At 36.5% G+C, this 243,793-nt stretch overlaps 4 protein-coding genes across 21 annotated transcripts in view; 2 read left to right on the top strand and 2 right to left on the bottom strand.

Annotated features, from left to right (window-relative positions):
• Positions 1-203: 203 nt before the first annotated feature.
• LOC121373371 (tight junction protein ZO-1-like) lies at positions 204-136,855 on the bottom strand. Of its 8 annotated transcripts, none has more exons than XM_041499983.1 (35): positions 136,576-136,855; positions 125,551-125,764; positions 123,806-123,908; positions 63,621-63,668; positions 60,413-60,537; positions 59,737-59,839; positions 57,435-57,525; positions 57,173-57,276; positions 56,483-56,627; positions 56,021-56,245; positions 55,472-55,631; positions 53,571-53,757; positions 52,900-53,002; positions 52,048-52,099; positions 47,370-47,540; positions 46,393-46,538; positions 45,190-45,201; positions 40,679-40,729; positions 40,043-40,138; positions 38,984-39,274; positions 38,060-38,157; positions 37,116-37,340; positions 36,231-36,285; positions 35,186-35,326; positions 34,298-34,458; positions 31,577-31,809; positions 28,284-28,460; positions 27,247-27,648; positions 16,728-16,931; positions 12,680-12,850; positions 10,343-10,636; positions 7,464-7,564; positions 5,655-5,765; positions 3,131-3,274; positions 204-1,566 (listed from the first exon to the last, which is right to left on the bottom strand). In XM_041499983.1, the coding sequence occupies exons 1-35, from the start codon at positions 136,853-136,855 to the stop codon at positions 1,463-1,465; spliced, it is 5,328 nt and encodes a 1,775-aa protein (XP_041355917.1). In that variant the 3' UTR covers positions 204-1,462. The 8 variants fall into 8 exon arrangements, 7 of the variants coding, with proteins under 7 accessions (XP_041355917.1, XP_041355923.1, XP_041355924.1 ...); XM_041499989.1 differs by lacking the exon at positions 136,576-136,855 and adding an exon at positions 132,004-132,379; XM_041499990.1 differs by lacking the exon at positions 136,576-136,855 and adding an exon at positions 132,213-132,379.
• A 49,579-nt stretch (positions 136,856-186,434) lies between these two features.
• LOC121373366 (mucin-3A-like) lies at positions 186,435-223,497 on the top strand. 5 transcript variants are annotated; one of them, XR_005958070.1, is made up of 4 exons: positions 186,435-195,503; positions 210,277-210,339; positions 216,954-217,061; positions 222,551-222,591. XR_005958070.1 is itself a non-coding variant. In XM_041499973.1 (4 exons), the coding sequence occupies exons 1-3, from the start codon at positions 186,461-186,463 to the stop codon at positions 217,015-217,017; spliced, it is 9,270 nt and encodes a 3,089-aa protein (XP_041355907.1). In that variant the 5' UTR covers positions 186,435-186,460; the 3' UTR covers positions 217,018-217,061; positions 222,551-223,497. The 5 variants fall into 5 exon arrangements, 3 of the variants coding, with proteins under 3 accessions (XP_041355907.1, XP_041355908.1, XP_041355909.1); XM_041499973.1 differs by having other exon boundaries at positions 210,277-210,439; positions 222,551-223,497; XR_005958071.1 differs by lacking the exon at positions 210,277-210,339.
• An 8,315-nt stretch (positions 223,498-231,812) lies between these two features.
• Positions 231,813-243,793, bottom strand: part of LOC121373365 (transcription factor 12-like) — a 162,176-nt gene continuing 150,195 nt past the window's right edge. For 4 of the 7 annotated variants that reach the window (XM_041499965.1, XM_041499967.1, XM_041499969.1 and 1 more), the window contains 3 exons: positions 241,812-241,957; positions 239,342-239,455; positions 231,813-235,456 (listed from right to left, as the gene is read on the bottom strand). In XM_041499965.1, the coding sequence (XP_041355899.1) occupies positions 234,819-235,456; positions 239,342-239,455; positions 241,812-241,957 (898 nt within the window). In that variant the 3' untranslated portion in view covers positions 231,813-234,818. Of the gene's footprint in view, positions 235,457-237,488; positions 237,553-239,336; positions 239,456-241,614; positions 241,761-241,811; positions 241,958-243,793 lie in introns of all 7 variants that reach the window. The other 3 variants (XM_041499971.1, XM_041499970.1, XM_041499966.1) reach the window with 3 other exon arrangements.
• Positions 234,185-234,508, top strand: LOC121372995. The gene has a single exon (XM_041499435.1). The coding sequence runs from the start codon at positions 234,185-234,187 to the stop codon at positions 234,506-234,508; it is 324 nt and encodes a 107-aa protein (XP_041355369.1).

The following is a 243,793-nucleotide window of genomic DNA, read 5'->3' as shown; positions in this document are numbered from 1 at the left end:
GTATTTTAATAATTTTGATTACGTAGTGATGTATTTTAATAATTTTGATTATGTAGAGTGATATATTTTAATATTTTTTATAATAATTTTGATAATGTACAGTGAAGTATTTTCATATTTTTTATAAAGTACAGTGATATATTTTAATGATTTTTATAATGTACTGTAAATTATTTTAATAATTTGATAATGTACAGTGAAATAGTTTAATAATTTTGACTATGTACAGTGATGTATTTTAATAATAATTTTGACTATGTACAGTGATGTATTTTTATAATATATATTATGTACAGTGATGTGTTTGTTATACTATACAGTGGTATATAAATAAATACTGTAGGCTGTTTTGATTTAAGAAAACATAAACTCACATACATTTGATCTAGCACTGTTTTGATTCTCGGCTCACAACTACAGCAGTCTCTATGTTAATGGAAAAACATGAGCAACAAAAACATCTTGAGTAACACAAATGTGGTTCAAGCAGCCTAGTCGTGGCCAAGCAGAACCTTTTCCTCATTACTGGTATGTCACTTCACCACACAGGGCAACATTTACCACAGACTTTGATATCTTCAGGATGTGTGTAGGTATCAATAATCCCATGATGTGAAATAAGCAGAGTGAATGGTGTTTTATTATTTCTCGTTCACGTTAAGTTTCTGTAACTTGTCACTTTACCACAGGGCAACACGTACCACAGACTTTGATATCTTCTGGATGTGTGTATGGCTCAATAATCCTGTCACATTGTGATATGGGTAGAGTAAATAGTGTTTTATTGTTTCTCGTTCATGTTAAGTTTCTACAACTTGTCACTTTACCAGAGGGCACAACACATACCACAGACTTTGATATCTTCACGATGTGTGTAGGGCCCAATAATCCTGTCATGTTGTGATATGGACAGAGTGAAGTAGTGTTTTATTGTTTCTCGTTCACATTAAGTTTCTACAATCAAGTCCATTCATCATGTAGATAATAGTGTGCCTCATCACAGATGGTCCACTGTTTAACATGACAATCAAGTCCACTAGTCTTATAGGGTGTGTCATCACACATGGTTCACTAACTCAGACACGGTTTTTCATGTGAGTTTCCATAACTTGTAACACAACACTATTGTAGATTATCACAAACGATCCACTAACACTGATATGCTTCTTTTCACTTGTGAATTTCTAAAACATGCTACATGACAAACAAGTCTGTTACCGACACAGATTATAGTGTGTGTCATCACAAATGGTCCACTAACACAGACACATGTTTTTGATGTGCAAGATGTTTTCTGCATATTTGGTTTTCTGTAACTTGTAACAATCTAGTCCACCAGTGTTGTAGATTATAGTGTGTGACACCAAAAATAGTCGACTATAGACACACAAGTTGTCACATGTGAGGTTCTGTAACTTGTAACAATCTAGTCCACCAATGTTGTAGATTATAGTGTGTGACATCAGAAATGGTCGACTAAAACCGACACACTGTTTTTATTGACTCGACCTTGCCTGACACTGTCCATACCAGCAAGTGACATGTTCTGCCATCGGGTGGGGTGACCTGCAAAGAAATAAATAACAGAATACACCAGTGCCTCCACGAGTCCACAACACTGGACTACAGTACTCGAGGGTCAAACTCGACCTGCACTCCAGTACCCGACACTAGATGATAATGAAACTAAGGAATAAAGTAAAATAGCATTATGTATCTTATTTCCAGTGCTGAACATGGATGTCAAATCGATGAAATCATGTCATTGTATTGCATTCCACACATTCCCATAGCCCTATAACGTAACTGGCTGCAAGCATGTTACAGGGCAAAATTATTGGGCAAAATGACGTAAATTTTTTTTTATAAATGAGTGCTTTTCCTTGCACAGGTACTTGAGTCCTGTGAATGGACTCGAGTCTTTCTAGGATCGGCCCGTGCCTGAGTACTCGAGTACTCGTGAAGACCTTAGAATACACATTAAAAGTAACAGTCATAATTTTGAGGTCATATAGTCCCATGGTTGATAAAGTTGTCTACCAAACTTCAAGTTTAAGAGGAGCTATCACTCTTGCTCCCCGTCACTCCCGCTCCCTGTCACTCTGGCTCGATCCCTGTCACTCTCGCTCGCTCTCTGTCACTCTCGCTCCCTGTCACTCTCGCTCGCTCCCTGTCACTCTCGCTCGCTCCCTGTCACTCTCGCTCGCTCTGTCACTCTCGCTCGCTCCCTGTCACTCTCGCTCCCTGTCACTCTCGCTCGCTCCCTGTCACTCTCGCTCCCTGTCCCTCTCTCGCTCCCTCCCTCTCTCGCTCCCTGTCCCTCTCTCGCTCCCTGTCACTCTCGCTCGCTCCCTGTCCCTCTCTTGCTCCCTGTCACTCTCGCCCCGCTCCCTGTCGCTCCCCGTCGCTCTCGCTCCCTGTCACTCTCACTCCCTATCACTCTACTGAGACTATAGTTCTAGGAGAGTAATTTTTAGCTCCCCTTTGCTTGTCAATTTATAAGGTATCACTATGGTAATATCTTAATAGTGCCCCATAATCTAACTTAGGGTAGCAATTAATCACTATCCTGAGGTTTTTTGACACCAAGGTTTTAGCTGAATAGCAAAAAGGAAAGGAATATTTGCTTAACGCCACCTCAGCACATGTTAAACAATGGCTATATGGTGTCTAACATATAGTTATTCTAAAACTTGGAGATCAGACCAACGACCCATCACACCTCAGCACATGTTAAACAATGGCTATATGGTGTCTAACATATAGTTATTCTAAAACTTGGAGATCGGACCAACGACCCATCACACCTCAGGCAAGCAACCTATAGGCCTTTCCACAGGGAACGACTCTTTTTATACAATGGAATTTACTACAAATTATTTACTTTTGAGCCGACTGTTTTCTAAATTGCACACAAAAATAGTTAAAAAAAATATTATTTCCAAAAACACTTTTACTTTTCTTCTTATGTCAAACTAAACTGAAATTATTTACAAAAACATTTCTGTATGAGGATGGGATGGATTATAGTTACATCCAGTTCCCTATCCCACATTGGTAGAGTTCTCGCCTGTGGTGCTGTGGGTCGCAGGGTCGACTGCCCTCGGTGGACCTGACTGAGTAGACTTACCAGATGGAGAATCGCTGGACTTGAGAGCGAACGACCAACTGTCGGGGTTCACAGACGCGCAGTGAGGTAGTCTTAGTTCTACCGGTTTGAGAAACTCAATTCCGTGAGGTCCACACATCACCAACGGACTGAGCAGTGTCTCACCTAAAAACAATCATAACCAGGTCTAGTTTACAGAAACATTATCTTCAGTCTCAGTTCTACAAATTACTGGTATGAACTTATGAAGTAATGTTTCACTTGAAAAACAATCCTAACCAGGTCTAGTTTACAGGAAAATATCATCAAAGTCTTTCACCTAGTGTCACCTGAAACACAATTACAACCAGGTATAGTTTACAGGAAAATATCATCAAAGTCTTTCACCTAGTGTCACCTGAAACACAATTACAAACAGGTCTAGTTTACAGGAAAATATCATCAAAGTCTTTCAACTAGTGTCACCTGAAACACAATTACAAACAGGTCTAGTTTACAGGAAAATATCATCAAAGTCTTTCACCTAGTGTCACCTGAAACACAATTACAACCAGGTCTAGTTTACAGGAAAATATCATCAAAGTCTTTCACCTAGTGTCACCTGAAACACAATTACAACCAGGTCTAGTTTACAGGAAAATATCATCAAAGTCTTTCACCTAGTGTCACCTGAAACACAATTACAACCAGGTCTAGTTTACAGGAAAATATCATCAAAGTCTTTCACCTAGTGTCACCTGAAACACAATTACAACCAGGTCTAGTTTACAGGAAAATATCAAAGTCTTTCACCTAGTGTCACCTGAAACACAATTACAACCAGGTCTAGTTTACAGGAAAATATCATCAAAGTCTTTCACCTAGTGTCACCTGAAACACAATTACAACCAGGTCTAGTTTACAGGAAAATATCATCAAAGTCTTTCACCTAGTGTCACCTGAAACACAATTACAAACAGGTCTAGTTTACAGGAAAATATCATCAAAGTCTTTCACCTAGTGTCACCTGAAACACAATTACAACCAGGTCTAGTTTACAGGAAAATATGATCAAAGTCTTTCACCTAGTGTCACCTGAAACACAATTACAACCAGGTCTAGTTTACAGGAAAATATGATCAAAGTCTTTCACCTAGTGTCACCTGAAACACAATTACAACCAGGTCTAGTTTACAGGAAAATATGATCAAAGTCTTTCACCTAGTGTCACCTGAAACACAATTACAACCAGGTCTAGTTTACAGGAAAATATCATCAAAGTCTTTCACCTAGTGTCACCTGAAACACAATTACAACCCTGTCTAGTTTACAGGAAAATATGTTCAAAGTCTTTCACCTAGTGTCACCTGAAACACAATTACAACCAGGTCTAGTTTACAGGAAAATATGATCAAAGTCTTTCACCTAGTGTCACCTGAAACACAATTACAACCAGGTCTAGTTTACAGGAAAATATGATCAAAGTCTTTCACCTAGTGTCACCTGAAACACAATTACAACCAGGTCTAGTTTACAGGAAAATATCATCAAAGTCTTTCACCTAGTGTCACCTGAAACACAATTACAACCAGGTCTAGTTTACAGGAAAATATCATCAAAGTCTTTCACCTAGTGTCACCTGAAACACAATTACAACCAGGTCTAGTTTACAGGAAAATATGATCAAAGTCTTTCACCTAGTGTCACCTGAAACACAATTACAACCAGGTATAGTTTACAGGAAAATATGATCAAAGTCTTTCACCTAGTGTCACCTGAAACACAATTACAACCAGGTCTAGTTTACAGGAAAATATGATCAAAGTCTTTCACCTAGTGTCACCTGAAACACAATTACAACCAGGTCTAGTTTACAGGAAAATATGATCAAAGTCTTTCACCTAGTGTCACCTGAAACACAATTACAACCAGGTCTAGTTTACAGGAAAATATGATCAAAGTCTTTCACCTAGTGTCACCTGAAACACAATTACAACCAGGTCTAGTTTACAGGAAAATATCATCAAAGTCTTTCACCTAGTGTCACCTGAAACACAATTACAACCAGGTCTAGTTTACAGGAAAATATGATCAAAGTCTTTCACCTAGTGTCACCTGAAACACAATTACAACCAGGTATAGTTTACAGGAAAATATGATCAAAGTCTTTCACCTAGTGTCACCTGAAACACAATTACAACCAGGTCTAGTTTACAGGAAAATATGATCAAAGTCTTTCACCTAGTGTCACCTGAAACACAATTACAACCAGGTCTAGTTTACAGGAAAATATGATCAAAGTCTTTCACCTAGTGTCACCTGAAACACAATTACAACCAGGTCTAGTTTACAGGAAAATATTATCATGCTTAGTGTAATAAAAAATATAAACATGTTCATGTTATAGAAAAATGCATACATTTAATTTTACAGGAAAATAAATCATGTTTTCTCTACAGGAAAATACAACTTTGATTTTATTCAGTGCTGGAAGAATGCTGTTATATTTACTGTGCAATATAACCAGGATTAGTTGACAGGTAAATATAACTATGTTAGTGTCTACCTCTGTCTTTATCCAGTGGTGGAAGAATGCTGTTGTCACGACACACCTTGAAGTAAATTTCCTGACTCATGTTATCTGATATTGCACCTGGTGGAATCACAATACTGACACCTGAAAAATAAATAGAAGATCTTGCACTGACATGTATTTTAAACCTTATAAACCCATATGAAATCAGTTCTTATGGAATGAATTGTAAATCAATTTGCAATAGATGTAATACAAGTGTCCATGGAATAATATTATGACTGTTGAACAAATTTGCATTTAAAAATGAAACAAAATAGCTGTTTCTTTATCTATGCAACTGAAAATATTACTTATTATGTGGATTAAAACATTTGATAAAAACGAAATGTATGTGACTAATATTGAAAGGGATGTTGTTAGTACTTACCATATACGCAAATATTTTTGCGAATAAAATATACCGCGAACACGTTGATAGCACCGCGAATTTAATTACACGCGAAATTATTTCTGATTTGGTATAATATTATTTACCTTATAATATATAGTCTTATCTCTACATGCCCAACACATCAAAATCAAGCAGCCTGGTCACGTGGATTTGATCGAAGTGACACACAGTTGCGCGTAAGTCTGTTGTTACGTAATCACAGTTTTGTTTGTTTTCTTTGTAACCTTGAATGGAAGTTTTTGGGTACCACCAATAATTAAAAGTTATTTCTTCTGATATTTGCGTTTTCCAATTCTCTGTATCGCATTTGCGTGTTCCACCAATAACATGTCTTATCAGACATACATACAACATTGACGTCTCGATGGTAACATGTCCAAGTGTGTGTGTGAAATCGTCATTGAAAAGAGTTTGGCAAATGAAATATGGGTAATTTTGATTTTATTATCGGGGGACACAATCGCGAAAATAATTCCTCGCGAAAATGTGAAATGAAAGCCCGATCACGAATTTGAGCCGCGAAAATATCTGCGTATACGGTAAATGTTAATAGATTGATGAATTAAAATAAAAAGTCTGAATGGGGTACAAGCAGATATTTTACTATTTATAAAAGATAATAACCACCATTAATATGAGTATCATCATTATGATCATGACCATCATCAACATAAACATTATCAACATAATATCATCATCAACATGATCGTAACATCAATATAATTAACATTATCATCATAACTATCATCATCATCATTATCAAAATAATCAAAATAACATCATCATAATAACATTACTTATATTGAACATTATCATCACAACTATAATGATCATCAAAATCATCAACATAACATAATCATCAACATGATCGTAACATCAATATAATTAACATTATCATCATAACTATCATCATCATCATTATCAAAATAATCAAAATAACATCATCATAATAACATTACTTATATTGAACATTATCATCACAACTATAATGATCATCAAAATCATCAACATAACATCATCATCAACATGATCGTAACATCAATATAATTAACATTATCATCATGATGATCAACATCAATATCATTATTCTCAACATCATCAACAACCAGATATGTGTCACCGGCCTCAGTGGTGTCGTGGTTAAGCCATCGGACACAAGGTTGGTAGGTACAGGGTTCGCAGCCCGGTACCGGCTCCCACGCAGAGTGAGTTTTAACGACTCGACTCAATGACTAACCAGTTTTAACGACTCGACTCTCTCACTAACCACTAACAACTAACCCACTGTCCTGGACAGACAGCCGAGATAGCTGATGTGTGTGCCCATGACAGCGTGCTTGAACCTTAATTAGATATAAGGACGAAACTAAGTTGAAATGAAATGTCACCTGTCTCTTTAGATTCGAGGACTCCTCCAGCCGATGTGAAGAGTCCGCGTGCCGTCGCCACCACCGTGTGAGTCTCATCAACGTCAGACCCGAAGTTAGCACTGAAAACAATCAGAGAAAAACCTTATACAGATAGACAGACAGACAGACAGACAGAGAGAGAGACCTGAAGTTAGCACTGAAAACAAATCAGAGAAAATACTTTATATAGACAGACACAGACAGATACAGACAGACAGAGAGAGACCAGGAATTAGCTTTGAAAACAAATCAGAGAAAATACCTTTATATAGAAAGACAGACAGACAGACGGACAGAGATTCTAACTTAGCACTAAAAATTAATTTAAAAAGCAACTTCATATACATATGATTCAAGTCAGGGACTCAAGTTAACACTGAAAGACAAATTCGATAACTTAAAGAAAACACTTTGAAATTCATAGATATGTATCAATCATGGTAAAACAAACAGACAAAGTGACTGGCAAGGACATTCGAAGACAGACACAGAAAGACAGACAGAATGACTTACAATATAAGACACTCACTAGATAGTCTGATAGAGACAGACACAGAAAGACAGACAGAATGACTTACAATATAAGACACTCACTAGATAGTCTGATAGAGACAGACACAGAAAGACAGACAGAATGACTTACAATATAAGACACTCACTAGATAGTCTGATAGAGACAGACACAGAAAGACAGACAGAATGACGTACAATATAAGACACTCACTAGATAGTCTGATAGAGACAGACACAGAAAGACAGACAGAATGACTTACAATATAAGACACTCACTAGATAGTCTGATAGAGACAGACACAGAAAGACAGACAGAATGACGTACAATATAAGACACTCACTAGATAGTCTGATAGAGACAGACACAGAAAGACAGACAGAATGACTTACAATATAAGACACTCACTAGATAGTCTGACAGAGACAGACACAGAAAGACAGACAGAATGACTTACAATATAAGACACTCACTAGATAGTCTGACAGACAGACACAGAAAGACAGACAGAATGACTTACAATATAAGACACTCACTAGATAGTCTGATAGAGACAGACACAGAAAGACAGACAGAATGACGTACAATATAAGACACTCACTAGATAGTCTGATAGAGACAGACACAGAAAGACAGACAGAATGACGTACAATATAAGACACTCACTAGATAGTCTGACAGAGACAGACACAGAAAGACAGACAGAATGACTTACAATATAAGACACTCACTAGATAGTCTGACAGAGACAGACACAGAAAGACAGACAGAATGACTTACAATATAAGACACTCACTAGATAGTCTGATAGAGACAGACACAGAAAGACAGACAGAATGACTTACAATATAAGACACTCACTAGATAGTCTGACAGAGACAGACACAGAAAGACAGACAGAATGACTTACAATATAAAACACTCACTAGATAGTCTGATAGAGACAGACACAGAAAGACAGACAGAATGACTTACAATATAAGACACTCACTAGATAGTCTGATAGAGACAGACACAGAAAGACAGACAGAATGACTTACAATATAAGACACTCACTAGATAGTCTGATAGAGACAGACACAGAAAGACAGACAGAATGACGTACAATATAAGACACTCACTAGATAGTCTGATAGAGACAGACACAGAAAGACAGACAGAATGACGTACAATATAAGACACTCACTAGATAGTCTGATAGAGACAGACACAGAAAGACAGACAGAATGACTTGCAATATAAGACACTCACTAGATAGTCTGACAGAGACAGACACAGAAAGACAGACAGAATGACTTACAATATAAGACACTCACTAGATAGTCTGACAGAGACAGACACAGAAAGACAGACAGAATGACTTACAATATAAGACACTCACTAGATAGTCTGACAGAGACAGACACAGAAAGACAGACAGAATGACGTACAATATAAGACACTCACTAGATAGTCTGATAGAGACAGACACAGAAAGACAGACAGAATGACGTACAATATAAGACACTCACTAGATAGTCTGATAGAGACAGACACAGAAAGACAGACAGAATGACGTACAATATAAGACACTCACTAGATAGTCTGATAGAGACAGACAAACAGAAAATGGATGAAAAAAGACAGACAGACATATGATACAAAATGTGAAAATAAAAGCAAGTTTTAACCTTATATAAATACCAAATAAGTTAAAGCCAAGCATTGCTCATGTTAAGCAGGGTAAGAAAAACAAAACCGAAAATGTCAGTCACAGACCATCAGTTGTTACAACATGGAGGAACACTTAATATCCCAGCCACTAAACAGAAAATCAGATGATTTGTTTTTACCCTATTATGGATCTTCTAACACTTTATAACAGGCATTATTAAATTTAATAGAAACTTTCACCCTTAAATCATATAACAATCCTAAAACAGACTGACAGTTATTAATGGTATAAAAGATGTGAACTTTTTTGTGGGATTTTTGTTATGGATGATGTATCCCGGTACAGTGAATAAGCCAGAATTCCCTCAAAACTGGACTTTCAATAAAAATTCACTCAAAACCAGATTTCAATAAGCCAGAATTCTCTCAAAATTGGACCCTCCATAGACCAGAATTCCCTCAAAATGGGACCCGCCATAGACCAGAATTCCCTCAAAATGGGACCCGCCATAGACCAGAATTCTCTCAAAATGGGATCCTCCATAGGCCAGAATTTCCTCAAAACCAGATGTTTTTCATGTTTAAATATCAATAATAGATATCGCTTAATACCAGACTTTATTTGGTTCTGTGGGTTTCACTGTAATTTCACATGCCTTGATTAAACACATAGAGTACGGCATGCACCACATACCCCAGCACCACTGTGTCTGGTGTTGACAAACTGTCTGACGTTTCCCCACCATCCGAGTGACACTCGTTTTCATTGGTCAACATGTTAGAAGGCTCGTTTTCATTGGTTAGTAGAATAGAAGGCTCATTCCCATTGGTCAGAATGTCTGAAGCATTAGTAGCTGCCACACTGTTTACACAGGGGGAGCCACAAAGCACACCATCACCACTGCGTTTGTATTTAATCTTCAGGGTGGGCGGTAGAGGGGGTAAGGGTGGTCGTGGCGGTGGCACACGTTTACAAAACACAAAACGGCTAAAGAAAAAGAACACAACAATAAGAAACTAGCTAAGCTACATGTTTGCTAGTCAAGCTACTGTCAGAAAGTTTGTTAAAAGTTAAACAACACTACTAGAGCATATTTTTAGTAGTCAGCTACTGCATGTCAAACATTTGACAATTCTGACATATAATCTTAGTGGAAACATGTTATATTTTTTCACAGAGAATTGGTCCACCAAAGGGAGTTAATCCTATGAAGAAAGAAAGAAATGTTTTATTTAACGACGCACTCAACACATTTTATTTACGGTTATATGGCGTCAGACATATGGTTAAGGACCACACAGAGTTTGAGAGGAAACCCGATGTCACCACTACATGGGCTACTCTTTCCGATTAGCAGCAAGGGATCTTTTATTTGCACTTCCCACAGGCAGGATAGCACAAACCATGGCCTTTGTGGAACCAGTTATGGATCACTGGTCGGTGCAAGTGGTTTACACCTACCCATTGAGCCTTGTGGAGCACTCACTCGGGGTTTGGAGTCAGTATCTGGATTAAAAATCCCATACCTCGACTGGGATCCGAACCCAGTACCTACCAGCCTGTAGACCGAATGCCTAACCACGACACCACCAAGGCTGGTCCTATGAAGAAAGCACTCTACCAACCGAGTTAGATCTCATAAATATACGTAGCCCAGTAGTAAAGTGCTTGCTTGGTGCACGGTCAGTTTCGGATCAATCCCTGTTAGTGAGCCCATTGGGCTATCTCTTGTTCCAGCCAGTGCACCACAACTGCTATATCAAAGACTGTGGTATGTGCTATCCTGTCTGTGGGGTGGTGTATCTAATAGATCCCTTGCTTCTAATAAAAAAAATGTAGCAAGTTTCCTCTTTCAGACTATATGTCAAAATGACCAAATGTTTGACATCCAATAGCCGATGATTAATAAATCAATGTGCTCTAGTGGTTTCATTAAACAAAACAAACATTTTGTTTAAAAACGTTATCCAACTTGTTTATTGTTAGGAAACACTAATCAGTTTGGGAATTGGCAAGTTCATGAGTTGAACAACTCAACTGTAGCCTCGTTATAGTTGACAAAGGAGTCCACAATCAACATGGATTATTTATTCTAAACAATATTTACGATTAAATAACACTTGATTGGCAAACATCACAACAGCCATAAAGTAACAACAATGAACACATAACTAAACAAGTAGACTTTGAAAAAAAAAAATATATACATTTACTGAACAGAATACATGTATATGTTGCCTAACACCATCCGGTTTGGTGTTACAGCAATACATGAATATAAACCCTTAACACTTGGACTTGTTTGTGAAAAATGGAGTTAAATATATGTATGCAGTGCCAATACGAAATACAATTTTTTTGTTTAAATGAAACAAGTGAAGACCTAACACAGTGCTATTAAAGCAATGCCTGATCCTTCAAGGATGTAGGTCGTGTAAATACAGTTTAAGCCAAGCTAGTAAAGTAGTCTTCACCATGAGGGTGTGAATGCCCATCACAAGCTTCCTCCAAAGCATGACAAAATGTTTTAATTTAGTATTATTACAAACATATAAGTTGTACATTTGTACTTGCAACAAACTTAAATCATGGAAATTATTAATTTAACCATATATGTTTTCAATAAAGTTGAATAAAAACAACAACAAATAAACAAAAAAATTAAAAAAATTAGTTATTAGGATTATTTGTTATGTCTAGATACAGAACATAAACAGAATTATATACATCTGAGCTAGAAACATGCAAAACATACATGTATCAAACAGACAACAAAAAGTAAAATCTTTAAATTATAAAAAATAATTAATTCTCTTTTTAAAATCTTAAACAAAATTTATTTTTAGAATGTTACTGATGCATATACAAGTTTTTGTGTTATATATTTATTTATGATTATTATTAATATTATTATTTTTTAATTAAAAAAAAAAAAATTGTATGTGAGAATAGCAAGCTAGCATATTAGTTTGTAAGCCAAACAGCAAATTTATCAGTAATTATGTTCGTTTTAAAACTCAATACACTTACTTGGTAAGATCTGGCATGGATGACGGACCGTTAACGACCGATCCTTTACCAAACGTGGACATCGTTCCGTGCTTCTTGTAGGCTTCAAATGCACTGTGTCGTGCTTCGTGTTGAGGCCCATTTTGGGTGGGATGATTGTTAATATTATGCTGACTTGAGGTTTTTCCTTCCCTGGATTACAAAAAAAGAAATGTTTGATCAATGACACCTGAGCACATTTTAAACTAGGGGTGGTGATTAAGGAAGGCATTAAAATAACAATCAAGACACACTAATATATAGCATCTTTTTCCAACTTGACAAGAAGGGCACTTCCAAGCTATTTTACTGGGCGGGTGAACAACTGACCCGCGAAACATACACTGGTTCATTGTAATAATTGTCATTTTGTTTGCTGTTTAAATCATTGATTTTGAAACACATGCCACAATGTTAACATGTTAAAATAGATGAATATCAGTTTGTTTGGTGGTTTTTTTTTCATCTTCTTTTTTTTACAATATTTAAAGAAAAATGATAAAAATATCTACTGTCCCTCAATTAGTTATTCTGAGTATATGATCATGTCGAGGGTATATTATGGTTGAGAAGGAAAGGAATGACATGGATTCACTACTAATACATGTATAACCTCTAGTTACGTTGTTGCATGAAGACCCCTTACTCCCCTGCAAAACTGGCTGGACCATGGCTATTAAATGTAAACTTGAATCTTGCATATATTATGGTTGAAAAGGAAATGAATGACAGATCTAGGAGGTATGAAGTTGGCCGACACACCTCCCCTCTACACACACACACACCAATGTTGAATTTTTTTTCACTTATTTTAAAATGCATTCACTACTAATACATAACTACCATTATTTCAGTGTTGTGTGTAGACTATGGCTACAATATTAAATGTGAACATGAATCTTAGTCTACGGAGTGGAAAACTGCTGCCAACACATAAGCTACTTTTCCGGATTAGCAGCAAGGCATCTTTTATAGAATAATTTAACAACTAATCATGAGGCCTAGTTTGATTCATATAAATAAAACATTAACATAATTAATGCAAATATTAACATGATTAATATATTATATTATCACAATTAATACATATGTTAACATAATACAAATATTAGTACAACTGAACCATTATCATAATTAATGCATATATTATCAAAATATTAAGTAATGCAAACATTAGCACAACTAAAATATTAACATAATCAAAAATATTTTGCTCTTTTGCATAATTAAAATGTAAAAACAAAGTCTTTAATGAGACTACACGTACAAGCAATATCAAAAGCAATGACATGCATACATGCATATATAGCTTAATAATATATCTAGACACATGTAATAGTATTAAATAATATAGCTAGACACATGTAATAGTATTAAATAATACACAACATTAAACAGCCAATACAAGAGCATTTAATGTATACATGTATATACAAATAAATACAAGATACTAATTTCCTAAGCCCAGTTTTACAAAGTGATTTTAGCACTAAAATCACCTTTTAGCTGTGCCTACTGTAATTACTTTCTGCACTTAAGGTGATTTTAACACTAAAATCACCTTTTAAATGTGCTTATGGAATTATTTTCTGGTGATTTTAGCACTAAGATCATTTCGTAAAACAGGGCCCTGGATTATATCTACACCGAGTACATGACGTGTGCTATTAGTAGTGTAACTGGTATTTAGTACTTCAAGCAAGCAAGACATACACTTTATGACCCAAAACAATTCAGCTACATATACCATTAATTATAAAATTTTTAGCCAAAGTGATACAAATATTTGGAATCGATGAATGAATAAATGAAGAAATTAATTAATGACAATGATTGAATGAATAAACAAACAAACAAAAAATAACTAAAGAATAAATGAACAAGCCAATCGCCATGAAACTCAAACGTGAGCTGTATCAGTACATGATAAAGCTATACTGGTATATAAAATTTTAGCTCAATATATAAACAATTTAATTAATAAACAATTATTATTTATTAATAACAAATGGAACACTAATTAATAGATGTGCTACTGAAGTTTTTTTTTTTTTTTCCTAGTTCATTTAATTATTATTATTATTTTTTTTTTCCTCAAGAAAACTGGCCCCTGTCTGGGAATAAGTCCACCCCATGCTAAGCTTACAATGAGTTGTCTTGGCCCCCTGAGCTTATTTCCGGTCAAATACGGTATATGAAATTTTAGCTCAATATAATGAGGATTTGCAGAGAAAAAAGTCCAGAAAACTATGTCGGAGAGATGAACAGATGGATGGATGGACATATAGACAGAACAGAGATGAAACCAATAGTCCCCTCTGACTGACACCACTAGAGCATGCTGACTGATTAATCATCGGCTACTGGATGTCAAACACTTACTAATTTTGACACATAGTCTTAGAGAGAAAACCTGCTTAAAACATTCATTAATAGCAAGGGATCTTTTATATTCACCATCCCACAGACAGGATAGTAATACCACAGCCTTTGATATACCAGTCATGATACACTGGTTGGAACGAGAAATAGCCCAATGGGCCCACTGACAGGGATCGATCCTAGACTGACTGCGCATCAAGTGAGCACTTTACCTCTGAATGTATTACTACATGACAGTGTTTATAAGTTTAATTGTTACATGGCTCAGTCAGTGATAAACATCGCACAGTGTCAGCCAACTGACAACAGTCTGTTTAGAAGCGTGATTAATATACATGTACCAACACCATGTTAAGTGAATATATATAACAGTACAATATGTCAGATATACTCAACAAAATTAGTTAACACTCGGTAGATATTTTTAGCAATTTTCTTTAAATAGGCAATGGAAGATCCAGAAAATCCATTTAGGGGGCGGGAGCCAATGGCAACATTCCAAAAGGGATTCCTCAGATTCTCCAATGTAACAAATCAAAATAATAAAATACAACTGTCGCAAAATATAGGAGGGGGTGGCAGGTCCCTGGGGCCCCCCCTTAGATCCGCCACTGATAAAGTAAAAAATAAATACAGCTTCTTCTCTTGTAAAGTGTTGACGTTATTCAAACAACAATTTAGAGCAAAACAAAATGCCAAGTTTTATTACGAACCAGTGTGTAACAAATACTTGACAAATGTGCATTTGCGTAGTTTTTATAAATACATGAAAAATCTGGTGTCATAGATTTTTCCATGTATCACGGGTCAAATCGAACTGAAACAATGTTCAGAAGTCATCTTTGAGCAAAATTTTCTCAAATAATATGACACTAGCAAAGAATTATTACTAAAACATCTACAGGTGTTAATTAATTTTGTTGAGTATAAGTTAAACACTTCTCATTCTGTCTGGTGTCACAGTGCACTCAGCAACAGAAACGAGGAATTTATGTCCAACAGCTGTGAGACAAGATTTATCACTCTAATACATGTACATGCATATTCATGAACTTAATAGTACATAAATGAATAAATGTTAATTTAAAGCCGTCGTCTCAGTTTATTTTCATTAGGGAAGCAGGGAAGGAGTTTTTTTATCAATTAATTTGTAGTTATTTATTACAAATAAGCATTAAAAAACAATAAGCCACTTGCATTATTACAAATTCCATAGTATGAAAAAAGGTGTTCACTGTGGAATGGACTAGAACTTATGTCAAGAATCTTCTAAAAAAGTAAATAAATACAATAATGCATTTTCAGCACATTTTTATAAAAGTTTATATTTATTTAGTTTTTCAGAACATTCTTGACATAAGTTATGGTCTGTCCCACAGTGAATGCCTTTTTTCATACTATGGAATTTACTACTAGTTATTTATTTCTGAACCAATTGATTTGTAAATTGCACATAAAAATAGTATATTTTTGTTATTTCCAAAACACTTTTAACTTTCTTCTTACGTCAAACCAAAACTGAAGTTATTTACAAAAAACATTTTTATAGAATGATGGGACGGACTATAAAAAGATTCAAAGATTTTTTCAGATAGTATAAGAAGCTTAACACTTTATTTAAATACACATAACACCATTTTTTTCATACCACAGATTTTCTTGAGAGGGTTTTTTTGCAGAATAAAATCCAGGTGTGATTAACTTCTTGTAGGCTTCGAAGTTTTCTTGTGGTTCCAGATTCCAGCTGATGTGTTTCTCCTTTTGTGATGTCGGGTTCCTGTCCGTGTCGGCCAATCCTGGCTCAGATTTAGCACGCAGACGAAGCCTTTTGTCAAGAATCTCATCATTGGTTCTGAAATTCATGACCTCATGTCTTAACGCCTGCCATTGATTATTTCATACATGGTTCACTTCCTTTCACTGGTTACATTCAGTATCAATGGTTTACCTCTTGCCATTGGTTACATTCAGTATCAATGCTTTACTTTCTTGCCATTGGTTACATTAGCAATGGTTTACCTCTTGCCATTGGTTACATTAGCAATGGTTTACCTCTTGCCATTGGTTACATTAGCAATGGTTTACCTCTTGCCATTGGTTACATTAGCAATGGTTTACCTCTTGCCATTGGTTACATTAGCAATGGTTTACCTCTTGCCATTGGTTACATTAGCAATGGTTTACCTCTTGCCATTGGTTAGATTATCAATGGTTTACCTCTTGCCATTGGTTACATTAGCAATGGTTTACCTCTTGCCATTGGTTACATTAGCAATGGTTTACCTCTTGCCATTGGTTAGATTATCAATGGTTTACCTCTTGCCTCTGGTTAAGTATGTAATATTAATGGTTACATTACCAATAGTTTGTGTGTAATACTATATATGCCCACAAAAAACTATCAGATCAAATGTCAGAACTTAAATAAATGTTCAAGAATGCTTGTTGAAGAAATATTGTTTTAATTTTAGCAAGATATTGTACCCAAATTCAATTGTTTACTTCTTGAAAGACATATGACTAGGGGTGATTAAAAGGGTGTGTGTTGCTCTTCTGTTTTTTGCAATTGTTTATGTCAAACAAAAACAAAAAATTAACCAAGAACTTTACAAACATGAAACAGTTTTAAAAATTCCTTACAGATACCCAAGTTACTGTTGCTAAAATTCTATTCTTCTTTTCATCCCCTACTTCCCAAAACGAACATTCTCAAACTCCCATGTTATATTGTAGGGTGGGGTGTAGCTTAGTGTCAGTGTTCACCTTAGCTATGATAGGTCACCCTAATCTTTTTAACCTATCCTGACCAGTGCCCTACAACTCATAGATCAAAGCGTTATCAGTTAGGAAGGAAGGAAATGTTTTATTTAACGACACACTCAACATTTTATTTATGGATATATGGCGTCAGACATATGGTTAAGGACCACATATTATCAGTTGGAGTAGCCATGTGGCAGCAGTAGGGTCTCCATGAGTACTTGAGTACTCGGGCCTGAGCCGAGTCTAACAAGACTCGAGTCCATTCACAGGACTCAAATACCCATACAAGGTAGAGCACTTTCATTTAATTATTAAAAATGTTAACGTCATTTTGCCTCCGGTTAAAATATAGGGCTATGAAACATGGAGGGAAAACAAAAAAAGTTGAATGTGCAGAATGCAATACCATGGCAGATTTGACATCCATGTTGTGCATTAGAATTAAGATGCATAATGCTAATTTGTTTTATTCCTTAGTCTCATCATCATCTAGTGTAAGTGTCGGGTCCTCAGGTCCGGGTCGAGTTTGACCCTTGAGTCCAATATTTTACTTTATTCCATAGTCTCATCATCATCTAGTGTAAGTGTCGGGTCCTCAGGTCCGGGTCGAGTTTGACCCTTGAGTCCAATATTTTACTTTATTCCTTAGTCTCATCATCATCTAGTGTAAGTGTTGAGTCCTCAGGTCCGGGTCGAGTTTGACCCTTGAGTCCAATATTTTACTTTATTCCTTAGTCTCATCATCATCTAGTGTAAGTGTCGGGTCCTCAGGTCCGGGTCGAGTTTGACCCTTGAGTCCAATATTTTAGACTCATTGAGGCCCTAGGTAGCAGTAGGTTTCTCGTCTTCCTATCTTTCAACCAAATATAAAAATAACCATATGTATGATACCAAACAGCCATATAGTAGTTTATAATATGCTGAGGAAGGAAGGAAATGTTTTATTTAACGACACACTCAACACATTTTATTTACAGTTATCTGGCATTGGACATATGGTTAAGGACCACACAGATATCGAGTTGAAACCCGCTGTCACCACTTCATGGGCTACTCTTTTCGATCTTTTATATGCACCATCCCATAGACAGGATAACACATACCATAGGCTTTGATATACCAGTCGTGGTATACTGGCTGGAGCGAGAAATGGCCCAATGGGCCCACCGACGGGAATCGATCCCAGACCGGCTGTGCATCAAGCGAACGCTTTACCACTGGGCTACGTCCCAACCAGATATGCTGATGTGTCAGTGAACAAACATTACTGTCGTCTTCGGGGTTTCGTTGTTGATGTGTCACTGAACAAACATTACTGTCGTCTTCGGGGTTTCGTTGTTGATGTGTCACTGAACAAACATTACTGTTGTCTTCGCGGTTTTGTTGTTGATGTGCCAGTTTCATATGAGTGGTTTTTATATTATGGGTGTGAGTAATTTTTGGCTTGCTTCCATCAGATAACTGTTCAAGCACGCCTAACATAAACTCAACCTCTAACTCCACACATCACTTTTAAGGTAGCTATGTATACCCCCATCTACAGTTCTATTGTTTGTCAACGATTAACTGCATAGTTTGTTTGTTTATCCATTTAAGGTCCAAGCACGCTGTGCTGGGCACAAACCACAGCTATCTGGACAGGGTGTTTGTGTTTAAAGAGAGAGAAGTCTAAGTGATAGCCACTCTGTGAATCATTAATCTTGCTCTGGATGGGAGCCAGTACTGGGATGTGAACCCAGTACCTATTAACCACTGTACCACAGAGGCCGGTATCTGGAAAGTTAATGTCATGTTCTTTGCCATTGTATAAAGGCCGGGTCCTACAGCTGGTGACCTACTAAAGGCAGTCACATGGGTTAATCAACTTTAAACAGACGTTCCTTTTCAGTTAATGGTCACCGTTTTGAAAACATTATAAATAGCTAGTGTTAAGCAAAAATATACATACTGCTTCTCTCTGGTCAGTGCATATGTCGATTTTCATTTTACATGTCAATTTCTTTTTAATTTACTGTGGTAGCCACACCTCTATACCAGAAATACCCATCTTCTTTGTCCATTGAATCTTTGGGGGTTTTTTTTAATGGGGGGGGGGGGGGGAGAGAAAAGATAGATAAATTAACAAACTAACAACATATTAATTAATTAATCATCGGCTATTGGATGTCAAACATTTGGTAATTCTGACACGTAGTAATCAGACAAATTTGCTACTTTTTTCTTAATGCAGCAAGAAATCTTTTATATGCACTTTCCTAAAGACAGGAGAGCACATACCATGGCCTTTGACCAGTTGTGGTGCACTAGTTGGAACAAGAGAAAACCCAATAAGTTGCCTGGATCCGAGGTTGTTCGATCCTGTGGCACAAGCATCTCAAGCGAGCACTCAACCGACTGGTGTAAATCCCAGCCTCTCAGATTAATTAACATACACAGTTAAAGCTTGCTTTCTTTAACGACACACCGATTTATTAATCATTGGCTATTGGATGTCAAACACAGGGTTATTTTGAAACAGTTACAGAGAGAAAACCCGCGACATGTTTCCATTAGTAGCAAAGGATCTTTTATATGTACCATCCCACAGACAGGATAGCACATACCACAGCCTTTGAAAAACCAGTTGTGGAGCACTGGTTGGAATGAGAAATAGCCCAATGGGCCCACTGATGGGGATCGATCCTAGACTGACTGCGCATCAGGCGAGCACTCTACCACTGGTAAACTCGGGACTCCTGGCACATCGATTGTTGGGAATGTGTAAGGCTCGAGTCTGGTAGACACTGGGTTCACATACCAGTACCTGCTCCCAGTTAAAGTGGATGGGGGGCGAAGGAATATTTGTTTCTGACATTTCATCACATTTTAAACTATGGATATTTGGTGTTTAACATGACATTGTGGTTATTTTGACACTTTGTTGAGAGAAAGAGGACAAGTGACAGCATATCTGCTGCTGCTACATCCAGAATGATCTAGAGCGAGTTTTGGAGTCATGCCAAGTATTGGTTTCACATCCAGATATCAAATCCTTTTATCAGCTTAATAAGAAGGTATAAGACCACGTCACCTACTTTTCTCTCACTAACTACTAACCATTAACATCTGTCCTGGACAGACAGCCCAGCTAGCTGAAAAGTGTGGACAGTGTGCTTGAATCTTTTTCAGACAAAAAGCAAGGCAATAAAATGTTGGTAAGCAATATCATAAATGGAGTGAAGAATCTAGAAAAAAAATTAATGGTTGTATGTCATTATGTGGGAATTAAACAGAATAGTTTTAAAGAAAGATAACGGGGTAGAAATGAACAGTAACATCTGAAAATTGCAAATTGTACATCTATGTAACAAATAGCAAGAAACCAGCATGCTAGTCAGAGAGAGAGAGAGAGACAGACAGTGAGAGAGGGTGGGTGGGGAATAATGGAGGAATGATTGTGACCTTTTAAAGTATCCTTTGTAAATTCCTCCCATTTCTTTGTTGACCAATTTTCTATTGGTTATTTCATAGTACATATAATATGCATTATATTTCAATGTCAAATCTGTGACCAAATATCTGGCCCGACATGCAGTTGAACATCAAATAACTTTCATGACATTTTTCTTTCTGTAAAACCAGTGTACAGACTATTTCATCATTAAACACTTGTTGCTATACAATGCACTGCTGACAATATTCCTTGAGATTTGTCGACAAAAGTGTCTTACAATTTGTCATCAGTATTCCATGTTTCATAGTAAAATTCTGCATGTTTTTAAAATTTCAACCAAATACTAACTTGGATACGGAAATCCCAAACAGTCAAAGCATAATTAGCCATGCAGAAAGTAGCATAATCATAACATAGACTGGTTCTAGTGTCAACTGCAATTTATACCAGAAAGTAGCATAATCATAACATAGACTGGTTCTAGTGTCAACTGCAATTTATACCAGAAAGTAGCATAATCATAACATAGACTGGTTCTAGTGTCAACTGCAATTTATACCAGAAAGTAGCATAATCATAACATAGACTGGTTCTAGTGTCAACTGCAATTTATACCAGAATACTTCAGAAAATAACTGTCATGTTTGAACACTGCATCACTGTCAATTTCTAAAAACAGTTTTTAATATAATTTTTTTTATTTTCTATCACAATTAGCTGTAGTATTTTTTGTAACATTAATTGAACAAGCATGATGCCATTTCAAGCATTTGATGTGGTGCTCTACAGGAAAAGGGTGGACAATACACAAGACAAACATGCTGGTTTCTTGGTATATATCTATTTATTCATGCAAAGGTGTACATCTTCGTGCACACTACAATGGCAGTCAAGTGACATTCTTTGAGCAAATTCAAAGACTTCAAATATATATTTCTAAAAAAAATGCATCATTCTTAAGACATTATTATGAAAAATACTGTAAAAATGACAATAAGAAAATGCTTTCTGTACAAACAATTGTTAAAAATAGGTATAAAATATCTGTAATTTGATACAACACTTAAAGCCTGGTGTTAACTATGATATGTAAAACTACTACTGTAAATAATAAATATGTCTGAATACCCATATCAAAAATTTCAAAAATTAAAAACATTTAAAACAAATGATAATTCAAATATGCCATTATGAGTGTGTGAAAAGTAGTTGTTCCAAATGCAAGTGTAATGTAATTGAGTATTATACAGAATCAATCTTCCCAAAACGAACACAGGATCATAAGTGACACCCAGTAGAATATTAAAAAAAACAAACACCCTATGCATGGACAGCTTTACTGTTGGTTTGTAGACTATTATGCCCACTTTCCGTAAAAGCATATTGTCACAGACCACTGACCTATTTAATGGCCTTAACAAAGTATTACCTGAACAAAAATAATTTGATTTGTCCCTAAATGTACTTTATTCAACCATCTTCATTTATTAATGACATAGTGTAAAAATAATCGAATTATGGCAATGGTCCAAAACTAAAATATCTGAGAGGGATGACATGGATTTCACTCCATCATGGCTCAGTTACGGTGATGTGATAGCTAGATTTGGTTTCCAACAATTAATGTAATTTGTATTTATTATCCATTTTTAGAGAAATAAGGTCCTTAAATCTGTGACAGTATGCCTTTACTGCGATTCCACGCGTGACTTATGCATGTTTCCAAGCTCGGAAATGTGCTTTTCGGTATTTGTATTTTCACAAGCAGATTACACCACGAAACGTGACACCTTCAGAGTGTACTTTTATATGCTGCTAGAAAATACTTTCCATTATGACACCACTGTGCTGAAAGATCTTAATATAGGTCAATGAATGCCGCACGCAGAATCGTATGTATGGAAAAGGTACTGTGTATCTGGGGCCTAATTCACAAAAGTCTCTTAGGCTCTGCCAGACAACAAAGCATCCTCTTTGCAAGTCTTTTAGCATTGCACTGCGAGATCACAAAGTTGTGAGAGATTAGTGAATTAGGCCCCGGGACTGTATCAATAAACTTGTGAACAGAAACGTGTATAAAACTGTGTTAATGAAAAGCGGGCTTTGGAAGCCCTTGGTATTGAGTATATAATGTGATAAATAAAATGTCACTTACAACCTTGTTTTCGATGGAATAAAATGTGTATGTACAGTGAAAATCTTCTACAACAATCAACCTGTCATTAACCGATAACCTGCCTATAGTAGACAAACTATTACACAGGAGAACGTTTCACAATGGACAGCCTATCAAAATGAATGAATCATATAGAATAACCTAATACAATAAACAAGTTATTACAATTGACAGCCTGTCAACAAAGGACACCTAAAAACCTTACAAATATAATCCTTTATGAGCAAGTGATTTGTATTTGCAGGTTCACAGATGTACACAAATTTGGGATACTTTCTAAAACGTTCTCATTAGAAAAGTGCTTAATAAAGGTGATCTTTACAAAACAAGTGACTGTACTTACTAGGTGTCCTTTACAGCAGGTTACAATATATATATGTATTTACAAATGAAAAGAAAGGAATACTTGCTTACTGACAACCCAGCCCATTGTAAATGGAGTTTATCATAGTAATTACGACATCTGGTCAAACAACTGATGAATTCTGCTGCCACGACAACCAGCAAGCAATGTTTGTGTATTCTTCCCAGACATGGCAGCACATGAAAAGCTGATATGGCAGCTGTGGCATTTAATCAAACGAGAGAAGAAACCTGCTGCCACCACATAGGCTACTCTTGTCAAGGGATCTTTTACATGTATATTCCCCACACAGTAAACCACTGCATTTACTATAGAAACTGTAGATGCCCTCAGACCGGTACATCACCCATTGGTGTGATATTCAAACATATTACACCTCAACTAAACCCTTCACTACAGAATAGATGATTCCTAGATGGTTTGATAAATATTCGGTATTATTAATATTCTTTTATTATTATTAAACATACAGATGGCTCTTTAACAGAGATGTCCAGATGTTCAGGCTAGAGTTACTACCACGTGGTCAGCAGTATGAGACAAGAAACCACCACAGAGGATACTATTTTTGATTATCAGCAATCACAGACAACTTATAGCATGGTCATTAATGTACCTGTACTAGAGAACTGGTTGGAATGGGGAAAACCACCAAACAGTTTCGATCCCCAAACCTCCCATACCTCAGGTGTTACTATCCAATGCCATTTGCACATTATAGTGTACATATAGATAACTATTCATAATTAAAACAACATGAACCATAAACATTAATGCTCCAAACTGTTTGGAATGGGAAAAGTTTGAAAGTCTACTAACAATGATTTGATCCCAAAACCTTTCATACCGTAGGAATGGCATTTGAACAGTATATAGTGAGCAGGTAAAAAAACCCACACAATGCTATACCTTGGTCACTAATGTAACAGTTCAAGTGGGAAAATAATTTTAAAAGGGTTTTGATCCCCAAACCTCTCATATTCATTTGCACTATATACATAATGCAGGTGAAAAATCTACATATATATATATATATATATATATAAATATACACAACAGGAAACTTTATGAGCACTATAAATATCAACAAAAATAAAAAGTTCCCACAAACATTTGTATTTTGAAAACATGTAAAGTATATAACATTAACAATAACAACAATTAAACATGCCCCAACCATTATGTACCATTTTTTAACAGCATGCCCCCATGAAATTAAACCCCCAAGTGTTCTATATAATCAATTTTACAATTCAACCCCTAACAGTCTGCTAAAATACAATCCTTAAACAACTTTCTAAAATAGAAAAGCATTTTGGTAAAGTTACATTCAAGAACATTGTTTTAAACTTGTTGAAGATATTCATTCAATAAAAGTAAACCAAACAAGAAATGATGTTGGCTTTGTCAAGCTCTGTTAGTTTTGAACAACCTAGAACTTAGAACAAATATTTCATATATTACATCTTATGTTAAATGTTGATTTTTAACTAAACTATTTTGATTATAGGAAGAATAGCGAGTGACAGAGAGAGAATGAAAGGATCGGAGAAGGTTAATAACAATGAGATAATTATGCAGGATTTGACAAAATCCATTAACAAACAAACATTGTGCATAGCTGACATCAGTTTGTTTTGTACAAATGTCATCAATTGACATAATTTTTCACAAACATTAGTTACTTCACAAAACTGAAGTAGGCTTTCATGATTAATGTCTTTTTGCATGATTAATGCTATTTTTGCACTATTTTGAAAAACAAGTCATTTTGCACAAGTGATATCATTTTCATTTTGCACAAGTGATATCATTTTCATTTTGCACAAGTGATATCATTTTCATTTTGCACAAGTGATATCATTTTGCACAAGTGATATCATTTTCATTTTGCACAAGTGATATCATTTTGCACAAGTGATATCATTTTGCACTGCTGCCATAATTGCGGACATATTTTGTCGTTTTTATTAAGACTTCACTTTGCGCAATTCATGTCTTTTTGCTTTTCTCATTTCATTAAAAGAAATGACATTTTTGCTTCAGACTTCATTTCGCAGCATTGTCATTATTTTGCTGATGCCACTTAAACATGGCTCACTATTTTGCACTACCATTTTGCGAAACTTGTGTCCTTTTGCATCAATGAGTTATTTTTGCACAACAAATGCATTTGAACTACTTACTTTATTTTGTATGACTTGTCATTTTTTATGACCGTTGTCATTTTGCACGACCGTCATCATTTTTGCACGACTGTTGTCATTTTGCACGACTTGTCATTCTGCATAACCATCATCATTTTGTCTGACCGCTGTCATTTCGCACGACCGTTGTCATTTGCATGACTAAACAGTATGCTTATTTTTGTCAATTTGCACAAATGACTTCAATTTGCACTACAATAATAATTTTGTTGAACTGTTGCAATGCAATGTGGCAACCCCACCCACTATTACAAGTGCACTTTCCCCAGCTAACACAGGCATTCCATACTACTTAGCACTACTGCGAAACGATTGCATGCCCAATTCATACCAACTTGATGTACGATACGTTTTGGATGATAGCTATTTACAAATATTGCACGTCTTTCTAACTGCTTGGGCTGATGGCTGTAAACGGTTCATTAAAGTCTTTATAATAAAACAGGTGAAAAAGCAGTAACCATAGCAACAGATGGCATAACTATATGCAGACCATAAACAACTCTTTGTTAAAAAATACAATGTTATAATTTTGCTGCCCTTCGTTACAAAACTACAATGTCATAATTTTGCTGCCCTTCGTTACAAAAGTACAATGTCATAATTTTGCTGCCCTTCGTTACAAAATACAATGTCAAAATTTTTCTGCCATCTTAAACCATTTGTTAGAACTATTAATGTGTACAAATATTAATTGTATTAAAGTGCAGATACATGTCCTTAGCAATATACTTTTTTTTCCACCACCCCCTCCCCGCATTGAATTAATTCATCATTTACAATCTCTCAACAACAAATAAGCTTAAGGTAACAAACAGATTTCAGTTATAACAATATTAAAGTTTGCAGACAACAATTTGACAAAAAAAACTGAAAAACATATTGATACAGTTATTTCAGATCTCATTTTTCTTTAAAATCCTTAATTAACGGCAGAGTCACAATTGACAGGTCATTATTTTGGTTTTAAAAACACATTTGACCCCCTTCCCCCCAAAAATATATATATATATATATACAAAAATCTTTGCATGGTCTTGAAATGTAAAAGTTATTGTAAGCTTTTCATCCAAGAACAAGGATCAAAATATCAGTTATTGCTAACGTGGAATTCCATAGCAAAAAATGTAGAATTTTTATTTGTTCACAAGCCATCAGCACCAAAAGAAAGGGACCTAACTGTTCACCATTTTGATTTGACTGCTAGTACTAAACCCGCCTCACCTTGGCCTAGCGTAACTATGCTCCAGTGGCGGAGGAGGGGGGAAGGTATCAGAATCCCCCCCGTTGGCTGACCGATAAACGTCCCTCGCTGACCGAACACGATCCAACTCCTTGTGGTCCATGTACATCTGGTTTGCGAAAGCCTTGCCGCTGGAGTAGTCTCCCCTGAAACGTGCGTCGTAGGGGTCGGGGTCGTGTCGGATCCTGTCCAAGTGATTGTCAGATTTGTGTCGGAGGTCCTTCACTGGGCCGTTAGAGTGGTGGATCGCAACATACTCATACGGAGGTTCCGGAAGGCCGTCAGCCGGGTTGCTGGGGTAACGAGACTGGTCCACACTGTCACGTGATCGGTCGCCGTGACGATTGGGAGACGATGTGTGGACAGTGCTGTAGTTGTATCCTCTAGAAATGAAAAAGGAAAATATGTTAAATGAAAGGAATATTTGTGTAATGATTATGTCTAGAGAGTTTAAAACTGTGATTACCTGGTATATATTAGACTTGTTTTAACATATGGACAAGAGTGTGTTTGTGTGTGTGTGAGAGAAAGAGAGAGAGAGAGAGAGAGAGAGAGAGAGAGAGAGAGAGAGAGAGAGAGAGAGAGAGAGAGAGAGAGAGAGAGAGACAGAGACAGAGAGAGACAGACAGACAGACAGAGACAGACAGAGAGAGAGATATGAAAATTGTTTTGAGTGGCGAGGGAGAGAAAGAAAAGAAAGCAATGTTTAATGAAAACTCCACTCATTTCATCAGTTAAACCAACGGCTATTGGACACTTTGGTGTATGGCAAGAAGAAACTTGATGTTGCTACATAGGTTCGGTCTCTCTCCCCCTTCCTCTATCCTTCTCTCCCACCTCCCCCTCTCTTTCTCTCTCCCCCACATATCAATGTACATGTATTTAATTATGGTCAGATTATTTGCAACATTAAAAATGTATCCTATCACACAATATAATTCAAACACTTATTTCTATTAAAAAACATTTCTCAGAATATAGGGCTAATTAAATTGCACCCAAAACTATTAACACTTACCGATTAGAATTTTCATAATTTCTCATCTTCCTGTCGGCAATTTCTGCACTGCGTTCTTTCAGTGTGTATGTTTTCACCGGCACTGGGGGAGGTTCTTTCTTTTTCACCCCCGGGCCATCCTGCCTCACCCCCGGGCTGTGCGTGGATGTTGGTGACACAGGTTTCTGATCTTCTTTCCTGTAAAATATTACAAAGAATTTCACTAACATGATATAATATAGCTGATGAACCTAATTTCCAAATTATGTACCTTGCTTGTTTTGCATCGAAGTTAACTTTGAGCTACTACAAACGCCAGAACAACTTGAAACATGTAAACAAGAGTACCGGTGAGGTACATGATACGCCCATCAGGAGTTTGATGGAAAACCATAGATGCTAATGAATATGCTACGGGTATGATTACGTGACATTTTTGCAATGGGATGAATGAACAGTTTGTTTTGGACCAACCACCATCCCAAGTTGTTCCTACATGTCGTTTGATGGTCCTGTATGCATCTGTATGCAAAATGTGGTCCGAACAAGGATTTACTGTTATGTGCAGTAGACCGTGAAAAGTAGGTCACAGTGAAATAGTAATAGTACGCGACACACCGCCATCCCAAATTGTTCCTACATGTGAGGTTTGATGGTCCTGTATGCATCTATATGTAAGATATGGTCCGGACAAGAAAAAGTCAACAGATGGACAGATGGACAACACCATACCATAATAGGACCCATCATAGATGGGCATATAATTATAAGTAATTTGTAAGTAAACTAAGGTCAGCCGCTAAAAACCATGTTATACTATTGGCCTCAGAACTGTAGTTGTTAAGCCATTGAAATTCAGGCTCAAAGGTATTGGATTCATGTCCCATTGGAGGCAACAGGGAATTCATTCCAGCACCAGATTCAAGCAGAGTGGGTGCACCTTCTTCACGGGTGCAGTTATGTGCGTGTCTCTCGAGTGTATAACCCCAGTATGCATTATATGTTCCATGTATAGTGATTTCCCTAGAAATTAGGCAAGGCATGGTAGACCAAACACTTTTGGGGCATTTTCACCATTTTCGGGGCATGTAATCTGTGTTTGCTTTAATAAATGAATGGCAAAAGATATAAAAGGCATATTTTATTAATTAATAATAAATTTTTGGGTGTTTTATAAAGGCAATATTTTTAGAATTAATTAGTGAAAAAGGCTTGTTTAATCTCAGGGCAGCATGGCGCTGATTAAGGCAAGATGGTGCTAGACTACTGAGGCATGGTATGGTGTTGCACCATGCTAAAACAAGCTAGGGAAAACACTAATGTACCCCGGACGCGGGTGATACTGAGATAGCTCAACAGACAGCAATATGTTCCATGTATCCCTGACTCGGGTGATATCGAGATAGCTCAACAGACAGCAATATGTTCCATGTATCCCTGACTCGGGTGATATCGAGATAGCTCAACAGACAGCAATATGTTCCATGTATCCCTGACTCGGGTGATATCGAGATAGCTCAACAGACAGCAATATGTTCCATGTACCCAGGATGCGGGTGATACCGAGATAGCTCAACAGACAGCAATATGTTCCATGTACCCAGGATGCGGGTGATACCGAGATAGCTCAACAGACAGCAATATGTTCCATGTACCCAGGATGCGGGTGATACCGAGATAGCTCAACAGACAGCAAGCATGAAGCATGGCCATGTCAAGTTGTTCCATACCAATAGGATGAAATTGTAGTTACATCATTCATTTCATAATCACTATGAGCTGCTGTATACATTTGTGATGTCCTAACAAAAATGTCTGTCTCATGTGTTACAGGTTTATGAGGCCTTGGAAAAAACCCGAAGAAAAACTGGATTGTTTACTCTTTTATCAAATACTCAGCCTCATCTCAGGCAAGAAGAGAAAGAAAGAAGAGAAAGAAAGAAAGAAGAGAAAGAAAGAAAGAGGAGAAAGAAAGAGGAGAAAGAGGAGAAAGAAAGAAGAGAGAAAGAAAGAGGAGAAAGAAAGAAGAGAAAGAAAGAGAAGAAAGAAAGAGAAAGAAAGAAGAGAAGAAGAGAAAAAAAAGAAGAAAGAAAGAAGAAAGAGAAAAGAAAGAGGAGAAAGAAAGAGAAGAAGAGAAAAAGAAAGAGAAAGAAAGAGGAGAAAGAAAGAAGAGGAGAAAAGAAAGAGGAGAAAGAAAGAAAGAGAAAGAAAGAAAGAGGAGAAAGAAAGAGGAGAAAGAAAGAAAGAGAAGAGAAAGAAAGAGGAGAGGAGAAAGAAAGAAAGAAAGAGAAAAGAAAGAAAGAGGAGAAAGAGGAAAAGAAAGAAGAGAAAGAGAGAAGAGAAAGAAAGAAAGAGAAAGAAAGAAAGAGGAGAAAGAAAGAGGAGAAAGAAAGAAAGAGGAGAAAGAAAGAAAGAGAAAGAAAGAGGAGAAAGAAAGAGGAGAAAGAAAGAAAGAGGAGAAAGAAAGAAAGAGAAAGAAAGAAAGAGGAGAAAGAAAGAAAGAGAAAGAAAGAGGAGAAAGAAAGAAAGAAAGAAAGAGGAGAAAGAAAGAGGAGAAAGAAAGAAAGAGGAGAAAGAAAGAAAGAAGAGAAGAAAGAAAGAGGAGAAAGAAAGAAAGAGAAGAAAGAAAGAGGAGAAAGAAAGAAGAGAAAGAAAGAGGAGAAAGAAAGAAAGAGGAGAAAGAAAGAGAAGAAAGAAAGAGGAGAAAGAAAGAAAGAGGAGAAAGAAAGAAAGAGGAGAAAGAAAGAAGAGAATATCACCTGACCAGATTTTCATTTTATTTCAACTTATTTTCACGCTTACAACCCATTAAAGATTTTTAAAACAATCAGCCATTGGGATATTTGGACCAATCCACTTAGATAGGAGGAAAGTGCAATATTGCACAGGTCAGGCTAAATTGAAGAAAGAAAATGCTTTATTTAACGATACCCTCAACACATTTTATTTACAGATATATGGCGTCAGTCTTATGGTTAAGGATCACACAGATATTGAGAAGGGAAACCGCTGTCGCCACTTCATGGGCTATTCTTTTCGATTAGTAGCAAGGGATATTTTATATGCACCATCCCACAGACAGGATAGCACATACCAGGGCATTTGATATACCAGTCGTGGTGCACTGGTTAGAACAAGAAATAGCCCAATGGGCCCACTGACGGGGATCGATCCCAGACCTACCGCACTTCAAGCAAACGCTGTACCACTGAGCTACGTCCCACCCCCAGGCTAAATTGAAAACTAAATATACAGTACCGTCAAGTAAGAGGTTTTATCTATTAGTTACATCTGCTAAATGAAGAAAACAATACCTGAATTTAGCACTGATATCTAAAATCTTGGTCTTGTCAACGCGGCCAGGCTCGACGGGGTTTGCGGTACTGCGGGTGAATCGGTACGGGTCATGACCCGGGCTCCGCTCACGGCCAGACAGCCCCATGGCGCCAAACTTCTCACGCAGCTTCGTGTCATCGTGCTTGTTAGACGGGTGACTCACGTACTTGCTGTATGAGTCACTGCTGTGAGATGAGGAATCATTGTGAGCCTGGAGGAGAAAATAATACATGTGTAAAGAAAACAACAACTCAGTACATTTTAAACTACAGATATTTTGGAAAGGAAAGGAATGTTTAACAGCACCTCAGTACATTTTAAACTACAGATATTTTGGAAAGGAAAGGAATGTTCAACAGTACCTCAGTACATTTTAAACTATAGATATTTTAGAAAGAAAAGGAAAGTTTAACAATACCGTATTACATTTTAAAGTACAGATATTTTGGAAAGGAAATTGTTTTTTTAACAGCACCTTAGTAGATTTTAAAGTACAGCTATTTTGGAAAGGAAAGGAATGTTTAAAAACACCTCAGAACATTTTAAACTACAGATATTTTGGAAAGGAAAGGAATGTTTAATAGAACCTTAGTACATTTTAAACTACAGATATTTTGGAAAGGGAAGGAATGTTTACTAGAACCTTAGTACATTTTAAACTACAGCTATTTTGGAAAGGACAGGAATGTTTAATAGAACCTTAGTACATTTTAAACTACAGATATTTTGGAAAGGAAAGGAATGTTTAAAAACACCTCAGAACATTTTAAACTACAGATATTTTGGAAAGGAAAGGAATGTTTAATAGAACCTTAGTACATTTTAAACTACAGATATTTTGGAAAGGGAAGGAATGTTTACTAGAACCTTAGTACATTTTAAACTACAGATATTTTGGAAAGGACAGGAATGTTTAATAGAACCTTAGTACATTTTAAACTACAGATATTTTGGAAAGGACAGGAATGTTTAATAGAACCTTAGTACATTTTAAACTACAGATATTTTGGAAAGGAAAGGAATGTTTAATACAACCTTAGTATATTTTAAACTACAGATATTTTGGAAAGGGAAGGAATGTTTAATAGAACCTTAGTATATTTTAAACTACAGATATTTTGGAAAGGAAAGGAATGTTTAATAGAACCTTAGTATATTTTAAACTACAGATATTTTGGAAAGGAAAGGAATGTTTAAAAACACCTCAGAACATTTTAAACTACAGATATTTTGGAAAGGAAAGGAATGTTTAATAGAACCTTAGTACATTTTAAACTACAGATATTTTGGAAAGGAAAGGAATGTTTAATAGAACCTTAGTACATTTTAAACTACAGATATTTTGGAAAGGGAAGGAATGTTTAATAGAACCTTAGTACATTTTAAACTACAGATATTTTGGAAAGGACAGGAATGTTTAATAGAACCTTAGTACATTTTAAACTACAGATATTTTGGAAAGGACAGGAATGTTTAATAGAACCTTAGTACATTTTAAACTACAGATATTTTGGAAAGGACAGGAATGTTTAATAGAACCTTAGAACATTTTAAACTACAGATATTTTGGAAAGGACAGGAATGTTTAATAGAACCTTAGTACATTTTAAACTACAGATATTTTGGAAAGGACAGGAATGTTTAATTAGAACCTTAGTATATTTTAAACTACAGATATTTTGGAAAGGGAAGGAATGTTTAATAGTACCTTAGTACATTTTAAACTACAGATATTTTGGAAAGGACAGGAATGTTTAATAGAACCTTAGTACATTTTAAACTACAGCTATTTTGGAAAGGACAGGAATGTTTAATAGAACCTTAGTACATTTTAAACTACAGATATTTTGGAAAGGACAGGAATGTTTAATAGAACCTTAGTACATTTTAAACTACAGATATTTTGGAAAGGGAAGGAATGTTTAATAGAACCTTAGTACATTTTAAACTACAGATATTTTGGAAAGGACAGGAATGTTTAATAGAACCTTAGTACATTTTAAACTACAGATATTTTGGAAAGGAAAGGAATGTTTAATAGAACCTTAATACATTTTAAACTACAGATATTTTGGAAAGGAAAGGAATGTTTAACAACACCTTAGTATATTTTAAACTACAGATATTTTGGAAAGAAAAGTAATCTGTAATGACATCTAAGCACATTTTAAACATTTTGGAAAAGTAATGAATGTTTCTTTAACTCTTTCAACTTTAAAATCGGAAATCATCCTTACAAAGCCATTTTTCCAAAGTGAAATCTGTCATTTTGAACCTATGTTTAACCTCAAATTGTAATAAAACAAATAACCTAACTTGCATGTTTTTGTTCTATAATATTTCTAGGAAGTTTAATTACCCTATTAAAAATCAACACGGTTTAATTTTATGTTAAAATCCCCTACATCATGATTGTTGATGAACCTTGTTTATGATGCTCAATGACGTGATCCAAACCATTATTTTTAAAGCCATCTTAACACTACGTTATTATAAAACAGTCTTAGGTTATGTCATGTGTTGTACGTATGTAAGGCCCTAAGACGGTTTTACAACACTGTAATACTTAGATAGCTTCGAAAATCTGTAGCTTGAATGTAAAAAATTATGTCAATATAAGATTTAGAAAATCTGTAGCTTGAATGTTAAACATTATGTCAATATAAGATTAAGAAAATCTGTAGCTTGACAGTACAAACCCTTGGTTCGTGAGAATGAACTGGAGGCGGGTGACTGGGGGAATTATGCTGAGCGGCAGGTTTGTTTGGTACGAAATCTGCATGGTACAAATCGGCTGACCCGTATCGGTCCCTGTGAGGGCCGAGTCGATCCTGAGGCAAGTCATGTGACTTCCCTTGACCTACAAAAGAAAACAATCATCAACGCTAGATTCAAACAGATGAATAATCAACATTGGGTAAGGGTTAAAATTATTTATTATCAAGATTATAATTCTAACATCACGGTTTAATCTGGACCCAAAAACGTATTACCCATTTCAGGGGGCGAGACGCAGCCCAGTGGTAAAGTGTTCTCTTGATGCACGGTCAGTCTAGGATCATCGATCCTTGTCGGTGGGCTCACTGGGATATTTTTCGTTCCAGCCAATGCACAACAACTGGTATATCAAATGTGTGGTATGTGCTATCTTATCTGTGGGATGATGCATATAAAAGATCCCTATCTATTAATGGAAAACTATAGTGGGTTTTCTCTCTAAGACTATATGTCAGAATTACCATATGTTTGACATCCAATAGCTGATGTTAATCAATGTGCTCTAGTGGTGTCGTTAAACCAAACAAACTTTTATTAACCATTTCATGAATTTGATCACAAAATCTGCAGCCAAATTCAAGTTACATTTAGTCAAATAGTAAAAAATGACAGCACATTTATAAAAGACATTTTCATATTAGCTTTTTGATGAATCAGTAAAGAAATAAATTCCCTTCAGTTCAACTTCACTTTGTATTTGATGATTTGGCAAGTGATGGCTTAAACCTTGGAACGTACTCACCAACATTACAACCAAATAATGCCTTTTATTTTAATTTACATACTTGATAAAATAATCAAAAACTTACCATCTTGCATTCTTGATCGTAACCTCTCACTGGGGGTCAAGGTAGCGTAGGGGTCGATGTTAGCACGACTATGAGATTGTCGGGGCATGCTGTCGCCGTAGTAAGATGGGTAGTAGCGGTCTTCAGGACGAATCTCATTGGCTGTTAAATAAGAGAATGAATTTCATTGGCTGTTAAATATGTTAATGAATTTTCATTGTCTGTTGTTACATAAGGGAATGACTTTCATTGGCTGTTAAATGTACAAATGAACTACACTGGCTTCTAAATAAATAAATGAATTTCGTTTGCTGTTAAATAAAATTAATTTTCAATAACAGTTAAACAAATGTATTTCATTGGCTGTTAAATATATCAATAAATTTTTAATGGATGTTAAATAATGGAATGAATTTGATTAGCTGTTAAATACAGTTGAATCCCGTTGGCTCGAACCCTGTCGGTGCTCAAGAAAGTAGTCAACCCATTGGGTAGTTCGACCTAACCATTCAGACAACAACGTGTAAGTGTAACTCGGAACTTCATTCTAGGTTCGAGTGTTGCAGTGTATTCAACCCTTTCGAGTTCGACCCCACGAGATTCTACTGTATATAATGAATTTTCAATGTTTGTTATTAAATAAATCAATTAATTTCATTGTTAAGTAAACAAATGGATTTCATTGGCTGTAAAAAAACAAAAACACTTTAATGTTTTGTTATTGTTTGTTTTTTAAAGTAAATCAATGCATTCGAATGGTTTAAAATAGGGACAGGATCAATTTTTCATTGACACTAAAATATCTTGAAAGTTGTATTTAGACGTTTTTCATCTCTGAATCATATTGCATCAACCATTTAGTTTTAAGTATGTGAAAAGAATTTGAAAAGAGGGGTATTAATGGTACAACATATATACAGTGATTCTCCTCTAAACTGGACACCCTTAGGACCAAGTTAAAAGTTTGGCATTAACGGATATCTGGTTTAGAGAGGTTAAGTTCTGTACTGAGGGTCCGTTTTGAGAGGTTTAACTGTATAACTAATGTATCAAATAATGTACCCACCATCTTGAGATCTCAGCTGGTTATCAGGTCTTGAATACCGGTCTTGTGGCGAGCCCTGCAAATACAAACATGGAAACTGTGATACTTTCTACAGCGAAGAAATCCATTCACACACCATCATTTACAAACCATGGCCACTATTGCATCAATTTTAAATGTATAGTGAACTGTCCAAACTATAGTCATCATCCTACAAAAATGTTTTTTGTAAATAATTTCAGTATAGTTTAACATAAAAAGAAAAGGAAAAGTGTTTTGGAAATAAGAGGTCATCCTCGGGGGTGTCGTGGTTAAGCCATCAAACATAAGGCTGGTAGGTCCAAAAACATACAGCCTAATCCTAGATCACAGTATACAACATGGCGCAACTACTCGATAGTCTAGTAGCGTGTACTGAAAAACCAGTTGACTGGGACTGAATTTTAGTTGGTCTGGCGATTTTGACATGACCAAATGTGTATAGTAACAGGCGACGGCCACTGTATAGTGTGAACGGGTTGTGACTCTAGACATGACGCGACTGTCCAGTTGAGTCGCGTTGTCTAATGCAGGGGTGGGAATTGGTGAACTGTAAAAAAGAGGAAATCTAAAGGGGTCCCTGAAATTCTTGAAATTCTAAGTTAAAATCTGTGCCATCTGACACATTTTGGAAGAAAGAACGATTAAAATGCGAGGAAGCGCAATGTTCCATGAGAGGAAAACAGCTGATCCGAGGAGAATTTCCACCCCTGCTAATGTGATGTAGGCTTTAACTGCTGCGTACTGTATGGAGAAGGCATTGTAAGTTGGAACATTTACACCTGATCCACTTGTTCTTTAAAAGCAATAAACTATAATTCAATTAATGTACAATACACACTGTGAAATACTTTCATCACTACGTACCATGTTGTAGCTGGGTGGAGAGGGGTAGGGGGGAATCCCGGGTATCTTGTCCATCGTGTTAATGCTGGGGTCAGACGATGACCTCACGAGACGTTTCTTCTGCATGGGCGACATGTCAAGGTCATCTTGAGCGCGACTCAGATCCATGTCACTCTCAGGCGAGCCTGCGAAACTCAGTCTGTTTGGCATCGGGAAGAGGAAGTCATCACTAATGTCATCTTCCGGCTGTTATAACAAGAAATTAATGTGTGAGAAGAATTGTAAATTATTACATGAATAAAACTAATGAATGAATGTTTAACCTGAGAACATGTTGTTCAGCATAATGTCATTATTTCTTATGCATGTTTCAGAGATCATTACACAATTAAAAAAAGTTAAATAGTGATTGCTAATTAATTTTCAACTGATTATTAACCGCCGCTAATAAGAATTTTGAAAACATTATGTTCACTGTTGACAACATCCAAGCACAAAAGATACATTGGCTAGTGGATGTCGCACAAAGGTAAATACATAAAGATTATTTATATAAAATTTAAAATTCTATATTTATGTAAAAACACACTGTAAAGAGCTGTCCAAAATGTTTTAAGAATTACAGGTTAGAGAGAGAGAGAGTTTTACAAATTAATGAACTACACATATTAATATCAACTTAAAATGCAAAAAACAAAAAAGAAAGATAAAAACCCCACAAAACATATACAAAAGCAGTTACTGAAAGGAAAGAAAAAAAGTTACAGTTTGTTCTAACAACGCTGCTAGAGTATTTTAATTAATTAATATTGTATATAAAATATTTCCTCTGAAGACTGTCAGAATTATCAAATGTCTGACATTCACAATCAACATACTCTAGTGGTGTCGTTAAACAAAAAGGAGAGACTTCACCCACCCCCATCTCCAACTAGGCATGAACCTTGAATAGAAGAAACACAAACCTTCTTCTCGGACATCCATATCTGTCTCCGCTGTTGACTCTCAATGGTTTCACACAGTCGGGGAAACCAGCTCTCAGTCGTGTTGTGAGGAAGTATGCCTGGAAAACAACACACGATACAATACAGTGTTCTGTTAGTATTTAAATAACAAAGTCAAATACAATGGTTTCACACAGTCGGGGAAACCAGCTCTTGGTCGTGTTGTGAGGAAGTATGCCTGGAACACAACACACGATACAATACAGTGTTCTGTTAGTATTTAAATAACAAAGTCAAATACAATCTATATTTATATCTTGTTTATAAACATTTGTAAAACTAATTTCTTACTAATAAACAAGTGCGAGTAGAGTTTATATAATGAAAATAAATGCAAATGGAATTTCTCTTACTTATTACATTATTACATGAATAACACTGATCTCTTAAAAATAAATATTTGTAAAGAATACAATTTAAATCAATTTAAATTTTGTAAAACTTCAAACATGTAAATTTATATTTTGTTAATTATAAATATTTGTAAAGAGTACAATTCATATTTTGTTAATATTTATAAAATATTTAACTTGTAAATAACTGCAAGTTGAATTTTATATCTTGTCAATAAATACTTATAAAGAGTCAAATTTATATACTTTATTAAAATTTGTAAAAGTTCCAACTTACAATTAAATGCAAGTAGAATGTACCAATATATCTTGTTAATAAATCTTTGTAAAGAGTAAAGATTTTAAACTTGCAAATAAGTGCAAGCAGAACTTATACTTTAAAAATAAATGGGATTACAACTTCCATCTTACTTGTAAACAAATGTGAGTAGAACTTATATTTTGAAAATAAATGTGTTTACGACTTCCATCTTACTTGTAAACAAATGCAAGTAGAACTTATATTTTGAAAATAAATATGTTTACGACTTACTTGTAAATAAATGTGAGTAGAATTTCTCCAGTTTCTCATTATGCTCGAAAACTTTCTTTGGGTTTTTGCTATGTCCCCGGTACTTGGACCTGATTTCCTTGACGGCCTGTTTCGACTCCGGTTTCAGGAATACCGTGATGGGACAGTACTGGGCGTAGTTGAGCCGGTCCACGTGGTGTGGGGTCACGTCCAGCAGACAGTGCCGACGCTTAGCGATCGCGTCTCGGATAGCGCCAAGTCGGATAATACCTGATTTTAACTTCTTGTCCTCGTCCAGGCCTTTCCCAGTTTCTGAATATAATAAAGACATTTTTATTATAACAAACAGTCAATGAATAATCTCTGAAATGGTCAGACTAAGACCACAGCAAAATAAATAAATAAATATTTGTTTAATGACACCTCAGCAACCAGTTCTTCAATAGGAACTTTAAACTGATCCATATAGGTTGCACACCACCATTAATTTTTGCATATATTTCAATGTAATTGTTATGTCAGCATAAAACACTGACAGAATCTGAACGACAAAATCGTATCTCTGGACAATGCAGTCGAATGGACATTTGACAAAATAGTGGTTGATTCCATGAATCTCTATCTAGTGTCTCGTCTATAGGAAGGAAGGAAATTGTTTATTTAACGACGCACTCAACTCATTTTATTTACAGTTATATGGCGTTGGACATATGGTTAAGGACGAGGATGAGATATTCGGGCAAAATGTGCTAATCTGAGGCCATTTTACCATGTATTTTCATCATTCTACCAACAAAATTAGTTGCAGTTCATATAAATATACGTAGTGATTAGGTTGCACCCCTATATAGCTGTTTGGCTGTAATGCTAATACGAATAAATCTTGTTGTTCGATTCGGGCATTTTCATTTTAATTCTGACAAAAACCAGCCTGCCCACCCCCCTCCCTCCCCAAAATGGGAGCCTGTACGCCCATGTCTGCCTCTACCAATAAAGTAGTAAGGGATCTTTTATCTGCACTTTTCTATCGACAAGAAACCAGCTAACACGTCTGTTAATCGACAAGCTAGAAACACGTACGTGGGAATTCAAACTTGTCAGGAAACATAGCTTTTAGCCTCTCCCTCGCTATGTCTGCAATAGCTCCGAAAATGACGACAGGACGAATAAAGCCAGCTGGAAAAAAAATAAAATTGTACAATATTTTGTTTAACGACTTCACTAGAGTTCATTGATTAATGAAACATTTGATAATTCCAACAAAGCCTTCAGAGGAAACCTACTACATTTTTCCATTAGCAGCAAGGGATCTTTTACATTAACTTTTCCAGACAGGACAGCACATACCTTGGCCATTGATATACCCTGGTCAGGCTGCTGGTGCTCTCTTGCACTTGCCAGTGTGGGCAGTCCCTCCTTCCACCCACCCCAAACCCTTTCCTATCCTGGACAGAAGAGCCGGCAAAAGTCAACACATGTGCCCATGACAGGTGTGCACTACAACAGCTTGCTCTGAATGTGCCTTATGATCTGACCTGACTTCAGGACTACACTTACTTGTAGGTCTGGATGGTTCAGGTTACAGTGGAATCTAGACTGCAAGCTATAATTACATTAAAAAAACCTGGAGTTGAAAAATTCTAGCAACTGGGGTGGGGGGCATATAGTTAGGTGATTTAGCATGGTAAAATTCATGTCATTATTCAAACAACTTACGTTCAGTCAAAATAACTCTCTCATAAGCAGGATACTTTGTAGTGAGTCCAGCTGCAAACACAAAACAAAACAATATTTTAGACATTTTTGTCAACATTTTAATTCATTAAAGTGAAACTTGTTACTCCTAATTGAAATGCAAATTAATAATTTTGTTTGAGTACTTATTTTAATTCATTTTGTATTACCAAAAATATGAATGAAATTCGGACATTCTGCTACAGGTAACTACAATTTATATTTAATATTACCAGTAGCAGACAATGAATCCATGCTATTTATTCTAAGGCAATTTGATAGCCACTTAATTAATTAGTCAGTAATATTAGGTAAACACACAAAGCATATGGTTGTGTGAGAGAGAGAGAGAGAGAGAGAGAGAGAGAGAGAGAGAGAGAGAGAGAGAGAGAGAGAGAGAGAGAGAGAGAGAGGGAGAGAGGGAGGAGGGGAGAGAGGGAGAGGGGGAGGGAGGGAGGGAGGGAGAGGAGAGAGAGGAGAGAGAGAGAGAGAAGGGAGAGAGAGGGAGGGAGGAGAGAGAGAGAGGGAGAGGGAGAGAGGGGAAGAGAGGGAGAGGGAGAGAGAGAGAGAGAGAGAGAGAGAGAGAGAGAGAGAGAGAGAGAGAGAGAGAGAGAGAGAGAGAGAGAGAGAGAGAGAGAGAGAGAGAGAGGGAGGGAGGGAGGGAGGGAGAGAGGGAGGGAGGGAGAGAGAGAGAGAGGAGAAGGAAGAGAGAGAGAGAGAGAGAGAGAGAGAGAGAGAGAGAGAGAGAGAGAGAGAGAGAGAGAGAGAGAGAGAGAGAGAGAGAGAGAGAGAGGAGGAGAGAGAGAGGAAGAGGAGAGGGAGAGGGAGAGGGGAGAGAGAGAGAGAGAGAGAGAGAGAGAGAGAGAGAGAGAGAGAGAGAGAGAGAGAGAGAGAGAGAGGGAGAGCGAGAGAGAAAGATGATGAATTTTAAAACTGGGCATTCAGTCAACACCCTTATATCCATATAACCTAGAAATATGTCCAATGGACACCGAATCCCCACTAATGTGCAACTAGACAGATGAATACACATATAAAAACAGACAGCTCAAATAACATACATATGAGCTGAATAACATAACATAACATAACACCTAACTGTAGCTGGGGACATATAAAAACCTCACAAATCCTACCATGCCAAGAACCACACAATGAAGAAAACACTGTACACTTTACATGCAACAATTAAACTCTGACCGGCAAATCCACCACATAGCTTCAACATGCAGTTGTAGGATACTAACTCTGCTCAATTTAACACAGTATAAAAGGTTGTTTTTTGTTTATTGACACCACTGGAGCACACTGATTAATTAATACAGCCCTTGAAATTCATGACAGCAATCTGCAAAGCCAGTGCAAAAAGCTGCTATAAAATTGCTTTAAACAGCATTTTTATTGTTACTAGATACTTTACTTTGTTATTATTTGGGATCTTTTATACCGTACTTTCATACCAAGGTTTTTTATATATACGTACCAAAAAATATGGTGGCTCAAAAAATAATAAGAGATGTTGGCAAATTATGGTAAACGAACCACGAGCAAGATTTTAATGTGGAATGCAAATATTAATAGCTCTAAAGAGGATAATATTTTTGGGGCAACTAACACCATTATTTTTTAATATGTAAGTCGCCCAAACAGGACATTGGTCGCCAAATGCGACCTGGCCACAGGCCGTTTCGAGCCCTGCACCAATCATGGGCAACGGGTTGTGATGGGGGAAAAAAACAACAATCAGAGAATTGGTCCACTGAGGGGGTTCGATCACTAGTCCCAAGCACCTCAAACAAGTGCTCTACTAACTGAGCTAGATTCTGCCCCTACAGTGTGAACAGGCAATATCAGTAATCAGTGTATTTAAAACACATTCAATCTACACAAGTCAACCTAATTTATGGAGGGGTGAGTTATGAGAATGGCAGTGAAGCATGCACTTCAGCATCAGGGGAAGGAACCGAGTGCGAGGTAGTCAGATGGATGGAGCACAAAAATTCCAATCTTAAAAAATGTTTGCACATCTTTGAACTACATTTGTTTTTTGTTTTTTAAACTGGTACAAAAATATTATACATTTTTTTCCATAGATTCAGAAATAATATAAGATTTAAAACCCAAAACAGAACACTACTAAATAAGTAAAAAAAGCATATAAAGGCTTTATCAAAGCAGATTGCCTAGTACTGAAAAGCGCCATGAAATAAGAAACTCGTAACTATAAGTATGAGAAGCTGTTAAGTCATCTGGCTATGATTTAAATTCATTAGACTGCCAATTTTTTTTTTAAATAATAGTTGTACACATACTAACAGATTTTCAAAAGATTTAAACAGAAAAACAAAACCTGAAACGAGACTAGTTTACTTAGTCTAACAGAAGGCAGTTTCAATGTTAATAAAAGTAATTTATTTTATCTAATTGGTTACAGTAATATTTTATTTTACTTTATTATGTAAGTTCACAACAGAATATCGTAATGTTTAATTGAAATAATCTGATATTATCCGAGATCAGTGTCAGTATGATATGTACATGCACTTACAAATGTATACTATGCATATATGTACAAATGTGTGTGTGTATGTACGTATGTACATATGTATATATACACACACACATAAACACAAACACAGGCACAAACACAAACAAGACAAAAACATATCTTGGAAACAAACTATTATTGAAGAAAATGTTTTATTTAACGACACACTCGACACATTTTATTTACGGTTATATGGCGTCAGATATATGGTTAAGGACCACAAAGATATTGAGGGAGGAAACCTGCTGTTGCCACTTCATGGGCTACTCTTTCCGATTAGCAGCAAGGGTTCTTTTATATGCACCATCCCACACACAGGGTAGTACATACAACGGCCTTTGATATACCAGTCATGGTGCACTGGCTGGAACGAGAAATAGCCCAATGGGCCCACCCACAGGGATCGATCCCAAACCGACGGCGCATCAAGCGAGCATTTTACCACTGGGCTACGTCTCACCCCCAAAGTATTATTGAAAGCATTATACAATATTTCTTTCACATTGTTTACAGTTAGAAAATATTACTGAAGGCATTATACAATATTTCTTTCACATTGCTTACAGTTAGAAAATATTACTGAAGACATTATACAATATTTCTTTCACATTGCTTACAGTTAGAAAATATTACTGAAGACATTATACAATATTTCTTTCACATTGCTTACAGTTAGAAAATATTACTGAAGGCATTATACAATATTTCTTTCACATTGCTTACAGTTAGAAAATATTACTGAAGGCATTATACAATATTTCTTTCACATTGTTTAGTTAGAAAATATTACTGAAGGCATTATACAATATTTCTTTCACATTGTTTAGTTAGAAAATATTACTGAAGGCATTATACAATATTTCTTTCACATTGTTTACAGTTAGAAAATATTACTGAAGGCATTATACAATATTTCTTTCACATTGTTTACAGTTAGAAAATATTACTGAAGGCATTATACAATATTTCTTTCACATTGCTTACAGTTAGAAAATATTACTGAAGGCATTATACAATATTTCTTTCACATTGTTTACAGTTAGAAAATATTACTGAAGGCATTATACAATATTTCTTTCATATTGTTTACAGTCAGAAAATGTTATTGAATATTAGCTTAGTAGCTAATATATTCTTAAGAAAGCCATAGTCAGTAGGGAGCTTAAAGATGTATTTGATATTTGTAGTATAATATGCTGATACATATTAAATATACAATTGCATAAAATGTTATTTAAGAGCAAAAGAGGAAATAAAATGAAGGAAAGCATTATATTTTATTTATTACGGTACTATATTATACAACAAGAATATAAATTACAAATAAACACATTTCTTGAAAGAAATTTCCCCCAACACCTTCCACTGTTTAATGATTGAAAAATAAATGCCATAGTATTTTATCCGCTGCCTCCTAAGTTTAAAATGTTTACAAAAATACAAAACCAAACAAACCAACCAACCAACCAATAAAGCTGCATTTAATTTTAGCAAAATAAAAACCAAAATATTATTATAAAAACATTTCTGCTTCCTAATGATTAACGTGATTATTTTGAACCATACAAGCTGTGTTGTTTGTAATTATATCAATTGTTTGTCATTTTATTAGTGAACTTAGTATAAACTCACTTCACAAAGCTAGGCATTTTTATCCAAAATTATAAAAATTACATTCTCATGTAATTTTATTTCCACATAAAAATTAAACCATCAATAACTCAATTTAATCTTTTTTTACTATTTTATCATGCAGTGCAAATACTTTTGCTGCTAAGACTGTTGCACGTAAGCGAGTACAAGTACAGTTGTGCATTGTACATCAAATAAACAGCAAGGTGTGGTGATTTCTAATACAGTGATATCACATCTACTAAGTTGTATAAAACAATTTTTTTTTTTTTTAAAACAGGCAAGGGAAGTAACTCAGCAGAGCCAGACTTACCACCCGTTTCAGCTACAATAACAAAGAGTAACATGTTTACAACACTGAAAGCAGACCTACGAGAACACATCATGGAATAACAAACAGTGCACGATACTTGGATATCGCACTGCATCTGGATAGAATAGTAGTATCTTGAACAGGACACAAAAACAGACAAAACTACTCCCCTCCCCACCCACCTAAAAAACCTGTCTTTAGTCTTTAATCCACTAGAAAATATCAGGGCCTGTGCTTATAAAACTTTTAGAGCCCAGACTCAAATCTCTAATGACGTCACACACATACAATTTCTATGGCGTTGTCATGACATTAGTGTCTCAGACTCTATTAAAGTCTCGAGTTCAGACTCAAATCTCTAATGACGTCACACACATACAATTTCTATGGCGTTGTCATGACATTAGTGTCTCAGACTCTATTAGAAGTCTCGAGTTCAGACTCAAAGTTTTATAAGCACCAAGCCAGGTACAAAGTCTAGAAAGAAAGGTTTTAAACAGCTTTTGAATTTACACAATATATATATGTTATATATATGTTATATATATGTTATATATATGTTTCTTTAAAGCCCAAATCATTCTTTAACCTACTAGAACACAACATGTACAAACAATACCAGAATACATTGATCTTACACAGTGCATGATTAACACAGAGAGGGATGAATTTACAAAGCCCGTTTATGTCTTACACATCTGTAACTACAGACATTTACAATGCTTACACATCTGTAACTACAGACATTTACAAGGCTTAAACACCCGTTTATGTCTTACACATCTGTAACTACAGACATTTACAATGCTTACACATCTGTAACTACAGACATTTACAATGCTTACACATCTGTAACTACAGACATTTACAATGCTCACACACGTGTAACTACAGACATTTACAAGGCTTAAACACCCGTTTATGTCTTACACATCTGTAACTACAGACATTTACAATGCTTACACACGTGTAACTACAGACATTTACAAGGCTTAAACACCCGTTTATGTCTTACACATCTGTAACTACAGACATTTACAATGCTCACACACGTATAACTACAGACATTTACAATGCTTACACACCTTCATTTATATACAACAGGCTTTGTAATTCCAACCCAGAATGTTTAAAAACACCTGGAAAGAACATTATCTTAAACAGTGCCACAATAGTAAAGAGAAGGGAGATAACTGTACTCACAGAAAATCACTTCCTCCCAGTGGTCTTTCCCGAGAGATTTTGCACGTCTTGCCGCCTTCCTCTTGAAGAGACTGCCGCGACCTTTAGCCGGGAAGTTCTCTTTCTCACCCACATTCTGCTGCTGGGAAATCGCCAGCTGTTCGGCTCTGTAACAAGACATTATAATATACACACCTTGGTTCGCTACTACTGTAATATGTTTCTAACTAACAGACTTCTTTAATGACTAAAATTACATATTTAATACATTTTCTGAAGAATATTATTATAAAATACACACCTCAGTTTGCTACTATTGTAAAATGTTTCAGGACTAAAATTACACACTAAATTAATTTTCTTTAGAATATAAGCACGTTTAGTGATTAAAACACGTTATTGCTTTTAACAAATAAATAGATTAGGCACCAGTTTTCCAACTTACTTGGCCAGCATGTTTTGGCTGTCCTAATGTTTGTAGCAGCTCACACTTCATTTATACTTCACAGTATATATAGTTTTTCATACATTCAAAATTACTGGGAGGCAAAATCTAATTTGGGCTATTAGATATATAGGATGATTTGAAACACTGTATATATATATATATATATATATACATATATATATATACATATACACAGACCCTGATTATCTAGACAAGTAAATGGAATTAGTGTGCAATTTCACTTCTTAAAAAGGTTGTTTAGTCAAAACTTTCTCAGAGTTGTGATTATTTTAACAATATTTAAACACTTGATATCAAACATTTGATAATTATAACATAGCATGGGATCTTTTATAAGCACTTTCCCACAGACAAGACAGCACATACCACACTGGGACACTGTTTCGGACAGGGATAAAAAAAAAATGAATTAGGTTCCACCATGGAATTTCGATCCTACACCCAAGTGGGGTATTTTACTGGCTGTGCTAGATACATCACCCCACCCCATCCCCACCCTGATATTGTCAGAGTATTACATCTTTCTTACTTGTGTTTGTTTGGAATGGTTCCTTTCTTCGTCTCCTGGTTATTTGGCGACAGTTTGATGGCTAACCATGATCCCCCCACACCACGAAACAATGTGTCCTTCACATGAAAGATGTCGTTAACAGCAAACGAATGCTCCCCCTGTTCCGTTCCCACCATGCTGAAATGTGTTCTGAAAAATAACATAACAATCATTATCATATTTTAAAGGTACATCATCTGCAAAAATAATTTGATCACAATTTCTATCAAATATTTAATAGTCTCTTGCTTGAAATATGGTTCTACACACATTTGATTACGACTGTAGAAGAAAGGAAGGAAATGTTTTATTTAACGACGCACTCAACACATTTTATTTTACAGTTATATGGCGTCAGACATATGGTTAAGGACCATACAGATATTGAGAGAGAGGAAACCTGCTGTCGCCACTTTATGGGCTACTCTTTTCGATTAGCAGCAATGGATCTTTTATATGCACCATCCCACAGACAGGATAGTACATACCACGGCCTTTGTTACACCAGTTGTGGAGCACTGGCTGGAACGAGAAATAGCCCAATGGGTCCACTGATGGGGATCGATCCTAGACCGACCGCGCATCGAGCGAATGCTTTACCCCTGGGCTACGTCCCGCCCCTACAACTGTAGAAAGAGTTTTGACAAATATTATTAATACAATAATCAATTATTACAGATGCTGATAACAGAAGTTGTGATAACTAGGGAACCTGGTCCCACCTCCAAATATTATTAATACAATAATCAATTATTACAGATGCTGATAACAGAAGTTGTGATCACTAGGGGACCTGGTCCCACCTACAAATATTATTAATACAATAATCAATTATTACAGATGCTGATAACAGAAGTTGTGATAACTAGGGGACCTGGCCCCACCTCTAAATATTATTAATACAATAATCAATTATTACAGATGCTGATAACAGAAGTTGTGATAACTAGGGGACCTGGTCCCACCTCTAAATATTATTAATACAATAATCAATTATTACAGATGCTGATAACAGAAGTTGTGATAACTAGGGGACCTGGTCCCACCTATTAATATTATTAATACAATAATCAATTATTACAGATGCTGATAACAGAAGTTGTGATAACTAGGGGACCTGGTCCCACCTATTAATATTATTAATACAATAATCAATTATTACAGATGCTGATAACAGAAGTTGTGATAACTAGGGGACCTGGTCTCACCTCTAAATATTATTAATACAATAATCAATTATTACAGATGCTGATAACAGAAGTTGTGATAACTAGGGGACCTGGTCCCACCTATTAATATTATTAATACAATAATCAATTATTACAGATGCTGATAACAGAAGTTGTGATAACTAGGGGACCTGGTCCCACCTCTAAATATTATTAATACAATAATCAATTATTACAGATGCTGATAACAGAAGTTGTGATAACTAGGGGACCTGGTCCCACCTCTAAATATTATTAATACAATAATCAATTATTACAGATGCTGATAACAGAAGTTGTGATAACTAGGGGACCTGGTCCCACCTCTAAATATTATTAATACAATAATCAATTATTACAGATGCTGATAACAGAAGTTGTGATAACTAGGGGACCTGGTCCCACCTCTAAATATTATTAATACAATAATCAATTATTACAGATGCTGATAACAGAATTTGTGATAACTAGGGGACCTGGTCCCACCTACAAATATTATTAATACAATAATCAATTATTACAGATGCTGATAACAGAAGTTGTGATAACTAGGGGACCTGGTCCCACCTATTAATATTATTAATACAATAATCAATTATTACAGATGCTGATAACAGAAGTTGTGATAACTAGGGGACCTGGTCCCACCTATTAATATTATTAATACAATAATCAATTATTACAGATGCTGATAACAGAAGTTGTGATAACTAGGGGACCTGGTCCCACCTCTAAATATTATTAATACAATAATCAATTATTACAGATGCTGATAACAGAAGTTGTGATAACTAGGGGACCTGGTCCCACCTCTAAATATTATTAATACAATAATCAATTATTACAGATGCTGATAACAGAAGTTGTGATAACTAGGGGACCTGGTCCCACCTATTAATATTATTAATACAATAATCAATTATTACAGATGCTGATAACAGAAGTTGTGATAACTAGGGGACCTGGTCCCACCTCTAAATATTATTAATACAATAATCAATTATTACAGATGCTGATAACAGAAGTTGTGATAACTAGGGGACCTGGTCCCACCTCTAAATATTATTAATACAATAATCAATTATTACAGATGCTGATAACAGAAGTTGTGATAACTAGGGGACCTGGTCCCACCTATTAATATTATTAATACAATAATCAATTATTACAGATGCTTATAACAGAAGTTGTGATAACTAGGGGACCTGGTCCCACCTCTAAATATTATTAATACAATAATCAATTATTACAGATGCTGATAACAGAAGTTGTGATAACTAGGGGACCTGGTCCCACCTATTAATATTATTAATACAATAATCAATTATTACAGATGCTGATAACAGAAGTTGTGATAACTAGGGGACCTGGTCCCACCTCCCAATATTATTAATACAATAATCAATTATTACAGATGCTGATAACAGAAGTTGTGATAACTAGGGGACCTGGTCCCACCTCTAAATATTATTAATACAATAATCAATTATTACAGATGCTGATAACAGAAGTTGTGATAACTAGGGGACCTGGTCCCACCTATTAATATTATTAATACAATAATCAATTATTACAGATGCTGATAACAGAAGTTGTGATAACTAGGGGACCTGGTCCCACCTCCCAATATTATTAATACAATAATCAATTATTACAGATGCTGATAACAGAAGTTGTGATAACTAGGGGACCTGGTCCCACCTCTAAATATTATTAATACAATAATCAATTATTACAGATGCTGATAACAGAAGTTGTGATAACTAGGGGACCTGGTCCCACCTCTAAATATTATTAATACAATAATCAATTATTACAGATGCTGATAACAGAAGTTGTGATAACTAGGGGACCTGGTCCCACCTATTAATATTATTAATACAATAATCAATTATTACAGATGCTGATAACAGAAGTTGTGATAACTAGGGGACCTGGTCCCACCTCCCAATATTATTAATACAATAATCAATTATTACAGATGCTGATAACAGAAGTTGTGATAACTAGGGGACCTGGTCCCACCTATTAATATTATTAATACAATAATCAATTATTACAGATGCTGATAACAGAAGTTGTGATAACTAGGGGACCTGGTCCCACCTATTAATATTATTAATACAATAATCAATTATTACAGATGCTGATAACAGAAGTTGTGATAACTAGGGGACCTGGTCCCACCTCTAAATATTATTAATACAATAATCAATTATTACAGATGCTGATAACAGAAGTTGTGATAACTAGGGGACCTGGTCCCACCTCTAAATATTATTAATACAATAATCAATTATTACAGATGCTGATAACAGAAGTTGTGATAACTAGGGGACCTGGTCCCACCTCTAAATATTATTAATACAATAATCAATTATTACAGATGCTGATAACAGAAGTTGTGATAACTAGGGGACCTGGTCCCACCTCTAAATATTATTAATACAATAATCAATTATTACAGATGCTGATAACAGAAGTTGTGATAACTAGGGGACCTGGTCCCACCTATTCATATTATTAATACAATAATCAATTATTACAGATGCTGATAACAGAAGTTGTGATAACTAGGGGACCTGGCCCCACCTATTAATATTATTAATACAATAATCAATTATTACAGATGCTGATAACAGAAGTTGTGATAACTAGGGGACCTGGTCCCACCTCTAAATATTATTAATACAATAATCAATTATTACAGATGCTGATAACAGAAGTTGTGATAACTAGGGGACCTGGTCCCACCTATTAATATTATTAATACAATAATCAATTATTACAGATGCTGATAACAGAAGTTGTGATAACTAGGGGACCTGGTCCCACCTCTAAATATTATTAATACAATAATCAATTATTACAGATGCTGATAACAGAAGTTGTGATAACTAGGGGACCTGGCCCCACCTCTAAATATTATTAATACAATAATCAATTATTACAGATGCTGATATCAGAAGTTGTGATAACTAGGGGACCTGGTCCCACCTCTAAATATTATTAATACAATAATCAATTATTACAGATGCTGATAACAGAAGTTGTGATAACTAGGGGACCTGGTCCCACCTATTCAAGTGCACCATATTTTACCTTTTTAATTTTTGTTTTCCACTGGGATGCCCTTTTGACAAATTAGTCCATGTGATCTTTTCCCCTGTGAGTCACCCCCCCCACCCCCACACCCCCAAGTGGGGTAATATAAGCCAAGCATCATTTACTGTTGTGTATCATTATATACACACAATATAGAAAATGTCTATGGCAAAAAAACATAGCATATAAAAACATAGAATAGTCCACAGCACATGTCCATGGCAATCTCCACAGTACTGCTGATTGCCATGAGCAATTGCAGGGGTTGTACTTGTGACAACACCCTGATTGGAATGGGAAATACAGCCATGGGATCAGTGAAGAAGCAGACAGTGAACACTTACTTGATATAGAACGAATCCCCCGCCTCCATGCTCGCCATGATCCTGTCATATTCTGGAATAAGAATAAAAACATCAACCACCGTTCAACAGATTAAAGAAGGGATTATTGTTTAAAGGATCAGTGTTAGTTATTACTTTAATTACTAGTGTTGGGGATCAGTTATAATTTGGTTACTGGTATAATCAGTGTGCACCAACCGATAAAACTTTCATTATACAATCAGTTAGACTGAGAATAACTAGTTACTGATGTCGGATATCCGCTTTATCCTGTGAAAGTACAAATGAGAAATTCTGCTCGGCAGAGCCTCGTGGAATTTCCCATTCAGTCTGAACAGGATAAAGCCGACATCCGACGTCATTAACTAGTTATTATCTTTATCCTGCAGACCATAAAATTTAAGGGGAAAACCTATTATTTCTGTTATTTCAGCCACATTGTACGATGACCTAGAGGTCAAATTAGCAATTTTGTAATGTAGGCTACGCGTGTGATGTCACAAGTGACGTCATTAGTCATATCCTGCTAGCAGCATGCTATGACTTTGCTTTATCCATTATCATATTCTATCAATAGAGACAGTAGATGCAGGATAAAATATAATGAACTTACAAAAGACCTGAAGTACACCTATTGTCAAGCTCACCATGATAGACCTTATGGATTTTTACATTCACATTATTGTCTAGATTGTAGGATTATTAGTTTACATTTTCCATAACAAAAACAGATTTCATAATCAATGTTCATTATAATGAATCACTGGAAAACCACAAGGTCTTTTTTTTAACACACATATTAAAAGATGGATAAGAAACAATTAATTAAAAATTCAAAAAGCCAAAACTTACCCTCTTTTCTATATTGCACAATTAGAGTTACCTGCCCTTCAAGGGAGGTAAGGTGGGAAACTGCTTCCTCTCGGGTCAAACCCAACATATCTCGTTCATTGGCCTGAACGAGAAAATGGGAAACACATAAATATGATGAACCTCAATCTTGTCACATATTACTGGTATACCTACATTTCATTATCTTTTTTTGCATACAATATGTATCATAATATATTCTATTTTCTAATATTATTCAGTACTGAATATCAAAGATGAAAATGTTCTTAGACTAAAAATCTGGAATTTTTATTTATTATTATTATTTTTTTAAAGATGTCACTAACATTTTTGTTGTTGTTAGGACATCAGATAGATGATGACAATGAGATGAATTGTGAAGCCACAATATTTCCTTTTGGGGAGACTACTACTGACTACCGGTATCACCCGAACCTTGAGTATACAAAACCTGCATTGCCCGTCGGGTAATCATCCCCCATTTGGGATTAAACACTAAATGAGGAAGGTTTGCAGGGCCATGGAGCTATTCATTAAAGTACAAGAATATTAAAAGTTTCAGAGTTAATATTAGGAATTTTTAGAAATCTGGATTTTTATCTCTTTGATACATTACATTGTGCATACAATATTTACTCAGCTAGTGCTTCTGAAAGAAAGGACGAACTTACCATGACAATCTGATCTCCTTCTATCAAGCCCTCGGCCTCGGCTGCGGTTCCTGGCTGGACTGATGCTATAAATATCCCAGTGGCGTTTCCGCCCGCCAGACGCAGCCCGAGTCCCATCGTCTTGTCTTTTACGAAGGACACGCGGCGCGGGTCCGTCCTCATGTCCAGTCTTTTACCAACGTAGCGCCTGTAATAACACAAATATAGTTGTATTAAACATACCATCGGGATATATATAGATATATAATATAGATGTAGAATGTGAAACTTACCATCTATAACAACAGAAATAAAGTCATAACAAATTTAATGTATAATTTGTAACAATATAGTTGCTTTAAAGTTTGTTTTTTGTTTTAATTTAGTAATCATTGGCTATTGGATATCAAATACTACTGGATGTCAAACATTTGGTCATGAAAAGAAACCCGCTACATTTTCTTATCAATAGCAAGGGATCTATTACGTGCACTTTCCCACAGACAGGAAAGCACATACCATGGCTTTTGACCAGCTGAGGTGCACTGGTTGGAATGAGAAAAAACTCAATCAGAAGAATGGATCCATCAAGGAGTTTCGATCCTGTGACACAATCACCTCAGGTGAGCACTCAATTAACTGAGCCAAATCCAGCGCCCACAAAAACTTTAAAATACAATAGTCCGTAACAAAACAAATATAATTGTCAAATGTTAAACATAAATATATATATAGTAGAAAAATTAATCATGTCATTTGTATGTTTGTATTTGTGTGTGTGTATACAAATATAAACACAATCTGATTGAAGGACGTTGGTGAAAAAAACTTAATGGACATTATCCATTGATAAAAAGCAAAAAGTGACATGACGACGAAAAATGGGACGTCATTAAATAAAATGGGTGTTGGAAAGGACAAAAGAAAGTGATTTATATATTATGCATTTTGAACTAAGTGTGTCGTGTTGTTTGCAGTTACAAGAATTGTTTTCAAATTTGTTAATTTACAGCAGTCACAAAGTTTCATGTTTTCTTGCATATCACGTGGCCACATGACCAAAACACAGGGATCGAACTTAACAGCAACGCAGCAATTGGCGTTACCGAGATATAAATTGCTATAGGTCGGGAGCATCACTGACGGCACTTTTCTGCCATTGGTTAAAAATGTCTGCAGGCAAACTGTATACACCTGGTGTGTATTATCTGCTAGTATTTAACATTTATGCTTTTGAAATATGTCTACATACAGCAAAATAACCTTTCAGTCATGTTGATTTGCTGCAAAAGTCACTTTGAACGAAAAAAACCTGCTGGATACAGGCTAAAAATTGTTGTCGGTGGGCCATTTCACCAATGCTCATGTTTTTAAAATATTGCTGTAGGTGACAAATTCTTAAGTTTCAGCCCTGAAAATGCTGAATGTGAAAAAAAATAATGTTTTATTTAACAACGCCACTAGAGCACACTGATTTTGTATCTTATCATCGGCTATTGGACATCAAACATATGGTCATTCTGACACTGGTTTTTAGAGGAAACCCGCTGTCACCACATAGGCTACTCTTTTATGACAGGCAGCGAGGGATCTTTTATTTGCGCTTCCCACAGGCAGGATAGCACAAACCATAGCCTTTGTTGAACCAGTTATGGATCACTGGTCGGTGCAAGTGGTTTACACCTACCCATTGAGCCTTGCGGAGCACTTACTCAGGGTTTGGAGTCGGTATCTGGATTAAAAATCCCATGCCTTGACTGGGATCCGAACCCAGTACCTACCAGCCTGTAGACTGATGGCCTAACCACGACGCCACCGAGGCCGGTGCTGAATATGATGTCACATAATTTGATCTTTCCCCATCTTTTCCCACATCTCTCTGCCCATAGAGATAATAAAAATCGGTATTCTCTGTATCTTACTCTTCATGGACAAAAACTTCATCCGCGACTCTCGTATCATCATAATCGAGTCTGGTCTCCTGTCCCTGCTGAACTGTCTCCCTATCACCGTAGTAGCCATCTTTCTTTGGACTGTAGAACTCCTCATTTCTACTAGGACTTGGGGCCATTTCGGGATTATCTAAAAGGGGATAAAATAACAAATGACTTAAAGGCATGGCCTAACAATACTTTATCTGAATATATAAATATTTAACCTGCAACCATTGTTTTCATTGATAGATTATGACGACGAATAAAGCAAAGTCATATATATATAGAGTCACTCATGCGACGTAACAGTACAAGCTAAACCTATACACAAAATTTCAAGGCACTGTGAACAAATATTTCAAGGTACTGTTAATAATAACTTTTTTTTTTAAAGCAGCAAGGGATGTTTTATATGTATTTTCTCATAAACCAGACCCTTTTAAAGGAAAGGGGGCAATATGATAAAAAAAAAAACATTTTATAAAAAAATAAAATAATATAATTTTTTTTTTAAAGAAGATAAATTACAAAAATTACCGTTAAAAGCTGAGGGAAGAGGAGGCCTGGGTGGGGCCTCATTATCGTATACGTATCTGCCGTCATACTGCACATGCTCTGAGTTGGGGTAGGCACCGGGGGGTACGCTGGTCGGCAGGGACCCGGGCGTGAAGATGTCCTCCTCGGACCGCACGCTCGGCCGGTAGATGTTGACATCTTCACGGTCCTGTTGCCGACGCAGAGTGTCGTAACCCGGGGTGTGATCTGTCACGTAAAAGAAAGGAATGTTTGGATCATAACATCCCAGCACATTGTTTATCAATTTCACTCAAAAATAGACTACTTGTACTTTTATGTTTGTTTAATTACACCCCATAACAGTGCTTATTGGGGGAGTAAAGTTAAAGTTTGTTTTGTTTAACAACACCACTAGAGCACATTGATTTATTAATCATTGCTATTGGATATCAAAGATGTGTGCAGTTCAGTGTGTTTGATTACCTTCTTTCTGTGGACTGTTGTGAACGTGTTTGTGTTTGTCGTCGTGTTTTCTCTTTATAACAATCAGCTGCAGTTTGTCTTTTGTCTTTTCTAACACTTTCCTCGCCTCCACCAGGGACAGGTTGTCTACTGGAGTGTTGTTGATCTACACACAAACAAAATAAACAAAATTAAACACTTTCCTCGCCTCCACCAGGGACAGGTTGTCTACTGGAGTGTTGTTGATCTACACACAAACAATATAAACAAAATTAAACACTTTCCTAGACTCAACCTGTGAAATATTGTCTACCAGTTGTGTTGATCTAGAAAACAAAAAACAAAAAACAAAATCCAAGCACCAATTGAAAAGAGAAAAATTGTTTACCAGAGTTTTGTCGATCTAGAAAGAAAGAAATTTTAAATAAATAAAATTAAACAGTTTCTTAGCCTTAATCAGTGAAACATTGTCTAACAGAAAGTTGTTGATCTAGAAAAAAAATTAACAATTTAAATAGCAATTTTTTAAAATGAATTTTACAAATTAAACAACCTAAAAGAAAAAGAAGCATTTGGCACCAAAAATCATCCAAAACGTTTACTTATCAATATTCACTTTGAAAGTTCTACAACACCCAACACTTCCACTAAGCTTGAATCCCAAACTGATAAATTGAAAAATAAGTACATCTATTATGTTTTAATATTCACCTTCAGAACTGTGTCTCCTTCCTTTATGCTGCCGTCGTATGCTGCCAAGCTGTGACCTTGAACTTCACGAATGTAGAACTTACAACCAAGAACAATACCAAACTCTGTAAACAAAAAACAAACCGAAAATTGAAATTAAAACGTGACAGGTGTCATTTTTTTTTAATTGATATTTTGAAAAGTATGATTTTTGTACTCTCCAGGGTTCTTTGAAAACAAAAGGCTTGGTGACACATTAAAAAAGTAATTGAGAATAACTTACCATCTTTCTTGTTCTTTTTGTTTAGAGTTATCTTGAATGGAGGAGAGTCTGATTCTGTGTGATTGGGAACGATCATTCTCCGACGAATAATCTGATGAGAAAAAAAAAACCCCATTAAACACTGAGCTTATTCTCCATGACTTGGAATTATTACTTTTCAGTGAATAATATCATAGGAAAAACAAACATTAAACACTGAGCTTATTCTCCATGACTTGGAATTATTACTTTTCAGTGAATAATATCATAGGAAAAACAAACATTAAACACTGAGCTTATTCTCCATGACTTGGAATTATTACTTTTCAGTGAATAATATCATAGGAAAAACAAACATTAAACACTGAGCTTATTCTCCATGACTTGGAATTATTACTTTTCAGTGAATAATATCATAGGAAAAACAAATATTAGACACTGAGCTTATTCTCCATGACTTGGAATTATTACTTTTCAGTGAATAATATAGGAAAAACAAATATTAGACAATGACCATATTATATTCCCTATAGCTTGAAACTATTACACTGCAATTAACAACATGACATTGTACTTTGTTCTAGATAGTCCTGACTACTTACTAAGTGTACTCTGTTCTAGATATTCCTGACTACTTACTAAGTGTACTTTGTTCTAGATATTCCTGACTACTAAGTGTACTTTGTTCTAGATATTCCTGACCACTAAGTGTACTTTGTTCTAGATATTCCTGACTACTTACTAAGTGTACTTTGTTCTAGATATTCCTGACTACTTACTAAGTGTACTTTGTTCTAGATATTCCTGACTACTTACTAAGTGTACTTTGTTCTAGATATTCCTGACTACTTACTAAGTGTACTTTGTTCTAGATATTCCTGACCTACTAAGTGTACTTTGTTCTAGATATTCCTGACTACTTACTAAGTGTACTTTGTTCTAGATATTCCTGACTACTTACTAAGTGTACTTTGTTCTAGATATTCCTGACTACTTACTAAGTGTACTTTGTTCTAGATATTCCTGACTACTTACTAAGTGTACTCTGTTCTAGATATTCCTGACTACTTACTAAGTGTACTCTGTTCTAGATATTCCTGACTACTTACTAAGTGTACTTTGTTCTAGATATTCCTGACTACTTACTAAATGTACTTCATTCTAGATATCCTGACTACTTACTAAGTGTACTTTGTTCTAGATATTCCTGACTACTTACTAAGTGTACTCTGTTCTAGATATTCCTGACTACTTACTAAGTGTACTCTGTTCTAGATATTCCTGACTACTTACTAAGTGTACTCTGTTCTAGATATTCCTGACTACTTACTAAGTGTACTTTGTTCTAGATATTCCTGACCACTAAGTGTACTTCATTCTAGATATCCTGACTACTTACTAAGTGTACTTTGTTCTAGATATTCCTGACCACTAAGTGTACTTCATTCTAGATATCCTGACTACTTACTAAGTGTACTTTGTTCTAGATATTCCTGACTACTTACTAAGTGTACTTTGTTCTAGATATTCCTGACTACTTACTAAGTGTACTTTGTTCTAGATATTCCTGACTACTTACTAAATGTACTTCATTCTAGATATCCTGACTACTTACTAAGTGTACTTTGTTCTAGATATTCCTGACTACTTACTAAGTGTACTTTGTTCTAGATATTCCTGACTACTTACTAAGTGTACTTTGTTCTAGATATTCCTGACTACTTACTAAGTGTACTTTGTTCTAGATATTCCTGTGTACTTTGTTCTAGATATTCCTGACTAAGTGTACTTTGTTCTAGATATTCCTACTTACTAAGTGTACTTTGTTCTAGATATTCCTGACTACTTACTAAGTGTACTTTGTTCTAGATATTCCTACTTACTAAGTGTACTTTGTTCTAGATATTCCTGACTACTTACTAAGTGTACTTTGTTCTAGATATTCCTACTTACTAAGTGTACTTTGTTCTAGATATTCCTGACTACTTACTAAGTGTACTTTGTTCTAGATATTCTTGACTACTTATTAAGTGTACTCTGCTCTAGATATTCCTGACTACTTACTAAGTGTACTTTGTTCTAGATATTCCTGACTACTTACTAAGTGTACTTTGTTCTAGATATTCCTGACTACTTACTAAGTGTACTTTGTTCTAGATATTCTTGACTACTTACTAAGTGTACTCTGTTCTAGATATTCCTGACTACTTACTAAGTGTACTCTGTTCTAGATATTCCTGACTACTTACTAAGTGTACTTTGTTCTAGATATTCTTGACTACTTATTAAGTGTACTCTGCTCTAGATATTCTTGACTACTTACTAAGTGTACTTTGTTCCCACAGTCCCTGAGAACGGAGATGGCCGTTGCGTGGTCAACATACTCCAGTGAGATACTGTTCACACTGACTATGCGATCATTCACTCTGAAAACAAACACAGGAGAAAACATATATACAGATATTATTGCACTGGGATAGGTAAACCTGGCGGAAATGTGCTTAGGCAGAGGTCAGCTTACTTGTTCATAAAACAAGATTGTCAAATAAAAAATTTGCCAGCCAGTTCGTTTTATTTAACTAGAACACATTGATTTATTAATCATCAGCTATTAGACGTCAAAATGCATATTTAATCCAATTCAATGAAGAAAAAAAACACAACAGAAAATAATTTTTAAAAAGAAAAATTAATCAAGCATTTATCCAGGTGTTCTGTGGGTCCGAACATAGGCCCCTTCCCAAAAGAAAGTGGCACTGAACATTTCTAATGTCTATGCTAAAAATTTCCAAAATATATATTTATTTATGTCTGTCCTGTATTGCATCATTCAGTGGCCCAAAACAATATCCCAATTATGATTAAACTGTGCCAATATGTCTAATCTTATCAAACATGGGACCCTGGTAAACAATGCTGGCTAAATCCCTGTCAATACCAGAGAGATTCTGTCAATCTGGCATGAGGTGGACGTCTGATTCCCTACAAGTCTGACTTACTGTAGTTTACCCTCTGCTGGCCCTGCTCTGAGGACGTCTGAGATGGCGATGGAAGGATCTCCGTTAGCGAAATGTGGACTGTCGGTTCCCCCACTCACAGCTATACCGAAACCAAACATGGGAGCCTGGAAATAAAAAAACAATACAAATAGTGATATAAAACAGTCCACCCACTCACAGAAATACTCAAACCAAACATGGGAGTCTGGAAATACAAAACAATATAAACAGTGATATAATAGTCCACCACTCACAGATGTACTAAAACCAAACACAGGAGCCTAGGTATGAAAAAAACAAACAAACAAAAACAACAAAAACACAAAAACACAAAGATTTTTTTTTTCATACTAGGCATTTTCACCAAGATGACCGGCCTTGGTGGCGTAGTGGTTAGGCCATCAGTTTACAAGATGGTAGGTACTGGGTTCGGATCCTAGTCGAGGCATGGGATTTTTAATCCAGATACCGACTCCAAACCCCGAGTGAGTGCTCCGCAAGGCTCAATGGGTAGGTGTAAACCACTTGCACCGACCAGTGATCCATAACTGGTTCAACAAAGGCCATGGTTTGTGCTATCCTGCCTGTGGGAAGCGCAAATAAAAGATCCCTTGCTGCTAATCGGAAAGAGTAGCCAATGTAGTGGCGACAGCGGGTTTCCTCTTAAAAATCTGTGTGGTCCTTAACCATATGTCTGACGCCATATAACCGTAAATAAAATGTGTTGAGTGCATCATTAAATAAAACATTTCTTTCTTTCTTTCTTTCACCAAGAGCAAAATCAACACCACTTGAACATCACTTTCCAACAATCATTTTCTGTCCGTCTGTTTCCCATGAACCTCTGTGTGTGCATCTGTCTGTCTGTTTCCCATGAACCTCTATGTATGTGTCTGTCTGTGTGTGTGTCTGTCTGTATGTCTGTCTGTTTCCCATGAACCTCTGTGTGTGTGTCTCTGTCTGTCTGTGTGTTTGTTTCCCATGAACCTCTGTGTGTGTTTGTTTGTCTGTGGGTGTCTCTCTGTCTATTTCCCATAAACCTGTGTGTGTGTCTCTCTCTGTCTGTCTGTTTCCCATGAACCTCTGTGTGTGTGTGACTGTGTCTGTCTGCGTGTGTCTCTGTCTGTCTGTCTGTTTCCCATGAACCTCTATGTGTGTGTGTGTGTGTGTGTGTGTGTGTGTGTGTGTCTCTGTCTGTATGTTTCCCCATGAACCTGTGTGTGTGTGTGTGTCTGTCTCTCTGTCTGTCTGTTTCCAATGAACCTATGTGTGTGTGTGTGTGTGTGTGTGTGTGTCTGTCTGCATGTGTCTCTGTCTGTCTGTTTCTCATGAACCTCTGTGTGTGTGTGTGTTTCTGTCTGTATGTCTGTCTGTTTCCCCATGAACCTGTGTGTGTGTGTGTGTGTATCTGTCTGTGTGTGTCTCTCTGTCTGTTTCCCATGAATCTGTGTGTGTGTGTGTCTCTCTGTCTGTCTGTTTCCCATGAACCTGTGTGTGTGTGTGTGTGTGTGTGTGTGTCTGTCTCTGTGTGTGTCTGTCTGTCTGTTTCCCATGAACCTCTGTGTGTGTGTGTGTGTCTCTCTCTGTCTGTCTGTCTGTCTGTCTGTTTCCCATGAACCTCTGTGTGTGTGTGTCTCTCTGTCTGTCTGTTTCCCTTGAACCTGTGTGTGTGTGTGTGTCTCTCTCTGTCTGTCTGTTTCCCATGAACCTCTGTGTGTGTGTGTGTGTGTGTGTCTCTCTCTGTCTGTCTGTTTCCCATGAACCTGTGTGTGTGTGTGTGTGTGTGTGTGTGTGTGTGTCTCTCTCTGTCTGTCTGTTTCCCATGAACCTCTGTGTGTGTCTCTGTGTGCGTGTGTGTGTGTGTGTCTGTGTGCGTGTGCTTGTCTCTCTGTCTGTCTGTCTGTCTGTTTGCCATGAACCTGTGTGTGTTCTTGTCTCTCTGTCTGTCTGTTTCCCATGAAACTGTGTGTGTTCTTGTCTCTTTCTCTCTGTCTGTCTGTATGTTTGTCTGTTTCCCATGAACTGTGTACTCGTATATGTCTACTTTTATGCAACAACATAAGTCTAGACACTGGACAGAAATGTCAAAGTATTAATGGTGTGTTTAAAAAACCTCACCACATGTTCAGACTACGTATGTATCTTGTGATATGCATGAGTCGAACCACGGATCTGTTGTGATACACATTCCGACATTTCACCAGTATCCTAACAGGTAGTCTTCTCAAAGAAACACAATAAATATCAACAGGTTTTCTGTCTGCGATCCGGTCACTGATATTTCATGATACAGTGAAACCCTCTAAACCGGACACCCATTGGACCAAGTAAAAAGTCTGGTTTGAAGGAGTGTCCAGTTTAGGGAGCTTCTGTTCAATACGGATATTTAAAAAAGGACTGTGAAAATTGTTCCAGTTTTGAGGAAATTCTGGTATACTGAGAATTCCGTTTTGAGGATTTTCATTGTATAGTTATAGTCTTTGCTACACAATCAAACTACAGTATGCAAACCAAAAGAGAGAGAGAGAGAGAGAGAGAGAGAGAGAGAGAGGGAGGCATGGAGAGCGAGAGAGCGAGAGAGAGCGAGAGAGAGGAGAGAGAGATATTTAATACTGCAATATAGGCTACTCCCAATGAGAAATTTTTTATATGCACTTATCAAAGACAGGACAGAACATACCACAGCCTTTGAGGTACCAGCCATGAGGCATTGTTTGGGATGGGGGGGGGGGGGGGGGGGGGCATTCCATAAAGGGTGATTGATCCTGTGACCCATCACACCTCAGGTAGGCTGTCTACCACTGAGCTACACCCCACCTAGGTGTCATCCAGCCTGTATCACTGTTCGCCTGTGTGGATCATATGACCAGAGTGCTGGGTAAAAGTAGCTGGACATGAACCAGCAATTGATGGGTAATTACTGCTGCACTGGTATGTTTACAGTATGGATAAATATGGACTTTTCAGGGTTCTCCTTCAGAGGCATACGGGTCAGGGGCATCCACACCTTACTCATGTAACCTAAGTGTAGTTTAAACATACTGAAGTGTCATTTACTGCTTTCAGTTCCTGGCCACACAAAACACATACACAATCATTAAAACAGTCTGGTAACCTAGCCAGCAATCAGTTGACTGGGATATGAACCCAGTGCCGACCAGCCCTCAGGTCAATTGGTTAACCACCACACTGATGTATTATTTCTTACCTTTGTGAGAACGACTTCCTTCGTCTCCCACCGAATATTGTCTCCATTCTGAAAAATACAAAAAAATTAAATGGTTAATTTTATATATAACTACTTTCATGTAAGTAAACCGTTAACTGAATACTGCATCTGCTTTATTTTGAGGATGTACACTCTATCAACAGCCAAAATCTCTTGAAGTTCAGCTGAACAGTAATGGAATGAATTATAAATCTGCATTTTGAATATTATACAGTACACACAACAACCATAAAAACAACTACCAACCCATAGTTGATTTCTTAAAGTCCATAATTACCCAGCAAATCATAGGACACTCAATTGTTGGTTCATCTCAACTACTTTTACACCTTACTTGGGTTACACCATTAACACAGGCCTAGCTGACTGTATAATTTAATTGTTGGTTCATCTCAACTACTTTTACACTGTACTTGGGTTACACCATTAACACAGGCCTAGCTGACTGTATAATTTAATTGTTGGTTCATCTCAACTACTTTTACACCATACTTGGGTTACACCATTAACACAGGCCTAGCTGACTGTATAATTTAATTGTTGGTTCATCTCAACTACTTTTACACCGTACTTGGGTTACACCATTAACACAGACCTAGCTGACTGTATAATTTAATTGTTGGTTCATCTCAACTACTTTTACACCTTACTTGGGTTACACCATTAACACAGGCCTAGCTGACTGTATAATTTAATTGTTGGTTCATCTCAACTACTTTTACACCTTACTTGGGTTACACCATTAACACAGGCCTAGCTGACTGTATAATTTAATTGTTGGTTCATCTCAACTACTTTTACACCTTACTTGGGTTACACCATTAACACAGGCCTAGCTGACTGTATAATTTAATTGTTGGTTCATCCCAACTACTTTTACACCTTACTTGGGTTACACCATTAACACAGGCCTAGCTGACTGTATAATTTAATTGTTGGTTCATCTCAACTACTTTTACACCTTACTTGGGTTACACCATTAACACAGGCCTAGCTGACTGTATAATTTAATTGTTGGTTCATCTCAACTACCTTTACACCTTACTTGGGTTACACCATTAACACAGGCCTAGCTGACTGTATAATTTAATTGTTGGTTCATCTCAACTACTTTTACACCGTACTTGGGTTACACCATTAACACAGGCCTAGCTGACTGTATAATTTAATTGTTGGTTTGTGTACTGTAAATATTTCAACTGATAACTTTCCTTGCATTATACAGGCAACTGAAACTTGAAAACTTGCATCACCCATTTATAGGTTGTGCAAAAAATAAATACATAATTCAGGTGACTCATTCCTTTTTGTATAACACATTATGTCCATGTAAATAATGTTCAAAATTTATTGCACAAATGAAAAATAGGTTATGTAATATGAGATTTTATCAGCCAAGCATGTAAGAAACAATTGTTCACACCATTTTCAGAGGACTAAGTATATGGTTGCTATGATAACAATAATCGAAAATGGGCACAGAAGTAAAAAAATGATTGAAACAAATATGAAATCAAAACAAAAAAATTTAAAATAAAAAATATTTTTTTTATAAATATTTTAATATTCAAATTTTACTGAAATCACTTTAGTTAAATTTACCTTTTGTTTCATTTCTGAAATTGTTTAATATATAGTCAAACTACACTTGAAGAACTTATTACCAGCACTAAAAAAAGAGAAGGTATTAGTACAGAAAATGTTCCGTTTTTCATGTCTGAAACAGTGTACCATTTTGTCTAACTACATTTGAGGGGGCGTGACGTAGCCCAGTGGTACAGCACTCGCTCGATGCGTGGTCGGCGTGGGATCGATCCCCGTCGGTGGACCCACTGGGCTATTTCTCGTTCCAGCCAGTGCACCATGACTGGTATATATCAAAGGCCAGGGTATGTACTATGTCTGTAGGATGGTGCATATAAAAGATCCCTTGCTGCTAATCAAAAAGAGTAGCCCATGAAGTGGCGACAGCGAGTTTCCCCTTTCATTATCTGTGTGGTCCTTCACCATGTTTGACACCATGCATATAACCGTAAATAAAATGTTTTGAGTGTGTCGTTAAATAAAACATTTCTTTCTTTTTTCTTTCTAACTACATTTGAATGAAACTGTTACTTATTGCTCAAACCACTTCATTAGCCATCAGCTGTGTCAAACACGATCTTCTCTATACACCAGTAAGAATTAGGAATTGTTTACAAATTTGTCCACAAAGATATCAGACAAACAATCTTAGCACAACATTGAGAACCGCCCCAAGCCCAACCACAAATACCCATAATGCTTTATTTTCACACAACAGTATCCCCAAACAATTCTTTATCTCTACCACGTAGAACCGGATCTACAAAGTGTGTGCATTGCATAATCAAACACAGGGAAAGAACTCTAACATCAAAGCTCTCCTGATAGGAAGGAGAGATTGTTTGCCAGATAGAACTTATAATTATAAACTGATTATGTGGGAATTTTCAGTTATGTAACCAATGAAAACAACACTTTTATCTCTGGTTGTTGAACAATCCAATGAAAGCGAGGCTTTTATCTTTGGTTCTTAAACAACCCAATGGAAGCCAGGCTTTTAGCACAAATGAAGGCAAGACTTTCAAGATAGGTTGTTGAACAAAAGGACAACTAAACAGACAGGAGTGCAATTAAGATTTCAAATTGAGATATCCGTACTTGATAACTTGAAACACTTTTGTGAGTGCTTGTGTTTGTCCACAACTTGAGAAGACTTGCATAACTTGTCAACACCATTCCATTGATGATTATAGAGTGTATACCACCAACTTAAATACCGTGGCCAATGACAGACACACATAGATCTAGCTATAGCTACTATGGGGGTGGGATCTAGCTCAGTAGTTAGAGCACTCACATGCTGGCGGTTCTTGGGTCAGAGGATCAAATCCCCTCGGTGGACCATGATTACAGGTTTTATATCACCAACCCAAATCCCTCAAACAACAACAGACACATATATCTCGCTATAGCTGCTATGGGGTGGACCATGATTTATTTACAAGATTATGAGAATAATAGGCAGACAACCATAACATCTCAGATGACCATACTAACAGTAAGCTACATCCCACAAACACACTGTTATCCCAATTTAAACCATGTATGTATGGAAGAAGAAAAAACTGCAGCACACCCTAAAGCCATGACATAATGGTCAATGCAAGAATGTTGTATTTACAAAGCAAAATTCTTGGATGTGTTTTCTGAATCATTAATTTTTTTTGGCAAAATGCCAGTGTCAATCAAAATCACTATTAATTTTATTTAAATATCCTTTTGAAATATCTTTCTATCATTTAATCATAATATGGTATAACATATACAGAATGTAAGTTCTAAATTTTACTTATTTAATGCTTCATTTATGAAGATAAAAATTCTGAGAGAGAAGTTTGTTTTGTTTAATGACGTCACTAGATTACTGATTGGCTATTGGATGTCAAAAGCAATTATTCTGAAGACACAACATTCTTGCACTGTATTATGTGATCAACTTTGGAACAGTGTCAAACATAAAGCTTCTAAGATTTATTTTTACAATGTTTAAACAGTATTTATTCCTTTAATAAATGAACTGGATTATTGCATATACTGATAGTTATCTACATTGTATATTAATATTAGTCCAACATTCCACAGAGCTTATGCACATAAGTCTAAAGCTCTATACAAACCAATCCATAAAAAACAGTCTTAACCAGTCCATAAGGCAGTGAGCTCCAAAAATGTTCTCATTATGTGACAAGTATCGGAAATTCCGATTGCCAGACAGCTTACAACCTTGCTAGTGCCCCAGGACAAAGGCTTAATAATCGATAACTACAAAATGAGAATCAATGCCGTGAAAACTGACGCTACTTTTGAGGTATCCTTCAAGGACTTCGTTATATTCAACATGACATTTAGCAAAAACTGGTGCCACTTTTGATGTATCAAGGGGTTCATTATGTTTAACATCACTGTAAGTGAAAACTGGTGCCACTTTTGAAATATCAAGGGGTTCGTTACATGTAACATGACATTTAGTGAAATCTGATGCTACCTTTGTGGCATCCATCAAGAATTAATTATATTTAACATGATGGGTCTGCAATAAATGTGTACTATGTGTTAATGGATCTCGGCTAAAAGTAAAGTAATTAGATCTATGGATGACATTAAAATAAGTTATATGGAAATTTGAAGGGAAAGGAAAAAAAATATTTGTTGAACAAAACCTTCTAAGAAAATTTAAAATTAAATTACAGATATTTGGTGTCTAACAGAGAGAGAGAGAGAGAGAGAGAGAGAGAGAGAGAGAGAGAGAGAGAGAGGGGGGGGAGAGAGACACACACACAGAGAGAGACAGACAGACACTTAAATCAGACAAATAAATCCTATATGATTTTTTTATTATTCATCGAGACTGGCATTTGAGCATGTCTGAATGGGGCACACACACTTGTAAGCAGTTAATTAAAATAGTAATTAATTATTAATAATGTCATTAAGGGCATTATTATTACAATAAGGAAGAAGGACAGGGCAAAATGAATGAAAAGGATGCATAAACAAATGCATACTGGAAGGAAGAAAAAAGATGGGATGATAAGAAATAAAGGTGGAGAAAAATCAAATGATGGATGAATAAATGATGAATAGATATCTAGATAAAAACAGTCATACTGTCTGTGTAGTCCAGAATTGTATTTAAATATGTACCTATCTAGATAAAAACAGTGATACTGTCTGTGTAGTCCAGAATTGTATTTAAATATGTACCTGCATATTGAGGCATAAGAAAGTTCTAAAACAATGGATAGATGGTAAGTAATAAAAGGGTGCTGGGGGAATGGATAGAAATGATGAATAACCAAATACAAATAAAACTAGGAATATTTTATGTTTAATCCAGTACTGAATCTAAACCTGTAGAGGAATATGACTGATGTATAAAAAAGAAGAAAAACACACAATGGACACATGGAAAGACATGTAACAAAATATGGATAAACATTGAAAGGATAATGAAGAGAATGCTAACTGAAGTTCTGTCATATATTTAGATGAGTACATATTGAATCTAGATGTGTACAAGCACAATGAGGACTGCGTGCCAGCTGTGTACACAAATTATATGCTGATCTTCACCCATTACAAGCTGTTCTTACTGGCAAGCTAGGGCTGTTCCAGAAATAATATGGGTGAGAAGACTCCACGATATCATGTGTGGTGGATTTTATGTATACATAATGAGGATTGAGAGAGACAATAAAAAAACTGAGAGAAACACACACACACACACACACACACACACACACACACACACAGATAGAGAGAGAGAGAGAAAGAGAGAGAGAGAGAGAGAGAGACAGACAGACAGACAGACAGACAGACAGACAGACAGACAGAGAGAGCTAGATAAACAAGGACAGAGACATAGGGACAGATGGTGAGAGAGAGAGAGAGAGACAGAGATAGAAAGAGAGGGTGAGAGAGACATATAAGTACAAACACAGAGACACAGGGAAAGATTTGTGAGGGGGAGAGACAGACAGACAGACAGAGACAGAGAAAGAGACAGAGACAGACAGAGAGAGAAAGACAGAGAGAAAGAAAGGGTGAGAGTGAGTTAATAGCAGGAAGAACAGAACCTAAACATGACAGAGTGATAGAACAGAAAATTGAGGGAGACAGAATAGAGAACTGGGATATAAGAGACAGACAGAACAGAGAACTCAGGGAAAGAGACACAGAAGAGAACAAAACTGAGAGACTGGTAATAAAAATAAAACTGAGACAGAGAAGAGAGACAGTACAGAACTGAGAGACAGGACGCATAACCAGGTAAAAAAGAGAGGCAGACAGTGAGACAGAACAGAGAAATGAGATCTGAGAGAGTGAGGGTGATCTGTATATAATATATGTGGGCACCTGCCTCCCATCCCCTTCATCATTACTGGACCTGCCATAACAATGAGCTCTGGATGGTGTGTTCTGTACACTGGACAGATGGTGGACATAGCTCACAGCAGCTGCTCACAGATGGTCACCATTGATGGTCTACAGTGAGACTGACCAGTACAATACAGCCAACAGCTGACCACAGCACAGCTAACAGGCTTGTTCTGGTCGTTATCTGGCTACCGTTATGAGCCTAATGGAGCTTTCACTATTAATTCAGCGTGTAATGCACTTACTCTTTATTACCTATTCATTACATCTTGTTACCTATTATTGTGTTTAAAACAGCAGAATTCTTATCAAATGTAAAGAAAAGAAAGGAATGTTTATTAAATGAAGCCCCAGCACCTTGCATTTTAAAAAGAATACAGTTTGTTTTGTTTAATGACACCATTAGAGCATATTGATTTATTAATCATTGGCTATTGGTGATGACAAATGTTTAGTAATTTTCACATATAGTCTAAGAGTTAAAAGTTTGTTTTGGGTCACAGGATCAAACCCCCTCACTGGACTCATTTTCTGATGAATTTTTCCTCACCCCAACAAGTGCTACATGACTAGCATATCAAAAGGCTGTGATATGTAATGTTCTGTCTGCCTATAAATGTTCTGCTAAGTTTAAAACAAAATGTAGCAGGCTTCCTCCATATATATAAAAACGTTAAAGCTGCATTCATACTTATCTTTTTTGACACCCAATTAATAGCCAATATATTTTTTTTGTGGTAGAGTCATTATTTATTTATTTATTTATTTATTTATCCATCCATTTATCCATCCATCCATCCATCCATGCATGCATGCATCCATTCAACTATTAATTTGTTCGTTCATTCATTTATTAATTTATTCATTGTTTATCATCACTAATTAAAATACTGTAACTTATTATGCACTGAACTATTTAATCAATTTCCACGACAACCTGCTAAACCCACCCACCCCTGCTTGTCAGAGTTTAATATAATGTACAAAGTGGGTAATTAATTAGACAGTAATAATAAATGACCACTTAGGTTGATTCACTGCAAGTAAAAATGTGTCACCTTGTTAATTACTATTAATTCATCCATCCAATTACTACTTGATCAATTTCTTTACTTGTTAGCAGCTAGCCATCTCTGCGTGGCACTCTAATACCCACTGGAGTAAAAGCAAATCTGTGAACGTGCTACTACTGTCACTTCTACAAAGAATTGTGACAACCCGTAATTATAAAACTAATTGCTCTACCGTGCAGTCAATATTCTTTAATGGAGCATGTTGCAATTTGGAAAGTGGTATTTTGATGTGGTGTGAAAACACTCCAAGCAGTAAGAAAGAAATGGTGAGCAATATATCACCTTTACCCTGCCATATATCAGATGGTATATTCTATCCACTGTATGACACTAATTGAGTTGTCCTCTTATTTTTAATGGTAAAGAGTCTGCCTGAAGTACATGTAAGATGGGTCATACTAAATTTAATTTTTATACTGTTGTATTTGGACTGTAAGCTGTACAAAATAAACAAAAAATAGTATGGGTAAGGCAGCTTGTATGTGACAACAAATAACCATTGCTTTAAAATGTGCCAAAGTGGCATTAAACAAAACATTCCTTTCTTCTACAAATTGAGCATAGATCTGTTTAAAGGAGATAATACCTCAGCCCATCAAACTCTTACAGAAGATAATTCTAATCCAGTGAAATTAGACTGTTATCTTATCAAACAACAATTACATGTACTTTACTAGTAACCACACCAACACTGTGGTCAGACAAGGCAGGCCACTTTCTCCCTCCTCTTACATGTTTTTCATTGAGGGATCAGTGTCACACATTCTAACATGTAAATATCACAATTTTCAGCTTCTAAACGTGAGACGCATGGCTTATAATCCTTCAAAACTGACAGGATTGAGAGAGAAACTAGGGATTAAAATAATCTGTCAAGCAATTAGCAAGATCACGCTAATCTCAGATAAATATTTTCCTTGGGAGTTAAGAGAGTGATTGTTTGATTGCTGACATTACCTGTTGTGTTGTCACCTTTCCTAACTACTGTTGATACTAGTACTGGTATACCAGACACACAGTAGTAATATCAGACAACAATAGTAACTAACCCTTCATCTAACTACTGTTGATACTATTACTAGTATAGCAAACACAGCAGTAATGTCAGACAACCACTAGTGACTTACCCTCCATGTATACCTATACATACTTTCATGCTAAAATAAAGGACTATCATACAAATTATTTTTCAGTAACAAAATTATGGCTTTTTTTTTTTTTAAACTCGCTCTATATATTTTTTTAAATAAGCTTTTTGGTGATTTAATAATAAAATATTCAAAATTATTTGCTAATTTAGGGATTGACACTTTAAAATAAATATATATAGTTAATTGACAAAATGAGAAAAATTACAACCCTCCATCCAACCCCCACCCCTATTATATTATGAAAATGAAAGAGTTCTCTTAGTAGCGGGCTGACACACTAATCCCTCCATTAGTTATAAAAATATCACGCCAAGATAATGGCACACAATTTAATTCATCAGACTTGTAAGCGCTATTGAATTTAAAGCAGATCTGTCTGAAAAAGGTTTTTTTTTTTAAATCCAGTAATCAAATGTAAATGGCAAAGTGCAGCGTTATCAGATTAGAATGGGTCTCTCTTGGACACCAATTATGTGAAAAGGACATCTTATCAGACAGAACTGACACTAGGGGGAAATCATCAGCTGAATGAAAAGGTCAAACTGCACTGTTAATACTGTTACGTATTATGTTTTATTATCAGATTAGACTAGAACTGGGACACAATCCAGATTCATGTAACTCATAGAAAGGAAAGGAATATTGAGTGATGCCTCAGCACATTATAAACTACAGCTATTTGGAAAGGAAGGAAAAAGACTATTTGTTTAATCACACCAGAGCATATTTTTAACAATGGTTATATGGTTATCTAAGTTCTAACATATAATTTCAATAAATTTCTATATTTCGCTGAGAGAAAGAAAAATGAAGGAAACCAGCTGCGACCACACAGGCTACTCCTATTGATAAAACAGCATAGGATCTTTTAAACACACAGACAGAACAAAACATACTGGAGTCCATAAACTACTAAACCATTACACTATACATCTACATTTACATATCTCTCTCTCCACATCTCTCTCCACAGTTATTCAGACACCCTGTCTGGACATGAAGAGGAAAGGTGGTATCACCAGACAGGCTACTCTTACCAAACATAGCACCAATATTTATATATGCATTTCCTACACCGGACAGCACATACCATGACGTTCGACACACCAGTCTTAAATCACTGGTTATGATCATGAGGGGAAAACCCAGGTCCACTGAGAAGGACTGATCCTACAACCCACTGTTCCTAGCTCAAGCAACACTCTACTGAACTATGTACATGCCAACCCAATGGGCTCACCGATAGGGATCGATCCTAAATTCCCAACCCCTGCAATTAAGAAAATGTCCACAGCTAAAAAACATGCCATTGAAAAGATCCTGAATATAGTCCAAATCAAAAAAGTAGCGTGGAGAACTAACAACTCTATCCACGGCATTGCTGATTGCTGTGGAGAACTAACAACTCTATCCACGGCATTGCTGATTGCTGTGGAGCACTAACAACTCTATCCACGGCATTGCTGATTGCTGTGGAGAACTAACAACTCTATCCACGGCATTGCTGATTGCTGTGGAGCACTAACAACTCTATCCACGGCATTGCTGATTGCTGTGGAGCACTAACAACTCTATCCACGGCATTGCTGATTGCTGTGGAGAACTAACAACTCTATCCACGGCATTGCTGATTGCTGTGGAGCACTAACAACTCTATCCACGGCATTGCTGATTGCTGTGGAGCACTAACAACTCTATCCACGGCATTGCTGATTGCTGTGGAGAACTAACAACTCTATCCACGGCATTGCTGATTGCTGTGGAGAACTAACAACTCTATCCACGGCATTGCTGATTGCTGTGGAGCACTAACAACTCTATCCACGGCATTGCTGATTGCTGTGGAGCACTAACAACTCTATCCACGGCATTGCTGATTGCTGTGGAGAACTAACAACTCTATCCACGGCATTGCTGATTGCTGTGGAGCACTAACAACTCTATCCACGGCATTGCTGATTGCTGTGGAGAACTAACAACTCTATCCACGGCATTGCTGATTGCTGTGGAGCACTAACAACTCTATCCACGGCATTGCTGATTGCTGTGGGCAACTGCAGGGGTTGTATTTCAGATCGATCACACTCTGAAAGTGCTTTACCATGGGGCTATGTGCTACCTTTTTATTAAGATGAATGAATGAACAAATGAATGTTTAATGACACCCCAGCACAAAAATTACATTGGCTACTGGGTGTCAAACTAAGGTAAATGTGAAAATGATTTATTAAGATGAAGATACCCTGTATTTGATCAGAGTTCGACAAATCCACTCACCCTCTATCACAGCTAGTGAATGTTTGGCCTGGACTAGTGGAAATTATCAACTCTATTACTATAATACATAGGACACTAGACAAAGCTTTTCTGAGGGCCAGTGACTTTCTTAAACATTTGTCGAACACTGTTAGTATCTCAGTAATTAATGAATCTTGTATTCAGAAAAGGAGCTATCTCTAAAACACATCTTCATACACCCCAGCCCAACCCTCACCCCAAACCCCACCCTGATTCAATTCAACAAGAAATACGGCCCAGGTGACAGAGGTAAGTGCTGGTGATGCACTGGCAGACACTTTACAGTTCTCTGACCAGCAAATGAAATTCAGGTTTGGATCACAGAACAATGGCTGCCTGGTATACTGGTTATGACGAGAGGTCCACAAATAGCCTCAAACACAGCTTACTGTTTGGTGACCTCTGACCACCATACTCTTGCACCTGAGATGGGTTTTCCCCAAAATAAACACCACGAAAATAGATCTTCTGTAACAATGGCATATGCTAAACAGACTGTATACACCATATAAGAGCTGTTCCACAAATGAACATTGCGGGTGTGTGTGTGTGTGTGTGTGTGTGTGTGTGTGTGTGTGTGTGTGTGTGTCAAGCCTTTTGTAAACATACCATCACCCAATTTTTTTCTCTTTATTTAAATAAGATTTGTATACAGAAAAATAGACTGAAGCAGGACTACCAGCTATTTACAATGCTTAAACACCTGCATTTAAGACGAAGACTTCGTAAATTTAGTCCAATTTGTTTTGTTTTTGTTTTTTTAAATTTAAACCAGGCTTGGGTACAGAAGCATATGAAGCATAAAATGATGAGTCTGAGAATTAAGACACAGAATTTCAAGACAGTACATACCACAATTTTAAGAATACAAATTGTGTGGTACTGGTTAGGATGAGAGAACATACCTGGCAATCCATCTAAGGAGATGAATCCTACCTAACATTGCATCTCGGGCGAGTGCTGTACCATGTGTGTGAATAGTGTACCAACACCTGCACAGATACATGTCTAACAAGTTCCCTTCCCTCAGATCTGTGAAGGTCAATGGTGAGAATTCCTGTGGTCCACAAACCACATGTTGTGTTCCTACTTTAATGTGGGACAGATCCACTCAACAAACTCACAGCCTGTGAGTTACTCTGTCTCAGAATTCACACAACACTGGGAAGAAAGGAAGGAAGGAAGGAAGGAAGGAAGGAAATGTTTTATTTAAGGACGCACTCAACATATTTTATTTACGTTTATATGGCGTTGGACATATCGTTAAAGACCACACAGATATAGAAGAGAGGAAACCCACTGTCGCCACTTCATGGACTACTCTTTTCGATTAGCAGCAATGGTTCTTTTATATGCACCATCCCACAGACAGGATAGCACATACCACGGCTTTTGATATACCAATCATGATGCACTGGCTGGAACGAGAAATAGCCCAATGGGCCCACTGATGGGGCTCGATCCCAAACCGACCATACATCAAGCGAGCGCTTTACCACTGGGTTACGTCCTGCCCCTCACAACACTGGGATGCAGTACTATGTAGGGACTATACTCAAAGTATGTCAGTTCAAACCTGCTACCCTCACAAAGGCTACTCTTATTAAAATGTTACACCAATTTCTTCTATCAGTCAATCAATATTTAATTATATATGCATTTCTTCTTTAGTTATTACAATTTCAGAGATGGACAAGAGTTTTATCACTGACACTTCTAGACTGAAATTCAGCAACATTTTCATTCTTTTCTTTTTCTTATCCCAATCTTTAAGACAAAATTTTCAACTTTTCATTTATTTTATATACATGTATTTCAATACATTTTGAAATAAGTTTATTTAAAATATCTGCTATAGGGAATAAAATACAAATAGTAATAACATTTTATTGTCAACATAACCTCCTTTTATGTATTTGAGATATACTTAAATTTTTCAATTTTATATGAAAACTTGTGCAATATTTCTTAAAACACCAATGCTACAACATTCTACAAACCATTCCTAAGTCTCATGTACTTAATAAGCTTACCACCAAATATGTTAATCACTTTCTTTCAAATTATAGCTTGGATCTTGCCCCACCCACCTCCCCCCGCACAACTGATTACATTCTGAAAACCTCAATAGGATTTAGCAGGGCACAATCACACCTGAACCAGTAAATATACAGGTGAGCTTGATTACCTATTGTGTGCTGATAGCATGCAGGTGTAAAACTGGGTTACTACACTGTGTAATTAAAGTGCATTACACCTCATAGTACACAGGGCAATTAAAGTGTATTACAATATACAGGCCAATTAAAACACTGGGGTCATTGTTCAGTATTTAAACAAGTTTTTATACCAAGAAACAGTTTAATGCCTCAACCAACCATAATGGATATAGGCATGATCAAACTATTTAACTTGAGAAACACTTGCATGTAACACCCTAGCTTCTCAACTTGTGCTGGTTAAGACTATCCTGAGTTTGTTGTCAGTGTAAAGGAAAGGAATGTTTGTTTAATGACACCTCAGCACATTTTAAAATACAGCTATTTGGTGTCTAACATAGTTTATTTTCAAACACTTGGTTGACAGAATTAAAAGTTTGTTTTGTTTAATGACACCACTAGAGCATGTTGATCAATTAATCATTGGCTATTGGATGTCAAACATTTAGTATTTCTAACTCATAATCATCAAAAGAAACCGCTACATTTTTCTCAACGCAGAAAGGGATCTGTTATATGCACTTTCCCACAGACAGGAAAGCACATATCATGGCCTTTGGCCAGTTGTGGTGCACTGTTTGGAACGAGAAAATAGTTGATAGAGAGAAAAAGAATAAAAAGAAGGTAAGAGAAAAAAACCCATGATTTATCATAAAGGCTGTGGAAGTACAGGTGGGACGTAGCTCATTTGGTAGAGCACTTGCCTGGTGTGCTTGCATCGTAGGATCGAATCACCTCATTGGACCCATTCTTTGACTGTTTTTCCCCATCACAACAAGTGCCCCATGACTGGTATATCATGGGCCATGGTATGTTCTATCCTGTATGTGGGAAATGCATATAAAAATATCCCCTGTTGCTAATTAATAAAATGTAGACAGGACAGTACATTCCACAGGTGTTGATGCACTGTTTGGAATGAGAAAACGTCCATAGAGGTCCACTGATCCTAACACTAAGGAGAGCTCTACCACTGAGCTACATGTTACTCCAAGATGTTTACAACTAACGATGCCAGGCATATAAGCAAATCAGGTTTTTTGGTTGTGTTTTTTTCTTTCATTTAAACATTTTTTAAATGGATTTTCAATACCGAAAATTAATCCTATTTTATTTTTATAGCTGACTAATATTGTTAACATTTTACCTGGGGGGGGGGGGGGGGAGGAGGAGAGAGGGAGGGTGATACAATGAACTTATTTGTAATACGGTATAGTTTATTACTTAAAGATAGCAATATATATATGCCTTTCTCTTCATTTGCACATCACTTCTACATGTCAGGAGTGGACCCAACTACCGAACTTCAAAGTACACCCAAAAATTCAGTGTTTAACACATACATATTTGTGAAAAAGAAGAAAAAATACAATACAGATGTTGCGTTAAAGTAAGCATGTGTACATACGAGTATGCATAATTTTTGCAGTGGCATAGGAAGGTGCCAAAAAGTGGGAGGGGCACACTTTTATATTTACACACTTAAACACTATTACAAAGCAAATATAAAGCAAAATATCTGAAAAGTGGAGGGGCACATGCCCCCTCCCCACCCCCGTTTCCTACGCCAGTTTTCTGGCATGCTTCCATCAGGGCACTGTTCAAGTAAGCCTGTCATGGACATAACCAGGGCAAGCTCTGGACGAGCAGAAAATTTTGCCAAATGATCTGTTAATGTTGACAAATTGCAAAAGCCCAAGAGAGTTCTGTCTAAGACGAATGTCCATGCTACTCACTTGTATCTTTATAATCTGACACATTTAGCGCCGGTTAATGTGACATTTACTCGTCTGTGCTATTTCACAGCAATTAATCAATATCTGTGTCTGCAGCAATTTCTTTAAAATGGTGAAAAAGCAAAGAAAAATGAAGTGACATTTGTACTTGTATTTCGTAACAAATTTAATGCAGAAAAAGGAAGAGAAAATTTAACTGCATATTTATCCTGAAATACCTTTGTATGTTAAAAAAATTAATTAACACTGTCAAGAACAGTTATTCAACAAATGTGAATTTTAAAATAAAATGTCAGTCTGACAATGCATGTCACTGTAAACATACATATAGGTGGGATAACAGGTCATCTATACTAAGTTGTAAACAAACATTTGTTGTATAAATATTATATACATCAACAATAAATTTCTATGTGTATATTATGATGTATAAGATAACGAAATAGAACCACAGACACAATTAAAATCTAACTCTCATACATGCAGTCTTAAAAGGAGAAAGTATTAAATCATTTATAAATGTCATTATGTGTTTATTTTTAACTTTACCATCTGACTATGTTAACAAGCATTAACAACATAATAATTACAATGACAGTTAAATAGAACACAAGAATACTGCACACTTAGAAGGCTAGTACCAGTTAAAATTACATTTACATTTTGTGTTATGACATAAAAATAAAGATGATAAAGAAATCTAACACAAATTATCTTAAGCAATTTCCTATTACTATCTTACTATTAATAAGTCTTACCTGTAAATTGTCAATAAATGGAATATTTTTCAACAGTCTCATGATGTCAGTTAATCCACAAATGTTTTTATTAATAATAATCCATTTTACTTCCTCTCAGTAATACCAGAAAGATACACTACTAGAAACTGACATGTGAAATTGACCAACTCTCCAGCTACAATGTACAACGAATGTTATAACAGTACTACAATGTACAACACAGCAATAACCAAACACTGCAGCTGTCAGCTACCCACTTTGAATGACATTCCTGACCAACTCTGTCCCGCCCACTGAGTTACACATTTATAAATAGCAACATGCCAGAGAACCAATCCGCAGCAGGCTTATAGAAATATATTCCAGTGGCCCAATCATCCAGCTGGGTTTTAGGGAACTAATATTGCTGACCTCTGACATGAATGCTGCTTTCACTTCCTGCCAAAGTTTTCTCACACTTGCTTTTGTTGTTGATATGTGGGGAGTGTTATCAATTTCAAATGAACATCACAGGCACAGTTCTGTCCAGTGGTTGGGAGGGGCAAACAATGAGCTGAGTGGGGGTAACTGCAATCAACACAATGCTACCACTTAACAGAACAGTGCAGAATTAAATGTTTTGACAGAAATAAAAATATACTTCACTTACAATTTAAGAAATAGCCTAGCTGTTTTTGGTTTTTGTTGTTTTTCTTTCTAATTTGTTCCCCTTTTATATGAAGAAATATATTTTGTTTTTATTCTTTTTTTGTGTTAAATTGTTGTTTATTGATTTCTTGATAGAATATTTGAAATACCACTGTATTTGTGACAGTGTTATTTTGGTGTGTTTGTTTTAAATAGTAGCTACTTAGTCGTATATAAATACCACATACTAAATTGTGTTTTACAAGTAATCAAAATAATCTTAACATATTCTGTCTACATGTATCTCCTTGGATCTGGTGCCCATTCTAAATTATGTGTCCATAACTAATCAATGTGCAGCAGCCTTCTATTCTGTTTCAGCCTTCTATTCAATAGTAAATAATTCCCCTTCCAACAAAATCCCCTTTCTGTCCTGATCAATACAACCAATATTTCGGAGATGGAATGGAATGGAAACTCGTTTAACGTGCCCATATCCACAAAGGTTCAGGCATGCCTACCATGGATCCAACCTCTGACTTTGCCAGTGGAGGGTTCTGTGGCAGGAAGATTTCGGAGATAGTGGTTGGGATGTGCAATTTATGTTCTTATAAACCTTCAGTGGATAAAATCAAACAGGTAGTTTTGGTTGGCTGGTTGATAAAACTGTGACCAGACCAGCCGTGGTGGTGTAGTGGTTATGCCATCAGATGTAAGCCTGTTAGGTTCAGAGTTCACATCCCAGTACCAACACACTTCAAAGGAAAACTTGACAGATGGACAGACAACTGACAGTTAAACCGGTTTTAGAAAAGCCTTGCTGACTCAAAAAATGTTTAATCTGTTTTGTTTTGGTTTTAAAACTATACACTGATATTAACCCCATATCCCTAATGTATGGGAAGGGATCTAGCTCAGTTGGTATAGCACTCAGTAGGATTGAACCCCCCTCTCAGGTCATGGTATGTGCTATCCTGTATGTGGGGTAGTGCATACAAAAGATCCCCTGTTACCACTGACAAAAATGTAGCAAGTTTCCGCCAAGACTGGATGTCAAAATTACCAAATGTTTTGGCATCCAATAGCCGATGATTAATATATCAATGTGCTCCAGTGGTGTCATTAAACAAGACAAACTTTTGTCTCTATAATATTGTGATCGGCCAGTTTGTAGGTTAACTGGCATGCAACCTGCCTTTAATTGCCAATGAAACCAACTTGTGTTTAACTTATTTTAAGACTGTATCAATGTTACTTCCCATCTTTGTTTTGGGTCCCAGTAAGCATGGCCTCATCCAAACATTACCAAGCTGTGTGTGTGTTATAAAACTTAAACCTAACTTGTCCTCTCAGGCTACTGTTATAGATTTTAAAAGTAAACATGATGTATTGCAACAGTTGACAGGGTCTGGGAAGGGGGAGGGTGTCTTCTGTCAGCAGACTAAATATAAACATGTGGAGGGCATGTGGCTTGCATTGATAACCGCTGTGACAGCTAGTTATTTAGGAGGCACAAATAGACTGGGAATCTAAATTTGTTAGCCTGATCAGTAATTATATACCAGGAATAAAACAAAATACATTTCAATTTTAAACGATGTATAAGAAACTCGGTAGGAGAAAAAAAAGAGAACCCATAAATTAGTTTCAGACCGTGGATGTGTATCAACAACTAATTAAAACCTGTTGTGGAAAACAATAAATAAATAATACCTGTATTAATTAAAAGGAAAAAAAAAGAAGAAGAAATATTACCAGACCCAAATAATGCAGTATTCGAGATTAATTTTCTTTCTTACACACCCGTTGGTGAGAACACCATGTATTATTTTTGATAACACATGGGTTGTTAACACACGAATGTGTATTAACAATTTCATGACATACGACTGGCTGCTCCTAGGTGATGACCAGGTCACCAGTGCCAAGCAGCCAGTGAAAAGCAACACGGTGGAAATAGATTACATTGTGAGGTATAGTTAACCTGACAATCATGTGTCTGTGACGTGTAAGTTCGCTACAAATGCAACGGCTGTAAATAACTTTTAGTCCAAAAAGATGTTAAAACCTGGTATTTGCGGATATGTAAGAAATAGAATAATACATTCGTGTCCGTTAGATACCATTTATCTCACAACTCGTTGTTTAAAAACGTATCAAACTCGCTTTCGCTCGTTAGATACATTTTAAAACAACTCGTTGTGAGATAAATGGTATCTAACGGTCACTCATGTATTATTCTCTATTTAGCCAGTACCCCAGTTGGATGCTAACATTTCAAAATCTGGTATCCCACCTGAGAATTTAGCATCCCACTAAAATGAAATTCATAAATAACATCGTAACAAACTTGGACAACACTGTTACCTAACTTCACCAGTAAATGATGACTTTCATTGTTTCAGCGAAAAATAAAAATGCAGGATTAAAAAACACCCCTCAACAACATTATATTGTATCCCGGTGGGATACTGGGTTCTTGAAGTCTGGTATCTAAAATTAAATTCTGGTATCCCCGGGATATTGGGATATCGTTAACCTCGAACACTGTAATGTAGTACTGGTAAAGCATTTTCAAGACACATCAAGGCAAAAATTTGACATAGTTGCCATTACTTACTTCTGCATTCCTGTCAGTGTCACACACATGACATCACACAGACGTTTATAAACAGCATTTACGTCAACAAATTTAAAGGAACACGCATTTTTATTCTCAAATGATTCAATGGAGAAATTTTTTAAATACGTACATGCAACTAAACAGCGAGAAGTAGCCTATAAATATGTAAATAGGCTCTTAAGGCACCCCTGAATTTCCGACACATTAATGTCAATTATACTGCTGCAAATGGATTTGATAAATATCATATATTGTGTTATATGCAGAGTGAATTAGAATAAAGAATTATGACTGATAACAAAGTGTGTGTAAGGGAGATGAAATCAGTAAAACGTAGGTGGGTTTAACAAACATGTGAACATTCCATAGAGAATAATAAATCTAATCACTCACTAGATGTATGGGATTAGTAAACACAGTCAGCGTTAAGCATTAATCATACTCTCAATGCGTGGATTAGGGTGTCTCTTAATCCACGCTGGCGGATTAACCTACTTACAAGAGCTACCAGGCCAACATTCTAGATTATGTGTGTCTGATTTTAGCAATCCGTAGACACCTACCAATTCAAACATGTTCACTGGAAGGTGAAGGCCATGTTCTGTCAACAATGTGTGGTGTTAAAGGAAAGGAATGTATGTTTAATGACACCCCAGCACATTGCTTAATCTGATGTTATTAAAGTTGACATTTGTTTTGTTTAACAACACCACTGGAGCACATTGATTTATTAACCATTGTCTACTTATTGTCAAATGTTATTCTTAGACGGAACACACTATATATTTTCATTACCAACAAAGGAATCTTTTCCTTGCACTTTCCCAGACAGGATAGAACATAGGATGGCCTTTGATTTACCAGTTGTTATGTGGTTTACTGGTTTAGATGGGGAAAACGAAACAATGAGAAAATGAGTCCACTGCAGAGGTTAGATCCCAACACACAGAGTGAGTGCTCTGCCAACTGAGCTGGATCATGCCCCCATTTATTAGGTCTACACTATTAAAAAAAGAGAGAAAAGGAATGTTTTTAATGACTTCCCAGCACATTATTTAAACAGGCATTATTGCAGGGTGTTCATAATTTGTTTAATTAGGAGAAAAGTAGAGACAAGTAGACAGCTATATCTACAATACAGTGTTGAACAGGGAGGTACACATTTCTTAAAAGGGGGAGGCATGTAGATCAATGGAAGAGAGCTCTCCTGAGGTATATCAAAGGCCATGTTTGGTAGGTGCATGAAAAAGATGCCTAGTTGCTTTTTACAAAGAATAGTCTATGCAGTAGCAGTGGGTTTCCTTTCAATTTCTCTGTCTCTCTCCTGCTCCCCTCTCTGTCTCTTGCTGTTTGTCTGTCGCTGTCTGTCTGTCTATCTCTACCTATCTACCCTTGTTTAACACCCAATAGCTGATGTCTATTTTTGTGCTGGGGTGTCGTTAAACATACGTTGATTCATACATGTTTTCTCTCTCTCTCTCTCTCTCTCTCTCTCTCTCTCTCTCTCTCTCTCTCTCTCTCTCTCTCTCTCTCTCTCTCTCTCTCTCTCTCTCTCTCTCTCTCTCTCTCAGCCAAATGTTGAAATAGCCCTATGTTAGACACCAAATAGCCATCTATAGTCTAAAATACACATGCTTTTCTTTCATATCTTAAAATTAACTAACTATTGAGCTACGGATCATATAGCTTTAAGATTACAGTGTGAATGATTGTCGTAAAGTTAGAAAGTGGATCAAGAGCATATCGGCATGTCTGTGAACCATACCTAACCTGACATTGGTGAAATTCCCTCCTCGGATATCGGAATCATGAAAGCGTAGGTGGAGTACTCTGCTATTTGTACAGGTATATATAACATTTACTTAGTTCTACTTACTGATAAGTTTTGCAGCAACACACACACACAAAGTATGTTCGGCATGTACGAAGAATGTGGCTTATCTACAGCGGAATATTTCTATAATGAACACCTCAGCACATTTTATTCAACTACAGCATTCGGTGTGTAACACAGGCTTATTTTGTTTGACACATGGTCAAACGAGACAGAGATGAAACCCACTACAGCATTCGGTGTGTAACACAGGCTTATTTTGTTTGACACATGGTCAAACGAGACAGAGATGAAACCCACTACAGCATTCGGTGTGTAACACAGGCTTAGGCTTTGTGTTCTCTAGACAAAACCCACTACAGCATTCGGTGTGTAACACAGGCTTATTTTGTTTGACACATGGTCAAACGAGACAGAGATGAAACCCACTACAGCATTCGGTGTGTAACACAGGCTTATTTTGTTTGACACATGGTCAAACGAGACAGAGATCAAACCCACTACAGCCACATCTAGGCTGTTTCTCTATAAAATCAGCAAGGCAGAGTTTTTGCCAAAGGGTACAATGGGTATGGTGCCATACCCCAAATCTTTGGCAGATTTTAATTTTTTTAAGTTGACCTTTTGACAAATAATGACTTATCATTACTGTACGGTTTTCTTAACAATCACCCTAAACCTAACCCATTTTCATTGTGGGGGAGGCCCCCTATACCCACTATCAACTGTGGTTGCATTCAGCAGTTAAATTGTAAATATACAATTTCCTAGCCACATACCCAAACATTTCTTTCTGGCAGAAACGCTGCAATGGATCATTTGCATGTATGTGCACATTCCCCATAAACGACACATGATATGGTCTTTGATTGTGTGTTGTGAACACTCTACCACTCAAACAGAATCTCTTCCTCCATACCCCAAATACAAATAATATTCTTCTTTTTTTTTAAATATTATAATACATGTAAAACGATAAATTGAAAAAATTAAAATCAAAAAGGCCAATTTTAAACTAGAATATGTTTGACCCAAATAGCAGTTGTGAAAATTGCAACAAAGACCTTGTTAATTCACTCTCCGCCTGAACATATCCCATACATACCTTGTAAATAGACAGCACATAAGGGCTGTTTTAACCGGGTCCGGGTCATTCCACAACACACACACACACACACACCCCCCCCGACATTTGCCCTTAGTGCATGTGTGTGAAATATTTCTCGTAATTCCTTACCAGATATTCATGGCTTCATGTATCTCAGTTGCAATAATTAAGAAAAATATTAAATAATTTACACATGCATACATGTTTTTAAAAAAAATTGAAAAATATTGAAGGGGGGGGGGGGGGGGGCGGGGCGGCAAATGACCTGATTCTCACACCCCACACCCACTATCCCCAAAACACAGGGACGTTATAATTAAGATATTCTTTTCTTTACAACTTATTTTCGTGCTTATATCAAGCACAAGGTTCAGGCACAATGTCTTGGGCACACACACCTCAACTATCTGATCTGTTTGTCCAGGGCAGTTGTTAGTGGTTAGTTGTTACTGAGAGAAAAGAGGGTGTAGTGGTCTTACACCAACCCATCGAGTCGTTAAAACTCACTCTGGGTGGGAGCTGGTACAGGGCTGTGACCCCCATGACAGCACCGAGGCCAGTATCAAGGTATTGTGAATTCACCTTGCATGAACAAACACAATAAAGAGGTAACAGATAAAACACTACTTAACCATGTTACCGCTCTTAAAAACCTGCCTCACCCCACAACACAGGGAGGGCTAGCATTATTAAAACCTTGTTAATTCAATCAATGTTTATACATCACCTAGAAAACACCCCCATCCCCAGTCTTCCACACAGACATCACAAAGAACTCACAACACAGGAATAGCGCCATTAAGACCGTATTAATTCACTCACTGCGTGAACATATACATAAACAGATAATAGTTATGATACTCTTTTAACCACTTACATCACCTGAACACCCCCACCCCCACTATCCCACCCCATCACAAAGAAATCACAACACAGGAATAGCGCCATTAAGACCGTTGTTCATTCACTCATTGTGTGAACATATACATAAACAGATAATAGACATGATACTCTTTTAACAAAGTTACATCACCTGAACACCTCCCCCACCCCTACCTCCCCATCACAAAGAAATCACAACGTGGGGGTGTCGTAATTAACCTGCTATATGTCACCTGCCTTTGATGTGGACTTTCTGTTTTAATCACCTGGTCCAATCTGATCAGCAGACTTTCAAAGTTAGATCAGTAGATTCTGTCTGTATCTCCTGGACGTAACCAACTTCAAAGAGGGTGTGGTAATCCCTACAGCTTTAATCCAACTTCAAAGGCCGTGTGTTAATCCAGGCAGGACTTTAACCAGTTACTTATGTTTTATATACTGGAGATGGTTACATCATCAGATAAGTTTATTGACTTAATTACTGCCTGTGTTTGTAAATTGCACTTGAAGGGTAAAGAGCTTGCCTCAGGTGCGATAGGATGTTAGATCGAGCTACCAGGGTAGTCCTACAGTGTACTTGTCCACCGGCCTCAGTGGCATCGTGGTTAAGCCATCAGACTACAGACTTATACCCTGGATGTATTTTCAAATATCTCTGAAACTGGATTGGGTGCAAAACCCACATCTTTTTGAAGCTACTTCCATGGCATAAAATATACAGTATAATATTTAAATTAAAATTATAATGTAAAATGTCCACACACCCCATTATTTTGGCACAATATAAATTGTTATCAAAAATATTTGTTTCATTGTTACATCCCTTTCATCCCCACCCTCTCCCAGATGTGTACTGGGGATGTCAGAAGCTGTGCTAGTGGATTAAAAGTACCTGAACCGTGATCAGATAGTGACTAGTAACTAAAGAATATCCATGACAGTTAACCATACCCATACATGCAGTGTACTGGTTAGTGGTAAAGGACTTGCTTAATAACTAAATATTTAGGGCCGAACTTACGGATTATTTAGTATGTAGTAAAACAGGCTTCGTAAATTTGGCACTTATATATTATAAGCACATATCTTTTAAAAATAAAAATCACCAATTTCTTCTGAAGAATTATACATGTACCTTCAACACAAGAATTCCATTAAAAATATTTTAAAAAACATTAAAAAAAAATTCTTACCAGAGTTATCTGAATCAGTTGCTGTCGACAACAGTTACATATTTTTGGAAGCAGCATTTTCACACCCGATTGCCATGCACACAAAAAGTAAGAAGTAAGAAAGAGGACTTTATTTTCAAATGTACCTTATCTACACAAGAGTTCATCTTCTCCGTATAGCGATTTCCTACACACACAGACTTACTACAATTGGACTATTCAAATCACCCTAGCCTGGTTAAATATGAGACGGACAAAACCCGATACGTTTACTCTTGTTTCATTACCACACAGCAGTGATACCTTATAGTGTAACCTGTGTTAACCGATGACTAAGCAGATGAATGAAATATTAAAGGGACATTCCTGAGTTTGCTGGATTGTAAGATGTTTCCGACTAATAAAATATTTCTACGATTAAACTTACATATTAAATATATTTTCTTCTTTAGAATATCAGTGTCTGTATATTCAATGTGTTTAATATTTCTAAGAAGCCCAAACTGGATTTTGTCTCCAAATAATTTTGTACATACAAAAAAAGTATATTTTAGGAAATAAAATGAAATTTAACGTAGTACAAATATTATAACGATCAGAAACACGTTTAATATACAGCCACTAATATTTTATGCAGAAAAATATATTTGATATGTAATTACAATCATTAAAAAGTCTCTGTTAGTCGATAACATCTTAAAAATTGCAGAAAACTCAGGAATGTCCCTTTAACAGCACTCCAGCACATGTTTATGTTTATGTAGGTACAGATATATAAGCAGTTGGAAGAAACGTGAACACCCCAGCACATTGTTTAATATATATGTAGGTAGACATCTAAACAGATGAAAGGAATGTTAACAACACACCAGCACATTGTTTATCATGTATATATATATATAGGTACAGGCATTTAATAAGATGAAAGCAATGTTAACAACACCTCAGCACATTGTTTAACATGTGTATGTAGGTGCAGACATCTAAACAGATGAAAGGAATGTAACAACACCCCAGCACATTGTTTATCATGTATATATAGGTGTATACATCTAAACAGATGAAAGGAATGTAACAACACCTCAGCACATTGTTTAACGTGTATGTAGGTGCAGACATCTAAACAGATGAAAGGAATGTAACAACACCCCAGCACATTGTTTATCATGTATATATAGGTGTATACATCTAAACAGATGAAAGGAATGTAACAACACCTCAGCACATTGTTTAACGTGTATGAAGGTGCAGACATCTAAACAGATGAAAGGAATGTTAACAACATTTCAGCACATTGTTTAATATGTGTATATAGGTGCAGACATCTAAACAGATGAAAGGAATGTTAACAATACCCCAGCACATTGTTTAACAGGTGTATGAAGGTGCAGACATCTAAACAGATGAAAGGAATGTTAACAACATCTCAGCACATTGTTTAATATGTGTATATAGGTGCAGACATCTAAACAGATGAAAGGAATGTTAACAATACCCCAGCACATTGTTTAACAGGTGTATGTAGGTGCAGACATCGAAACAGATGGAAGGAATGTTAACAACACCCCAGCACATTGTTTAACATGTGTATGTAGGTGTATAACACTGGTTAATTATAATACTTGCTGTAAAGGCCATAACTAGTGAAGAATAAAGGACAATTGCTTTCCCCCAAAAAAAATACCACCACCACCACCACCCCACCTTTTACACATACCCAATCCCAAAAAGCCTTTTTAGTTTAAATGAGCCCATTTTGCCTGGCTGGAGTTTTAGACCATATATTTCTGTCCTAACTGTCTTTCTACTGACCCCCTACCCCACCCCTCCCTCCATTACTGTAGCTAGGTATGGCCCTATTAATACAAGTTACAAGTTCTTCATTGCCTTAAATTTTGCAACTTACCAGCATTATAACAACGAAATACAATATAATGTGCAATAGTGTGGAACAATGGTGGAGAATGACTTACATAAATACATACACATATACCGTCAAAAACTATCTATCTATCTACATGTTAGTATATACTATATCAGGTGATTTGAGAGAATAGCAATATAGGCTAGAAAAACACAGGTGTCCGCTTCATAAGATCAATTTATCCCAGCCTCCATTAAACATGTTGCTTTGTTCTTTGTTTTTGTTTCTTTTGGGGACTTGGCTGTTTGCTTTTTTTCTTCAATATTTTTTCACTGGCTTGAAAATTGTTTTGTACAAAATCATTGGTCAACATTTATATAAATCAATTCTTTATGCATATTTTGTGTGTGTGTATGTGTGTATATGTATGTGTGCGTGTGCGTGTATATGTATGTGTGTGTCTCTGTGTGTGTGTGTGTGTGTGCGTGCGCGTGTGCGTGTCACTAGAATACAAGCACACTTTATCAGGCAGTGTCCCATGATGTTGTCATGCAATATACATATAACCACCCCACACTAGAATCCACTTTGAACATTTCAATACCCCCCCCCCAAAAAAAAAACCCCTCCCTCTACATGCACCTAAACTGAAGTTCAAAATGTGTAATGATATTGGTAATGTAAGAGTTCTAGAATACAAGCACTATTGTCAGGCAGCATTCCAACGTGTTGTCATGCAATATACATATAACCACCCCACACTAGAATCCACCTTTAACCTCGGGTTTTCAACACTGCTTCCCCCCAACCCCCCTCCCACAAAACCCTCCCTCTGCACATGCACCTGAACTGCAGTATAGAATGTGTAATGATATTGGTAACAGAATCTTCAGCCTACAATGCGAGAACTTTGAACTTTGAGGCACGTGTGCAGGAATTTTAATAGAAGAAGATCTACACTGAGATGAGTGAAGTTTATACTAGGGGTAAAGACATGATCCCCTGGAAAATGGATTGAAAAAAGAAGAAAATATGCTTGAACAGGTTTGGGTTTTGATCCCAAAATGCCACCCTCTGCACACGCACCTGGGGAATTCAACACTCATACCTCCAAACAAACACAAAAACCCTTCACCTGCACATACACCTAAACTGAAAAACAGTTAAAGTTTGTTTTAACAACACCACTAGAGCACACTGATTAATTAATCATCGGTTATTGGATGTCAAATATTTGGTAATTCTGATACGTAGTCATCAGAGGAAACCTGCTACATTTTTCCATTAGCAGCAAGGGATCTTTTATACCCACTTTCACATAAACAGGAAAGCACATACCACAGCTTTTGACCAGTTGTGGTGCACTGGAATGAGACAAAAACCAATCATCAGAATGGATCCACCGAGGTGGTTCGATCCTGCGACGCAACCACCTCAAGCGAGCATTCAACCGACTGAGCTAAACCCCGCCCATACCTCTAAACAAAGACAAAACCCTGCACATGCACCTGAAGTGAAGTACAGAATGACGTGTAGTGATACTGTTAAGTGAAGACTCGTTAGACACAGTCACTCTTGTCAGGCTGAGTTCAAGTATGTCAGATGATGCAAAGGAATGTCCCCTCTACATCTTGTAATGAATCGTGATGTCAACATCAAATACACACTGTTAACTTTAACGTGATTGGTCATCTTCAACAAGAAAAAACAATTCTCATTGGTTAGTAGTACAGAAGCGTCCGTCCATCCCTTCCTTTCATTCATCCATCTTGTTACTTGTTTATCCATCCATCCACATATCATTATTCCATCCACATATTCATTATTCTATCCACATATTCATTATTCTATCCATATATCCATTATTCCATCCATGTATGCATTATTCCATCCATGTATGCATTATTCCATCTACATAACCATTATTCTATCCATATATCCATTATTCCATCCATGTATGCATTATTCCATCTACATAACCATTATTCTATCCATATATCCATTATTCCATCCATGTATCCATTATTCCATCCATGTATGCATTATTCCATCTACATAACCATTATTCTATCCATATATCCATTATTCCATCCATGTATCCATTATTCCATCCATGTATGCATTATTCCATCCATGTATGCATTATTCCATCTACATAACCATTATTCTATCCATATATCCATTATTCCATCCATATATCCATTATTCCATCCATGTATCCATTATTCCATCCATGTATGCATTATTCCATCTACATAACCATTATTCTATCCATATATCCATTATTCCATCCATATATCCATTATTCCATCCATATATCCATTATTCCATCCATGTATGCATTATTCCATCCATGTATGCATTATTCCATCCATATATCCATTATTCTATCCATATATCCATTATTCCATCCATATATCCATTATTCCATCCATGTATCCATTATTCCATCCATGTATGCATTATTCCATCTACATAACCATTATCCCATCTACATATTCATTATTCCATCCATATATCCATTATTCCATCCACATATCCATTATTCCATCCATATATCCATTATTCCATCCACATATTCATTATTCCATCCACATATCCATTATTCCATCCAAATATTCATTATTCCATCCACATATCCATCCAAATATTCATTATTCCATCCACATATTCATTATTCCATCCAAATATTCATTATTCCATCCACATATCCATTATTCCATCCACATATCCATTATTCCATCCACATATTCATTATTCCATCCAAATATTCATTATTCCATCCACATATCCATTATTCCATCCACATATCCATTATTCCATCCAAATATTCATTATTCCATCCACATAACCATTATTCCATCCACATATTCATTATTCCATCCAAATATTCATTATTCCATTAATATATCCATTATTCCATCCATATATCCGTTATTCCATCCACATATCCATTATTCCATCCAAATATTCATTATTCCATCCATATATCCATTATTCCATCCATATATCCATTATTCCATGCAAATATCCATTATTCCATCCATATATTCATTATTCCATCCATATATTCATTAATCCGTCCATATATCCATTATTCCATCCACATATTCAATCATTATGTGTGTATCTAGTCAATTATTCCATCCACATATTCAACCATTATGTGTGTATCTAGTCAATTATTCCATCCACATATTCAACCATTATGTGTGTATCTAGTCAATTATTCCATCCACATATTCAACCATTATGTGTGTATCTAGTCAGTTATTACATCCATCCATCCATCCAGGGCAGGACGTAGCCCAGTGGTAAAGTATTAGCTTGATGCGCAGTCGGTCTAGGATTGATCCTCGTTGGTGGACCCATTGGGCTATTTCTCGTTCCAGCTAGTGCTCCACAACTGGTGTAACAAAGGCCATGGTATGTATTATCCTGTATGTGGGATGGTGCAAATAAAAGATCCATTGCTGCTAATCGAAAAAGAATAGCCCATGAAGTGGCGACAGCGGGTTTCCTTTCTCAATACCTGTGTGGTCCTTAACCTTATGTCTGACGCCATATAACCGTAAATAAAATATGTTGAGTGTGTCATTATATAAAACATTTCCTTCCATTCATCCATCCATCCATCCAACCAATCAACCATCCATCCATTTTTTGCTTTAATCTACAGTGAAACCTCTCAAAACCATACCCTCTGTAAACGGGAATTCTCTGAAAACCAGACGTTTCTCACCGTCCACTTTTAAATATCAATACAAAAGAGATCCTCTCTAAACCGGATACCCCTTAAAACCAGACTTTTTACTTGGTCCTGAGCGTGTCTGGTTTAGGGAGGTTTCACTGTAGTTAATCAATTCACTGCAATTCAATTAATCCATCATTTATTAATTTCATTTAAAATTAAATGAATCCAATTCTACAGGTACGTAATTAACTGTTACTTCATTCTAGATCATATGTGATACCTCAGCGGACAGTATTCCATCTTTGAGCTGCATCTAAACATTGATTTACACATGTACGTAATTAACTGTTACTTCATTCTAGATCACATGTGATACCTCAACGGACAGTATTCCATCTTTGAGCTGCATCTAAACATTGATTTACACATGTACGTAATTAACTGTTACTTCATTCTAGATCACATGTGATACCTCAACGGACAGTATTCCATCTTTGAGCTGCATCTAAACATTGATTTACACATGTACGTAATTAACTGTTACTTCATTCTAGATCATATGTGATACCTCAACGGACAGTATTCCATCTTTGAGCTGCATCTAAACATTGATTTACACATGTACGTAATTAACTGTTACTTCATTCTAGATCACATGTGATACCTCAACGGACAGTATTCCATCTTTGAGCTGCATCTAAACATTGATTTACACATGTACGTAATTAACTGTTACTTCATTCTAGATCACATGTGATACCTCAACGGACAGTATTCCATCTTTGAGCTGCATCTAAACATTGATTTACACATGTACGTAATTAACTGTTACTTCATTCTAGATCACATGTGATACCTCAACGGACAGTATTCCATCTTTGAGCTGCATCTAAACATTGATTTACACATGTACGTAATTAACTGTTACTTCATTCTAGATCATATGTGATACCTCAACAGACAGTATTCCATCTTTGAGCTGCATCTAAACATTGATTTACACATGTACGTAATTAACTGTTACTTCATTCTAGATCACATGTGATACCTCAACGGACAGTATTCCATCTTTGAGCTGCATCTAAACATTGATTTACACATGTACGTAATTAACTGTTACTTCATTCTAGATCACATGTGATACCTCAACGGACAGTATTCCATCTTTGAGCTGCATCTAAACATTGATTTACACATGTACGTAATTAACTGTTACTTCATTCTAGATCACATGTGATACCTCAACGGACAGTATTCCATCTTTGAGCTGCATCTAAACATTGATTTACACATGTACGTAATTAACTGTTACTTCATTCTAGATCATATGTGATACCTCAACAGACAGTATTCCATCTTTGAGCTGCATCTAAACATTGATTTACACATGTACGTAATTAACTGTTACTTCATTCTAGATCACATGTGATACCTCAACGGACAGTATTCCATCTTTGAGCTGCATCTAAACATTGATTTACACATGTACGTAATTAACTGTTACTTCATTCTAGATCATATGTGATACCTCAACGGACAGTATTCCATCTAAACATTGATTTACACATGTAACGTATCAGACATAAAACAAAAATGGAATATGTTCGTCAAAATTTGTGTAAGGGAGGTAACTGTCCAACAAAAAGAAAGTGCTTTGTTTAACGACATCACCATAGAGGACATTAATTAATTAATCATCGGCTATTGTATGTCAAACATTTGGTAATTTTGACATATAGTCTTAGAGAGGAAACCCCTACATTTTTTCCATTAGTAGCAAGGGATCTTTTATATGCACCATCCCACAAACAGGACAGCACATACCACAGCCTTTGATATACCAGTCGTGGTGCACTGGCTGGGACGAGAGATAGCCCAATGGGCCCACAGACAGGGATTGATCCCAGACCCACCGTGCATCATGCGAGTGCTTTACCACTGGGCTACGTCCCGTCCCCTATTTCCAACAAAGAGAACTGTAGGTACATTTTTTTACCTGTCTCTCTGCCTGCTCCCCCCCCCCCCTCCCTCCACACACTCTTTCTTTCCTTCTCTCTCTCCTTTCTCTCTCCTGTCTTTCTTGCTTTCCATCATGTTATAATTTGTTTATATCCAATTAAGGTTCAAGCACACTGTCCTGGGCACACACTTCAGCTATCTGGGCTGTTAGTCCAGGACAGTGGGTTAGTTTTTAGTGGTTAGTGAGAGAGAAGTCAGTGTAGTGGTCTTACACCTACCCACTGAGTATTAAACTTGTTCTGGGTGGAAGCCAGTACCGGGATGCGAACTCAGTACCTGTTAGATTTAGGTCCGATGGCTTAACCACGACAACACTGAGGCCATGTTTTTTCCCCCCTCTCCTTCCTTTTATATTTTAAACAGATCAACACCATCTCACAAATCACTTTAAACCAATTTAACACGAAGTCACTAATTACACTAACACCAAGATAACACCGAGTCTGTAATTACCATGTAACCAAATTAACACCGCCGCACTAATTACTTTGAAAACAGGGTTTGAAAGCAATTAACTCAAGTAGTACAGATATTAAGCACAGAACCTGTATTTTTGTTGAGGTAATTGACTAAATAAACAAGACTTCACAGAATGCAGTTGTCATACTTATACTGTTTACAAACCAATATATTAATTTTAGACCAGCCCATCTAAACTTGTGCCGAAATTATATTATATTAATAATTTATATAAATTAGGAATGTTAATATTTTTCTTTACAGGCGCAATCTAAATTTATTAACCCCAATTTTCCCCTCTTTTAGACTTTTGGTGTTAATATTCAAAATTTCATAACTGACCGTATTTGTTAGGTTATCCGTGTCCCGAGTCAGACCCCCGATCCTATGGGAGGCCGGACCCGGGATAGGCGTGTTCGAAACCCTAGTGGTATATGGACACGTTAAACCAGTTACTAAGCTAAGCGACAGTCAGGTATCCCTGTCCCGAGTCAGACCCCCGATCCTATCGGAGGCCGGACCCGGGATAGGCGTGTTCGAAACCCTAGTGGTATATGGACATGTTAAACTAGTTACTAAGCTAAGCGACAGTCAGGTATCCGTGTCCCGAGTCAGACCCCCGATCCTATGGGAGGCCGGACCCGGGATAGGCGTGTTCGAAACCCTAGTGGTATATGGACACGTTAAACCAGTTACTAAGCTAAGCGACAGTCAGGTATCCCTGTCCCGAGTCAGACCCCCGATCCTATGGGAGGCCGGACCCGGGATAGGCGTGTTCGAAACCCTAGTGGTATATGGACACGTTAAACCAGTTACTAAGCTAAGCGACAGTCAGGTATCCGTGTTCCGAGTCAGACCTCCGATCCTATGGGAGGCCGGACCCGGGATAGGCGTGTTCGAAACCCTAGTGGTATATGGACATGTTAAACTAGTTACTAAGCTAAGCGACAGTCAGGTATCCCTGTCCCGAGTCAGACCCCCGATCCTATGGGAGGCCGGACCCGGGATAGGCGTGTTCGAAACCCTAGTGGTATATGGACATGTTAAACTAGTTACTAAGCTAAGCGACAGTCAGGTATCCCTGTCCCGAGTCAGACCCCCGATCCTATGGGAGGCCGGACCCGGGATAGGCGTGTTCGAAACCCTAGTGGTATATGGACACGTTAAACCAGTTACTAAGCTAAGCGACAGTCAGGTATCCCTGTCCCGAGTCAGACCCCCGATCCTATGGGAGGCCGGACCCGGGATAGGCGTGTTCGAAACCCTAGTGGTTATGGACACGTTTAAACCAGTTACTAAGCTAAGCGACAGTCAGGTATCCCTGTCCGAGTCAGACCCCCGATCCTATGGGAGGCCGGACCCGGGATAGGCGTGTTCGAAACCCTAGTGGTATATGGACATGTTAAACAAGTTACTAAGCTAAGCGACAGTCAGGTATCCCTGTCCCGAGTCAGACCCCCGATCCTATCGGAGGCCGGACCCGGGATAGGCGTGTTCGAAACCCTAGTGGTATATGGACATGTTAAACAAGTTACTAAGCTAAGCGACAGTCAGGTATCCCTGTCCCGAGTCAGACCCCCGATCCTATGGGAGGCCGGACCCGGGATAGGCGTGTTCGAAACCCTAGTGGTATATGGACACGTTAAACCAGTTACTAAGCTAAGCGACAGTCAGGTATCCCTGTCCCGAGTCAGACCCCCGATCCTATGGGAGGCCGGACCCGGGATAGGCGTGTTCGAAACCCTAGTGGTATATGGACACGTTAAACCAGTTACTAAGCTAAGCGACAGTCAGGTATCCCTGTCCCGAGTCAGACCCCCGATCCTATGGGAGGCCGGACCCGGGATAGGCGTGTTCGAAACCCTAGTGGTATATGGACACGTTAAACCAGTTACTAAGCTAAGCGACAGTCAGGTATCCCTGTCCCGAGTCAGACCCCCGATACTATGGGAGGCCCGACCCGGGATAGGCGTGTTCGAAACCCTAGTGGTATATGGACACGTTAAACCAGTTTCTAAGACTAAGACAAACCAATATGCTAAACTGTATCAAACTCAGTTAGCAAAGCGTTCACAAAATGCTAAATCAATGTTTAACAACACATTGCCATAAAAACACACAAAAAACCATCAACTATTTGGGGTCAGCAGTGGTCTAACAAGTTTAATAAATCATACTGTGGCAATGTTGGGGTGTTAAAAGGTTGGAACTGAAAGTAGGAGTCAATGGAGGAGCACGGGAAGGGCTCAAGGAGAAGGTTAAAAGTGGGAGACAAATTATTACTATGAGCCAATGAGAAATTGTTTAAACCAATATTGTATTTTTATTTCATGAGTGATTAACTGTACAGTGTACTAGGGTATATTCCTTTTTGGGGGGTGGGGGTTGTATGGGCTTTTTTGTGTGTTTGTGTATCTGTGCGTGCGTGTGTGTATATATGTATTATGCAGACCCTGTGTTAAAGATACCTGTGAGTTGAAAAAACCTCAACAAAGTGAGTCATGGATATAACCACAATGACGACTTTCTCTGACGATGCAAAATCTTAAACAAGCTGAGTCAAAGAAAACAATTTTGTGTCACTACTGCTCACTGTCAGTTAATCTCATCATTATCAATCATCATCATCATCATCGTCACCCAATATTAACTTTTAAATAATTGGATACGAACATGGAACATAGCTGCTTTAGTTTTAAAAAAAGTTTGTTTGTTTTGTTTAACAACACGACTAGAGCACACTGATTTATTAATCATTGGTTATTTAATGTCAAACATTTGGTCATTTTGACACACACACAACACACACACACACACACACACACACACCACCACCACCACCACCACCACCACCACCACCACCACCATTGTCTAGGACTGATTATGGATCGCACCTACCCATTGAGTCATTAAAACTCGTTCTGGGTAGGAGCTGATACCGTGCTACGAACCCTATACCCACCAGCCTTATGTCCGATGGCTTAACCATGACACCACCGAGGCTGGTTATCCTAATAAACTAACACAAAAAGATCTAGGTTATATCAAGAGTAGAAAAAACCTAAACAAACTGAGTCATTGTGTAAACATTATGATAAAACACTGTGTACTATACACTGTTCATATGTATACAGTTGTATGTCCAGCCATCAATATTTGCTCCTCCCTGCTGCCAAAGATTAGGGCTGTTTCACTGTAGATTATGTGGGAGGGTATCTACATTTATCGCATAATAGGCAGTGTTATCCGGTGTTATCAAAGTAGGGTATCTACATTTATCGTATAATAGGTAGCGTTATCCAGTGTTATCAAAGTAGGGTATCTACATTTATCGTATAATAGGTAGCGTTATCTAATGTTATCAAAGTAGGGTATCTACATTTATCGTATAATAGGTAGTGTTATCTAATGTTATCAAAGTAGGGTATCTACATTTATCGTATAATAGGTAGCGTTATCTAATGTTATCAAAGTAGGGTATCTACATTTATCGTACAATAGGCAGCGTTATCTAATGTTATCAAAGTAGGGTATCTACATTTATCGTATAATAGGCAGCGTTATCTAATGTTATCAAAGTAGGGTATCTACATTTATCGTATAATAGGCAGCGTTATCTAATGTTATCAAAGTAGGGTATCTACATTTATCATATAATAGGTAGTGTTATCTAATGTTATCAAAGTAGGGTATCTACATTTATCATATAATAGGTAGCGTTATCCAATGTTATCAAAGTAGGGTATCTACATTTATCATATAATAGGTAGCGTTATCCAATGTTATCAAAGTAGGATATCTACATTTATCATATAATAGGTAGTGTTATCCGGTGTCGTCATTAAATAAACAATTTCCTTTTGTTATCCAATGTAATTAAAGGATGTGATATTTTTTAGATCGCATTCTCTCAGAATTTGATGACTTTGCAAATTAGATGCAAATTAGATGTAAATTGATCAGGTCACAGCACTAAGTTTATTGACATTTAAGCAAACATACTATGATAAAACTCCATAACTGACGTAAATTTATTCATAGGCATCAAATAAAAACACTTCAAAAGCAACTTTACAACAAGCGTCATGTACTAGTTTATGTTTAAGTAAGGATATCCAAAATGATGTCATTTAAGTTTAACGTCATTTTCATTCCAAAAAAACACTGTGTCACGTAATCTTACATCATCTGACTGGAATTAAAGTTGCTTATAGTTATACAGTTTACAAAAACACACTGGTATTAAGCTTGAGATTATATGATAAAGAGATTATTATCCCTGTGTGTTTGGGTATCATCAATATTATATACTGTAAATCATAAAATGTTACCGATCGTAAAATTACACCGAAATACAAATAAGTGACGCATTAGCGACATAAAACTTTAGCACGGTCATACAAAGAAAAAAAAGAAAGAAATGTTTTATTTAACGACGCACTCAACACATTTTATTTACGGTTATATGGCATCAAACATATGGGTAAGGACCACACAGATAATGAGAGAGGAAACTCGCTGTCGCCACTTCATGGGCTACTCTCTTCAATTAACAGCAAGGGATCTTTTATATGCACCATCCCACAGACAGGGTAGTACATACCACAGCCTTTGATATACCAGTTGTGGTGCACTGGCTGGAATGAGAAATAACCCAGTGGGCCCACCGATGGGGGCAAGGTCATCATATCAGAAACTGAAAAAATTAATAAGGTTAATTAAGCAGAGATGCCAACTCTAGTTGGAGTGTCATAGGAATCCAGGCCTTCAAAAATAGGAATCCCACCCCCCAAAATAGGAATGTTATCAGTGATGGCTCAGGAGCACGTTTTTCGACATTTTGGTAAAGTCAAGTTCAAGGCCGTACCCAATCGGCAAACATCGGAGCTGTTCGGAAGATCGACTGCTAGACTGATTTATTCTATATTGCCACCAACTATGCAAAATTATGATTTTCTTTCTAAAAATCGGAATTTCAAACAAGACAATCATAATAGCATAATCTATGTAATTTGTAATGATTCTGCCAAATTCGTAATGGTTGGCATCTTTGCTTAAGTTGTAGGATCAGCTGAAATAGTATTTTTTTTACCAATTCTGGCGTTATGCAGCTTACATCATCATCATTATTATTATTAACTGGTTTAACATGTCCATATACCTCTGGGGTTTCGAACATGCCTATCCCAAGTCCGGCCTCCGATATCATCAGATACCGGTATGACGTTGCCTGACATTTTAATTTTTTTTAGCATTTATTGAAAAATAAACAATCTTGCGTTGGTACAGCTGGACCAATGGGATGACGGTATATTGTAATGAATGTACTGAAAATTCAATTATTTTAAAATAAATTAAATAAAAACCAAATCAAAATTGTAGTTCAGTATATTTATTTGACAAACCAGTGAACTATTTTGTATGTAGCACAATGGCAAAATCCTGACTTGATGCACGGTCGGTTTGGGATCAATCTATATTGGTGGTCCCATTGGGCTATTTCTCATTCCAGCCAGTGCACCACAACTGGTATATTAAAAGCCATGGTATGTGCTATTCTGTCTGTGGGATGGTGCATATAAAAGATCCCTTGCTGCTAATGGAAAAATGTAGTGGGTTTCCTCTCTAAGACTCTATGTCAGAGTTACCATATGTTTCACATCCAATAGCTGATGACTAATTAATCAACACTCTAGTAGTGTCGTTAAACAAAACAAACTTCACTTGACTATGTAGGCTGTGTCACTTACCTGTTGAAGATCTGACCAGCTATTCCAGATGTTTGTGTTTTTAAAGCTGTGAAGATCGTTTAAACTGCGACTCCAGCGGCGGTCGTTATAACTCATCGTGAACAAACACAAGATGTCGCCCACAATTTGATATTGCCACAGAAAAACTAAGTACTCCAAAACTTGTTATACAGAATTTTAAATCTATGCAGAGTCTGAACAGTCACAAACACTGACAATTTGATATTGCCACAGAAAAACTTGATACTCCAAAACTTGTTATACAGAATTTTAAATCTATGCATAGAGTCTTAACAGTCACAAACACTGACAATTTGTCATATCCACCAAAAAAAACCTTAATAATCCAGAAATGTGAAATTCCAAATCTAATTGTACAGCTTAAAATATTACCGAAATATTTTTGGGGAAATTTCCATTCAGAATTGTGTGTAGTAATAAATATACTTCATATCTTTTTGGTAAAAAAAAACCCCACACGTTAAAAATTACTGTAATAATCCATGTTTTATCCAAAGAAAACAGAATCCAGACATTTTTGTATGATCCATCTGCACAGTTGAAAATAAGTCAATTCTTTTCTGGTTAAAAATCAAACAAAAAATCTTAATAAAACTGTACATACACAGTACTGGTATGAAAAATTAAACTGTTCTATTTGCATTGATCATAAAAAAAAACCCACACCTCCAAAACACTGAATAGTTGTTTTATAAATAACAAAAATTCTAGCTCTCCTTTACACAAAAATAATCCAGATTCTAAATATTTGGGGGTTAAAAAAAAATCAACAAATTATAATCCACACGAAAAGAAAAAAAAAACAGCAAGTGATTCACCAAAAAATGATCATATCTGTAGGAAACTCCGTCTAATTGTTACATCCACCAGAACAATTTCACAATGGACCAGCCATGTTAAGATGTCGTTTGCGTCACAGGTATTGTAAAATTTACAAGAAAACCGGCAGCTACAACAGACGGCAACCCTCTTCAGAATGACAGGTGACACATCAGGGTGACAGGTAAGTTACCTGAGCACACCTGACAGGTATTCTGTTGAAGAATTCGTCAACGTTGACAACTTTAACCATAAGTCACCGTACATCCAATAATGTCACCTGTCCATACACGTACCTGGCAGGTATTTTCTTTAATAACGCATTATATTGATGATTTGTGTTAATACACCTTTAGACATCAATCAAAATGCCGGTATGTCTTACAGGTAGTCTTATCTAGAACTCATTGAAGAGGTTAACATTAACCTCAATAGCTAGCAAAACATGTATAATTTATTAGTATTCTTATCTAGAACTTGTTGAAGAGGTTAACATTAACCTCAATAGCTAGCAAAACATGTGTATAATTTATTAGTATTCTTATCAAGAACTCCTTGAAGAGATTAACATTAACCTCAATAGCTAGCAAAACATGCATATACGTTATTGATATTCTTTTCAATAACTCGTTGATGATTTTAATATTAATAAGTCTTGTCAAAAGTCTATACCTATATATCTTACAGGTATTCTAGAACACAATGTCGACAAAACACCTGTATATCTTAAATGTATTCTTTCTAAGAATTCCAATGTCCTGCGAAATATCTGTATATTTTATAGATAATATGGTATTCCATTCAATGACTTGCTGACGAATCTTATATTAATACACATGCACATCCATCAATGTCCTGCAAAATACATGTATATTGCATACTGTTACTCTTCTACAGAACTTCAATACACACCCCTGCATACTAGTATTGTGACTGAAAACATGTTATTTTAACAGTAAAAGTACCTTAGAACATCCAAAACAATACATGTGGACACCTGCCAGGCAATATTCTGTCTAAAAGCTTGTAGCGCGGACAATGTAGCACTGACAATTTTAACACCAAATCACTTTCTCAACATCCATGCAGTGTAATACCTGTGCACATCAATATTCTGTTTTGAAAACTTGTTGACAATTTTAACAATAATATACCTGTGTGTACCTGACAGGTATTGTTCTTCCTACGATTCAAACTCTATCCACAGTATCAAAACAAACTCCAACAGTATCAAAACACACTCTGACAGTATCCAGTGTAATACCTGATTATTCAGATACTCTGTTTGAAATCTTGTTGCCAGATAATATTGTAATAACAATTTGCACTAACAAGTCTAACACCAATACACTCCCATAGGTATTCTGTTTAGAAATCTTGTTGACGATTTTAACAACACTATATCTCTGTCAGATATTATTGTACGGTAATGACTTGTTGCACTAACAAGTCTAACACCAATACACTCCCACAGGTATTCTGTTTAGAAATCTTGTTGACGATTTTAACAACAATATATCTGTGTCAGATATATTCTGATAACTTGTTGCACTGACAGCTCTAAAACAAATACTCTCTCCCAGGTACTCTGAAGTCTTGTTGACAGTTTTAACAACAATATATCTGTGCCAGATATTATTGTACAGCACTGAGAAGTCTTAACTCTAATACACTCTCCCAGGTGAAATTTTGTTGATGATTTTAACAATATATCTGTGTCAGATATATTCTAATAACGTGTTGCACTGAAACGTCTAACACCGATACACTTTCACAGGTATTCTCTGTGAAATGTTGACGATTTTAACAACAATATATCTGTGTCAGATATATTCTAATAACGTGTTGCACTGAAACGTCTAACACCAATACACTTTCACAGGTATTCTCTGTGAAATGTTGACGATTTCAACCGTAATAATAGCCCTTACAACACCTCGGTAATCAGGAATAGGTAAAAAGTATAAAGCCCGGCTCGTCTCGCATTCTTGACCGGTCAAGCAGATCCGAGACGGAACTCCAGCTACTTCTGTCTGTGTGGGGACTTATTTCGGTATTTCCTTTGAGATGGACATAACTGCAGGTATTTTGTTCAGAGGCCCTCTTAGGGTAGTTGTGACCTAATTCTTTCTGGCAGTTACAAATCGCAGAGGCATCTAACGAACTGGGGAAATGTCACGTCAAAAATGTGCACTATGTGTTAATTAACTTTAAAATTAGCACGCTGCCACTAAATTGCAGGTGTGTGTTTGTGCAAGGCCTGTTTAAAGCAGGAGTGGAGATTTTTTTTAGTCGGTGGTTTTATGTGTTTTTAAAGCTGATCTCATGTACCACAGCAAGATGTGTGTTATACAATAACAGTTGTATTCACTGGCAGATAAACAAACACAAACAGAAGAGGCCCAAAAGAGGTTTCCTCGATAAATTTCCACCTGTAAAGTGCATTTTATAAAAGTACATGAAATTAATCTGTCCTGATTTCTAATTTTAACCAGGACTGATCCAGAAAATTTCAAATTGACAAGCTGAAAATTTGTCATGATTCATGCTTCTGTAAATCCCAGAGATGGTTACTACTGGGTTGGGTTGATATGGTTACAACTGGGTGGGGTTGATATGGTTACAACTGGGTGGGGTTGATATGGTTACTACATGGTGGGGTTGATATGGTTACTACTGGGTGGGGTTGATATGGTTATTACCTGGTGGGGTTGATAAGGTTACTACTGGGTGGGGTTGATATGGTTACTACTGGGTGGGGTTGATATGGTTACTACTGGGTGGGGTTGATATGGTTACTACAGGGTGGGGTTGATATGGTTACTACTGGGTGGGGTGGATATGGTTACTACTGGGTGGGGTGGATATGGTTACTACAGGGTGGGGTTGATATGGTTACTACTGGGTGGGGTTGATATGGTTACTACAGGGTGGGGTTGATATGGTTACTACTGGGTGGGGTGGATATGGTTACTACTGGGTGGGGTGGATATGGTTACTACAGGGTGGGGTTGATATGGTTACTACTGGGTGGGGTTGATGTGGTTACTACAGGGTGGGGCTGATGTGGCTACTACAGGGTGGGGTTGATGTGGTTACTACTGGGTGGGGTTGGTGTGGTTACTACTGGGTGGGGTGGATATGGTTACTACTGGGTAGGGTGGATATGGTTACTACAGGGTGGGGTTGATTTGGTTACTACTGGGTGGGGTTGGTATGGTTACTACTGGGTGGGGTTGATTTGGTTACTACTGGGTGGGGTTGATATGGTTACTACTGGGTGGGGTTGATATGGTTACTACTGGGTGGGGTTGGTATGGTTACTACTGGGTGGGGTTGATATGGTTACTACTGGGTGGGGTTGATTTGGTTACTACTGGGTGGGGTTGATATGGTTACTACTGAGTGGGGTTGATATGGTTACTACTGGGTGGGGTTGATATCGTTACTACTGGGTGGGGTTGATATCGTTACTACTGGGTGGGGTTGATATGGTTACTACTGGGTGGGTGGATATGGTTACTACCTGGTGGGGTTGATATGGTTTCTATTGAGCTGGGTGGATGTAGTTACTACTGAGTGGGGCGGATATGGTTAGTACTGAGTGGGGTGGATATGGTTACTACTGGGTGGGGTGGATGTGGTTACTACTGGGTGGGGTTGATGTGGTTACTACAGGGTGGGTTTGATGTGGTTACTACAGGGTGGGGTTGATGTGGTTACTACAGGGTGGGGTTGATGTGGTTACTACTGGGTGGGGTGGATGTGGTTACTACTGGGTGGGGTGGATGTGGTTACTACTGGGTGGGGTTGATATGGTTACTACAGGGTGGGGTTGATATGGTTACTACTGGGTGGGGTTGGTATGGTTACTACTGGGTGGGGTTGATATGGTTACTACTGGGTGGGGTTGATATGGTTACTACAGGGTGGGGTTGATATGGTTACTACTGGGTGGGGTTGATATGGTTACTACTGGGTGGGGTTGATTTGGTTACTACTGGGTGGGGTTGATATGGTTACTACTGGGTGGGGTTGATATGGTTACTACTGGGTGGGGTTGATATGGTTACTACTGGGTGGGGTTGGTATGGTTACTACTGGGTGGGGTTGATATGGTTACTACTGGGTGGGGTTGATATGGTTACTACTGGGTGGGGTTGATATGGTTACTACCTGGTGGGGCTGATATGGTTACTACTGAGTGGGGTTGATATGGTTACTACAGGGTGGGGTTGATATGGTTACTACAGGGTGGGGTTGATATGGTTACTACTGGGTGGGGTTGATATGGTTACTACTGGGTGGGTGGATATGGTTACTACCTGGTGGGGTGGATATGGTTTCTACTGAGCTGGGTGGATATGGTTACTACTGAGTGGGGTGGCTATGGTTAGTACTGAGTGGGGTGGCTATGGTTACTACTGGGTGGGGTTGATATGGTTACTACCTGATGGGGTTGATATGGTTACTACAGGGTGGGGTTGATATGGTTACTACCTGATGGGGTTGATATTGTTACTACTGGGTGGGGTGGATATGGTTACTACTGGGTGGGGTTGATATGGTTACTACTGGGTGGGGTTGATATGGTTACTACCTGGTGGGGTTGATATGGTTACTACAGGGTGGGGTTGATATGGTTACTACTGGATGGGGTTGATATGGCTACTACTGGGTGGGGTTGATATGGTTACTACAGGGTGGGGGTTGATATGGTTACTACTGGGTGGGGTGGATATGGTATACTTCTGGGTGGGGTGGATATGGTTACTACCTGGTGGGGTTGATATGGTTACTACTGGGTGGGGTTTGATATGGTTACTACTGAGTGGGGTTGATATGGTTACTACTGAGTGGGGTGGATATGGTTACTACTGGGTGGGGTTGATAGTGTTACTACTGAGTGGGGTTGATATGGTTACTATTGAGTGGGGTGGATATGGTTACTACTGGGTGGGGTTGATATGGTTACTACTGGATGGGGTTGATATGGTTACTATTGGGTGGGGTGGATATGGTTACTACTGAGTTGGGTGGATATGGTTACTACTAAGTTGGGTGGATATGGTTACTACTACTACATGGGTTGGTGGGTTTGGAATGGTTATTGCTGGGTGGGGTAGAGATATGGTGGTGTGGGGTGGGAATGGTTGTTGCTGGGTGGGATAGAGATATGGGGGGTGGGTTTGGAATGGTTATTGCTGGGTGGGGTAGAGACATGGGTAGGGTGGGGTGGTTTTGGAATGGCTACTTTTGGGTGTTATGGAAATGAGAGAGAAAAATTGAAACATGAGATTAATATGGATAGAAAGATGTGATAAAAACAAACTAAAATGACAGTTTAAACGTGTGTCAGTTTGCATGTAACCTGTATTGGTGTCTGGGGCATCGAGTAGTGATGTAACGCCACAGTGATCTAACAGTAACACTTCCACTGTAAATGTCAACCTGTCACACGGACTCCATTGTAAACAGCCTGGGAGTTTATTGCAGGGCTTGAAATTAACAAACAACCAGAGGCAATCTGTGCTCAAAATAAACAATATGCTTTCTGATAATTGGATTCACAAGCACTAGGGCTGTCCACCGTAAAGTATTATACAATTCATGACAGCATTCAGCAATACCACCACCAAAAAAAAAAAGTTGTAAAATTGACCGTTCACCATATTTTAACAATATAAGGTACTTTTAAGGATTGTCTGTTATTTCTTTTACATTCATCAGGGTACATGTACAGGGAATATTTTGTTTTTAAAAAACTGATTATCAATATTTCTAGTCAACTGAAAATTGATTACAATATTTCTAGTCAATTGAAAATTGATTAGCAACTACTGTTTAATGTTTTAAAATTATGTAGCGATCTCTGAAATTTGCATAGTTCCCTGATATATTACCAAAACAATCATCTGCAAACCGTGTGAATCGGCAAAGCTGTTCACACATAAGACTTGCAGATGTTTTGTTTTGATCATACCCAGATCGACATAACACAAAATACTTATCATTAAATTTGAAACATACTAACATTATTTTATTCTGAATATTTATTTAGGGTTTTTCAAACAATAATGCTCAGTAAGACAAACTACCAATATAAAGTGTCATCATCACATAATGTTCCTTGACAAGGTTATTTTTATGTTTATCTACAAATGAACAAACTTGCATTGTTACCACTGGGGGGGGGGGGGGGGGGGGAGAGACATAGCCCAATGGTAAAGCGTCCACCTGATGTGTAGTTGGTCTGGGACTGATCCACGTTGGTGGGTCCATTGGGCTATTTCTTGTTCCAGTCAATGAACCATGACTGGTATATCAAAGGCTGTGATATGTGCTATCCTGTCTGTGGGATGGTGCACATAAAAGATCCTTTGCTACTACTAAAAAAAAAGTAACAGGTTTCCTCTCTATAACTATATATCAGAATTACCAAATGTTTGACATCCAATAGCAGATGATTAATAAATCAATGTGCTCTAGTGGTGTTGTTAAATAAAACAAACTAACTTTTTCTGCCAATGGACCAATAGGATAATGTTAGATTGTAATGAATATAATGGACATTTAATTATACTTTGTTATTATATACATTTAATTATACTTTGTTATTATATACATGTAATTATACTTTGTTATTATATACATTTAATTATACTTTGTTATTATATACATGTATACTAAAAAAAGGGATCTTTTATATGCACCATCAACAGACAGGATAGCACGTACCACAGCCGTTGATATACCAGTCATGGTGCACTGGATGGAGTGAGAAATAGCCCAATGGGCCCACCGATGGGGATTGATCCCAAACCGACCGCACATCCAATGAGCGCTTTACCACTGGGCTACATCCCAGCCCCTACATATACTAAATTGCCATCACATGATGAACCGAATTTCGAGGGCTGCACTTGTATAATTAATACCAATACCTGCATTCTAGAACTGCTTCCAAGTTTCTAGTTTTTGCTTTAAAATGTGTGAAGCAAAGATTACTCCCCACTGAACAAGCTCAATTTTCAGCCTTGTATTGGAGAAACCTGTTTCATTCACAACATACTATGAACCACTGGAGTTTGAACTTCTGATTAAACCTAAAAGAGGCCTATAATCCACCCGAATGAGACACTGGTTTTCACACAGCTAGTCGTACAATACAGGTATATAATACAGGTATATATATTACACACGCTTGGGTGATCAATAAGTCATTGGTGTGTGAAAGGTGCACTTTAATATCTTACAACATAATTAAGAAAGTGCATATAGTGTCCAGATACATCTGTTTTTGTCATGACTTAAAGTGTAATTGTTCTTTTAATATAAGGGGTCATCCATAAAGTTCGAACACCCAGAGGGGGAGGGGTGGGTGGTTTCCTAGAGTGTAAATACACCACTGTGTTCTAAAAATAAAGCCAGTTAGCTGGATTTCCCACAGTTAAGCCCCGGGCTGCTTAAATACAGAAAATACTACTTGGAGAAAATAAAGTTTTATCTAAAATTTGGCCCAGGGCTTAAATTAAGAAGTTGATTTTTTATTTTTTTTTGTTTTCTATAATAAAGACAAAAGGTGCAAGTAATGCTAGTCTCAGACTACCAACTGCCACGACAAAGTTGGCCAACTTTCTGCTGTCACGACTTCCATGATGGTTCAGATGCTAGTCAGAGTGCTCTTACAACTCAATTGTCATCATATAACCAATTAGTTGTTAATATGAGCGCACCTGTGACGTCGTAAGTTGGGAAATTAGAATGTAACCATCAAGTTGGTCAACTTTCTGCAGGCAGTTGGTAGTCTGGCACTAGCATTCGGTACATAATAATTATCGTTCTATGACAACCTTAGTCACATGTAAAACATGTTTTAATATCAAAGGAGGGGGCAGTTATTAATTTGACTTTAATTGAGAAGAGGCAATGCATATATAATACATGTACATTCTAATCACTTCAGTTTCATATTTCAGGAAAGTGAAAAGAAGACTATAACACATATAAAAGAAAACTGTTTGTGTAAGGTCATTTTAATGATGCTTACTTCATGTGTAATTTCTACTTAAATTAGCGTGACTAAGTGACAACAAATCTATAATTTTCGTATTATCTATTATTTAAGAAAGTAAATATTATATTTACTTTTTAAAAATATATATATAATAGTGAGCTCCGAGGTCTAGTGGATAAGCTTCTGAACAACCAAGTTGATGACAGTGGTTCAAATCCAGTAAAAGCTGGCTCACATTTTAATTCATCTTTCTCATCTATCATTCTTTCTAATGACTCTGTGTACTTCCCTGCACCCACCTAGCATACTTGTCCTCTTCCGCCAATAAAGCTGGTCTGACCCACGGCACTAACAACCGCGGTAGTAACTACTGATTATTCTCTGAAGTGGTCAGATTAAGCCCACAGCAAAAGCTAATGGGAAATGGCATGGATAGCCACAACAGACAAGCACTGGGATGTGGAGATGGACAGCAAAAGAAGTTGAAAGATAGCAGCTGCCACTTCGGGAAGAAATGAGATGGAATTCAAAGGTGAAAAAAAAAAAGAGTGCAGTGGAATAGAAAACAAATATATATACTGACGTCCAAAAGAAACTACACCAAGAAAAACTGATTTAATTTCCATTATAATTTGGATAATGGAAATAAAATGGTGATTAAACATGTTTCTGCTTTTAAGGAATAAAAATTTGTTCCCATTGTGCCAAAACCCCACTCTCATGAATATATATGTTTAAAACATGCAACATATTTAATTTTTTCTTTAGTAGTCTCTTAGAATATTGGTATCGGGTTTTTTGGACATCAGTATATAATACTGTTCAATTTGAAGGTGTTTTCATGTATTATCTTTATTAAAAAAAATTATGTAAAGGTAACAAAATACAACATAGATAACTATGATAATGCATCTTTAATTCTAGTACAGTTAATATTTGTCATTGTAAAATTTCTTCTATTTTTAGTAGTAAATATGATATCATTTGTTTGTAACCTATGGGAGACTCTTGGTGAAAAGTACTATAGGCTTAAAAAGCTATAACATTTTCTGTTTTTAAGCCCATGGGCTTCATTTTGCATGGGCTTCAGTGCAAGAAATCACAATATGTTCCCTAGGAGATAAGCTTTTAATCCCAATCAAATCAAAGTTTGTTTTAAACATTTAAATAAACTTAACTTGTATTATTTCTTGAATGTATTAAAATTACTGGTGTGAAATATTTCGCAATCCATGTTCCTAATTGTATCCAACAAACTTCTCAGCATGGGACATCGACGTTAAAAGTTTGTTTTGTTAAAGTTTTCTTTGTTTAACGACACCACTAGATCACATTTATTTATTTATCATCAGCTATTGGAATTCAAACATTTGGTAGATTGGACATACAGTCTTTGAGAGGAAACGTGCTCCATTTCCTATTAGTATCTTTTATATGCACGATCAGAATTTGAAATTAAAGTTTGCTTTGTTTAACAACACCACTAGAGCACTTTGATTTATTTATATAGTCTTAGAGGAAACTCAATATATTTTATTAGCAGCAGCAAGGTATTTATATGCATCCTCTCACAGACAGAATAGCACATACCACAGCTTTTGATATATCAATTGTGGGGCACAATTTGGGATGGGAAAAACCCAATCAGATAATGGGTCCACAGTAGGGTTCGATCCTGCGACTATAGCACCTCAGATGAACCCTCTACCGACTGAGCTAGACCTTGCCCTACCAGTAATGATTTAAACTCAACACCAACAATAAGTGTCAAAAATTAAAATGCCGTTGTTTTTTTATTGATTTGTGATATAAGTATCTTTTAGAAATACACCAATAAAATCTATATTAATTTAAAGTCCCCAGCTGTATTATTTAGTGTAAATATTCAAAATTGTCTCTATAATTTTCTGCCCCAGAACAGACCTCTAGCTATCCAGAGGTTGGCCCCGGGACAGACATGCAAGCAGCTCTAGTGGCATATGAGCATGTAAATAGTGTACCCGAACCCGAACCAACATTTCTTTACCAATTCAACAAATACAGTCTGGAAAATCTGTGGCCAACTTCAATTTTTGATTAGCTAAACAGCCCAGTAGATCTACATGTACAAAATGCATGCAATTTTCAAATTAGCTTTTTGGTGATTTAATAATGATAATATATATTTGTCAAAGGCAGCTTATATTTAAAAAAACAAAACAAAAAACCCATCTCCCTCATCAGCAACTGGCCATTGTAATACTACTAAACAGTTTAAAAGTTAATTGTCGGGAACATGCGAGATAATGGTGAGAGGTCGCAGGTCAGTTATTTGTGGGTGAAAAGTCACCATTGGCACCTGCGTGATGTTTGTTTTTGTCATGGATTTCTGTCCCAAGCTTGAGAACCCGTGGAAATGTCACATCCTGGCTATTGTCTTTGAACATTCCACAAATTATACCCATTATTTCCAGTTAGCACATTTATGATAAAAAAGGAGAGGTTTTTTTCCCAGTTTTTGCCAGGAAAAGTGAGTTATCATTCCCACTCTCCTCCATACTGCCCTGGAAAGGTTTGCAATTAAATTTTAAATACATTTCATTTGAAATTTCCTGGCATCATTTAAGGAAAGTGATTTTCAGCTGGGCTTGATGTTGCTCATGGCAAAAACTGTTTTTTGTTTGATGTTAAAGTTAAAGTTTGTTTTAACGACACTACTAGAGCACATTGATTTATAAATCATCAGCTATAGGATGTCAAACATTTGGTAATTCTGACAGTTTTAGAGAAAACCGCTACATTTTTCCATCAGCAGCAAGGGACATTTTATATGCACCATCCCACAGGCAGGATAGCACATACCATGGCCTTTGATATACCAGTTGTGGTGCACTGGCTTGAACAAGAGATAGCCCAATGGGGACCTCAATATAATGTCCTGGTTATCTTTGTCACACTAACATCTTGTGAAACCCTATCTTTCAACTTCTGTTGCCGTCAATCCTCCAAATCCCAGTACTTGTCTCTCTTGTGGACATGGCATGTTTAGCCGTCAATCCTCTAAATCACAGTACTTGTCTCTCTTGTGGACATGACATGTTTAGCCGTCAATCCTCTAAATCACAGTACTTGTCTCTCTTGTGGACATGACATGTTTAGCTGTCAATCCTCTAAATCACAGTACTTGTCTCTCTTGTGGACATGACATGTTTAGCCGTCAATCCTCTAAATCCCAGCACTTGTCTCTCTTGTGGACATGACATGTTTTGCCGTCAATCCTCTAAATCCCAGTACTTGTCTCTCTTGTGGACATGACATGTTTAGCCGTCAATCCTCTAAATCCCAGTACTTGTCTCTCTTGTGGACATGACATGTTTAGCCGTCAATCCTCTAAATCCCAGTACTTGTCTCTCTTGTGGACATGACATGTTTAGCCGTCAATCCTCTAAATCCCAGTACTTGTCTCTCTTGTGGACATGACAGGTTTTGCCGTCAATCCTCTAAATCCCAGTATTTGTCTCTCTTGTGGACATGACATGTTTTCTAAAAACACTTTTCAATCAATGTCCTCTAGTGGTGTCATTAAACAAAAACTAGGAAACATTTTGCTACACAAGTTTCAAAGATTGCTACACAATTCTATAACATTAAATACCAGTTAACTAATCAATTTTTACTGGACGAGACATAGCCCAGTGGTATAGCCCTCGCTTGATGTGTGGTCCATCTAGGATTGATCCTCATCGTTGGGCCCATTGGACTATTTCTTGTTCTATCCAGTGTACCATGACTGGTATACCAAAGGCTGTGGTATGTGCTATTCTGTCTATGGAATGGTGCATAAAAAAGTTTCCTTGCTACCAATGAAAAAATGTAGTAGGTTTCCTCTCTAACTTGTCTAAGACTATGTCAAAAATTACCAAATAGTTGACATCCAAAAGCCGAAGATTAATAAATCAATGTGTTCTAATGATGCCATTAAACAAACCAAACTTTCACTTTAATCAATTTTCAATTCATTACAAATATTGCTAATCAAAATTTTGAAAACAAAATTTCTCTAAAAACTTCCTTTAACTTTGGAGGCATGCATGGTACTCAATATTGGATTCTGCCTATATATATGCATCTAACTGTTAAAGGGACAGACCCTAGCTTCTACCCGTGAAAATTAACACTAAGTTTAGTTAATCTACAAACCTGTAACACATTTGGATAAAGTTACAATTGAGAGAAACATGAGTGTTTTAAAAAATATGAGAAATGCATTTTGTGATATTAAAAACACCAGGACGACCAAAAATACTTCGAATGTACAGAAATTGATAATCTAAACCATAAAATCAATGTAAAGTATGATTTCAGTTATGAAAAACGGCTATAATAGTCAAAAATATGCCTTAGTGTTTAAAAACTAGGGTATGTCCTTTAAGTGGTAACACCCTGTTTCACCTTCACATTGTGTGGTGGTGAGAAATCCCACCCCCTACAAAAATAAATCACTGTCTCCATAAGAAATATCTGGCAAACACACCAACCAAAAGCAATAACAAATAAAATACTTACTGCAACAAAAGTTGACTTCAACATCTTTCTAAAAACTCATGTCCCCCTTGTCACAGTACAGTAACGGCAGACAAATTAACAATCACAGCAAAGTGCAAAACTACATGTACATATATACGAAAGCTGCAGTGACTATAGTAGTAACTGGCCTAGGAATAATGTAATGTCTCAACATGAGCTCAGTAACAGGGCAACCTGTATTAGTAATTGAGGAGATTGGTCGGCCCTAATTAAAATGGTTCCATAGATATAAAAGGATGTAAGAGGGGCTGGAGGGGGGGGGTCAGCTTCAATTCTCGACTGATAAATCTTGCACAGAGCATCACAAAAATTACAAGTTGTGGATCTGACATAGTAAATCTATTTACTGTGAACAACAACAACTAATGGACTGAAATAACCAGATACCACCGACCTCAGTGGTGTTGTGGTTAACCATCGGACATAAGGCTGGTAGGTACAGGGTTCGCAGCCCGGTACCGACTCCCACCCAGAGCGAGTTTTAACGAATCAATGGGTAGGTGTAAGACCACTACACCCTCTTCTCTCACTAACCACTAACCACTAACAACTAAACTTCTGTCCTGGACAGACAGCCCAGATAGCTGAGGTGTGTGCCCAGGACAGCATGCTTGAACCTTAATTGGATATAAGCAGCTACATGTGTCTATAATGTCTAACTATAATATATCACCTTTAACATAAATATATAAAACAAAATTCATTGTAAAGTTATAGACAAATATTTACTGTATGATAACAAAGTATACCACCAAGTTATTAAAATAATGTTTTGAATGCTCTTTAAATTGATATAAATATGTTCAAAATTATATAATTAAATTTTCTTTGCGTCTATACACTTTACGGCAATCTGATTGGTCCAGAAGTGCTTACTTTTTTTCATTCATATCTCGATGAACCCCAAAAAATTAAGCCACGCCTACTACCCCACTCCCACTGACTCGCACTACTTTTGTGCAACAAGCCGGATTATTCTGGCAATCATATTTAGATATTTTGAAGAAAACACACGTGAAAGCTGCGAAAAATGTATACGATAAATTAATGGAAAATGCTACAGCAGAGTAGACATATGGATCTATATATGCATTGATTAAAAAAAAACACAACAAAAAAACCTCTTCGCTAATCATGACATGAATCTGGGTCGTTGGCCAAAGAAATCATGTAGGAAACTCCACACCTGGTAACTTACTTGTAAGCGATGTTCTACAGCTGTTGCCGAAAATTAAATGGTTCCACCGACAGCATAAATGTTAGACACATTCCCTTCATTCACTTTCATAAAATATAAACTAAACACGAATAGGACAATTCCTTCCAATATAACTAAATGATTCGTAAAAAATGCACAGCAACTAGAGGAAATGACGTCATTTACAAAAAATCACCTGATTCAAGTAATAGTGAATGAACGTTCGCATTCTTACACAACATAAGTATCAATGAAGTTTACACAAACAATACTACAGGCGTATTTAAAGCTAAACAAAATAAATTCAGTTATGTATTGTTAAAGTATGCATATAAATTTAATTATAAGATTTGGCCACAATTATTTTTGAGTTCATGCAAGTATGAACCGAAAAAACGATATGCACATAGTATGAGCCCGCGTAGGGGTCAATTCTTAAATAGCTTTACCTTTAGTATGTTTAATATAAAAATACACTGCACTGAGTTGATTACTTGCAGTCACAATGCATCGGTTGTAAATGCTCGAGATACGTTCCAATGATGGATCATAATTGAAAATTGATTTGCTAGGCTCTATACCGATATTATAATTGATTGTCGCTGAAAATGTTAACTGTAATTGTTATTACAGTTTTAATAATGGAATTGATGTATATGTGCAGCAGTTTAGGTTTGTTATCATGAAGAAAACAGATACTGAATACAGTGTGCGATTTTGGTTTAAAAAATTTACGTGTCATAAGGTCCCCCTGTTAACAAATCTTTCGAGCCCGCCACCAACCCAGCGAGCCCTGCCATGCATCTCCAGTAGAACAGAAGATACACTAAATGTCTTGCATGAAACCATGGAAAAGATCGCTATTCAAGACTGTGGTTTCACATGATTTTGAGATACATATATATTGACTGTGTCATTTCGAAGAATCATTGTAATTTGTACAAATAATTTTTAAGATCCATGCAGGCTTATAAGCTAGCCAATTTAGGAGTCTTATATGATTTTTGCGAGCCTCGGGCTCCCAGATTCTCTCCTCAAAATCACACACTACACTGAATAGGTAAACTTAGTGAAATGTACAACAAATCTACAATGTGAACACAACAATAGGTACATGGCCCTAACTAATAACTGAAATCATTGTTAAGCTCATATAATTCTAACTGATTATAATTGCAGCTCGCCATTTAAGAGGAGCTATCACTCTCACTCCCCATCACTCCCCTATGACTAGTTTAAAGGGGAGCTATCACTCTCACTCCCCATCACTCCCCTATGACTAGTTTAAAGGAGAGTAATTTTTAGTGGTTTAATGTGCACATTCAGAACAAGCTGTTATAATTAACTGCTATATGGCCACTGTCAGCTCCTTTGTTCAAGATGAGAAAAGTTGCAAATTTGTTTTTTCAGCTCACCTTATAGCATGTGCATTTTTATATTATGGTATCAGTATGGTAATATCTCAAATGGCTCCCCATAATCAAGGTTATGCAAGCAACTAATTACTCCCCACAATTTTTTTCATGGCGAGGTCTGTAATGAAAGTTGATTGGTTGGTACAAACTGATTATAACTGATGATCGGTGATGAAATTCCAACCAATTCCCAACACTTAGTAAATGCTCTGAAAGCATGCACTAACCGCAACAGATAAAATTAAAATTTGTTTTGTTTAACAACACAACTAGAGCACACTGATTTATTGATCATCGACTATTGGATATCAAATATCTGGTAATCTGACATAGTCTTAGAGAGGAAACCCACTACATTTTTTTTCATTGTAGCAAAGGATCTTTTATATGCATCATCCCACAGATAGGTCTTGTCTGCACATACCATGGCCTTTGACATACCAGTCGTGGTGCACTGGCTGGAATGCGAAATAGTCTAATAAGCCAACCCACGGAGATTGATCCTAAACCAACCACAGATCAAGTGAGCACTTTACCAATAGGCTACGTGCCGCCCGTAACTGCAACAGATGTCAGATGCAACAGCCAGACCGCATCCAGTGTGTATCCAGGGGTTTATACAGGAGTCTTCACCAGGGTCCCATGTCTGACGAGACTGGGAAAATTAGTGGTTTATTCACAGTTGCACAGGTGTAGGAAGGTGTGTGTGTGGGGGTGTGTGGGTGTTACACACATACATATATATAAATACATGTATAAATATATATAAACCATCGCTGCTACACCAATGAGTTGTGATGATGTTTAAGCCAGTGAATGATGCATTGCACCATTGTTAACTTCATTTATTGGAGCAGACATAATTAAAGAAATATTTACATGTCAAACTGGGAATTTCCTTTGGGAAGGGGTCTATGTTCAGTACGACAGACTGCGTGAATAAATGGCTGGAATCAACCGTAACTGAGTAGCACGTGGAGCCTCGTGTGGAGCCTCCTCGCATTCATGCTGGTCCAGCCTGCATTGTTTTTCTTCAACAGGGAGAGATAACAAGAGGTGCCCAGCCCAGGAGAAACACAATACCCCGGGTAACCGGACACCGCTGGCTGTAAACACTGGTGTGTGTGTGTGAGTGTGTGGCTTGTAGACACTGATAACAGTCTCAACTCACAGCAGCAACTAAACCTGTACCATATCACTAGTATATACCAATGTTACATTTTAAACAGTAAATACACATCATTTACATTTAAACATAACAAAATGATGTTATATTTAAAAAGTAAATAAGCAGTATTTAAATTGAAATGTAACAAAATAATGTTATATTCAAAAAGTAAATAAGCATTATTTAAATTTAAACATAACAAAATAATATATTTAAAAAATAAATAAGCATTATTTAAATTTACATTTTAGTTTAATAAAAATTGCAGATATCCCATGACAATGCAAATTTTGTTACATAACCAGTTCATGGTTTTATTTCTAAAATTTGACTTGCCGCCCATGGCTTTGACTTTGGGAATTTTGTGTCGTTTTACAAAACAGAGGAGAGAATTTTCATCTTATTAAACCAAGTTAGATTTTAAAAGAGTAATGCTATACATATATATGTACTTGTATTTATTCAAATTAATACAATTTTTTTTATATCTCTTTTGTGTTATGAAATGTTATGGATGAGGGAAGGGGTGTTTGTCAAGTGTTACGTATCAATTTCAAACTATATCTGTATATAATGATTAACAAAAGGAATATCTACATTCAGATTGGGAATGTTTTCAGTCCAAAATTGGGAATAAAAAACGACATAGCCTTTAGTGAATGGTGGGGAATGATGCCAACTATCAGTCTAGAAACATAGCTGATAAAACCCTGCAGTTTATAATCAGCTGTTATTCAACTGAATGAATAAATTTGCATAAGAAATTGGAGGAGTTGTTGTTTATACAGTAGTGGTGGTCACCAGTAGTATAAACTCACACAACAGTGTGTATACATCACAGTATCATTTTGTTATAACTAAGCAAGTCCAATTTGGATATTTTTCAAGAACTATTTCTACAAGTGTTATTTGTATACACATTTAACTTCGTAGACTCAGTTTGAACCCATAGAAAGAAGACAGTAAGTTTGGTTAATCTTAAAACCTGTAACACATCTGAATAAAGATGAAATAGAATGAAGCAAGAGTTCATGGTGTTGAAATAGGGAAATTCCCTCAAAAAATAGACTAGAGCTCGTCTCCACAACTGTTACTTCTCAGAGGTACGTGTTTTTAGAATTATGAATAAATGCATTTTGTGGTATTACAAACACCAGGATGACCATAAACACTTCAGATGTATGGAACTTGATATTCTAAACAATAAAACCTAAGTAATGTCTGGTTTCAATGATCAAAAACAGCTTTAATAGTGAAAAAACTATGTCGTAGTGTTAAACAATTAGGTTCTATCACTTGAAATCTGATGCATCAAGTTAAAACTTTTGCATATTACAAATGTCATGTAGGTCACACATTTTCACTGCCAATTTATATAATCAATATTTATGTTACACATTTTGTCACTACCAAGTAATGACTATTTATGGCACACAAATTGTCACTGCAAAGTAATAAATATTCTTGAATATAATGTAGTGAAATATTCATCAATTCTAATCTTACAAAACTACACTTTCAATAATACAAAGTAATGAATATTCATGAATTCTACTGATGCAAAACAACAGACTTCAACAATACTAACATGTAGTGAAATATTCATCAATTCTAATCTTACAAAACTACACTTTCAATAATACAAAGTAATGAATATTCATGAATTCTACTGATGCAAAACAACAGACTTCAACAATACTAACATGTAGTGAAATATTCATCAATTCTAATCTTACAAAACTACACTTTCAATAATACAAAGTAATGAATATTCATGAATTCTAATTATGCAAAATGAAGTCAGATGGAAAATGATGTTCAATAATAAATTACTACGTACAAGAATAGTCCCATAACCACACGGAATATAAAAGCACCACATTACCACAAGACATAAAACTATCACTAACAATGACATATATCTGGTATAGGCACCGCACCAACATTCCATGTGTTATATAACAATTCTTTGTGAATTTATCAATGTACAGCCCTCTACATTCACTTTTCAATCTAGGAACCAGATGGTGTCCACTAGTATTTTTTATACAGATAGTATGAAATATTTCAGTCGCCAAATGAAAAAAATGGTTGCAATGTAGAGGCCCGATGTATAACAGTCACAAACTGTATAAAATCGTGTAGTATAGTGAAACGATTTTATACTAAATTTGTGACTGTCATACATCGATAAATTCACAAAAAAAGGCCAACAATTCTTATAATTACAAACAACACAACTTAATTAGTTAAAAATACACAAAAAACATTTTTTAAAGTCATATTCATGACATGTTTTACGTAATGATGTTGCATCTGACATACTGACGTCATTTTTTTTTAGGTTTCTGAAGAATAACATTAAGCTTTTAGTGTTTTCCAATCAGAATAGAGTAAACCATACAACAGTGGGAAGTTCTTAATTATACTTATGGAAAGAAATAAGGGAACACATCAAATTGTAGGCTAAATTTAATTCACAACTAGCATAATAATATCTGTATTTTATACCCAGTTGTAATGTGGGATTGAATGTCTGTAGTGTTGAATGTGCTGCCTATATGTTAGCAGTCAACTTCTTACAATATGAATTGATTTTTGATGCAGTCATTATTTCTTGTTGCTATCTGTGTGATCCTTTATTTATTTCCATTAGTATATTACCATTAGTAGTAGGATATAGTACAAGTAGGCTTATCTCTGTAGTGTTTAAATAACCCACTGGTTTCAAGTTACTTGTTATTATTATTACTAAATGATAACAACTGTGCATGTGGTAGCTGACATTTAAATATAAAAGCAAAACAATGTGGTACTCTGGCCACACCCAAATATTTTTGCATATTTTTTTAAGTTGACTTTTTGACAAAATTAATGACTCTTATCATTACTGTATGATTTTCTTAACCCTAACACTAACCCTAAACCTAATTCATTTTCTTTCTGGAGGAGGCCGCCTAAACCCCATGTCTACTGTGGTTGCATTCTGCACACACATTGTATTGTAAATATTCAATTCTATAGCGCCATATCCAAAAAAACATTCTGGTAGAAACCCTGCCTAAATGTGGGTAACTTAATATTTTTGTAGTCAACCTAGACAGATTTTTTGCATGGTAGTTCCCAACATACTGCCCTTTCTAAAAATAGTGTAACTCTCAAACAACTCGGTATATTATAACTTGTATCCAATTGCGACTCATGTAGTATTCTGTATTATCATATAATATCTTACATTTTCAGTGCAATCAAAGTATGCAATATTTTTCAGATCACATACTTTAAGAATTTGATAACTTTGCAAATTAGATGTAAATTAGTCGAGGTCTCGGCACTAGGTTTATTGACATTTAAGCAAACGTATTTGGGTGACACTCCATGATTGATGTATGCATTCATAGTCATCCAATAAAAACATTTCAATGGCAATTTGACACTGAAAGCTGTCCAGCGTTCAGAACACAAATTGTTTTGGGAGAACTTTATTTTGATGTAAGGACATCCAAAATGACATCATTCGAGTTTGACGTCATTTCCATTCAAAAATACTCCGCACCAAATTTTCTTACATCATTTGAATATCTAGTAATGGCAGACTGGAATTAAAGTTGCGTGTACAGTTTACAAAAACATGTTGTATTAAGCTTGAGCTTATATGATAAAGAGATTATTACCCTCGTGTATTTCGGTATCGTCAATATCATATATTAGGAATAAAAATAATGTATTATGCGAGCCTCGGGCGAGCATTATACAATTTGTATTCCTAATATATGATATTGACAATACCGAAATACACGATGGTAATAATCTCTATTTATCTACATGACCCATACCGTACATACAGACGTCTACCTACACACAGTCTTACCTTTATACTTCTTCTGCGACGTCTACGATTCTGTTTGTGTAAAAACAGTTGATGCCTTTATCGATGTATAATGCATAAAACCATTATTTACAATTCTTATAATTGCCAACAACTCAACTTGTACAGTGGCATAGTTATCTCAAAATGCATATAAATCAGTTCCTTTCATCCCATTCATCATCCAGTTTTCAACTCGTCACCTTTTTCTTAAAAGTATCATTTTCAGCATTTTATCGATGTATAACATTCGGTTCTTCAGTATGACTATCACATATTACTATCAAGTACAGTTGCTGTTGATCTTCTCTACAAATATTTGATGATGCACCTCAAATTATTTTGGGGGCTGGAATTAGTTCAGGTATAGAGAGCTTGCCTGAGCTGTGACAGGTACTAGGATTGACTGCCCTCAATGGATTTTGGTTATTTCCAGTCCCATGGACAGTACATACCTAGGGCTCAAAATAGCAGACAGTGAAAAGTGAACAGCAGTCAATTTGTTAGACCCAGCCGATGAAATAGAAATGCACCTACTAAAACCACCAAAAAACTGCAGGTCATTTTTCCAGATACAGAAGTGTGTACATCCCATCTGCTATCTAGCTTGTGATTTGGTTACATTTCAATTCTCCATAATGCTCTAAAATACGATCTCAGAGGTCGTAATTTCCCACACGCTATCCCATCATCCCATGCTGTCTTATTTCCAACATGCCACATTTCTATTGGCCTGATATTTGTTTTGAAATAACAGCAGGTCATATTTTACTTCCTATTTTAAAGGCCTGATATTTGTTTTGAAATAACAGGTCATATTTTACTTCCTATTTTAAAGGCCTGATATTTGTTTTGAAATAACAGCAGGCCATATTTTACTTCCTATTTTAAAGGACTGATATTTGTTTTGAAACAACAGCAGGTCATATTTTACTTCCTATTTTAAAGGCCTGATATTTGTTTTGAAACAACAGCAGGCCATATTTTACTTCCTATTTTAAAGGCACAGACCTTAGTTTTAACACGTAAAAAATGGATGCTAAGTTTAGTTAATTTACAAACCTGTAACTCATTTGGATAAAGTTACAATGTAGTGAAAGAAGAGTATATCCTTAAAAATAGGCTAGCACTTGAATCAATAAACCACTACTTCTCAGACGCACGTGCATTTTTTAAAAGATGACAAATGCAATTTTTGGTACTACAAACACCAGGATGACCAGAAACACTTCAGTTCTACAGAAATGAATAATCTAAAGAATACAATATAAGTAATGTTTGATTTCAGTGATCATAAATGGCTCTAATAGTGAACAATATGCTGTAGTGTTTAAAAACTAGGGTCTGTCCCTTTAAGCCCTAATGGAATGAAATGGAAAATGGTTTAACATGCACATTCAGAGCAAGCTGTTGTAGCGCACGCCTGTCCTGGGCACAAGTACCGGCTTCTGCCGGTTCCTCTGTCCAGGACAGGAAAAGGTTGGGGTGGGTGAAGGAGGGACCGGCTGCACTGGCAGGGGCAAGGGAGCACCAGCAGTTCAACCATAGTTGGTAACAGGCGGGAGGTGGTATGGTGCTGTGTAATTTGGACTGTCCCGTAGGATTAAGCCAAAGGGAAATGAGTGCACATTTTGATGAAGGAAGACTGGCGCAATTTTGATGGTTATTCTAAAAATAAAAGGTAGGGAGCTACGTATAGGTTTGGAATTTAGTAGGCCAAGAGTAGCTAGTAGTTAAGACCTGCGAAGCCCTAATATACCAGTTATAAGTTATAGAGAGCTCTGTTTGGGATGAAGAATCAAATGATTCCCTAAAGGCCAATCAATCCTATAACCCATCCCACATCAGGCGAGCACTCTGAAAATATCAAGAGAAAACTGACCTCGATTACTAGATCGTCTCTCTCCATGGCAACAGCAGCGCGATGTTTTCTACCCGGCGACGTGGACCGTTTCTTCAAACTTGGACTGGAATCGTTTTTCGGACTGGAGAAAAAACCAAAATGTGGACATGGATTACTAAACTTCCACCGTTAGTCCTCGCAATATGTGTTAGCATTCAGCACTGTAGACTCTGAAGTAAAATCGACTAACAAGTAACATTGTAGTTCTCTTGTTGAATGAATCTGTGTCGAGATACTAATAGACTGAATAATGTACTGAAGGAAGGAAATGGTTTATTTAAGGATGCACTCAACACATTATATGTACAGTTATATGGCGTCGGACATATGGTTAGGAAACTCGCTGTCGCCACTTCATAAGCTACTCTTTTCGATTAGCAGCAAGGGATCTTTTATATGCACCATCCCATAGAGGGGCTAGCAAATACTACAGCCTTTGATATACCAGTCGTGGTGCACTGGCTGGAGCGAGAAATAGCCCAATGGGCCCACTGATGGGGATCGATCCCAAACCAACCATGCATCAAGCGAGCACTTTACCACTGGGCTACGTCTCGCCCCCTGTATTGAATGAATGATTTTATATTTTATGGAAAAACTGTTTCGGTTCTGCATTCCCTATGATAATTAGAACCCTTCAGAAACCATTTTTATGGAAAAACTGTTTCGGTTCTGCGTTCCCTATGATAATTAGAACCCTTCAGAAACCATTTTTATGGAAAAACTGTTTCGGTTCTGCGTTCCCTATGATAATTAGAACCCTTCAGAAACCATTTTTATGGAAAAACTGTTTCGGGTCTGCTTTCCCTATGATAATTAGAACCCTTCAGAAACCATTTTTATGGAAAAACTGTTTCGGTTCTGCTTTCCCTATGATAATTAGAACCCTTCAGAAACCATTTTTCCATAATCATGGTAATGGATTATGTTACATGACAGTGAGTAACAGATTTCTCGTTCTGGGTTTCTTTTACCGACATGCAACTGGAAATTATAATTTCAATTAACTCCAAAGGCTTAATGTACATATTATTGTTCTTGGGCATATTACCAATGAAATATTTTGAGTGAAGGAACCAGAGACTGAATAATATGAATATTTCCGCTATTGAGCAATTTACCAATGATATTTTAAGTAAATGAAACAGTTTTAAATTTGTTTTGTTTAACAACACCACTAGAGCACATTGATTTATTAATCATCGGCTATTGGATGTCAAATGAATGAAACAGATAATAATAATGTACAACTAGGTTGGTAGGTACAGGGTTTGCAGCCCAGTACCAGTTCCCACCCATAGCGAGTTTTAACAACTCAGTGAGTATGTGTAAGACCATTACACCCACTTCTCTCTCACTGACAACTATAACCAACTTTCCTGGACAGACAGCTGAGGTGTGTGTCCAGGACAGCATGCTTGAACCTATATTGGATATAAACACGAAAATAAGTTGAAATGAAAATGAAACGAGTCCGCTGGACCAGCCTTGGTGATATCGTGGTTAAGCCATCAGACATAAGGCTGGTAGGTACAGGGTTCGCAGCCTGGTACCGGCTCCCACCCAGAGCAAGGTTTAATGAATCAATGGGTAGGTGTAAGACCACTACACCTTCCTCTCTCTCACTAACAACTAACCACTAACCCAGTGTCCTGGACACACAACTCAGATATCTAAATTGGATATAAGCATGAAACTAAGTTGCAATGAATGAAATAACGTACATATTTCCACTCTTGGGCAGTTTCCCAGCGAGGTCTTCGAGACTGGCTATGGCAAGGTCACGCTCTGACTTGAGCTGCTGTAGATGACGTATCGCGACATCACGTTCCTCAACCGCCTTCGACTTCTCTCGGAGGACAGCGTCCCGTTCCTTAAGAGCCAGTTCAAACCCTAGCTGTAGCGCCTGGGTCGGTTTACTCTCATCACCCTCGGCCTCTGTCACAAACAATATTAAATATTAAACATATACAGTCCAAACCTTAGCTGTAGAGCCTGGTTCAGTTTACTGTCACCACCCTCGGCCTCTGTCAGAAACAATATTAAATATTAAACATACACATGTAAATAATTTTATTACAGAGCCAGTTCAAACCCTAGCTGTAGCACCTGAGTTGGTTTACTTCCATGACCCTCAGCCTCTGTCACAAACAAAATTAAATCTTTTAATTTACATTAAATATTTAAATGTAACTGTGCATTACCTAATTGATAACCTAGCTCAAACTTAATTCAGCTGAACTTATATTTTGACAGTAAAACAAACTGATATGTTAAGTTGAAACAAAATTAAATATAAAATAATACATAAAATATCTTTATGTGTATAGAGTGAAATCTCTCAAAACCAGACCCTCAGGAAACCAGAATTCTCTGAAAACCGAACGTATTCCACAACCCACCAATATTTGATTCTATATCTGAATCCACCATTTTTCATGGTCCCTTTTTAACTATCAGTACTAAACAACCTCTTTAAACTGGATACCCCATGAAAATTAACTTTTTAATTTGTCCCATTTTTAACTGCAACTCTTAATAGTATCTTTAGGTAGTACTAAACCAAATAACTTCCGGCTGGGTCAAAGTTCGAGATGCACCCAACTTTTGATTGAGACGTTAACACCACAAGTTCTGTGATTGGTTATAAATGTGAGTGTATTGGTTGTACCAAAAATTAGTTTCATCTGGGCAAAAAATGTATGCAATTTTATTTCATCTAGTACCACTGAGTCAAGTAGCCTTGTGCTTGAAACATGTATGGGGTACCTGTAAAAAAAAAGTACTCGAATTTTGTGCAGAACTAGGGTAGTCATTGACGCTACCTGTTATCTCAGAAATGAGCAGCTTGACCCCCAATGTTTTCCCATTCACTTTAAAGGTGAGGGGTGGTAGCATTTATATCCGTGGTCTTTATGTCAATTGATACATTACAGGTAGGAGTTTTAGCTACTATTGTCGTCTATGGGATTTGACTTGGTAGTATACACCCGTTAATATATCTCAAATGAACTATTCATCAGTGCTAGTAGTACTAAAAGAAAATAAAGTATGCAGGGGAAAAGTACCAACTGTTACATTTCTGAGCATTAAGTATCCAAATTCATTTTGAAGACAATATGAATAAAAATCGTAGGGATCCTAAAATTTGAAATTTGTTTAACCATAACAGTTTATCATGTAACCGATAGCAAGTCTGCTAGAATTTAAAGTTGCATAACTGCAATGTTAACAGACCTACCCAGTTGGTATGAAATATTGTGACCTGCCTTTGATCTATATGAAGTGTCATGACCCGAACTGACCTTATGGCCCTAAAAGGGACACCAGGCTCTTGGCCCAGAGTTAATGTCAAGACCTGCCATGATAGCAGTATTTCCAGGGTAATAACAATTCTTCGCTGACAAGGTGAATGCTGTGCAGTATGTCTGGGCTGTCACATACCTGTCACACGACCTTGACAAGTGACATACACAAGTGACACGTGTCCTTTCATCGGTCTCGCTGGGATTTAGTTTGGTGGTAGAGCACTCGCCTGAAGTGCAATGGGTGACATGATTTACTGTCTTCTTTAGGCTCAGGCTGTCTGTCCAGGACAGTGGGTTAGTGCTTAGTGAGAGTTAAACTTTGTTTTGTTTAACGACACCACTAGAGCACATTGATTTATTAATCATTGGCTGTTGGATGTCAAACATTTGGTAATTTAGAGAGGAAGCTCGCTACATTTTTCTATTAGTAGCAACGTTTTTTTTGTATGCACCATCCCACACAAAGGACAGCACAAACCATAGCTTTTTTCTTTTTTATCCCACTGCCCACTTTCCTTTCTCTCCTTTGAATTTCATCTCATTTCTTCCCGATCTGGCAACTCCTATCTTTCAACTTTTTCACTGTCCACCTCCACATTCCAATCCTTGTCTCTCCAACCACAACAGGTGCTTGTCTCTTGTGGCTATCAATTTCACACACCCGTCATTCTCCTACCACAGCCTTTGATATACCAGTTGTGGTATACTGGCTGGAACGAGAAATATCCCACTGATGGGAATGGATCTCAGACCAACTGTGCATTAAGTGAGCACTCTACCACTGGACTACGTCCCGCTCTCTTGCTATCTACCCACCGAGTCACTGGCCTTAGTGAGAGAGAAGTCGGTATAGTGGCCTTATATCTACCCACCGAGTCACTGGCCTTAGTGAGAGAGAAGTCGGTATAGTGGCCTTATATCTACCCACCGAGTCACTGGCCTTAGTGAGAGAGAAGTCGGTATAGTGGCCTTATATCTACCCACCGAGTCACTGGCCTTAGTGAGAGAGAAGTCGGTATAGTGGCCTTATATCTACCCACCGAGTCACTGGCCTTAGTGAGAGAGAAGTCGGTATAGTGGCCTTATATCTACCCACCGAGTCACTGGCCTTAGTGAGAGAGAAGTCGGTATAGTGGCCTTATATCTACCCACCGAGTCACTGGCCTTAGTGAGAGAGAAGTCGGTATAGTGGCCTTATATCTACCCACCGAGTCACTGGCCTTAGTGAGAGAGAAGTCGGTATAGTGGCCTTATATCTACCCACCGAGTCACTGGCCTTAGTGAGAGAGAAGTCGGTATAGTGGCCTTATATCTACCCACCGAGTCACTGGCCTTAGTGAGAGAGAAGTCGGTATAGTGGCCTTATATCTACGCACCGAGTCACTGGCCTTAGTGAGAGAGAAGTCGGTATAGTGGCCTTATATCTACCCACCGAGTCACTGGCCTTAGTGAGAGAGAAGTCGGTATAGTGGCCTTATATCTACCCACCGAGTCACTGGCCTTAGTGAGAGAGAAGTCGGTATAGTGGCCTTATATCTACCCACCGAGTCACTGGCCTTAGTGAGAGAGAAGTCGGTATAGTGGCCGTATATCTACCCACCGAGTCACTGGCCTTAGTGAGAGAGAAGTCGGTATAGTGGCCGTATATCTACCCACCGAGTCACTGGCCTTAGTGAGAGAGAAGTCGGTATAGTGGCCTTATATCTACCCACCGAGTCACTGGCCTTAGTGGTTGTTAAAACTGTCTGTGGGTGGGAGCTGCTACCGTTCACTCAGTTTAGTTATTTTTATTTCTGTGCTTATATTCAATTAATAACCATTAAAAGATCCCTTACTATTAATGGGAAAAGTAGCAATTTTCCTCTCTAAGATAAATATATGATAGGGTAATTAAGGAATATATTTTTAAAAAAACTATTACTTGCTAGCTGACGTTTTTCTCAGGTCATGTACTGAACATGTATCTCATCCTCTATGACCTGAACCTGTGACAGTGACACGCAGATTGAAGGCCTGTCGTTACACACAAGGAAAGCCATTTTACACTTTTATTTTATAGTTTTACACAAAAGGAGAATGTGTCCGTTAAAATATTCGCACCTCTGTGTTAACCCAGTGCAGTAATAAACTGAGGGAGGAAATTGATGTTTCACACACAAACAGGTGATGAAACCACCAATAAATGGAGGTAATGTTTAGATTTACACAATACCATCTTACAAAATGACAGTATGTACATACCATCTTAGAAGTTGATAGTAGGCTAATAGGTTGCACTATACCAAATACAATACCATAGGCTACAATGTTCAGCATTGTGAAAAACCCCATCTGAAAAACTGTAACTGAGACAGATGGCCTGCCGCACACAGACAGACAGATGGACGAAGATGAAACCTATTGTCCCAGACAGACAGACAGAGATGAAACCTACAGTCCCCTCCGGTTGGATCGATAGGGGACTAATAATAATAAACCTGTACTAAGGGCTATTCCAAACTTAATTACACGGGTGGGTGGCATGGTGTTCATTAATAGTCAGCCGTTTATTACAGTTGAATATTACTGCTGTCAACACTGGCTCCTACCCTTCGTGCTTTACAGTTATACACCTCAGTAAATATACAGAAAAGCAGCCTACTTTTGTCAAACAGCCTACTACTTTGAAAGATGATGAACACCATTAAGTGGGCTGGGGTACCACCAATAAAATACAATACTATATAAACCAGGTATGCACAGAATAGGTGAAAAGATGCAGCAGACCCAAACAGGTATAAAATAATAATTATTATGTATCCACTTCACCCCATGCAATCAGTTCTAAAACCACTCTAAACTCGGTGACAGAAATAAGCAGAATATTTCCGGGGATTCTAGTTTATCAAATGCTGCATTGAAGTTTTATTTTGTAAATATGAATATCTTGCCCCCTCCTCCAACTCCCAATCTAAAGGGTTTTAAACTCCATCTCCCTTTTTAGGTGACATACCGGTATCTGATTATTACTATTAGTAAAATTGTATTTATTTAAAGTAGGGCTAGTGAATTTTTAATCATGGCTAGTAACTTTTTTTAAATCACTGATCCCATGGCTAGTGGATTTTTATAAAATTTTAGAAGCCCTGGAACTTTTACTAGTTTCCAGACAAGAACAACAAAAGATCTACAAACAGATACACTCCCCAAAGTGGTCACACTAAGCCAACAGCTAAGAGTTGATGGGGAATGCCAGGTGAGTGGCACGAATAGCCACAAGAGACAAACACTTGTTGAGGTTAGAGACAAGGACTGGGATGTGGAGATGGACAGCAAAAGAAGTTGAAAGATAGGAGTTGTCAGATCGTGGAAAAATGAGATGGAATTCAAAAGAGAAAAAGTAAAGGGGGCAGTGGGATAAGGAAAGAATGAAATTAAATTATAACAAAGAAGATCTACAACATATATATCAGAATCTGCCAATATGTCTACTTGTCAAAACACATTTAGGATTGCTTAAAATGAAACTATTTGTAATGTTTAACTTGTTCAGTGGATAACCAGTGAAGTGCATTTTGCTTATCTGATCAGTTTGTATTTGTCAGGACAATTGGACAAGTACTTATTTCAAACACTAAAACTGCTAACATTACCTAGAGTAAAAATATTGCAACCCTCCCTGTACTCACCTGGCATCCTCGTCCTTTGACCCATAGTCCTAACTAATGACCACTAGTAGTAGGGGAGTATAGTAGGTGGTTACAAGTGCCTCTTAACATTGCCAGAAGTAACCACTGAACACTCTCCGAAGTGGCCAGACTAAGCCCACAGTTAAAGCTGATGGGAAATGGCAAGTGTGTCAATCACAGATAGCCACAAGTGACAAGCACGGTCACAGTTGGAGATACAAGGACTGGGATGTGGAGGTGGACAGCAAAATATGATGAAAGATAGGAGTTGTCAGATCAAAAAGATTTATGACAGGAGACAGTGGGATAAAAATTATAAAAAATAAAACTACAACCCTATACTTGTAACAACCTTTATAGAATTAATCACAAGGAGCAGGTATACACTGATTTTGTTTATATGCATACCACCCACCCCACCAAAAAACAGAAAGAAATTTACCCCATGTATTCAAACTCCTGAGAGGGGTGGCATTTAGCTCAGATGGTTGAGTGCTCGCTTGAGGTGTTTACGTCACAGGATCGAACCACCTCAGTGAATCCATTCAACTGATTGGTTTTGTTCTCATTCCAACCAGTATATCAGAACTGGTTAAGGGTTGTGGTATGTGCTTGCCTGTCTGTGGCAGAGTGCATATCCCTTGATGCATGTAGTGGGTTTCCTCGGATGATTATGTGGCAGAAGTACCAAATGTTTGATATCTGAATAGGTGATAATTAATCAATGTGCTCTAGTGGTGTCAAAACAAATTACTCACATGGGTCAGATGTACGGTGATTTTGTTTATATGCATACCACCCACCCCCACCAAAAAATACCACCCACCCGCACCAATAAAATACAACCCACCCCATCAAGAAAAAGAATTATATATATATATATATCTTCCCCATTGAAAACGTTTGTTTTACAACAACGCTGGAGCACATTGATTAATTAATCATCGGCTATTGGATGTCAAACATTTGGTCATTCTGACATATAGTCTTAGAGAGGAAACCCGCAACATTTTTCCAAGGGATCATTTATATACATGTACTTTCCCACAGACAGGAAAGCACCTACCACGGCCTTTGACCAGTCGTGGTGCACTGGTTTGAATGCAAAAAAAACACACAATCAATTTAATGGATCGGCCGAGGTGGTCCTAACATTTTGAAATACAGTCCCCTGAACTAGCCATAACGGTAACATACTTACAATATATTCTGTCATGATCTAATCCAGGAACTTTGAACTTAGTTATCATCAAACAGGAACAAAAACACTTGTTACAACACTGTAACAGAATGCAAACACACTGCAAACACAGAACTTGTACTACATAGTAAAAACACTGCATATAATCCTCTGTAACATTCACACACAGGTCATTTCACTAATAGTAATACACACACAGGTATACCTACAGGTGAGTTGTAAGCTTGCAGGTAAACCTGTTGCCTGTCTAAACGAGCGTACGCTAGGCTGACCCATATACAGGTGTGAGGGAGCGGTCCCGCATAGCTAGCTGCAAGCACAGTAATTCTGGGGGGGTAACTGTCACACAGTATCAAAAACCTGGGACACGACGTCAACACTCAAACAACTGACGCTGACACAACTATCCTGCTAGTGGTAGTACTTTACTGCTTGTACATTCAGCGTCACTGTTTGCAGACACAATATACGAGCAGAACAGAGTTCAAGAGAGGATAATCCTGCCATAATACCCTGACAGTTTGTCTGTCATATTAAAGAATAATGGCTTTTTCTCCCTTTTTGTTGCATGTGTTTACACCCCTATAATTAAAATCGTATAAGTCCAACAAAAGTGTGGAGATGCTATTTTGGACTAGTCTACGACAGATATGAGGGATGACAGGATGACTGCAGGATGAAAAGAAATGATTTATTATGAGTTTGTGATGACAAATGGTGTTCTGAGATATTAACCATTCAGGACATACACATTATATGACACATGTTTTGCCTTTCTGAAAACACTAAAAACATTTTGTGTTATAGGTTTCAGGCTGTTCCACAAGTAAACTTTTTTTTTTACAAGGGGTGTATTAATATCCACTAGCCAAATACTATGTTATAGCCACTTTATATTTCTAAAAAAAGAAATTGACTACTAGACTTCACGGGGTAGAAAGGTGACATGTGTGTCTCCGTTTTTACTTGTCATATATCTGAAATGTGTGTGTCTCACCCAATTGTTTTTGCTGAATATTATGCTAGTTTCAGACTACCAACTGCCAGCACAAAGTTGGCCAACTTTCTGCTGTCATGACTTCCATGACTGTGTAGTTGCTAGTCTGAGTGATCAACTCAATTATCATTGTATAACCCATTAGTCGTTAATTTGAGTGCATCCGTTGTAAGTTGAAGTTACAATGCAACTGTCAAGTTGGCCAACTTCGTTGTAATAGTTGACAGTCAGACCCTAGCATTAAAAAAAAGTTAAAGTTTGTTTTGTTGAATGACATCACCAGGACTTTAGATCTCACTAATTTGGAAACAGCAGGTTTTTTGTCTGCTCTAAACACAAGGTCTCTTTTGTGAAATAATTGCTGCTGAAGATTTGTGGTTGTTCAAGTTATTTTAATATATAATTAAAGCTTAATATTTCAGTAGTTTTGACATGAAATGTTTTGAGGTAAGTATATTTGTACTGGTACCTAATTTGGGTATAATTACTTTGAGCTTTTGTATTTTGAGCACAATGTTTATCGCCTCGACTTCAGTGCAATCTAAAGCATTGATCAGGGATGAAAGCGGCCCATGACAAAAAAGGTGGAAATATTTTTCAGCTGAGGACATGCACCTTTATTTTTAAAATATATTTGGAGGGGGGGGGGGGGGGTCCAAAAAGGTGGAATTCCACCAAAAGGAGGCCAACTTTCATCCCTGATTAATTACTAGAGTACACTGATTTATTAATCATCGGCTAATGAATGTCAAACATTGGCAATATTGACATATATAGTTTTAGAGAGGAACCTGCTACCTTTTTCCATTAATAGCAAGGGATATTTTTTAAGCAGACAGACAGGATAGTACATACATGAACACTGTACCACGTGCAGCCTTTCATATACCAGTCATTGTGCACTGGCTGGCACGAGAAATAGCTCAATGGGCCCACTGATGGGGATCAACACTGGACCGTGTACCAGGCAAGCGGATAAACAAAACAAACTTTAAACTTTTATTTGTTACAAAAATTACTCATTTAAAATTGTTGCATTAGCATGCTCAAAACTGTCATAGGTGTGTACTTTATGGCATGGAAAAAATATTTTAAAACCGCCATGGGTAACAAATTCTTAAGCTTGATCCCTGCTGCAGGGCCGTTGAGATATACATGTATAATTACATACATTTACATCTATACATCATACGGGGTTTTGTTAATGCCAGCATTTAACCTAAACGTTTGAATAGCATGACAAACAAAGCAGCACGAACTACAATCTAAGATCTGAATCATATTGTGGAGGTTTGTATGACCATATTGTCCATGTACCTGACGTTACACATCAGGCTGAGTCACCACAAAAATCAACAAGCGAGACTCAGGCATACAATGCATGTATTGTTGTCCACAAAACCAGTTCTAGAAATCTTGTGGCACAATAATAAAATGACTATACGCACCAATAACATGTACTACAGATTTAGCCATGACCTAAACTGCTTAGGGTTGTTCCACAATCAATTACTGGAGGGGAGATTTAAAAAAAAATAAACTACAACACACAATAAATTATTTAAAACATATAGGCATAGGTGAAAAGATACAGCAGAAATAATAAAATAAAATTAAAGTCCCCCCACCCCCGATCAATTCTGGAATAGCCCAGGGCTTCTAGAATTTTTATAAAATCCACTAACCAAGAGATCAGTGATTTTTAATATTTACTAGCCACGATTAAAAATTCACTAGCCCTACTTTACTTTAAGTTAATACAATTTTACTAATAGTAATAATGTCACCTAAAGAGGGAGATAGAGATTAAAAGGTTTTAAGATTGAGGAATGGGGGTGGGGGCAGGATATTCATATTTACAAAATATACTTAAATGTATCATTTATGTATATTTTTGGGGTATGGCACTATATTTACAATGTGTGTGCTGCATGCTCCTGCTGTCCCCCAGAAATAAAATAGGTTAGGTTTAGGGTTAGGGTTAAGAAAATCATACAGTAATGATAGTCATTAATTTTGTCAAAAGATTAACTTAAAAACATAATATAGATACATTTGGGTATAGAGCTATATCTGTTTTACCCTCTGGCAGAAACCCTGCCCACTTTTAAAAACCAATTTAGACATTACATTTTCACATTAGTAACTATTATTAACTGATAATGAAGTAAGAGGTTATAGTTTGAAAATCGATAAAGAGCAATAAACTGATCTGAAATTATATGAGGAATTGCTCTCAGCATCAAAACAAAAAACAAACCTGCAAGTGTATTCAACACTGTGTTGTTATATTTACAAATTACCTAATAACTAAAAATAAGACAAAATTTGTTTCAAGAATCAAATGGTCACGTTTTAAAAACTACAAGGACTATTAAGGTTTCCCTTGCTTTGCCAAGTTTAGAAAAATCACCTCTTGGTTAAAGCCATAAAGGCAGCTTAAAGCTGGCATCTTAAACATTAAGTCTATCCAGAAATGAGGCAGCACATAGCCCAGTGGTATAGTGCTCGCCTATGTGCAACTGCAATGGGTCACAGGATTCACAACACTAAAAATTTGTGATGGCAATCAGCAATGCTGTCATAAAATTGTTATTATCTGTACTAAATTGCATACATTTATTCCTTTCCTGTACCAGGGCTTCTAGATTATAGTAGCCCCACTCCCATGGCTAGTGATATTCAATGTTGGGCTAGTAAAGAACTACTATTGCCATGCCCGACGGCTAGTGAATTTTTTGGGGTCCAATGCTGTAGTTAAGTCTATTTTGTAATAAGAATATCCTGCCCCAACCCCTATTTAGATGACTATCTCATTATTACTATTATTTAGTAAACTGTTATTAACTTGAAGAAAAGTAGGGCTAGTAAAAAAATTATTGTGGCTAGTAAATATTTTAAATCACTGATCCAATGGTTAGTGGATTTTATAAAAAAATTCCAGAAAGTCTGCCTGTACAGAACTAAATATTGTCCAGGTGTACACAACCCACTGGAGGTTAGTGTAAACAATATTCAGGGTTCTTACACTTGATAGAAGAAAAACAATTCAAGGATATTTCCATGACTTTTCCAGTATATATAATATATATTATATTTTTTAATTCCATGACATGAAATGTTCAATCTACAATGAATGTTTTTATGACAGTATTGTCTGAATTTAGACAGGTTATGATGATAACAAAGTAAAGATGCAAAAATAAAAGCAACCAAATTTTGGGCCTAAATTTCCAGTAAATAGATTCTGCTTCCTTTGAGACATACAATTATCATTTTAACAATCACGACTGTCATGTTTTTTGTTTTTTTTAGGCCACTGAATGGTGCAATGTAACAAAAACTACCATTGTTATTTTTTATATTCTATGCAAATGGAACATATTTTTTTAAATGTCAACAGTACACGATATTATTGCTACTTCCAATAGCCAAACTACTCCTTTCCAAGGGAAATAACTCATTTCAACAGGTGTTTGTTTACAAACTTCAAAATAATAAATCGACCAGCATTGAACGATATGATGTAAATAAAATACAGTAACTAGTTCAGTAGAATGAAACAGAATACTAACCAGATGTCTCCAATAAAAACATGGTCAGCAAGTGCGGGGCAAAATCTTCTAACGCTGCACAATAAACTTGAAAAGCTTCCAGTCCTTTCCGAGATAGTGTGTCCAAAAAGAAGTCTGTGCGCTTGTGTGCATTAGATATGGCGACTATTTCGCTTTCTTCTGATTTGGAAAATACACCCTGACGGACTAACCGCGGTAAAATACTTTCCACATCTAGTTCTTTCACTAACTTTGATCTGTGTCGTTCGATAAGGCGACAAACGCCAGAGAGGGCCGCCATCTTGAAAACTTTTAACAAACAAGGAGGCTGTTTGTACGAAACCGTATCGGAGGTAAAGAGCGTCTATTTTAAACGATCAGTAGTTTTTTAAATAAATTATTTTATATTTAGAAACAGGCACGGCGGAAACAAGTAGACATTGGGGGTAGGGGGCAGACTAAGATCGAGGGCGCAAAGCAAAGTTTCCAGAGGGGTTCGGGGGTATGCTCCACCGTAAAATTTCGAAAAGTATATGTCCTAAAATACAATTTCCTGCATTCTACAAGTAAAATTCATCTCTGTCTTACGATTTACTATCATTAATACTTTTGATTCAGAATTACTGGGGGGAGCTAGAGACCCCACCCCACCACCCTGCTCCTCCGTGCCTGAGAAAATAACAAAAACTACAAATCGCCGATTACAAAACCACTGTTAGGGGACCATATGGCAAGTTCAGTATCCAGAAAATAGATGGGGCCTGAGTATGAAGTCGACACCTACTGCTGAAATCTTTCATGTATTTTGATTATGAGTAGGGTTAAAAGCATCAGTTTTCAAAATACGAATTCAAGATAAAACAATTAAAAGACATAAAGTTTTATGGTTATTTATGGAAACTACATGAACAATGAAACATAAGAAAGAATTTTTTTATTTAACGACGCACTCAACACATTTTATTTACGGTTATATGGCGTCAGACATATGGTTAAGGACCACACAGATTTTGAGAGGAAACCCGCTGTCGCCACTACATGGGCTACTCTTTCCGATTAGCAGCAAGGAATCTTTTATTTGCGCTTCCCACAGGCAGGATAGCACAAACCATGGCCTTTGTTGAACCAGTTATGGATCACTGGTCGGTGCAAGTGGTTTACACCTACCCATTGAACCTTGCGGAGCACTCACTCAGGGTTTGGAGTCGGTATCTGGATTAAAAATCCCATACCTCGACTGGGATCCAAACCCAGTACCTACCAGCCTGTAGACCGATGGCCTAACCACGAACCCCCACCCCCACCCCAGCCTACGCCCCTTCATAAGCGTACGAGACAGGAGGGCAAAACCTCAAATTCGGTATAATTTTTTTTTAGTAATAATAAAAACCACAAAAAAAAACCCACCATATATTCGGGCAAAATGTGCTTACATTTGTACCATGTATTTCCATCATTCTGCCCTCAAAATTGGTGGTAATCCATGTCAAAAAGTGATTCGTTTGCAACCCTATATAGCTGTTTGGTAGTATGAATGAATAAATGTTGTTATCCAGATTCGGGTATTTTCGTTTAATTCGGGCAAAAGCCAGCCTGTCCCCTACAAAAATGGGAGCCCGTACGCCTATGACATTCAAGACTGTATTCTTGAAACATTATTATTTTTGAGACTACCACTTAGTATACCACTACCGGCCTCGGTGGCGTCGTGGCAGGCCATCGGTCTACAGGCTGGTAGGTACTGGGTTCGGATCCCAGTCGAGGCATGGAATTTTTAATCCAGATACCGACTCCAAACCCTGAGTGAGTGCTCCGCAAGGCTCAATGGGTAGGTTAAACCACTTGCACCGACCAGTGATCCATAACTGGTTCAACAAAGGCCATGGTTTGTGCTATCCTGCCTGTGGGAAGCGCAAATAAAAGATCCCTTGCTGCCTGTCGTAAAAAGAGTAGCCTATGTGGCGACAGCGGGTTTCCTTTAAAAAAAAAAAACAGTGTCAGAATGACCATATGTTTGACGTCCAATAGCCGATGATAAGATAAAAAATCAATGTGCTCTAGCGGCGTCGTTAAATAAAACAAACTTTACTTTTTAGTATACCACTAGTATACTAAATAATGTTGTTTTTCCCAACCTACAACTAAGGCCGATTAGAATAAAATGTTCTGGGAACATAGATAAGGCCGGTCTGACATAATTATTTTAATATTTAAATAATTTTACCATATGGTAATTCAGATACTGAAGTTTAAAAAAATTAATATTAGTATATTAGATCAGTGTTATATTGACATCCGTATTGTATGACTTTTTACACAGCTGAATAAGCAGTATGTAAGTGGATATTTGTTTTGAGATATTTTATTGATAAAAAAAGAATCAAAAGGATTGCACAACAGGTAGAGCGCTCTCCTAAACAAGATGGACACCAGACAATATTCATAATCATATATATATATATATATAAAACATAATAACAATGTCCAATGGCATAAAATGGATATTGGCACTACATGGGAAGTGACTGCCTTCGAATACCTTTAAAAAAAAAAGAGAAATTCTTGGCACTCATGTTTATTGAATTTAAAATATAAATATAAAAGGTGTTGTGGGGGAGGTATGGTTGGGGGAGGATCAACACCCCCCCCCCCCCCCGCTATACCAGTATTGTGAAAAAGAATTTGTATACCGGTAAGTAAATTCCAGTAAGCAAAGGCCTACCTACAACCGCAAATATAAATGTAGGCCTATATTTTGCAAATTTCTGGTTCATTTTGTTTAATTTGGTATCTTGCCAATAATGCAGGTGTGCAGGAAATTGTGCAGGGTAGGTTCAGACTGGGGCTAGTAGGGTCTCCACGAGTACTCGGGTACTCGAGTACTTGGGCACGGGCCGAGTCTAGCAAGACTCGAGTCCGTTTACAGGACTCGAGTACCCGTGCAAGGAAGAGCACGCTCATTTAATTCCTTTTTTTAAAAACATCATTTTGCCATATATACTTGCCTCCATTTAGCCTATAGATATTATAGAGCTATGAGACATGGTGGGAAAACAAAAGTCGAATGTGTGGAATACAATACAATGACACGATTTGGCATCCATGTTCAGCGCTGGAATTAAGATGCATAATGCTATTGTACTTTATTCCTGAGTCACATTAGGGTGTATACTACCAAATCAAATCCCATAGACGACAATAGTAACATATGTGGCTAAAACTCCTACCTGCAACGTATCAACCGACATAAACGCCACGGATATAAATACTACCACCCCTTACACTTAAAGTGAATCAGAAAAAAATGGGGGTCAAGCTGCTCGTTTCTGAGATAACGGGTAGCGTCTATGACTACCCTAGTTTCGCACAAAATTCGAGTACTTTTTTTTTTACAGGTACCCCATACATGTTTCAAGCACAAGGCTACTTGACACATTGGTACTAGATGAAATAAAATTGCAATTTTTTTTTACCCAGATGAAACTATTATTTTTTACAACCAACACACTCACATTTATAACCAATCACAGGACTTGTGGTGTTCACTTCTCTATCAAAAGTCGGTGCACCTCGAACTTTGACCTAGCCAGAAGTTATTTGGCTTAGTACTACCATTATCATCTAGTGCAAGTGTCGGGTACCTGGGGTCCGGGTCGATTTTGACCCTCGAGTATTCGAGTCCAATATTTAGGATTCGTAGAGGCCCTAAGGGCGAGCGAATGCTTTAAAGGGACCGGGCCATGCTTGAGCGAAAAATACATTAGAAAAACAAATCTTGGAAAGAAGGCGGGTTCGATCTGCACCTTCACTCCCTACACACAAACCTGCCTAACCTTTAAGATGTTTAACTTAAAATAATTATTCATTTCCAGGCACGTGTTCTTGGTGAGTGGGGGGTGGTCGAAACCCCACCCCCTCTAGAAAATTCGCTCAGCATAGTTTAGACCCCCCCCCCCCCCCCCCGCATAATCTTTTGCACATGCGCCTGATTTTAGAAACATCCGCTACAACGTGCTGCTGATCCCCTTGGCTACCAACGTTGTTGACGTCATCAATAATTTGACGTCACATGATTATTATGGTAAGTTTATGAAACCGTTGGGAGACCGGTGAGTTTTTATTTTGGTTTCTCCTTTTCATCTTCTTTTCAGGCCCGTAAAAACGATATCTGAAGAGGGGTGGGGATGCACTACAGGGCCGTAGCTAACGGGGGTGGGTGGGTGGGGGTTGCTTCCTCCCAAAAAACAAATCCGGTCAAAGTAACATGACAATTTACTGGTTATTGATATTGACGTTTTAAGTATGTAACCAGGCCCGTAGCCGGGTAGGGATCGGGGGGGGGGGGGGGGGGGGGGGGGGGGGGGGGGGGGGTCGTCCGATCCCCCACCCCGCAGGATTGAGAGTTCCGCTAAAATGAAAAAACAAAAATATGATTTTACATATAAAAGTCCTTGTTCCCAAATGACCAGGGTAATGTAGTCGGGTTTCCTACCCTTCGGACTCCTTAATCACCAAATCATTTATAGCGGTATGGTTAAATAATAACAATGTATTAATGATTTAGCACCATCTGGCGACTACATACATAGATACATACATGCGTGCTTCTATGGGACAGGAGCGCCTTTTTAATTTGGCGCTCCTAACGATTCATTATGACCAAGATATAGATGTCAACGAGGTTGCAACATTATACGCCCAACAGCGCCTGACGAAAATGCAACTCGACTCTGTATTTATACAATGAAATGATATGATCTTATGCAAGAACGTCTGTCTGACGTTCAAATTGTTGAAGGTTCGATCCTTAGTGGACCCGTTTGATTATTTCCCGTCCCAACCAGTGATCCGTAACTGGTCCATCAAAGGACGTCGTGTGTGCTGTCCTGTTTGTGTGATGTGGGAAGTGCACATAAAGATCCCTTGCTGTTATTTGGAAAGAGTAGCCATGTGGCGACAACGGATTTCATCTGTGACCAAGTATCACTATAACTGTGCGATTGCCATCCAATAACCGCTGATTAATAATCAATGTGTTTCAGTAGGCTTAAATTTGTTACAATTTTTACCATGTATCATTTATTATAAATACATTGGTACGACTGAAAACAAACCGTTTCTTGTCGTGGCTCTGTGGCATACCACAACTTATTTCGGAACAAAAGTTAATGTATTATTCTCGAGTGTAACCGGCGTCATCACATTGTTTGGCAAGGGGTTCTATATGTACATCGCGGCTGATGAGTTCCGTCTACATGAAATTTCGATCCCCCTCGTTAAACATGCTGGCTACGGGCCTGGTAACCTCCATGAAATGGCTGCAGAATGTATTTCAGAGCCTCTAGATTAAAATTCCCTGGGGAGACGGCCCCCGGATCCCTATGTGTCTTGCACCTTCCATGCTCATTCGTTCCAAGAATTAATCTGCCCCCTCCCCCCTCCCCCAATGGGGAGCACAAATAAGATTTTTATTCTTAATTTTACAGAATAGAAAAACAAAACAACCTTCGTCTGTGCCTATGCCTCCCATCCCCTTTCCCGGTGCCTATGGACCTGCTTTCGTGTTGTTGTTATTATTGTTGTTGTTGTTGTTCATCGTCGTCGTAGTCGTCTTCTTCAGCGATAGTTAATATGTACATGTGTGTGCTCCCCCCCCCCCCCCAACACTTTTTGGCACCTTCCTACGCCATAGATTATCATTTTTACTTTACTATTTTAAATTAAAAAAACACATTCTGAATGAAATTGAACGTCAAAGGCGGTGAAGGACAGCCGTGTCAAATTTTAAGAAAGCAGTAATTTTACAGACATTTCTCCATATTACAGGCACGCTGGAAGCAAGTCGACATGAAGGGGGGGGGGGGGGGCTGACTGAGATCGAGGGCGCAAAACAAAGTTTCCAGGGGGTTCGTCCAGGGACAGTCTTGTCAAATTTGAAGAAAGCGGTAATTTTACAGACATTTCTGAGCAGGGGCGGATACAGGAGTTTGGTAAGGAGGGGGTGCTGGATAAAAAGGGCAAATAAATAAATATACATTGTGAAATTTCATTTGGAGTATAAATTGAAGAACTGCTTTGGGCTGATATTTCCAGGTCATAAGTATATAATCGTTGGTATATATATATTGGTCTGACAAAATGAAATTAATATATATATTAATTTTAAAACAGTCACTTACTTTGTTAATCCCATGGTTCGTGTAGATAATCAAGGCATTTTGGATCTCATTAGACAAAGTCCAAACCAGTCCATTGTGAACTCCATGACATAAAAGGAATTATCTGTCTATTCCCGCAGTACATACTTTTTCATTTTGTCAGACCAGTATATACACACCAACGATTTTTCACATACACCTGTTACTTCAGTTCTGTAGTTTGGATAATGTTGCCCATATTAATTTCAATAATTAGTGGTTCATGGAAACTATCACGACTTTGTCAATATGTCCCTTCGACTGACGTGTGCAGTTACACGGTTTTGATAATGAGAACGGTTTTGTGATTCAGATTTATTTTACCACTGCTTGGCACCCAATAGTTAATGTTGTTGTTGTATTGGGGTTTATGTAGAATACAAATCAGAATTTCGGTGCACTAAAGTAGAATGGTCCAATCAGACGAACTCATTCAAAAAGTATACTTTTTTGGAAAAGTCGTCTGTTGTGCTTTATTACAAACTCTTTGTACACTGTATCTATCTATCTACGTGTAAACTGTGATGCATATTCATCAGAGCTAGCTTGAACAGTCGTTCTTGCACCATCGTATTTCTCAGGTATGTTTTCAGCCCACGAAAACATGAGGAAGAACGCTCTGCCTCAGCACTGCCAACAGGTAGAGTACACCCTACTTTCAACAGTACATGAATATTTGGGAATTGGTCGGCATCAGCTGCTACGTAGCATTTAAGTAGACTGTTTGGGAGGTCACAAGATGGTACTGATATCCAATGATTTGCCCAGTCTTTAAGTTCGTTCGTTAATGCTGTTGGTGTGGGGAGATCATCGTGCCAGAAGGATAATTTATCACATACGGTGCCGATGCCCTCACACTTCATGATAACTGCTGGGATAAGGTTGAATAGGTCCATACCAGGCCTATTGTCTGCATTAAATCTGGTGTCCAGTCCATTTCCTTGCATGTGTGGTCCAGAAATGGTATGCACGCATTCATCTTAATATAATATTCAATTGGACTGCCTGCATGTATATTTGGACGATGAATCTGTCGACCAACAATTCTTGGCATTTCAACCCTAGCTCCAACATACTTAGCTATCAACTCCGCATCACTGAACCAATCTTGGAACTCCTTATCAACTTTCAATTGTAGTAGGGGTGCATAGCAGATGGTTACAAGTGCCTCTTAACAATGCCAGAAGTAACTACTGAACACTCCCCGAAGTGGTCAGACTAAGCCCACAGCTAAAAGCTGACGGGGAACAGGTGTGTGGCACAGATAGCCACAAGAGACAAGCACCTGTCGCGTTTGGAGAGACAAGGACTGGGATGTGGAGGTGGACAGCGGAAGAAGTTGAAAGATAGGATGAGTTGCCAGATCGGGAAGAAATCAGATGGAATTCAAAGGAGAGAAAGGAAAGGGGGCACTGGGATAAAAATTTAAAAAAAAACCCAAAAAACAAACAAAAACCCCCAACAACATTCAATCTTAAATCATGCATTCTTGTTTTAGTTTAATCAATCCTGCAATATGCTTCAAATACATCTAATCCATTTTTCTGCTACTTTGATGCAATGGCCTTCATAAAATGCAAATTGTTCTTAGCAATGAGGAAGACAATGATGTGGCTGAATGTGACTAGTGTTGACAAGAGGCCTTGTGCCTTAACCTGGCTGTGTCTATCCCTTGACCAGTTGGTGTAATCATCAGGACTCACAATCAGCCCATTGCACTGACATATATATATATGGGTACAGCTCATGTAATGTTTCATAGCAAGTATGCCTTGCAGCCCATCGAGTTTTGCACAGACCTTTCAACCTTTTTACTGAAGGTGTGTTTTCTAGATTGTTAAGGACCGATTAAAAAAATGTTTGCCGTTTCGGTGAATTATCAAAGAAACAATAAACCTTCTTTATGATATGCTGATGCGACAGACAATCTTGACACATGTCTGTTGCAGTGTGTGTACAGGGCACGTGGTGACACTGACTTTGTACGAGCCTGAACGCCTACTTTAGATGAAGACATGCATGCAGCACCGTCGTACGACCGTCCTCTAGCCTTGCTTATGTCAATTCACATTGACAAGAAATTTCACCGTGGAGTCCAATAATTATTCTAACTGAATAAATAAAATTTGACGTGACAATCGCAAATAGGGTCTATTACCTGAAAGGGACATTCCCGAGTTTGCTGCATTGTAAGATGTTTCTCTTAAAGGGACATTCCTGAGTTTGCTGCATTGTAAGATGTTTCCGACTAATAAAATATTTCTACGATTAAACTTACATATTAAATATATTTTCTTGTTTAGAATATCAGTGTCTGTATATTCAATGCGTTTCTGGTCGTCTTAATATTTGTCAGAATCCCAAACTGGATTTTGTTATCAAATAATTTCGTACGTACGATAAAACTATATTTTAGGAAATAAAATGAAATTTACGCTAGTACAAATATTAGAAACGATCAGAAACACGTTTATTATACAGCTACTAATATGTTATTCAGGACAATATATTTGGTATGTAATTATAATCGTTAAAAAGTCTCTTTTAGTCGATAACATTTTGAACATATCTGTTAATCGAGAACATTTTGCTGCAGCTTCGTGCAATAAAATCTCGTTATGTCTTTTTCTTCTTTACCGTGAAGGCATTATGAAATAATTCACCGTTTTGAAATGGTCGCGAAAAGAACCCACATATATATCTTTATATAAAACTGTGAACTCGGAAATAACGAACGTGGCATCGCACTTAAAAGAAAGTAAGGCTTCGTAAAGAGTAGATCATGGAATGACGAGGACTAGTAATATGCTCGTGGTTTGGATTATTTAAAAAAAACTAATTTATTATTAAAAAAGAGGGGCACTTTTAAAAGGCACTTGAACTCGAGAGGGGTGTGTGCACCCCGGCACCCTCATCTGTATCCGCGCCTGGCTGCTCTATATTACAGGCACAATGGAAGGAAGTAGACATGAAAGGAATGAGGGCTGACTGAGACTGAGGGCGCAAAATAAAGATTCTAGGGGGTTCGGGTGTGTATTCCCTCGTAAAATTTTGAAAACTAGATGTCCTGAAATGCAGTTTCCTGCATTCTACAAGTAAAATTCATCTCTGCGTTAAGAGTTAACTGCTGAAACTTTATTCAAGCACAAATGGATGTTTATAACTTAACACTGACGTGGGAACATGACCCCCCCCCCCCCCTTTTTAGCAGCAGCGATGGATTTTATATATTTATACATGTATGTATGTGTGTGTGTGTGTGTGTGTGTGTGTGTGTGTGTGTGTGCCACCACTTTTTGGCACCTTCCTATGCCTGTGCTTAAGTAAGCTTAGTTTCATGCCGGGTACATAGTGTGAATCAACTATAGTACTGTTCAGTTGTTTAGACCCTAAGTTGTTTGCAAATGTTACGTTTAATTCCTATTCAATACTTGTCTTTACATACGCGTGAAAGCAAATCCAAACCCCGACATATTTCATATACAATCATCTAAAATGCACGAAGTTGACTTATTTCCATTTTACAAAAATCTCTGTATGTTTTGAATGCAAGTTCTTTGTCCTATAAATAATTAAGGCTATTTGCATAACAAAAGCCTCACTCTATGGGGTGTTTCAAAGTAATGTTCTTTTCCACCTTCCTAGCAGAATATATTTTAGTATGACCTATATTTAAGAAACAATTTGGAAACATAAGTCAATAAACAATTCAGACGCGGATTCAGGCGGGGAATCCAGGTGACACACCGCCTCTATTTTTTTCAAACAATATATCATAACTTGCTTTTTAAGGTGCGCGGGTGCGATCGCGCTCGTACAGCGCATGTAATTTCAATTTGACGAGTGAAAAACAGCGCACGTTATACTCAACAAACGATGCACGTAAAATATTAGTAGTATATTATGTACTTCCACTGTTTACAAAAATCAACAGTTTTGATAGCTCATTTAGTTGATAGGAAGGTCCTTTTATTAAAACAATAAAAATTAAAAACACGACAGTGGCTTCCATGCAGGCGTTAAACTGGTATTTCTCTTTGTTGAACAATTCGGGAAATACTGGTTTAATAGACAATTTTGTAGACGTACCAGTCAAAATCCAATTGGAGCTACATTGCCTATTTTATTTATTTTGGAGTGATTTTTCACTCGCCTTAGCATATTGACATGTGCGATTTTCCACTCGCCTATAATTTTCAAAAACCAAGGACTGTAATATATATTACAGAATACACAATTTTTTTAAAAACTTATCCCATCCACATTTTCAAAAGCAACAACGGGTTTTGGTCACCCGCTATTAAACATTTCTGGATCCGCGCCTGCTGTGTCTTTAATGTAATGTACTGACAGAAAAATAAATAAGTTTGGGTGCTATTGGAGATAAAACACTGTAAAGTAACTATACGATAGGTTGATACATTATGACTGTCATATTTATATTTATTATTTATTAATGCACGGGCAAGTGTTCAGCTGAAGGCCACGTTCCCTTTTAGTGACGGGGGTTGGGGTGAGGTCTTAATCTCGTGATGTTCATTGTGACATATTGCACACACACGTGGCCAGAATATTGTATACCCCCCACACCCACCCCACACCCACCCCCACACCCCGATTGATGGAGACGTGGCCCTCTGCCCAACCCCACACCCACCTCTGGCTTCGTATGTAGTTGTGTTAGGTTAGGTTAGGTTAGGTTATGTATGTAAATATATAATTTATGAAAAAAAAAATTCAAATAATGTATTGGCAAAATTGATTCAATATACTGCATGTACATGAAATGGTTACATGTATTTTTACGTATATGTTTAAAGGAAAGGTTAGACAAAGTTGGTACACATTTTACATTCCAAAACATTCATAACCTTTATTCACTGAAACAAGCTATAATGGCCTTAACGTAGCCTCATATCTTAATCTTAGTTATTTATAGGAGAATCAACGTGCATTCAAAACATACATGGATTTTTGTAAAATGGAAATAAATCAACTTCGTGCATTTTGGATGATGCATTGTATATAAAACCTGTCAGGATTTGGGTTTGTTTTTATGCAAATGTAAAGAACACACGGATTGAATAGGAATTAAACGTAACGTTTGCAAAAAAAACTTAGGGTCTAAACAATTGAACAGGACTATAGTACTGCAATTATTTGGTATTAATTTTCTACGATAATGTAATTGAAAGTATCATATTATTATATATTTATATGGTTATATATTTTGATTTTTTTTTTTTTCCTTCTTAACTCTCAGTGTTTGGTCTTGCACGTTATATTTAATGTGTTTTTTTCCTCCAGAACATAATATTTTTATTTAATTTTGTTTTGCTTATTAATATATATTACTTAACGGTATTGTTATATATATATATATATATATATATATATATATATATATATATATATATATATTGTGTGTGTGTGTGTGTGTGTGTGTGTGTGTGTGTGTGTGTGTGTGTGTGTGTGTGTGTGTGTGCGTGTGTAGCCCATGTCGTTTTCTCTTATATTTCAGTTTGGTTTTGTGTTAAACATTCTGTTACGTTTGTTCAGTTTTAATGTCTTGTTCAGTTTCGTCTGTTCAGTTTTCGTTAATCCTTTCTGCTAGTTTGTTCAGTTCTTTTTTCTTTTTATCTTTTTTTTTTCTTTTTAAATATTTTATTGTTCCCAGAACATAGAATGGCAGTGTTAGTTCACTGAGCTCACTGTATCACAGTATTTTTTATATTACATATGGCATACCGTACATATTATATACATATACATTTGTATATAGACAGCAAAATATATGCTCACGAATAGACACAAACAACACACCTTATGCATAAGTTTGTTGTTGATGTGTTTGTTTTGTTTTGTTTTGTGTTTTGTTGTTTGTTTGGGGGTTTTTGGGTTTTTTTTTTGTTTCTTTGTTTTTTGTGTGTGTGTGTGTGTGTGGGGGGGGGGGGGGGGGGTATCTGGGGCCAAAAAGGAAAGAAAAAGAAAAGGAAAAAATGTCATGTACGGAGTAAACATCATTAAAAAAGTGTTATAAAAGGAGTGCGAAGGAGTAGAAAGTGCGAAGAAGATATTTTAGAAATAAATAAAGTTTAATAAGCTATGATGTTTGAAATAAATTATACCACTGCTGCCATTGTTCCGTAAAATCTTCATAATTATCATTTTTAAATAAGATACGAAGTTTAATTTTTATTTTTCTATTTTCATGGTATAATATAATATTTTATGTTAATAATTAACCAAATTATTGCATATGTATTTGTTTTCTTAAGTAGACCCAAAATGGCAAAATGTTTCCAAAATTCTTTAACATAAAAAGTACATTTATTTGAATTAACATAATGTATTGCATACAGAAAAGTGTTAGTAGACTCGTGAGAAATCTGTGTAGAATTGTGTATTGAAAACCAACGTAAAGTTGTATCTCTAACGCATTGAAAAGGTATATTGTAAAATATATTCCATTCTGCTGGTGAATAACAAAAACCCTTTATTTGTATATTTTAATTGAGACTTTGGAATGGCTGTTGTGTAGCATAATAATTTAAATATTTCTCTACATCCCGTTTTGTCTTTAAGAAGTTGTTTTATTTTATGGGGGTAAACTGGTTTATCGTTTGTAATTGATTCGTCTATTCCATAATTATGTTTTCCATATTTCCCTATGAAACATTTCAGTGTATTAATTCAAGAAGCATATTCTAGAAAGTTTGTTTTTATATTAAATTTTTCTATAAAATCGCATAAACTTGGAAATCCTCCATCAGTATTAACTAAATTAGGAATGAAAAAACCCACCTTTTCTGCACACTTTTTATATAAAATAGGCTTCTTATGTTTTAATATTTTACTGTTAAACCCTATGTTTATACCAGCTATATCATTTTCATTTACATTGGATGTTTCGCCAACTATCAAGAACATCTTCCCAAAAAGGGTTAGTCATATTTTTAATGTTTAAATTAATAAAATGATCGCCATATAAAAATAGTTCTTTGATCGTTATACTTGTAACTGACGAGAAAACCCCCCAAAACATGTAATTTTGTGTTAATTAAAAGTAACCTTCTTATCCACGTTGACTTTAATGATCATTTTAATCCCCCGTTTTTATGGTCCTGAATGATAACTTCTCTTTTAATTTTGTCAGGTTTATTTTGCCAAATGAATTTGTAAAATCGTTTATTTAACTTTTCAACTAACTGTTCTAATGGGGATGGTAGCGAAATTAACTAATTTGTTATTTTTGGTAATATTAATGATTTTTATACTGTGTGTCTGCCTAATATAGTAAGTTTACGGGCACTTCATGCTTTTATTGCTATTTCCATTTTTTCTATTTTTGACTCGAAATTATCTTTAATAATATGTTGTAAATTTAAAGAGAAATTAATACCTAATAAAGTAAATTGGGTTGAACCCCATTGTAACTACCATCAAGAATGATGAAACACTTCTTTTGAATATTTCTTTTTGCCTATACATATTATCTTTGATTTAGAATAATTTAGCTTCAGATCAGATATTTTTGCAAATAAATCCAGTGTAATAATTGTATTGTACACAGAATTTGGGGATCCATATATACAGTAAAAGCAGTGTCGTCGGCATATTGAGAAATCAGGAATTCTTGTCCATCAGTATTTATACCCTTAATGTCTTTATTATTACGTGTTAATTGTTTTTATTATTTGTTTTTGTTGCAGTTCTCTCTATTAGCTTTTGTTAAGTGTTTGTTCATTTAGCATTACTGGGGTCTGCTGAACTTTGTTAATTTTTTTATTATTGTATTCTCTTACAAGTTGTTCAGTTTTCATGCCTTTTTTTTTTGTTTGTTTTTTTGGTGGGTTTTTTTTTGGGGTGGGGGGGTTTTATTATCATTTCTTGAGTTCTCTATATTAGTTCAGTTTTTACTATGGTATCTGCTATAATTTGTTCAGTTCTCATTATTAATTTCTGTTAGTTTATTCTGTTCTCATTATTGGTTTCTGCTACAGTTTGTTCAGTTTTCATTGTAAGTTTATATTACAGATTGTTCGGTCATTATTAGTCTATGTTACAGTTTGGTCAGTTCGCATTATTTTATTCTGTTACAGTTTGTTCAGTTCTCATTATTGGTTTATGTTACAGTTTGGTCAGTTCGCATTATTTCATTCTGTTACAGTTTGTTCAGTTTTCATTATTGGTTTCTGTTACAATTTGTTCATTTCACATTATTGGTTTCTGTTACAGTTTTCTGATTTATCATTATTGTTTTCTGTTACAGTTTGTTCATTTCTTATTATTGGTTTCTGTTACAGTTTGTTCATTTCTTATTGGTTTCTGTTACAGTTTGTTCATTTCTCATTATTGATTTGTTAGTTTGTTCAGTTCTCAGTATTGTTTTCTGTTACAGTTCAGTTCTCATTATTGGTTTATGTTAGTTTGGTCAGTTCGCATTATTTTATTCTGTTACAGTTTGTTCATTTCTCATTATTGTTTTCTGTTACAGTTTGTTCATTTCTCATTATTGGTTTCTGTTACAGTTTGTTCATTTCTCATTATTGATTTATGTTAGTTTGTTCAGTTCTCATTATTGTTTTCTGTTACAGCTCAGTTCTCGTTATTGTTTATGTTACAGTTTCGGCAGTTCGCATTATATTATTCTCTTACAGTTTGTTCAGTTTTCATTATTTTATTCTATTACAGTTTGTTCATTTCTCATTATTGGTTTCTGTCACAGTTTGTTCACTTCTCATTATTGATTTCTTTTAGTTTGTTAATTTCTCATTATTGTTTTCTGTTACAGTTCAGTTCTCATTATTGTTTTCTGTTACAGTTCAGTTCTCATTATTTGTTTCTGTTACAGTTTGTTCATTTCTCATTGTTGATTTCTGTTAGTTTGTTCAGTTCTCAGTATTGTTTTCTGTTACAGTTCAGTTCTCATTATTGGTTATGTTACCGTTTGTTCAGTGCTCATTATTGGTTTCTGTTACAGTTTGTTCATTTCTCAATATTGGTTTCTGTTACATTTTGTTAATTTCTTATTATTGGTTTCTGATACAGTTTGTTCATTTCTCATTATTGATTTATGTTAGTTTGTTCATGTCTCATTATTGTTTTCTGTTACAGTTCAGTTCTCATTATTTGTTTCTGTTACAGTTTGTTCATTTCTCATTGTTGATTTCTGTTAGTTTGTTCAGTTCTCATTATTGTTTTCTGTTACAGTTCAGTTTTCATTATTGGTTTATGTTACAGTTTGGTCAGTTCGCATTATTTTATTCTGTTACAGTTTGTTCCGTTTTCATTATTTTATTCTGTTACAGTTTGTTCATTTCTCATTATTGGTTTGTCACAGTTTGTTCATTTCTCATTATTGATTTCTGTTAGTTTGTTCATTTCTCATTATTGTTTTCTGTTACAGTTCAGTTCTCATTATTTGTTTCTGTTACAGTTTGTTCATTTCTCATTGTTGATTTCTGTTAGTTTGTTCAGTTCTCAGTATTGTTTTCTGTTACAGTTCAGTTCTCATTATTGGTTAATGTTACCGTTTGTTCAATGCTCATTATTGGTTTCTGTTACAGTTTGTTCATTTCTCAATATTGCTTTCTGTTACATTTGGTTAATTTCTTATTATTGGTTTTTGTTACAGTTTGTTCATTTCTCATTAGTTATTTCTGTTAGTTTGTTCATTTCTCATTATTGTTTTCTGTTACAGTTCAGTTCTCATTATTGGTTTATGTTGCAGTTTGTTCAGTTCTCCTTTTTGTTTTTTGTTACAGTTTGGCCGTTCTAATTACCGATTTCTGTTCCAGTTTGTTGTGTTGTCAATATTAGTTTATGTTACAGTTTGTTGTTTTCATTATTGATGTCTGTTACAATTTGTTCAGTGCGTATTGTTGACTTATGTTAGGCCTATAGTTCATTAAGTTCGCATTTCTGGTTCATGTTACAGTGGATCAATTCTCGTGATTGTTGTCTGTGATAATTTATTCAGTTCGAATTGTTAAAGGGACACACCCTAGTTACGTTTATTTGTTAACCATTACGGCGTTGTTTTTCGCTATTAAACCCCATTTTTCACAAATAAAATTGCACTTTACTTACATTTTATTATTTAGAATACACATTTCCATTCACATGAAGTGCTTTTTGGTAATCCTGATGTTTGTAAAACCACGAAATGCATTTTTTTCACAAAACGTGTTGTCGAGAAAAAACCGTTAAGCAAGCGAGGTCCAATCTATTTTTAATGTCACAGACGTTGGTATATCACGTGACCGTTATCATTTTGGTTCGGTTTGTTTTCTCGTGCACGGTTCGCGCAATCAACATCCGATTTGTTGTTGTTCATTTGTGAGATTTTTCTTCACAGTTCGTGAACATTTTCAGTAACAATCAAGTTCAGACAAGTAAGTGTCTCAATACAAAACGTTACAAACCCTTAAAACCAATAATTTTGCTAAGTCTTACAATATCTGGAGAGGGGATACAACCAGGACAGAACAGTTGGAACATGTCCAGGAGAGGTGAAACGAACGCACCCCAAGTCTGTGAAATTTGTCGTGACGTAGGCATTGTTGTGCTTCTACCGGTGACATCAGAATACTAACTTTCAAAATTATTTCAAGCAATTGGGACATGGGGATTCCCATGGTATTTATCGATATAAAACCTGCTTTTTCACTCCATTTGATAAAAACGTGATCTAAGTGTGTTACAGGTTTGTAGATTAACTAAATTATAATTTATTTTCGCTGGATGGAACTAGGGTGTGCGGCTTTAATGTTTGCTACAATTTGTTCATTTCTTATTATACGATTAATACTTTATGTTATACTTGTAGTTCGTTCAGTTCTTATTATTAGTTTCTGTTACAGTTTGTTTAGTTCTCAATATTGGTTTCTGTTACTGTTTGCTCAGTTCTCATTATTGATTTCTTTTACAGTTTGTTCAGTTCTCATTATTCATTTCCCTTAAGGGCCTGCTATACGATACTATAGAATCGTACCGAGTCAATCGGACCGATTGAATCGGACGTGTTGCCACTCGGTACTTGTCAATCGTATGAAACGTGACGTCATTGAAAAATATCCTTGCTGTAACCATGGTAAACAATGCTGTGTATTGATAAGAAGGCGGCTGTCGTAACGTCTCTGTATTTATATAAATTATTGGACACACCCCACAAAGAGTTGTGACCCTGCTACAACTCTATGAGCTGTTGGGTCTGTACCGATGACAAGCGAACAGTTTTCCGCCATTACACTCTGAACGTCGACGTTATCTGCGCCACGATCTGATTGGTCAACGTCCCCAAACGTCCGATTCAATCGTATAAAAATAGAACAAGTTCTAAACTTCGACTAGAGGTCTAATTAACGAGCTACTCTCGATTCACTAATGTCAAAACCTATATTAGTTCTGGAACTTATGTTTTTTGGCCGACCGTTCAAAATTGCGCCCAATTTCCTCAACCCAAATTGGCCACCTTTTCTCTTTGGCATATTACTTTGCTCCATTCCAAATTCAATAGCACCATCACCCCCCCCCCCCCCCCCCCCCCCCCCCCCCCCCCCCCCCCCGCCTGCTACCGATCACGGTCGGGCTGCTGGTGCTCCCTTGCACCTGCCAGTGCAGGCGGTCCCTCCTCTCCCCCTCCCCCTCCTTTCCTGTCCTGGACGGAGGAGCCGGCCAAGGCCGGCTCTTGTGCCCAGGACAGGCGTGCGCTACAACAGCTTGCTCTGAATGTGCGCGTAAAGCCCTATGACCTGACCTAAACTTCCACTCGTACGAGTGACTCGGGCCAATTCAATCGTATGACATGCCACACGTTACGATATGCTTGTTGGCGTTGCAATCCGGTATCGTGTAGCAGGGCCTTAAATTAGAGTTTGTTAGGTTCGTTGATTTCTGTTACAGTTTTCTAAGATCTCCATGTTGCTTTCGTTCGCATTATTTGTTTCTGTTACAGTGTGTTCAGTTTGCATTATTGGTTTCTTTTACAATTTGTTCAGTTTACATTCCTGGTTTATGTTTCAGTTTGTTCAATTCCCGTGATTGTTGTCCGTTATAAAATATTCTGTTCGCATTGTTAACTTTTGTTGCACTTTGTTCTTTTCTCACAATAAGTTTATGTTACTTTGTACGGTTCTCATTATTAGTTTATGTTACCTTTTTTTTCCCAGTTCTCATTATTGGTTTCTGCAAAAGTTTGTTCAGTTCTCATTCGTTTCTGTTTCATTCTCATTATTAGTTTACGTTACAATTTGTGAAATTCTCATTGATTTGTTAATTTGTTCAGTTCTCATTAATGGGTTCTGTTACAGTTTACTCAGTTCTTATTTTCGTTTCTGTTTACAGTTTGTTCAGTTTTCATTAGTTTATGTTACAGTTGTTTCTGTACTCATTATCGATTTTTGTTACAGTTTGTTTGATTCTCCTTATTGAGTTATGTTACAGTTTGTACCGTTCTTCTTATTGGTTTTTGTTACATTTTGTTTAATTCTCTTTATTGAGTTATGTTACAGTTTGTACCGTTCTCCTTATTGAGTTATGTTACAGTTTGTACCGTTCTCCTTATTGAGTTATGTTACAGTTTGTACCGTTCTCCTTATTGGTTTTTGTTACATTTTGTTTAATTCTCCTTATTGAGTTATGTTACAGTTTGTACCGTTCTCCTTATTGAGTTATGTTACAGTTTGTACCGTTCTCCTTATTGAGTTATGTTACAGTTTGTACCGTTCTCCTTATTGGTTTTTGTTACAGTTTGTTGATTTCTCATTGCTGTTTGTTAAGATTTAGTTTCAGTTCTCATTGTTGGATTCTGCTAGGTTTTTACAGTCCTAATTTCTAATGATTGATTTCTGATACGGTTCAGTTCTCATTGTTGGATTCTGCTAGGTTTTTACAGTCCTAATTTCTAATGATTGATTTCTGATACGGTTCAGTTCTCATTATTTCTTTTTTTTTTGTGAGTTCGCCCTCAGTTTTCATTAGTGACTGATAGTAATCTTTGTTCAGTTATCGCTATTAGTTTTTGTACAGTTTGTTCATTTCATATTTTTGGTTTTGTTGAATTCTCATTGTTTCCTTTATTTTTAATGATTTATTTCTGTTACAGTTTGTTCAATTTACTTTACTGATTTCAGGTACTGTTAATTCACTTCTCATTGATTTCTGTCACAACTTGTTCAGATCGTATTGCTTTCGTCAGTAGTTTGTTCAGTTCACATTATTAATTTTCGTTTAGTTTGTTCGTTCTCTATTGATTTCTATTAATTCATTCACTTCTTATTATTGTTTTCTGTTACAGTGTGTTAATTTTTTTATTAGTATATGTTACAACTGGTTCTGTTCTCCTTATTGGTTTCTGTTACAGTTTGCTCAGTTATTATTATTTATTTCTGCTACAGTTTGTTCCGTTGTCATTCTTTTCTATTTACAGTTCATTTCTCATTATAACTTTATGTTACAGTTTCTTCTGTTCTCATTATTGATTTGTTTCAGTTTGTTTAGTTTTCATTCGTTTCTGTTTACAATTTGTTAATTTCTGATTAGTTTATGTTTATAGTTTGTTCATTTCTCATTCTTTGTTTACGTTACAATTTTAAGTTGTTCACTTGTCATTATTGGTTTCTGTTACTGTTTGTTCTATTTTCATTATTGATTTTTGTTACACTTTGTTAAGTTCTAATTATTGGTTTCTGTTACAGTTTGTTCAGTTCGCATTATTTTATTATGTTACAGTTTGTTCAGTTTTCATTATTGGTTTTTGTTACAGTTTGTTCATTTCTTATTATTGGTTTCTGTTACAGTTTGTTCATTTCTTATTGATTTCTGTTACAGTTTTTCAGTTCTCACTATTCGTTTCTGTTACAATTTATTATATTCGTTGAATTCTGTTAGTTTTCTCAGATGTCCTTATTTCTTTCTGTTACAGTTTGTTAAAGTTCGCATTATTTGGTTCTGTTACAGTGTGTTCAGTTTGCATTATTGGTGTCTTTCACAGTTTGTTCAGTTTACATTCTGGGTTTCTGTTTCATTTTTTTCCAATTCTCATTATTGGTTCCTGTTCGTCTCATTATTGATTTTTGTTAGTTTGTTCACTTCTCATTATAAATTTTTGTTGCAGTTTGTTCAGTTCTCATTGATTTCTGTTACAGCTTGTTCAGTTCTCATTATTGATTTCTGTTACAGTTTGTTCAGTTCTCATTGGTTTATGCTACAATATGTTCAGTTCTCATTCTTTTCTATTTACAGTTTGTTCACTTCTCATAATTGTTGTTACAGTTTGTTCTGTTCTCAGTTTAAGTGTTGATGCAGTTTGTTCAGTTCTCGTTGATTTCTGCTACAGCTTGTTCAGTTCTCATTATTTAGTTCTGTTTGTTCAGTTCTCGTTACTGATTTCTGTTACAGCTTGTTCAGTTCTCATTATTGCTTTTTGTTAGTTTGTTTTGTTCTCATTATTGATTTCTGTTACATTTCATTCAATGCTCATTATTGGTTTTTGTTACAGTTTGTCAATTTTTATTGATTTCTATTACTGTTTCTTCATTTGATTTCTGTTACATTTTGTTCATTTCTCATTATAGTTTTTTGTTAAGAGTTAGTTCAGTTCTCATTGTTGGATTCTGCTAGGTTGTTCAGTTCTTAATTATAATGATTGATTTCTAATACGGTGCAATTCACATTCATGAATTATTTCTGTTACATTTTAGTCCAAATTATTTATTTCTTTTATGAGTTTGTTCACTTTCCATTAGTGGCTGATCTTACACTTTGTTCAGTTCTCGCTATTAGTTTTTGTTACAGTTTGTTCATTTCATATTTTTGGTTTTGTTCAATTCTCATTGTTTCTTTTATTTCCAATGATTGATTTCTGTTACAGTTTCGTCAGTTCACTTTACTGATTTCAGGTACTGTTAATTCACATCTTATTATAGATTTCTGTTTGTTCGCTTCAGTTAGTTAGTTTGTTCAGTTCTCATTATTACTTTCTGTTTAGTTTGTTCGTTCTTTGTTGATTGTTATTAATTCGTTCACTTCTTATTATTGTTTTCTGTTACAGTCTTCGTTTTTAATAAAATTAATTTTCTTTGCTAAAAGTTTGTTCAATTATCATGTTCAATTCTCTGTTCAGTTTTTAGTTTGGGGACTGAGAAGAAAACGTTTGTGAAGAGGACAACAATAAGAAAAGAAGGAATCAAGATGACACTGAAATAGTTATTCGTCATGGTACCGATGACAGTGAATTCACAGATGAATGAATGAATGAATTAATTATAAAACTTGGCTGCAGAAGCAGGCTATTTTTAGGCTCCGAGAAATTGAACTGCCAGAAACGTTAGTGGGTTTGAATTAGTGAATCATAGACATTAGAAGAGCATATTGTTGGGTTGGGATCGTGTCATCCTTCATTGTCTATTCATATTTTGTACATAAAATGTGTTGAACTATTTTGTTGTTTCACTGGTTTCTTGAACGTCTTACTGATAGTCAATACCTCGTCCGCGTGCATGTGTGGCGCAAACAATATGTTTATTTACTTCAGTCGGCGCCTGTATAAGGAGCATTAAACCAAGCTGTGCGCACACACGCACGCACACACACACTGAATTAGAAAACGCACCAGTCACATTTGTAAAAGGGATAAAACATTTGACTAATTTTGCATAATTGGATTTATTCTGGTAGATAATAGACAAACAGGTGTTTTTTTTTAACGAGGCCACTGAGCACATTGATTTATTAACCATCGGCTATTGGATGTCAAACATTTGGTCATTTTGGTAGACGATAAATAACCCCAAAACTATGCAAGGGTGGGGATTTGTGTTATGGTTACGATTAGGGCGAGGGTTTGGCATGCGAAGCTCAAACAAGCAGTCGACATCGAACAGTGAGCTTGTCCGGATGTGGGTACACGCTGTTGTTCGGGCTAGGGCGATCCTTTTGGGAGGGTCCAAGGGAATAACCTGTGATATCCAGAGAGTCAATATTATGAAGGCCGTGTGTGTCAAGGTCACGGTAACACAATACATTAAAAACCTATAATTAAGGGTTGTTGCATAGGTGTAAATATTCCCCGATTGCCGAGTTGTAATATTTAAAATTCAATCATCTGAAAATACCAAAAGTGAGATATACGTGTGTGTGTGTGTGTGTGTGTGTGTGTGTGTGTGTGTGTGTGTGCTGATCCGCGAAAGTAACATCACATGTAAGGTGGGGATGTTTCTTCACAATGACCAGGAGGATACAACCATTGGTACCATTACAAGTAACAGTTGGGACGTTGTAGGTCAACACCTCGTGTGAACCCATGAGCGTTTTTGACGGACATACATGTATCTCCTGTATATGGAATGAATAAGGTGGTTGATAACCATAAAGGCCATTGGAATCTGGGCCCATATCCCATATTGTTGCAGTTCTCTGCCTTGGGTGCACTTCGTTCGTGAAGCCGTCTTAGGACCTCGTCCCACATGTGCTCTATCGGAGTTACTGATATGTGCTGCTGAAGAAAGTGCCTGGTGGCTCTGGCAGTGTACGTGCGGGCGTTGTTCTGCTGGAACATAGGATTCTGGTAACAGGCCAAATACGTAAGGTCTAAGGACTTGAATTCTGAGAGCCGTGACACCATTATCTCTGTCTGGGCCAGTATTTTTAATAATCACAGGTCCATCTTTGTAGCTGATCCCGATTCCTCCCCAAACCGTGATTCTTCGCACAGCTCATGGATCTCTCCAACATACACGCGTTTATCTAACATTTGTCAATTCTTCACCAGACCCTTACAGAACTGACAAGTTCCGACTTTCATCTGAAGAGGATGGTTATCTATCTACTGATGGTGGCGCCATTGTTGGCTAGCTGTGGCCCACTTCAGGCGTCTCTGTCGGTGATGGTTTGTCAGAATAGGCACCCGAGAAGGACGTTGGTATGTGAGGTTGTTGGTAGTCGAGACTTGGCGACGACGGAAAGTTGGGTAGTTGCTGGGTTCCACTGGTTTGATGAGCTGTCTCAGAACAATCAGAATGGACCAACGCACTTGGGTGCATTTAGTTTAATAACATATTCCAAAATTTCAAAGTGAATATTTTCATAAACAGTTCCTGTTTTTCCATCACACCTCTTCGAGGCCCCTCGATACGATGCATGCTACGAACATCTTACATCAACTCCTGCACGCTCCTAACTTCCTAACCCTCCATCTGCAGCTTTTACTCTGCATTGGGTTAAGTGAAGTGTTGAGCACTTTACTAGGGTAAACAATTGCTAAAGATTTGCTCAACTGGTGTAAAGAAATGAATGATTCTGTTTATATATGAAGTAGTTCATGTCATGGATTACAGGCCCGTAGCCAATGGGGGGTCGGGGGCTCAATATAACCCTAAATGACATCCCACCCCCACCCCCCTTAAAATCCTGGATTGCGGATTAGGGAAATGTCAAAACGTACTTTAGACTCCTAAAAAGTATTTACGACAATGAAATCATAAGAGACGATATATTACAAGCTATATGTCGTTTCAAATATCATTATTTGTATCAGCCTATTGAATTTTATGCCGCCATCTAGGATTTCCGCCATGTTGAAGTTTCCAAAATGGAATCGATCTCGGCGACCTTTAAAACTCTACAAATAACATATTACAGTATATATTCAAAGCAAAACAATCATAGAGTGAAACATTCACATTTTCTATACCCGGGGATAGAGGAAAGGGGGAGAGGTTAGCCGTTAGCATTTAAAATATGGAAAATGTGTAGTTGGTTCACAATTATGAAAGGTAACGCAATGTTTTGAGATGGTACAGACTATCAAATGTAATTAATGTAACATAGAACCATGCTAAAATCATCAATCTTGCAATGCAGCAGTTGTGTTGTCATAAATTAAAACTCATTTTCATTAGGACAATAATTTTACGTAGCAAGTATAGATTTCAAGTCAGTGGCGTTGGAGGGTGCCAAAAAGTGGGAGCGCACGCACACACACACATATACATGCATACCTTTTTAGCATCAGCGATTTTTTAAATATATATTTATACATGTATATATATATATATATATATATATATATATATATATATATATATATATATACCCACGTACGTACGTGTGTGCGTGTGAAATCGTTATTTATCGCATTTTACATCAACTAGGAAAATATTTGTATGTTGTTGAATTCATTATATGGGTAAAGGAATTAATTTATAACGACCTCTTGCTAACTGAGATATTGCCTCATCATTTAAATCCACGATGGCCATGAAAATGTCCGCCAAGAGTAAGAAGTGGCCATATCTTACATTATATATATTTTCCACGAAGAGTAATTTATACTTCAAAAACAGTGTTTCTATATGGCAAGCATTTCAATTTTCGCATTCAATTTCTAATACAGAGAAAGTTTATCATTGCATAAATCCATGATTCCATAACTGTTGCAAAAAAAAAAAGAGACCACTTTATATGTTTAGCATCCCCAAAACCAATCATTTTGAAACAAACTGCTAAATTGTAAGGGTAAACCAATCATTTAAAAAATAATAATAATTACATATTAAGTTGCATGCCATGGGCCAAGTTGTTCACAACGCCAACCTTGCTGTGATAAATGGGCATATGCACGCACATCACAAGTGATTAATGTTTATACTACGGGTGACTGAAATGTTCTGATTGTAACTATGAAGGATCAATTGAACACCCTTAGCAGTTTGCATGTATTACATACAATACTCTTTGCTTATAGGCTGCATTTGAATCAAATATATTGTCAGGTAGCATATTTCCGAGGGCATCAAAGTGACTAGGTATTCTCTGTTGATGAAAAGAAGACACAACTAACTTTTGTGATGTCATCAAGTATCTCCAACTTAAAGGAATAACTTCAATATTGGTGCCAACTTTATAGGATGACGCTCCTTTCTTTGCCACTGTTAAGAGTAGAAGAGTTCAAAAGGAGAAAAGAGAGCCTTGAGGATGATCCAAGACCAGAAAGATCACCAACTGACACCACTAAGGACAATGTTGACAAAATACAAGGATGATCGACGAGTCGCCACAAGCTACGTAGCCAATAAGAGAGTTGAGAACATTCTCAGAAATGAACCGGGCATGACAAAGGTTTCAGCATGCTGGTGTCACGGGGATTCTATAATTCCCGTAACTGAATAAAACACGATTATCAAAATATCTCTCCTAACTGTATATCCATTAGATCTCTCTGTAACAGGCGGTTAAACCCTAGTATGGCTCGTCTAGGTATGATCAGAGATACGATCTTATATAAAGTATATATTATTATAGCACGTTAGTTCTCCAGAAACACAACACAAACACAATACACTTTGGAATCTGTATTAATCTACGCTGACAAATGTACAGCCATAGTAGTTAATTAATAACAGCAATAATAACAACCCAGAACTGATCACTTAATTAGTTAATCTCAAGGTGTCTAGTTACACAATATGCGAATCACTTCACCGTTACACCACACCCACACGTGTAATAATTGAGAAACGCTTCCAGGAGAAGTTAATTAATAAAGGAATTACAACACCATTCCTAACTGGTTAATTTTTAATTAACCCTTACTACTCGTTCAGTAACGTGTGATAATTGAGAAACGCTTCTGGGGGAACTTAATTAATAAAGGAATTACAGCTCTATTCCTAACGGGTTAATTTTTAATTAACCCTTAACTACTCTTTCAGTAATCTTGTAACACAGAATTAATACTGGTACCTATCACAATAAAGACAATAACCTACAGTTTACCTAGGTCCTCTAGGATGACTGGCTAAGCTTTATATTACCAAATACTCATATAATGTTAGAACAAAAAGTCTACGATTTACTTCGTCAGATGACCGAAGACACTGTCTAAAGAATATTGGTATAATACAGTATTAAAATATTTAAAGTCACATCAGTCACATCAAGGTTATACACAGATCAGAAATAAAAATATTTACCAAAGTCCAACGGACTACGTTCCCTGGGAGCCTTCCTATTCTGGTTCTCCTCGATATCTCTAAAAACTAGCTATTTATTATAAATCAGAATTCGCCTGGGGGTACAAGGTGGTACCTCCCCCTATCATCTGATATTTCACCTCTACTAGAGTCGGTATATTTCTCTCTGATCGTCAGACTTACTGACGCCATCGTCGCCAAATCACGGTCGTCGAAACCGCACTCGCAGAGGTATTACGTAACTACTCGCCACATGGCCTCCACAGCTGGACTAAGTGCATATTGGAATGTCCGATCGCGCGAAGTATTACGTAACAAGTTGCCCACCTGGGCTACGGGCAATGAAACTGCACACGGCCCTCTAACACAATAAAAATCGCCACAGGCGAAACAAATTTAAGAGCATGTTCCATCACACACACCCACCTCAAAAAGGATATTTCCTCTACTCTAGGAATAGGGAAATATACTACATTAAAACAAAAAGGTGCGTTAACCGACGCATACGGGCATTTATAACACATGTAATAATAAGGTGACTACCAGTAATCACACTGAGTCTCTGAGTCCCTGGTATACAAATAAAATATATATAAACAAAACAGAAATAAAGAATGTCAACACATTATCATAACGTTCAACTTCGGGACAGGGCATCAGCGATTACATTGGATGTGCCCTTGATATGTTCAATGGTAATTGGGAATTCCTGCAGAAGAAGACTCCATCTCAAAACTCTCTGGTTGGAGGCTTTCATTAGGATGGTCCAGTCCGTCTTCGTCTTCTTGGAACAGCACAGCTCCAGCACCCACGTCACTGGCACCCACAGCTAGCTTGAACGGCATTCGGTAGTCTGGTGCTGCCATCACGGGAGACGAGTAGCGCCTCTGCTTGAGACGGTTGAATGACTTCTCGCATTCACCTGACCAATGGAACTTCGTTTCCTTCTTTCTCAGCGTCGCACGTTTTCCAGGTTTTCTCCGATAGGCATGCTGTCGACGCGGTGTAGCGTTGGGTTCCAAGCGCACATCTTGGCTTAAGATATTGGTAACCGTTGGAAGGTCCCGACAAATGGAAACATTGTCTTGTATCAATGTAGTCAGCTTTGCTCGCTGGGGGTTCAAGTCTGCTAGAATCTGGCCGTTGGCCAACTTGATCTCCGCAGTCTTGACGTCATCACAGGAAATTGAGTGTCTCTCAATTTGGACCGGTCTCTCTGGAACTATCGGCAGTCTGTCAAAATAACCTTTTAGCAAATTGATGTGACAATACCTACTTTTCCTAACCCTATCCATTGATAAGAAAAGATAGGACCAGTGACTTAGGTGGGGGCTGGGCAATATATTTAAATGATGTTTTAACTTTTGAAAGAAAAACTGAATTTGAAGTAAGTAATATTGAAACATTATGGCTTGAGATCAAATCTACTTATAAAAAATATTTTTTACTCTGTTTTAGCTACAGACCTCCAAAATCTCCCATTGCCTGGATTGATAAGCTTGAAGAGGAAATTAAGTTAGCAATGCATTATAATTCTGATATAATCCTCACTGGTGATTTTAACATTGATCTCCTGTTAGCAAATAACACACCTCAAAAATGGCTAAACATGTTAGAAATATACAATTTACAACAGATAATTACTGACCCAACACGGATAACACAAAATTCTAAAACTCTGATTGATCACATATATGTAACCAATCGTAGCAAAGTACAGGAATCTCATGTTGTTCAATACTCAATTAGCGACCATTATCCTGTTTGCTTTACAAGAAATGGCAAATTTCATACAAAACAAAATGCACACAATACTATTACCTACAGAAATTGTAAACATTTAAATGAGGAGGAGTTTGTTAATGATTTACTAGATGCCCCATTTTATTCTGTGGAATTTGAGGAGGATCTAGATACTTGCTTAAAATTATGGTACAAAATTTTCAACAATGTATTAGACAAGCATGCCCCTTTAGTTACAAAACGAGTCAAGAGGAAAGAGCAGCCAGGTTGGTATTCCTGTGAAATAACACAAGCCAGACAGTTACGAGACAGATATCACAAGCTATGTATGTGGGATGAATATAAGGTGTGGAGGAACAAAACTAAACAAATTACAGACAAAGCCAAACAAAACTACTATTCTGCTGTGGTGAATGACTCTAGGGATCCAAAATCATTATGGAAATGTATCCATGAGCTAAAGCCTCCACATGTATCAAGTCCAGCAGAGCTGAAATCTGACAATGGAACAACACTTAAGGATAAGACCGACATAGCAAACAAATTTAATGACTTCTTTACTTCTTGTATTGAAAATTTGAGAACTAATTCTGGATATGATATGCCAAATCTCGAGAAAGTGGAACGTTTTGTAAAAGAGAGACTCCCAAATGAGGAAAAGTTTAAGATAGCTCCTGTACAAATAAATTATCTTTATAATGAGCTTAAGAACTTAAATGTCAATAAATCATCTGGAGATGACAATTTAGGTCCACGAATACTTAAGTTAGGTGCCTTGGCAATTGCTTCTTCGTTAACATTTATTTTTAACAAAATAATAGACAGTCGTATTTATCCACAATGTTTTAAAAATGCTAAAGTTACTCCAATTTTCAAGACTGGTGACAAAACTGAAGCTACAAATTATAGGCCAATATCTGTATTGCCAACACTGTCCAAATTAATAGAAAAACATATCTCCATGCAATTTTATGATTACTTAACAAAATTTAACCTTTTACACTCATCTCAATCAGGTTTTAGACCAAAACACTCATGCCAAACAGCACTTATTGATATAACTGATAAATGGTTACATGAAATGAATGAAGGAAATCTAAATGGAGTCATATTTCTTGATTTCAAAAAAGCTTTTGATGTTGTGGACCATTCAATTCTGATTCAAAAGTTAAACATTTATGGCTGCAAAGGGAATTCTCTTAACTTGTTCCAATCTTATTTAACTAACAGGACACAGCAAGTCACTATAGGAATGGCAACATCAGAACCTAAATCCATTATTTATGGTGTTCCACAGGGTTCCATACTAGGACCTCTTCTCTTTATACTGTACATAAATGATCTTCCACTATACATTGAACATTGTACCACAAGTATGTATGCAGATGATTCAACAATGTTCATGGCAGGGAAAACTGTTACTCAAATTCAAGATAAACTACAGCAAGATCTGAATAGTGTAGAAAAATGGTGTTCCTATAATAAAATGTTCATAAACACAAAAAAGACCAAATATATGACTATAGGAACAAGACAAAAAGTTACAATCCAAAATGATATTTCTCTTATAATAAATTCAGAACGTCTGCAACACACTGAATGCGAAAAACTTTTAGGAATTAAAGTTGATAATAATTTAAAATGGACAAATCAGGTTAAACATGTGTGTTCCCTGATCTCTAAACGTCTGTATCTGTTATCAAAAATCATTAGGTATTTAAATTTAGATGCAAGAAAACTTTTCTACAATGGGTATATTTTACCACTCATCGATTACTGCTGTGTAATTTGGGGAAACTGTAATCAGGATGGATTAGAACGTTTACTAAAACTGCAAAAGAGAGCTGCAAGGATGATATTAGATGTAGATCCTATTACTCCATCTGCCCCCACTATTTAAACAGTTAAAATGGATGACAATGGAAACACGAATCCACTATCACAAATGTTTACAAATTTATAAATGTCTATACAATGAAGCCCCAAACTATCTTTCAAACTTATTAATATATGTTGGAGAAAACAATCCCTACAACCTTCGAAATGTAGAGGATAGAAATCTATTAATTCCAAAACCTAAAATGTCTTTATTTAAACATGCTTTCAGTTACTCTGGACCAGTACTTTGGAATAAATTGCCTAAAGCTATCCGATCATCGCCAAATACTGCTGTTTTTAAATATAGACTCAAGAAATATTTTCTAAAATAATATCATTTGTACATATGTTTATTGCCATATATGTATTTTCTATTTGTTCATAAATGTATGCATTGTAATTCTGTATTGTTTGTACCTGAGGGCCTCAGGGAAGATTAGCTTTTGCTAACTGTGTTACCCTCACTAAATAAAGAATTTATTATTATTATTATTATATCAGGAGTGTTTATCACCCTGTCTCATTAACCCGTTTGTGCACAACATAGGGCCCGAAATACCTGTTCTGTAATGAACCCCGTTTAATGGGAAGGTACAGCAGCACCTTATCCCCTGGTTTAAATTCCCGACTCTTAGCCTTCCTATCAAACACTGATTTTATTTTGCTCTGAGCATGGCTCAGTTGCTTCCTAGCTAGTTCGGTCGCCGGCAACCTCCTATCTCTGACGCTCTTATTTATTAATACTCCCTTGTCCACAGTTAACAAGGTAGTGCGAACTGCCAACAAATTTGGATCAGCCCTCTGCTCTAGGATTAAATCTTGTCTATTACAAGGTAAGTCCCCTCTATCAAACACAACTGGTTCAATTCCCCTCTGCGGGAGATCAACAGGTTCCACCACATTTAATTTGTCAGTTGACTTATCTACCATTTTACTGATAACCTCATCCACTCCAATTTCATGGCTCACACACGTATCAGACAAATCACAAATATCCTCTAGATCCCGTGCTAACCTACTGGCCATAGCCCTAGTCTTTACACACGCAGGATATCTAATCTCATCAACCTCACTCTCTTCTACTGGTAAAGGGCTGTCTTTAATTAACAATTGGTCACATGTCTGCTGACAACACTGACTAGTCAAATCATTACCCAACAAAACTCCTATGTTTTCAACAGGCAAGTCCTTCACAACACCCATAACGACTGGTCCCGTCACAAACTTCGAACACAAGAAAACCTTATGTAACCTGACAACCATATTTTCTCCAGTAACCGAGGTTAAAACCAAACTACGTCCCGTATCTGAATTTTCAATACCAGCTAAACACTCTTGCGTGATCAGACTCTGACTACACCCGGTATCTCTATAGATTGATATAGCCGTAGGACTCAATTCTTGTCTCACATCACAAACCATACCAGTGGACACATACGGGTTTACTTTCTCTGCCATGGGACTATCCATTAACTCTCTCGCTAACGGAGCTGACCTCACTAAACCGACCACTTGCGCATTATCGCGTTTCCTTTTAAAACAGTCCCCGATAAGATGGTTATCCTTTTTACAGTAACTGCAATGTGGACGAAAAGTTCGTGCATTGGCTGATAATGCAGGTCTATCCTTACTTTGCCCACCAGGTGCATTCCTTGCCTGACTAGCTGACCAGCTAGATGACTCTCCCCGATAGTTACTTTCCCGGGAAAAACCTGGCTGAAATTTCTTCTTATCACCCTGTTGTAAAGAGGTACCCGGTACTGCCTGAGCTTTGTGTATTAGCACGTAATCATCTGCCACTATGCCTGCCTCCTCTATCTTTTTGACATCACGATCCTCTAAATGAATACGTAAGCTAACTGGTAATCCATTTTTAATGTCCTGTAAGATCAACAACTCCCGTAACTCGGTATATGACTCTACCTGATGAGAAACAACCTATTTATCAAAATCCCTGCCTTCTTAGCCACAAACTCACTATAAGACTGACCCTGCGTTTTTCTCAACTCGCTATACCGTAAACGATAATCCTCAGGCCGTAATTCATAAGCCCTCAACACCGCAGCCTTAACTAGGTCGTACTGACTTGCTCGCTCATCACTCATTGAATTATAAGCTACACTAGCCTTCCCCTTAAACTTAGACACGGCTAACAATGTCCACTTAGACTGCGGCCAATTTAGCTGCTTAGCGGCCCGTTCAAAAAGTTGGAAAAACATATCTACCTCCTGGTCATCAAATACAGGCACTGATCTATAAGCCTCCGACATGTTAAAACCATTTCCTGTCTCACGTCTAACTTCTTCAGTATTCAACTTTAACTCATGTTCCACTTTTAATTTTTCTAACTGGAATTCTCTATCCCTATCTCTCTCTTCTCTCTCTCTCTCTCTCTCTCTCTCTATCCTTCTCTCTATCCTTCTCTCTATCTTCCCTATCTCTATTTTCTTTTTCTTTATTCCTCTCTTCTCTTTCTCTCTCTCTCTCTATCCCTCTCTTCTCTTTCTCTATCTCTCTCTCTATATTCTCTATCTCTCTCTCTATCTAATGCACGTTCTTCTCTTTCGTACTCAAGTTTTTTGAAAGCTAATTGTTGTTCCACACTTAACTCATTTATCTCTATCTCTGGACTATCACCAAAAACTTCCTGGATAATAATTGTCCTTATCTCTCCTACGGTTTTAGCTGATGTTAAATCAATTTCTCGCTCACCCGCGATTTCAACTAACTCGGCCTTACGTGCTCGCTTAATCTCCACTACACTGAGCGTAGGCCTATCCAGCAAATTCTTATCCATGTTTAGATATGACGCACTTAATATTAATTAATTTTCTAGTGAACAACGTGCTACTTCTGGTTATTTGTAAAAATAATTTATAAAGCCCCCATTTACAAACAATACTTTTTTAAATATGCATGTCCCGTTTCAGATCCCTGACGAGAGCCCAATTTTCTACTCCTGTCACGGGGATTCTATAATTCCCGTAACTGAATAAAACACGATTATCAAAATATCTCTCCTAACTGTATATCCATTAGATCTCTCTGTAACAGGCGGTTAAACCCTAGTATGGCTCGTCTAGGTATGATCAGAGATACGATCTTATATAAAGTATATATTATTATAGCACGTTAGTTCTCTAGAAACACAACACAAACACAATACACTTTGGAATCTGTATTAATCTACGCTGACAAATGTACAGCCATAGTAGTTAATTAATAACAGCAATAATAACAACCCAGAACTGATCACTTAATTAGTTAATCTCTAGGTGTCTAGTTACACAATATGCGAATCACTTCACCGTTACACCACGCCCACACGTGTAATAATTGAGAAACGCTTCCAGGAGAAGTTAATTAATAAAGGAATTACAACACCATTCCTAACTGGTTAATTTTTAATTAACCCTTACTACTCGTTCAGTAACGTGTGATAATTGAGAAACGCTTCTGGGGGAACTTAATTAATAAAGGAATTACAGCTCTATTCCTAACGGGTTAATTTTTAATTAACCCTTAACTACTCTTTCAGTAATCTTGTAACACAGAATTAATACTGGTACCTATCACAATAAAGACAATAACCTACAGTTTACCTAGGTCCTCTAGGATGACTGGCTAAGCTTTATATTACCAAATACTCATATAATGTTAGAACAAAAAGTCTACGATTTACTTCGTCAGATGACCGAAGACACTGTCTAAAGAATATTGGTATAATACAGTATTAAAATATTTAAAGTCACATCAGTCACATCAAGGTTATACACAGATCAGAAATAAAAATATTTACCAAAGTCCAACGGACTACGTTCCCTGGGAGCCTTCCTATTCTGGTTCTCCTCGATATCTCTAAAAACTAGCTATTTATTATAAATCAGAATTCGCCTGGGGGTACAAGGTGGTACCTCCCCCTATCATCTGATATTTCACCTCTACTAGAGTCAGTATATTTCTCTCTGATCGTCAGACTTACTGACGCCATCGTCGCCAAATCACGGTCGTCGAAACCGCACTCGCAGAGGTATTACGTAACTACTCGCCACATGGCCTCCACAGCTGGACTAAGTGCATATTAGAATGTCCGATCGCGCGAAGTATTACGTAACAAGTTGCCCACCTGGGCTACGGGCAATGAAACTGCACACGGCCCTCTAACACAATAAAAATCGCCACAGGCGAAACAAATTTAAGAGCATGTACCGTCACAGCTGGGTTTCAAGACGCCTGTACACAAGTCTGCTGCATGACTGTCTTTGTACTCATTGGAACATCCACCAGATTTGGCACCGGCAGATTTCCACCTCTTCCCAAACGTGAAGAAAGAACTGTCTGGCAAGCATTATGCAAATCATAATGATATTATTTCTGCTGTGGAGGACTTTTTACACCACCTGGAGGAAGCTAAGGCTCAGAAGTTTTCAGCCACCCATCATAATTTTATCATTGTCATTTCCAATATCTGTATAATTGATATTTATTTATCATTGCATTTGTCAACCAAGACAATGTATCTCCCCATAACATGGCAATTACTAGTACAGGCCTTAGGATTTCAGGAAAACTATCGTTTTCGGTACCGTGTCGGTAGCGTGTAAATAAAATCACGGAACCGAAATTTCGTTTCCCATGATTATTATAACGTGTGCGTCTATTCAACGAAAATAATATAAATCAATGGTATTAAAGGGATATACCCTAGTTTCAAAGCGTGAAAAGTAACGCTAAGTTTAGTTAATCTACAAACCTGTAAAACATTTGCATAAAGTTACAACTGAGTAAAACATGAGTCTGTGACTTTGAAATGGTGCAATACACTCTAAAAATAGATTAAAACTCGACTCCATAGCTGTTACCTCTCAGACGCACATGCGTTTTCAAAAATATGAGAAATGCAGTTTGTGATATTAAAAACACTAGGATGACCAAATACACTTCGTATGTACGGAAATGGATAATCTAAACAATAAAATCTAAGTAAATTATGATTTCAGTTATCAAAAACGGCTGTAATAGTAAAAAATATGCCTTAGTGTTTAAAAACTAGGGTATGTCCCTTTAACAATGTTGAACTTGTTTTTCACGGACCTAGAAACAGTTTCCAATGAAAATTTAAATCCTATAGCCTGTAGGTACACTAGTATGCTTCGATTATACCTGCCAATGATCGACCATCACCTAATAAACTTAGTAGCTATATATTCACAGGATACAAATAACAACAAAAGGATTGCTGCAAACAAAAATACTTTGTTTAAATATATACCACAAAGTAATCAATGATCTAATGTTGTAAACATAGTAGATTAAAATTAATAATACACATGTATTCAGCCACTTCACTTTCATTATTCTCATAACATTGGGTAAGGTTGATTTTAGTGTAACAGTTGTTTGAGAATTTGTCCCACATTTCGCATTAGTATGTTTTGTTGAACCACTATACCGAATTAGTTGCATAATTTCAGAGGTGCTTCTTCTGATTTCAGTTCATATGACAAGAGTAACTTGCAAAAACTGCAATGGGCAATGAGGACACCGCAAAGAAATATGAAAATAATGCATCTCATTTGATGACCCGTGCCCTTTCAGGCTGTGATATTGCAACCATAATATACATGTTGCAAAAGCAGCAGTTATGGACATTCTGTCTGAAGCATTTAAATATATTAAACTTGAAGACTTAGATGCTGATATGTATACATCACAAAGAAGGCTACATTCAGTCTGAAGCATTTAAATATATTAAACTTGAGGACTTAGATGCTGATATGGATACGTCACAAAGAAGGCTACATTCAGTCTGAAGCATTTAAATATATTAAACTTGAGGACTTAGATGCTGATATGGATACGTCACAAAGAAGGCTACATTCTGTCTGAAGCATTTAAATATATTAAACTTGAAGACTTAGATGCTGATATGGATACGTCACAAAGAAGGCTACATTCTGTCTGAAGCATTTAAATATATTAAACTTGAAGACTTAGATGCTGATATGGATACGCCACAAAGAAGGCTACATTCAGTCTGAAGCATTTAAATATATTAAACTTGAGGACTTAGATGCTGATATGGATACGTCACAAAGAAGGCTACATTCAGTCTGAAGCATTTAAATATATTAAACTTGAGGACTTAGATGCTGATATGGATACGTCACAAAGAAGGCTACATTCTGTCTGAAGCATTTAAATATATTAAACTTGAGGACTTAGATGCTGATATGGATACATCACAAAGAAGGCTACATTCTGTCTGAAGCATTTAAATATATTAAACTTGAAGACTTAGATGCTGATATGGATACGTCACAAAGAAGGCTACATTCTGTCTGAAGCATTTAAATATATTAAACTTGAGGACTTAGATGCTGATATGGATACGTCACAAAGAAGGCTACATTCTGTCTGAAGCATTTAAATATATTAAACTTGAGGACTTAGATGCTGATATGGATACATCACAAAGAAGGCTACATTCAGTCTGAAGCATTTAAATATATTAAACTTGAGGACTTAGATGCTGATATGGATACGTCACAAAGAAGGCTACATTCTGTCTGAAGCATTTAAATATATTAAACTTGAGGACTTAGATGCTGATATGGATACGTCACAAAGAAGGCTACATTCAGTCTGAAGCATTTAAATATATTAAACTTGAGGACTTAGATGCTGATATGGATACGTCACAAAGAAGGCTACATTCAGTCTGAAGCATTTAAATATATTAAACTTGAGGACTTAGATGCTGATATGGATACGTCACAAAGAAGGCTACATTCAGTCTGAAGCATTTAAATATATTAAACTTGAGGACTTAGATGCTGATATGGATACATCACAAAGAAGGCTACATTCAGTCTGAAGCATTTAAATATATTAAACTTGAAGACTTAGATGCTGATATGGATACATCACAAAGAAGGCTACATTCAGTCTGAAGCATTTAAATATATTAAACTTGAGGACTTAGATGCTGATATGGATACATCACAAAGAAGGCTACATTCAAGATGAAGCATTTAAATATATAAACTTGAGGACTTAGATGCTGATATGGATACATCACAAAGAAGGCTACATTCAGTCTGAAGCATTTAAATATATTAAACTTGAGGACTTAGATGCTGATATGGATACATCACAAAGAAGGCTACATTCAGTCTGAAGCATTTAAATATATTAAACTTGAGGACTTAGATGCTGATATGGATACATCACAAAGAAGGTTACATTCAGATGTCACAGACGTCGATTAGTGAGGAAATAAACGAAGCTTTAGACCACTTCCACAAATAACTATTCCACGCGGAGTGAAGACATGCACCATCTGAAATCGTCCAGCCGATTCAATGGACTATTTTTAACCAACCTTCGGACCATATCTTGCATCCATTTCATTGCAAACATTTCACAAAATTAGAATTGAATCATACCCGTAACATATTCCTTAATATCTATGGTTTTCCATCAAACTCCTGACGGGCGTATCATGTACCTCACCGGTACACTTGTTATTTTTATTACATTTTCAGAATTCTTTTTAAATTATTTGTCCTATATCTAAGTTTTCCAGTGCTAATATTTAATTCACTACCGATTTTTAAAACATTTTGTACATGGTTTATAAAATGGCTGAATGCAGTGTCAAGAGTCAAATTTGCTTTCACAAATAAACACAGGAGAAAGGTTGCATCGCTTTCAACTAAAAGTATCAGCTGTTAAAGGGACATTCCTGAGTTTGTTGCAATTTTGAAGATGTTTTCTACTAATTTTGACGACTGTAATTACATATCAAATATATTTTTCTTCATAAAATGTTAGTGGCTGTATATTAAAGGGACATACCCTAGTTTTTAAACACTAAGGCATATTATACTATTAGAGCCGTTTTTGATAACTGAAATTATACTTTACTTACATTTTGTTGTTTAGATTATCCATTTCCGTACATTCGAAGTGGTTTTTTGGGGTCATCCTAGTGTTTTTAATATTACAATATGCATTTTTCATATTTTTAGAAACGCACACGCGTCTGAGAAGTAATAGCTATGGAGTCCAGTTTTAGTCTATTTCAGAGGATATTTCACCATTTCAAAGTCACAGACTCATGTTTTACTCAACTGCAACTTTATCCAAATGTGTTACAGGTTTGCAGACTAACTGAACTTGGTGTTAATTTTCACGGGTTGAAACTAGGGTATGTCCCTTTAAACACGTTTCTGATCGTTCTAATATTTGTACTAGGTTAAATTTCATTTTGTTTCCTAAAATCGATGTTTTCATACGTACGAAATTATTTGAAGACAAAATCCAGTTTGGGCTTCTTAGAAATATTAAGACGACCAAAAACACATTAAATATATAGACACTGATATTCTAAACAAGAAAATATATTTAATATGTAAGTTTAATCGTAGAAATATTTTATTATAGTCGGAAACATCTTACAATGCAGCAAACTCGGGAATGTCCCTTTGAAATGAAAAAAAAACCCCAAAAAAACCCCAACAACAACAACAACAACCTCAATACAGTCAATATTTTATTTTAAATGAATACACAAAAAACTAAACCGTTCATCATTTTGCTATATCTTATGACAAGACGAGACACGGGGTAGTGAACAAAACCGTTGAGTTGATTTTTGGCATGCAGTTTATAAACAGCCACTAGTCTGCATTCTACAGAATACACCAAACATTGCCATCATAACTGCATTTTAAAGATTAAAAATTTAATTTTCTTTAACAAAGCTAATAATAATTATAGTAGTTTATTAAATAGTATAAATTGATGTTAAATGTACAAATACGGGAATTGAAAAGGTAAACCTCACGTTACTTCGTTCATATTTTAAATTTTCGGCAATATATAGGCCTATACAATAAATCGTATGGAACATAATGTCTAACATCCTGTCATGTGAAATACGACCAATTAGGCCCACCTAAAATCCGAATAGTTTCAGCTCTCTATAACCAATATTCGTCATCGGTGTCTAGACCTGTTTACACGCAGAGAATGATCGGAAGTGTCACCAAACATTTTGGGCCACTGTGGAGTCGTAACAGTGATTATACACCAAAAATGAAAGGTTCCATTTTCTTCTGTACATTAAATACAAATGATACATGTATATTAATCTACTGAACATAGATAGGCCTAACATGATCTATATATCTGTAAGCACTGTCACCGTTTACTAGGGTCTCCACGAGTACTCGAGTAGCTTACGGGTCCAGTCTAGCAACACTCAAATCCATTCACAGGACTCGAGTACCTGAACAAGTGAGACAATGTAGAGCATTAATTTCAGCAGTAACTAATCAGCAATACAAGTAACACAATAATTATATGATTATTTGCTGGTTTCTCTTTTTAATCTGGCCGTTCGTCCGTCCGTTAAAATACTGAACGTATTAATTGGAAATATGTTCATATACTTACCATTTGTGACACCCAATAGCCGATATGTATTTTTGTGCTGGGGTGTCGTTAAACAAACATTCAATCAATGTATTAATTGGTTTCTAAATGCAATACAATAGCATGATTTGGCATTCATGTTCAGTGCTGGAATTAAGATGTATTTATATTTTACGTTATATTCTTTTGTCTCATTATCATCTTGTGTAAGCGTCGAGTACTCGTGTCCGGGTCGAGTTTGACCCTCAAGTACTCGAGTCCAGTATTTTGGACTCGTGGAGGCCCTACCGGCGTTTATCAAAGCAGCAGGTTGCTGTGATATAAAACACAAGACGATGCGGATTTATTTTGTGACGTCATATCCGAATGACGCAAGACAACGTACTCGGAAGAGAAGTGCGTTTCGGTATAATTCAAGAGAGTAATTATCATAATCAGTAATTCGAATTATATTATATATTACAATATTGATCTAATGACACAGTTTGTAAGTTATTAACTATCAATTATGACTCTAGGTTTTGTTGTTGTTTTTGTTATGTTTTCCTCAAAAAAGAAATATGGCGTCTGGTCATTGCCCTCTTTATAAATTATAGTAGGCCTAGGTAGAACAACGAAAAATTAAAACATAAATATGTGGTAAGAATTTTTTTTTTTTTTTTTTTTTAAAACAAAAATATATACCAAAAGATGTAAATTAATGAAAATCGGACCGGAAAATATTTAATGGTTAGAAAGTTATAGCTCTTTGAAGTTTAGCGTGCTGTGAAATAGGCCCTATCATGTCTGTCAAATTTTGACTTTTCTAAACTTGCCGGTTAAACTCAACTACTATTAATCGCCATGCGTATATTTTACTTTTAAATGTGACTGAAACACACAATATATTATTCTGGATTATATAACAGTGTTTTTGAAGCCACTGGAAAATGGTAATATAAAATATTATAATGTTGAAATGTGATCATAAACCCTAACGTCGTTATAAACGTAAAATCGGAAAATAAGGAATACAAAGCGGACGTTATTTTCACAACATTATATTTATTTAGCCTATCAGGATAATGAAAACGATAGCCTATTCATTTCCAACTTTCTTATACATAAATACTATTTTAAAATCGTGAAACAATGTTATATAAAAATAAAGGCAGTGTACATGGGCGTTTGAATGAGCACTGACAAAATCTAGTGACATGGACTAGTCCATTGCAATGCAGTAGGGTAAAACAGTCTGCTAATGAAAATATTAAAAAATAAAATAAAATTTAAAAGTAGGTGTGTGTGTGGTGGTGGGTCTTCTTTGTTATTTTTTTTGGTTTTTATTTTTTTGGGGGGTGGGGGGGTCGTGGGGAAGTTGTGATTTAAGCTAATAAAAATACATTTGGAAAAAATAGAAAAGGCTGAATTATTTATTTGTTTTAAATGAATAATTAAACAAATAATACAAATGTGATTACATTCCACTGTAAATATATACTAACACACAATGAAAATGCAAAACAGATATTTTTCAATATTTTGTTGTGATTAATGAAAAATATATTTATTGGACTTAAAATAACAATTTATGAGAGGAAGCCATTGATTGGTACTTTTGTCTGGGTTTTAATCCTGGTTTTGTTCTCGTTACACATACAATAGCAGAAACACAAAATGGTGTGAAATGTGTTCACTACATGCTCAATCATGCTGCATGCAATGCACGTGAAATGCCAGTATGTGGACACATAAGAGTCACGTAACGGTGTCATATTCCTCATCACATTGAGAATGCCACGACTCGGAGAAGAACAAAGGGAGTGATGTTGGGCATGGTTCAAGAGGGGACTTCACAAAGCCAAGTTGCTAGGACCTTCAGAGTCCATCCATCAACTATTGGATGACTTGTTGAACGTCATCAACAGACCGGGAGTATCCATGATCGACCTCGACCTGGTCAACGTCCTGTTACGACCCCACGCCAAGATCGGCAGATTCGACGACACCACCTCCGTGACTGGTTCAGAACTGTGACGATGACAGCAAGCAGCACGATAGGACGTCATGGAAGGCATATCCATCTGATGACAGTCATCCGTCGACTCAGAACGGCTGGACTCTGATGCAGACGCCCGTACAACGGTAACATCATGACACCGCGACATCATGCTGCGAGACTACAGTTTGCTCTCTAGAATGGTAATCATCCATCAGCCTTTTACCGGCTTCCTCATAAATTGTTATTTTAAGTCCAATAAATATATTTTTCATTAATCACAACAAAATATTGAAAAATATCTGTTTTGCGTTTTCATTGTGTGTCAGTATATATAGAAAATGCCTGTGCTTTTATGGGTGGGTTTGTGTGTGTGTGTGTGTGTGTGTGTGTGTGTGTGTGTGTGTGTGTTTGTTTGTTATGCAGGTTTTTGGGTGGGTGGTTTTTTTTGCATTTTTATTATTAGGCCTATGTTGTTGGGGTTTTTTTTGGTGGGGGGACGTGTATGTATGTTGTGTGTAGGTTGGGGGGCTTGTTTTGTATTTTAGTTTGGGGTTGGGTTATTTTATTGTTACTGGGTTTGTTTTTTTGTTGTTGAGGAATTGGGTTTTTCTTTGTATTTGTTTTATTTATTTATTTATGTTTTGTTTTGTTTTACCTGCCAATTATCCTTACTATCATGTGTACAACAATGTCTTCATTCTAACATGTTGGACATCTACATATCTTTAAAAATCGACATGCCAGACCAACATAAACATGTTTATGCAAATACTAATGTTACTAGGTAGATGTTTTTAGGCAGTTTAGGCTAATGATATAAAATTAATTTGAAGTATTGAAACGAAATATTGTGTAAAACAGGTGTATGTGTAGAGATCTAGACTGTTTAGCGAAGTTTTTAGGGTGGGGGTCGGGTCATGCTTCCCCAGAAAATACATTGAAAAAGCACAGTATAGCATGTGGGGTAGGGTACTGTGTGCTGATCGAAATATTACCTCAAATATCTATTTTTATTATTGTCATACACAGTTCTATATAAAAACTGTAGGTGTGTTTCTAGGTTTAAATGAAGTTATGCTAATTAATGTCAGCAGAGATTGCAGCTTTAAAAAAAAAAAAAAATGTTCATGCAAAAAACAGCCAAAACAATATTGTGGATGACAGCTCGCTATCCTTATTGTATCCAATCTAATTAAAATTAGCTCCACTATTTCATGTGGATCAAACAGCAGCCCTTTGGAGCTTATGTTCAGTTGACCTTTCATTCGACCAATCAAAACCTTACTTGCAAAATCATGCCAGTGATTTGAAAAGAATATGAAAACATTCGGGATTATGCCGAGGGTATGTGAAATGATTCGGGTGAATTACGAAGTATGCCGGAAACTAATTTCAATATAAAATTTTATATAAAATTTGTTTCAAGACGGAAAACCCCCCTGTGATGTATACAATCCAGAGTTTATTACTACACTTGTCCCCCTTGTTTTTTCAATGTTGAAATAGACCAACAAGTTCGCCTATTGCATAAATAGTCTCGCCCGATATTTTTAGAATTTGTATGCTCCCGAATAACGCTATAAAAGGCGAAGTGTAATTGGTTGATATTTAAATTGTTATATATAGACGAAATGTCACCTGGACATGGTAGTCCACGCAATGCTGTTAGATCTACTGATATATACCAGTAGAGCTAATTTTAATCAGATTGTATTGTATCAGGGTTAGATTAACCTCCGATATTTGACACATGGTCAGTTATAACAAAACGCAATTTTAGCAACTTAATATTTAGTATTGAAAACTAAAACATGTGTAACATAGCCATAGGCAGTGCCATGTTGAAGCGATGCATTATGGGATTGGTAAAATAACTGACTCTATGATTGCTGACACAACCCCTTGTGCTCAAATGCGCTAGGGTGAAATGACTTGGAACTTAAAAACCCCACAAAAATAGGTTCACGGTAAAAACTGAATTTGAAGTTCAATGTTTTTCAAACTATATACATTTAAAATATCACATTTCCTTATCAGTGGCAAAATCGACCTTTCTCTACAATGAGAAATATCTTGAATGCCTCAAAACACTTCCAAAAGTAGCTATTGATGTCAGACACCGCATTAAGAAAAATTAATCATGTCACCCTATCAGCTGTAAAAATGGACATGACGTCATAGTACTTGTACTTTTTTATGCGATGTCATTGACAGAGCTCTCTTGAAAATCGTTATTTGTGTAGTATTAAATGAATTACAAAATAAATAACTACATCTGTTGGAAAGACGACAAAACGCTGCTTATACGTGTATTTTATATCACTGTATTTCGTTTAGAAGCTGTAATATTTGTGTTGAAAAGTGAGTCATTTTAAGCTGGTAACAGATATGCAGCGCAAAGTGATGTCAAACTTTGTCATACCTGCTTATAAACAAATGTTTTGTAAATAATTTCAGTTTGATTTGACAGAAGAAAAGTAAAATTGTTTTGGAAATTACAAATTATTGTGTGCAATTTACAAATTATTCGGCTCAGAAATAAATAACTTGTAGTAAATTTCATAATATGAAAATAAGCTTTCCCTGTGGGACGGATTATAAGTTCTTATTATATACATAGCAATAAAATATATAGATCTACAGAAACCATTATAAGTGAAATCCTGTGAAGTCATATTTTCACTGTATTTCAGAAGAAAACCAATCATTATTAATTTATGAAGTAATTGGTACATGTAAATGTAGAGAATGTCGCAAAAATGAACCAATAAACCAATAATGTTTTCTTCTCATTTTATGCTTGGCTCATTAGTGTACGGTGGTCTGAATTCTGTTCCCTTTTAGTAATAGAGTTATTCAAAAATATAGAAATATAATAATTTGATTTTTTAATTACATTATGCACTATTCAGATAATTTGATGCACACAGTTATAAATACCTTTTTAGTGTTAAGATGGTTTGATGAATGTGCTGCTAAACATGTACAGGAAATTAGGAATTAACTTGTCTTGAATTTCATTATTATGTACAACAAACATAATTAAGATAGTTGGGATGGAAAAAACCCACTGGTTCTGCGGAGGTGGTTCAATTAGAACTACGACCCAAACATCTCAGGTGTGCACTACCGACTGAATTAGATCCCTCATATTATTATTTTATTTTTTAAATATCTCGTTAAATGTAGGCCTACAAATAGTTCAATTGATAGTGTTGGTTGGGGCATTGACATTCACGTGACATTTTTAATTCAACAATTACGCAACCAATCTCAACATTTTGTAACGTCATTTGACCTACCACTACCAGTTACAAATGGCTCTGACATCTATGTTAACTCAGCATAATGTTATTGATCTAGAACGGTCCCAATGTTGTTGATAAAAAATATGCAAACTCTTGACAAAATCTGTCATTACAAAGGATTTTATTCCAAATGTGGGATGCCATAATAAATATAATATAAAACCCCCCATAATTTTAGACATCATCATAAATGCTCAACAAGTTGTCAAGGAGACCAGCGTGTGTGTGCAGCCAGTTCCAAGAGTATAAATAATCTGACCCCGATAGCTCTGATTGGTCAGTATGCCACAGAGTTTGCACATCAAATCATGTTCTAGTCACATGGTCCATGACTTTCTAACAATCATATTCAGGGTACCCATGGTACATGGAAAACAGAGAAAATGTTTTTTAAAATTTCCCTGCAGGGAAAATTCAGGGAATTTGAAATTTTGGTCTGATTCAGGGAAAATACAGGGAATTTTATTTGGGTGTAATGGAATCTGAAAAAATATCAGGGAATTTTGTTGAGTCCTATATTGTATATACATGGATATATATAGAAAATCATGTTAAAATGTAATAAACCTAAGCTATTGGTATTTTGGATTCCTTTATCTTTTTAATAAGGGTATTGAATGATGGCTATTGATTTCTAGTGTAATTTAAAAATCTATTTATTTTGTTGAGAAATCATCTGGTCACCATATCAAATTATACCACCAAGGAATATGTCCTGTTTATATGATCTACATACAGCACCCAAAACACTAGAAATCAAAACGGAAATAAGCTACCATTGCTCCAGAGCTTATTCTATGTATACATGTATTAGAAATGTTGGTTCATTACATTTAAATGCCATACTAATGTATTGTTAACAGTAAAAAAGTGTAGTGTTAGATCTGCTTTTCTAACATTTCTGCTATACGAAATCATCTTCAATGTGCAGACTTATCTTTGTGATGGGTATAAAAGTGTGCATGATTGCCATCCACATTCCATCCGCCTGCTACCGATTCAATCGGACTGCTGGTGCTCCCTTGCACCTGCCAGTGCAGACGGTCCCTTCTCCTCCCCCCCCACCTTTCCTGTCTTGGACAGAGAGGCCGGCCAAGGCCGGCAACTGTGCCCACGACAGGCGTGCGCTACAACAGCTTGCTCTGAACGTGCACGTAAAACCCTTTGACCTTGACCATCCACATTTTCACGCACACTTCAGTTGAAAATTTGTCGTGTTTTGACTAATGTTGAGAAAGACGATGGAGTAGGTCGGATACAGGTTGAACACAGTCAACGAGAAGTCGCGAGGCACTTTAATGTCAGTTGGATGAGGCAATGACTTCAAACGACTGGATCAGTTTCCTATGTACAAAGACCAGGGTCAGCGTTAGGCAAAGCAAAAACATGACACATTTTCAACTGAAGTGTGTGTGTGAAAATGTGGATGGCAATCATGCACACTTTTATACCCATGGTGAGAACTCATTGCATGGACACAACATACAGAATTTCAGACATGGGTGCGTCGAGACATCCCATTTATTGGGGTGATAGTAGGTACATGTGTTTGCAGAACTTTTACCATTTTGTTGTGGCCTATAACCGGAAGTACCATTACTCATATTGAAATCCAAATGCTACTTAGATTTCACTCTAGCCTAATCCACGAAGGCCATACATTCCTTCTTTCATAATTAGTGTGTTGGACGGGCATCGTTAGGCCAAAAAAAATAATAAGCTTGTTTTAGGTAACATGGCCAAAAAAAGTAGGGTAGGTAGGTAGGATTTTTTTTTTTTTTTTTTTTAGTTCAAAGAAAGGTTATCCTACCTTAAATGTGTTTGCCAGAGAAAAACTCAGTCTCAAGATGAAAGACATGAAGGCAAGCTGTCTGAAAAATCTTAGTTTACTCTTTGCAGCCAGAGAGAAATAAAAACAATCTCACTGTCAATGTCAGTTTTAAGTTTCACATGCCATTTTCAAAAGACAGGAAAACAAAAAAAGTTCAAACTATTCCTTTCACCAATAGAAGTCAGTAGATGACTGCACAGAAACTTCACAGCTTTGTCCAGTTTTGTCAGAGGATGACTGCACAAATTTGTCCAAGTTGGTCAATAGATGTTTGCACAAAAAGTTCACAGATTTATCCAGTCAGTAGATGACTGCACAAAAACTTCACAGATATGTCCAACTTGTATTGGAAATAACAAAACAATACTAATTTTGTGTGCAATTTACAAATCAATCGGCTTAGAAATGAATAACTTGTAGTAAATTTCATAGTAATAAAAAAGGCGTTCCTAACCCGAGTACTCTGACTGTAAATTAAGAGAGCTAGACGGACATTTGGACATAAATAATGAGAGCGTGTTTATGTTCAAATGTCCGTCTAGCTCTCTTACAGTCAGAGTACTCGGGCTAAGGCGTTCCCCGTGGGACGGACTTCTAGTTTTAATGTGTATTAGTCTATTGAACGGACCAATGCTAAAATCACTCAAATTAATTTATTCCCAATTAACTGAAACACTCAAATAAATGTGAACTGTTTAATGTTAGTGGTTATTCTTGAATATTCCGTTTAATTATTACCCATGCTCAGCAGTTGATAGGCCTATCTACATCACTGGCGTAGGAAGCGGCATCGATGGTTTATATATTAATTTTATACGTGTGTGTAGCCACCCACCCCACTTTTTGATATCTTCCTACAGGCTACACTCGTGTATATTAACAAATTCTGGGTACTAGGCCTAAGCAGTAGCCAACAACGAAAATTGTACCAAGTCTCGCACGTTGTTGGTTTTGGAAAATAAACCTACATTGTATGAGATGACTGGAGTTACGATAATACGATATATTTTGCTCTATAGGCCTACAGTATTTAGCAGTTTGTAATAAAAGCCGTTTAATCGCCACACACGTTACTGTACTGTCATGCGATCTCGTGTGTCACCAATTACCGTGGTACCTAATAAGAGCACGTGTTATTAACAGTGTTCTACACTTGGTTTTATAACTTACTCTTCTTTGGCTAGTGGACAAACAAAATTTACTAGCCAAGCTTAAAATGTTACTCGCCACAGTGCCACACTATTTGTTTTCGCTGCTAGGACTCTGAACGCACATGGCAAATAATTTAATACTTAGATGTTTTTGGAGTCAGTCGCCAGTTGGCGACAATAATAAATTCAATCGGTCGCCATGCCAACATTTTGGTCGCAACGTAGAACACTGGTTAATGATTCCAATTTCAGTGGGGGTGTATGAAAACCATCGCTGCTGCCTCCCCCCCCCCCACGCGCACACACCCCTCAACTTCCATTTAACACACACACTGACGTGTAAGAGTTATCCTACTTGAGTGCTTCTGTCGTCTGCTTTGTCAATCCGCGACCACAACTTCTCTGTGTGCTTCCCCCCACCCCACCCCACCCCAGCAGAAAAAAAAAAGTTCAGGGTCGTTGGCAAAATTTAGGGTCGGTCGGGTGACCGGAAACAAACCATTTTTTTTGTTTGGCCTTAACATATGTAGTACTAACAATATGAGTGACCCTTCAATAGTGACGCTGAGTGTGTGTGTGTGTGTGTGTGTGTGTGTGTGTGTATATATATATATATATATATATATATATATATATGGGTCAAACCTGTCCTAGCGGCCACCTGTATTCAGTGGTCACCTGCCTTAAGCGGCCACTTTTTTCCTTCCCAAACGATTTATAATGTAAATGCACCTGTAATAAGCGGTCACCTGCCTAACGCGGCCAGAGGCCACCTAAATCGGATCTCAAATCGCTAAAATACCTGTATTAAGCGGCCACAATAAATGTTTTCTGTTATATATAAGGGATATTTTGACAACAGCGATAAGGTGCAGCAAATATCCAATATTCACACTTTCAGGAATACTAGTACCCATTCAGTCCCGACATCTGTACTGTGTATCAATTAAGAAAGTATGACTGGGAATGCATCTAATTGCCTCTGGGCAGACTATGCTTGACATATGTAAATTCACTTGCTATGGCAATACACCGCATGAAGTAGGAATTAAATAATGAAATTGGTTGAGAATGGTTAATTTAATACATTTCAGTTGCATTTTTTTCTGAGGGAGATGACATGTCAAAAGTTGATTTATAGTCAGTTATGAAGCACACATGCGTTAATTAGAAGTACATATGGTAAAACAAGAAACAACAACAAACTCTATATGTGGCAACCTGTACTCAGCGGCCACTTGTCTTAAGCGGCCAATTTTGTCTACTACCTTGTGTGACCACTTAAGACAGGTTTGACTGTGTGTGTATATATATATATATATATATATATATATATATATACAGTGAAACCTCTCAAAACCGGACCCTCTGTAAACTCAGAATTCCCTCAAAACCAGACATTTTTCTCGGTCCTTTTTTCAACATCAGTAAAGAGAAAACCTCACTAAACTGGATACCTCTTAAAACCTGGACATTTTACTTGGTCCTGCGGGTATCCGGTTTAGAGGGGTTTCACTGTGTGTGTATATATATATATATATATATATTTAAAGTGTTATATGTATTACTATTGGATATGAAGTACAACGACGGTGAAATACAGATATCTATAACTGATTGTGTACGAAGTCAAATAGTGATGACACAATATCCTGTCATTACCTTTAAGTTTAAATTCGATTTTTGTTTTGTTTGTTGCTTATTAGGACAATTGCTTTATCACCTGTTTGTTTTAACAGCAGTATTAAATAATTATTAATTTAACTCTCATTAAAAATAAAAGCTAAAAGTCCATGGTGAAGTAAATTTTATGCGAAATGTCCCTCGTTTCACAGAAATATATCATGGTGTCACATGTTTTCGATCTTGAGTTTTTTCACGTTTGTTGTTTCTTTTTTTAATATGCATATTCATAATAATTCATATGCATATGATAAATAGATCATTTCATGGTATTTTTTGCGAATAATTTTTGTCAGCTTGTGATGTGTAAAAAACATATTTTCACTCATTGCTTCACAATTCGTGAAAATGTATGGTTTTTTACACATCACATAAAAATCGTATTAGAAAAAAAAAAATAATAATATATAAAAAATTTGTAGACAATAAACACCCAAAACTTTTCACTTTTTTGGGGGGTTCTATTTCAAGGGAACAGTTTGTTTTCAAAATCTTGATTAGTGATATTTCTAGTCAATTGAAAGTAATTGGCAATTACTGTTTATTTTTTTATAATTGTGAAGTGATCTTCAAAACTTGTGTAGTGAATAGCCACGTGATACTGAACAAAATATTCCTCGATTTAATTTTTTATTTTATTTATTAACTTTAATATTTTTTAATTATATAATTCACAGGGAAAATGGGAACCTTGCACCTTTGAAGAATAACTAAGCCATGGAGATTACCTTGTTAATATTCATATTAACCCTTTATCTGTCAAGCCCAATGTGTGTGGCTGCCAAGTGTCCAAACAGTTGCATCTGTCAGTGGAACCAAAAGCCTTATGATACATATGGCAAATTGTATCAGGTGTTTTGCCAGGGTAAAAACCTCATTTCTGTACCAGACTTGACATCGCTGCTGTCAAATCTACACCCGATTCATCTGGATCTAAGTGGCAACCAGATTAAGTCCATTAAAAAATCTGACTTCGCTCCCATGTTGTCAGTTGTGATACTGAATCTCGATTCAAACACTGGAATTCAGATGGAAGACAGCACGTTTATTCACATGGCTGACACACTGAGGTATGTGAGCTGTGACAAAACAGATTTCCAGTTCAACAGGAATTTTACATTTTTGAGGGGCTTACATAGACTTGAGAAACTCACAATGGGTGAAAACATTCAAAACCAAATGACTCTACCCAGCAGTATCTTTAGTAATTTTAACCTTCCTTCACTACGTGAAATTCGGTTCAACCGCTGCAACATAAAGGACATAACAGATGATGCTTTTAAAGGTGTTGACTTTCTTCAGACATTAGATTTAACCTCCAATCGCCTTCAGACCATCCCAACAGCCATCAGAGATTTGACAAATCTCAGGACCTTGAACTTGAAACTAAACAACATTAAAACTATTCCTAGCTTAATATTCCAAGGTCTGCAGAAGCTGGAGCATATAGTTCTAGATGGGAACAGTCCGCTGTCTTTCAAAAATGGTGCTTTTGCTGGTTTGGAGGAATCGCTGAAGGAACTTTCACTTCATAAATGTGGGCTTGAAGATGTTCCAAGTCGCCAGATTCATCATTTGAGGGGTCTAAGAAAACTCAATCTGAAAGACAATGCACTAACATACGTTAATCCAGATTCCTTTAATGGGATGTACTGTCTATCAGAACTTGATATCAGCCGGACACTGTTTCCACTGGAGGCTGGAATGTTTCAAAGACACAGAGATTGTTTGAGAATTCTGATGCTCAATGACCGAAACTTGATCACAGTTTCCATCCAAATTCTCGAGGAATCCAAAAAAATTGAAAAGATCATCTTGCAAGCAAACAAAATCAAAGTTTTACACCCAAATGCATTTGGAGCAGTGCCTGCTACATTTCTTGATTTGTCTTACAACCCACTCATTGAAGTAAAGCAGGGTGCATTTAACAATCTGGGATCTTCACTTACAATTGCAGTCAAAAATACCAAACTGAGAGATATAAATTTTGTTCTGGAATATAAGAAAAACAAGTTTCATACCATTATGTTTGAAGGTACCAGAATAGATTGCAGCTGCAACCTGCCCATAATTCTTGGCCTTGTAGAAAGTAGTACTTTGAGAGGTACCTGTTACACTGATGGCATCGGCCATGATCTGAACAGGAAAAAGGAAATAATACTGTTACAAGAAAAATGTGCCAGAGTGTGGCACAGAATCATGGGGATGGGATCTGTAAGCACCTCAGAACTGCCCTTACAAGCAACCACCCAGCTGACACAAGTAACAACCCCAGTCAAACGTGAAGACACCTCACTAAGACGCGAACACACTGTGATATCAAAAAACACTACAATGTCTGAAGAACACACTGTAATGTCAGAACAAACTACCCTGATGACACAAGAAACCACCACGATGACACAAGAATCTACTCCAATGACACAAGAAATTACAATGACACAAGAACCTACTCCAATAACACAAGAAACTACCCTACTGACACAAGAAACTACTCCGATGACACAAGAAACTACGATGGCACAAGAAACTACAGTGACACAAGAAACTACTCCTATGACACAAGAAACCACTCTACTGACACAAAAAGCTATTCTGATGACACAAGAAACTACAATGGCACAAGAAACAACAATGACACAAGAAACTACAATGACACAAGAAACTACTCCGATGACACAAGAAACCACCCTACTGACACAAGAAACCACCCTAACACAAGAAACTATTTCGATGATACAAGAAACTACTCCGATGAAACAAGAAACCACCCTACTGACACAAGAAACCACACTACTGACACAAGAAACTTTGATGACACAAAACCCCATCCCACTGACACGGGTACGCAGATCAGTGACAAAAGAAACCACTCCAGTGACACAAGAAACCACTCCAGTGACACAAGAAACCACTCCAGTGATACAAGAAACCACTCCAGTGGCACAAGAAACAACTCCAGTCACAGAAGAAACCAGTCCAGTGATACAAGAAACAACTCCAGTGACAGAAGAATCCACTCCAGTGACACAAGAAACCACCAAGATGACAGAAGAAACCACCCGGGTGACAGAAGAAACCACCCCGATGACACAAAAAACTACTCCAATGACAGAAGAAACCACCCAGATGACACAAGAAACCACTCAGATGACACAAGAAACCACTCAGATGACACAAGAAACCACCCCGATGACAAAAGAAACCACCCATATGACAGAAGAAACCACCTTACTGACACAAAAAACTACTACGTTGACACAAGAAACTATGACGACGCAAGAAACTACCCCGATGACACAAGAAACCACCATACTGACACAAGAAACTACTTTGATGACACAAGAAACTACTCCGATGACACAAGAAACCACCCAGATGATACAAAAAAACACCCAGATGACGGAAGAAACCACCCCAATGACACAAGAATCTACTCCGATGACACAAGAAACCACCCAGATGATAGAAGAAACCACCCTACTGACACAAGAAACTACTCCGATGACACAAGAAACTACTCCGATGACACAAGAAACTACGATGACACAAGAGACTATTCCAATAACACAAGAAACTTCTCCGATGACACAAGAAACTACTTCGTTAACACAAGAAACTACTCCGATGACACAAGAAACTATGATGACACAAGAGACTACTCCAATAACACAAGAAACTTCTCTGATGACACAAGAAACTACTTCGTTAACACAAGAAACCACCCTGATGACACAAGAAATTACGATGACACAAGAAACTACTCCGATGGCACAAGAAACTACAATGACACAAGAAACTACAGTGACACAAGAAACTACTCCGATGACACAGGAAACTACCCTACTGACACAAGAAACTACTCCGATGACACAAGAAACTACTCCGATGACACAAGAAACCACCTTACTGACACAAGAAACTACTACGATGACGCAAGAAACTACTCCGATGACACAAGAAATTGCACCAATAACACAAGAAACTACCCCGATGACACAAGAAATTACACCGATGACACAAGAATCTACTCCGATGACACAAGAAACTACGATGACACAAGAACCTACTCCAATAACACAAGAAACCACCCTACTGACACAAGAAACTACTTTGATGACACAAGAAACTATGACAGCACAAGAAACTACATTGACACAAGAAACTACAGTGACACAAGAAACTACTCCGATGACACAGGAAACTACCCTACTGACACAAAAAACTACTCCGATGACACAAGAAACCATCCTACTGACACAAGAAACTATACCAATGAAACAAGAAACTACCATGATGGCAAAAGAAACTACTCCATTGACAGAAAAAACTATTCTGATGACACAAGAAACTACTCCAATGACACAAGAAACCACTCAGATGACACAAGAAACCTCCCCGATGACAGAAGAAACCACCCATATGACAGAAGAAACCACCTTACTGACACAAAAAGCTACTACGTTAACACAAGAAACTATGACGACACAAGAAACTACCCCGATGACACAAGAAACCACCATACTGACACAAGAAACTACTCCGATGACACAAGAAACTACGATGACACAAGAAACTACCCCGAAAACACAAGAAACCACTATACTGACACAAGAAACTACTCCAATGACACAAGAAACCACCCAGATGACACAAGAATCTACTTCGATGACACAAGAAACTACAATGACACAAGAACGTACTCCAATAACACAAGAAACTACCCTACTGACACAAGAAACTACTCCGATGACACAAGAAACTACAATGGCACAAGAAACTACTCCGATGACACAGGAAACCACCCTACTGACACAAGAAACTACTCCGATGACACAAGAAACTACTTCAATGACACAAACTACGATGACACAAGAAACTACTCCGATGACACAAGAAACCACCCAGATGACACAAAAAAACACCCAGATGACAGAAACCACCCCAATGACACAAGAATCTACTCCGATGACACAAGAAACCACCCAGATAATAGAAGAAACCACCCTACTGACACAAGAAACTACTCCGATGACACAAGAAACTACTCCGATGACACAAGAAACTACAATGACACAAGAGACTATTCCAATAACACAAGAAACTTCTCCGATGACACAAGAAACTACTTCGTTAACACAAGAAACTACTCCTATGATACAAGAAACTACGATGACACAAGAGACTACTCCAATAACACAAGAAACTTCTCTGATGACACAAGAAACTACTTCGTTAACACAAGAAACCACCCTGATGACACAAGAAATTACGATGACACAAGAAACTACTCCGATGGCACAAGAAACTACAATGACACAAGAAACTACAGTGACACAAGAAACTACTCCGATGACACAGGAAACTACCCTACTGACACAAGAAACTACTCCGATGACACAAGAAACTACTCCGATGACACAAGAAACCACCCTACTGACACAAGAAACTACTACGATGACGAAAGAAACTACTCCGATGACACAAGAAATTGCACCAATAATACAAGAAACTACCCCGATGACACAAGAAACTACACCGATGACACAAGAATCTACTCCGATGACACAAGAAACTACGATGACACAAGAACCTACTCCAATAACACAAGAAACCACCCTACTGACACAAAAAACTACTCCGATGACACAAGAAACCATCCTACTGACACAAGAAACTATACCAATGAAACAAGAAACTACCACGATGACAAAAGAAACTACTCCATTGACAGAAGAAACTATTCTGATGACTCAAGAAACGACCCAGATGACACAAAAAACCACTCAAATGACAGAAAAAAACACCCAGATGGCAGAAGAAACCACCCAGATGACAGAAGAAACCACCCTACTGACACAAGAAACCACTCCAATGACACAAGAAATTACTCTGATGACACAAGAAACCATCCTACTGACACAAGAAACTACACCAATGAAACAAGAAACTACACCAATGAAACGAGAAACTACCATGATGACACAAGAAGCTACCCCAATGACACAGGAAACCACCATACTGACACAAGAAACTACTCCGATGACACAAGAAACTACTCTGATGGCACAAGAAAACATCCTACTGACACAAACAACTACCACGATGACACAAGAAACTATTCCGATGACACAAGAAACTACGATGACACAAGAACCTACTCCAATAACACAAGAAACCACCCTACTGACACAAGAAACTACTCTAATGACACAAGAAACCATGACAGCACAAGAAACTACATTGACACAAGAAATTACCCCAATGACACAGGAAACCACCATACTGACACAAGAAACTACTCCAATGACACAAGAAACTACTCTGATGGCACAAGAAAACATCCTACTGACACAAGAAACTACCACGATGACACAAGAAACTATTCCGATGACACAAGAAACTACTCCAATGACAAAAGAAACCACTCTACAGACACAAAAAACTACTCTGATGACACAAGAAACTACAATGACACAAGAAACTACTCTGATGACACAGGAAACCACTCTACTGACACAAGAAACTACTCCAGTGACACAAGAAACTACTCCAATGACACAAGAAACCACCCTACTGACACAAGAAACTACTCTGATGGCACAAAAAACTACAATGACACAAGAAACTACTCCGATGACACAGGAAACCACCCTACTGACACAAGAAACTACTCTATTGACACAAGAAAGTACACCAATGACACAAGAAACTATTCTGATGACACAAGAAACCACCCTTCCAATACAAGAAACTACTCGGATGTCACAAGAAAGTACACCAATGACACAAGAAACCACCCTACTGACACAAGAAACTACCCCGATGACACAAGAAAGTACACTAATGACACAAGAAGCCACCCTACTGACACAAGAAACTACTTTGATGACACAAAAAACTACTCCGATGACACAAGAAACTACTCCGATGACACAAGAAACCACCCTACTGACACGAGAAACCATCCTACTGACACAAGAAACTACTCCGATGAAACAAGAAACCATCCTACTGACACAAGAAACCATCCTACTGACACAAGAAACTACTCCGATGAAACAAGAAACCATCCTTCTGACACAAGAAACCACCCTACTGACACAAGAAACCACCCTACTGACACAAGAAACTTTGATGACACAAAACTCCATCCCACTGACACGGGTACGCAGATCAGTGACAAACGAAACCACTCCAGTGACACAAGAAACCAATCCAGTGACACAAGAAACCACTTCAGTGACAGACAAAACCACTCTAGTGACAAAAGAATCCTCCTCAGCGACAGACAAAAACACCCCAGTGACAAAAGAATCCACCGCAATGACAAGCAAATCCACCGCAGTGATAAAAGAATCCACCGCAATGACAAGCAAATCCACCGCAGTGATAAAAGAATCCACCACAGTGACAAAAGAATCTACCGCAGTGACAAACAAATCCACCGCAGTAACAAAAGAATCCACCGCAGTGACAAATGAATCCACCGCAGTGACAAAACAATCCACCGCAGTGACAAACGAATCCACCCCAGTGACAAAAGAATCCACCGCAGTGACGAAAGAGTCCACTGCAGTGATAAAAAAGTCCACCGCAGTAACAAAAGAATCCACCCCAGTGACAAAAGAATCCACCGCAGTGACAAAAGAATCCACCGCAGTGACAAAAAAGTCCACCACAGTGACAAAAGAATCTACCGCAGTAAAAAAAGAATCCACCGCAGTGAAAAAAGAATCCACCCCAGTGACAAAAGAATCCACCCCAGTGACAAAAGAATCCACCACCCCACTGACAAAAGAATCCATCCCAGTAACAAAAGAATCCACCGCAGTGACAAAAGAATCCACCGCAGTGACAAAAGGATCCACTGCAGTAATAAAAAAGTCCACCGCAGTGACAAAAGAATCCACTGCAGTGACAAAAGAATCCACCCCTGTGACAAAAAAATCCACCGCAGTGACAAAAGAATCCACCACAGGGACAAAAGAATCCACCGCAGTGACAAAAGAATCCACTACAGTGACGAAAGAATCCACCGCAGTGACGAAAGAATCCACCCCAGTGAGGAAAGAATCCACCCCAGTGAGGAAAGAATCCACCGCAGTGACAAAAGAATCCACTACAGTGACAAAAGAATCCACCGCAGTGACAAAAGAATCCACCCCAGTGAGGAAAGAATCCACCTCAGTGACAAACGAATCCACCGCAGTGACAAAAGAATCCACCCCAGTGAGGAAAGAATCCACCCCAGTGACAAAAGAATCCACAACAGTGACAAAAGAATCCACTACAGTGACAAAAGAATCCACCGCAGTGACAAAAGAATCCACCCCAGTGAGGAAAGAATCCACCTCAGTGACAAACGAATCCACCACAGTGACAAAAGAATCCACCCCAGTGAGGAAAGAATCCACCCCAGTGACAAAAGAATCCACCGCAGTGACAAAAGAATCCACCCCAGTTAAAAAAGAATCCACCGCAGTGACTAAAGAATCCACCGCAGTGACAAAAGAATCCACCGCAGTGACAAAAGAATCCACTACAGTGAAAAAAGAATCCACCGCAGTGACAAACGAATTCACCCCAGTGACAAAAGAATCCACCACAGTGACAAAAGAATCCACCGCAATGACAAAAGAATCCACCCCAGTTAAAAAAGAATCCACCGCAGTGACAAAAGAATCCACCCCAGTGAGGAAAGAATCCACCGCAGTGACAAAACAATCCACCGCAGTGACAAAAGAATCCACCCCAGTTAAAAAAGAATCCACTGCAGTGACGAAAGAATCCACCACAGTGACAAACGGATCCACCGCAGTGACAAAAGAATCCACTGCAGTGACAAACGAATCCACCCCAGTGACAAAAGAATCCACCCCAGTGACAAAAGAATCCACTGCAGTGACAAAAGAATCCACCGCAGTGACAAAAGAATCCACCGCAGTGACAAACAAATCCACCACAGTGACAAAAGAATCCACCCCAGTGACAAACGAATCCACCACAGTGACAAAAGAATCCACCGCAGTGACAAAAGAATCCACCCCAGTTAAAAAAGAATCCACCGCAGTGACAAAAGAATCCACCGCAGTGACAAATGAATCCACCCCAGTGACAAAAGAATCCACCACAGTGACAAACAGATCCACCGCAGTGACGAAAGAATCCGCCACAGTGACAAAAGAATCCACCCCAGTGACAAAAGAATCCACCGCAGTGATAAACGAATCCACCGCAGTGACAAAAGAATCCACCCCAGTCACAAAAGAAGCCACCACAGTGACAAATGAATCCACCACAGTGACAAAAGAATCCACCGCAGTGACAAAAGAATCCACCGCAGTGAAAAAAGAATCCACCGCAGTGACAAAAGAATCCACTGCAGTGACAAATGAATCCACCCCAGTGACAAAAGAATCCACCACAGTGACAAACGGATCCACCGCAGTGACGAAAGAATCCACCACAGTGACAAACGAATCCACCCCAGTGACAAAAGAATCCACCGCAGTGATAAACGAATCCACCGCAGTGACAAAAGAATCCACCCCAGTGACAAACGAATCCACTGCAGTAACAAAAGAATCCACCCCAGTGACAAAAGAATCCACCGCAGTGATAAAAGAATCCACCACAGTAACAAAAGAATCCACCGCAGTGACAAAAGAAGCCACCACAGTCACAAAAGAAGCCACCACAGTGACAAATGAATCCACCCCAGTGATAAAAAAATCCACCGCAGTGACGACGCCTGCAGGTAATCTATAAGCAGTGTTCATTAGACCGTTATTAGATAGAGAATAACAAACGAGTTGACCGTTAGATAGAGGATAACAAACGAGTTGACCGTTATTAGATAGAGGATAACAAACGAGTTGACCATTATTAGATAGAGGATAACCAAACGAGTTGACTGTTATTAGATAGAGGATAATAAACTGTTATTAGATAGAGGATAATAAACTGTTATTAGATAGAGGATAATAAACGAGTTGACTGTTATTAGATAGAGGATAATAAACTGTTATTAGATAGAGGATAATAAACTGTTATTAGATAGAGGATAACAAACGAATTGACTGTTATTAGATAGAGGATAACAAACGAGTTGACTGTTATTAGATAGAGGATAACAAACGAGTTGACCATTATTAGATAGAGGATAACAAACGAATTGACTGTTATTAGATAGAGGATAACAAACGAGTTGACTGTTATTAGATAGAGGATAACAAACGAGTTGACCATTATTAGATAGAGGATAACAAACGAGTTGACTGTTATTAGATAGAGGATAATAAACTGTTATTAGATAGAGGATAATAAACTGTTATTAGATAGAGGATAATAAACGAATTGACTGTTATTAGATAGAGGATAATAAACTGTTATTAGATAGAGGATAATAAACTGTTATTAGATAGAGGATAACAAACGAGTTGACTGTTATTAGATAGAGGATAATAAACTGTTATTAGATAGAGGATAATAAACTGTTATTAGATAGAGGATAATAAACGAATTGACTGTTATTAGATAGAGGATAATAAACTGTTATTAGATAGAGGATAATAAACTGTTATTAGATAGAGGATAACAAACGAGTTAACTGTTATTAGATAGAGGATAACAAACGAGTTGACCATTATTAGATAGAGGATAATAAACGAATTGACTGTTATTAGATAGAGGATAATAAACTGTTATTAGATAGAGGATAATAAACGAATTGACTGTTATTAGATAGAGGATAATAAACTGTTATTAGATAGAGGATAATAAACTGTTATTAGATAGAGGATAATAAACTGTTATTAGATAGAGGATAACAAATGAATTGACTGTTATTAGATAGAGGATAACAAACGAGTTGACTGTTATTAGATAGAGGATAACAAACGAGTTGACCATTATTAGATAGAGGATAATAAACGAATTGACTGTTATTAGATAGAGGATAATAAACGAATTGACTGTTATTAGATAGAGGATAATAAACTGTTATTAGATAGAGGATAATAAACTGTTATTAGATAGAGGATAATAAATGAATTGACTGTTATTAGATAGAGGATAATAAACTGTTATTAGATAGAGGATAATAAACTGTTATTAGATAGAGGATAATAATGAATTGACTGTTATTAGATAGAGGATAATAAATGAATTGACCGTTATTAGATAGAGGATAACAAACGAGTTAACCGTTATTTAAGAATTGAACGTTATATTTTTTATATTCATGCTATGATAAACACCAAAATCGTTTTACACACTGTATGCATGGCATTGCGCGAAGCCATTTATACTTAAGTGCATAAAACGGTGTAGGAGTTTATCATCGCATGAACGTCAAAAATATAATGTTCAATTCTTATAATTCCAAATGCATTAATATTGCCATTATATGAAACTATATTAGAAAACCAAATCGAACTCTATTCCACTCTATTACAACTGTATCAATACACAAATAGTTACATTCTGGGGGTTTTTCATCAAATCTCTGATTCATTATAATGATTTACATAAGGTTTAAGAAATTTTTATTTTCTGAATCAAATGTGGATAAAAACTTATAAAATTTAAAATCACTGAACATCAACTGATAACGCAAACCGAGATTTTTTTCCCCATGATATTATATCAAGCACAACTATTGAACGAAAATAATACATATATTATTGTTTTTTAAAACCAGTTACTGATGGGTTCCCATGATCACAACAAGGCACGGCACCTGTGCCCATGACAGGTGTGTGCTACAACAGCTTGTTCTGAATGTGCATGTAAAACCCACTGACCTGACCTGACCTGAATGGAAAATGTAGTGGGTTTCCCAGGGGCTGAAATTTTCATTTTTTACCACTATCCCAAAGGAATGGTACATTTGAGAAAGCACTATTCTGTCTGACAATGTACTATCCCATTAACAGTGCTAGAACACAACTCGCCCCATTACTGTGACTCCCAAACGTTTGACTTGAAAATAGCAGATATTGAAGATTATATACAATAAAAAATAACCTATCTACTTATAAAAATAAATAATACAAATCGATGAATTGTGTACCATTGAAAATGATTGAAATGTGTGTGTGTGTGTGTGTGTGTGTGTGTATGTGTTGTGGGTATTTGAGGTTGACAGTATTTTGAAAAACCTCTTTACTTTACATCAATCCAGTGGGAAAATATATTACACTAGCAAGTACAAATTTGAGTTGTGAAGTAATTAAATTTAATTGCCGGAGCATGCATGGCCATAATTTGTATTTTTAAAAAACATTATTTTCAATTGATTTTTTATCAAGTTCTTTTGTTTTTCGAAAATTATTTGAGAAGAAAATGCTTTTTTGCGGAACCAGAAGTAACTTGTTTACAAACGCACCAAACACGAGTGTACAAGTCTGAGACACTCGAACACAGCGTTAGTCTCGATCAACAAGACTTCTCATTGTTATTGTATCAGGCCAAATGCTCCGTGGATTTGTTGAGCCACAATATTGTTGCGGCCGAAAACGTGAAGATGTAATAGTCACATGTGGATTTTGCTGTTCCATTTTATTTTATTTTATTTTATTTTATTTTATTTTATTTTATTAATGACGGAATAATGGAAGAGTTTTTACTACACCATTTGGAAAATTATTAATTTCAGAAATAGCAGAATAGCAGGCCTCCGATTTCGGTGTTAGAAGGGCAGGTTATGATAGCCTTTAAAAATATTGGAAATAAAAGGCACCAAGACTAATCTAAAAGGCATAAAAGCTACTTTCATACATTTTCAAAGGGCACCAAGGCAGTTTTATTTATGAAGTCGATTTATCCAGAAAAGAACTTTTAACTGTAATTCTGTTCAATTGGTCATTCGACAATAAATCAATGTGTTGTAATGGTGTGGTTAAACAAAACCGACTTCAACTGTAATTCTGTTCAATTGGTCATTCGACAATAAATCAATGTGTTGTAATGGTGTGGTTAAACAAAACCGACTTCAACTGTAATTCTGTTCAATTGGTCATTCGACAATAAATCAATGTGTTGTAATGGTGTGGTTAAACAAACCAGACTTCAACTGTAATTCTGTTCAATTGGTCATTCGACAATAAATCAATGTGTTCCAATGGTGTGGTTAAACAAACCAGACTTCATCTGTAATTCTGTTAAATTGGTCATTCGACAATAAATCAATGTGTTGTAATGGTGTGGTTAAACAAAACCGACTTCATCTGTAATTCTGTGAAATTGGTCATTCGAGAATAAATCAATGTGTTCTAATGGTGTGGTTAAACAAAACAAACTTCAACTGTAATTCTGTTAAATTGGTCAAAACTAAATCAATGTGTTCCAATGGTGTGGTTAAACAAAACCAGACTGTGTTCTGGTGAAATTGGTCATTCGACAATAAATCAATGTGTTCTAATGGTGTGGTTAAACAAACCAGACTTCATCTGTAATTCTGTTAAATTGGTCATTCGACAATAAATCAATGTGTTGTAATGGTGTGGTTAAACAAAACCAACTTCAACTGTAATTCTGTTAAAATGGTCATTCGACAATAAATCAATGTGTTCCAATGGTGTGGTTAAACAAAACCAATTTTCAACTGTAATTCTGTTAAATTGGTCATTCGACAATAAATCAATGTGTTCCAATGGTGTGGTTAAACAAAACCAACTTCAACTGTAATTCTGTTAAATTGGTCATTCGACAATAAATCAATGTGTTCTAATGGTGTGGTTAAACAAACCAGACTTCATCTGTAATTCTGTTAAATTGGTCATTCGACAATAAATCAATGTGTTGTAATGGTGTGGTTAAACAAAACCAACTTCAACTGTAATTCTGTTCAATTGGTCATTCGACAATAAATCAATGTGTTCCAATGGTGTGGTTAAACAAAACCGACTTCAACTGTAAATCTGTGAAATTGGTCATTCGACAATAAATCAATGTGTTCCGATGGTGTGGTTAAACAAAACAAACTTCAACTGTAATTCTGTGAAATTGGTCATTTGACAATAAATCAATGTTTTCTAATGGTGTGGTTAAACAAAACAGACTTCAACTGTAATTCTGTGAAATTGGTCATTCGACAATAAATCAATGTTTTCTAATGGTGTGGTTAAACAAAACAGACTTCAGCTGTAATTCTGTGAAATTGGTCATTCGATAATAAATCAATGTTTTCTAATGGTGTGGTTAAACAAAACAAACTTCAACTGTAATTCTGTTCAATTGGTCATTCGACAATAAATCAATGTTTTCTAATGGTGTGGTTAAACAAAACAGACTTCAACTGTAATTCTGTGAAATTGGTCATTCGATAATAAATCAATGTGTTCCAATGGTGTGGTTAAACAAAACAGACTTCAACTGTAATTCTGTTCAATTGGTCATTCAACAATAAATCAATGTGTTCCAATGGTGTGGTTAAACAAAACAGACTTCAACTGTAAATCTGTGAAATTGGTCATTCGACAATAAATCAATGTGTTCCAATGGTGTGGTTAAACAAAACAAACTTCAACTGTAATTCTGTGAAATTGGTCATTCGACAATAAATCAATGTGTTCTAATGGTGTGGTTAAACAAAACAAACTTCAACTGTAATTCTGTTAAATTGGTCATTCGACAATAAATCAATGTGTTGTAATGGTGTGGTTAAACAAAACCGACTTCATCTGTAATTCTGTTAAATTGGTCATTCGAGAATAAATCAATGTGTTCTAATGGTGTGGTTAAACAAAACAAACTTCAACTGTAATTCTGTGAAATTGGTCATTCGACAATAAATCAATGTTTTCTAATGGTGTGGTTAAACAAAACAAACTTAAACTGTAATTCTGTGAAATTGGTCATTCGACAATAAATCAATGTGTTGTAATGGTGTGGTTAAACAAAACCGACTTCATCTGTAATTCTGTTAAATTGGTCATTCGAGAATAAATCAATGTGTTCTAATGGTGTGGTTAAACAAAACTAAATCAATGTGTTGTAATGGTGTGGTTAAACAAAACTAAATCAATGTGTTGTAATGGTGTGGTTAAACAAACCAGACTTCATCTGTAATTCTGTTAAATTGGTCATTCGACAATAAATCAATGTGTTCCAATGGTGTGGTTAAACAAAACCAACTTTCAACTGTAATTCTGTTAAATTGGTCATTCGACAATAAATCAATGTGTTCCAATGGTGTGGTTAAACAAAACCGACTTAAACTGTAATTCTGTGAAATTGGTCATTCGACAATAAATCAATGTGTTCCAATGGTGTGGTTAAACAAAACCGACTTAAACTGTAATTCTGTGAAATTGGTCATTCGACAATAAATCAATGTGTTCCAATGGTGTGGTTAAACAAAACAAACTTAAACTGTAATTCTGTGAAATTGGTCATTCGACAATAAATCAATGTGTTGTAATGGTGTGGTTAAACAAAACAGACTTCAACTGTAATTCTGTGAAATTGGTCATTCGACAATAAATCAATGTGTTCCAATGGTGTGGTTAAACAAAACAAACTTCAACTGTAATTCTGTTAAAATGGTCATTCGACAATAAATCAATGTGTTCCAATGGTGTGGTTAAACAAAACCGACTTCAACTGTAATTCTGTGAAATTGGTCATTCGACAATAAATCAATGTGTTCCAATGGTGTGGTTAAACAAAACCGACTTAAACTGTAATTCTGTGAAATTGGTCATTCGACAATAAATCAATGTGTTCCAATGGTGTGGTTAAACAAAACCGACTTAAACTGTAATTCTGTGAAATTGGTCATTCGACAATAAATCAATGTGTTCCAATGGTGTGGTTAAACAAAACCGACTTAAACTGTAATTCTGTGAAATTGGTCATTCGACAATAAATCAATGTGTTCCAATGGTGTGGTTAAACAAAACAAACTTAAACTGTAATTCTGTGAAATTGGTCATTCGACAATAAATCAATGTGTTCCAATGGTGTGGTTAAACAAAACAAACTTAAACTGTAATTCTGTGAAATTGGTCATTCGACAATAAATCAATGTGTTCCAATGGTGTGGTTAAACAAGACAAGACTTCTGTGAAACAGACTTCAACTGTAATTCTGTGAAATTGGTCATTCGACAATAAATCAATGTGTTCCAATGGTGTGGTTAAACAAAACAAACTTAAACTGTAATTCTGTGAAATTGGTCATTCGACAATAAATCAATGTGTTCCAATGGTGTGGTTAAACAAAACAAACTTAAACTGTAATTCTGTGAAATTGGTCATTCGACAATAAATCAATGTGTTGTAATGGTGTGGTTAAACAAAACAGACTTCAACTGTAATTCTGTTAAAATGGTCATTCGACAATAAATCAATGTGTTGTAATGGTGTGGTTAAACAAAACCAACTTCAACTGTAAATCTGTGAAATTGGTCATTCGACAATAAATCAATGTGTTCCAATGGTGTGGTTAAACAAAACAGACTTCAACTGTAATTCTGTGAAATTGGTCATTCGACAATAAATCAATGTGTTCCAATGGTGTGGTTAAACAAAACCGACTTAAACTGTAATTCTGTGAAATTGGTCATTCGACAATAAATCAATGTGTTCCAATGGTGTGGTTAAACAAAACCGACTTAAACTGTAATTCTGTGAAATTGGTCATTCGACAATAAATCAATGTGTTCCAATGGTGTGGTTAAACAAAACAAACTTAAACTGTAATTCTGTGAAATTGGTCATTCGACAATAAATCAATGTGTTCCAATGGTGTGGTTAAACAAAACAAACTTCAACTGTAATTCTGTGAAATTGGTCATTCGACAATAAATCAATGTGTTCCAATGGTGTGGTTAAACAAAACAGACTTCAACTGTAATTCTGTGAAATTGGTCATTCGACAATAAATCAATGTGTTCCAATGGTGTGGTTAAACAAAACCGAAACTTCAACTGTAATTCTGTGAAATTGGTCATTCGACAATAAATCAATGTGTTCCAATGGTGTGGTTAAACAAAACCGACTTAAACTGTAATTCTGTGAAATTGGTCATTCGACAATAAATCAATGTGTTCCAATGGTGTGGTTAAACAAAACAAACTTAAACTGTAATTCTGTGAAATTGGTCATTCGACAATAAATCAATGTGTTCCAATGGTGTGGTTAAACAAAACCGACTTAAACTGTAATTCTGTGAAATTGGTCATTCGACAATAAATCAATGTGTTCCAATGGTGTGGTTAAACAAAACAAACTTCAACTGTAATTCTGTGAAATTGGTCATTCGACAATAAATCAATGTGTTCCAATGGTGTGGTTAAACAAAACCGACTTAAACTGTAATTCTGTGAAATTGGTCATTCGACAATAAATCAATGTGTTCCAATGGTGTGGTTAAACAAAACCAACTTAAACTGTAATTCTGTGAAATTGGTCATTCGACAATAAATCAATGTGTTCTAATGGTGTGGTTAAACAAAACAAACTTCAACTGTAATTCTGTGAAATTGGTCATTCGACAATAAATCAATGTGTTCCAATGGTGTGGTTAAACAAAACAAACTTCAACTGTAATTCTGTGAAATTGGTCATTCGTCAATAAATCAATGTGTTCCAATGGTGTGGTTAAATAAAACAAACTTCAGCTGTTTATTTAAATGATCGTTTGTCATTGTTGGTTGTTTTTGTACCACCATATGATATCACTTCAAAACTTGTCACCTTAAGCCCTGGACTCAATCACTGGCGTTGTCAGAGACTGGACCCAGCCTAGACATGCTTGAATGTTGAATCGATATGAGCATGACAGATCTGTTTGAAATTAGAATCATCAACCCTTGCACTTATTGGGTACCACTGTAACTGGTGACCCACGAGATCGCATGACAGTACGGTAACATGTTTTGTTGTGATTACACGGTTTTTATTACAAGCTGCCAAGTACTGTAGGCCTACAGAGAAAAATATATCATATAATCATAATTGCAGTTATCTCATACATTGTTGATTTATTTTCCAAAAACAACAACATGTATGATCTCAACAAAATGTTCAATCAAGGATGTCTTGAATGTCACATGCACAGAGCAGCAGGTCATCGCGGGGTTTTTTCACATGCAAAGGTCAAGGTCTTTGGAAGAAGCTTTGGTACAAATTTCGTTGTTGGCTACTGCTCTATCAAGCATTTGTTAATGTATATGAACTGCTGAGAATGGGTAGTAAATGGAATATTCAAGAATAATAAAAAAAATTAAACAGTGTTTCAATTAATTGTGAATAAATTAATTTGGGTGATTTTAGCATGGGTCTATCCGATAAACATATTAAAATAATTTATGTCATGATGAATATCAATAAACTAGTGTTGAGAATCGGTTGCAATTTCATCATCAATCATCGATCATCGGTTGTAATCGGTTAGCACTAATTGATCGACTTTGAATTATACAATCGGTTAGAATGTATAGGAACTTTCAGAGGATCGTACAACTTCGGAACTATGCACCTATTTTTAAAACATATACATAGAGGATTCGTCACAAGTATTTTTTAATATGGAAAATATCAACCGAGTCTATGTTAATCAGTATTTGTGAAGGCTCTGCCGAGACAAATACCGAGGTTGTTATTTTACACGAGTAGTGAATTCTATTTATCCTATAACACTTCTAAAATAACATTTTAATTCAATTTTTAGTAAATCACAGTACTAAAGTCGCCACCATCGGTAATATGACGTCATCACGATTAACACAAATTAGTTTGACGTCACGCATTTTAAACAAATCTTTGAAAACGTTACGCTCATATACACGGGTCTTGTTGGCTTGTAAACATATGGCCTATCCACAGCAATACATTACCTGGAGACCTTGCAAATTTGCATACCATTATTAACCGGGTTAATAAAGTAAATTATCACATGGGTTTATGACATGGATATCATGGGTAAGTTATAGGACAAATGTATATATTTATAACATATGTATCATGTATGATCATCTAAAATGTCTGAACAATATAGCAAAATCATAAATGGGTAGGACTTTCCTTTGGCACTGTCACCTATAAAGAACATTATAAATACTTATAATAAATAGAGTTAGATTTGGGGTTAGGGTTAGTGACAGTGCCAAGGGAAAGTCCTTCCCATAAAGGTTCAAATAGTATAATGGATTCATTTGTTCAATAGAAAGAAAGAAAGAAAGAAATGTTTTTTTTAACGATGCACTCAACACATTTTATTTACGGTTACATGGCGTCAGACATATGGTTAAGGACCACACAGATTTTGAGAGGAAACCAGCTGTCGCCACTACATGGGCTACTCTTCCGATTAGCAGCAAGGGATCTTTTATTTGCGCTTCCCACAGGCAGGATAGCACAAACCATGGCCTTTGTTGAACCAGTTATGGATCACTGATCGATGCAAGTGGTTTACACCTATCCATTGACTGGGATCCGAACCCAGTACCTACCAGCCTGTAGACCGATGGCCTGCCACGATGCCACCGAGGCCGGTTTGTTCAATAGAGGTCCATATCCATAAGCAGCTGAAAAGCTACATTTAAGCATTCTATAGTAATACTTTGTCTAAGTAGTTTGTAATACAAGTGAAACAAAATGCGAGGGAAAACATAGGAAATTGTTTAAAGTAAAAATAACTACCGTATATCTTCGCCTGTAAGTCGATCTCGGCTATAAGTCGAGTCCCTAATTTCAAGCCCTGAAAACGTATTTTTTTATTGACCCGTTTATAAGTCGACCCATGAAAAACAAGTTATAAATATTGAAGTATTTCTTACTTTCAGCACATGAGAACAATAATGTACAATATCTGAACAAAATAAAATTATTTTACAAACTTCGTTTTTCACGTTTTAGACGTTTTGTACGTCGCAACATGCCAATCAAACTACATAGCACCAAAACGAAATATTCCCTTAGTAGAGAGTGAAAGCTGTTTGACCGTCACTGTATGGCACTGTACAGCATGGTTTTGTGCACAGACAACAACTTTATTTATCAACACTGACAACAGATCACTACGATAAAACTGAAAGTACATGTTTTGCCGCCATATTAATAGATTTAAGGAGGATAACTCTGGAAAGTACGCTGGTTTTTGTACCAAATGATGTGTGTCCCTATTGCTCTAGTGAACTGCAGTCTATTTTAAGGGAAAGCTCGGTAATGTTCATGAAGTTAATCACCGACAAAACATTGTTTGAACAACCATTAATGCCAGTGACCAGATTTTAAAATAAACTCAGGCAACTGGTAGTTAGTATTGTTTACATTTTTGCTATTAGTGATGACTGTTATTTTAACTAAGTGGACTGTTGTCTTGGTATGTGAGTGAGATCGCATGCCTTTTTGCATAACCAAAACCGTTATAATGCCGGAAAAAAAAGGTTATAAAAAATAAATGTGCCAAATTAAGATATTTGAGTATAAATACAGGGCATACTTCAACAATAAAACTTGTAAAATAATCCCCAAAACGGTAATATTTTTGGGTGAATTTTTTTTACCCTCTTATAAGTCGACCCCCCAAGTTATAAAATAATGTTTGGGTGAAAAAAATTCGACTTATAGGCGAAGATATACGGTATACTTCAAACATAAAATATGCTGGGATTTGGGTTTGTTTTCACGTGTAGGTAAAAAAAAAAAAAATCAATAATCATATCATAATACACTTTTATTTTACTTTGTGTTCATTACTGCTTCAACTTTAAAAATGTAACACGAAAGACAAGTTTTGCCTATATATATGTCAAATCTGTGACAGTTAATAAAGCTTAATATGTTTAGTCTTGATAAGAGTTGTTCTTCAACACAATTGTCAGTTTCTAACTGAATAAAACAAAACAAGTTGTGTGGTATATCTATTAATCAAACTGTATTTACCATTTACAACATGAAATAAGCAAGGTTGTACTGAATGGAGTAATTCACAGATGGTGGGTAGGCTGCCACAACTCGGACATGCATGGAAATAACAAAATACCTAACACAATGAACATAAGGTAGTTCATCAATTATTTTACTACACAAATCATCCATGGACAACTTGTCAACTTTTCAATTTTATTTGGCTCGACATATTTTTTATTTAGTTCGCTGCCACCGTATGTGGTTGGGCACCACTCTTTAATCAAGCCAGTTTTTGTTTCGTACTTGGATAGACCTAATAATTTATATTTTCTTGGTCTCAATTTAGATTTGTTTTTTAATTAAAAAAAAAAAAAAAAAAATTCTAAGTTTTATTCTTTATTGCAAATACGAAAATAAATAAATGTCAATGAACACACAGATTTACCACTACATAGTGATATAGCCTAAAAATGTTAGAAGTCAAGAAATGTACACAATAATAGCCCACAAATACTGGATTTGATGAATACAAATTCTCACAACGAGCAAGGAAATATTTACTGAGGTTAACATTTTCCGCGACAATCGATTAATTTCAAAATCAATCATCACATCGCTAGAGCACCAACCGATCAATCTTCGATTATAATCGATCATCGGAACACCACTACAATAAACACAGGTCAATTTAAATAGCTAATAATAATAATAATTTTTACATGAAATAATGAAAAAGTATTGGCAATTTTTCTACCTCTACCTTCTGTTGTTTTCCCGATTCTTTCAGATTTCGTTTTCTTGACACATTTTTTATTTGGAAAACAAATGATCCGTGAGAATCTGTTCTAGAAATGCCATGGTTTTTTCGTAACTCTGTACGACACGTTAAAACATTTGGCAATTCACAGTTGTTGTTTTTTTATAACGGTGTATGTTTCAACTGTAATCTAATATTTGTTACGTTTGATTTTCAGTTATAATACATGACCAAGAAACTGTATACAAACACTACTGAGGAACATCGAATTCGGTCGTGTCTTATTTTTTAAAATAAAACCCCCAGTGATCCGCTGTTTAAGTTCCTTTGAATTTTAAAGAGTAAAAGAAAACAACCAAAGTTATCAACCTTTTCTGCGCACTAGTGGAGAAATCAACAAGACAGGAAGTACGTCATAGACGTGTGTTACCAACTATGGTAGACCGAATGTATCATAACATCCGACAGTTAGGGTTAAACACTTGTCAAGTTTTAAAAAAACTAAACACCTACACAAAAGGGGCACCATGGCAGATATTTAATGGTTATTCAACTGGCATGTTTAAGGCATCACGGCAAAGGTACAAGCGAGTACGGCATATGCTGTGGAGACGTTGTGAATTTTGAAGCCTGTAATAGTGTACATTTCGACCCCTGTTTTCTCTCTAAGACTAGTTGTCAAAATTACCAAATGTTTCACATCCGATAGATGATGATTAATAAATCAAAGTGCTCTAGCGTAAGATTTCAAATTTCATGGAAAACGTTTTCAGTTCCGTGCCTTGTGATCATGGGAACCCATCGGAAACCGTTTTATTATATATATATATATATATATATATACATACCTACACCTACACCTACACCTACACCTACATCTATACCTATATCTATATCTATATATATCTATATATATCTCTCTCTATATATATCTATATATGTATCTACATGTATATTATTTTTGTTAAACAGTCATACAAGATATAATGATCATGGGAAACAAAATTTCGGTTCCATGATTTTACCAACACACTACCGACACAGTACCGTTGTCACGGGGATCCTATAATACCTGTAACTGAATATAACACGATTATCCAAATATCTCTCCTAACTGTATATCTATTAGATCTCTCTGTATCGGGCAGTCTAATACCCGAGTGGCTCTGCTCTAGGTTTAATCAGAGATAAGATCTTATATAAAGTATATTATTATAGCACGTTTAGTTCACTAGAAAACACAACAAAAACACAATACACTTTGGAATCTGTATTAACCTTAACCTTTAGACTACTGGATTAATTTTTAACAAAAACCACGTTGAGTGGGTACAAGTTTATAATTTTTACTCACATATATTCACTTAAATGTTTCATAAATACATGAAATAAAGTTCATATATGAATCGGTAAGTATTATTTTCGTTTCTTTTTTGGTAATTTTTATTATTTTAGATCGGCTAATGGTGATTAAAATTAGGCAAAAAATCTAAAAAGTTGCATTTACTTATGGGCATTTGTGGCCAGCTGTCCAGTATTTATGTCCATTATTCCCGATAACAGTGTTTTTCTGAGCATAATTTTTTTTTAAACCCGAACTACGATTCATATTGCAGTATTTGGTAATTTTCGTTGTTGGTAAAACGATCAAATTTATTATCAAATTAGCTGTCACAATCAGCTATCGATCCCTGAAAATTACCGCGACGTGCCGCCATTGTTGTCAAGCGAAAATACTTGCCGAAAACCACTTTTTGAACTCAAAATTTCAAGGTATTTTCAATTGAAAAAATCAAAACAAAAACCACCATTTTGAAAAAAAAATCTTTTTTCTTTAATTATATTTCTGGGAAATATGAATTGGGGAATGCACTGTATACAGTGTACAGTATATCGACTGACGTGACGTTGGGCGAGATATCTCGCCTGCAGTAGTCAGAAGGTTAAGCTGACAAATATATTTGCCGCAGTTAATTAATTAACAGCAACAATAATAATAACAACCCAGAACTAATTACTTAATTAGTTAATCTCTAGGTGTCTAGTTTACACAATATTCTAATCACTTCACCGTGATACAACACACACACGTGTGATAATTGAGAAACGCTGCCAGGGGAACTTAATTAATAAAGGAATTACAACTCTATTCCTAACTGGTTAATTTTTAATTAACCCTTAACTACTCATTCAGTAACCTTGTATTACAGAATTAATACTGGTACCTATCACAATAAAGACAATAACATACAGTTTACCTAGGTCCTCTAGGATGACCGGCTAAGCTTTATATTTTTAGAACAGTGAACCTACAATTTACTTCGTCAGATTACCGGAAACACTGTCTAAATAATATTGGTATAATACAGTATTAAAATATTTAAAGTCACATCAATCACATCAAGGTTATACATCAGAGCAGAAATATATATTTACCAGTCCAGACGGACAACGTTCCCCGGGAGCCTTCCTATGTTTCTCCCCGATAAATCTAAAATCCTAGCTATTTATTACAAAACCGAATATCGCCTGGGGGCACATCGCGGTACTCCCCCTATCATGGGATATTTCCACAGCAACCAAGACGGCATATTTTCTTAGATGACCAGACTTACTGTCGCCATTCTGCTAGGAATACAAGGTCGTAAAACAGAACTCGTGGAGGTATTATGTAACCACGGGCCACATGGCCTCCACAACTGGTCTGGGTGTGTATTGGGAACAGCTCGACCACCGTCGCGCGGGGGTATTACGTAACCCAGCCGCACATGGCCCTCTAAAACAATTAACATCGCCACAGGCGAAAAGATAAGAACATGTTCCGTCACAACCGTAAATGATTGTTACTATGAAATTAAAAAAAGGACTTGTTTAGTGTTAAACAAAACAAAGTTTAATTTTAACTTTACTAGATGGCGAGACCACCTCCAAGAGTGGAAAGAAGGATGCTGATGATGAGGTTTATGAGTGGGCCAGTAAGTCTTTGATGGATATTGATCTGGTTATCATAGCCGTCGGCTGTATATTCATCATGGTTCTTGTCATTATTGTCGTCCAGCAGAGATTGAAACTCAGGTATGTCTCTGTCACTGTGTCAAACCATCACTATTATACCATAACTCTACTACACTATATGGTGAGGTCATCACCCCCAGGGGTGGAGGGAGATTGAGAGTGCAACTAACTTGTTTCTCCATTGAGATCAAGGCTGGGAATGAACAGATAGTGAATAGAGCACTTGTTTGAAGTGTTTGGCTGGAGGTCAAGGCTGGGAATGAACACACAGTGAGTACAACACTTGTTTGAAGTGTTTGGCTGGGAATGAACACACAACGAGTACAGCACTTGTTTGATGTATTTGGCTGGGAATGAACACACAGCGAGTACAGCACTTGTCTGAAGTGTTTGGCTGGAGGTCAAGGCCGGGAATGAACACAAGTGAGTACAACACTTGTTTGAAGTATTTGGCTGGGAATGAATACACAGTGAGTACAACACTTGTTTGAAGTGTTTGGCTGGAGATCAAGGCCAGGAATGAACACAACACACAGTGAGTACAGCACTTGTTTGAAGTGTTTGGCTGGAGGTCAAGGCCGGGAATGAACACACAGTGAGTACAACACTTGTTTGAAGTATTTGGCTGGGAATGAACACACAGTGAGTACAACACTTGTTTGAAGTGTTTGGCTGGAGATCAAGGCTGGGAATGAACACACAGTGAGTACAGCACTTGTTTCAAGTGTTTGGCTGGGAATGAACACACAGTGAGTACAGCACTTGTTTGAAGTGTTTGGCTGGAGATCAAGGCCAGGAATGAACACAACACACAGTGAGTACAGCACTTGTTTGAAGTGTTTGGCTGGAGGTCAAGGCCGGGAATGAACACAACACACAGTGAGTACAGCACTTGTTTGAAGTGTTTGGCTGGAGATCAAGGCCAGGAATGAACACAACACACAGTGAGTACAGCACTTGTTTGAAGTGTTTGCTGGAGGTCAAGGCCGGGAATGAACACACAGTGAGTACAGCACTTGTTTCAAGTGTTTGGCTGGGAATGAACACACGGTGAGTACAACACTTGTTTGAAGGGTTTGGCTGGGAATGAACACACAGTGAGTACAACACTTGTTTGAAGTGTTTGGCTGGAGATCAAGGCTGGGAATGAACACACAGTGAGTACAGCACTTGTTTCAAGTGTTTGGCTGGGAATGAACACACAGTGAGTACAACACTTGTTTGAAGTGTTTGGCTGGAGATCAAGGCTGGGAATGAACACACAGTGAGTACAACACTTGTTTGAAGTGTTTGGCTGGGAATGAACACACAGTGAGTACAGCACTTGTCTGAAGTGTTTGGCTGAGAATGAACACACAGTGAGTACAGCACTTGTTTCAAGTGTTTGGCTGGGAATGAACACACAGTGAGTACAGCACTTGTTTCAAGTGTTTGGCTGGGAATGAACACACAGTGAGTACAGCACTTGTTTCAAGGTGGAAGGATTGAAGCCTATCGATGGGTTAATTCTCTGATTGGGTTTTTCCCCATCCCAACTATTATCCCATGACTGGTATGTCATATGATGTGGTATGTGCTGACCTGTCCTGTGCCGGAAAATTAATATAAAGGATCCCTTATAATGAAAAAATTTACCCAGTCTTCTATGAAGACTGCCTGTCACAGTGACCAAATGTTTGACATCCAATATCTGATGATTAATAATGCTCTAGTGGTGTCATTAAACTAAACAAATTTTAACTATACTGGCTGGGTTAAATATAATATGGTTTAATTATTTCTAACAATGTATTAAAATAGCAAATGTTAGTGTGTCTGGCCTATGATGTCAGTGAATTTGATAATTTCACATCCAATAGCCAATGATGAAGTAATGTGGTCTAGTGGTAGCAAACCTTTTCTCTAATTCTGAATGCCTAGCATTTTCATCTAAAGACCAATCTAAAGAGCTGCAATACTATCGATTGCATTAAAGTTAACAAATTTGTTACTGGGGTTAATAAACTTTGACACACAGAAAAAGTTACTGTATTTGAATATCCACTTAGCCTTGAACAAAACTCTTTGAAAAGGCCATGGAAATCATAACATCAAGTCTGTATCAAGCATAAGTAATAATAGTTTCTGACACGAGTCCTTTTGTAGATGTTTTTTTCTGACACTAGTCTAAAAACAATCATTGAAGCGAGTTTCGGGACAAGTGCTAGAAATAGTTTTAGTTCAGTAATACATATAATTTTAGTATAACCATTATAAAATTTTATAATTATATTTTTGTACCGTGACGTCACGACCCTGCTCACAGTTGATATATAGGGAATAACTGGTTACTGTCTTAAGATATCGGCTTTATCCTGCGAAGGTTAGAAAGGTGAATGCAGCGAGGCTCTGCCGAGCTGCATTCGCCATTTGCCCTGAGCAGGATAAAGCCGATATCTTAAGACAGTAACCAGTTATTTCTTTTATCCTGCAATTCTACAGGAATATTCAGAAAATTATTATTTATTCCAGTCTTGTGTTCGCAAATTGAGTATTGTCAACCTAGTAAGGCTTTTGCCGTATGACGTCATACAAGATGCATGATGTCATTATTGTAAGACGCTCGCTACATTCTGTAACATTAAAAAAAGGTTTCTAAACTCTAATTCATAAATAAATATGCAAGTTTAGTATTGTTATCGCAAAACTTAAAGTTCTTTGTATTTACAGCACTTCAACAAATGATTTAAAGAGTATGTTTATTGAAAATCTACTCCGAAATACTCGAGTCGAGTTGGGCTTATGTCACGTGACCTAAATATAGAGATTTATCTAGTCATCGTATCTTGCCAATGTATATAGTGATTGTGGGATAAAATTATATATTACGTCACTAGAAGGTAGGATAGAAATGTTTTATTTAATGACGCACTCAACACATTTTATTTACGGTTATATGGCGTCGGACATATCGTTAAGGACTACACAGATATAAAGAGAGGAAACCTGCTGTCACCACTTCATGGGCTATTCTTTTCGATTAGCAGCAAGGGATCTTTTATATGCACCATCCCATAGACAGGATAGCACATACCACGGCCTTTGATGTACCAGTTCATTGACTGACTGGAACGAGAAATAGCCCAATGGACCCACTGACGGGGATCGATCCCAAACCGACTGCGCATCAAGCGAGTGCTCTACCGCTAGGCTACATCTTGCCCCTCACTAGAAGGAATGTATGCAATGTATGCAGTGTATGCAGTGTTTGCAGTGTATGCAGTGTATGCAGTGTATGCAGTGTATGCAGTGTATCCAGTGTATGCAGTGTATCCAGTGTATCCAGTGTATCCAGTGTATCCAGTGTATGCAGTGTATGCAGTGTATCCAGTGTATGCAGTGTATGCAGTGTATGCAGTGTTGCACATTACGTGACGTCACCTACTGCCTTGATTATGGTTGTAATGAACAGGTAGCAACGGACGTCTACCTCCTAAACGACGAGACCAATTAACCAATGAAAAGGGTCCATTACTGTCTAGGGACGTGTGATAGACGTTTTTTTCTAGCACGGCTTTCTACTGGTTGATTGAACTAGAATGTGGTTTTTTCTAGCACGGCTTTCTACTGGTTGATTGGACTAGAGTGTGGGTTTTTTCTAGCACGGCTTTCTACTGGTTGATTGGACTAGAATGTTTTTTTTCTAGCACGGCTTTCTACTGGTTGATTGGACTAGAATGTGGGTTTTTTTAGCACGGCTTTCTATTGGTTGATTGAACTAGAATATGTTTTTTTCTAACACGGCTTTCTATTGGTTGATTGAACTAGAATATGTTTTTTTCTAGCACGGCTTTCTACTGGTTGATTGGACTAGAATGTGTTTTTTTCTAGCACGGCTTTCTACTGGTTGATTGGACTAGAATGTGGGTTTTTTTAGCACGGCTTTCTATTGGTTGATTGAACTAGAATATGTTTTTTTCTAACACGGCTTTCTACTGGTTGATTGAACTAGAATATGTTTTTTTCTAGCACGGCTTTCTATTGGTTGATTGGACTAGAATGTGTGTTTTTCTAGCACGGCTTTCTACTGGTTGATTGGACTAGAATATGTTTTTTTCTAACACGGCTTTCTATTGGTTGATTGGACTAGAATGTGTTTTTTTCTAACACGGCTTTCTATTGGTTGATTGAACTAGAATATGTTTTTTTCTAACACGGCTTTCTACTGGTTGATTGGACTAGAATATGTTTTTTTCTAACACGGCTTTCTACTGGTTGATTGGACTAGAATGTGTTTTTTTCTAGCACGGCTTTCTACTGGTTGATTGGACTAGAATGTGGGTTTTTTTAGCACGGCTTTCTATTGGTTGATTGAACTAGAATATGTTTTTTTCTAACACGGCTTTCTACTGGTTGATTGAACTAGAATATGTTTTTTTCTAGCACGGCTTTCTATTGGTTGATTGGACTAGAATGTGTGTTTTTCTAGCACGGCTTTCTACTGGTTGATTGGACTAGAATATGTTTTTTTCTAACACGGCTTTCTACTGGTTGATTGGACTAGAATATGTTTTTTTCTAACACGGCTTTCTATTGGTTGATTGGACTAGAATGTGTTTTTTTCTAACACGGCTTTCTATTGGTTGATTGAACTAGAATATGTTTTTTTCTAACACGGCTTTCTACTGGTTGATTGGACTAGAATATGTTTTTTTCTAGCACGGCTTTCTACTGGTTGATTGGACTAGAATGTGTTTTTTTCTAGCACGGCTTTCTACTGGTTGATTGGACTAGAATGTGGGTTTTTTTAGCACGGCTTTCTATTGGTTGATTGAACTAGAATATGTTTTTTTCTAACACGGCTTTCTACTGGTTGATTGAACTAGAATATGTTTTTTTCTAGCACGGCTTTCTATTGGTTGATTGGACTAGAATGTGTGTTTTTCTAGCACGGCTTTCTACTGGTTGATTGGACTAGAATGTGTTTTTTTCTAGCACGGCTTTCTACTGGTTGATTGGACTAGAATATGTTTTTTTCTAACACGGCTTTCTATTGGTTGATTGAACTAGAATATGTTTTTTTCTAACACGGCTTTCTACTGGTTGATTGGACTAGAATATGTTTTTTTCTAGCACGGCTTTCTACTGGTTGATTGGACTAGAATGTGTTTTTTTCTAGCACGGCTTTCTACTGGTTGATTGGACTAGAATGTGGTTTTTTTTAGCACGGCTTTCTATTGGTTGATTGAACTAGAATATGTTTTTTTCTAACACGGCTTTCTACTGGTTGATTGAACTAGAATATGTTTTTTTCTAGCACGGCTTTCTATTGGTTGATTGGACTAGAATGTGTGTTTTTCTAGCACGGCTTTCTACTGGTTGATTGGACTAGAATGTGGTTTTTTCTAGCACGGCTTTCTACTGGTTGATTGGACTAGAATATGTTTTTTTCTAACACGGCTTTCTATTGGTTGATTGGACTAGAATGTTTTTTTTTCTAACACGGCTTTCTATTGGTTGATTGAACTAGAATGTGTTTTTTTATCATCCATTAAAGGCTTTTGTAGGAGATATCGCTGGCTCTATAATTTGTGATATCTCCTACGATATTCTCCGCTAATTTTATAAACAAGACAATGTTTTGTTATGTCACTATGTTTGTTTCAGCGCTAAACCTACCATTAGTGACGTCACATCACTGCCGTTCTGCTAGTTAACGAATCTACCGCTGACATTCAACCCACATTACTGACATTATTTACAACTGTCGCAAATGAAAAAATTTATAATAGATGATAAAAAGAATACCCCCTCGTGTCTTGTGATATCATAATTTATCAGCACTCGTTGATAAAAGTATAAAATCCTCAGCTAGCCTCGGATTTCCTACTTTTATCAACTCGTGCTGATAAATTATGATATCACAAGACACTCAGGGAGTAACCTCTGTTTATTTACACAGGTTGCTGGAACTCACTATTTGTTTGTGGGGACCAGTGCATTTTCTAGGCTACTAATCGCCCAGGCCAAATCCTCGTCCTCTGCTGCTAATAAAGTTGATCTGACTCACGGCACTAACGACTGCCGGTAGTAGGGGTGCATAGTAGGTGGTTACAAGTGCCTCTTAACAATGCCAGAAGTAACTACTGAACACTCCCCGAAGTAGTCAGACTAAGCCCACAGCTAAAAGCTGATGGCGAATGGTAGGTGTGTGGCACGGATAGCCACAAGAGACAAGCACCTGTCGCAGTTGGAGAGACAAGGACTGGGATGTGGAAATGGACAGCAAAAGAAGTTGAAAGATAGGAGGAGTTGCCAGATTGGGAAGGAATGAGATGGACTTCAATGGAGAGAAAGGAAAGGGGGCAGTGGGATAAAAAAAAAAAAAAAAAAAAAAAAAAAAATCTCCTAGGCCACTAGAAGTGTTCCTTAATTTCTACACCTGATGCATGTTAAAAAAAAAAAAAAATTATAATTATAATGGGTTTTTTTTTTAATAACTAGATTAATTTTGACTATTACATCACAATTTTCTTGATTCACTGAATCATTTTTATCAAAAGGCGAAACATTTAATTCTACAAAATTATTGCAGATCCGTAATGGCTCTTATGAAAAGAGAGAAAAATGAAGAGCGACTACTCCAAGATGATGACTAACGTGGCAACTTGTACAGCACAAAGTCACAAAGACCACACTACATGTATGTAATGTTACTCTGTCTTGTGCACAGAAACGATTTTCAAAACACTGGTCATCCAGTAGCTGAGGGTGTCCCTGTGTGCACGAAATGTCCCCTAAGTTACACTTCATATTCTTTAAGTACAGTTTGTTAATGGATAAAAACATGGGGGTAGACTTCCTGTAAGGCCTGCTTTCGATTAACACAATTCCGCATGCGTTTTATCATGCACGTTTCCGCAAGCAAAAATGTGCTTTTCTTTATCTGCGTTTTCTCAAGCTAGTTACTATATAAAATGTTACATTATTGGAGTGTTCTTTAAGCCAAAAGAAAGAAATGTTTTATTTAACGACACACTCAACACATTTTATTACAGTTACATGGTGTCAGACATATGGTTAAGGACCACACAGATATTGAGAGAGGAAACCAGCTGTCGCCACTTTATGGGCTACTCTTTCCAATTAGCAGCAAGGGATCTTTTATATGCACCATCCCACAGACAGGGTAGTACATACCATGGCCTTTGATAAACCAGTTGTGGTGCACTGACTGGAACAAGAAATAGCCCAATGGGCCCACCGACGGGGATCGATCCCAAACCGACCACACATTGAGCGAGCGCTGTGTCACTGGGCTATATCCCATCCACTTCATGTTATGATGTCACTGTGCTGAAAAATTCGCGTGCAGAAAAATCGCTTGTCACTCGACCATTTTTTTAGTGCGTATTTAGAAAAGATTCTATGCAAATACGTTGTATTGATAAACTCACATGCGAAATAGTGTTCATGGAAAGCATGACGTACCCAGCAATAACTGAGAAAATTATGTTGAAAGCTGCAACCCCATTTCTAAATTTGTAGTATTCACTTTGTCTTGTACAAAGATATGATTTTCAAAAGGCTAATGATTTTGTCGTTCAGATATGTAGAGAGAAAACAGTCCTATTGAAATTACATGTCTAATGGTGTTACTGTTTTATCAAGTTGGATTCTGTTTAGAAATGTTATTTACCCTTGTTCTATCACTGGTGTTAAGTGATGATAAGAATAGGACGCTTGTGTGTTTCGGTATCGTCAGTATCAAATATTATGAATTAAATTATCTAATGCAAGCCTCTAATAAGCATAATATATTATTTGTATTCCTAATATATAACATTAACTACCAAAACACATGAAATTGTCTTATTCAAGTTTCTGGTAAGCATACCGTCCTGCATTACATTATTCCTAATACTGTAAACCGTATTAATATTGCGACGTGTTTTTTTTGTGAATGTATACCTTAGCGCATGTTCGCGACGTGTAAATTTCATGAACGACCGTTGACAGCTAAAAAAAAAAAAAAGTGGATAAAGACAGCTCACTGTAATTGTTATAAATCAATATTCTGTTACCCTACATCAAGCAATTATGCCTGGTACAGAGTCTGTAGAGGGGATTAGGCCCTATCCACCTCACTTGTATTAGAATCACAACTCACAGCTTCAGTTGTTAATTGTTAACACCCTTTGGTAGATAAAACAATAAACGATTAGTTGCCATCAATTGAAGTTACATAAAACAATTAACGATTAGTCGCCATCAAGGAGAGCTCGTGTATAGGCTGTGCCTGTTGAAGGAATCTTTTTGTGAATTTTATTCTCAATAAAATATTTCAAAACAAAACAAATTAGTCACAGTGTATGTTAGCTTGTTCAATAAACATGTTATTTTTGCATGATTTTGAGTTTCATTTCTGAAACGAGAGTACTGATATACATGAAATAAATACAAAGTGTTTATTAAATGCGCTTGGAAATTTGTTGTTGCAACATGTATCGCTATCTGCAGAAAACGAACAGTGATCCTAAAATTGAAGGCCACATGCTACCGGATCCGAATACGGCGGGAACAACAGACGAAGCATCGAGACATCACTTTAAGCACACTTCAAACTAGAAAATAATGCGTGCGTATTAATTTCGCGACATAAGTTTGGACGCAAACGACGCAAAATTTATACGCACGTATTTTTTTCACAGTTTACAGTATATAAGATTGACGATACTGAAACACATGAGGATAATATTCTCTCCATCTATAAATTTCAAGCTTGGTGAATATGCTTCAGGTCGGGATGGTTTGTTTAGATCACATGATGCAAACTTTTCTTTTTTAAATGGTCTAACTACACCACTGGAGCACATTGATTTATTAATCATCAAACATTTGGTAATTGCGACATATAGTTTTCCATTTAAGGGATCTTTTTTTTTTTCTTTTTTTTTATGAATTTTATTGCCCCCAGATCAGTTGACAGTGTCAAGGTTTGTGAGCCTTGAATCATTGCCTTACAAAAATACATGTATATATTCATACCTTGTAGTTACATACATTTGAATTTGTTAAAAACAATACATAAATATGAATACAATAATGGTTTTGATCTGAGGGGGACAGGGGATAGAGAATGGACAGATGAAATGAATGGGGGAAAAAAGAGAAAACAGAAACTAAAAAAGAGAGAAAGAAGCATGTATTATTTACTCATATTGTAGATTAAGATTGGTTTTCTGGTTCTACTGAATTTTTAGTATATCCAAGCAAGCCCAGATTTTCCTTTAGGTTAATAAGATGTGCAGTTATGAGATTGAAGAAAGTAGTATCAATTAATTCTCCAATTTTCAAGCAAAAAGATTCAACCATTTCTCCCAATGTTCATTAAATTTGTCATACTGGCAATTTTTAAAATAGATACATCTTTCTATTTGGAATTTAGTTATCAGGATATTTTCAATGGCCTTTTTGTGCAAACTTTGTTTAAGTATTTTCATGTTGTAAATGTAATATTTTATATTGACAGTTATCCAGTTTACTACGTATCTTAGATCACCATCTGTTATTCCAAACATAACTACATTTTTGCTTAGTGGGATGCAAAGACCAGTTTTTTCAAAAATCAATTTTTTAACTGTTTCCCAAAGGTTTGTTACTTCAATGCAGTCGTAAAAAAGGTGTTGCAATGTCTCCGGTTCATTATTACAAAAAGAGCATTTGTTTGAATCAACATAATGTATCATATGAAGAAAAGTATTAGTAGCCAGAATTCTTTGTAACAGTCTGTATTGAAACCACCTTAAAGTTGTATCTTTTAAACAATAGAAAGGTAGAGCATAGTATTTTTCCCACGTACAACAGTCGTATGTCAATCCTTTGTTTGCATATTTTATCTGTGACTTTGGAGTTATGGGGTTTTTTTTCAATGTATTGTACAGATCTTTACATCCTGCATTTGTGTTCAGTAGAATTTTCATTTTGAAAGGTAAAATTGGAATTTTAACAGATGTGAATGTTTTGTCATTAATATTTTTTAATGAACGTAGGAAAGATTTTACAGCATTTACTAATGATGCATAATTTAAAAAATTAGTTTTTATGTCATATTTTCTTCTAAACGTTTCAAATACCAAAATATTCCCTTCATTGTCGAGTATGTCGTTTATGAAAATTATTCCTTTTTTTATATATTCATTATATAGAAATGGTTTGTAACTTTTTAAGATGTTGGTATTATACCAAATATTGAGTCCTTGTATATCTTCTGTCGTTTTTAGATTTTCTTTTTCTTGTAATAGTACCCAACTGAATAATACATCTTTCCAGAAACTGTTTTTGATCTTTTCTTTTTTAAATATAATGAAATAGTCCCCATATATAATTAGGTCCCTTGTACTTAAACCAGTAGTAGATTGAAATAGGTTGACCCATTTATTATTATTTAGAAAAAGTCTTCTTATCCATGATATTTTTAAGGATGTCATTACATGTTGTATATCATTTTTATACCCTCATATTAATAATCTTGAGTTAATAATTCTCGTTTTATTTTTTCTGGTTTATTTTGCCAAATAAATTGGAAAAACATTTTATTTAAATTATTTATAATTGTTTTTGATGGATTTGGTAATGACATTAGTAGATACGTAATTTTTGGTATTAATAACGTTTCAACAATTGTAACTCTTCCTAGGACAGTCAGTTTTCTAAATGACCACAGTTTTATCAAGTTCAGAATTTGTTTGATCTTAGAGCCAAAATTGCATGCTATAATATCTTTTAAATTTATGGGAAAGTTAATACCAAGCAAAGTAAACTGGTTTTCACCCCATTCCAGTTTCCAACGTGTATGGTGATAGACATCTTTACAATATTTTTTGCTACCTATCCAGATGGCTTTTGACGTAGAGTAATTTATTTTTAAACCGGAGATATCAGAATAGTAATCAAGTAATGTCATTGTATTGTACAGAGACTCAGGAGATCCATCAAGAGTGAAAGTAGTATCATCGGCATATTGAGAAATTAGATATTCTTCACCATTAATAGTAATGCCTTTGATATTTGTTTTATTCCTAACCAGAATTGCGAGAATTTCAGCACAAATTAGAAAAATATATGGCGACAGGGGGTCACCTTCAAGGGATCTTTAATATGTCAGTAGCAAGGGATTTTTTTATATGCACCATCCCACAGGCAGGATACCACATACCGTGGCCTTTGTTATACCAGTCGTGTTGCACTGGCTGATATGAAAAATAGCTGAATGGGCCCACTGAAAGGGGATTAAATCCAGACCAACCTCGCGTCCGGCGAGCGATTTATCCCTGGGCTATGTTCTGGCCCAGAAGTGTTTGCTTCAAATGAATGTGTCCAGTTCCATCGGTCATCCTCGGAACATTCTCCAGTCGAAATATCACTTTTCAACCAGTAAATTTGATTATTTTAGCACCTGTGATCAATGTTCTATAGTCCGTCCCATCCTCCTATAAAGATGGGGTTTTTGTAAATAATTTTAGTTTGGTTTCATGTAAGAAAAACAGTAAAAGTGTTTTGGAAATAGCACAAAAATATGATTTTTGTGTGCAATTTTGAAAACAATCGGCTCAGAAATAAATAACTTGTAAATTCCCTGTAGGAAGGACTATAGTAATACATGTTTTTTTTATCATTAAAAACTTTAACTTTATCAAATGGTTTACATCCAGCAGATCACTAATTAATCAATGTGCTCTAGTGGCATCGTTAAACAAAACCGACTTTATCCAATGTTTTCACATCTAATTTCATTCATTTCAACTTATTTTTGTGCTTATTATGGTTCAAGCACACTGTTCTGGGCACACACCTCAGCAATCTTGGCTGTCTGTCCAAGACAGTGGGCTAGTTGTTAGTTGGTTAGGGGTTAGTGAGAGAGAAGAGTGTGTAGTGGCCTTACACCTACCCACTGAGCCCTTAAGAACTTGCTCTGGGTTGAAGCTGGTATGGGGCTGCGAACCCTGTACCTACCAGTCTGTAGTCTGATGGCTTAACCACTGTGCTACCTAGGCTGGTTGACATCTAATAACCAACGATTAATAAGTGTTCCTTAGTGGTGTTGTGTTAACAAAGCAAATTGTCGGCTACTCCGTAATCAGCATTAGCGTACAGTATTTTCTCAAATATGTCTCTTTCTTCTTTTTACAGATCCCTCGGATACTGACTCTCCTGATGCTTAGTCAGTTTCACACAAACCGACCACACATACCAGACATTAACTTTAAAAAGTTCCACGAAGAAAGCAAGAAAATTTAGAACCTAACCTGAAAGATTCATATTATACTGATGTCTGTTAATTAGTCTCCTACAGGTCCAACCGGAGGGGACTACAGGTTTCATCTCAGTCCTGTCTGTCTGTCTGTCTGTCCCACATAGTTTTCTGGATGGTTTGTTTTTTAGAAAGCCTTGAGATATTGACCTAAAATTTTGTGTATAGCTTTATCATGTACTGTTACAGATCAAGTTTGACTTTCATGGTGATTTACCCATTTTTGATGGAGTTATGGCCCTTGAACTTACGAGATGTGAAAATTTGTTTTCCAGAATAACTTTTCACAAAAACCTGAGATACTGAGCTGAAATTTTGTGTATAGCTTTATCGTGTACTGTTACAGATCAAGTTTGACTTTCAAGGAAATTTACCTATTTTCTGTGGAGTTATGGCCCTTGAAGTTAGGAGATATAAAAATTTGTTTTCCAGACTTTTGTTTTGCAATGCCTGAAGATATTGATAGGAAATGTTGTATATGCCTTTATCATGTTACTGATCAAGTTTAACTTTTATGGTGATTTATCCTCTTTTCACAGAAGTATGGCCCTTGAATTTAGGAGGTATAAAAAACATTCGAGTTTGGTAGGGGACATGTATTGCTTTAGCAGTACTCATAATGCTCGTTTATTACCGTCACTTTCGTTTTTATATTTTCTCATTGAATGATTCACATTACATCAATGTCTTTGAATTATGATGTTATTATAAAATTCATGTTGCATCAATATAATTATGTTAATACTTTTCCATTAGATTTGAAACTTGAAACCATGTTATGTGAATTTCGTTTATGTAAATATATATTCTCCCTGTTACATGTTCAGACACTTGTTAAGTTTTGTTCTTTATTTGATCTATATAGCTTGTTATTGTTTGTGAAATAAGGGTGTGATGTATATACATCCTTCGTTCAAGACATGAAAGGTTCTTGAGAAGGGAAAAGGAGGGAATTGCACACATTAGTAAGTGCACTTCTGAAAAGCAGCAAGGCATCTCTTTATATGCAGCCAGTGCACCACGACTGGTTTATCAAAGGCTGTGGTGTGTATTGTCAAGACACACATGCACTGTAAGGGCTTGTTGTGAATGTGCATATTAACCAGTTGACCTTGACCTTTCATAAGTAATCTGTGTATCAGCAGCAGGTTTCTTCTCTCTCTGTCCCTTTCTCTCCTACGTAATGAACCATATTTGTTGACACCAAGTAGCCAGTTTAAAATGTGTTACGGTGTCATTACACCAACATTCCTTTCCTTTCCATAAGTGTATGAAGCAGGAAGAGAACCAGGGGGGTGCCATTCACAATGCTGAATATAATAAATTGGACCCCCACCCTCCCCCATTGGAAGGCAAATTAATATATTTTACTAGCCCCACCTGTTGCTGACATTTTTTGATGTCCCTGGGGGGTGGGGACGTAGCCCAGTAGTAAAGCGCAGACTTGATGTGCAGTCGGTCTAGGATCGATCCTTGTCGGGCTATTGGGCTATTTCTTGTTCCAGCCACAGCTGGTATATCTGAGGCTGTAGTATGGTGCATATAAAAGATCCCTTGCTATTAACAGAAAAAAGTAGCAGGTTTCCTCTCTAGGACTATCAAAATTATCAAATGTTTGACATCCAATAGCCGATGATTAATAAATCAGTGTGCTCTAGTGCTGTTGTTAAACAAAACAAACTTTAACTTTTCTTCCGATGCTGAGATGTTATGTGATGTCTTGATGCTACTCTTTGTGAGTGAAATACGATGCTAGACGTCATGTCACATCGAACAATGCAGTCATTTTCGTGTAAAGTTGAGAAAAGAAATCAAACATAGAAAACACAAAATTGATGTTCTAGTTATTTTAATTTTTGTAATAATATTAAATGTATACCGAAAACATGTTTCCTCTTTGCCGGTTAATAATCATAATTGCATAATTTAATATTACACTTTGTTAAAAAATAGGTTACAGTTACATTGTTGTTGATTATTGCTAAAGACCTTTGAATTATGTCACATTTTTAGAATAATACATATATTTATGATGTAAACTTATTGTTGTTGTTATTTACAGTTGTTTAAGTGCTGGTAAGCTTTTCTTTGTAACTGCTATTTACTATCAACAAGAAGACTGTGTGTTGTAGACTGGTATATCAAAGGTCATGGTATGTATTATCCTATATGTGGGATGGTGCATTAAAAAAGATCTGTTGCTACAAATGGAAAAATGTAGCGGGTTTCCTCTCTAAGACTGTGTCAGAATAATCATATGTTTGACATCCAATAGCTGATGATTAATAAATCAATGTGCTCTAGTGGTGTCATTAAACAAAACAAACTTCTTTTTTTATGCGTGTGTTGTAGGGGCAGGATTTAGCTGAGTCAGTAAAACTATGCTGAGGTGTCCATGTCGTAGGATCGAATCACCTCTGTGGACCCAATTTGGGTGTTTTCCTGTCCCAACCCATGCACCACGAATGGTATATCAAAGGTCGTGGTATGTCATGTCCTGTCTGGGAAAGTGCTTATAACAGATCCATTGTTACTAATGGAAAAATAGTGGATTTCTGGATCATTGGCTATTGGATGTCAAACATTTGGTCATTTTGACTTATCTTACAGAGGAAACCCACTACATTTTCCCCCATTAGTAGCAAGGAATCTTTTATGTGCACCATCTCACGGACAGGATAGCACATACCATGGCCATTGATATACCAGTCATGCTGCACTGGTTGGAACGAGAAATAGCCCAATGTTTCCACTGATGGGGATTGATCCCAAACCAACTGTGCATTAAGCGAGCACTTTACCACTGGGCTAAGTCCCACCTCTTGTTTAGTTGAAGACCCTACTGTGTATATCCCACATGGCTGCAGCGGGTTTCCTTTCTTTCTCTGTCAACTAAATGTCAAAATCACCATTTATTAAACACCAATAGGTTAAAATCTGCTGTTTGACGTTGGCGGATCTAGCTGTGTCAGTACAACACTTGCCCGATAGGTTTTAATCGCAGATCAAACCTCGGTGGACCAACCAGTTTCCCACATAGTATCAAAAGCTGTGGTATGTGCTGTCCTGTCTGGGAAAGTATATAAAAGGTCCCTTATGTGAAAAATGTAGAGGGTTTTCTTTTAAAACTGTGTGAAAAATTATCTGTTCAACATCCAACAGCCAATGATGAATAAATCAATATGCTCTGGTGAGAATGTGGAACAAAACAGTTTATATAACATATGTGTGTATGTGTGTGTACGTGTGTGTGTAGGTGTAGGTGTACGTGTACGTGTGTATGTATGTGTGTGTGTACGTGTCTGTCTGTGTGTGTGTGTATATATATATATATATATATATACACATATCCCACTGTCCCTTTCCTTTCTCCATATCCTTGTCTGCTAATCTGCTGGTCTCTTATGGCCATTCATACCACACACCTGCCATTCCCCCCCCCCCCCCCCCCCCCCCCCCCCCCAGCTTTTAGCTGTGGGCTTAGTTTGAGCACTTGGAGAGTGTTCAGTAGTTACTTCTGACATTGTTAAGAGGCACTTATAACCACCTACCCAACTTTATTAGCAGCAGATGATGGGGATGTCAGGTGGGTGCCGGGAAGTACACCGCAACTGCACCCATGGAGTAAGTTGAGACAGGTAGGCGATGGTGTGGACAGCTCACAAAATCAGAGTCAGAGGAAATTACAGAGTCTTGAGAGGGTCGAATCTGATTGAAATCGTGGGAGAAATTAGAAAGTGTTTTTTTATTATATGAAATGAGAATGATAGGCAGTGGGTGATAGATGAGAAAGATGAATGAAAATGTGAGCCAGCATTGACAGAATTTGAATTTCAGCCACTGTTGTCAGCTTAATTGTCCACTACACCAAAGAGCTTACTAAAATTTCCTTTCAATATTGATATTTTCCACAATTTATTTTGAAATGCTTATAAAAGTAAAAAGACAAAAACACAGCAGTCTACAAATGGCACATTTATTTCGTGACAAGTTTGACTACGTATTATGTACAGGAGACAGACCTAGGCAAGTCTTATTGTACATTGTAACATTACAACCGAGAACACGCTCAACAAATTCAGAGTTGTCTCCCACGAGAGGAAATCTATACATTTGTCTCCCTTACTATTTGGTTATGAACACTAAAGTATTAATTGCATACAAAAGCATTAAGTTCAGAATCAAGCTCAAAAGTTCAATGACCATAAAATGATATATATATAGATATATATTTTATTATTAACAACAGTATTAACTATTATTTATATAATACAGATATATAAATATTAGTGAATACACTGATACCATATTATACAAAGGCCTCATAAATGTTATGATATGAAAATGATGAGTTGCAACAAGTGAACAGGTGGCAGTATTGTTTTTATAATCCACTTGAAGTCGTATCCCAAAGGAGGTAAAATAGAAACTTAGTCTTAACAATACAGGGCTTCTACAATTGTTATACAAATCCACTAACCATGGGAACAGCGATTTAAAAAACATTTACTAGCCATGATTAAAAATTCACTAGCCCTACTTTAAGTAAATATAATTTTACTAATAGGAATAATTGGATATGTCACCCAAAGGAGATAGAGTTTATAAACCCTAAGATTTGAGGAGAGGAAGGGGCAGGATATGCACATTTCAAAAACAGACTAAAATGCAGCATTTGACAAAACAAAATCTACTAGCCAGTGGGCATGGCGATGGTAGTTATTTGCTAGCCCAACATTAAATATCACTAGCCATGAGAGTGGGGCTACCATGATCTAGAAGCCCTAACAATATGAAGGGTATTACAGTCAAAAATGATGGATATGCTATTCAGAAAACCCCCAAACAAAAACTATTACAGATATTTTTGAGAGAAGACTGAATAAAGAAGATTTGAAGTGATTGAATGACAATGACGTTGAACTATTGAGCTTGTTTCAAGAATTCCCACACAACAGAGCTGTGGTAAACATTAATATTATTTGTTTTATACATGTTCATAGTTTAAAAAAAAAAAAAAAAAAAAAGGAACAAAAAAGTAAAATGAACTAATCAAAATCTCTACAAAGCAATGTACAACCCCTTGCTCAACAAACATGTAGGTCAAGGTGACCCAGTTATACTGAAAGAACTACAATATTTGTTAATCCTTAACTAGGTCATGACTACAATGGTGATTCTAAACAAAATCTTTAATAAAAGAAACAAAAAAATTAAATTAAATGCAGGTGACTGACTTACTTTCAATAATATGAAAGAAATTAAATAAACAATTTACTTGCATAGCAAGAGAAATAAACAAATGCAATGGGTGTGTCTACCTCCACTGAAGGGGCTTGAACCAAGGAACCTCTGTTAAAAGATGTTTTGCCAGGGTCCTATGTCTGTTAGGATTAGAGAAATTAGCGCGAGTAACTCACACTTGGGATGATATTTTTCAGGTCACTGTTAAATTAATATATTACAACAGACATGATTAAATTTATATATTTGGAATTTTTAATACAGAATTTTGGAATTTTCAGTGCCACTTTCTTTTGGGAAGGGGACACATGTTCATGTTCGGACCCACAGAAAGCCTGGATACTTCCCTGATGGGTGTTATTATTATTATTTTGTAATACTGGGGTAGACCACTAAAAAAATGGTTAACGATAAAACTGCGACTGTATTAAAACTACAATCCAATACGTTCATTGAGCGAGGGGTCGACCAATCTTACGGCAATTGCATTCCATAGGAAAGAAATGTGAGTAACAACCAAGAACTGAGTACCTAAGTTCACACTCATAATCCACTATTATGGCAGCTTACTGGCGCATTCTAATTCATTACAACTAGTATGATTAAGGTGAAAAGGCATTTGGTAATTTCAAGACAAATGTACATACTATAATACAATGACAACACCATGTTTTTCTTGGTACACAGTGGTAATAAATGTTGTAATAGTGTCTACTATCTCTTCTAACAAACTATTCAATATAGCAATCATTTTATTTGTTTCAAAAATAGACAACTGATTTTCTAATTTGTGAAATGGAAGAAGCAATAAATATATGCAAATATATACTTTGAGGAACATTTCAAATTGGGCAACATTAATCATTGTGATCAAAACAAAACAATTTGACCTTTGACCTAATCAAGAACAAAACTTCAATCAGGTGACATTCAAAATGACCTACACTAATCATGTTGATCAAAACACCAATTTAACCTTTGACCTAACCGTGAAGATGAAAAATGTCAATCAAGATGACAAACAAAATGACTTACATTAATTAAGGTGAACATTTTAAAAAAATAACTTCACACACACACACACACACAATCTGACCAATGACCTAACAATGAACATAATGATATGAACACTGGCCAAAGAATGCTGAAAGAGATATAACAAAAATTGAACATGGTCTGGCAGTCATTATGGTCTTCTTCAATACTGTTTTACAAACTGTCCATCAAAAATACCGACAGATGTTTAAACTCAAATGTGGACAAACACAGCTGGTATGTGTGGGGATTGAATCCCTTCAAATCCCAACAAGTTCGAGAATTACCATTTTCATACCAACTCATTCTGAATGTCATGAATAACTGAATTGCTGTTTTCATGAAAACAGATCCCAACTGCTGCAAATTATAAAAATATTTCTTCCACATCAAGAGATCCAAAGTTGCAAAAAATTATAGAAATACTGATTTCCTATCAACAGATCTCACGTTTGCAGCTTATTATAGAAATACTACTTTCATATCAACAGATCTTAAGTCTGCATCAAAATTACAGAAAAATTACTTCCATATCAAGAGATCCAAAGTTTATAGAAAATTACAGAACTATTTCAGGTTTTTTGGAGGCATATTATCAGATCCAGTGCAAACATTTTTCATATTAACAGAATGTATGTTTGCATCAACAACTACCTATCTTACACTCTAGTTATTATGTCAGCTGTCTTAAGCCAAGACCTGGCTATAAATCGGTAAAACAAACAAAAATCAGATGCACCAAAATGCTACAAAACAGTGCTATAAGAATACGCACAAACATCAGATATACAGTCTTCCAAAATGAACACAGTACGAATGAAAACCAGTTCATTGCTAAATATAGTGTATAAAATAGTAACAAATGGCCACCCATAATACTACAAAAAACTTTATAAAAGTATTGACTTAAAATGTGATTAATGTTCCAAAACTACAAGTTAGTTAATATCAGATATGCAATCTTCAGAACAAACAAAAAATATGGTTTTAAAAATCCAATTAAACCATCCATTTCTGTGCCAGTAACCAAAACTCGTGTCTAATGAATGACAGAATTAATGTACATGTCCCATGAAGTGTTGGTAAATTAGCCATTTTCAAATGTATGTTTCAAAAGAATACATAAATATCAGATACATAAATCTTTCAAAAGAACACAGTATAAATAAAATGCAATTAAGTCATTCGATTTCATTGCCTAGAGATGATCTTCATTCAGTTAAGAAATCTAAAAATGGACACAAATTTCATCATGTTAACTGTTTGTCATTTAAATTTCATGTTAAATTATTCATGTTTTGTTATGTTGAATTTCCACAGTAGAAACTGCTATACAGTACGCAACACAACGATAATGTCAACCAGCAAACCATGGTTTGTTAGTTTCTTAAAGTAGTTACCAAGCAACACCTCAACTGTTGATTTGTTCAATCACGTTTACACTGGTTGCACCATCCATAAACCAGACAGAAACCAAACCTAGTTGCTCACTAGCTAGGTGATTTTATTGTTGGTTTGTGTCCTGTTTATTACTACAAACATTCTCTACCCACCCCCTAATTTGGTGTATGTCACCGGTGTCTGTAAAATAGCACTTGTGTTAAATAGTCTTAAAATTAACATCATACTGAATTTATCATTGGCCAATTTTGCATATCAACATTCCCAGCTGTTGAATATGACTTCACAGGAATTGGATATACACACATCAAAATTATGAAGTTCTTCAAATTAAGTTATTGTATTTAATTTCACACCTTTTAGACCAGCAAAAGAATATTTGTGTATGTATATTTTATATATATATATATATATATATATATATATATATATATATATATATATACACACACACACACACACACACACATATATATATATATACATACAGCACGTAAATCAACAATAAAATCAACCAACAACCCATAGATGGTTTATAAAAGTCCAGTGCAATGGCATTAACATAGCACCTATTAGAACCATTAATTGCAGATCTGTCCACGACACTTGCACCCATGACAGGTGTGCATTACAACAGCTTGCTCTGAATGTGCACATAAAATGCTTGCACCTGACCTGACCCAACCTGACCTGACATGATATGACCTATCCAGCAACTTTCACCCCATACTCTGATTACATCAACAACAGGTTAGAAATATGCTGTTCTAGTTGATTTTATTCTTGCTTTGTGTTCTGTATGTAAATATTTTTGGAAATGATACTATCTATTTTCAAATGTATCACATCACAATTTAAAAATATTTTTTGTTACCTACATAACGATTAAAAGGTGAAACTAAACCTTATAACAGTAAATTTAAATAAAACAAAGGTAAGCCCTGCTGTAAGTCATCAAATAAACTTTAAAAATTTAAGTAACTGTTTTTAAACAATAAAAATGATGTAAATGAGTGAAGTTCGGGGTATGCAAATGAGATATGACCCATTTTCAATGGATTTCTTGTGCACCGGTACAAATAAATGTTGTTAGTAATGCCTTAGTCTCAATGGGTCAAATTTATGAAGCCTTTTTTATGCAGCCTTTTTTTAAAATGCAGGTGTTTAAGCATAGTAAATGTATGTAGTTAACAGGGATAGTAAATGTATGTAGTTAACAGGGATAGTAAATGTATGTAGTTAACAGGGATAGTAAATGTATGTAGTTAACAGGGATAGTAACAGGGATAGTAAATGTATGTAGTTAACAGGGATAGTAAATGTATGTAGTTAACAGGGATAGTAAATGTATGTAGTTAACAGGGATAGTAAATGTATGTAGTTAACAGGGATAGTAAATGTATGTAGTTAACAGGGCTTCTAGAACTGTTTTTAAATCCACTAGCCATGGGATCAGTAATTTTAAAAATTTACTAGCCACGATTAAAAATTCACTAGCCCTACTTTACTTTAAGTTAATACAATTTTACTAAATAATAGTAATGATCAGATATGTCACCTAAAGAGGGAGATAGAGCTTATAAAGACTAACATATGGGGTTCGAGTGGGGTTAGTATATTCATATTTACAAAACAGACATGGCAATTGGGGCATGGCAATTGTAGTTATTTACTAGCCCAACATTGAATATCACTAAATACGGGAGTGGGGCTACCATGATCTAGAAGCCCTGTATTTACATGCAAAACAGGCTTTGTAAATTCATCCCAAAATGTTTTACAGACTGTAGCTGGTTATTGTATTCACCCGAGTAGGATAAAACCAATATCATAAGACTGTAGCTGGTTATTGTATTCACCCGAGTAGGATAAAACCAATATCATAAGACTGTAGCTGGTTATTGTATTCACCCGAGTAGGATAAAACCAATATCATAAGACTAGCTGGTTATTGTATTCACCCGAGTAGGATAAAACCAATATCATAAGACTGTAGCTGGTTATTGTATTCACCAGAGTAGGATAAAACCAATATCATAAGACTGTAGCTGGTTATTGTATTCACCCGAGTAGGATAAAACCAATATCATAAGACTGTAGCTGGTTATTGTATTCACCCGAGTAGGATAAAACCAATATCATAAGACTGTAGCTGGTTATTTTATTCATCATGCAATCCTACCAGGGCCCCGTGCTTATAAACTTTTTAAGAGTCCAGACTCAATCTCTAATGATGTCACACACATACAATTTGTATCATGTTGTCATAACATTACTGGCTCACTCGAGTCTAGACTCTAAAAGTTTTATAAGCCTAAAGCCTGAATAGTTGCAATATCATATTTATTCCCAATCTTGCTATGAAAACTGTGGACCATTAGACTGGAGTGTTTTGCAGTATGATGTCATGCAATATTTTTTTATGTCATTTTTTATAAGATGCTAGCTATATTTTGTCACATGAAAAATGTGTTTTTAAACTCAAATTTTTATCTTTATCATGATACAAAACTTTTATAATTAAAAATGTAATCTGAAGTAAACAAGTCACGTGACCAATATTTATTTTATTGCCGAAAATATAGATATATCCACTCATTATATCATGCCAGTGTACTTATTGATTGCAGGATAAATTAATTTTAAATGCAATGTTTTCTCCTTTCATAAATGTTAAACAAGATTATGATTTTTATGAGGCTATATTTTAATGATTTATCTCTGCGAACCGTAACTCATGTCCAGGATGGAAATTCCTGAACACTTCGTGGATAAGAACAAATTGATAGCTTCCCTTCCCTTCCCTCTTTTCAACCAGAAGATACATTAGTAAAATAAAAGATTATATGTAAATGTATGTATGTATTATATATTAGTCTTTTTAATTTTAAAATGTAGAAACTCATTAAAATAAAAATTCAGCACTGAAGGTTAAAATGCTAAAAGTGTTCAGTCCTTGACCAGCCAAAAGGAGAAACAATAATAATACTAAAAGAGAGAAGTCCTACAAATCAGGAACAAATCACAATTTAGCAAAATGGCCAAATCTTGTGACCAAAGTTTTAAAAATATCCCACTAATTATGCATATATATGGCAATGACCAATGAACATATACAGGCGATTAATGAATTAATGAAGAAATTAATGTATGAATGAACGAACGAATGAATGAATCAATAAATGAATAAATGAATAAATGAATGAACAAATTAATGCACTTGTTTCAAAATAAGACTTGTTCTTGGTAGTCATTTAAATAGAGAATTTCCCCACATTTTCGATTTTTTTTTTTTTTTTTTTTGTCTTTGATTTATAATACAATGTTCTTCTTTGAAAATGTTTATTTCTCCCGACAACTGAAATTTCTCTTGAAAAATTTAATCCTTTTCTTTGAGAATCAGTTCATTTTATCTTCGAGAATCAATTCATCTCTTCATCAATCAAATTTGTCTCTTTGAGAATCAGATCCTTTTCTTTTAGAATCAATTTGTTTTCTTTCAGGATTTTTACAAGTTTTAACTTAAGTCCAGATTCCTTCAACATTGACACTTTCACCACCATAGCTGACCTGTGATAAGTTCATATGGACTGACTGGGAATTCTTGTGCAGAAAGCTGCAGATGCAAGGGTTAACAACCATACGAAGATGCCGTGAAGATGCTGTGAACAAAGTTATGCATATCTCCATACTACACATGATTACAAATAAAATGTTACTGGTTGCACATACCTGTTGCATAAATGCTGCTAAATGAAGATATTGTAATAATAAAAAATAAAACCCACAATGAAAACAAGTCCAATCTAAGTGTCGAAACCGTCAGTGTAACCATGGCTACTGACAGTGTTACCATGGCTACTGACAGTGTAACCATGGCTACTGACAGTGTATCCATGGCTAATGACTGTGCAACAATGGCTGCTGACAGTGCTGTCATGGCCACCAACAGTGTAACCATGGCTATTGACTGTGCAACAATGGCTGCTGACAGTGCTGTCATGGCCACCAACAGTGTAACCATGGCTATTGACTGTGCAACAATGGCTGCTGACAGTGCTGTCATGGCCACCAACAGTGTAACCATGGTCACAGACAGTGTACCCATGGCCATCAAAAGTGCAGTCATGGCCAACAATTCTCTAAGTAGCCAATGACAATGTACCTTGGACCACTGGCCATCTCCTACAGCCACTGATAGTATATTGATGTCCTTGGACAGAAATTGATGGCAATTGTTTTTTCAAGAAAAAAAAATCTCAGCTAAACATTTTAACAATAAACAAAAACAAAGGCATTCTCGTCGAGATTTCGCCACACTTGCCACAAAAGGAGGCAATATTAATTAATCTGTACAAAAAATATAACAATGTACTGACAGTGTTTTCTTCATGTAGTGTCATGGGTTAGGCATTCTAACTATATCTCTTGTTTTTTGTTTATTCTGTACACAGTCTACGTATATGGTTACTGTCCGTTTTCGCCCGCCAATACATTTGTCTGTGACATGCGATCACACACATTTTCTTGAACTGTTGAGGGGCCAGCACTTTGTCTTGGGGAAGCACCAGTTGTGGCGGGCTCGGTCTCTTGGACTCTGTCACACACAACCTGCTGGCCGAGACCCGCACCAGTGAATGCATTAGAGTTATCCCCCCTTGCAACAGAGTTGTCTTCCTTTGCAATAGAGTTACTCTCCCTTGCATAAACATCACTAGTTTCGTGTTGCTGTTTGTTCAGATCCACGGTTAATGCACTAGAGTTGTCTTCCCTTACCACAGAGGAGTTGTCCCCCCTTGCATAAACGTCGCTAGCATCGTGTCGTTCGTTCACATCCAAAGAATTATTTCCCTTGACGTAATATTCAGATTTTTCCTCAACGATATGCCGGTCAGAATTGTCCCCCCTGCCATTAACACTAGAAGGGTAGCCTCCCCTGATATACCTCTCTGCATGGTAGGATTCCTGACCGTATACCTGAGGATTTACGGCAGGGTAAGTCCCATGAGACTGAAAATATTCACTGTCTGCAATTGTAGGGTCAACCATGGCTGTGGCGTAAGGATCAGAAGGTAAAACAGCTCTCATAGTTAGTGCACCTTTATCTGAAACGAAAACAAAACACAACCATATTTAAAATACAACACTTATTAAAGGTATGGTCACACAACCTGTACGACTTACAGCACTTGTTAAAGGCACGGCAACACAACTTGTATGACTTGAAATATACACTGCTTGCTGGTTCCTCTTCAGCTTAAAGTCAGTGTGTGGTTTCTGGCATTAAAGTTTGTTTTATTCAACGACACCACTAGAGCACATTGATTTATTAATCATTGGCTATTGGATGTCAAACATTTGGTAATTTTGACATTGTCTTAAGATAGGAAACACGCTACAATTTTCCATTACTAGCAAGGGATCTTTTATTTGCATCATCTCATAGACAGGATAGCACATGCCACAGCCTTTGATATACCAGTCGTGGTACACTGGATGGAACGAGATAGCCCAATGGGCCCACCGACGGGGATCGATCCCACACCAACCGTGCATCAAACGAGCGCTTTACCACTGGACTACATCCCTCCCCTTCCCATCCCAAAGAGTGGTCCATGACTAGTATATCAACGGTCATGGTATGTGCTGTCCTGTGAGTAAATGCAGCAGGTTTTTTCTGAGACATTGTCAGAAATGCCAAATGTTTGACATTCAAAAGCTTATGATTAATTAGTCAATGGTTTCCAATGGTGTCGTTAAAGTAAACAAACTTCAGCTCGATGCCATAATTCAATTATTTTGATAATTTGTTAATAATTTTCTTTACTATTCATACTTACCAGTTGTACCATGTTATTATTTCCTATATGATTATGCAGGAAACAAACACTAGATCAACCCTTAGCATTCAGTTTTACACCATGATCAATAAACACCTTTCCGGACATATTGGTCTGAGAAAAGGTTTTAAATCATACAGAGTTATGTCCCCTTATCAATGAATATCCTTCCGTAGTTGTACACATTAAACTTAGCCTTAGGAAATATATAAATTCATACAGAATTAAGTTTCTTTATCAATTAATATCCTTCCAAAATGTTTTAATTCCTGCAGGACTGGCCTTGGTGGTTTTGTGGTTCAGCTGGTAGGTGCAGGGTTCGCAGCCCGGTACCGGCTCCCACCCAGAGCGAGTTTTAATGACTCAATGGGTAGGTGTAAGTACCATTACACCCTCTTCTCTCTCACTAATGACTAACTCACTGTCCTGGGCCCCATTCCACGAAGCAATCTTAGCCCTAAGATCAACTTAAGTGCATAGGGTAGCTATGCGCCTCAGGTAATCTTAGGGCTAAGATTGCTTCATGAAATGGGGCCCTGGACACAGAAAGCCCAGATAGCTGAGGGGTGTGCCCAGGACAGCGTGGTTGAATTTGATATAAGTGCGAAAATAGATTGAAATGAAATTCCTACAGTAGGATCAAATTAATTGTATGTCTGCTTATTGACTATCAGAGCTAACTGAATATTACTAAGAGAAATGTACAGAAATTGAATAATAATTACTGAAATATCAACCAATACCCTTTTTATCAAGTTCAATAAATCTTTTAATCAAATGTATTCACCAGACTGATTTAAATAATAGATAATAATTTTTTTAAGCTAGAATAATCCACAGATCAAAGCTATTTCAATAATAACAGTATGGTAATTACAATTTTGTAACAGGTTGTTTATTAACATTTTAATTTATTTTAATTACACATATACCTGAAATACGCTTTAAAACAATCATACATGTCAAATGTGATAATGCCTCTTTAAAAACCAAGTTTCCACCACCAGACACCTGCTCCGTAAACGATACTTTGACCCATAGCATGCCAACAAGACAGGTGGGAAGGGGAAATAGTCAGAAAACACATAACAAATAAAAGAAAATATAATAAAATGTATCATGGTAGTGATTACTAAACATTTAAATGTAAATTTTGACATTACTATGGAAACTTTTGAATTCATTGAAATATACACTTGTACACTTGTCCCTGTTTTTTTCCACTGATCTGGCTTGTCAGATAATAAATATTTGGTACATAAAATACAATATTTCATTGGTTTAATGTTAAACTTACGCTTGCGAATATTCTTCAGGTTCGGCTAACGAAGATAACGAATGCATCATTTTGTGAAGTGAATCTGAAATGAGATACCTCAAACTGTGTTTTCCTCTCATACCATTGACAACACCAATCAGTGACCATGTTGTATAAATAGCAACCAATCACATTTAATGTAACATTAAAAGCAGGATTTTTCCAGTTGTTCCAATCAATGATTACGTTATGTAAATAGTAACCAATCAAAAATGTAACACACAACATAATATGGATATAACTAAATTTAACATTTAAAAAGTAACTGAATGAAATTCCTATTTCAAAATAAAAAATAAATTTCTAATTCAATTACACTATCCAGGGCATGCACTTCATCTGCAGATGTCAAAGTTCACGGGGTCCTATAGCAAGTGTAACTGATGTACATATCTAAAGTAACTTAAAAACAAAATAATAAAAAACAAAAAGGAAAAAACAAACGGATTGTGAAGGACAAAAATCACCAACTGCAACCCATGCACAAATAAACCTCCTAACATTTTTAAAATAAATTCCCAAAACATGCTGAAAACATATTTTCATCTGAATATTCAAATATTTGATTAATAAATATTCATTGTTACTTTTAAATATTCATATGCCATAATATTTACATTACTAAATACTCAATTCTAAGCTTTGATTATACATAATCTAGAAATTGTTTTTAAGCCTATCTTAATTTCATACAGTTTTAAATTACATTTTTAATAGAACTAATCTCAATTTACCTTCTAAAAACCACAAATTAATAGTTGAAAATGCATCAGAAATCAACACTTTTTTTTTTCACTAAAAGCATTAATAGAAAAAAGTTGTTTTTTTTTTGTTTTTTTTGAGAAACACTCCTTATGAAGTGATTGAGTTTTTCTGAGGTGACTCAACAGAAGTTAAAATTCTCACAAGAACCCATGGGCAAATATGGGATTTGATCATACTTGCCCAGCTGTGATGTGTGTGATGCAGGTCATTTACAACGTATCACTGATTTTCCATGATGTGTGTGATGCAGGTCATTTACAACGTATCACTGATTTTCCATGATGTGTGTGATGCAGGTCATTTACAACGTATCACTGATTTTCCATGATGTGTGTGATGCAGGTCATTTACAACGTATCACTGATTTTCCATGATGTGTGTGATGCAGGTCATTTACAACGTATCACTGATTTTCCATGATGTGTGTGATGCAGGTCATTTACAACGTATCACTGATTTTCCATGACCTTTTAACAGTAATTTTCATTACCTTTTTTTGTTTGGTGGATAATGTTGTAGTATTGTTTGCATAAATTTCACTGGTAAGAATGCAAACATTATTATTATTCTAATCAGATGATTGCCACATAATTAAATTGTCTTTTCAGTCTATACACTTTATGGCAATTTGGGTTTTTTAACGGGTCTTACTTTTTGAACACTTTTATTTTGACGACCCAATGAAATGATTAATAATATAATAATAACTTTTATTCATTATAATATTGCTTTACATTTTTCACTACTCTCATTATTCTGTAAACATAATATAAGAGTTATAATAATATCTATGGTGGTTAATTAATATTAATATATTTAAAATACAAACCTCGCCATTCCGAAACTTTATTCATAAATGCTAAAAACTGGACTTGTATCCGGAATACGGATTTGTACGACATATAAAATATGGAAAATGGAAACTGATTTATACTAACAACATTACGAAGAATTACAAAAGTAATTTCAGAAGAAAATATGTGTTTCCCTTTACCAAGCATTGCTTCGTGTTTCGAGCCCACATTCCTAATGCGACGGGGATGAAGCAAATAGGGATCGTACCTTACCTGCCAAGGCTGCTTGTTGGGTGATGTCGTCGCCAGGGAGACGACCCGGCATGTCTTCACCCTTCTCCTCCTCTCTCCGCTTTAAGCACGCAGCCTTTGGGTTCAGATTCCGTTCTGAAAACAAAAAAACAAACATCAATAGATTGGATAAAGTTAAAGCTTGTTTTGTTTAACGACACCACTAGATCAGATTGATTTGTTAATCATTTGTTATTGCATGTCACACATTTTATAATTTTGACATATAGTCTTAGAGAAACCTGCTACATTAGTAGCAAGGGATCTTTTTTATGCACCAATAATAGACAGGATAGCACATACCACAGCCTTTGATATAACAGTCGTGGTGCACTGGCTGGAATAAATTGTTTCCAGTATTATGGAATGTATAAAGATTGACCCTGAATTTGATATTCTACACACTGATTGCTAAATATTTTTTTTGTAAGACTTAAATGTTTCATTTTCAGTATCAGAACTGAAGTCTAGAGTTAGTTTTGTTTAACGACACCACTTGAGCACATTTATTTATTAGTAAAGTTTACAGACTTGTTTGCAGCATAATACAAATTACAACCATTTGTGACACCCAATAGCCAATGTGTATTTTTGTGCTGGAGTGTCCTTAAACATTTATTCATTCAATAAAAATTACAAGACTTATTTTAATTTCAAGCATTGATCATAGATAAATGTTTCTGCATTTTCAAAAAAATGGAAGAAATGACCTTAAATTTACTGTTTAGAATATAGCTGCTTTGATTTCAAACTCCAAGGGCTGATGAGATGAACATGGTGTCATTGTTTGTATTTCAACCATCACATATTTTGTTCAGCATTTTTTCAAACAACTTGGTGACATTTTTTACTTTTTGTAAAGCCATAAATTTAGAAAGACTGACCTTTTATTCCAAGGATATGATGACGTTTCCGGCATGTTACAAGACTAAGTTTAGCATGTGATAGCTACTTGTGGGAATAACTTCAAAGTTACTGTTTTAAGGACATGATTTAAAACTAACTTTAGTAAGTCGTACCTATACTCACAGGTCTGACCTCAAACTTGTTTTTATTTATTTTTTATCCCACAGCCCCTTTCATTTTACTCCTTTGAATTCCATCTCATTTCTTCCCGATCTGGCAATTCCTCTTATATTTCAACTTCTTTCGCTATCCACCTACACATCCCAGTCCTTGTCTCTCCCAACAGCAACAGATGTTTGTCTCTTATGGCTATCCGTGCCACACACCTGTCATTGCCCATCAGGAGAGTGTTCAGTACTTACTTCTGGCATTGTTAAGAGGCATTTGTGCTATGCTCCCCTACCACCGGCGGTCATTATTACTTAGTGCCGTGGGTCAGACCAGCTTTATTAGCGACAGAAGTATGAAAGCTAGATCTATTTTTCTGTGTTTATTTTTTTTCAAGCATGAAAGATCCATTCTTCTCTCCTTTTTTTCAAACAATTCAAAGCACTGACCTCAAACTTGCTGTTCTAAGGACATGGTGACGTTTACTTTTTATTTCCCAAGCATGAAAAATCTATTTTTCTGTGGGGTTTCGAAGCAAGAAAGATCTACCTTTCTCTCTGTCTTTCAAACAATTCATAGCTTGCTGTTCTAAGAATGTAATGACGTTTACGTTTTCTTTTTTCCCCAAGCATGAAAGCCAGATCTATTTTTCTGTGTGTGTTTTTTTCAAGCATGAAAAATCTCTCAATCTCAATCTCAATCTCAATCTCTCTCTCTCTCTCAAACAATTTGTAGGACTAACCTCGAACTTGCTGTTCTAAGGATTTGACATTTAAAAAAAATTCCCCCAAGCATGAAAGCTCTATTTTTCTGTGTGTTTCTTCAAGCATGAAAGACCTATTTTTCTGTGGGTTTTTTCTCTCTTTTTCTTTCAAACAATTTGTAGGACTGACCTCAAACTTGCTGTTCTAAGCATGTGATGACGTTTATGGGTTTTTTTTTTCAAGTATGAAAGCTAGATTTATTTTTGTGGGGTTTTTTGTGGGTTTTTTCAAGCATGAAAGATCTATTTTTCTGTGGGGTTTATCGAAGCATGAAAGATCTACTTTTGTCTCTCTCTTTCAAACATTTCGTAGGACTGACCTCAAACTTGCTGTTCTAAGGACATGACGACGTTTAGGTGGGGTTTTTTTCAAGATCTAGATCTAGATCTATTTTTCTGTGGGTTTTTCCAAGCATGACAGATCTACCGGAACTTTTCTCTCTCTCTCTCTCTCTTTCAAACAATTCGTAGGACTGACCTCGAACTTGCTGTTCTAAGGACGTGATGACGTTTACGGCCTGCTGTAAAACCATAAGTTTAGTCAGCGGCTGACTCGACCCGCAGTGAATGGTTACCATCTGGCCCAGCTCCTTAAACGCCTCATTAATGTCCCGCACCCGCACTCTGCACAACGAGAGAAAACAAAAACAGGGGTGATAACTCTACTCAACTGACCTCTAACTTGCTGCTCTAACGAGGTGATCAAATTGACGGCCTGTTGGATTATCATCAGTTTGGTCAGTGGCTGGCTGGAGCCGCAGTGAAGCATGACCATCTGTCCAAGTTCTCGGAAACCTTGGTTTATATCTCGAACGCGGATTCTGATTGCGACAGGAAAAAAAAACAGAAAAAAGAGTTCTACAGCATCCCTGTGTTTGCTATATGGCACATGTATGTTTTATAAACACAACAAATTTGCCAAATATATACATGTATGTTTTATAAACACATAAAATTTGCCATATATATACATGTATGTTTTATAAATATATCAAATTTGCCAAATATATACATGTATGTTTTATAAACACAACAAATTTGCCAAATATATACATGTATGTTTTATAAACACATCAAATTTGCCATATATATACATGTATGTTTTATAAATATATCAAATTTGCCAAATATATACATGTATGTTTTATAAATATATCAAATTTGCCAAATATATACATGTATGTTCTATAAACACAAATTTGCCAAATATATACATGTACATTTTATAAATATATCAAATTTGCCAAATATATACATGTATGTTTTATAAATATATCAAATTTGCCAAATATATACATGTATTTAAGACAACATATCAATTTGCCACATATATACATGTATTTAAAACAAAAATATTAATTTGCCAAATATATAGACGTCTTGATGATAGAAACATATTGCCAAATGTATACATGTATGTATGACAGAAACATTGGTGTGCAAAATTTATACATAATTTTACCACATATTCAAACATGAATGTATGACCAAAAAAACAACATTTTGCCAAATATACACATGTATTTAAGAATTATGCATGGTAAAATATCGAACTTGGACAAAAAGTTTTTATATGTTTGAGAAACATTGATTAATATTTTAATCTAGCTTCCAATGACAGAAGCACATGAAATGTACCAAATGTTTACATCTATACATGTATATATCTATAGATATATGGAACTTGGACCAATGGTATATGTTGTACCAAGTGTTTCCATCTATACATGTATATATCTATAGACATCTGGAACTTGGACCAATGGTATATGTTGTACCAAGTGTTTCCATCTATACATGTATATATCTATAGATATATGGAACTTGGACCAATGGTATATGTTGTACCAAATGTTTTCATCTATACATGTATATATCTATAGATATATGGAACTTGGACCAATGGTATATGTTGTACCAAGTGTTTACATCTATACATGTATATATCAATAGACATCTGGAACTTGGACCAATGGTATATGTTGTACCAAGTGTTTACATCTATACATGTATAGATCTATAGACATCTGGAACTTGGACCAATGGTTTATGTTCTTCAAACCTTTGGTTGAGTGCTCACTGTCCACGATAAAACCACATTTTACAGGTATCTGCAGTGTTTGTGTTATGTTATATATAGCCAACAATATTAACTTTCCTAATGCAGTCAAACTTCATTATTTGGAAGTTGAAGCAACCCGCCAGTGCACCACGATTGATATATCAAAGTCTGTGGTATGTACTATCCTGTCTGTGGAATGGAGCATATAGAAAATCCCTTGCTTCTAATGCAAAGATGTAGTGGGTTTCTCTCTCTAAGACTATGTCAAAATTACCAAATGTTTGACATTTAATAGCCGATGATTAATAAATCAATGCTCCCTAGTTGTGTTGTTAAACAAAACAAACTTTAACTTTAAGCAACCCAGTCAACAAGTTTAAGCTTAAAGGGACATTCCTGAGTTTGCTGCAATTTTAAAGATATTATCGACTAACAGAGACTTTTTAACGACTGTAATTACATATCAATTATATTTTTCTGCATAAAATATTAGTGGCTGTATATTAAACGTGTTTCTGATCGTTCTAATATTTGTACTAGGTTAAATTTCATTTTATTTCTCAAAACATATTTTTTCGTACGTACGAAATTATTT

The sequence above is a fragment of the Gigantopelta aegis genome, chromosome 5 (assembly GCF_016097555.1).
Source record: "Gigantopelta aegis isolate Gae_Host chromosome 5, Gae_host_genome, whole genome shotgun sequence".
Lineage (NCBI taxonomy): Eukaryota > Metazoa > Mollusca > Gastropoda > Neomphalida > Peltospiridae > Gigantopelta > Gigantopelta aegis.
The sequence above is the reverse complement of the archived record's forward strand: the minus strand, read 5'-3'. Positions and strand labels throughout refer to the sequence as shown.

Excerpts from the sequence above, each read along its gene's own strand:
- LOC121373371 (XM_041499983.1), bottom strand. The coding sequence starts at position 136,855 with ATGGCGGCCCTCTCTGGCGTTTGTCGCCTTATCGAACGACACAGATCA. Across the intron at positions 56,246-56,482 it reads CAACAGTCCACAGAAAGAAG|ATCACACCCCGGGTTACGAC; the intron begins GTAATCAAACAC and ends TTTACGTGACAG. Across the intron at positions 46,539-47,369 it reads ACCATTCCAAACAAACACAA|AGCCGAACAGCTGGCGATTT; the intron begins GTAAGAAAGATG and ends GTCTTGTTACAG.
- LOC121373366 (XM_041499973.1), top strand. The coding sequence starts at position 186,461 with ATGGAGATTACCTTGTTAATATTCATATTAACCCTTTATCTGTCAAGC. Across the intron at positions 195,504-210,276 it reads CGCAGTGACGACGCCTGCAG|ATGGCGAGACCACCTCCAAG; the intron begins GTAATCTATAAG and ends TAACTTTACTAG. Across the intron at positions 210,440-216,953 it reads CAGCAGAGATTGAAACTCAG|ATCCGTAATGGCTCTTATGA; the intron begins GTATGTCTCTGT and ends AAATTATTGCAG.
- LOC121372995 (XM_041499435.1), top strand. The coding sequence starts at position 234,185 with ATGGCTACTGACAGTGTTACCATGGCTACTGACAGTGTAACCATGGCT.